Source organism: Diuraphis noxia, unplaced genomic scaffold (assembly GCF_037042655.1).
Source record: "Diuraphis noxia isolate RWA-SAM2 unplaced genomic scaffold, SU_Dnox_SAM2 contig0001, whole genome shotgun sequence".
Classification (NCBI taxonomy): Eukaryota; Metazoa; Arthropoda; class Insecta; order Hemiptera; family Aphididae; genus Diuraphis; species Diuraphis noxia.
Window position 1 is genome coordinate 71,570,035 of NW_028301711.1, and position 229,905 is coordinate 71,799,939.

Consider the following 229,905-nt stretch of genomic DNA (forward strand, 5'->3'; position numbering starts at 1 on the left):
AATAATTTAAAAAAAATGTTTTTATTGCTATTCTTAATGTATGTTTAAAATGTTTTAAAATTCCGTTTAAGATTAATCGGGATGGATGTATTTTTTTATATATAAATAGAAAATGTCAGCTGTCGTCTTAAATTATAAGAAAAAATGAAAATTTTAACTTAAAAATAATGATACATGTTTATATAATACATTAACTTAGGTATTAAAATATTTACTATCAATATTATCAATTTGTTATGTCGTTAATAAGCAAAATTTGTTTAAATTTTAAACTTTGAGGCATTTAATATCGATATTAAATACGTATGTATTTAGCAGATACTTTTGTTAAATAAATAAAATGGTATATTATACTATTATTCAATTTTAACTATTTTAAAATGGCCCTCTTTTAATTTTCATAGTATGTTATTACTTAATTAATATCACATTTTCATTTTTGTATCATGCTTTTAAAATGTATTCTTATTTTTCAATGCAATTGGTCAATAGTTAATTGTTAGGTAATATACAATGTTTCATTTGTTGTTGATTTTTATTTGTACTACAGTTGTTGTAAACAAATTATGGCAATACAACTTTTGAAAAAAAAAAATGTGTTGCGTTGCGATCTCTTTTTATATATTTTTGATCTAAATTCGTAGGTAGATACATAACAATGTTTTACTAATATTATTTTTTTTTTGTACTTTTCTTAATAATATAATGTATATTTGTATTATTATTTAGAACATAAATCATAATTAAACTTTTAATTTATTCATTGCTTTATTTGTATTATAATACATTTACAAAAATAGAGTAAATATGATTTATATGAAATTAATATAAAATGTTAACAGTGTTTGGTGTATAAATTTCAGATATTAAATTAACTCTAATTAGATTTTACATTTATTAAATTGTAAATTATTTTTAAACTAAAATGTTAGATTTATGAAGATGTTGACTATGTTTTACATCCATTATTACTTTTAAATGTTCTTTTATAGTACCTAAACCTAATACTTTGATTGGAGAAGTGATCCATTAGGTATAAGTTGAGTGTTAAGTAGTACTTCTGTATTAAGGCTTTGTGTTATAATATACTTTGCTATTCTTAGTCATTTTTAATGTACATTTAACGTTACATTGTTTTTGTTATAGTATGTTGTACCCCTAAATTTAGATGTTAAAGTCATTTTGATTTTTTGTTTTGTTTTTTTCTTTTCATATACTATGTAACTTATGCATTTGTCTTTTTACAATCTATTACACTAACTGTTAGTGACATATTAATGTAATCTTGTTTATGGTGATTAAAGATATTATAATGGTAAAAAAAAAACGAAAGGCAAATCATTTGTGTATTATTTTGATTATCAATTGTATATAAGACTATTTTTAGCGCATTGTCTCCTCCAAGTTGATGAAAAATAACTTTTCTATACCGTATAAATTTCATGGTTTGTATAGTATTTAAATATACAACTATCAAAAACAGAACTCAATACATTACGTACCAAAATCAAAGTTTTGATTTGGGTGTAGTATATAAATGTAAATTTTAATTGATATATAAACACTAATATAAATTATACCTATTATACATAAAATTTAAGATTTTTGTCGCCATGGTTCAGTACTTCAAGTATATCTACAAAATTTTGAATTATATAGGTGCTTAATCATGTTATTACAATTACATTAAGAAATTTGAATATTATTTTTTGCTTGTATTTTTTTCATAATAATTTATTCAAAATGTGTCAAATGTTTACCTGCTTTAACTACCTACTAGGTAGGTAATAACTAAAGACCAGATTTAGTTGCGCTAAAAATATGCCGAAATTGCAATGAAAATAATACAATAATTGCATAATAAAATGTATTCTTAAAATATTTCAAAATGTATAACTATTATTTATTTTCTTAAAAATTATTTAAAGTATTTAATAATTAAAATATATTATTTTTAATAATAATAATTACACGAAAGCAACTGATACTAACAATTTAATAATTGTCTTTTTCAATATACAAACTATTTTGAAAACTGTAATCGTAACGGGTAATAAACTATTGTTAACGATATTATTATTGACCTATAGAAGTCCATATCGCCACGTATATATCTATACTTATATTACACCTTTATACTTAAACAATTTTATTATTTTTATATTATAAAATTAGTTAAGAAATATTGATTGGTACATTTAATAACGAAAAATATAAAAAATTGCAACATAAATAAAATAAAATAGAAAGACTGCAATTAATACAAATCGTGTGCATATTTGATCAGATTTGATTTATCTTAAATGCAAAAAAAGTTGTAATATCAATTAAATCCGGTCTTTACTCTTTAGTAATAACTAATACTTATATTTTTGTTTATTTTTGGTACCCATTACGTTGATCATGACAGGATATGGGGCTATAAAAATCCCATATTTCCAGCATTTTAATAATAATGTTGCAGGATAAACAAAGGCTTAGTTAAAGTATACGCAACTGTGCAAGCGACATAGGTATACCACTTACATGTTAGGTATATATGCATATAAAATCATTCTTTCAATTTTGTGGATCTTCTGATCCTAAGTGTCTGAACGTAGTTGAAATCAAGGACATAACATACATCAGGGGTGGTAAACTACACACACTTGTCAAAAGTGTTTCGTTGGTCAAAGTTCAGTAGTACCTACATGAAAAATTAAACTTATAAAAAGTTATGATATTTATAAAATTTTAGTTATGTAAAATTCAAAAAAAAAAAATTATATATATTTAAAGAATTATAATATTCCTATGTAAAAATTTTTATGCACTATTTAGTATTTATGATATGACTTCAAAACCTTGATTTGAAACATTTGGCACTTGGCCTAAAAAAGGTTTGCCACCACCGATACATAGTTATACAGAGCCTCTTTTTCACATTTTCACGTGTAGGCTTAAATTAATCTCTTCAATTTTATAATATTTAGCTTTTTTAACTTAACTTAACAACCTAACCTAGTTTTAGCTAACATTGTTGATTCTGATGACAGCGATGTAGGTACCTATTAATTTTACAATGATGTTTTTTATCACGTGATAAAAAGTTTGAACATTTAATAATATGTTCTTCATAAGTTTTAATTACCAAGTGTAATTTAAAAAAAGCTTGAACATTAAACACAATGCTTTTTTAAGATTATCTGATGTTAGAATTACTACAAAAATGTTCGAAAAATTCACAAAAATGTGCAAATATTTTTAAATTAAAAACTCATAAAGGCTTTTCATCTTATAGTTAATAATTGAAAATTGAATAAAAGATTCCCAATAAGTTTTCATACCGTTAATAAAAATAAACAAAATTACTGGAAATTATAATACATTTTTTTGACAAAATTTAGTGTGGTGGTGGTATTGTATTCTATAACTTGTGATGATGCTGCTATTATACGAAAAAGTCAGTCTTGTATTTTAAAATCGAATTTTTTTCGTCCATGTTTTAAAATATGCCTACTAATAATCTTCCCCTAGCGGCCCTAGCATTCAATTACAATTTTTTTTTTAAGTGTTTCATAATACTTCTTAAGTTATAATGTAGAGTACGATTATAAGTAGGTATTTAACTTTTTGGTTTTAAATTCATATTCTTATAGCCTATAGGTAACAAACTCTTTAATATATCTTAATTTTAAACTTTAAATTATTTTGTCTTAAACTGTAAATTTTGACAGTCTTATTTTAAAAATTCGGATTAAATTCTTATTTAATACAAAATATAATAGATACCTATAGGTAATTCACATAATAGTTGAAGTATAATCTTAAATGCTTATTAATTTAATTAAATCACATTGAGGCGTAAAAAGGTATTGTGATAAAATTAATAAATTATGAAAATATACTTACACAAAATCTGCCAATTAATTTATATATATATATAATTAATATATACATTTGTATTATGTTGCATCTTATTGTTTTCTTTAAACAAATTTTTTTGTGTAGAAAAGATACTAAATGGTGTATATCGATAATACAGTCGTGTAGAATAATGAAGTAAATATGTAGATATTAAAATTTTTTTTGGAAATCGCTTTGGAAACTTGTTTAGCTTGTACTAAATTATTGATGCAGAGGTTCTCAAGCTTTTATGGTTCACGGCACATCATTATACATCACAAGTTTTCGCGGCACACTCAACACAAATGCAACGATACTATAATAAAACGTTTTTCAATATTTTTACCAGAATAATTATTACAAATATCAGAAACTTCTCGCGGCACACCTAGTCGATCTCTCGGCACAGTATTGTGCCACGTCACACCGGTTAAGAACCATTGTATTAATAATGGACACAATAAATAAATCTGTAGGATGGTCAGAAAATGGTCTCATAAAAAGTTGCTTGTAATCAAGTATTATACAACTACAGGTTTATGTCGGTATTAACTATTACAAAATAAACTGAAAAGAAATAAAAGAAATGATAAAAATGTCAATATTCAAAAAATCAACAACTAACGAACCACATAAAATCCTTACAAATTAATTCACACAAAGATTGAAGTATAAAATGTTATTTTTTTTTTTTTGGATAATTCTGGCGTTTTTAAGAGAAAATATTAGGGTTTTGTGGATTACGGGTGTTTGATTTTTTTTTAAGTGTTATTAGAGGTATTACCTGTTCTGGTTGATTTAGGCGCAAGGCCCTGCCGTAAAGGCTATGCTAGGTTCCTAATTCATATAGTTCAGAAATAATTGAAAATAAAATATATATTTTAAACCATCAAATATAATATAATTATGATACAATTGTGCATAATACTACATTACACATACTTACACTATAATCGATGTACAATACTTATTAGAAATTACAATTTACACTAGAGGTAATATCTGGTATAGGCATTTTAGATAAAAGACTACCTAATAATTATTGAATAAAGTATATATTTTATAAGAAGTTACCATTTATTTTGATGTGTACAAAAATATAATGCTTATAATATTATTTTAATATGCTCGAAAAATTGTTAATTTTAAATCTTGGCGTGATTAGGTTCAGTATTATTTCATAGGTACGCATAAGTTATAGGTATTCATAACATTTGTTACAACTAAAAAACGACGATTTTCTAATGATTCAATTTTCTACTTATTACAATTTGAAGCGATACGATACAATATAACACAACAACTATAGTAAGGCGTAAAATAGTTATTACTACGTGGACGTGAAGTACAATATGAATGTTTATTACAAAATTACATATTCACATGTACCGATATTTAGCCATGTAGGTATATTATATCTACAACTACAATAATACAATAATTGGTCACAACCAATGCTACTGCTTAAACTAATTTTAACTATTTAAGAAAACGCTACACTATGCGTGTGTTGTATCATTCTTTCGGATGTACAATATGACAAATTGTTCGTTTACAATAAATACATTTTACTCTTTTTTACTCAATAAATTATAAAATTAGAGATAATACCTACTCACCTATTATAACATTTGAAACCAAAAGGCTATTATTGATATTTTGTATTAAGGAGCAAGCTATGCTCTTTTTGAAACTATACATTCTTTTAAATTATAAAATAATCATAACTTACTAAAAAATAATAATTTCAAAAATTCTTAGAGATGCCCTGAATAATAATCTCTCCTTTAAATTTCATCATGGATTAATCCGTTGTATCTTTGAAATTAATAGAGTAAAATGGTTTATTTTCGACGTAAAATTGGCCATGTTGTACGTTTATAAGACGAAGATAACACATAGTGTATGTGACATTCTTTTAATAAATAATAGGTGTATTCAAATATTATACATAACAGTTAAATTTATGATAAACTTCAATCAGTGGCGTAGACAGAATTTTACTTTAGTGGCTGAAAATGTGTTATGAAGAAGAGGCTTAACTATACCAATTATAGGGCATCCTTTGCATGAGTTTGATGATGATGATAATATGTAGGTCGATGACAATTGTCATTATATAGTTATGAAGCAATAATCGTAAAAATTAGAATTGTAATACAAGAGGGTTTTGTCAAACATAATACGTTCTTAGGGTACTGAATGCATTTTGAAACTTTTTGAAACATTTTTTTTTTTGGGGGGGGGGGGGATGAATCCATTTAGCCACCTCTTGGCTTCGTTACAGACTATACAAATACGAAATATGATTACAAATCGAGTAATACAATTATTGTATATTGTATACACCATAGGCTATATTATATAGGTATAACACATTGGTATGTTCAGTAGTGGTTCACTTGTATAATATAACAATGCGTAATCTAAACCTAAACAATATTACCTATTACATTATCCTATAAAGTAAAACCATATTTGTATATATAGATAGATATAGGTTATTTACTGTAATTCACGAAGGATAAATTAATAATAAAAATTATGACAGTAATAATAATATAAAATATAGGTCAGTGTACAGTATGGTATTACAAGGGTCGCGGGTGATCGTTCAAAACTGGAAACGGCCGTCAAGGCAGTCACAACAATCGCTGCCGCGGCTGAAACAGTAGGTGGTCGTCCAGCGCGGGACGCCGTAGACGAAGTCTTACTGACAAACGGTTCCACGTTTGTCTTGTTGTAGTTGACATAGTACCAGTCACTCGCTGAACTTGTCTTAAATGGCGTCGACTGAAACGCATCTGACGATCTAGTAGGCGACGGCAGTTGGTACGCTTGCTGATGGTTGTTGGCACCATTCTTCGGGTACTTTGCGTCTTCAGCTGCCGCCTGGGGCCTCTGGTACTGGGGCTGTTGTTGTAGCTGTTGCTGTTGCTGCAACTGAGGCGGGCCCTGTTGACCTGGTGGGCTCAACGTTACCTTCACGATGGATGGCTTGCCGGTCACTACTACACCACCGCCGTCTTTGTGCGACGCTGGCACCTGACCAACGGTTGCATTTTTGTACACCGGAGCCTGACCACTGGTTCCATCTTTGTGCTCCGGCAGCTGACCACCAGGTGCCAAGAAGCCGGTCAGTGACGATGGCGTGGACACGTTGACCGCTTCGGAGGTCGCTGCGGCCGTACCGGGCGCCGTTGTCGATGCTGCTGCCGCGGCCGGCTGTGTGACGGAAGAAAACTGACGCTGTTGTAGGGTCGCCGAACTCGTCGTCGTGGATCCCCCTGTGAACACATGACTTTACGGGTGTAGGTACATTAAAAAGCAATTATCACAAGGGTACGCCTAACCTAACCTGTAGCGTGGGACAAGGGAGAAGGACGTGTAATGTACGAAGAATAAAACTATTGCATAGGAATTAAAAAAAAATCATTTCTGTACAACAAGTACAATACCATTAGCTATAACCAGTTTGTTTTCAAATGAGTGCGTTTTGTGGACTAAAATATATTTTTTAATATCCATACAATTGTATTATGTAAAATTATAAATAATATGTGCTATTAATATTTGTTCACGAGTTTCGAGTACACGGTAGACATTTAATGTAGTCGTAGTGACATAGTGGTGTAATTTAAAAATTTAAAATTAACTGTATACGCCAACAGTTCGATAATAATTTGTTATCGAAATTCCAAAAAGTACGTTTTCATTATAAATTTAAAATTAGAATTTCTTTCAGCACGAAAGTACATAAAAATAGCGCAGCAAGAAATTTACTAGGCATAATCAGAATATTTTTTATTTTTTTTTGTACTGTTACATTATTATTTGCATTTCAAAACTATTTTGGTTTTTTTATATTACTATATTTATTTATGTAACCAAAGTCTCCCGTATTTTTATTTTATTGTTATGGTCACCTTACAATAATCTATAAAGTAAGGCACAAAAATCCTATATCCTATATAATTATTCTCATTGGTGCTAATTTATATATAAAAATACGTGTTTTTCAATAGAAATCTCATTAGAAACGTATGTGACTTATGCCCTTAATTCTCAATTGTTATAGAGTATAGACTACTGTTGAAATAACCACTTTAAAAACATAATAGTATATTTTTATATTCTCTAAGGTATTCTCCAGAGATGCTTTTAACGATATAGACTGAACTTTTTGGTTAAACCAGATAACTGAATATGACTCAATACCACAAATATTTTATTTAACTTCAGCATGAAAAATGATACTTGAGTGGTGATTTATTTGGGTGGGTAATTGATTTACGCCATTATGTTTGCTTAACTTGTAAGTAGGTAAAGCTACATATTAATTTATAATATAACATAAATAAAACAATTTTTAATAAATTCATAAATAAATAGTCTATAAGAGACTAACGGAGAACACTAGATTCCAAAATAGTCCCATTGATGTTAAACGGTTTTTGACGTTCTTAGGCACACAGAAGTGGCGAACTCAGATTTTTGCAGACTGGATAATATGAATTTTTCGATTCACGGACCACGTTATATAACAGTTAACATACTATAATAACTTAATCGTATATATTATGTGACACAAATAAGACAAAGGGGATATGACCCCCTTGGGGGGGGGGGGGGGCAAGCGACAATGGTGAAATAAAGATACCGATTGGCGTCGTTTATGTTTTTATAAAATGTGATATTACGTAATGTAAATATATATACATATTATAATTATATAACATACATATAATTTAAGTATTTTAAAATTGAGGCTCAATCTGCAATTTTATTTACATTTTAAATTAAATAAAAATCTAAATTATTCGTGAAGATGATACATTTAGCATTATTTCTATGACCAACTTTAAATGGTATCTTAGAATGAATAGAATAATCTTCAACGAGAGAACTGAAAAAGTTGTATATATTTACTATAAGTAATTTAATTTTATGTCGTGAAGTCAATCAAATTATAGTCAATTAGGTAATTAAAATTTTTTTTGTATATGTGTATTTTTAATTTTCCCAAACAAATTAGGGTTATTGTAAACAATTACTAGATATATCTGAGAATTACTGATATTTTTTACCCGGTACTGAAAAACTAACAAGGAATTCATCAATAGTTCAGTTTCTCACAGTGATCAGTTTCTTGGTAAGCTTGTAACATATTATGCATGTATAAATAATTAAAAATATACATATGAATACAAGAAACGTATTGCTATTTGGGATAAATATAAAATTACATTCATATGAGATAACATAGACTTCTAAAATATAATGACATTACAATTGTATTAGAACTTGGACGACATGTTATTACCTGTTGAAAGTTGAACAAGTGAAATTTCAGATTGGTTAACCGAATCATCGCTTTGTAAGGTGGTAGCTGACGACAGCGTTTGTTGCTGATTGTTGGATATATTTAGTTTAGCGGTTGGTCTAATGATCGAATTTATAGTGGCTGACTCGAATAAGGAATCACGAGTCGTAATGTTTATGAATTTAGAATAACTTAAGTCACTGCTGGAAAATCGATCATGGTGGTATGGTGATTTTGTGGTGCTGCTTAGTTGATACCGTGGAGGACTGCCAGAACCTATAATCTTATTGGATGCACTATTATTTCTGTAAATGTTTTCTACGTCATCTACATCCTCCCCATCTTCCCCAAAGAAATTATTATCTGGAGTCGTCATCAGTGGTCGGAAACCACCAGTAACTGGTAACATCGGTGCAACACTATCTTGGTCTACTGTCGACGTTCTTTTTGGCAATGAATTTCGTCTACCATCCTTGAGTCTTTTACCAGTGCCTTTAGCTTGGCCCCATATATTGTTTAAACTCAATGGTGGTATTGGTACGCCGAAAAATGTGTACGCAGTACCACCAGCATTGCTCTGCACCGAGTGGTCATCGGTGTAAGAAGAAGAGCTATTAGGTCGAGAACTGGCATACAATGTTGGTGTATCGCCGGGTACATAGTGTGATAAAATTTCAGGAGATATTGTTGATAATGTTTTCTCAGTTGAAAAACCTCTTTGGAGTTCAGTTTTGTCATTTAAATCGACAACTTCGTCGTAAAAATAATCGGTTTCTTCTGGCAGGGGTTTATTTTTATCTGATTCTTCACTGTTTGTCCACGTTGATACCTTATTTGATGTTACCATATTTGCTAAAATAGTATTTAAATATAAGTTATAACACATGTTTGTAAATTTGAGATCGATGACGCGTTTTTACGCTTCTCTCACCATTAGCAACAGAAATAGATTCAATTTCACAGCCTGGAATGTTTTCCTCTATATTGTTTGATTCTTTTTCATCACAGTGTTTTGATGTAAAAGGCATTTCCCTCAGCAATGTACCATCGGTGCATCTAGGGCCAAAACTGTCAGCTGTCGTTCTTAACCACGACTGTAACCACTTCATGTTACAAGCACAGTGTACTGGATTACCTATGTATACATAATAATGAATTATAAAACAAAATAAAAATGTTATTCGGTAAGTTTATAATATTAATTTATTGTTTAAAAAGCTTTACTGTAGTATTGTTAATGCATACGAATCATATAACACAGAACTAGTATAAGAAAAATGCGACTGAAGTAAAATCAATTATATTATAATATGTATAAAAAATTAAAATCACCATCGACATCCAAACGAGATATTGTAGGTTTGATACTGTTAAACGTCGATTCTGAGAGTGAAGTCATCTTATTGTCCCGTAAGCTTAATACTCTTAGGCGGCTCATTCCTTCAAATGGGTTTCCAACAATATTGCACAGTCGGTTGTTATCAAGCTAGAACAATAAAAATGTATGTATAATATTTTTATGAACATATTATACAACAATAATTGTTGTAAGAATATCTTATACAACTAACTTTTAACATGATTAATGAGTGCATATTTTGTATGCTTCTAGTGGTTATTTGTTTTAATTTGTTATGGCTTAAATCAAGAACTTCCAAGTTTCTTAGATTATTTAAACCCGATTTCTCCATCCCATTCAAATAATTGTGGCTCAAGTTCATCATAATTAAATTTGGTATACCAACAAATGCATCACTAGCTATCTCATTAAGTTGGTTTTGTTGCAGTTCGACAATTTGTAACATTGGTAGGTTTACCATAGCTGCACTTGGTAAGGATACCAATTTGTTTCTAGCCATTTTTACAACCATGAGATTTGGCAAGCTTTGAATTCCATACGAAGGTAATGTATTAAGATTATTTCCTTCCATTTCTAAAATAGTCAGATTTGGTAGCTGTTGGAAGGCCCCTTCATTTAAAATGTTTAAGTTGTTTTCTGATAAATACAACTCTTTCAAGTATGGCATTGATGAGACCATTCCACTTTTCATTTGTTTAATTTCGTTATTTCTTAAATCTAAAATTTTTAAATTTGGATTCGCAGCTAATGATGACGGAAAGTCCGATAAAGAATTATGAGAAATAGATAGTTCTTCAAGTTCCCTAAATAAATAAACAAATTATTATGCATCGATGTAAATAGTTAAATAGTTTTATTTGAACTTACTTATTTACAGAAAAATATGATTCATGAATTTCAGTAAGTCTGTTATGACTTACATCGAGTTTTTTCAATTTTTTATTATTAGCCAACAGAGATGGCTCTAAAATCTCTAATCTATTACCTTTCAAATTTAATTCGTTCTAAAAAACAATATAAATCAGATATTGTTTGTATTTTTTGTATTTAATTTTATTTCATTAAACTTACAAGAAGAGGCAACTCCTTAAAAGTATTCGGATGTATGCTTAATAATTTATTGTCATTTAATGTTAGAATTTCTAATTGGTTCAATCCACTGAATGCTCCATTATCCAGTTGTTGCATTGAATTACCACCCAAATAAAGCCAACGCAATAAATTTAAAGCAGTCAATGAATTTGATGGTACTCTATGAATACCATTATCTAAAGAAATAAATTCAATTTATAATCTAACATTTAAAATATAATATATTATTATAATATTATTTTGGAATCAGAACTTATGACAAAGTAACACATATACATATTATAAGCAAATTACTTAATATGTTACCTGAAACATCAAGAAGCTTCAAGGCTGGTAAATGTAAATCAGTTGAACTATCACTCGGCAAGCTCATTATTTTGTTGTGAGATAAATATAAGTATTCGATAGCTCTTGGCATACCACCAACAAACTGTAAATCGTATTTATATTTCATTTTGAGTTTATTCATAGCAATAAGGATTTAAAAATATTTAATATTACATTTGTTGTGATGTTTATGATAAAAATTGTATGAATTTTTAATATTTATTTTTTTATTTACAACCAATAAGTTTAAATACAGAAAGAATATAAACAATTTTTGAATATGATAATGTTTTCATGAAAAATAAATGTGTGAATAATACTGTGGTTCTCAGATTAAAAATGTGTTATAAAACAACATATATGACTAAATTTGTGGTTCAAAATAAAAGCATTGAAAGAAATAATAAATTGAACTTAGGTGTAACGAGAATGTTTAATCAGAATAATAATAGGATAGGAATTAACTAAATAAATTTTGTTTCTTCAGGAAACTAAATTTATATAATTATTACATTTGTATTTTCTAAAGTAATAGGTATTAAATATAACTAAAATAAAATACATACTTGGTTAAGTTTATTGTGACTTGCATCAAATTCATACAAATGATATAAATGTGATAGTGTTAGAGAATTTATGGAATCTATGTTGTTATGAGATATATTGATATGTTCTAAATTTGGAGTATCGATAAAAGTGGTCGGATCCAACGATGAAACAATATTGTGACTAATATCAAATCGTCTTAATGATGGTAATGTAGCTAGCATACGGCGCTCTAGTTTGTCAAATTTGTTAAACGATATGTCAAGCCCTTTTAACATAGGTAAATTCCATAAAGGAATTGCTAGATAATTGGAAAGTGAATTATTGGATAATCTCAATTCTCTCAACATTGGCATAGCGGTGAATGTTTCCCTGCCAACCCTTTGTAGTTTATTATGTTCTAAATACAACATTTCTAGCCTTGAATGGCCCTGTACTGATCCGTAAATAATGTCCTGTAACTGATTCCTACTGACATCCAAAAAACGAAGTTTTGGAAACATGTCTAAGATTAGTCTTATTGTCATCGCATTGTCTATGGAATTTTCTGATAGCCATAATTCTTCTAGATTATTGTCACGGACGGGTGTGAATGACTCTGGGTGGATGTGGCGTACTTGATTTTTGCTTATATCGATTGACTTTAGATTGGGCATTCGATGGAAAGCACCCCTGCGTATGTCACTTATCTTATTCGTGGAGAGATAAACGTGACGTAATGATGGTATATCTACAAACGTGGCTTCATTAATGAATTCTAATTCATTTCTATCTAGTCTTATTGTAGTCAAAGAGGTCAAATCTCTAATTGCTCCTCCGATATTAGACGCATCAGCTAACTTGTTTCCGACCAATGATAGTTCAATAAGTGATGGCAAGCGAGCGAAAGCTCTAGGATGCATCCACGTGATCCCACAATCCGTAAAATTCAACAAAAATAGTCGAGGCAAATCCTGTATAGTGCCTACATCCAATTTTTGCATTTTTGGAGAACCAGTAATATGTAACTGCTCTAGAAATGGCAACCCCAAGAAATTTCCTGTTCCCATGTTTATCAGCGAAGATGCTTCGATTTGAACATACCTCAATCTAGCTAAACCAGATATTATTGGTAGTCGCGTCAATGATCCTGCAATTAGCGATAACGCTTCTAGTCTAGGTAATACCATTAAACTTTCCTCTGGAAAACTTCTAAGTTCTGCTTCTACAATGAACAATTCTAAAATACTTGTTTCTTGATCAGACAACCAATTGGTGGCAACTTTTTGAATTCCATTTTCACGTAACATTAATCGTATAATTTTTAAAGTTGAAAAAGCATTGGCAGGAATTGACGAAATGGCATTATTTTCCAATATTAGTTCGTCAATTGGATCAGTTACGGATGAGGCTAACTGCTTCAACTCATCCAATATGGTCTTTGAATCTCCATGACTACACCTGCAATTTGATTAAGTATCAAGAAAATTATTCATAGCCCGTAAAAAAAATATATTAATATTAAAATAATCAATTACAAGCATAATTTAGATAAGCTAACGTGAGGAAATAATAATTGTTCTCAAATTATTGTTCTTTTCTTACATTTGTATTAGGAAAAAATAGAAAATATTTCATAAAAGCATCGTTCACACTTAATGAGTTTTTTGTTATCAATAATTAGGTGCTTCGAAAATATAATATACTCAATCCGTGCACTTTGTAGCTCATTAAAGATCTTACTTCTTAGGTAAGTATATGTCTCAAACTATGTCGTAAATTCATTCCCCGCGGGCTGTGATTATGCTAACAGTTTATTTTTATATTTATAGATAGATAATAGTTAAAATATTAAAATATATTGAGTAATAATCTTACAATGATATTCAATTAAGTTTATCATTTTGTAATTTTATTTATTTTATCGAGAAAAATCTGAATATTCAAATATTCAATTGAATTATATTTGGGCCTATCACTTTTAACTTAGCCTATTTTCTGTTTATAGGTCTAATATTATATCTCAGTATCAAATTTTGTCACAATCGGTCCAGTCGCTTAAGAACGCATGAAGGACAGACAGAAATCCATTTTTATATAAATTGATTTTATATTATTTGAATAATTTATTAATTTAAATTTGTTATTGTGATTATGATTACTTTATTATATTAATTATATATTATATTATACCTATACAGCAATAAAAATACAATGTACATATATCTCAATCGTTATCTCAATTGATCGGGGTATCATCGATAATTTGCTAAGCTTCCAATATATAAATATATTGCCATCTTATTGTATATTATACTATAGATTAGTAAATTAACAATTATTGCATCATACTTAGGTACACTTATCTACGGGAAAAGCGTCATTTATATCATACTTGCAATTGAACATCATATTTAAAAATAGGGGAAATATAACTATTTAGAATCTATAATTTATAAAAGTAGTTGTACAACTATATAATAGGTATTATATACCTGTAAAGCATAAGCTATAGGCGCTATTGCTAAAAACTAAAATCTATACATTTGATTTTGATATAGTAATTTATTAACTACTTATTATTATTTTAATAATATATGAATAGGTACTATACATTTTGCCAAGTAGTATACTGCCAGATAGGTTTAAATAATTTGAAAAGATTTATGGTTATTCGTAATTTATACCTACTAAAAGGTGTATAAGTATGAAATAATAATTTAAATAGATATTTAATTCAAGTTATAGTGCAACTGAATATAATTGAATCCAATTTATATAGGTAATTCCATTAATATTTTTAAATGTTAAAATATTTTAATTATTATTGTTAATACCTATATTTGATAATTATTATAATGTGTAGGTAATAGCAGTTCCCATGGACGAATTAAAATAAATACATATTTATAAATTTCACAGCCCACATAAATAGAAAGAAAACCTCAAGATAAAAGTATAAATTATATAGACATTAAGGCATTAATGAATTGAAAGTCAATTTACTTGTGGACATGGTATACGTATTTTAACAACGAAATCGTGAAAAACATTCTTAGCGTTAGACGATGAAATCTATCTTATTACGTTTACCTATTGTGTAGCAGTGTAGGTAATAAAATAATGACGTGTCGATAAAATCGCAAGAAAAAAAACAACTTATAGTCACACGTATAGGTATTTACTATACAGTAATAGATAATAAAAACGTTTCTAGAAACCACCACGACGCATGGCGGTGTACCTACCTATACGTGCAAATAATACAGATAAGATTAGTTTTGCTACAACCACTACATAGGCGCAACCAGAGGCCAAACACTGAGGGTGCTAAAATTATACAACAACACCAACTCGTGGGGGATTCGCCCCCACACCCCAAAATACCATATTTAAATTTTTTAACTTTACTAAAACCATTCTTAAATGAACCATAAAACAATATACCAACATTAGGTATATTTAATACAAATCAAATTCATTATGTACCCAACTCACTCAATCATTCATAGAAAGTAGGTATATACAATTTATTTTAAAGTATTAATATAAGGCATTAACGACATTAACAATTAATATTAGAATGTAAAGAATACTTTAGAAATATAAGTATCCACGAATAATATTTTTAAATAACAACAATATAACTAAAATTGTTATTCTTGATTATTTAATATGTAATTTCATCCAAATTTGAACTTAAAATAGCTATAAAAAGATACTGTGCTTGTATAGTTTTTAGATTTTTTTTTGAAGCAGAATCAACTACGTACATGGAACCTTGTTTTAAATTTTCAATCCTTAGCTATAAATAGATTTAAAAAGATAAATTTTATATGAATTTCCAACTCAAAATTGCAAATTTCCGTGATTTTTACGTAGTTTGTCAAAATTTGAACTTTAAATGCTTATTAAAAAAAATGTTGACTACATTTTGAAGCTTTTTTATCCAACGAATTAAATTTTATTATCATTTATACAAAAAAAAAACTAAAAAGATCGAAAATTATAAATGTTTATAATAACTAAAAAAAAATTGAAATACTTAAAAAATGTTATCAAGTATAGAAAACGCCGGTATAAATATTGAGTGAAAATTTCATGTGTCTACGGTAATTTGTTTTAGAATTACACCATTATCAAAATTCGATTTTTCTCAAATTGATTTTGGGTAAAAATTCCCGTTTTTCCTAAATTTATTTTCCTGGTGCTTTTGAAAACTAATGGGAAATTAAAAATTCGACTTCCCCAGTGCACAAACTAGGTGCACATTCCAACCAGAAAAGCTACTGAAGTTGAAAATCGAAGCATTATTTTGACAACTAGACGTGTACACAGACCAAAAAAAAAAAACACACACACACAACATTGTAAAATCAATACATTTTATCGCTCCGCTTAGAATCTAAAATTAAAACGTTTTCCAGTATAGAAATTCCTGTGGACGCCACTGTACCACCAAACTCATACTTTTGACCTTGTACATGGTTCAAAGGTTCAGATCACGGATCAGAATTCGAACACTCACCAAATCTGTATTTCGTTGTCTCGGCTGGAACACTTGCACCGCCGGATGGCATCATTGGGCTGTGGGCACGTAGCCGCCGCGACACGCGGCGTCCTCGCAGTCACAGCTATGATGACGATGACCCATAGCAGTGCCAGCAGACCTTCGGTGGACCGCATTGCGTCGTCATGACCTCAACCGGCCACTATCTTCTCCTGCGACCCAAATTAATTACTGTTAATTTCGCAAATAAAAAAAATTATAATAAATATTAATTGACGAATAACTAGGCATCTTAAGAATGTATGACGTTCGATTGATCCCGTGAACGTTTGCCTATTCGTCTAAATAATCTTGGGTATAGTATCTATATGTATATAAGCTACCTATGTTTTTAAAGGTCGAAAATCATAAATTCCTATTCAATGGTAATGTAGGTATAGTATAATCAAAATCCAAAGATGGATCATGGATATAACGTGCATATATTATGTTTGTTTTTATATTTATACGATATCTTATCATTTTTATCTGAGCACTAAGGAAAGTTTAAATATGGACTATTTAAATTAAAATCAACCTAAATGGCTAGACATATTTATAAGCATTAAAATAATTGAATACTAAGCAATAAAATTAATTATTTGTATTCTTATGAGGTAATGATGGTAAATATTAATAATGCTAATATATTTTAAAACTCTATTGGTGCATATATTTATTTAAATAACTTCAGTTGACATTATTGACAACATTTTTAAATTTTAAATTTAAATTTATAAATTTATTAAATGTAATAAATACTAAAAATTATTTTACCATTCCGGTTAAACTGCACTAAAATATCAGCATTGTATTTTGAATAAGGGCTACTTCAAAATAATTACTCAAAATAACTAGATACTGTGTATATTTATTTTAGAATTAATAAGTTATAGTAGTTATACGTTAATCCGCACCTGCAGCTAGCGTATTGTGATAACAGGGAATACTGGATGACTTCTAATCTTATTGATTACCTATACAGTCTACACTTTATATAGTTATAACACAGAATATAACAATATTATAATAATATATAATAATTTATTATAATATATTATAATCTGGTTATTAGGGAAATCAAATACTGCCAACAACTAGTCTGCAAATGTGAGTACATACTGCAGGTTATAACATTTAATGGCATATACAGTGAACAATTTCAGTGTGGACCAATTTTACCATGAGTCAAAATTCTCAATGGGAGTGGAATCATAATTATGATTTAAGTACATTATCAAAGGCGCCTACAGGGGGGGGGGGCAAGCTGGGGCATTTGCCCCCCCTGGCTTTTTCAAAATATTTTTTTTAATTGAACGTTTTAATATAAATTACTATATAGTATACAACAAATTGAAAGTGGTTATAAAAATAGTATAGGATACCATTAAAAACATTAAAAACATTAGATTAGATTTAATTGATCTAATTAATAATAACAAATATTATGAAGAAAATGTTTATCGTTTCGGAAGAGATGTGAGACGATTACAATTTCTTTTTGAGGATTAGTTACCTTTACCTTTTTCTTATACCTATATGTATCTAATACCTAAATTAATTATAAAATAAGTTGTAATTATAATAAAATATAATATATTGTATACGAGTATAATAAAAAAGGTTATTATTTTAAAACACCTAGTAAAATTATAAAATTTATCCTCAAATCCTAACATTGCCCCCCTAGAAAAATTTCTATGGGTCTATGTACATAATATTAACAAACAATACTTTTAGGTCATTTAAAAACTTAATACTTTATAGGATTTATTTATAATTGCAGCCCAATATTGGAATAAAATATTATGAATGAAAATCATACTAGGAACATATATTATCTACACTTAAAACAATAAGTGTGCCATTTCTGATGCTCTTAATGTAGGCCCTAAGTTGCTTATGGCAAAACCATGACTAGAAAATGTATAAACCTGAAACACTGGTATAAAATAATGTATTATAGATAACTCAAACATATTTATCGTTGATCAATCAGCAAAAATAATTGTAATTACCTAATTTCGATAATTTGCATAGACCCTTTTAAGAACTATAAATTCTGCGGATTGTTAAACTTTATTAAATCTATTAGCTCAGGTTCTAAAAAGAACTAGATTTAGTGCATAGAATTGAATTTCCCTTCAACTGGATAGGGTAAAATCGTTTTAAATACCGTATGCTAGTTTATACGTACAAGTTATATTATTATAGTATTCTATTGGTAATATTGTTGCAACACAATCGTTTACATGCTTTCACACGATGTATATTTTATATTCAGAGGAGAGTACTACTTTTTTACAGTAATTTTAAATTTTTACGATTAGTCATATTTAACAGAGCACTACTTTAATTTACTCTATAATCGGCTCAAAATACGAGTATAGACTGTATTATATACATACGAGCTACGATATTACACTCTCCAGTGGTTCGATGTACGACCTATGGTACAATTATTATTTATTATGCAGTAAGTATTATGTGGGTATACAATATTACAATGTACATTATTGTACAGCATAATATAACGCTATTTGACCGTTGTCTCGGTCGTTTGCGACTAGCGTTTTGATAAATTGTATAAATTAGTGTACCTATAATAAATGTATAACGAATATAATTTAAATTTATTAGGTACTGCTGGCTAGCTACTGCCTATAACATAAAAGTATTAACTACCTACAATAATATGTGAATGTGATTACTGATTATGTATAGATAAACGTACAAACAATGTATGTATATTTCAACTTAATCTATAGAAATACAGTACCTATTATAGTCATCATAATAGTCACATATTACACAATCATAGTAGGTATAATTATTTATTCGTTGGTATATACGAATATTTTGAATTTTAATGAAACGCAAGATTAGATCGGTTTCCTTCCTCAGTTTCACGTGTTATATATGTTATACAGTATAACTTATACCGTTTTGTTTTTACATATATAATATTATACATATAGTATAAATCGCGTATCACACTTTCACGATTATGACTCTCGTTTTGAGTTCACGCCAGATTAGATAATATAAATAACATCTAACCTATTACACCCAAATATAGTATTATGATAGTATTTTGTATTTATATACAATAATATTTATCTATGTTTTTAATTATAATTATGATAAACAGTAATAGAAGTGTCAACGTCAGTCATGAGGCACACATAATATTTAAAAATAAACGATGTTTATCGTTTAAATCAATTTCAGTTATTATATAGGTACCTGTTTTTTTAGAGGAAATCTCGTGTCTGTGTAGACAGTTTACAATATGGAAGATGTCCAGTGTAGAAAAACAGGTCACTGTAATTAATTAAAATATATTTATCAATGAATAAGAAAAACGATTGTGAATGGAAACTATCTGTCATTATATTTTATATTTATATTTATAAGAATATTTATATTTAATGATTTAATTTACCATTAAAGTAATATGTTAGGTTAAATTTAATTTTTCCAAAAACCAACCGTATACATTTTAGTATAATTTCATATGTAGGTATCGGCTTCTATCTATCACTTAAATGTACCTAGTTACATATAATATATCTTTTCTCATTATTTTAAGTAAAATTATAACCAAATAAAATAGACGATAATTAATTTTTAAATTAATTAATTACATAATTTTGAACATAACAATAAGGACACTTATTATGTTTCTTTTTTGTTGTTGACATGTTGTTATTTAAAATATAAAAATATAAATATCGAATTTTAAAATAAATTATACATAAGCAATTAAGTTCACGAATAAGATAGTATTTCAGCTTTTATATGAGGTATATATTTTGGATGTATTTAATGAGAAACCCATAGCCAGTAGGTATAAATATGACACTATAGTCTATAATTCAGTGGAGATTAACGTTTTTGAAAGAAAAACAATTACTTTGAAAATAAAATATATATAGATATTAGATATTCTGATATTCATAAACTTTTTTTATATTCATAACCCACTCAATCTCTCACAAATTCAAAATTCTATTATTTTATACATTGTATCATATTTTAATTGATAATATTAATAAATAGGTACCACCGGCAACCAATATGATAATTAATAAAGAACATATTTCAAGTTAATAAATTATTTTATGTTATTATACCCACCCATCCTTTATTTCCAAAGTGTAGCGATCGCTACACCTAATAATAGGGTAGAGTGCCACTACCCCACTGGAAATAGCTAACATTTTAACGTTTATTGAGTAGGTAGCTATGAATGTAAGATACCTATATTAATATATTATGTTAAAGAATGGTTTATACGACATACGAGCTAAAGTGAAACATTTTAATTTAAAATATTCGTAACTTATATGGTTAATTTGAGTCGACTATTCAACAAACATAATATAATATAAGTATTCAGAAATGAAAATTAATAATTTTCTATTAATTTCTATTCATAAATTTAAAACGAATCTATTACTATAGTTTTGTGAAACTCAGTTTGTTCAATAAAAAAAAGTTATAATCCTTATCCTTAGTACCTACTTTAGTAAATAGGTACTTGACAGTTGACATATATGACACTATAATACGTAATAATAGCTAGTATTATTTAGTGGTAAAAATTTCCTAATTATTTAGATCACGCAATACGTCGATTTTCAAGTCAATTTTCACTATATTATGACATTTTTAAACATTATTATTCCTATGGTATATATTTTAATATTACACTACTATACAGTTCTACTACTGCTAATTATATGCAGACAGACTTAGTTGAAATATTGTATTTCATTTTACACATATAGGAGTACCTAGCATTATATGTATCTAAATATAATATAAAGCCACTATCTGTATAAGTTTTGTTAGGCTAATCAGGCTGGTGAGCTGTATAATTATATACGAATACAGTACACACATCGAATAAAGCTGTTAATTAATTTAATTTTTCTTTCTCTCTGCATTTATTAAACATATTTGGGTCTTCGCAATTCCTCACTTCACCGTCCACACAATCCATAGGTTTTCCATTTTCTTCTCTTCCCACATAACTTCATGTTCAATTCGTCATAACTTGTTTTCATTCATTTTCCCTTCCACAACAAGGTATATTCCACTATTGTTTATAAGACAACGGGTTCCTAAATTATAGCTTGAATAGGTACATAATATTATAGGTATACAAGTATAATACTATAATTCTTTAAATTATAATATGACCATAGACTGCAGCTAACTCCACATACCTAATTTTACCTTCATCACTCGTTTGAACATTTTTAATTTGCACTTCTCCGTGTTGTTCTAGTCTTTATTAATGAGCTACCGTTTTATTAGTTTTATAAATAATTATAATACATAATATACGAAACAGTTATCTACCTACTAATTAACACGTTTTAAATATGTCAGTAATCACGATTCAGAATCAAAGCAGTACCTAGTAGTTATTACCTACCAACATGTCTAGGTACTTACCGGAAAATAGCAATAAATTATTATGTGCCATATTTCTTTCAGTTATAAAAGTAATATAATATAATATATATTACATATATGTAACCGCAATAGAAACAATTTAGAATTTTAGATAAACAAAAAAAAATTCTTTTCCGTAAACTGATAAAAATCATATGTCACAGCTACCCACCCTTAGGAGTTGAAAAAATAAGCTATAAACACCCTGCATGCCTCAATGAGTTTCTTTATATAATTTTTAATAAAAACAGACCATTCTTTAAGTCTATTAATTTCGGAAGAATTTTACCTGTGTATACAATATAATGATGTGCTTTAAACAAATAAAGTTTTTACATTTCAATAAAATAATTGAAATTATTAAAAATTTAAACTTAAAATGTCTGTAAAAATAACCATGTTATATTATATTGTTGTAATTATCGATATATTAATAAATTTACAATAATTAATAAACAACCGTGAATGAAGACATCACAATTAGTTCAAATAAGTAGTGTGTCGACATCATGAAATCACATAAATTAGCATAATATTGTCAAATCAATGCACTATACTTATAGACATGCTAGAAACACACACGGTACCAATATCTTGGATCTAAGTCAGCGGTTCTCAACTTTTTTATAGTCACGTATACCACTTACACAATTTGAAAATTTTTACGTACCACCTGACCATTTTTTTTTTGCTTATTAATAATGTATACGTTTATGTTATATGTATAAAATTTTGTTAATAAATTAATTTTTTATAAAGGTAGATTTTCTTCACGTACCACCTATGAGCTTTCTGCGTACCACATGTTGAGAACCGCTGATCTATGTGACAAGTGTGTAAACGAAGTCCAGGAGTAGGTCGCCTTGTGTGAAGTGTTGTTCCTGTCACAGTCATATACGTACATATACGTAAGCATTAGGTATACCTTTATTTATTTATTAACTATAATTTATTACCTATTTAGATCTTAGGGGTATATTGCTATTTTAAATTATAACAAAGTAAAAAATCTACTTTTAGATTTTTTAGTTATAATATTAAATATCTGAGAATCCTTGTTTTAAATTTTTAATTCTAAGCTGTACACATTATAAATTTTTAACTACAAAATCATTTGAACATTTTTGAAACTTTAATAAATGACATACCTATTTGAACTTTAAACACTCTTTCTGTAAAAACTCACACGCATCATTGTAAAATCAATCATTGGTCACTCCACTTGGAATTTAACAATCGCAAAAATGTAGAATTTTGATTTTATCAATATGCATAAAATTGTCTAAATATTTTGACTCTTTTTGAATTATTCATAGACTTTTTTTTTTGTAAATGTAAAAAAATAATTATTTTCCATTAAGGTTCCTCGTAAGTTTATCTAATAGCAACTCAAAAATATTTAAGATATACAGGCATGTTTTTTTTTCATTTAAAGTTTAAATTTTGACAAAATATCGAACATTTGAAAGTTTTAGATATAGGTACATATACAAAATGTCCATTTTTTATTGCTAAAGTTTTAAAATTTTAAACATGATTACCTACTCATAGTGTTCGTCTTATGGAAAGATTTAAAATATCAAAATAAGTTCTTATTATTTTTTATTTACAATCATTTAAATTTCAAATGTTAATAAAATTGGATATTTAAACAACAATTAATGTAATTTTTTTAATGTTGTAATAATAAATTACAATATAACTATTAATTACTATAAATATCGTATATAATGATAGTCAAAACTACTTAATGAAGATATACCACACAGTAAACTTCCCCGGTTTTAATTTTTTAATGAGAGTAATATTGGATAGTGGATAATAAAAATTGCTTGAAAACGTTGCTCCGTCGTTTGTCGCGATATCGTGGTTATGTGAGACGTCGTAAGAACATTATAGAAATATTTTGAAAACATTTCAGAAACATAGTGAATGATATTCAATGCCAACGATTACGGTATATGTATCAGGAACGTATGTTGAGATTGTGATGTCTGTTGAAACGGGCAGTCGTATTTACAACTGCCGCCAATACCTCCACTGACAACGACACCAAAACCGAAGAACGAGTAGCTGCTAGTTCATGCGACCCTAGTACTGCGGACTTGTTTCGTCGGCGTATCGTTCACGTTGTCACAATATATTGTGATATAATATTAATAATATATATAATAGTATATATAATATATATACAATAATATTAATACTATAATATATTCTCATTATGAGAATGAAAACATTATAAAAATGTAAAATGTAACAAAATATAGACACTCCTTTAACTTTAAAAAATAATACAATGATGATTAACGAACTAATAATTCGCTTTTTACTGAAAGAACGTAATAAAAACAGCATTTTTAGCCCTTTTTTTATTACCTATACTATTATATTATCAAATTCTTTGTTTGTTCGGATTTAGTTCAAAATCTATCCAATGGATTTTGATGAGTTTTTTTAAAAATATTCCTCATGACACATACGTGCTATAGGTACCAGGCTATGCTTTGTTCAAATTTTTAATATATTTATTAACTTTTTAATAAATTTACATACATACTTAAGTATAATTTGCTCACATATTTTTATATGTGCGAAATAAAAATTATGTAAATTACGTATTTGAGTTGTGCCTGTATAGTGTCCTAAATCTTTATGTAGGTATATATATTTAATGTGTTTAAAATATTTAACTTAAGAAATAGGTATATTATTAAATTTTTATTGTGTTATTTAAAATAACTGTACTTAATTTAAATGCATGAGGGTGCAATATGAAAATGTCTATTGCAATTTACATCATAACAATATTCATAATGAACTTAAAAACAATTATTGCTGCCATTCGTGGATATTCACGCGCGGTCTATTGAATTCCGGAATAAAAATCCCCAACACCAGGCCAAAAAATCCTTAGATTACATTATGACAATATGACTCACATGAAAATGATTTATATAAATATTTTTTACAAATAGATTTATTATATATTTTACTTATCATTCAAAAAATGAATATAGGAATATAGCACTCTGAAATAAAACACTACGTTTACTATAATAATTTGACGATAAAATTGTATAAAGGATAAGAACTTCGAATGTTCAATAATCAATATAAATTTCAATTCAATAACTAACTATGATTATAATTATCAAAATATGTTTATATACCTACTATTTTTTTGACAGTTAAAAATCTACTGTGAGTATAAATGTATTATTAAATATTGATTATTATATTATTATTATCACCTATATTGTATGTCATATTGACTGGATCGTTCGAAATCTTAATTTAAATATATTAAGATTTTATTTAAAATTATTTATAACATTGTATAATATAGGTACCTATTTGTAATTCAATATTAAAATTATTTTCATATGGTCGTGAGTAAAATTGTAGTCTAAGGATTTTTTTCCTGTGGTCGTTCGTCAGGAATTTTATTTCAATTGCCGATCTATCGTATCGATTTACAGTGAAATGTAATATTATAGATTCTTAATTACTAAAAAAAAAAATAGTGTGATTTCCTACTTTTAACCTGATAGTACCAACTATATATTTATATAATTTGATAACAGAAACCACCCTTAACGTTGAGTATTTTTTCTGCTCTAAAAAAGTATCGTAACAGAAAAAAATCTCATCATCATAAAATCAACATAGGTATACGAATAAGTACATTACTTTCTCCATTTACAATTTAAAAAACTTAAAACACAAATTTTTATACAAACTGTACAGTCATTTTTTTCAGAGCCAATTATTCAATATAAAACCTTTATCATTAAATTTACTTTCTAATAAAATGTTCATCCAAAAAACTTATTAATGCGTTATGACTAAAGATTATATTATTACTAGCTGTATTACTCGGTTTCACCCGTGTGCAGTTTTGTTACGTAAAATATTTCAAAATTTAACACATTTACTGTCTCACCCGAGGAGCGAAGAATAGGTACCCATGGTGAAAAGTATATCTCGATATTTTAGTTTAAGGCTTATTAAAAGCAAAATAATTTAAACTATACAGTATGTCCCAGAAATTTCGCATAATCCTAATAATATCTCAACGGCATATTTAATATTTTTTCGAGAGCGTTTCTCAATCTAGGGGTCGCCATCACCTTGATTAGGGGTCATGTAGGTCAAAAATAAAAAAGCCCGATTTATAAAATGGACCTTTTTATTTAAAATTGTTTATTGAACAAAATAATAATAATAGTAATAATAAAATAAGGATATACTTAAAAATTAATAAACGTTTAAAATAAATAATTAATATTATAGAAAACGTAATATTTTATTTCAGGGTACTACCTATATTAATTTTTGGAATAATTAGTATAATGTATAATTTACCTATTTGTAAAAAATATTTATATAAATCATTTTTATGTGAGTAATAATATAATCTGGGAATTTTCTTTCCCTATGGTCGGGGATTTTTTCTTGGAACGTGCGCGGAATTCAATGTCCATCACGACCGGCAGGATTTGAGCTTATTTACTAGGTCTATTTGTTCTAGGAAGTTCTATAAATATACTTATTATAAATTCTATATTTATTATTGATTTATGGTCAATGCTAATATGCATAAACTAGTGCATGAATGTCTAAAAATAGCAGCATTATTGCAGCTATTTGTTTATCTCTTCTAGAAGGTTCTAGATCTATCGCGATCAGTCACGGAATACCCGAAATATCCCAAGCAATTATACGTATGTACATTTATTAAAAATTTAATAAATATAAATTTGAATAAAACTTAGCCTATAACATTTATGGAATCATGAGGAATATTTTTAAAAAATTCATCTAAATCCGATGGATAAATTTTGAGTTAAATCCGAATAAACATACATACAAAGAATTTAATAAAATAGTTTAGATATTTAGAAGTATAGATGAGGTTGTCTCCCTTATTATTTCATATGCTGCCTGCCATGTCTATTATAAGATGATTGTTATTAATCGTTGATTATGTTAATTACACCAATATGTCGAAATTACCTGCTATTACGTCATGAAAATGAAATATGAAATACCTATTTACAATACTACAATAAGTAAATTATTATCTATATTATTATTTTAATCATTAGTAACATATATTAATATATTATATATTATACATATAACAAATTACTGAGCATATAATAAAATGATAAAATGTTGCTATAGAAAGTTTTAATTTAACATTTTAAACATTTTATGTTTTTGTATACTCAGTTACTAAATGTGTGTAGCTTACGAACTACATACGTCATGTTAAATATAGATATTTATTTAAAAAAAAAAAACACAAACTATAAAGATGTTAACAATAATTTTACATTTTTAATTGTACACACAAATTTATTGACATGACTATATTTTAGAATGCTCCAAGTAAACATAGTTCAATAAATAATAAAAAAATGTTTTTAGGACATACCTTTTTATTTGTTTTTTTACAAAATCGGTATGCTTAATAAGATAACAAAATGGTATCTGTACGTATAAATTGGTATAGATTATAATTATAGACGTTATTAATTACGTAACAATAATGTATTGAGAAATAAAATACATAATATAGCCATTGATAAAAATGTAAAATGAACTATTTTTAAGTAGTATATAGTTAGCTACCTAAGTTTTTATTATATTACGAATTGTGCAATTTACAATTGACCAAATCGTATTATAGTTAAAAAGGTACCTACAAATATTTAATCTAAAATCTAATTATGACATCTGCAATGCGTAATTTTTACATCACGTTAATTTTTTTTAATTATGTCGTAAGTATAATATTGCGATACAAAAAAATTATCTAATTCGAATGTTCTACACTGTGGATAAAATTGCTACAGAATAATTAACGTAAAAGAGTTTCGACTTGTTGCAGAGGTGCCTACCGTATTATAATATGGAATAACAAAAGCTTTTTCAAAATACCACTGACATACATAATTAACACCGTTATCATTACCATCGGCAAGGGAAAGTGTTAACGAGTGTTTTGAGCCGAAGTTCCTGCTATTCCTGCTCATTTCATTGTCGGCATTAATCAGTCCTCAGCCTCTAGTAGTATATTAATAATTGTTTTTGTGCATATTGCTTGCGTTTTAGAAATCGTTGGCGATAAAAAAAATATAAAAAAAATACCCAAATAAAAACAACAGACTCATCTGTTTTTCATTATATTCTTATCATAATAATAATAATAATAATTGTATTATTATTATTATTTAAATATAATACCTATAGTGTTATACTGTTATAGGTACTTATAATTCACAATCTTCGAGACTAAATACGTCAGACTTGTGCAGTTTTTGATGAAAAACGTTTTATGTGGGTTAACCACGAACTATAGGAATTTAATCGCAATATGAAAGTTCCAACACGATTTTCATATTTACTAACCCTGTAAATCAAATTACTCATATACCTACTTCAAATATTATAAGTTTTATTACGTGTGTTCTTATTGTTATTTTAAATAAGAGGTATTCAAACTGTGCGCCATGGCTCCCATGTGCGTCGTGAGAGTTGTCGAAGGAAGAAAGATGCGTCCTATATGATTGAAAACCAATTTATATATTTATAGTTTTTTGTTATATATATAACATATGATAAATAAACAATTAATATAAATTATAAGCATTGATTTGTTTGCCATTTATAATTTGGGATCCGTCAACATTTCGTAAAGACACAAAGGAGTCGTGGGATGAAAAAGTTTAAATTCCTCTGTTTTAAAACATATTTTAATATTTTGATGACTTACCGATCAAAAAACTAAAGTTTATAATGCCTATTACTAGTTACTACCTATATAGGTTGATACGTTTTCGTTATTGTGTCAAATACCTATATAGTGTTACTATACCCATCAGGCGCTGAAATCGATTTTAATTTAAAAAAAAATCTGGGTACCTATATATTATGGCATCTGCGACAACGTAGTAGAAATAAATCTCTACACAACTGCACTTTTTAGTTTCATCAAATATAAACGTCAGCAAAAGCAATATAATATACAAATTACAAATTACATTTATATACTGTTTAGACATCATAATTTATATTATATGATGAATAGACATAGGTACCGAATTTAAAATACCGAGACGTGGTGTTTTTGTGTAGGTATACGAATTATAAAATTAATTTTGGGGAGTAACTTAACTAAAGTTACAAGTTATTGTAACAGTTTATTTATAATATCTATAGTTATTGAAAACAAATAAAAAATGTTCAACCCAGCAATGTATATCGGTTTTAAAACAAACACTGTAGAGCTGCAAGATTGAAACAAAGGTTTTATTTATGTTGTATTTTACCTATCTATTAAGTATTCTGTAGCCATGCCTGTAATACAGTTGGTGCATCTGGTGGCTGTATAAACCTATTACTGCAATTGTATCATGCGTAGTATACTATAAACATTAATGATTATTAATATTACAAGTATAATAAAATTAACAAGGTTAAGTAAATATTTATGTAATGTCTAACAAATTGTATTATTAAGTCTTAGTCAATAAGTTTTTGTAAAAAATGTAGGCTGCAGAAAAACTTATATACCTAGTTATATAGATATTGTTGTTAAAATGGAACATGATTAGAAGTAAAAGCAAATTGTTTCTATTATTTTATCCATTTCGAAAATTATATTATTCAATTTATTCTGTATTGAAAACATTAATTTCATGGCAGATCACGTACACACACAGACACACAAATATATATATATATCATTACACTTAACTGCCACGCGCGTTTTATTGATAAACGACGAACTCGATGAACTGTGAATAACCTATATATCATATAATATACAATACGTAGGTACTAGGTACATACCTAAAAAACTAGAAAACTGCATACGGAGTGAATACAATCATACATAGGTATAGGTGACCATATAGATATTTGTTATATATTTATATACGCATATATATATTATATGTGTGTGTGTATTTAGTAAGTATTTAGTATCTAGTAAGTAACTATTAAGTGAATACAATTACTTAAATGTCGTAAATTGCGGTTCGTCTTAGAGGTGATTTATTATAATAATTTTTATAAGTTATATCTTATATCGTATAACCGTACAAGGGAATTCTATAATAATTGATAAACTAATGATTATATCGATATACATATAAGTTTATATGTTTACGTTATAGTTCTACATTGAAGTAAAATATTTTAGAAAAAAATAAAATTATATTGTATCAAAATAAAATAAAATGTTTACTTTTATAACATACATTTTATATTTCATTATTTCATATTAAATTAAAATATTTGACTGATAAATTTTTCGTTACGTAAAAATCGAGTACAGATATAAAGAGCAGAAATAGTTGTTTAAAAAAAAATCATATCATATTTTTGTAGGTAGAAATATTAGGTACTTTTCGAGTATATTTTTAGGTACTTATCATATTAATATTATGTATTTAATATATAAATAAATATAACAAGTCCAAGGGTAAAATAATATAGTTGTCAAATAAGTAATTAAATAATTAGGTCAAGAAGTTAGGACATAGGACATATAGACAATAGCCATCATATAAGTAATGTATATTATACATGTATAAACTGCACTTTACATAATATGATAAATAATAATGTTCTTGTACGGTCTACGGACAACCGCAGCATTAATTCCCGAATACTGAATGAACAACAATTAAACAACAGTTACTGGGTCACTGTTTGCAGTGTTTTATTATCCATATTAAGATGGGGAAAAAAAGTACCGCAATAATAATATCGGACCTAAGTTCCTGGCAAGTTCAGTGAATGGAACCCGCGACCGCGAAGAATATGCGATCTGAACGCAATAGCGTTACTGCAGCAGTGCGCATAATGTTAATATTATTATATGCATATAGTAATAAACCTAATATCTACATTAAAATGTGTTGACGAAGGTTTTCTTACGAAGCCGTTGAAAGAGACGAATATTGACCACGCCATAGCAACACGCGCGAGTGTGCTCACATTTTAGATGTACGCGTATTAATATGTTCAAGTGGACGGGTATAATAATATTTAAATATTCGTAGTGTGTTTTGTACCCATTAATACAACAATACGTCATTATTTAACGAGATCGTCCACTACTCTCATAATTTCCTTTAACAATGTTTCAATTATTTCAATTCTGATTTTTTATAGGATTTTTAATAGGAAGGCACCGCGCGTTAATTCTATCGATTCACGATTGGTACATAACTTTTAATATGGATAAAAAAAAGTATAGAATTTTGTTGTAAATACCTAATACTAAGTTAAAAACTTGGATGTCCACAAAGCTACATGGCAGCTGTATATAATATAGTAAGCCTATAAAATATATTAAATAAAACATTTTCAAGAAATAATATCAGTGGTGGTGCACTGATTTTTACTAAACTTAACTTAATACATTAATAAAAATAACTCAATAATTGATGAATATATATTATTGGTACATGGATATTCGATTTGTAATAACAGCATAAAATGCTGAGAAACACTTGGATTACGGAGCGATTTCTGATAACGATCGTTACAATAGGCATTTGGATTTTAAGCGAAACAATATTAGTACAGTGTCACTCGATAATTCGAAAAACATCATAAATCGAATTAAACGCTTAGTAGTCCCCTGAGAAAACCTCTATAATTACAAAAAAATACATATATTCCAGTCTCCAGACCCAAAGATAATTCGAAATGTCCGTCGGTGGGACACACTCTACATGCAATTATAATTTTTTTTCCATATGCAGAACCTCTATAATTCGAATTTCCGTAAACGCGATTATATATGTATATTCATATAATTATGTTTAAAGATTATGTACACTCTATTTGACGTACTCATAATGAAAGTTTAATTCATTATGATGAAACTATAATAACGACGGTGATTACCGTATTACTAAAATAAAACTTCTGCAATGGGTAAACAGTTGTTGAAATCAAATAAAACGTAGTCAGTAGGAATTAGCCATGTAAAGTATAAGTGTTTGTCGATCGCCGATAAAAAAGTGATCGCGGCAGTTGATAAAAATAAATAACATAACATTTTCACCTCACTTTAATTTGAATGAATTTCTTTTCCCCTAATTTTCGAACACTTGGTAAATCGAAAACCTCTATAGATCGAATTTTTAGCTTGGTCGTCTGAATTTCGAATTATCGAGTTTAATACTGTATATTAATAATTTATTGAACAAGATTTTTTTATACAAGACGTGCACATTTGTCATTACTTTTTGAAGCAGTTGAAATGTTTCAATTTTCAACATAACAACGTAATGGGCAATGATTAATATGTTTTCAACTTGAACAATTTCAACCTACCTATTAAATTAATTTCTGTTTTGAAATTAACATTAACTACTCTTGGTTAGTTTTTTTTTTTTAGAGTACAAACTTAAACTAGTTTAAAAAAAATTCGACCCAAGTCGAAGAGGCGGGATTCCATATTTTTCAATTTTGTACTAGTTTTTGATAAAAATGAAAAAAAAACGTATCGTATGATAAAATCATAACTCTAATAAGTTTTATGATTTGAGCCACCATGCAACATGATGATTATAAATCATCATGTCTCCACCCTCCGTTGTCATGATCTAGAAAGAGTCGTATCTCGATATTATCATTGTAATAAACTAATAAATAATGAAAAATGACCTTTGCGGATTAAGGAATTAGACCGACGAACTGTTTGAAACGTTATTTTCCTTTCCTGTAAAATTTATCATTTTGGACTTACGATCTTTACGATTTAGGCCGACGCATATAGCTTTGCTTACATAGGTAAAGATCATAATATTTTAAAAACTTGGATTTTTATATAATTTTAGAGTTTTCTGCGATGATAAAACTTTTTTACATGTTAGGACAACCAATATTAAATTTCAAGATGGTGATTTTTTTTTTAAATCGATGTGACGCGAGTTTATATAGGTACCTACATAGGTAATATATTATTAAAAAGTAAAAATTTTCAGTAAAACAAGTTAGGTTTGAAAAAAACTGTTTATACTATTATTGGATCTCTTTAAATTATATAAACAATTTGAGATTAAGTATCTACTTGTATTATAAAATATTGGTATTGTAAAATAAGTGTAGATAATCCATAAATCAGAATATGAATAAATGCATTATTTATAAAGAATAAAATGGTTACAAAGTTACAATCATGCCTATTAAATTATCTAGTACACATGTATGACTTAAGGAAGACATACTTTTGTGGCCATGTAAAATATAACATTACGGATATTATACCTATACTTATCGATAATTATATGGACATTAATACAAAATTATTTTTCGTCATAACGGCATCGAATTCGGCGCTGAACCGATGACAATAATATTAAATTCACGGTCAATTTGAAATTTATGTCATCGATGTTTTAATGCGCATTGTAATGCATATATTATGAACGATTTTTTGGTTCCTGCGTGCTGTTTGAACGACAGTTTGGCCGTGTCGGAAACCCGAACGGTCGTCCTATATCCATACATAATGTGTACTGTAGGATGATGGACGAAAAGTAATAATTATTTTACTCGAATTAACGTCAATATATTATACTGACGAGTGTATACTGTACATAAAATACATTAAAAATGCGTAAAATTAACTATTTTTGCCGTACTGAGACAGTCGAACAACGGAGAAAACCGTCACGCGTTGAGCACTGCTTGTTTACATTTATACTTGTTTATATCTTTAAGAGCAATATGAATTTCAAATAAATTACAATCATTTGTCACTGATCAGACTTAATTGCGAATTGTGTACTGATAAAAAAAAATATTATGTCCGGACGCAAATTATATTATCATATTATATAGAATTCGAGTCAGATATTAGAAAGGGAAGGGGACAAAACACCAATAGTTTCAATTTGTTATCAGAAACCACATTAGATATAAGCATTTTTACTGTACCAGAAAGTGGTGACAGAGCTAGACACAAAATAATAATAATAAAAAACACACATCATCGTAAAATAAAAACATTCGCGAACTAATTCCGTACACCAATTCTAACTCCACCATTTTGTGCTCAATTCCAAAAAAATGTCATTTATGTTTACAAAAAATTGAAAAATTGGATGGGAATTTAACTGCGTCGATAAATTGAACTATAAATCGTTATTGTTTGGCAAATATGAAACAATAATCCAAAAAATATTTCAAATGTTGAAAATGAAATGTATAAAAAATGAATTCATATTGACCTAACTAAATATTCCTTAAGTTGTTTTACTGTATTATTAATAGAAAAATGGGAAACAACTTTGAAAATGTTAGGTAAAATTGTTTAGGAACTGATATTTTTTCGTTAAATTAATATGAAAAATTGCCAAAGTACGGTTCCCATATAATAGGTAAGCAATTTATTTTTATTGAAATATAAATAAACTTTATAATTTGTATATTGTGTATTATATTAAATCAATGCTGCAGATTATTTAATACGTACATTTAAAAAAATAATTGTATTTACTAGTTGCTATTTAAACTTATACCAGTTATAATTAAAAATTATTTTAAATTTTATTACTCAAAGATTTTGTACAAATATAGCATGTCAATTATATTAGATTGAACTTTGAATTACTAAACAAACAATTAATATTTAAAATTTAAAAATTAAAAGTGTATTAACCAACTGTAATCTACCATGGACAATGATTTTAATAAAAATGACGCAAAATAAATATAATATTTGTACATGTTTTTTAGAGCAAAGCGGTTGGAGTCGTTGATATGGATGTGCATTCATCGAGAGAATAACCTATGAATACATTATGTTTTAAAGATATTTGATAAAAACATTAAAAACTATATAATAAACGAATGTAAATTGTTCTTACTTTTACTATCGAAAAATAATTTTAATTATTGTATACATAAAAACAAAATTGTTAACGTCAAGTATGGATATTAGGCATATTATATTTAATAAATCAGTATTTATGTGCTAACTATTTGAAAAATTGTTTACATTATTGTTTATCACATACGTAAAATATACTATATTAATATTATATGAGCTAATGTAAACTTTCCCGATTTGAATGGCCTGTATTTGTTCGGGTGTACTTCAATACTATTATCCAGCGGCCGATATATAGGTATAATATGTAAGCTCCATCGAGTCTGTAAAACTCCATTGAACACTAATACACGATAGATTATAGTTGTATCATTAAATTATATAATATAATATGAAAAACAAATTTAAAAAAAAGTCAAGCCAATTATATAAATTATCATAAATGATAATAAAATATAGTTCCTTCAATCCTTCAGGTAAACATAATGTTCAGTCATTAGGGATTACCATTGCGAGAGTTTACTATTTTTAGAAATCAGGAAGGTATACCACTGCCTTAACATAATCTTATCTATTTAGATTTTAAGTATTTACCTGTAGATACTAGAAAGGTAACGCAGGACATATATATGGCACATTATTCTATATTTTTAAATTTAAATATGGTATACGATTTCACGGCTTCACATTTTTAAGAATATGCAGTGTTATACTATATTGCATTGATTATAATATGCTTATGTGAAAAACTAATTTTATCAAGAGTATATTCCATTGCGAAGTCACACATAAATAGAATTCCATTTTTACCTTAAGAGAGTTACTATAGAGCATTACTATTGACCATATTGGATGCGGCATTGAATACAAATCTGTTAACCAAAACGCAATTCATAACATTGTTAACCGCAACATCGTTATGTACTTAACACCGCTTTTCTAATTTCTCTGCTGTTTAAATATAAGTTTTTTTTTCACTCAGAAGCTTCTATGCGCAGAGTTAGAGCCATTGTTCTCTCTCAGTTATATCGACCCAAAAGTGGATGACATTGTAACTAAAGGTTTTTCATAGGAAGGTACATCTTAAATGAAATCTACTAATTAAAACTTTACACCTAACGTGATTATGAAGTTAATTTACAAGAGTTATTAATAGTAATTTAGATTTTAGATTTTCTGTAACTAAACGAGTGAAATGATTTAAAGAAAAAAAAAGGTGTATATAATATATAGTAGTTTTATAATTATTTTAGCAGAAAATAAAATCTAAATCAACTATTATACAATCAGAAAAACATTCTTTCATTGTTCGCTGTTAAGGAAACTGTTAATACTTCGCACATGCGATTGTATTTGTGACACCAGTCGAAACGAAACTTTCTTTATTTTATTATAACTCATAATACCTACATAATACCTATGCTACATTGTTTTCCAAATAATTTAAAGCTCACATAAAAAACTAACCAAATTATAATATAATCACTGTATCAAATCAAACAAGTATAGTTGTCAAACGTAAATATTTCCATAGAAGTAACTACTTATTAAAATAGTTTAAAGATCTATTCAAATTAAATTAAATTATGTTAAAATGTTTGTTCATAATAAATTAAAGATATAATAATTAAAACCTTAAATAAATACGTACATACATTTAAAAGAATTTTTTTCTTAAACCTTGATAACTCGAAAAATGTACTAAATCAAAAAAATTTAATTTCCTTTGAATTTTTACTTATCAAGGTTCCATTAAAATACAATTTATACTTAATAGTCATTGTTATTTATACATTTTCAAAAAAAGTTTTTTTATTTTCAGATGATATTTTTACCTATTTTGTATATATTTTTTAAATTAATTAAACATAGTTATAAACCATTATTATTATAGGCTATAACGTTTTATTTAAATTATAAGATTTCTATTAAAATGAAAAAGAAATTTAAATTTCTATATCACTATAATGATTTAGAAAACTAAATAGTTATAGAAATTTGAAATAATATTTTGTTTATAAGAGGGTTAAATAAATATTCTCTAAAAAAAGAAGGGGATAATTTATTAAATAATTTTAGTTTACATCAATCTAGATACTTTTGAAAATAACAACAAATACATACAAAAAATAAACTGTATTTTATATCATAGTTTTGAATAATAATTAAGAAAGCCTAACAAATACAGTTAAACAATCAAATATCGATATCTTTAATTAGAGCACGAATTTCTATACAATCCCATATGTTTTCTTATTCACTTTTTTTGATTTTTGTCAGTATTTTCACGAATCATAATAGTTTGAATCTAATGGTGAAATTTTATTTTTCATATTGATGCATATATTTAAAAAAAAATTGAAACTTATACTGTATATCAAACCGAAAATTTAAAAAGAATGTATAAAATAGTATTTTGTCAAATAGAAATATTTAATATAATTTTGTGTGTATCTTAAATTCAGAAATATATTAAGTTGTTTGGAAAATTTGCAATTTTTTTATATCAAGTATTTAAGTGATTAATTATTTTATAAGTTTTTTACTTTGTACATTAAAAAAAAAATTTCTTCCATATTTGCTACATATTTTTATGATTTTTACTGCACATTATAATATGGCATATTTCGATACTTTTTACTGCATAAAAATCCGTGCTCTACGGCTACAATAATACCAATATTAATTAATTTACGATTCATTCAAATGACAGTTATAGAAAGATTGTTACAATAAATTAAACTAAGATATTCTAATTTTTATTGAAAATGTAAATATATTAAAACATCAACAAAAAATATAATATATAATCCGTACATTGTGTTGCAATTGATACAACGAATACAATCAAAATATCAAATTTGCTACATCATATTATTATATTGTTTCACCTAAAGATTTACTGTTTTTGTAGTCAATAAATAGTTGTTAGGAATAATATTTGGATCCAAACACTTAAAATTTAACATGTCCGAGATACTCAACCAATTATTTTATATTTTTAATGAAAATAATTTAAATTTTTTATTTAATATTTTTTTTTACTATAAATATTGATATTTGTTTTATATAGTTTAAAAACAAAAATTAGTTTCTCTAATGCATGAGACCAGAAGGGTTAGTAAAAATTTTGGTTCCAATCAAACATTTTTAAATTTCACCAAATATTACAACAAATGTATTTGTTTTTATATATATTTTTTTTAAATATTTGACTACGACTACACTTATTACTTTTTAGTTAGTCCTTTGAAGTTTATATGTAGTGATGGCCGATGGGTACCTACTAAATTATTGAAAATCATAACTTTATATCTTACATATAGCCGGAGTTAGTTATGTATTCTTAAGGATCACTGATCAGCACTTATAAAAATAAGTACCTACTTATCAACCTATTTTTTTAATGTACAAATACAATTTAACATTATCAATACAATATTCATGATATTTCCAAAATAAAAATAAAAAATATAGAAAGTAACATATTGTATAAGAAACGATAGTAGGTAATTATAACCATAATATATTAATGATACTTTTCATATTTATATATTATATACATATTTTTTTCTGATTTGTACCACAAGCGATTAACTTCACATTTGTATAAAAATGTTACAAAAGAGTTGGTGGTTAAGTGAGCGTGTTTAGTGGAAAGGCATATTATGCCACGTAGGTAGCACATATATACTATTGCCACGTTACCTAACTATTAGGTAGGTATAAGTAGATATCATGCAAAATATACACATCACGCATATTGAGGACTTTAATGAAAAAAAAAATATACTATTAATTAGGTATTTAAAAAAGAAATACCGTATGTATGTTTGATAAATGTGATAATTGTTTAATTTAAAAAATATAAATTCATACAATGATACTTAAGATTTAAATATAATCATAGGTTCTCGTTTAATATTATATATTATTAAATAAACGTACATGGAATTACAATATAATAGGTAGCTTATAACATTGGTTGTTATTTAATCGTTATTTGTCATTACTATCTAAAGCCAAATAAAAATGTCAATGTGAAAAAAAATTTTAATTGAATATTTGAATATTTCCAAGCTTACATCTCTGATTATACCTAATATAGTGGGTATGGGTGTTTCAAAAAATGTCCTACGAGTCTCTGAGTCGATTTACCGAGTTACCGTGGTTACCGAATTTATAACTAAAATAAATTCACAACATAATATTATTATGTCAGTTACTATGCTAGGTTATGGACAAATACATATATATCCGAATATTGAATGGTGCGTTTTTCTGCAGATTCTTTTTGAGATTATCAAAATATACTTAATATACATGCAGCTTGATAGCTAATTGCTGATACTGAGAGTTCTCTCTAGTACTTATAGTATATCAATAATTATTGTTTAGACAAAATTATTGGTCAGGTGAATACGACTCCAATGACCAATATGAAAGCACCAATATAAGTCACTATATGACAGGCAATTGATTTATTTGGATAAATAAGTTGAATTACTTTTGTTTATAGTTTTTAAGTTCTAATACGTTTATCGTTTATCGTGTTATTTATGATGCCAAATGTATAGGTAAATAAACGTTAATTTGTTGAGTATGTCTTATGTTTAATTTAAACATTTCAATTGTCATTTGACAGTAGATACATTATACAGCTTATTTCGTTAACAAATACTTATGAGTTAAAGTATTTGTAGATACTCAATAATATAGTACCTACGCCTACTATACCTAGGTAAAAATGATGCACGGGGAGTACAAAACAAGTTTGGGATTGTAACTTCTGATAATATTTATAGATGCACATAATAATATAACATAGTCATCATTATTATAAAAATGCGTTATTAGATGACAATATATAGATACAAATACATATGCATATTGTACCTACATATTTAACAAGTATTTACTACATAATTAACACGTACAACGAATGTGTATTTTGACCTTTCGTCAGTAAATTAAGATATCTACCAACCTATTTCATAAAATATGTAACCATCGTTCATCATAATTAATATAAATCGTTAAAAAATTTAACATGTATACCTATATATTAAAATATTTCTATAAATAGGTACCAATACCACTACTTATATATTACCTATATCTAACCACAAAGTAATCGAAAAACTGTATAAGTAAATAAAATGTATTTTGGTTTACCTGATACGGCATGATGGTCGTCATACTATTTTATTATCTACTAAGCCATTCGATTTGACGGATCTACAGCCAACAGAAGCTGATAATTGTTGTAAGCCTCGAGTTGTGTGATCCACAGAATTGAACAGCTGATGTATTTATTATTTAAATAATCAAACGCAGATAGTTATGAAGTGTGTGGGTACGTATGTGTTTGCGGGCGGTAATCCGTCGTTTTGGAATTGGAAAAAAAACTGCCTAGCTCGTTTTTAGTATGTACAACAACACGTGTCAAGAGTCGTATACAAACACAAGCCAAACACTAGCACGCGACTGATTTTAAAATCGTTAACTATAATATAGGAGCCCATCTTTCCACCATGCTTCACTGGACCATGAAAGATTTCCCTACTACGCGACGGGCTGCTCTAGTTTTCTGTAGCATTACTCCGAGTGATAACCGGATTTCGGCTGATATAAGTATAATGAGGAAGACTACGCGAAAATGTCTCCGAATAATAATAATAACAACAATTACGATGACAAAAACAATAACACATGCATTGCATTGCATACTATACATCTATATAATATAAATATATAATGATATTTTTATATTATATAGGACAATAAAAACTCACAACACAATGGTTGCATACCCATTACGAGTATCTATTATAATATATAATATATTATAATATAATTATTATTATATTATTATATTATACATATTCTTAGAGCATTGTTTTTTTTCTTACAATTGCTCGGCATGAATTCGATAATATTATTATATATTATTATATCAACGATCGTCGAGCTACAGCGGACGCGTATACCTACGTGTCGTATGTGGAACGATTAAATTAACGATAATAATTAGTGAAGGAAATGCTGCGGATGGGCTATTTGGAAATTTACAATCTGGGCAGACTACATAAATAGTACCTACCTATTTATGATATAACGCCCGGAAAACAATACAATTAGGTAAAATGTATCATACATAACTCACTGACTCACAGTACCTACACATTATACATGAATAATTTAATATATGGATTTAATTATAAATAAAAATAACTCATAAGTTTTTATATTATAATATAAATAAGGCCTCTGTGAGGCTGTAAACTACCAAATGGCAAACATCATAATTTTTTCATGAAAACTATACCTAATCGCCAGAAAAATGAAAATAGGTACTTCCTATTTTTTGATTTTAAAAATGTATAATATCTAGATGCTTACTTTAAATTAGCAGGGGTAGGTGTAAATTTTTAAATTCTGAGAAGTTTTAAAATGATTCGTGTGCTGCTTTTTGTACATGTCTTGCGACACTTTTGAGAGTGATATAAAATACATTTTTAACCCCATCGGTGGTTTCTGCAGGTAAATAATTTAATCTAGTTGATATTTTGGTAAATATATTTCCAGTAATATTCTTAATAATTGTAAATATCTAACAACAATTTTGGAAAAACGAGATTATTACTACCTATTCCCAGTTTTTGATAATAATCAATTTTTTTAAAATTAAAATTAAATTATATTAGACTTGAAAAATCATATTAAAATTTTTTAAGCGTGATTTCAATTTAAAAATATTCTGGTTTTTTTTTATGATACTAAGTTCTAATTATCATTAATAAACATTAACAATGCCATATTGTTAATATAACATATTATATTTTTTGGCTAAACTAACTAATTTTAATTCAACAATAATATTATTATTTTTGCAACAATAATGATTATTATCATATTGTCATTATAGTTTTTTTTACAAAATATTATTTACACAAGTTATTATCTAGATGACGATATTAATATTGTTGAACTTCAACAATATCATATTATTAATATTACAAATGGTATTTTTTTTCGGCGCGGATCCGCATTTATTAGGAGGGGAACAGGTTATAACTGCATCGGGCGCCAGTAATTCGGCACAACAGTAATGTTCGGGTTAGTCTCTGGAATTACTTAATTAACCAATTAAAAAAATTTTTTATTCGATACATATTTATCTTAATAAGTGGCTTAGTGGCACTTAATTTTTTCATTGCGAATTTGGGAGTCATTTATATAAATAAAAGATAATATAATAATAATAAAAAATATAAATATATTTTTGTTTATTATAGGGTTGCTATTGGTTATACAAATTAGCAATGTGTTATTAGGTACCAATTTTAAAAATTGTTTCACCTTTACAAGGCTAAAAGTACAAGAAATTAATATGATTGAATGTATTTTTGGTCCTGTATTTTAAATGACTGTGTTAAAAATATTTAATGTAGATTGAGATAGGGTAAATCCATTAGAATTTGTCATGGGAAGTTTTGAATATCACTAACATCACCTGCAGGTATTAAAAGACGAATTAAACACAAATTTTGAATCATATAGTTGGTATTTTTGACGGGAAGTTCACGGGTGTCAGGTCTATAATATGATATGATATGTCTATGTATTACTATACAATTTAATGTAAATTAATAATAATACGTAAAAGCTTAAAATTATACTATAAATATTTTCTCCAATAAAACTGGTATAATTTACACACAACGAGTAGCTATTATACCTATAACCTATTATAGGTACCTATCTAGTATACTTATTAAATAAACATATCATAGTTATAGTAATTTACGACGAATCACACACTATTGCCTATATAGATTTGTTGAATGGTGTTACCCATGGATTTGCATTCGTGTTCGTAAACCAACCAAAGGACACGAATAAGGAGAAAATGTAAGTTTCCCCAGATGTACAGTGGTATGATATGGTGTTTATTAAATACTCAGCGTCAACAAGGATTTTGTGTCCTGTTTGTGGGTAGTATTTTAGTATTTTATATTATAAAAAATATTAAAAAAATAAATATAAATAAAAAATATAAAAATAAATATTTTATATTATAAAATTATTATTTTATAGTATTTTTTTATTATTTTATATTTTAGTATATATTTTCTCAGTGGCGTATTTAAGGGTTTTCCGCCTATAGGTACTTTCCAATTCGCCGCTTTCCTCCCCCCTCCTTCATCCTTCCTACAATTTAATTTTCAAATTAATTACTACATACAATACAATTCTGTCTTTATTATAAGAAATCGAACCCGTATTGAATGCGCGTGTTTTGTTATCTATGTACTCGTACTGTGTTACGTATGTGTATAATATATATAGTTGTAGCCTTGTAGATACATGTAGATAGATGATTAATTTTGAGCGAAAAAAATTAGTTGAGTTTGATTTCATCAAATGAAAAATACTTTTTATAATTTTGTAAAAAAAATCGTTGAAATTTGCCGCCCTCCAATGTTGCCTCTCTAAGCCCGGGCCTATAGGGCCTGTGCCTAAATACACCTCTGAGTAACCTGCCCTCGCATAAAATGGTCCCAATGACGGGTCATATTTGATACTAATATCCAGCACCAGAAAATAGTGTGTAAATCAGTGAGGGCCAACAATATGACTGTTTGAATTACATCGAAAATGCAGTGATAGGAAAAATTGTGTCAGTAATTAAAATGTTATTAAATATGGATAGTTGGGTTATTTTAAGAAGTGGTTACTTAAAATAAAAAATAATTATATTATGTAAGTATAAATGACTCACATATACATTATGAGAGGATAGATAAACCAAATTAAAAGTACAGCAACGCTATAGCCTATATTTCTGTCCCGGATTTTTTTAGGTATACTAAATTAGTTGAGTCCTGGATTATTTTGGGGGCAAATGTAAGTTCCTACATGAGAAATATCAGATAAAAAAATTCATAAATTAGTTCCTACTCGATCAAGTAAATTATAAGAAGTTGGTCAAGTTGGAACCGTTCTGCTATATAGTAGGTATCTAAATGGGTCTCTGTAATAGTGTATACCAATTGAATATTTGAATGTGTTAAATTTTAATCAAGCTATATATCAACCTTACATAATCAACCTATATTACTAAGTAATAGTAAGTATATCTTATTATATAAATTAAGAAGTTTATTTTACTATTAATTGGTATTTGGTAATATGCACGTTGAGTACCTAGGTACGTTTTTTCGGAAAAATATACATTTTAAAACGTCATTGGGTGTAATAAAATATAAAAAAAATTAATAATATACCTACTCAAAAAGTTTCAATTGTCAACAAATAATTTTTAAGTACTAAAAACAACTTAGGTTATTAAAATAATTAGAAGTAATTCTTTGTTTAAATATTTAATTTCATTCAAATTTAACCTACAATGTCCATAAAAATTTGTTTAGATGATTATTTATTAACGTTTATGAACTTCTTATAAGGAATCTTGTTTAATATTTCCAATTCTTATTTATAAATATTAAAATTTTATAATTTTATAAATACAAAATAATTTGTATAGGTATTTTTGTGAATGAAATGATTTTTATCAGTTGTGACTTCTAATGTTTATAAAAAAACTATATTTTTCATTGGGATATGAAGTACTTATAAAAAACTTTGTAATAAGTTTTCATTATTGATAGACCAAAAAAAGAAAATATTTACTGACATTTATAGATAAAAAAATAAGCATGAAAAAATTAGAAATGTCAAGGCTTCTATCTAATAAATAGTTCAAAAAGAGTCAGAATATTTTGAAAATCTTATCTCATTATCTAATTATCATAATCTAAGATTAATCGTTATTGAGTGGTTTCAAAAAAAGGTTTATTTTATTTACCTATAAACTTGTTTACCACTAATGATAATTACCGGCCGCGGCGTATTGAGATATTCTGCAGTGAACAGCGCTAGACACTAATGATCACACTAATGACACTCATACACTAAGGGTAACAGTATTTTTTTTTACATCAATATTTCAGTACGATATTTTATATGCCTAAGATACTTATATTATTATACAACTAAGGCAAAATGTTTTTAACTCTCAATTTTCCCATGAGCAGTAATAGCAATATAAGGTTGTAATGTCTTTGAAGTCCAGCAATCAAAAGTTAAGGCTACATACTGTACCTATATCTTGAAGCTCATTTGCTATTCGCATTTTTACATCAGCATAAATATAACAGGAATTTCAGTATTAACTATTAGCAAACACTTGTCTACTAAGTAGGTACTAGGAACAGTATGATTAGGACACAACACAGCCATAATGTGCTTAAAACCTTCTTTTGACACAACATTGTATGGCTGCATGTCAGTAGAAATCCAAAAGGTAAGCAATAGCATTTGTGTACATATTTGATAACTTTTTATCACATTTATTAAATTAATTTCCCAGTTTACTTTGATGGAGTAGTTATGATTTATTCCTAAAGCATAACAATTCATAATTTTACAAAATTATGTAAGTTATATTCTACACTTTATATTCAATTGAAAACTATTAATCCCATATGGTTTTTGAAGATAGAGTCGATAAGTCTTCAGGTATAAACATTTTCGATAAATTGGTAATATCGGTATTTTCGATAAACACGAAATGGCGTTAGTTCTCACCAGATTACTTTTTAATATTTTTATTTTTATCAATATAAGCATGTTTTGATTTAATAATTTCTATTATTTTTAATAACTTGTTTATTTTTAAAATATTAAAACGATCCGATTAACACATAGAAAAATATGTATGTACTAGCCTTTTTTATATACGCTTTTTGATGGAAAAATTCTATATAAAGCTTTGGATATCGAATTTTCAAGTGACTACTTAAGTTACTTGTGTTTCCACATTTCGCTTCACAATCACGCTGACATTTATTGCATCTGCTGGTACTTTTACCAATCTTGTCAAAAAAGTTCCAAATTGGAGATTGTTTACCCTAGTCTAAATAAGGAACATATACATTTATAAGGTGCCTATGTATTAATTAGGAATATACCTAATTAAAATTAATTAATAACTTACCTATATTTTTGAATTCTAATACTGTTTTATGTAAGTTCGATCAAATGCACACTAACTCTGCCGTAACACTACACTAACGCTACAAACTAAACTACAAAGCACTGACAGTCGATGATAATCTTGTAGATTGCTTAAAAAATAATAGATAACATATTTTATTTTCAATTTAAATTTTGATATGAACTTAAAGACGATGATACACAACATACGACAAACATAAAAAAACAATACTGATCCATATTTTGTACAATTTAAATATTAAATAACTAATTTCGATCATTTCGATATTTCAGTAGTTTTGGTATTATCGATACATTCGATATTTTCGGTATACCGGTATATCGATCTCAAATCGATATACTGGTATTACAGTCACCACTATTATATACATTGACAATATCCGGATGTAGATGCCATATAATTTGCCTAACACTTACTCCTTAAAAAATAACTGACTAGAACATTTAGGTAATTTATAAGCTCCTCGTAGCCGCCTATGATCGTTAGTTAAACAAGTTAGTCGTAAATGATTATAGTATGAGTGTGGATTCCTTATCGTTGAGGACGCAACAACTACATTTTATAGCTCATGTACGTGCATGCATAAAGTCATCGTTTGAACGGTCGAAATTTTTTTGTGCTCACACGAGTACGCGACATTAGAAATTACCAATTAGCTGGCGAAATTACTTCTAGAAATCCAATTTTAATTTTTAAAAATGGTTGAAATCGTTAGCTGAATGCTATTCTATGTTTAAAGAAAATAGATTTTCGATATTTTGAAAAGCTTATGTAGTTTATATTAATATTTTGGGTCCAAATGAATTTACCTACTTTATATATACTTAATTAATATGAAACTTATACTTCAAAGGGCCAATGAGACAAAAATTAAATCAAAAAGTTTTTCCTACAAAATGTAGAAAAAGGCTATTGAATACAATTAGTTTAAAAATTTAAATTGGACTATTATAATATTATGTTTATTTTTCACCAACTTATACAGGTATATTTGTTATTATTCAAAAAGTATAAGTATAGATACTTGAAAAATTTTACCAGTTATTTTGATTGGCATTTTCTTTACATGATTTAATTTTCAAAATATTTTGACTTTTTTTGAGGTATTTATAGACGACTGAAATTTTCAATTTTTCTGAAAATTTTTTTTTGAAGTGTCGATAAAATTTTTATGGCCCTATCAAAATACTTGAAAATTGTATACAAAGTTCCGTATAGGTTATTCTTATTGTGATTAAAAAATTATAAAAATACATAGGCACGATTTTTTTTTATAAGCATTTGAAGTTCAAATATTGACTTAATATCTAAAAATTACGGCAATTTTCAAATTATCTTAGATCGAAATTCATAAAAGTTTTTCTTTTTAATTCTAAGATTTGAAAATTTAATACAAGGTTCCTAAAATATTTTTACAATAGCAGTTGAAAAATACAAGAAATATATAGCCACATTTCTTTTTTTTACATGCATTCAAATTTTAATTTTGACAACATACGTAAAAATCACGAAAATTCGTAAATTATTTTATTCTAGAAATTCATAAAAAATTTTCTTTTTAAATCTAAGATTTGAAAATTTAATACAAGATTCCTTACAAATTTTTCAATCTTTATCACAAAAAAAATGTCCACCGGAATTTCAAATTAAATTTTTATTAGCATTTGAATTTCAAATATTGACAAAAATTCGTCAAAACCATAAATATTTGCAAATTAGGTTATAAAAAGGTTATAAAATTTAACACCAAGTTTTCCATAAGTTTTGCTTCAAATAGCTATAGAGAAAATTTAAAGCGTTATTATAGGAAAAATGTTTTGAGCGTTTGAGTTTTAAATTTTTATGAAATCGCGTAATGATAACGATTTATCTTCAAACCAGGTATATGTATACACCTATCTATGATAATATAAAGTATTATGAATTATGATAACTACATGCAATGTTTTTGGAAAAATTGATTAACCACGCCTTATTCAAAATGCGTCCTAATTGAAAAATAATTTGTTTCAAAATAGAATATATGACAATATTTAAATATAATATATCCTAGACTGACAAATCATCTCCGTTCAGAATCGTTTTCCGTATACAATGATACCTATCATTGCATCAAATTTAATCACATCCATTACAGTAACCTACTGTACAGCAGAGCGACATCCAGAGCCGGATTAAGGGGGGGGGGCTAATAGGGTTATAGCCCAGGGCCCCTAAAAAAAAGAGGGCCCCCAAAAAAATTATAAAATTGTAATTTTTGTACAATTTTAAAAAGAAATTATAACAATTTATATTGTTAGATACATTCATATAAATAATTTAAAATTGCCTGCAATAGTAATATTCGAATTACATTATACACAATATACTTCATTATTTCATATGTATTATTTTATAGCTCCAGATATGAGGGTTTTTCGCATAAAAATAAACCTGGAATTACAATCATTTATCGTTAATCATAATCGTATCATTTAAAGATTATATCTAATAATTATATCATATATTTTATGATTAATTTTATTATCTTTTAATTTTATATTATATATATTATACCAATATACCGTAATTGTATATACCTAGTCAGTAACAGTTTGTCGTTCATGCTCGTAAGTAACGTCGCGTCAATCTGTACACCGTGTTATACGTTTATTTTAAAAGTAAATGTTAATTTTAAAATAATTTAATAAAATAAAATGTCCTCAAGAAAGTATCTTTCTGGTGCAGAGAAACGAAAATTAAAACAACAAAAAGATGACGAAGTAAAGAATCATCCAACTATTTTTAAATTTTTCAAACCACAAAACGATACAAAAAGTAATGAAACAATTAATTCTTCTTTTAATAGTAATACTATAGTTAAAGATCTTGAAGTAGAAATTAATTTAAATAATTTAGACGAAATCTCATCAGAATCAATATTAATTAATAACAGTAGTGCTTATTACAGTAACAGTATTATTATAGATAAATTGATTTATGAACTTGATAGAAGACTTAATACTTATAGTCTGTTTTACTCTCAATTTAAATTTTTGGTGAACTTTAAAACTGACATTGAACCAGATATTGAATCATTAAATAATTGTATTAAGTTTTATAATGTCGACCTTGATGATAACTTAAAAACAGAAATAAATCATTTTTATCAATACATCAAAACGATTTCCTCAGATATTGATAATTGTAGTGCTATAGCGAAACTTCTCTATGAGCGAAATCTTATTGATGTTTTTCCTAATGTATATATAGCATTGAGGTTATAATTGACAATACCTTTAACAAATTGTGGGGCAGAACGATCATTCTCAAAATTAGCTCTAATTAAAAATCGACTTAGGTCCACTCAAGTGGAAAAGAGGTTAAATGCATTAACCATAATGTCAATTGAAAATGACATATGCAAAAACCTTTCCTTTGATAATGTTTTGGACACCTTCGCAACTAGCAAATCCAGAAAAATGAATTTTACATAATCTTCTAATTGTATAGTTATTTGTATTTTTTGTATTATTACCATTTTATATATTAACATTTTAATTAAATTATATTTTTAATAAATAAATAATTTAATATAAATTTACTTTTTAAGGGAAAATGTTTTTTTGTTGTTGTTGAATTACTAAATATTAATAAGTATATGAGTATAAAAATGTATTTTTAAAATTAGGGCCCCTAAAAATATGTTAGCCCAGGACCACTCATTTTATTAATCCGGCTCTGGCGACATCCACGACTTACCCGCTTTTAGATTCTGAACGAAGTGATGAATGTATTGATTTTACAATGATGTGTGTTTTTTGTTTTTTTTTTGTTTTTGTGTCTCTGTACAGCATAACTAGTCGAAATAATGCTTCGATTTCAAACCTTGGGGGTGGTTTCCGATGTAAAATTGAAGATCCTTGGTGCATTATAGAGGTCAAAAGTAAACATTTTCCAACAGTTTTCAAAAAAATCGAGAAAAACAAAAAAAAAATGACAGAAAAACGGGAATTTTTACGCAAAACCAGTTTTCGACCAAATCGATTTTTTTATATGGTTGTAATTCAAAAACATATCACTGTAAATACTTGAAATTTTCACCAAATGTTTATGTTAGTGTTATCTATATACAGTTTAATTTTCAAAAAATTTTGAGTTTTTTTGAGTTATATATAGACAACTGAAATTTTCAATTTTTTTGAGAATTTTTTTTTGAAGTGCCGGTAAAAAAATGTTGGACGACCAAAAAACTTGAAAATTTAATACAAGGTTCCTTTTGAGTTTTTCTTATTGTTGCTAAAAAAAATTAAAAATCGTAAGTCACAATTTTTTTTAATAAGCGTTTATAGTTTAAAATTTTATGAAATCTGTCAAAAACGCGAAAATTTGCAAGTAATTTTGAAGTTGAAAAATCATAAAATTTTTTGCGTTTATAACTAATGATTAAAAATGCAACACTAAGTTTTGCATAAGTTTTCCTCCAAGTAGCTATACAGAAAACTCGAAGCATCATTATAGGAAAAATTTTAAGTGCGTTTGAATTTTAAATTTTTACGAAATAGCGTAACGATAACGATTTATCCTCAAACGATTTTATATATTTGTTATTATTCAAAAAGTATAAGTCCTAGATACTTGAAAATTTTACCAGTTATTAGGATTGGCATTTTCTTTACATGATTTAATTTTAAAAATATTTTGACTGTTTTTGAGATATTTATAGACAACTGGAATTTTCAATATTTCTGAAAATTTTTGTTTTGAAGTGTCGATAAAATTTTTTGGCCCTATCAAAATACTTGAAAATTTAATACAAAGTTCCTCATAAGTTATTCTTATAGTGATTAAAAGAATATAAGAATACATAGGCACAATTTTTTTTATAAGCGTTTATAGTTCAAATTTTTACGAAATCTGTCGAAAACGCGAAAATTTGCAAGTAATTTTGAAGTTGAAAAATCATAAAATTTTTTGCGTTTATAACTAATGATTAAAAATGCAACACTATGTTTTGCATAAGTTTTCCTCCAACAGTAGCTATAGAGAAAACTCGAAGCATCATAATAGGAAAAATTTTAAGTGCGTTTGAATTTTAAATTTTTACGAAATAGCGTAACGATAACAATTTATCCTGAAACGATTTTAAATATTTGGTATTATTCAAAAAGTATAAGTCCTAGATACTTGAAAATTTTACCAGTTATTAGAATTGGCATTTTCTTTACATGATTTAATTTACAAAATATTTTGACTTTTTTGAGATATTTATAGACAACTGAAATTTTCAATTTTTCTGAAAAAATTTTTTGAAGGGTTGATAAAATTTTTTTGGCCTTATCAAAATACTTGACAATTGAATACAAAGTTCCGTATAGGTTATTCTTATAGTAATAAAAATATTATAAAAATACATATGCACAATTTTTTTTTATTAGCATTTGAAGTTCAAATATTGACTTAATACGTAAAAATTACGGCAATGTTCAAATTATCTTAGATAGAAATTCATAAAAGTTTTTCTTTTTAAATCTAAGATTTGTAAATTTAATACAAGGCTCCTATCATATTTTTACAATAGCAGTTGAAAAATAAAAGAAATATATTGTCACAAATTTTTTTTATAAGAATTTACAGTTCAAATTTTGACTAAATACATAAAAATTACGGCAATGTTCAAATTATCTTAGATAGAAATTCATAAAAGTTTTTCTTTTTAATTCTAATATTTGAGAATTTAATACAAGGCTCATAGTATATTTTTACAATAGAAGTTGAAAAATAAAAGAAATATATATGCACAATTTTTTTTTTAAAAAGCATTCAAAGTCTGAATTTTGACAAAATACATAAAAATCACGAAAATTCGCAAATAATTTTAAACTAAAAATTCATAAAGTATTTTCCTTTTATATCTAAGATTTTAAAATTTAATACAAGGCTCCTAACATATTTTTACAATAGCAGTTGAAAAATAAAAGAAATATATAGTCACAAATTTTTTTTATAAGAATTTACATTTCAAATTTTGACTAAATACATAAAAATTACGGCAATGTTCAAATTATCTTAGATAGAAATTCATAAAAAGTGATGAATTGAAAAGACAAAAAATTATTTACGTACAAAATTACTTAGAATACTATCTGTATATCCAATATTAAATATAGTATTTTTAATATGTGTCGAATAATTCAATAATAGATAAAAACAGATAAAAACATTGCCAAACTTTCCAAAAATAAGCAGCCTCAAATATCTCATTAATTATTAGTTTTTCACTATTAAAACAGAATTTTTTTTTTTAATTTCAACAATATAATTATAATTTATTAATCATATGTATTATGTTCAATAAAATTATTTAAATCAGTTATGAATGAAAACTATTGTTTATTTTAATCACGTTTCTCGTGATATTTACAGAAGGGCACCTAACAAAATTTGTACAAACAATAGGGCACCGCCTGCTAAAAAGGTTGGGAACAGCTGTCCTAGACTAACAAAACATCTCCGTTCAGAATCGTTTTTCGTATACAATGATACCTATCATTGCATTCAAATTTAATCCCATCCATTACAGTAACCTACTGTACAGCAGAGCGACATCCACGACTTACCCGCTTTTTTTTGTTATAAATCATATTTTGTTTTTAATATTTTTTAAATTATTTATTATGTTATGACCCAAGTATTTTGTTTGCCTGTACACTGTTACATACATGGTAACTATAATATACTACTGTATGTACAAATTCTATTAGCTGATAAATTTTTCTAGTTTTTCAATATAACTAATTATCTTTTATTTTTTGACGAATAAAGTCCCTCAAATTGTTTTTGTCAGTTAGTATAGAAAAAGTACCTACTTCCGATCACAATTATAGTTTATATAATGATTGTTATAGGTAAATAATTACCTTAATAATATAATTTTTGTAAAATCAAATAAATAAATAAATAAATACTTGTTAGTTACTAAAATATATTAATTTATAATTTTTTTGAAAAGAGTGTTCAGTTTATGTGAACAATTTGGCATCAGAAGTTCTTTTCATCACACATTATGGTCAAAATTCATTAAACATGATAAATGTTTATTCTAAAATGTTGTTGTGTGTTAAGGTATATGTTTCATTACTCATAAACCTAATGTTCATTTTAATCGAACTTAGTTTTCAATAGCTTATGATTACATTCTATAGTTCTCAAGCACTGTATTAAGGGGTGGCAAGGGAAGGCTTTAGCTCTCTCTAAAAATTGCCCAACCAACTCAAATTAACCAAATATAAAAATCTAACATAGCCTCACATGTTATTTTTATAATAGATAAATTATTATTTTTAAATACTTATAAAATATATTTTTTAATTTTTAAAAATTAACAAGTACTTTATTTGTTTATTAGTTAGTTTATTAAGTATTTAACATTAATAAGTAATTACTAAAAACAATAATTTTAATTTATATAGATCAAACAAAAGTAAAAAGCAGTTCAATAATTCAATCATAAAGGATCATCATGTTATAAAACTAAAATTAAATAATTTAATTTGTACGTCATTTCTTATGTAGTTATTTGAAGTCTGTATTAAAATATTTCCTTATTTACATAAAACAAAACAGCCTTTTAGTCATATAGGTAGCATTATTAAAACATTGTACAATGCATATAATACTATCTATTGAGAACTTAGAATTAAAAAATTTAGGTATAGAGTGTTAGAAAATTTAAATGTGTGGTAGGTATATGTTAAAATAAATTAAATTATATAATTAAGTAATCACTTTTGTTTTTGAAAAAAATAACGCATAAAATGTATCTGCTCAGCTCAGAATCACCTGAAAAAAAGTTAAGTGCCAATGTGCCATGCATTATAGTTTAGTACAGTATAGTGTAGGAATATTGCAAGAATTTGGATTTGTTTTTTTAAATTAATGTACTATTTTGATTATTCTGTTTATTAAACACAAAAGAAATTCATTATATAAATTAATTATTTTATCATGATTGTAGCAAAAGAAAGGTAATGTGTTTAGTGCTGTATATTAAGTATGTTTTCTAGCAAACTGTATAATATAAAAAATAAATAAATATATTTATTGTAGAAACAGTAAAAAATATAAAGGAGAGAGTACATTTCCAATATATTCAGCACTTGGGCCATTAGAACTCTATATTTTTCAAATATTATAAATCCCTTAAAGTAACATCTGCTAAAGAAAGTGATGTAGCCGGTAATAATAATCAATGCATAAAATGCCTTGTATACAAACAAATCTAACAAATTTTATATACTTAGGCAATTAAAGCAGTTATAATATTTAATATGTCTTAATATACCATTTATTTTGTAGTTAGTATATTGATAGCCATTAGTTATAATTGATAAACGGTAGTTAGGTTTTTAAATATTTTAAAAGCGAATAAAAACGGTTTAAGTATATTTTTATGTTGGCAAAATTGGTCAGGTAAAAGAAACAATATCTCATGCGGGAATTTTATTTTTCCAAGGTTGGCAAAACTGATCTCCCGAAATTTGATTTTGATGATATCTCGCTGTTATCAAAATCGGGAAATCTGTACCAGCACCCTAGCCCCACCCTTAGATACGTCCATGACTCGGACGATGCTAAACGCTCCGATATCAAAACATGTTAGTACACCTGCGTATGTCTCCAGCTATGGTCAATGGTCATATGTAACGTACTATAACCATATTATTATTTATTTTTTTAGGTTAGATACATTATACATTATTTTTTTTACTTCTAATATTTAAAATATTTTCATATCTATTCAACTTTATAAATAAACATCAAACCTAGTTCTTCTTCCTTCGTTCATCGACCACATACAATAGCCTGTTATTGGATCAAGGTAAAATACTTGTTATAATACGCTATATTATATTTTTAGTATTTATGCTTATGTATTCATACCTGCTACCTACGTTGTGTCGCATTATATCAAGTGACGAACTAAGATTCACATCGATTTATTTTTATTTATTTCGAAAAAAGTTGTTTTCTATGCAACACACACATAGTAAGGCGTTGTGGTGAGATCAAATTTACTTTTTTAAATCTTTTTGTCACTTATTTGTTTCTTAATTCATTTGATTAAAATAACACATTTTATCATATGCATGTCTTATACAGTCATAAAAAAATACCTTCAATAATAATATAGCTATGGTAATGTATCTTTTTTAAAAATTTTAATTTGCTTCACGTATGATTCATTATATTCCGACAATTCGGTGCTCAGTCACCAGGCACCACCACCACTGTGTTCAACGGCACCCTTAAACCTGTTTACCGAACAATGCAGTGACGCCATCACGAGACAGCTGCATACCAAGACCCGTGTGCGTGCGTGCGCGCTTCTACAACGAATTCTTATACACATTGTACTATCATTTTACCATGCTAAACCTTTTAACGAAAACATACAAATAACGACTGTATAAAACTACCTGGAAATATTACTATTATTATTATTATTATTATTATTATTATTATTGACCTTCGCTTTTAACGATTCATTCAAGGTTATAGTGCGGTATGCGTACAATATAATATAATAATGCAGGGGTCTCTAAAATATTATTTTTTTCGATAACCATATAATAAAAATAAAAATGTGCTGGCTTTAAAACATTTGAAATTAAACTTACAAGTCTTATATAACGCAATAAAATAAATAATAATATTATTATCTATTAAATAAGTAAATTATATGTAGACTACATGGCCATAAGGAGTAGCTACATACATATTATAATATGTTGTTCTTTCCACCAGTCAAATAGACTCTTGTGTACAGAGTGATTTCATAAGCACGCTCATTCCTATTTCTTCTACAATAATGCAATTATTCAAAATATTGGATTGTCTACTTATATTTTAATGTTATCTATACTTAATACTGTATAATATTATACCTCCTTTTTAGTATTATTAGCAGGCTTGTTAGTTAATGCATTTGTACCTATACTATTAATCTCGTTAGCTTTTCACGCGATGAACAAATAAAACTGCACCACAAAGTGGATTTAAACTGTTCGATAATAAGATACGTGATAAATAAATCAATGATTTTAAATCTTTAAAATAATAAATAATAAAGTTTAAAAATATAATAACTCTTTTAACTATTGGATGCCTATTTATTATATACACATAATAAATATAAAATATCCATTATTACAATGATAATTTTTATTTTCTAATTAAATTTATTTATATGATATATCATAGATAAATTTTAAATTTTAACAAACAACCATATAATACAAACAGCTATACCTATATACATATTAAAATTGTATAGGTACTACATTTTAATAAATATGATCAAGGATATAGAAGCCTCCGGTAAAGTTATATTATATGTTTATAAATATTTTTTTTTATATTTATCATTAACTATTTAGTATTTAGTATAATATTTTATATTTTATTCGCATTAATAATATGATAAGTACTAAATTGTAGATTTTTGATCACGTCCTTTCGGAATGTTACCGTTTGGTATGGCGATATAAGATTGGAACTGAAGTTCGTTTCGAGGGGAAAGGATTCAATATACTTTTATATTTTTTAAAAATAATGCATATTACAAGATTTTTGGCATATGTAATCATGCATATTTGTATGTTACTGAGTATTTTTATTATGTTTAAATTTAAAATTTAAATATTATATATATTCATTAAATCACTGATTTCTTTTATTTAAGTATTATATAGGCGGATTCTATTGCTATTCATTCACCCCGTAGTTTTCATTGTCAATTTAATGTCAAAAATAGTACAAACAGGTACCTAATGTAGATAACATAATATAATTTTTACAAATAATATTCAGAGAGGAAGTGACAAACGGTTGGAAATGCATATTCAGCATGCGAAATGCGAATATTATCGTTTGTTTTAGACATATATTATTAATTAAAATGTTTGTTGTTTTTCACAGCCACAAAATGTTTTCATTAAAGAAGTTAGCATACTGTGCTTGTAATGAAGAAGAAAAGTCGTATTACAATGAAAATATTGAAACAGAGATGATCGACGTAAAAATATGTTGTCTTAAAGTATTGAAGTTCTTGGCGATCAAGGGAGAATATACTTTAAACCATGCCCCTATCGGTAAGTATAAATAAATTTAATATATATTTGATGTGCACCGTTATAAATACCACTGGACAGAAGAAATAAAATATATTATTGTTACCCTATTTGTATAACCCCAACCACAATCACTTATTTTTATAATATATCAATAAAGTTAAACACCACCTCTAGTTTTATCACAATTTTAACTTACCTATCTCTTAACTCGAGTATAGAAACAATATCTGCCAAAAGGCTGATTTTTTGCACAAATATTATTAATGTCCATGCCTCCTGCAGGAGAGATTGGGCGGGTATGTATTCATTTAAATTGAATAATAGCCGCATAACTTTAGAAGTATAAATGGTGTTCGATATTTATATAATTTGTTATGATTAAAGGCGTGGATTTTAATTTGAATTAGATTTTCTGATATTTTCAAAGTAATGTTTTCAATTGCAAAATTTGCTTTGTGCAGATCAAAAAAAGGGGGAAAGTAGGAAACCGCTTTACTGTTTATATGGTACCTAATACCTACCTCGTCATTCAGTAAGTCACTGTAATGAATGTAGGTACCATGTGTTACATTTGAATTGTATAATGTGAGCCTATACCTACTACAAAGTTTACTTTATGATATATTTATATTTTACAATTAATAATATGGTAGGTTGATTAATTTTTCCCAAGAAAAATATATTTATTAGATATATTATTATTTATTATAAATTTAAATACATAGCATATATTTATAACACACCAGTTTCACGTGACTTGAAATCCATCTATATTTTAATTGTTTTCTATTTTGCTTTAGTTGAAATTTGAAATATATATATATTATATACTATATTATATATAATTATAAAGACAATAACAATAATAATTATTTTCATTTTTAAATTCCCATTTCTGGACTTATGTTATACGTTAACACAAAAACTAGTGACAGATTCAACAAGAGCTTAAAAGTCGACATAAATCCAAGAGGACCTTGTATCCGCATGTATTGTCTCCATCTAAATTTTCGATCGCTAGTTTCAACAGCATGCTGTTAGTTTTGATATAAGAACCTATTATCAAACTTTTAAATAAGTTGATTAGCTGTATTCTCTCGTTGGATTTTACGTTATTTTAATTTTAAAGTGAATTACAAACATTTCCAAATATTAATATCTTACGGTACACATAACTCACTTTAAAATTAAAATATCAACAAAACCAACCAACAAACATAGAGAGCGTTAAAAGTTTGATAATTATAGATAAATTCATTCTAATATCAAAACTAATAGCATACTATTGAAACTAGTGGACGTAAATTTGTTCACATGTCGTACGTGTGAAGACGGAGACAATACATAGGTATGGCTGGATGGGTGTAAATATGCGATGTCCTCATAAGACGGTATTCGCCTATATGTGTCTATAATAGTGAAAACAGAGATAATAGACAATCGTTTTCATTTTAATTGTGTTAAGTGTTTTATACCTATTTTTGTTTCATTTTTTTGATATTTATATTCTATAAATGTATATAAAACAATATAAATATATATATATGTAAGGCTATGAATTTATATAGGAAAGTGCATTTTTTTTATGATTGTAAAACATAGCTTTGTAAGTACATAATTTGAATTATGTAATTACAAATCCATCTAAGAAACTTTTATTTTGCATATTTTTGCATTTATTGACGTTTTTAATTTTTTAGGTCATTTTTTCGCATTTTTAGGTCATGTTTTGCTTTTTTAGTTCATTTTCTAGTATTTTTAACCAAATTCCGTCAACTGACTTGTTTGAAAACATTTTTTTTTATTTTACACAGGCTGTATATATTATGTCGAATTTATATTTTATTAAATAATATTTTAGTTAGTATTAGTTTGTCTTATTATTTTAACAAAATCAATACAAAAAATAATTTTTTTAATGTTTCAGGTGAATAGCATATTAACTTAATTCAGATTCAATCAACTTTTTTATTAAATAAACACATTTTTGTCCGAATGTTTAATATCCTGTACCTAAAACCTAATATTGATATAAATATAAAAATTAAATTAAAATCCATTTTAAAAGAATTTTATACTATAATTTTTGGCATTTTATATTCCTTTTTTTGCATTTTTTGGCATTTTTTAAGGTTTTTTAGTGCATTAAATTCACAGCCCTATATATATATATATATATATATATATATGTGTATAATAATAAAAGGTTTTTTTCGTCTTTAGAACCGGGAGCTTCAGAAATATCATCGTCACAACAAATAATGTCCAGTCAACCCTTCAGACACGGAGGTTTGTAGCATAATTTCCCAATCCACATAGTTTGGTATAAGATAGATAGTGGGCATACGTGAATTTGGTTCCAGATTTTGGAAATAAAATACTTTATTGTACCGATATAATAATGTATTATAGAGTGTTCCACATTTTATGTCACAATAGAATTAAGCATGACATATTTAAATTAGGAAAAAATGTCTTATGGGAAAACTTTTTGGAATCATATAATCTAAATTAATTTAATATTAATTATTTATTTTATTCATTAAATAGGAGAAATTTTAGTGATGACTTTTAAAACTCAAATGAGAATCTTTACTTTTGAAATGTAATAATTCATAAAGACTTTATTTTATAAAGAACTTTGGTGAATCACTTATAATTATGCGCGAGTAATTAAAGAAACAGTTTTTATCTTCTTAATAATTGAACTTTATACTTCTTATTATTTATAATATAGGTAAACATTTATAGAAGATAGAGAGTCAATAGTGATTTATCATCATTTTTAATTTGGGTTTATTGATAAAACTTCGACATCTTATCACTCAAAAAATGCACGTTTAGTGTTAAATCCACTAAATTAATAAAATAATAAATTGCTACATGCATATTGACCAATTTACCTATTTTATCAGATAGTAAAACACGTAGTTATAAAATAAATTCAATTTTAATAAAATAAAATACAATGTAAATATTGTAAATATTAAACAAATATATATAAGTATCTATTATTATTAGTATGTTAAATAAATAAAATAAAATATGTTTGGTAACATGATTTTCATAATATAATTTGAATAGATGAATAGATAAGATAATATTATAATTATTATAATAACTTCATTGAATATAAATTTAATAATTTTATTGTAACTGTAATGTAATCAGTATTCTGTAATCAATAGAAACCTATCAAATTCACGTATGAGCCACTATAGAGTAGCCTAACCTAAATTATAAATAACCTTGTATTATTTTCAACCTTTTTGGGATAGTGAAAAATGTCTATCGATATCTAAACTGAAAGTAACATATGTCTAAAACAATAGCTCAAAAAAAAATTCAAAGTATTTTGTAAATTATTCGATATATAGAAAATAAATATATTAACATTTGGAGGAAATTTCTAATAGATAAAACCTATACTATTCCGTTAAGCATTATGCCTATATACGAGTATATTTTTTTCTAATTAATAATAGTTATTAAATCATATAAGAATATCAATAATAATATTATATAATATAATAATAAAAATATAAGTTGATCGGATTGCGTCTCACACAGTCGTTGATTCGATTCATAACAAAGTGCGAAAAAAAAATTGTATAATTGTATGGTTTTACGTGATCACTAATTTCTTGTGCTATCGGCCCATTGCGTCATCCAGTTTCCGACTAATTCCCACTCCACTGGGAGTGAAGACCACACATGTCTCCTCTTGAAAAGGGAGGGTAGTATCATATTTAGGTATAGTGATATATATATAGATAAATAGATCATATGATCTCTCTACTACCCACTTATGATACGCATTGACAAAGACTTTAAGGTCATTTCAATGAACAATTATAGAGAAAAAAAGACATTTTTTAAGAAATTGTTATCAACGCAATCTCACCAACATTATACATATTATTATATTATGTATATGTATAACATTGCCATATTATATCGTTTATTATAATTTTTTTTTTCATGGCGCAGTTCCCTCTTCATGTATAAACTTCCCTGCAATTCAGCAGTCGATTATTAAATGTGCCGCTAAGAATGGACATGTGCAATGCATGTCGATCATCGCAAACCACGGGCCATCGCTGAAGACATCATTGAAACCATGCATCCTGGCTGCCAGAAACGGACACTTCAAATGCCTCCAATATGCACATGACTTGGGCTTCCCTTGGAACAAGGCGGTTATTGAGAATGCAGCGAAAAGAAATCAACTAGAGTGTCTCATCTTTGCCCATAAAAATGGGTGTCATTGGACGGAAGATGCTTGCATTTTTGCCGCGAGACGAGGTCACCTTCGGATAGTTAGGTATTTATTAAATAACGGCTGTCCTTCTAACTGGAAGACGTGCAGCGCCGCCGCGGAAGGTGGTCACCTAGACTGCCTGGTCTATGCCAAAGAAAATGGATGCCCGTGGAACTCAGAAGTTTGTGAAGCAGCGGCGGCCAAAAACCAACTAGAGTGTCTCATCTATGCCCATGAAAATGGGTGTCATTGGACGGAAGAAGCTTGTATTTTTGCTGCGAGACAAGGTCACCTTCGGATACTTAGGTATTTATTAAACAACGGCTGTCCCACTAGTTGGAAGGCATGCTACGCCGCTGCAGCAGGTGGCTACCTAGACTGTCTTCAGTACCTTCATGAAAACGGTTGCCCATGGAACAAATACACACCCATTATATCTGCGTCCAAAGGCTACATTCAATGTTTGGTCTACGCATACAAAAATGGTTGTATGTGGGATAAAAAAACGTGTAAGTCAGCTGCAAAATACGGACAACTAGCATGTCTTAAATACGCACATGAGCATGGCTGTCCGTGGGACGAGTTGACATGCCAATATGCTGTGCGATACGGCCAACTAAATTGCCTCAAATACGCCATCGAGAACGGCTGCCCCTTGACCGAACGGACGTGTAATGAGGTCCAACGAAACAACGTTAAATGTCTCCGGTACGCCCGCCGCGCATTTCAATCCAAAGTTTAGACATTTTATTTTTAATTAATAATTTTTAATTTAGATTTAAATAAACACAATTAAATCATATTAATTTTATAGTGTAGTATTTAGATAAATATATTTATCTTTTTTAATAAATTTAAAGATGACTATTTTTTTCGAATTGTAAATTGACCATCGTTGCACTTCTTTTGGATGAATATTGAATATGAACTTTAAAAAAGGCATCGGTTTAATTTATTACTCTATATGACAAAATTGGTAATTTTAATTTCTAAAAGACAGTTTGAAAACCTTAATAAATAATTTGTTATTAAATAAAAAGTAAATAAAAACAAAAAATACACATTGGAGAAAATATATTTGACCTAGACAATGATTGGTACTCGGCAGGGTGTAGTAAAATATACATATTTTTTGCAGTATATTGTGCAAATAATTATTATCTTTACTAAAAGCTTGATTAATTTACATAAATAAACATGATAGTAAATAATACAAATACAAAATCATTCAATTCTACCCCCAATAATTGTGATAGTATAAAAACAACTAATTCTAATGTTTTTGTGTATATAATGACGAATACATAATTCAGAAAATAAGAAAAATTACATTCTATACTATAGTTTTAAATTAATTATAAAAAATATAAAAAATGTATAACTTTATAATATTAAAATTGCATTTAACTTCATTACATAAATTCTTCTTCTTCTTCTTCGGTTTTCAAAGGCCATTGAGGCCCATTACCGCAACACAAACTTGCTTCCATCTATCTCTGTCCTGCGCTATTGTTTCTCCATCTCGTATTCCAATCTCTGCTAAATTCTACTCCACTTTGTCAATCCACCTTTGTTTCGGCCTGTCAAGTGGTCTTTTTCCCTGGGGTTTCCATTTTAAAACCGCTTTCAGAAGACCATTTGACCTCCATACATGACTGGCCCATGCCATTCTCCTATTTTTTAATACTGCTACTATGTCTGGCTCTTTATATAATTGTTGTATTTCTATATTATTTCTTTTCTCGTATTGAAATAATATAGAAATACAATACATAAATTATTAAAGATTTTATATAATAATAATTATTATTATTATAATAAAATATATAAAAAAAAATACCTTAAAAATAATACTTAAATAATCATTTTTGAGATAAATCTAAATGAATATTACAAAAAAGTTACCTATTGTAAGGTTCAAATTATTATCATTATATAATTATCACAATGTGAAGACTGTTTTATCAGTTAGTTAGTTCCGAACACGGTCGGAAGGAACATTTCTCTAATAAATTAATAATACTCACTTTGTGTTTTATTTAATTATTTACACTATATATAATTTTATTGTTTTTATATTATGAATTACTTTGATCTATAAAATTATATAGATAGCCCTAAGGAAATTCCGAGAGGAGGGAGCAAACCCTTCAAATTTTCGCTGTTATTAGAATCAGAAAAATCGTAATATTAACATTATTCCAAAATAAAATAGATAGGATTAAAATTTATTTCAATTTCGTTACAATTAAAAACTACAAGCATTTGTTGTATAGGTACATTTTTTTTTTATGGTAGGTAGGTACCGATTGTAAAACCTAAAACATAGTCATAATATTTTTTGGGACTATTGTTTCTGTTTTTTGCATAGCTTTACGCAACTGCCCGAACTGCACTACCTATTGCGATAATATGCCAATATTATACTTACTATATTATTGTTTTAATATTACATAATAGGAATGGTTAAATAGCTGGCAACTATATAAAGCAAATTATACTAATACTATATATATATATGATTAGTAAATGACAGAAAAATATCAGTATAATATCGGGTCATCCGTTTTTATCTGTTATATTATATTGAATATTCCAATACATTTAAAAACAGTATTCAATTTTATTTAAACTATAGTATTCACTACACACAAGTAGATACAGATACTCAAATGATTTGTAAACCATGACGCTTCTTGCGATGTCAATTTCGTGTGTGCACCAGATACGAGAAAGTATTATTCTCTATGGTTATAGTGCGTCTTATGGATAGTAGATAATAGATAGTCTTACTCATAGATAGTATAAAAATTGATAGACCATTCCTGTATTAACAAAATTAGTTGTAGTGACCTGGAACTTAAGGTGTTTTATACACAGACTTATATTGAAATCTGTGATATAATATAATAAAATATAATTGATAAGACCTCTCGAAATCGAGACTATATAATAAAGGCTAATCGCACCATTCTTTATTATCTATGGTTCCATTATTGTTATTTAATCATGAATCCATGTTTTTTTAGTTGTGAGGGGTCCGGTCCGGTTTCCTTACAGATTTACAGACAGAGATGTGTTGAATATTATTAGAATTAAAATTTTTTAATAGGGATTTTCATAAATCTGTAAATGTTTGTATGTAGGATCACCTTTGCCCAACTTAGGAATTTTGGGGGAGGCGTGTTTAATTTTTTGATGGGACCCCAAAGTTAGGTCTTAGAAAAATCAAGTTCAGAAACTAAACGATCAATAATAACGTAAAATGTATCAACCTCCAACTTTCTTATCATGCAAAAGTTTGAAATTCCTTTTATTGTTCTATTCAAGCATTTTTTTTCCAATAATTTTTTCCCCACCAGGTAAAATATTAGTTGATAGTTCCTTTACTTTGTTTTAAAAATATATAAAATTTCTCTTTTAATGAAATAACGTAAGTTTTTGATACTTTTAATAAATTTACAGCTGTAAATAAATCTATTCCCGGTTGTTGAAGGTATTTATACTAGCACTGTTAACTGATTAACGTCTAACACAGTTAACTCACTAACTGTGAGTTAAACTATTGCAAACTACTTATTAAAATACTACTTAATTAAAATCCTATTATACGCATAAAATCATTGATATCACTAATAGCATAACAATTATAGCAAATAACATTTTGCTTTTCCAAAAATACATTTCCAACACTTTTAAAAATAGATATTGATGAATTCACTGTTATTAAGATAGTATGAGCGCAATTTATCCATTTTAGAAACCGAATTATGCAGTAGATGATTATTAATTTACTATTCTATTTATTCTTGCTCAATGTTGGCGCAATTTACAATCGATCACCTCGGCAAGCAATAGGAAAAGAATAGAGCATTGAGAAAATAGACAAAATGGTCTCCGGTCGTCGTCCATTATGGCCGGTACTATAAATAAAAGTTATAGATTATTTTAAAATGTAATTGTTGGTAGAGATGGCTTTTAAATGGGGTTTTGGATATTTCAAATATGCACTAATACTAATTGAATTAAAAATTCATCTTAAATTAACTTAAAAATGTTGATATTAGCATTTTATTGTGCACCTTACAAATTTTTTTTAAATTTTAAATATAATAACATTGTAATTTTCAAATATTAATTATATTTAATTAAGACGTTTAAAAAATTAGTTTTGTATAATATTTTTTCTAAATTGACAAAGCATGGCTAAAAACAATATTTTTAAATTAATTATTTTCCACGTTACGTACCTATGTATATTTTATTTTTATAAATAAATGATAATATAATATATAACAGTAATGTTTAAAAAATTTATCAACTAAAATAACTTAAAACTAAACTTTTAATTATTTTTTTTTTTTTATGAACCTTGAAATGAATTCAACACAATATCAAAAATGTTATACGGTGCCATCGTGCGATAAAAATACTTTAAATGAGACATCTCCAGAGCCGGTAAAATTTTGAACATTAGAAAGTCGTTACCTTATATTAATAACATTTATATAGAAATTTTATCAAGTAAAGAAAATAATTAAAAAAGCATTAATGTAAATTTCAATCATCTACAGTTATTCGTTTTTGAATTACAACTAAATAAAAAAATCGAGTGAAAATCCAATGTTGTAAACTTTTTAACTGTACCTAAACAAATTTAATTTTGGTAAAGACAGAGAAACTTATGAGGAATTTTCTATTAAATTCTTAAATCTTAAATAGAAAAAGAAAATTTTTTATGAGTTTTTAACTCAAAATAAATCGTAAATTTTATTTTTTTTAAAACACATATTGTAAAATTAAAAAATTTATATTCGTCACAGAAACTAAAAATCAACAATCAAAATAGTTAACCTAACCAAAATTTTAATCATTTTTTTTAAATTTATCTTGAAAAGAATTCACCACAACATAAGAAATGTTATACGGAGCCGACGACAGGAGATCAAAATATTGCATTTAAGACATGTCAAGAGCCGGTAAAATTATTAATATATTATATAATATAGTAATTTATAAGTATCAATAACTTTTAATTAGGATATAATTACTATAATATTATAACATATAAATTGTCATATATTTTATGAAGAATTTCTAAAAACAATAAAAAAAAATATTTTCTACGTTTCGTAGGTAAATAAATAACATTATACAATAGTAATATTTAAAAAAAGCAGTAAAGTGAATGCCACTCAGCTATACAGTAGGTTACTGATTTACTGTAATGGATAGTATTAAATTTGAATTCAATGATATAATAATGTATAGGTACGAAAAACGATTCTGAGCGGAGACGGTTTGTCAGTCTAGGACATTTTTTACTATAAGACAAACTTATGATCTTGTATCTTGTATTGAATTTTCATCTCTTAAATTTAAAAAGATGAATTTTTATGAATTTCTTAATCAAAATAATTTGCATATTTTCGTGATTTTTACGTAATACCTATTATGTTAAAATTCGATCTATCAACGCTTATAAAAATTGTGACTTGTATTTTTAATATTTTTTAACTAATCTTTTAAAAATATATTAGAAGTATTGTATTACATTTTGAAGCTTTTTTTACCAAAAAATTATATTTTATTGATATGTATAGAAAAAAACCAAAATTTAAAATGTCTATGAATACAGTAAAACCTCTCTATAATGAACCCTCTATTAAACGGAATCCTCCTTATAACGGAAAATGTCAATAGTCCCGATGCAAATAATATATGTAACTTCTACCTCTCTATGACGGAAAACTCTTTATAACTATATATATAACTATAGTACTATATGTTTGGTCACATGCGATTCCGTTATAGAGAGGTTTTAATGTATTTTAAATATTTAGGAAATTTTATCAAGAATAGATAATGCTAATATAAACTTTTAGGTAGTGAAATGTTCATGTACTAACAGTAATTTGTTTTTGAGTTACACAAATATCTAATATTAGTTTTCTTAAAAAATTAAAAAAAAAATGTTTTTGTTTTTCTTGCCGCTTTTGAAAACTACTGTGAATTCTAAACTTTGACCAATTCAATGCATCAACTAAAATCACTTTTTAATCATAAAAGCTACTTAAGTTGAAAATCAATGCCGTATTTCGACAACTTATCATGTACCTACACAGACACAAAAAAAAAAAAAATAATAAACATACATTGTAAAATCAATACATTCATTAATGGCTAGGCTTAGAATCTAAAATGCATCATACAAATAATTTAAAACCACTCAATTTTTTACATCAATCTTTTAATAAATTCATCACGATATTAGAAATCTTATCCGGAGCCGGAGACATCATTTAAGACATGTCAAGAGCCGGTAAAAGATCACTGCAAAAAAGAAGATTGTGGTTATCCAAAGCCTACAACTGAAACCGGACAATATCACAAATGTTGTGCTTTATCACCTGTTGCACCGACCCCTTTGGTCCGAATCGATTGTTGTGAAAAAGCTAGACCTTGCAGGAGCAATTTTTGTTCTCCAGTAAATGATGATTGTGATGACTTTGAATTGACACCATACGGAAAAGAATTCGTTCTAAGAACTGGAAGAATAGTAAGTGGACATATTTATAATATTAGCTTTCTTATAAAATTTAGGAACCTACAAATAAGTTTAAAAAAAAAACATAAATTAATGTAACATGTTTGTTAAATACTTTAAGCCAGACAGTAAAGCTTTTATTTGAGATTCTTTGTCGACTATTTAAGTGAATATAGTTATATTATAATAATAATATACTTATAGCTCTCTATACACAATAGCCGAAAATAAAGGTCCGCCAATGGACGTAGCAGTTTAGACATGGCTGCTTAGAAAAAAAATATAATAAATCAATCAATATAAATTTAAGTTCTGAAAATTAATAATTAAAAAATAGTTATTCATATTATTTATATTTATTATAATTTGTAAAAATTAATTTAAAATATCTAAAAACGTTATTTATTATTATACACCAAAACACAATATCAAAAACAGTTAGTTTTCAAATTACTTATATTTACTATTACGCAATTGTAATCAAAGTTTAGTAATACATATTCTTCTTCTTCTAGGGCTTATAGTTATATCAATCATCCATTTACAACCATCGTCGCTACTCGCATATAACGCACTCTTTCGTCTTTCCCTATAAAATTCTACTTCCCTAGCCATCAATGGATTCTTCAGGGTTTTCTTAACTGTATTGTACCATCTCTGCTGAGGTCTACCTTTTGGTCTTTTTACCGTTGGATTGTTTTCCGTGACATTTTTAATGAGTGATCCCTTATCTCGCCAAACGTGTTCTACCGTCCTGCCCATTCCAGTATTTTCCTATCTGAAAAATGTTGTAGACTCAGGTTATTGAACAGTTGTAATAGGTAATTTGATACGGTAACTCTCCGAATCATTACTATATACCGGTCCATTTATTTTCTTGAGCATTTTTCTTTCGAAACTATGCTTAACTACATCTTGCATGCGTGTGTTATGATAGGTCTCAAGTATGTATAGTAGAGGCATTGTAATACATATTAATGAAGTGAAATACTTTATGTGATTTTCACGTACAAAATATGATAAAACTCAGTAATGCATGATTTGCTAATATTCAATTAAAAACTATAGTCTTTAAGCTGGTGCGATACGATACAATACAATACCACTATATAGTTGTATCACGACTAAATAAATAATTATGATCACAACTTTGTAAATTGTGATATGAATACAACCTTTGTCTCAGCTATCGCGAGATTCTCCGCTGCTATTATTATTCTATTAACATTTTTGACCAATGAAATGTGGAGGACTACAATCAATGATGCGTATAGAAAAATGTTGTGTTTATATACAGAATAGTGGGGATATGAGCAAACCGGACGAAAACTGTTTTTTTTTTTACTTTTGACTATTTATTTAGTCATGAGTTGTATTATGAAATTTATATATGAACCAGAACTAAATCTAGAAAATAAATTAAATAAATTATATCATATAGTATACCATATAATGATTTTTATACGTAGAATCACCCAAAGTTTTTCATTTAATTTAAATTAATATTTAATTATTTATTTTTACACTTTACATTTTTATTTTAAATATTTAGGTACATACTAATTTATAAGGTGTGAATACGTTTTTTAATTTTTTAATTTTAACACAAATTTATATATTATTATTTTTAATTTTGGCGTCCAATCGTCCTCACGTCTAAATGGCTATGTCCATTCTTTAGATCGACAACTAACAACAACCATGTATGGTAAAAGGCTGTGGTACAATTAGGTAAAGGGTGATGTTGATATATATTTAAATTTTAAATAACTGACCGTTTTCAATAGTCTTACTTCTTATGTAAAATAATTATAAAAGTTTTAAATAAGTTTAATATCGTTAAAATACATTTTTGGTTTCAGCCTCCCTCTAATCTCTAACAACAATTGCGCCTATACCTATATGCAATAAAGAGTGTGACAATTGGTTGGTTGTAGTGAGTGTAGAATTATAATAGAGAAACTATTATCCTCATGTAGGTAATAGCTGGTGCAGCGAAGTATAAACTATTTTGTAAAATACTAATTATCTAGGATACAGCATTAAATAATATAGTGTATCATCAATTATAATTGTAAATTTGTATATAATATTATTTAATACATCTTATTTTAAATGATGACAAGGAGGTGATTAAAAAAAAATGATTGACTCTTTTTCATTCGCCATTCCCGAAGTCCCGAATTTGCGGCGCACGATTCCACACAATATACCTTTTTACCTACCAGATTTCACACATTTTCGTAATGCAAAAGATTTTTTTTATTTAACCCAAATTTAACACGATTCCGCATAAAAATTGTTGCGGCATTACTAGCTATGAGGAAAAATAATTATGACAATAAAATAAAATAAATAATTTAAAATAAATTTTAGAGAAAAATGTTTTCAATTCTGTCGTGAATAATATTCTAGTTTAATTTGAATGCATAAATATTAAATATACTATATACACTACTGTTGAAATAAAAATAAAATAATGCAATAATAGTCAAGTTTTTAAAACATTACTCATGAATTCATGATTAAATTAATAGGTATGGTCACAACTTTGTGATACGCATACCACCCTTGCCACGTCTATCGCGACGGTCTCCGCTTCTATTATATTCTACTAATATTGCTGACCAATGAAATGCGGAGAACAAAGAGCAATGGTTTTGTATTGTATAGAATAGTGGGAATACGCGCAAACCGGACGAAAACAGTTTTTTTGTAATCATACCTATTTATTTAGTCATGACTCATGATATTACTAACCTCACGACCATCAAGAATGTCCTAGGTAAGTGAAATCTGAAAGCAATTATTTTTACGTTCGGGAAAACAGATAAGACTTCTTTATGTGCAAATATTTCAAAGTCCAAGTGTATTATTTTTATATTTAATATTTTATCGCTGATTTTTGTACAAAGTTATCGAAAATAATTCCATAAATCAATGTAAGTATTTTTAGTTTTGTCTTTAAAAAAAATAAATATACTTGTGGTAAATAAAATCCATTTTCATAACAATCATAACAATATATTGTGTACAGCTGTAAAAAGTACTTACGTGAATGTAAGTAATTTTATGTAATTTTCGTCACAAAATAATTCTGAACAAAACTGAGTCAAGAAGTTAATACTTTGAATAGTCATAAGGCGAACAAATTTTTTTTAATTATTCATTTTAAATTCTAAACTCACACACAATTTATAAGTCAACAGGTAACAGTTAAACACAATGTGATCGCAATAATATTATATAGGTACGTACGAACGGGTATCGAACAGGTACCTATATATGTGTGATACACTGTAGACTATTCAAATAAAATAGTACTTAAAATATGTTTTATAATGCAATCTGCAACGCATTAGTTTTGTGCGAAATTATGTAATGCGGAATCGTCAATCGTCGTCCCGAATAGCTCATGAGTCATGATGCAGAACTAGAATTAAATGTGAATACCTAATTATATTATGTATAATAGCTACCCCGCTTATTTGTATATCTAGGTATATAATTTGATAAGTATATATTAATCTATATCACGATTAAAATTAAAATAATTGTCAAACAGTGCCTTAAACTAACTGTACAGTCGCTACTTAGCAATAAATGATAAAATCAGTTGTTTTTCAGATTCATAATTGTTCATGTGTAAAACTCAACGGCCTACAAGATTCGTGTAAACATGCTGGTTGCTGCACTAGAATAGGTTGCACGGACATTCCATTTCCAAATTGCTTACCAGCACGTTTGTGGAAAAATGAATACATCTGCAAAAATAAGAAAAAACCCAAGTCTTGTCCAGACGTATCTATCAGTAGTACCAATAAAAACTAAAATATCATAACAACAATTTAATTTGACTTTGAAAATCAAATGCTATAAAATTATTTTCGACTACTTAATATTGCTTAATTATGTTCGTTTACTATTGTCTGTTTTACAATATCAAACCTACGTGATAAGCCTATTTAAACATATCGTTTTATGATAGATTTTTTGCGTTCAATAATTACGTAATAGAAACAAAAGAAATAATTTGATTACAACATTTATAGTATTATATTACTATCTTATGTTTTTTTTTTCTGAATAACGTTTCTTTATTTCTATGTCACAGAGGCAAACATCGTTTAAGTATCATGAGCTATTTAGTTTTGTATTTTAAAAGTTACAGTGCATAGAAAAACTTCGTTGTGAAATGGTATAAGTACAGGCCATACGTTTTTTATCGTTCTGAACTATCAGGAAAATCATTCAAAATAAATTAATCAAATAGGTAACATGACCAAAAATATTTGAGAGTGGCAAAAAAATAAATGTTGATATATTACATTTTGACGAATTTTCATAATATAATTTTTTATTCACCATAAAATTTTCAAAATTTATATTCAAAAAAAAGCAAAAACATTTTCAACATTTTATCATACGTATAAAAAATGGTCATATAAATGATTAGTAAAATTTACAAGTATCTACCTATCTTATAATCTATAATATTGTTATCCTCTTTTGAAATACAAAAAAGAAACAAAATCAACTGGCATTGCTTAAAAATTCCTGTTGTTCCTTAATTATTTTGCCTATGTATTTTATAAGCTACTTAGTATCATATACTTTTGTGCTCCTCTTCCTCCTCTTACGACCCCCTCGCCCAAAAGTTTCTTAGCAAATATTTAAATTCACTTCACTACCAGAAAAAATGCTATATCTAATCAAAATTGGAAACATTTTTACTACTTTAAAAATGGGTTTCGGGTACAAAATAAATCACTAACATCATTGTAAAATCAATAAATTCATCGTTTCATTTAAAATGTACAGCCTATTTATTTTTAATGTTACATATACATTAATAATAGAGAAAAATATATTTTCATATTAATTTGTAATGTATACACAATTATTGCAACGTATATACGCTATCGCTTTACGTCATCAGTATATTATCTGTATCGAGTGTATCGAATCTTACAATTTTTAAGGAGTTGTTTATAGGCAATACTAACATTTCTTACAAGCGAATAATTATGGAACATTGTGTGGGTGTAGTGAATAAAAATTATTGTTTGTAGGAGGGTATAAGATATGATGTGGTTATAAGAGAAGACACTTATTTTTTCATATTTCTAATTTTCAATTTTTTTTTTTAATTTTCATTCAATCATCTAACATAACATAATCAATATTGATCCAAAGATACGATTTTGACAAAAATATTAGGACATCCTAAAATGCATATTTTAGATCCTATATAGCTAAAAAAAATTGTTTTGGTTTATTTTTCTAAAGAAGCTTTATTTACCATAATAGTAAAAGGTTAGTAAGATCTTAAAACTATAAAAGCTTTTTATGACTTAAATATCTGACTAGATAATTTGACCGAGCACAAATTTGTTGTGTATGTGGTGGCTGCAGAAATATTATTTACATGCACCGACACGTTGGAATATAAAACACAATATTTTGGACCTCAGTATCTATTTGTATATCAAATTTATGCTAATTATGTCATACCATAGCGACGAACATTAAAATAATAACGTAAACCCGTAAACCATTTATTATTTTTTTCGATTTTATATTTTAAGAGCACCCCCTTCTAATTATTTTTATTAGAACGTTTGTTAAAATAATATTATTGTAATTTTGTAAGTCTTTAACAATGATGTGCTTAAGATTCTGAGCAGCACGATGAATGTATTGATTTTACAATGATGTGTATTTTTTTTTTATTTGTATGTAAGTGTTCAATTTGTGTACCTACATGATAAGTAGTCAAAATAATTATTCGATGTTCAACTTCAGTACCTATCTTTTTCAGTGAACATGTGAAACTAGTTGATACATTCAGGAAATAATGCATTTTGGTATAACTCTAGAACAAATTATCGTAGATACAAGAAATTTTCACTGAATGTTTGTATTAGTATTTTCTTTACATATTTTTATATTTATAAGCATATCGAAATTTTGAGAATTATTAGATTTTTTAAAATTAATATCTATAAAACAATTTTTGCTCGGTCAATAAACTTTAAAATGTAATTCAAAGTTCCTTATAAGTTATTAGTGGAAATTAAAAAAATTTGGACGTAAATCCATATAATTTTTCATTAACGTCTAAATTTTGAATTTCGACGAAATACGCAAGAAATCTAGAAAAATTGCTAATACTATTTTGAGTTAGAAATTCATAAAATATATAATATATTTATATACGAATGCATCGTGTATTTGCGTTAATAATTGTTTTCCCAATAAATGTAACTAACATTATTAAACGATACGCGTTCACCGTTCGGTAATTGGACCACATTTTATCTACCTGCTTCGTATACAAGCACTATACTTATTTATTTAACTACTCAGAGATAGGGCCACAAATTAAATCTATATTTTTAAAGTTTACATGGAGATTAGGCCATAAATGTACAGTATAAAAATATACGAATATTTAATAATTATTTTTTCTTATAGTGATAAATATACAATTATTTTTTTTAAATGTTGCCGTATGCAGATTTCAAAAATTTAATATACTAAATGAGGTCAATAATTAAGAACATTTCTTTTCTATGGAGTAAATGAAAACGATCTGTATAATCCATGTAAAAATTGTTATCCCAATACTTGAAACTACAATTTTTTGTTTAAATAATATGATACCAATTTAATAAAATCAAATCTAATCTTTTTTTCTAATTTTTTTTATTTCATTAAAAATAGAATATTTTCAAACTATAGTTCGTTTCATTGCTTTTATTATTTTTACACTTCTAATTTTAATATACGCTTCATACAATATTAAAAAATCGTTGAAAATAATGGCCCAATCACCTTGTTATTTGTTATAAATGTAAAACTGTAGTGACTCATTACCGTAAACCGTTTTTAAAAAAGGTTAACTGTGGCCCAATTCCTGGACGCCCTAAACAATGAGTCCCGAACGTACCTACATTATTATATTTTACCATCTGTAAATAGATACCTGTATTGTCCTATTTATTTATAGTTAATACATGTATATAGTTAAACCATTCATGTAATAGTGGTGGCTTGATACTATAGTATATTAATGTTTAATTTTTCATGTACCTATGATAAAAATGCCCTCCCCCCCAACCTTCTTTGAAAATTAAATCTTAATACAAATTTGGAAATTTAAAAAAAACAACTGCATATTGAAAAAAGTGATTATAAATATTGATTGATAATATATAATAAACAAATTTAATACATTGTTTGATGTATTTAGTATTTACTCATTTACGTTTTTAAATATTATTTATTTAAATTTACATTTTATTTAATAATTGATTCATAGGTAAAAGATTCCCAAAATATAATGAAAGTAAACCACATTTTGAGAGTGTAAACTTAGTAAAACATTTTCTAACCAAAAAGTCCATTGATAAAATAATTTCTGTTGAAAATGAAAAAATAAAAAACTAAGAAAAAGTTTGTTATTGAAAAAATAGTCTAATTTTGAGTCAAATTTTTAATGTTGTTAAATTGTTTGGAAAGTTGACTCTTCCTTTTAGCGGCCATGATGAAAGTTCTGATTCTAGTAACAAAAGTGTTTACAAAGAATTCATTCAGTTTTTGGAAAATAATGATGACAGTATTTTGGTATATCATTCAAAAAATTCATTTCATGATCATCTTCGTACTGAAATTCAAAATGAAATATTATAGGTGAAAGTATTAAAATTTGTATATTAAAAGAAATTATTAAATGTGGTTCGTTTTATATTTTAATGGATGAAACGTCATATTTTATCCCAGAAGGAACAAGTTTCGATTTTTGTACGGTATGTTAAATTTGTAAATCAAAATTATGACATTTGTGAACACATTATTGTTCTGCAAAAAACAATTAAAACTACTGGAGATACTTTAACTGAATTTCTTTTAAACGTACTAAGTAAAAATAATCTTTTAATTGAAAATCTTGTTGGCCAAAGGTATGACGGTGGAAATAATATGAGGGGTGCAACTAAAAGAGTACAAAGTCGAATTAAGGAAATCATTCTAAACGCACTTTAAACTCACTGTTTTAGTCACAATTTAAGCTTAATTTTAGTAAATTCCTTGTCTGGAAGGAGATACACATAGCTAGCAATTTCTTTGGCACAGTGAAATTAATATATTCGTTTATTGAAGATAGTCCTGCTCTAGATTCATATTTTTTATCAAAATAAAAATTATATGCACCAAAGTACTCTTCACTTTGTTGGACTGTCAAACACAAGATGGAATGCTAGGGCCAAGAGTTTAAAACGGATATGTGATAAACATTTTTTTAGAGCTGTTGTGGCTACCATAGAACATATACAAAACAGTAAACACTACATCAAATGCATTGCCGGTGCGAGCTTTTGCGGGGCCAGGGGCAGATTTTTTTCATGAGCCATAGACATTTTTTTTTATAAGAGAAAAAATGTTCTTCGCATGTCCTAGTTAGGTTATATAATAACACACAAGCCGAAACTGTAGATGGCAAGTGGGAGTTGTATTTAAAACTTGAAAAACAAAATTATGAGCTTACAAATCATCAAGCGCCAATATACAAGGCGCGAGGCCCCTAAAATGGCGGGGGCCTGGGCAGATGCCCCTTCTGCCCTGCCTTCCACCGGCGCTGATCAGATGGAGTGGTTAGAGGAACTTCAAATTGTTTATTATTAGCAATTAAGCAACCAACATTCATAAGTTCACTTTTTACTTTAACACCTATCTTAGAACTTATTGATGAAGTAAGTATTTCATTACAAAATCCCAAACTTGATTAATACTTCAGTTAGTATGATGAAATCATTAAAAAAAGAAATATAAAATTTGCGTGACGATAAAGCTTGAAATACATTTTTTTTAAATACTAAAAATTTTGTTGATTTATCAGATTTCAACATCTTCAACATTTTCAAAAGAAAAGTCGCTTCTACAATTTATGAAAGTCATTATACTCAACATGTAGACATTCGGGGTTATGATAATCTAAAAATTAATATGTACTCTCCTGTAATAGATCGAATGATACAAGAACTAGATTCAAGATTTCCTGGGAGTTTAAAAGACTTTGCATTTCTTGAACTCAAAAAGATGTTTACATTAGAGTCTAAAAAACGCATTTTAGATTCTGCTAAAAGATATCCTCATTTAGACAGTGATAGATTGCTGTCACAATATAAACTAAATTGTAATTGTGTTTTATACACAAACAATTCTTGAAGTTCTTAATAATATTAACCCGGATTATAAAAATATCATTGAGATATATAAAATATGTTTATGCTTGCCTATGACAACAGCTTCCGTGGAGAGAAGCTTTTCTAAATTAACCTTTTGTGTTACACAAACACATTTTTTTTTTAAATGTTAGATAAAAAGTAAATTAAGAACAATAATTACAAAAGAAAGACTGAGTCGTTGATTTTAGTATACATTGAAAAAGAAATTTTAGAAAACTTCAAATCCAAGACTTTCGGGACAATTTTGCTGAAAAAGGTAGGTACATGAAATTATATGTGTTGTTATTAGTGTTTTTATTATTTTCTCTTACTAAAATTATTTATTAATTATTACCTATATACTATATATTATATTGCGTATTTGACTTAATATAATCCTTGATTAAAATGAACAATTTTGAAATTCCCCCCCCCCCAAGTTAAATTCATAGCTACGCCACTGATAATGGCGGATTTATAAAAATGCTCTTAACTCGAATTACGTAATACCTACCTATGTTGGTACCCAAAACCCAATATTATATAGTAGCTACTTAGCAAGAATACATAATAATCAGCCATATTTAGTTGAACTAGATTAGTTATTAGTTTTTTCGACATTAAATATGCTCAAAACCTGTATAATTGTATAGGTATAAAAGAAAATTGTAGGTAGCAGAGTTAACTAAAAATGTCACGTATGTAGCATACCTTCTTAACAAGTAATAATTTACCGGCTGTCGGTACTATTTTTACAATGCATGACATAATAATATAGGTACCAAGTACCTGCGTCGAGTTAGAATATTCTTATAGAAAAGATACGCGGTTGGATTCAATTTGGGTGGGTTACAATCTTCTAGTGAACGGTGGACCCGAACTCAAGAGTAGATAAGATCGGTTAGGTAGGCCCAGAAGTAATTTTATCGACTTAATGTGATTATGTGTGTGACGTCGGATTGAGAAATTCCTTGTTTTATATGACTTTATTAATGGAAAAATTTATCAAGTGTAATGTGTAGGTTCTTTTTTTTGAGGGGACACATTTTAAAAATGTTAACGTAGTTAGCTTGGTGTTCAATAATAATATCACATATTTATATGATAAAGTGGTGATTTAAAATGCGATCTACCGCTGAAAATGCGGTCTACCAGAATAGACGTGGTTATTATACTAAATTTTAGTATTTCAGAGACTAGCACGGATAGGCATATGTGGTATAAATAAAAATATTAACAAATATTAAATAATTATGTGGTACGGTACGACCCGTCGCTAATGAGGCACGGGAAATTCATCCATACTCGAATATAAAATAATAATAATAATAATAATACCTAATTGATATAAAATAGTAAAATACAAATAACAAAATGTAATACTATGTAACTAATGAATATATAATATTGAAAATTTATATAATATTACCACACTATGATTTTATAAAAATTAAAAACAACAAAAATGTACATGCAATATAGGTTATAGGTGTATAAAATATCAAAAAAGTATAATTATTATTTATTGGGTAATTTGGCAAACTTTTTTTTTACACCGGAAAATTTCTCTAACTTTTCCTTGTTCATTTCTTTGATACAGTTTTACGTCACTACCACATTAAGTGTTTTTGTTATTATTAAATATTATTATTATTTTTATTAAACAAATTTTGTGACATTGTTTCGGACAAAGTAACAGACCATAATCTTGCAAGTATTTCACTCGAGGCTTCAGTTAAAAAAATTTTCTGTAAAAATTAAAAAAAAGTGTTTCACCACAAACGACACTATAACGACTAACATGTTATTAACTGTTATATGATAAAATATAAATCATTATAAAAAAATAAGATAAAAGTGATAAAACATAATATTATATTAAATTAGTAATAAACTAATAAATAATAATGATGCGGGATTCCCTACTATAGGTAGGTATAACACATACAATTGGTAGACCGCATACTATACTCATATTTATAGTTAGGTAGTACGCAAAAAACAGGTAGACCGCATATTGGGAGATAGCCAAATTTTTTACACGATTAACTTCATAATAATAAACTTACTATAAATTAAATTACAACATAGGTATTATTATTCATACTAATACCTTTACCATTGATTTATAAAGACCAGTATTTGTAATCAATGCTTATTGCTTATATTATAAATCGGGGCAATGAAAAATAAGCGCTGGCTCCCGAGACCCTTTATTTATAACCGCCCTTCTTAATCACAACGACTCATAACATAGCGCAGCTGTCGTGCTGCCCCGCGCCGTACCTACCTATTGTATTTCCAAGATTGATAACCACTACTAACTGCCGCTTGGCGCATGACCGACAGCGTTCATTGTTCGTTGCCCCGAATATGAACATGGTCTCTGAAACAATTCGTAATATTATTATGATTACGGTACCGGTTAGTTAGTTCGATTTTCGATGTTCGTTAGTGAATTCCGAATGATAAAGCTCATTAAATTCTCAACGGCCGAACAATGCGGCGAGCGTGGATTGGCGGGAGTTTGGAACACGAAATGAAGAGACGTGGGTGTTAGCCGGGAGATTCGAATCTCATGTCGGCGCAATATTAATTTTCCGTCGGAATTTTCGGACCTTTGACCCCCCTCCCCACCTCAACACCTATAGTTCATCGCTGCGAAACACCGATTCGGTCATGACTGATCGTGAAAAATGAACATGGTTTCGTGACTCTTCTGCCTACACTGTGACAGCCTACGAATGATAAAACGAGATAATATTGATAGTGGTACATTCTATTGTTATGAAGGTGCATTGGACATTATATTGTTATATATGTATATAGTATTTGGGTATATACATGTATCGACAGATCGATAAACGGGCAACAGCGATGACGTGTCGTTTTACAAACATGTGTTTTCCGTAAAATTCTCGTTTGTCATAATATTGATCCAGCACCATACTTCAGAGTGCTTTGTACTTAATGTTTTAATGCTTGTTAATAATATTTAACTCAAGTTTGACTTTCAGTCTTCCCGGTGTGTATACTTACGCGTTTTATCATTTCGTGTTTTCAACAAATTTTAGATTCAGAAGTAGTGAAAGTCGTGTAAGTATCAATTATATCACATTTTATTATTTGTAAGAGATTTCCCATTCCCAACTAACACATTACATGACTACCAACAGGTATTTGTTTGCCTTCCCTCCACTTAAATTATAGAAGAGTAAACCCGCTTCTTGCGATAAATATTTTTGAAATGTTAATTGTTTGAAAAATACACTCTAAAATATTACATAAGTTATTTAGTTATTTAATTCTCAAATGTCCTCTTTCATAACGCCATGGAACACAATCATATATTATATAGGTAGTATAATATTATCTTGAACTTATTATTATCGATTTTTTTTTTGATTAACTGTATCAAGTATGCAACAAATGATGATATTATAAGCCTGTCACAAGTCAGAAGACCCAACAAAGATTTAAAGATGAATAGTTATTTTACCGATTTGATCCGGATTTATGCTATTTCTTAAACCAAATACACTTAATTGGTTTAATATAATCACTATTTATAACAAAAACTAACCAATCCTGCCTTTTGTTACATCTTGTGGCGTTCAACGCTATTTCAAATATGTAGTGGACACTACACTTGTGAAATAATGTAAGAGCTCGTGTAAGAGATAACTTTACCAGTAGACAGTAATAACTAAGAATTATTAATAATATGATCCATTCTCCATTTCTAATGATAGATTAAGATTCTTGATGCTAACCTTTCATAATATGTAATAAATAGTTACCTAAGTCTTAAATCTCCTATGTTGTTTGTCACTCTTAAATTTCAATTATTTTAGTTGTATTGGACTAGTTGTTACGTACTTTACTTATTAGTTATTATGAATAATCATTAAGTTTACTTACAGTGTTGCAAAAATCTTGTGCCTAAGGTAGGTACACACAAATTGTGATGCATATAAACACAAGTCATAAAGTTTGAAGTATAAACAGTTAAAAACGTTACTTTTATAAATATTTATAGGTATTAATTTTTAGGCAGTATAATAGTGTTTAGACGTTGTCCCATAGAATAAATCGATTTAAATTTCTGTAGTTAAACGTTAAACAATCGTTGAAACTAACCACTTACCATGAATATGATCAATATAAACTACCTAGAAATAACTACCTATTAAAATATTGGGTGTTATTACTTAGTATTATTTTTTTCATTAGTAATTTATTATTGTGATTAAATACTGCAGGCTTATTTATTTTTATTTGTTTTGATTTGCTTATTATTATTAAAAAAAAATAATTCAAAACCATTATGGCTCTTTTAGAAAATCAACATTTGCATAACTTATAACCCACTGGTCTTGCAATGTTCTATATGTTATTTTATAATTTTATAAGATAAACTGATAAACTGATAAAAATTAATTAATTCCAATCATCCAAGAGAAGTTTTTTTCCGAGGTATACTATAGTGCATGATAAATGGAAATCAGACCTAAAAGTCTAAAAGATATTATATTGGCTATGTTAATTTGATTATTGATTATCAATCATTCTGGACATTTTGTATATTCGGTAAATGTGGTTAATAGATAAACATTAGAGTAGGTTAATTTCAGTATTCAAATCCTTTATAAAAATTATAGTTGAACATTTAATTTCAAACGTTTGATTTCTTTAACAAAATAAAAAATAATAATATTTAGTTTCTTTTTGCTATACTTTAAATATTACGTTTTATATTACAATACTTAAAGATAGTTGTAACCTTGGTTGTCACATATAACACTGTTATGTATGTTTCATTTACATTTCATTTCATTTACCTCATTAATTATTTCATTTGTCAGTTTCAATTAGTAAAATTTAATTTATAGTTTATAACTATGTAGTACTAAATAAATAATCAAATTGATAAAACTAATATTTATTTATGTGTATACACCAACCGGCTTCTTCAAAAAGAGTTAGATAAATATAAGTATAATATAATTTTTATAACAATAATATTTTATAACTAGGAATAAGTGTTTAAGTATATAACTAGGTAAAGTAATATCAAAATGAGGTGAAGATCAAACTAAATTGGCAGACCGAAGCATTCTGTGCATGTGGTGGTTGTAGCTGAAGGAAATAGAGTGAGTGAGAATAAAAAAAGGAATATGATTACAGATATTGTGAGAGAGAACTTTGAATAAAATTTGAGATTAAAGGTCAGGTGCATCTATATAATTGTTGAGATAAATTGAGGATCAATATAATTACGGCATGAAGACATAGAAGGTATATTTAGAACACGGCTAATATTGGAATAGTTATGATTCGATGAAGGTAATTTAAGAATAAAAGCAGCATACGATAGAAATTTATGTTGAAAACGCTCAGAACGTAACTTATCCTTAGCAAGGTAAGGGTACCAGACTGAGTATGGCCAGTATGGGTCAAACAAGAGCTAAATACTAAGAATGGAGACACTTTACTGATGATAAGGACCTTGTATTATGTTTAATAAAACCAAGAATCTTTAGAGCACAACGCGTTATTACAGCAATGTGTTGGTTAAGAAAGAGAGTAGATGAGTCATAAATACCAAGATCTTTAATAATTGGTACACGTTGTAACTGTGAGTTATTAAGTACATAGGGAAAAAGTAAAGGTTTCTAGATCAAAAGATAGAGATAACACTACTCTCGCTAACATTAAGAGAAAGACCTAAGTTTGATACCCATACAATAAATTGATTAAGTTCATCTAATAGAATTAGAATATTCTTTCAAATTTTAAATTTGTGTTATGAAAAAGATGTGTATTATGATAATTGATCAGTAGTATTATAAAAAAATGTCTTGGTATTTTTTTCCTCCCATTAACCCTTTGATAAAGGATTCAAAATTAAAATTACAGACATTAAACTTGTCTAAGTGGCTAAATATTTCAAAGTACACAAAACAAAAACCAAGTTTATGAATACTTGAATAAATATAAGAATTATTTATTCATTTTTAGTTTATTCCATTAATAATGAATATAAATGTATGTACTTATTTAATCAGGCAGATATTTTAAAATAGTTTGATTCGGTAATCATCTGAGAACATAGAGATGAGGAGTTGAATATTTTTATCCATTTTGGGCCTGTTATAAAAATAATATATTGATATCAACAAATCAGAGGCATATTTGAATGCCTAATATTGCCAACATATTTGACTTCAAATAATGATAAAACCAAATTTCAAGTTTCCTAGAGTTAAATCTATATTATAAATAATGAATAGCACATTAAAAAATTTTTAAAGTTTGTTCAACTTTTGGATTCAAATAATTACTATAGTTTTGAAATAAATACATAGAACTATATATTATTGAACAATCTTGTAATATATTAAATTATTTTAGGCCATACTGATAAAGCTTTGCAATTTAAAATGTATGAATAAACAAATGACTAAGTAATAACTAATAAGTTTCTTATTGTAAATCCAATCTTTACATTGTATAATACATCATGTTCAAATTAGCTATTGAGGATGCAACAGATGATGTTTCTGGTAAGACTAATAAAATATAATTTGAAGAAACCATATTCTTATAATTTACCTACATTTTTTTTATAGTAATAATAGGTATAGTTTAAATCATAATTTTTTTTTTTTACTTAATTAATAAATACACAATCTATACGCAATCGGCACAATAAGAGTATGAGCTAATGACAATGACAATATAATGAAATTTTGAATGAAGAAGCCACCCACCGTTGACACTTACGTCTTTAATTATTTTGTTTTAATTTTAATATTATTATTTTTTTATTTTAAGTAGGTCTCTGCACCATTTACGCTTAAGGCAACGAGGAGGGTTACCAGGAATGGTTAATGAAGCTAGATTTTTTATAAGTTCGTTTGGATGAGAGTAGTAATAAATGAATATTCTTGTATTCTTAAGATATATTTATCTTAAACCAAGCTTTGTTCATATGTTCATTAAGAGGCCAATCTTCTTATATATTGTTTATTTGTGTATCAGTATTTATAAGAAATTGTCCACGAACGAGAAATATTTCTTGCCATTTTATCAAAATGTCTTTCTAAAGGTTTAACATTATATTGGAGCCATCTTTTAATACGTAGTAAATTCTAGTCTGTAAGATAGTAAATTAAGATTAAAATAGTTGAATAAATGAATAACATTTTGTCTTTAACCTATAACTTCAAGAGGCAATGACATAATATGTTGTAAATTTTTAGAATTGCTAGAAGATACAACTTTTGATTTAAAATTTATCTTGGGTCAAAGGTCGTGCTTTCATAAATTTACTATTGTATTGTGGTACTTCTGATACGAGTACAATACTCCTTTTGGTTTTTGTTTATTGACGTTCAAATAATATGTTTCTTGTAATACAAAAATTATGAACATTTAAATATTATTTACTAACCTTTCTGATTTAAAAAACTATAATATAAGCTGGTAGTTCAGGTGATTTGTGTGATGCATTTATTTTATGTTGTATGAACTATTGAACTACCTACTCAACAACTATATCTGCCAATGTTTTCCTAAACCCATCTGTAAATTTGCTGTAATTTTAGATTCTGAGCGGAGCGATGAATATATTGATTTTACCATGATGTGTGTTTTTTTTTTTTTTTTGTGTCTGTCATCACGTTTTGGGTCAGTAAAAATGCTTCGATTTTTGACTTCAGCACCTCGTTCGATCAGAAAGTGAATTTAGTTGGTACTTTGGGGGGTCAAAAGTAAAAAATTCTTAATACTTTTCTAAATAAGTGAGAAAAACAAACTAAAAATTAAGGGAAAAACGGATGACCACAGATACATGAAATTTTCACCGAATGGTTATATAAGTATATTCTATCCACCATGCAATTTTCAAAAATGTTTGACTTAAGTTGAACTATTCATAGGCATTTCAAATTTTCGATCATTATTAGTTTTTTTTAAATTAATATCGATAAAAATTTATGTGTTTGGCAGAAAAGCTTGAAAATTTAATACAAGGCTCTTAACATATTGTTACAATAGCAGTTGAAAAATAAAATGTAAATCATTATAATGATTCAAAGTTTGAATTTTGACAAAATCACGAAAAATCACGAAAATTCACAAATTATTTTAAGCTAGAAATTCATAAAAAATTTTCTTTTTAAATCTAAGATTTAAAAATTTAATACAAGATTCCTTACAAGTTTTTCAATCTTTATCACAAATAAAAATTCCACCGGAAATTCAAATTAAATTTTTATGAGCATTTGAAATTTAAATTTTTACATCATTGGATTTTCACTTTTAGCGATTTCCTTATTTTGGTGTAACTCTAAAACAAATTACCGCAGATACTTGAAATTTTGACTGAATGTTTATATAGGCGTTTTATATATTTGATAAAATTTTCAAAATATTTAAATTTGTTTTGAGCTGTTTACTGACATTTTATTTTTTCAACTTTTTTAGTTTTTTTTTCTATAAATATCGATAAATATTTATTTGTTCGGTAGAAAAGCTTGAAAATTTAATACAAGGCTTCTAACACATTGTAACAATAGAAGTTAAAAAATATTAAAAATTCGTAGGCACGATTTTTTTTTATAAGCATTTAAAGTTCAAATTTTGACTAAATACGTAAAAATTACGGCAATGTTCAAATTATCTTAGATAGAAATTCATAAAAGTTTTCCTTTTTAATTCTAAGATTTTAAAATTTAATACAAGGCTCCTAACATATTTTTACAATAGCAGTTGCAAAATAAAAGGAATACATAGTCACAATTTTTTTTTATAAGCATTCAAAGTTTGAATTTTTACAACATATGTAAAAATCACGAAAATTCGTAAATTATTTTATGCTAGAAATTCATAAAAAATTTTCCTTTTATATCTAAGATTTGAAAATTTAATACAAGGCTCATTATATATTTTTACAATAGCAATTGAAAAACAAAAGAACTATATAGTTACAATTTTTTTTATAAGCATTTAAAGTTCAAATTTTGACTAAATACGTAAAAATTACGGCAATGTTCAAATTATCTTAGATAGAAATTCATAAAAGTTTTCCTTTTTAATTCTAAGATTTGAAAATTTAATACAAGGCGCCTAACATATTTTTACAATAGCAGTTGCAAAATAAAAGGAATACATAGTCACAATTTTTTTTTTAAGCATTCAAAGTTTGAGTTTTGACAACATATGTAAAAATCACGAAAATACAGAAATTATTTTAAGCTAGAAATTCATAAAATATTTTCTTTTTATATCTAAGATTTGAAAATTTAATACAAGGCTCATAATATATTTTTACAATAAAAATTGAAAAATAAAAGAAATGCGTACCTAGTCACAATTTTTTTTTTTACAAGCATTCAAAGTTTGAATTTTGACAACATATGTAAAAATCACGAAAATTCGGAAAATTATTTCAAACTAGAAATTCATACAAAATTGTCTTTTTAAATCTAAGATTTGAAAATTTTTAATAATCTATAATATATCCTAGACAGATAAACCGTCTTCGCTCAGAATCGTTTTTTGTATACAATGATATAATATCATTGGAATCAAATTTAATTCCATCCATTACTGTAACCCACTTGTAACCTACTGTACAGCAGAGCGACATACACGACATACCCGCTTTTTTATAATATACCAATATTATATTTCCAATACCAAATTTTGTTTAAAGAGCTTATATTTGGATCTTAAATTATTAATATTAATTTTCCAATCTTAATAAATGTAAACCTATTGATTAAAATGAATAGTATTAATATATGAATAGATATATTTCTGTAATAAACATGTAATTATGATTTATCATATTATGTTTGTATAAATAAATAATAAGACATAGAAATATTTTAAACTGAAGAAGTAAACTATACTAATCATCTAAGTCATAAGTTTATTAAAAATTAATTTCTTAAGTAACTAACTTTTTAGCTACCTAAGTACATCACAATTTTTAAACATTAATAATTTTTTTTAGGTTTGTTTTAAATTAAAAATGAACTTGCATGTTCCTTCATCATATTATCACTACATTTTTGGTAGATAAAAACAGAGCAAAAAAAAATTCAGGCAGTACAATAAAATTATTAGAACCATCTAAATAGTCATGCTAAAAAAAAGTTCATAATAAAATAAATAATATTATTATAATATTAAAAATAATTTTAAAGTTATATAATAAATTAATCTCAAATTCAATATAATGATAATGACCTTACTAGTTAACTTACAACTATTTTGTTTTGCCATAAACGTAAATGGTGTTCAATATTATTCTTTCACTAAACTTATCCAATGGACAAATGGTATTTAAATAATTTCCATTAATATATTTTAAGCTTTTTATTACTGTCCCATGATCTAAAAATCAATTATAATTCCAGTTTTGTATAATACAATATATAGCTGAACATTGAACACATTTTTGTATTTTTTTTGCGTTTTAAAACTTACATTATTGTAACACCAGTTAGGGAATTCTGCTGAATATAAATTTGCTGTAATGCATATTAGACTAATAATATTAATATATCATTCAATACCAACGGTGGCGTAATTACAGCCACCCTCACCATTGACTGTGTTTATGTTAGCCATTATAGCCATATATTATAATTGGTAGTAAAAAATATTGAAATATTGTCTAGTAAACATATTATAAGTAATTCTTATCAGAACTTAAACCCCTTAAATATATTATCTGTATAATATTCCTTCTTATATACTCTTGATTAAAAGGATCTGCAAATGTTATTTCTGTGTTAAATAATAAAATATTATATTGATATGTTTCATGTCACATAGAATTAATATTTAAAAACAGTTATAGCATATTTTACAGTAGGAAAACATTGAGAGGACGCTACACCCGTATGTTATCTTAGTCTTACAAGTGCGTAACGTAGCAAATTTTACGTTAAGCAGATCACGTTTAACCCCGTTAGTTTTTATAAGAAGTAATTTCACTCTAAATTTTAACTTCTTATAATAATTAAAAGTAAGATTATTATCTAGGTCTTGGGCTTTTCATTATATTTTAATTTTAATGCGAGTTATGAGCTTTTTTAAATCCTAAATTGTTTGTATATCTTAAAATACTCCTAACTCGCAAAATATTTAAAAAAAGCCCTTGGTATTCTCTAGCCTCTAGATAATAATCTTACCTTTAATTTTTACATGTAAGACGAAGACAACACATGCGGATATAACGTCCTCTTAATTGTGAATTAATCACGCTGCCTGGGTTAATAAATGTAGTTAGGTGGTAGTCTAGCAGATTCCCGTGCACTTCGTTGCTTGTTAAAAATACCGATTCTATATGATTCAAAATGTTTATTTCGTCGTTTATACAAGGCTATTAGTCATATCAAAACTTCCCGCGACAAATTCCCTTGGATTTACCTTTTATTAATCTGAATCAAAGATTTTTAACACAGTCATTTAAAATACAGAATTAAAATTATTTGTTTATTATTATATAACGGGCACAAGGCCCAAATTCGCAATTACAGTTTACATACATTTAAATAATCTAATATATAGCAACAGTAATTAAAAATATCGGTTAATATAACTAAAACATTTTATATTATATTCAGTTATAATATTTTATAGCATTTTTAGCTTTGTAAAAGTGATACAATTTTTAAAATTGGTACCTAATAAGAAACGCTAATTTCTTATTCGTCTATACTAAATTTTATAACCAATAGCAGCCATATAATAAACAAAAAACTATACTATTATATACATTTTTTTTGTTTTTCTACGACCGCGCTAACCGAGAAAATTACTGAACGGATTTGGCTGAAATTTTTTACTGTTATATCCGACACTGCTGAAGGGTTTAGTACCACTTTTGTCAATAAAAAAAAGCATTAAGTTCATAGAAAATCAAAAACAATTGTACCTATATTATCTTTGTATATATATAAAAATGGAACCAAAAATGAAAAATGTATAACAATTTATCAATTGAGAACGGCTGGGCTGATTTGGCTCATTCTTTTTTCTTTGGGTTTGTAATTGTTAGGAGACGAGGGTTAGAGGACGAGCGTCTCGGGAGCAAAATTGCGCATCCAATCGGAATCGTTCACATTTCTTATCATTCTTTATGAAAATTATTAAGTGATATAATTATCATCATTCATACCTACAGATGTTATACTTATCATATATTTGAATTATTATATATAATATATAAAATATATAATAAACGATAATAGAAATAAATTAAATATATGCAAGTATATTTGCATATTCATGCCTGCGCTATTATGGACTACCTGCAATTGTGGAATTTCCTTTCAATTTATTTCCACATCATATTGAAATTGAAAAATTGAAATTTTTTTTTACGAGTGTCTAGAGACAGCCCACGAGCAAATTTCTTATAAATTATTATATCGTAATTTCTTATCAAATAACCTAATATTAATTTTATATTATGCATGACAAAATGTTATATTATATTAAAATTAAAATAATAATAAAAATAAATTTATAAATCAATTGTAATAATTTAAAATACATAAAATATTGTTTTCGAAATAATTGTAAAATTGTTCTAAAATAATAAGTATTAATAATACAATTAATACATTAATAATTAACAAATAAAATAATTATAATTAACATACCTATTATTATATTTTATTTTCCATATGCATGCTCAAACTGTGAATCCATATGGACGTAAGGAGTCCCATATTATTCGTTCAAGTCTATAATTTCTATAATTTATCAATATCTATAATTTGTTTTTTAACGTTTAATGTTGGTTTATTTAACCCTTGTTCTTCGGGTAATTTTAAACGAAGTTTTTTAGTAGAAAAAAATCGCAACTGTTTTTGAACATTTTAATTTGCTGGTTCTTGATTTGTATTTTCATTTAATGAAACAGAAACATTCGATTTTTGTTCATATACAATTTTAAACATGAGTCTTGGGATAAATTAATTTTATGCAGCTGTTCATCATTTAATTTACCCCCTTGTGATACAAACATGCTATGGAATTGCTGAATTTTGTTTGCAATACTAACTACAGATAGAGCAATAACTTGTTGCATATCAGACATTTTCATACAAATTTCATCAGTATCTATTGGGTTAGTGTAATAATTTTTAGCTTTTACCCCCCTAGGTGCGCCACTGGTACCTACAGTAAATAAATTTATTACATACATGTATTTAAAATGTTTAAGACATTTATTGAATTATTATGTTATTTGTTAGCTTAAAAAAAGGTAGTATAATTATTAATTTTATACTAAAAAAAAAGTTACTTATTTTTAACTAAGTTAAGTTACTTTTATTTTCTAATTAACTTGTAACTTTTGCAAGTTAAAAAAAATAGAGGTAACTTTTAACTTTAAACTTAACTTACTTTTCTCTATATTAACTTGACTTAACGAGCTAAAAAAAAAAATAGTTAACTTGCCCAGCCTTGCTATTTTATGATTTCAAGTGTATATTAATCTGAGAGTTTACAATGAGGTAACAATATACTAGTTTTAAATATATCATTTTGGTAAATTTAATTTAATAATTATATTTTAATTAATAAATAACTCATAAAATAGGAGAAAAACCGAGATACACAGATATATAGATAAATAGTAATTAGTGTTATAGTAAGGAAATAAGAAATTAAGAATTAAAATTTGTAAGTAAGCCATTAATCAAACATATTTTATTGGGAGAGCTAGAATACTATCTATAGTCCGGCCGCCGGCCGGTGTTATTGCCCAAACCACAGAACAATATAGAATAGACCAGCGTTTCCCAAAGTGTGTTCCGCGGAACCCTAGGGTTCCGTGGGACTATCTCAAGGGTTCCGTCAGATGTATGTGATGTCTGAAACATTTTTTGTAGTACTGTTTTTTTTTTTTAGAAAAAATGGGGTTGAGTTGGAAGTAAAGGCACATTAGGGTTCCTCAAAACACAAACTATTTCCTAAGGGTTCCGCGATTCTAAAAGTTTGGGAACCGCTAGACACTCGATCAGCTGTGCGGGTTTACGTATCCCTACGGTATGAAGTATTGGACTCTAAAAATTGTACCGTGTCCGTAATCTGATAGGATGTTGACAACGTGTATCCCTCTTTGTTACGAAATTTTAAAAACGGATACAACGCAATGGCCAGGCGGCATTCGCATTAACCACCTGTCCTGTATCTATTCTGTATCCCGTAATCCGTAGTTGTGTAACTTCCAAAATATATACTAAGGTATACAAAGGTTTTGTAATTATACCGCACCACGTTGTTTTTCAAAATATTATACACATTTAATATAATATTACTTATATTCTTGTTTTATTTTATTGCAAGATTTCTATACAAAATATATTTAAGCACGAGGCCTGGACAAATACCCCTTTTGCCTCCCCCTAACGCCGGCCCTGATTAAATAATTTATTTTACATTTTAATGCTAAAACATTCAAACTTGGTAAAATTACTAAGTATTGTACAAATATGGTTTTGTGGTAATCAATGTTCAGCGGTAAAATTGATATGATATATTTAATTGATAACGTATGCCACGCCCTCCCGGAGATCTTGTTCAAGGCCACAGTCACCCGATTTTGCCAATACACAGTGTCGTACCCCTGCCCAAACGTGACGTCACACGCTACATGATGTTGGTGTCAAGATATTTACTGTATGCCGCGTCTATTAGCTTATATGGTCGAAGATGATAATAATAATTTTCATAAAGTATGATAATAAATGTGATTTTCACAAATAATGATAAGAAATGTGAACGATTCTGATCGTAATTTTGCTCCCGAGTCGCTCATGTTAGAGGAATATGACCATAGATAATAAAGAAATGGATGGGCCATCCCTATACCTTATACACGGAGCGTTCTGTGATCGAAGAGAACTTATGTGACCACAGTGGTTAGATAGTGGTTGCCGGGTAACAAAATTTTTAAGCACGACGTCTCGGTGCGCAAAATTTTAAAATATGTCAGCCCATTAATTACCATTCGACTATCAACAATAGTTAGGCAATATTATATGGCATAGAACCATAGATAATTAATAATTTTTAATTATGACAATAATATTGATATAATAAAATAATAATTGTTCGGTATAAATACAAATTAATATAAAATGGGTGATCTGAAATAGGGCACTATGTCAAAAACTTATAATAATATAATGTATAATAATATCACAAAATATAATCTATTCAATAGATAAATAAATATGATATAACTAATATTAATAATGATAATAATGATATTGTTATTGTCAATCATAGACTTAGATTAAGTCTAGCATGAGGTCTATGTTGTCATTTTGTCAATAGATAATAATAAAGTACATGACAAATAAGAATTTATTTAATTTATTTGTCATGATAAAGTATAAACATAGGTTAAATAATAGGTTAATGAATAGGTAAGTTTAGTTACATTAAAATTAAAATTAAAAATCACATAAAAACATATTAAAGTTATTGGTTTTGAAATAAAACAAGTTTTGTGTATTTAGACCTAATTGTTATGGTATCATTTTTATTTTTTAATTCGTGATACATTCGTATATCTAAATATTTGAAGATAATTAAATTCGTCAATTAGTCCCTGTGAGTATCTAAAATGGATATGTTTTCGCTGCAATCGTTTTTATTAAAATATATGTTCAATTGATGCAAATTAGTACATCATTTTTAGTTGTAATTCACAATATTATAACTTAAGAGTTAAAACTTTAATTATTTTATTTCTCTATTCAAGACAAGATACGAATATAATTTAATGTTTATGGTGATAAACTGATAAAGCCTATGATACCAATATTCAATAACCTGTGCTACATTTTGTAACCATATTGGTAACTTCTCTACTCTCTACTCTTCCGTCACAGATGAGAACAATAGCATGGCCCATCCATTTCTTTATTATCTTTGAATATGACGAAGTGGTGCAGAAATGACAGTGGCGCCATCTGTCCAGCAAAAAATGAGCTAAATAATAATAATATTTTTTTGTAATCAATGAAAACCATTTAAATTATTTTATTTTACCAATTAGAAATCTATGTTCATAGTTAAGACAAATTTGTTTTAAATTGTATCACATTAGGGTTGTTATTTGATCTACACAGTTGCCTAATTCATGTAAAGAATAACTAAAAGTGTTCTATTTAATTAATTAATTAAATTAATAAATCACAAACGTTAGTATGTTTAATGGGCAATTTATATGAAAATAAAATAAATAATAATTGATTTCTGTCTGTTTATCCTTTATGTATTCTAATTCCAATTGGTGGACTGATTGTGACGAAATTTGATATAATTATAATTGCAGTATTTATCCAAGCGTGATTATTGGAAAAACGTAAAAATTATGCATAGATATATTATAAAGCATTTAAATAAAGGATACACAGACATCATGGATATAGAGATATAGCTATGTAGATAGATAGCTATCTACATTCTATACATTCTTAAACAGCTGCACCGATTGCGACAAAATTTGGTACAGAATTTTATTAGATATGTAGGCAGGAATTCAGAATAATATATGCTAAGTTAGAAAGTGTTGTGCCTAAATATCATTGAATTGAATATTTAAATTGTCAAAATTATATTGAAAAAACGAAGACAATGATATACGAAATCGAATATCGCTGAAAGATTATAATATATTTTAACCGCTATCTATCATTATGTATAAAAATATACTGCTAGCATCTGATTCAGCTAGTATTTAATATTATCATTATTATTATATTTATTATTTCTATAAAAAATTTCAAATTTGTGATAAAGAAATTAATGGCCACTTATCGAGATAAAATAAAGTCTATAGATTTATGGGATTGTGTATGGTAAAAAATGTTTAAATCAGTTAAATAATTCCAGAGATTAAACCCGATCTAATAAACGATTTTTCTTCTTTATATCATATAACCCTTTTAACCCCTATAGAGGTTGAATTTTGAAAAATCTTTTCTTAAGAAATTTTCGCATTATAAAATGAACTTACTGACTAAATTTTATTCTTATAGCTTCAGCGGTTCCAGCTAGATGGTTTTTAATTTATTTTTATTTTAATTTATATTTTATATGTATTTATTTGTTTGTCTGAAATTCAGAACCAAGTTTTTCAAATTATGTTACATCCAGATGTAACAAAATCATCTTCGCCAGCTTTCACAGTAAAGTTGGTGAAACACATATTTTAGTATTTTACATGACTGTGGAGATTAAGATAGGGTAAATCCGTTGGGAATTTTCACGGGAAGTTTAGTTTTGAACATCACTAGCTACACCAGATATCAAGCGATGAATTATACACAAATTTTGAATCATATAGAGATAGTATTTTTAACAGAAAGTGCTCGGGTATCAACTATAGGTATTACTATAAAATTAAATGTAAATTAATAATAATACGTAAAAGCATTATATTATGCTCTATTTATATGCATTTCATCGAATACTGGCTTGAAAATCTGGTGAAGTCAATAAAGTCTAATCGATCATAAGCAGAAAATAATATAATAACCAAATAATTTTATGAAAAAACAAATAAATTGTTTACAAATAGAAGCAGCCTGCGGTCACTTCGACGAACACACACTGGCGAAAAACCGTACGCGTGCGATGTGTGTGACAAATCTTTCTGTCAAAGTGGCGAATTGAAAACACATCATCGCACACACACTGGTGAAAAATCGTACGTTTGTGATGTGTGTGACAAGTCATTTAGAACGAATAGCAATTTGACAACACATTGGCAAAATCCCGTTCGCATGCGATTTTTGTAATAAATCGTTCTCTACAAGCTCCAGTTTACAGAAACATAAACGTACGCACATGACATTCTGGGAGGCTATTCAGAAACTCATACGAAAAAGATCCGTATACGAAAATCGTGGTTTCCACATGAGTTTTCACATGATCCCAAAAAACCGTATTCTAAACACTTTTTCGTATACGGATACAATTATGTCATGTGAAAAATATTCACACGATTGATTCGGATGGGTTTCCGTATGTGAAAATTGGTTTCCGTATGCGGATTCATGTTATTTAACCGGTTCTAAGGTTTAGATTATGGTTTAAAATTGAATGACGAGACTTATAGTTATAATTGATGATTTATGTTTATTATAATATCATGATATCATCTAAATAATTTAATATATTTTAGTATAATACCTAGGTATTCATTGCATCAAGAATTTTGAATTAAAAGTCAATTAGTAACATATGACGCGCGTAGAAACAAATTATATAGATAATATTTTATAAACTCATACTATTAATTAAAGCGCGGATTTGTAAACATTTGCACATTTATTTTGGTCGATCGTATGATATGCTAAGTGAGCATTACAATATTATTTCATGACATAATTTTTTAAAAAAGACACTTTTTAGTGCATATTTTTTGTATATTTTGCAATTTTCTATTTTAAAATTTTAATTGCATATTTCATCTTTTAGTGCATATTTCGATGTTTTTTTAAAATTTTTTTTTTTAGAAATTTTTAAAATATAAACTACATATTTTGTCTATTATAAAATAAGAAAAAAATATTATGTTTTTATAGTTTCGATTAATATCAAAGTAAATTAATAAGTATACTTGTAAGAATAAACGGGTTTTCCACAATATTGCCTTAGGACTTAGATCAATAATCGGGTAAATAAAATACGTAAACTAAGATAAGAAAATATCGGTTATGAGTGTTACGACCATAATATTGAACATTGACTTTATTTTACTAATGTTCAAAAATTAATTTTTTTTTGCTAATCATTGTATGCATATTTTTTATTTTTCATGCATATTTTAATATTTTAGTGCATAAATTTATGCATAGGTATTTAAGATTTTTTAGCGCATATTTGGTTGGTTTTTACTTTTTAATGCTTATAAAAATCCGCGCTCTATACTCATAAATCATAATCAAACGTTGATTGTGTTGACCGTTTTTATCTACAAACAGTTTACTTATCGTCTTGTTTAAGTCGTCTCTGATAACCTATATATATCCCATTTATAATTTTGTCATCAAAAAGTTAAATTTTAGCGAGTTTACAATTACATTTCTAAACATTATTGCAGTGCAACGCTAACAATCGCACTGTGTATACTGTATACCTGCACACCCGTGACTTGTTTCAAAGTTTAACGTGTTTTTTTTCATTTTGTTGAGTTTTTTTTATTATTTTAAATTTAAAATCTAACGATGGACGATTTGGATTTTTATGAATTGCTTTCCGGCGTGGAAGTGCTCGAACAAGTAGAAGAAAATGCCAATGCTGCTCCTAGACACGAGCATTCAGCAGTAGATCCTTTTTTATAGGCAAGTTGAAAACTTTTTTGAAACTTATTCAATTCGAGGTATAGTAGTTGAGTCATATAGGTACTTCCATAAGTTAGATTTGTTTATTTTTCTAAAGTATCGCAAATTTTGTAGTGATTAGCAAAATGTTGAATTTGTACACATTTTCAAGAATTACTTAGTTAATAAACTAATAAACATACATGCTTCCTAGGGATTCGGCCGTCAGATGCGTGTACAATTTGGAAAAAAACTCCTATTATTACGTGTATTTAAGTCGGACTAAAAGCTATCTCGTGTTTAATAAGCATAATATCTAATATTAATTATTTTACATATCGTAAATATCAATAGCATGATGAAAATGATCATAATATTACATATTCAAATGTTAATAATCACCCATCACCTCTCCTAACAAAAAAAAAAATGTGAATTGCATATTCTTTCATATTCACTATATTATGTTATTGCCAATTGGTAAATATTATGTCACTATTATAACCATGCATTTATTATATTTTATTTTCATTTTCTTAGACTTGTCGGTTTTTATATATTTTTTATGTTATGAAAAATGCACTATGTAAATAAGTATTTATGTAAGAGCTTTATAAGTAAACAGTAATGTTATAGTTAATTCGTACTGACTCTACCAATAATTCCTGTATTTTGAAATGTGTCCAGCGTTTTCATAAATTATATTTTTATATTTTTTAATAAAAAATTAGCTTATGAATGAAAGCTGAAAAACAGCTTTATACAATAAATTTAAATTAAATATTATTTATTGACTAAATTAAACATAGGTAGGTTTTTTTTACTGTTAAATATTGTATTCCTTGTGCTATTTTAATCATTGAATATTAGTAATATAAGTATGTTATATTATTGCATTATATTGTGTAGTGTACTGATCAAATTTAAAGTTCAATATAAATTGAAAATACATTAAACGCCATTTTAGGGAAATTATGCAACAAAAAATCGACCATAGCTGCTTTTTGGTCGTTTGTCGCCGACTTTGATTTAAATCTTTTTTCAACCGACATTTTGATATTTGAAAAAAAAAATCGAATGAACAGTCAAAACAGTAAAAAGAGCAAAGGTTTATTAAAATGGGGGAAATGTTACGTACACAATACAAATAGTTTTTTTCTTCCACGATAAAAATAAAAATTTGCGACGTTGCCGCTGTTAATCGTGGAAAAATTATTCCCATACGGATCACAGATTCGTATACGAATATAAATGTTTTGTGAATACTATTTTCCATTCGTATACGAAAGTGAATCGTGTAAATCGTTCGTATACGGATCTTTTTCGTATGAGTTTCTGAATAGCCTCCCAGATCGGTTTCATCTAAGATTCATAGGATCGTATTGAAATAAGATAAATTGTGTTATCATATATATAATGTTTCCACTGATAATATAATGTGTCTGTTATACTTTATGATTAATATATTGTTTAACACTGTTTATTTATTATTTCTATTTATTTAATTAGGTACATAAAGATAATTCATACTAATATTATTACATAATAATCTACATATAGAGCATAGTATACTGATAAAAGCTGAATAGTGCTAAAATAACTTATCCCTTCTCCCCTTTATATTTAATTTCGTATATGATTTTTTAACATATTTACATTTACAAAAATAATCTTAATATTAAGATAGTTCAAAGAAATAATATAATCTTATATCTAATTTTTTAGGTTTGACTACATATCAGTCCGCCTATCCTGGTTTTATATTCTATTATTGTTTGGTAGTTTGGTTCTAATCTAACGAATGCACAATTTCGGGGCACTAGTTATTCATAAATATGATAATTATATTTTGACCCTCTCTAAATAAAATACTCAATACTCATTATTTTAAGTACATATATCTATAATCCTATATAATATTTTAGTTCCCAAAATTAACTAATTTTAAATATCCCCGAAATTGCCCTTTTAGGTATATTGAAGCCCTATCTGAGTTCTCTTAACAAAGCCTAGTGGCCTTATATAGTTATAGTTGTATATTAAGTTGAAGCGTAAATTAATATTGGACTTGAAAAAAACCAACAACCATTACATTAAAGTCGTCATTCATACTGTCGTGATTATAAACTTAAAATCAGTTAAATAAACATGTACTTATATGTACTAAAAATAGTAAAATATGCTCTAACAATTCCAAAACGTTTGAAAAAAAAACTAAAATTGTTGTTTTACATCAATATCCAATTCGGTCAAAATGTAACCATCAAATTCTCTTACTAAAATACTTGTAGTTACATTCAATTTTAATGATTCTTGTGAGCAAAACTTGTATGGAACCTATTGTTAATTTTCACAAAATTTTGTCTCAATTTCAATTTCAAAAGGTTATTGTAGTTTTATACAAAACTTTATCTATTAATTTCAGAAGTAACAAATTTTGATGAACCTTACATTAAAATTTCAAGACCGAGCATGTATATTTTTATTGACACTTAGAAAGACATCTAAAATGTAAAATGTTCATAAATAGTCCAAAAAAAATTGTGTACCATGTATAGAAAATTTTAATATAAACAGCTTGTGAACAATTTAGGTCACTAAAATAATTCATGCTTAAATTATATAAAAATAAAAACTGATAAATTAATTTTGATTTTTTCAATTAAGAACTTGGTAGGTATTTTTAACCTTAGCATTTTTCTGCTTTAGAAAGTAATGACAAGATGGCAGACAAACAGAATTTGTACTTCTTTTGTATTAAATTTTTTGTTTAATTATAATAGTTTGTTTTACTAATAGTATTATTATTGTTAGGGTCTAAACCTGATTTGTTTTTACATATTTGTCTTAAATAATAGAATATTAGATATGTTTCGTGGTGCTTAGAAATTTAGAATTAATATTTAAATACATCTTTGGCATATTTTACTGTAAGGAAATATTAAGAGGACTCTACATCCGTGTATGTGTTATCTCCGTCTTACAAATGCATAACATTGCAAATTGTACGCTCAGCAGATCACATTTAGCTCTGTTAGTTTAAAATTTAGAGTGGATTGACCTCTTATAAAAATTAAAGGTAACAATTATTATCTAAAATATAGGAAAATACCCTTAACTCGCTTTAAAATTAAAATATGATAAAAAATTATATTAAACACTAGATAATAATGTCATCTTTAATTCTTATAAAATTCGCAAATTTTAAACTTATGGAGCTAAACGTGATCTGCTGAGCGTAAAATTTGGTATACGCGCTTGTAATACGGAGACAACAGATGCGGGTGTAGTTGTCCTCTTAAACGCGATAATCCACATGCATTTTTTATCTAAATAACCTAAACATTTGACAAACGTTTAGGTTCTCGGGTACTCCTGTCTTCTTGTAACTTTAACTATGGGCAAAATAAACTTTTTAATGAATTCATACATATTTTTTATATATTTTCATTTTCAGTTGAATGTATGTAAGTTACTGAATGTTTCATTTTATTATTGTTTTCGATTATTGTGTTCTACTTCTTTAATGATCTGTGCTTTAATAATTACTCTATAATTAATAATGGTAATATTTAATTGGATATTATTGTGGATGTATATACTATCCATGATTATATTTGTATAATACATATATGAAATTATTTATTGCAGAAATAACATTAATAATCAAAAATTAACTTTTCTTGATTTAACATAAGCAAATGTGTCAATAACATCATCCAAGTCCAATTCGTTTACTATTTTATGCTCTATAGATATTATAACTAAATCTATAATTTTCTCTTGATTTAGAGTTGTTCTTAAGCAAATGTTTAACCAACTTAAGTTTTAAAAATGATATTTCAGCTGTTGCTGTTGTAACTGATAATGTTAGCATAATCCTTAATGCTATAACAGCATTAGGATAAATATCACCAACACTGTGGCAAAATATTTTGTAAAAAACTTTTAAAGGAAAAGTACCTTTATCAATTATTTATAAAAGAAGGTAAAGTTTGTCATACCAATTCCCATTCATTAATGTCCATTTTTCACCTTAAGCGTAACATTGTTAGATCTGTAATTGTTAATAAATTTCTTTTTAGAACCCCGAACATAATATTTTTGTCCTAATTCTATTTTAGATAGATATTGTATAAGATATTGTTATTTTTTCATTTTCGGATAAATATTTTCTATAATTGCCACAACCAGTGCCGCAACTACCGCGGGTGCAAAGTGTGCACCGCCACAACCCCTAGTAAAAATATTCGAGTGCCCCATCGGGACCCTCAATAATTGAAAAATACTTAAAATTATTACATAGAAAATTAAAAACTAATATAGATAATAAAGGGTGTCTATAATAAAATAAATATTATGTTCTGTTGCAACAAAACATGTTACCATTTAAAGCAGAATCAGTAATAATTTATTATAGTCTAACTATATGGTCCAAAATATATATTTGTTTTTCAGCCAAAGTGTACCTTGATGAGCATCATTAGCATTTGGCAATGATATAGCAAATCAAATACAAAAAAAAGTTTTGAAAAAGTGTGTAATACAAGATGGGAATCTAAACATTCATCTGTATATGCATTAAAAGAAAATTTTGTTAATTTGTTGAAATCTTTGACAAATATTTCATTAACCAGCAAAAAAAGTGATGAATTAAATAGAGCAAAATCTGTTATAAGAAGAATGCAATCTTTTGAGTTTGTTTTGCTTATAATTATTTGAGAAAATATTTTGAAACCATTATTTATGGTATCCAAGATGTTACAGTGCTCACAAACCATTATGGCAGTATCCATCAAGCCAGTGAGTTTTTGCAAATTGGTATTAATTCAATCAAAAATTTGAGACATACTTATAAAGAACTCGTAGAATCAGCAAAAAATATGTGTCTAAAATGGGAAATACAATTTCGGAACGAAAATAAACGAAAAATTTACTCTAAAAAACTATTTAGTAATGTTGATGGTGACAGGAAATTGGATATTACAGAAGAAAAATTTTATGTTTCAGTATTTTTACCATTAGTTGATCTTGATACTGCTTTATTTCAACTCGATCATTTTAAATGACTTAAAAATAGTATCATATACTTTTAATTTTTTATTGCCACCAAATATAATAAGGTATCAATTAATTATCACTCTGTGCCGGGAAGAGCTAACTGTACTTACATACAACATAATTGCTGATTAACTGTACATAAGTACATAGCCTATACCACTAAAATAACAAATTCTCAAAAGCTTAAGATTATTAAATCATAAATACTAAAATATATAGCAAAATTGTTAAATTTAAAATCTTTTAACCTATTTAATGCACATTTGAAATTTGAACTAACTTAGATAAGTTTTAGTTTAAACAAACATTAAACATAAAAAGATACATAAACGTCACTATTTTTAAATTTGAAATATATGAATTGAAGTAATGATCTTTTTAGTGAAATAAAAATGCAGTCTTTGTCAACAATTTGACATAAAAGTAAAGTGTTATAACTAGAGAAAATATTACTATATTGATAAAAAAAATTATATGCTTTTTATTATTAGAAAATTATTAACAAATAAATTATGAGTACATTTCATAATTTTACATGCATTTTGAAAAAAAAAAATGATACTGATCTAAATTTACATATTTTAGTTTAATCAACTAAGTTTCCTGCCTTGAAATTGGGTAGATGGGCAGGTAAAATAATAGAAAATGTTTTCTAGTCTTAATGCTATCACTTAATTTAAAACACGAATCTCATTACATTGATTATTTATGCATAATAATTAGTAACTTAATCTTGTTTGAAGGGGTGGCTAGGTAAATCAAACTATTTGAACTATCAGTTTTAATTTCATTTGGTGCCACTATGTATACCTGATTGTAGCATGAGTTGTAATGTTTTATGTTAGGAAAATTTTAAATAATAAATTCAACAATTCAAAGTTTGTTATCTTAACATGGAGGTGTAATTACAAATTGTGTGTACCTATACTATATTAAATAATCCTGTGTTCGAAATATTTTGTACCAATCACTTAAAAGAACATTCAATGGTTATTTTTTTTTGCTAAAAAGCCATGTTGAGATCAAATAGTAACTGTATCTATTATCAGAATGGCGGACAATTTCCCCTCGGACATTTTCCCCCCGACTGTTTTTGGCGTAGTAGGACATTTTCCCCCATTTTTTTTTTTTAAAGTTTATTATTGAATAATATAATATTATTTATTATTTAATAAAAAATTATTTTTTTTTTAATAAAATATTATTTTTTCATAAGTATAATAAAACAAACAATTTGTATATAAGTAGTAAAAATGTAAAATAGGTTAAAAATTTCATTTTTTTTTCATAAATATAATAAAAATTGTATACTAAAACGTAAAAAAAATTATATAAGTATAATAGTCTAAAAATGTCGACATAAAAATGATATATTTTGTAAAAAACATTTAATTTCTGATTCTTTTTTTATATTTAAGCACATATTTTTTGATCGTTTTTCATATTTATTTATTTTTGTAAAAAAAAACCGTACCTGTTTTAATTTTTAATAATTTATTAATTGCCATTGAATTTGACTTGTAGTGCTTCAATGAACATCCAAGTATTTGGATGCCGAGTTCTTACCAAAGTTTTAAATTTATTATTGAAACCTTCACTTATATTATTTGTTCTACCTATGTTTTTCTTTGTAGAATTATGTACATTCCATAAATAAGGAGAAAATTATATTATATTATTCAATAATAAACTTTTTTTTTAAAAATGGGGGGTAAATTGTCTGGATACCCTATTATCAATGTGGTTTTTATAGTGTTTCATATTGTTTCCCACAAGTATAATATAACAAATTTTAAATGTATGGTATATGTTTTATGTGAGCATTTTTTTTTTTCTAACAAACTTCAAAAGTACTCTAAATTCTAATATTTAGCATTTGTTTAGAAAATAATTTTTGCACATTTTTGGTTCAAACTTTTGAATATTATGTTATAAAAATTGATTAAGCACTAAAATAATATATTAATTTTTTTTTTTTATAGAACTGTTCCAGCCAATCTCATCGAGTGTAGATGATTCATTGAGTTCATTACACGAATCACGGTATCATAATAATAGATTTTTTCAATTTGTTTTAACAATAAAGGAGTTGTAAAAACATAATAAAAAAATCAAGAAATGCTATTCTTACCGTTATGAAAACAAAATTCTTACAATTATATATTGTTGAAAAATTATAGACTGTTTTCAAAAAATTTGCTCGCAATGGATCAAAAACATAGAAAAAAGAAAACCAATGATAAAAATAATCTAATTAGATTGAAAAATGAATATTGGGAAAAACTCTTTGGTGGAGTAGTTGATATTTTACAGTCTACCAACATCAATGATGATATTATTACAATTGAATATGTCACTACAGAACACAAGTATCGTCTAGATAAAACTAACTTTCTTGATACTAATGGTTTATTTCCTACACCTAATCTAACAATTGAAATTTATGAAGAATTAATTTCTTTAATAGCAAACAATGTTATGACTCAAATTAAAAATGAACTTAAAGATGTCATGTATTTTTCAATAACTATTGACTCTGTGCCAGACACTGATCAATCAGCCATTTATGTTCGGTATGTAGATGATGATGGTATACCAAAGAAGCGTTTTCTGGATATTATAAATAAAAAAGGAGACGATGCTTTACAGTTAATGAATATCCCAACAAAAACACTCCGTCAACTCCGTGTAAAAAACGCTAAGTAAAAAAAAAAAAAATATAAATGCCATAAAATGTGTGATATAAGGTAGAAATCTAAGTAAATGGTCTAATGAATAAAATGTATGTATAAATAATTAATTCAAATTTAATAAAAATTGGTTATTTATATTAATTTATAATATGAATTATTTTAACTCAAATTGATCCAATTTTGGTTTACTTAGCCGGAAACAATTTATTTATTGTAATGGTGCTTTCATTATTTATTACATAAACTATTAGTACTTGGCTATACATTTTTTAGACTGAATCTTCCGGCCAAGTAAACCAAAATTGGATCAATTTGAGTTAAAATAATTCATATTATAAATTAATATAAATAACCAATTTTTATTAAATTTGAATTAATTATTTATACATACATTTTATTCATTAGACCATTTACTTAGATTTCTACCTTATATCACACATTTTATGGCATTTATATTTTTTTTTTTTTTACTTAGCGTTTTTTACACGGAGTTGACGGAGTGTTTTTGTTGGGATATCATTAGTTTTTATTAGGTTCAATATATTTTTTATTTTTTTTCCATTATTATGATGTAAACATCTTTTGCACCACGAGGCCACCGTTCAAACTGTACAGATGTATCGTTACATCTTACCCATTTATTCTGATGTTTTATTATTGCTGTATAATGGGCTTCAGTCATAGATTGACCATGATGGCAAATGACCGAGTTTAAAGTGTAACATTTACTATCCACTGTAAGTGTTGTGGTTGGTAATGAATTTATTTGCAAGTTTGTAATTTTTGTGTTTACATTACTCCAAAGTTGAATTTGAAAGAACAAATATTCATGAGTATTGAGTATGTTTGTAGTCTGTGTATGGTTTGAAGTAGTATTACAAGCACTACAAGTTATATTTTCTATTGTAACTTCTTTAGACATGTCATTCAACATAGAATGCATTGTGACAGTTTTTGTATCATTTGGTACATTAAGTTGAATTATATAATTATTTGAAATATGTACTCTACTCTTTTTACACCTAGAGCATTTTAATATCGTCTGAAGTTGATGAAGCAAAGAATTGTGTAAGGGTTCATATAAAGATATGAGTGCACTAATAAATTCAGCAGCATCTTGCTGTTCTATGTTAACGTAAGGATGACCAATCTGATTTCTTATACTAAATGCACTTAGTTGACATACTTGTGATGTGTATGAGTATGCAAGTTTTTTTAGTACAGTGTCTTCTAAAGAATTAATTAAGATATTTAGTATGCGAGTACAATTGAAAATTACTTGCAAAGATGCATTTGCATAACAAGAAACCGCATCCAAATTTGAAAACCCTGGGATACTTAAGTCGCTAATAGGCTGGTGTTGGAATGTTTGAATGTCATGAACCTGAACATTTGATGCTTCTTTCCATATTATATCTTTTACATGTATATTTTTGTTATGTTTGAGTGGTATCTTATTCAAGTCAGGTCTACATTTGGCCCTTAATCTGTTATATTCCTTAATAGCTGCTATCTGCGCTTTTATGTTACTTGGGTCAAAATTAATTAAATGCAATCCTTTTTGACTATTTACTCTAGATAAAGCTACATATGTTTGACCACAAGAAAATATTGAGTTACCAACATCTACAATACAATTTTCCAACGACATACCTTGACTTTTGTGTATAGTAATTCCATAAGCGACAGTTATGGGAAATTGTTTTCTGAATACGAATGCTCCATGAAAAAGCTCAAACTTGCCTGTAACACGTTCAAGATTATGCATTTTTTCGTTAAAGATCACTTGAATTTGTTGAGGCTTGCCATCAATTCCATTTATTATATTTTTAACTGTTCCTATAGCACCGTTAACCAAACCATTTGATACATCAATATTTCTTTGTAACATAATTTTACTGTTTAACTTCACATTTAAATATTTTTGAAGACCAGCTGTCCGCGAACTATCATCATCAAGTTTCGACAGTTTTTTTATAGCTTTTGTTTTAGTTGATTGTTTACAATCAACAGAATCAATTGATTCCAAACTAATGTTATCTGAAGGTAATAAAGATAATATTCCATTATTTAAAAATGAGCAATGTTCTCTTGTAGGAAGTAGAACTAATGTAGAATCTGGTAGCTTCATTATAGTTTCGTACAATTGTCTTATTATGTCTGAAGGTTTTTCTTTGATTTTAAAACTAATTTTTTGTTTATTTATAGCTTGAATGTCAGATCCTGTTACTGTGTTAATTCTAATTCTTTCCAGTATATTTGCATATTCAGGATCACTCTTTTGTCTCATGTTTTCGGTTAATTCATCGTAAGTAAACAATTTTTCCCACAAATTTATAGTACCTAATGCATGTAGATACTTATTACTATTTTTTGCATTTAATGGTAGAAATGGTGATTGTTCATTTACTGGTGGTAATTGAAGAAGATCTCCGAAAACTAAGATATTGATTTTCCCAAACCAACCATCATCACTGTTACCAGTATCATAAATTTCACATAGTCTTAAATGTATATAAATCAATGTCACATTAGATACCATACTTATCTCGTCAATTATAACTAAAATTACATTTTTCATTTTCTCACGAATTAATTTAAGAGAATCATTTGATAAGGGTCTGTATGGTGGAGTGTGCCCATGTTCTACCGGTAACTGCAATAAACGGTGAATAGTCATACCTTGTATATTATATGCAGCTATTCCTGTTGGAGCTGTTATAGCTACATTTCGATTTAATTGGTTTGTTACATAAGCCTTAATAGTTTTAATCAAATATGATTTCCCTGTACCCCCTACACCGGAAACAAAGTGTCGTATTGGTTTATTTTCAATTGCTATTTCACCCTTAATAAAATCAAATACTCGTTTTTGATCAACGTTTAAATTTTCTACTAAAGTTTCTACATTTTCTTCATTATTTGCATTATTTTGTAGCTCTTCCATAGCTTCTTCTAATTCATTAATTTGTAACTCATCGTTTGTTTCGTTTGCAGTATGTGAATTTTGGTTATTTTGCAATTCTTCAATAATCTTATTAATATCATCTTTAGATGTGATAAGATATTGAAGGTGCTTATGATAATCTATTGCTGATTCTACTGTATTTTTACATAACATAAATGCCTCAAAATATGTGTTGCTTACACCAAGTAATTCGCTTTCTTCTCTCCATGGTTTAAATAACATCAATAAAGAATGAAAGTACTTTTCTGGTTCTAATTTCCAGTTATAAATAGGATGTTTAATTAAATGTGACCGTGGTCGTTTTTTGATAAACCCATAACCGGGATACTCATAACATTCAAGTTCTGTCAAATGTGGTTTTTTTTTCACAATGTCGTATTTACTAGCAAAATCAAATAGATTAGTATTTTCCATTTCAGTGGGTCTATTAGGGTAATGAATATCAATCATTGAAGGATAGTATAAATCAGTTGACTGGTTATCCAAATTTTCTATTTCTGTTTTTGATTTTAGTCTTCTGTTTCTTATTATTTTTACATCCAGCCATTTGATCGTTGTATTTTTATCAGTTCCATACAAAGGTATACCTAGCAACGTGTCACTTGCTTCTAGAACTCCACATTCTCTGTTACTGAGTGAGCGTAAGGCTACATTCCATAATTTAGTATTTAAAGATTTAGTACTGTTTATAACATCAAACGTTTGTGAAACATTAGATTTTTCAGGTTTAGTCTGATATTTTGTTATGTAAGAACTAAGGGCACATGACTTTTCACCAATGAATTGAATGTCCATATTTCCTTCCCACGCTAATAGAATAGCAGGATTATAATCATTTATATTTGCTTCTTCTTCTGATCGTGGTATATCATAAAGTCTACTTTTCGATTTTAGATTTCTTCGTCCAGCAATAGATGTAGCAACATCACGGATTGTAAACTGATTTGTAATAGACCTAGGAAATCCAAATCTACAACATTGAACTATACCTTTCGATGTATTTTTCTTGCGCATGCAATAACTGTTATGCTTGTGTGTTTGATATGAATCTACACGTTTTGAAAGTATTGGAAATAAATTTTTATCAGGTTTTGCACACGTTATTTTTTTTGCAATAAAATCAGCTACTTCGTCATTTGTTGAAACTCCCAACACTGGAGCTCCTTCTATCCAAATAAGTGTATGGAAATGTTGTAGTCCTCTGGTTTGATATTCTCGCCGCCATACGTAATGTGTGATTACGCCCAATGGTGCATCATCAGATGTAAGAAAATCTAGTATACCTTTAAATTCATTATTAATGAAACGTGATGTGGAAATGGGATCAAGTGCTATGAGTGCTGATAGTGATTTGCCGTCTGCAGTTGTACTATTTACTTGCCTTAAGAACGATTCTAGCCTATCCCAATTGTACTCGGCAGGACTTAATGTTAAAAAAAATGTCACTGGTCCATACCAAGTTATCATAGTTTCTATATCTGACCGTGGACCTAACCAGTATTGACTTGTGTTTCTCAATCTAGCGAATATAGTGGTTAAATTGCCTTCCAACTCTTCATTTTTAAGTAACTCTAAACATTCTAAAGAAGTTAATTTTTCTGAAGATTTCTTGGTATTTAGTTTGTGATAAATACCAGCCTTTAACGCTCTAATATTAGAGTCATGTAACAAGAAAAATAAGTATTGTATGTTAGTTCTAAAAATAGGATTCATTGACAACAATCGGGATTTGATAAATTCAGAAGGCATAAGTGAAACCAATCGGTCAGAATATTGACCATCATTTCCAAAAGGAAACAATACAGGAAAACACTTTAAATCTAATTGTAAATCTCGTTGGTCAATTGACTGTGCATCTACTTTTAGCATTTGATAAAGATCAGTAGCTTTAGCATTCTTACGAGGTTCATTAAGTGTATGTATAGTGTATTGTTCGTAGTACTCATCACTCGGGTCTGCTTGAGTTAGCATAGCTTGTATCTCACTAATGTCCCTTTGTTTGCCAGTATTTTCATTTTCTCGTGTCTGAGCATTTTTATGTAGGCCCTCAGCGTTAATATTAATATTGTTGTCATTATCAGTGGTATTTAATATTTCATCTTCATCAGTAGTTAAATCTGATAATAAATATTCAGTTTTCATAGTCAATATATCATTTTCAAAATTGTTATAGTGTGGAATAAATATATCTTTGTACAAAATATTATTACCCTTTAACCATAACAACGCATTATACACTTGTTGAATGTTAACTAAACTTTGCCATATTTTTTTGTTTTTCGTTGGAATGCTACGAACAAGAATATATAATTCATGTTCAATTATAGCTTGGTTAGGAATTGGTAATTTTTTTAACGTTTCCTCTAATGGCAGAGGTAAATGGAATGCTCTTCCTATCACTTTTTGATTCATAACATTTTTAGGTTGTTTACGACCGGCCACAGAACTCATTTTAACAACAACTTGAAATGTTTTGGCTCGCTGTATAAGTATTCTTTCAAAATCGTTTAAGCATAAAAGTACCTGAGGTGTAACTGGAGAATATAAATTATTAAGTATGCAAGAAGGAGGTAATGCATTTGAACGAAATATTTTAATACAATACAAACAAATAAAATCACTGGGTAAATTGTTAGTTTCAACGAATTCACTGAGTTTTTCCCAGTGTTCATTACTAATAGGATTTCTAATGTTATTAATATTTGTAACATTATTTTTATAACACAATTTATGACATGATAAACATATATTTATTGGTATATCCATAACTCTTTTATTAAATCGATTGAATGAATGAGAATAAGTTGCAATGATATCATCCTCATTGGCAAAATTAAATGAACCTAAATCAAAGCTTTTCCCTGGCTTCTTTGATAATTGTTCCATTTCAAGTAACATATTTATATTAATATTATGAATAGCCCAATCAATTTGATTGATTTTCATTTGAACCCTCCGAATTTTGTATAAACATGAAACTAATTCCTGAATACTTGGAAAATGATGAGCAAGATTTGTTAAAAATAATAAAATGGAAGAACAGTAGTTCTCAACGTAACAAGCCGAAGTATGGCCTAACTTAAAGATATTTCTAGATTCGCTGTTACAAAAATCGATGTTTTTAATTTTGTCTGGAAAGTTATTTAATTCTGAACTTAATAAGTATTTTATTATTTTCAATACTCTTGGAATAGAATATTTACAATTAATGTTACATAAAATATCATTACAGTACCATGCTACATCTGGCGTATTAATATTAATAGGCTGAAATAAATTCATAATTTTACCTTCGTCATTAACTTCTAATGTTTTATTAAACGTGGAAGGTAATATGGTATTACAATAGAAAGGTTCCGTGTATTTAGAGTGACGAGATTCACCTAAAATAAATCTTAGCAATGGGTAATCTAATTTATCATCATTTGGTAGTACCACAGAATGATTAATTTTCTTATTAATAATTGTTTTAAGATGTTTAAATGTATTTCTGTACAAAAGTACATTTTGTTTCCTATACATCAGCACCCATTTTAATACTCTATCTGCAGTACACCTACCTTTAACCAGAGGCATTTTTAATTTACCAATTAATCTATTAGTAAATTTTTCAATATTTAAATAAAATGGAAATAACTGTTTCGATTTTGGCTTTCTTTTTAGTGGTACTTCCTGTACCGTGTTAATACTGCACTGTAAAGATGACTCCTGATAACTTTCAACCACGTTTTTACATTGAGTAGACTCCTGATATTTTTTTTTCCGCATAGCTCGCGCCTTTTGGAGTTTAGTTACCATTTAATGACTTTTTATTATTTAATAATAAAATGCTCAAACCATACAACAATAATATATATATATATATATATATATATATATATATATACTAATACAATATATTATATACAAATTTAATGGACAATGATTGAATGACGGACAATCGATAACGTTAGGTTAGGTGATACCACGTGGATTGAATAAGAAACAATAACGCAGACAACAAGCTCGTACACAGGACGCGAGACGAAAGAACGAAATTACGAAAACAGAATGCACCGATACCGATAAGCGATAGTGAACTATGTCCGTGTGTAGTTGTATGTGTCTAGCGGTGGTGGGAAGCAATAGTAGTGGGAGACACACGCCGCCGTCGCAAGAATCCCCTCACCCGTCTCCGTCCACATGACGCGTTTAATACGGCAGCCGGCGGCGAAAGTAATATAAAATGATCACTTAAATATCCACAGTTTTTTGATCATAACTAAAATACTATTCAACCGATTCTATTGAAATTATAAAAGCACGTAGCCTATGATTTTCTCGATCGATTGATACCTCATTCTAACTATTTGGTTCATTTATTAGACCTACAGCCTTTAATAAAGAATACCAAAATATTAACACGTATTAAATGGGAATGTTTAGGTTTCTGTATATATACACGGTCGAGTGCTTCGCCTTCCTTTTTTTTTTACTTAGCTCGCGACACTACCGTGTCGCTGGATACTTCATGAGACATTAGATAAATATGATTTAAACCGCCAAGGTTTTATGGGGGTTTCATATAATATGGATAGTAACATTCCTGCATACAGAACAAGCTTAAAGTCTTGCCTAAAATCAATAAACAAATTAGCTGAAATTATGCCATGTTCATCGGATTCTCTAAGTTTAGTTGTGATTAAAGCAGCATCTTCTTGCTATGAAGGTGATAATTTTTTTACAGCAATTGATGAACTATTTTACTTTTTTTTATTTTTTCAACATCGGTGGGATGATGTTGAATTTTTGTTAAACAATTTGCCTTATACAAAATTTTCATCAAAAAACAAAATATATCGGCGTCTCAACAAAAATTGGTCAATGATAGTATATGCATTGTTTCATATATCTGAAAGTATGAGTTTTCCAAGAAAAATGAGTGTTAAAGCTTATTTACTTTTAAAGAAGGTAAAACGATTGGAAACCTGTTTCATAACAATGTTTTGGGAAGACATTGTTGGACAAATTACAGAACTTGAAGAGAATTTACATAAAAATGTATCTGTTCAAATTAATTTCCATGAGATTTTTTTGATTTACCAATCATTAATAAACTATTTAAATGAATTTCGAACCAATGAAAAGTTTATAAATTATAAGACTCGTGCATTAAAAAAGTCTAATATTCTACATTTTAATAATAAGAATCGTTTAGAGCAACCACAAATGAGATTTCCTGTTGATGATATAGACGAAGACGATAAATTTAAAATTAATACTTACTTTTTCATGATAGACAAGATTCAAACTGAATTAGAATATAGAAAAGAAATTTATTGTGATTTATCATCAAAATTTAACTTTTTAGATAGCATCTCTACAATAACAGATGCTCAATTATACCATGAACTTGAAAATTTACAAAATATATTCTTGGATATATCATACCATATTTCTACCGAATGTAATGAATTGAGAAGCATTTTGAATCAAACTAAAACAGACCTCACTTCTATCAGAGAAATCAGTATTTTTATAAGTCAACGACCATTTAAAAACTTTTTTAAAGAACTTGAAAAAATAATAAAAATGTCATTGTGCATTTCAGCTACCCATTGTCATATTGAACATTCCTCCATGTCTGTATTGACTGATGTTATTACTTCATTGAAATCAATAAAGAACAAACACACCTATAATACATTAATACATATAAATATGGATCAACAACTTCTCAAATACTTTGACTTCAATTGTGTTATTAAAGAATTAGCTCACAAGAAATCAGCTGAATCATTATAATTATCAAGATTAATTCATAAATATTTATTATTAAGATTAATTCATAGATATTTATTACAAAAATTAATTAGTTAATCTTTATTATTAAGATTTATTCATAAATTATTTATTATTAAGATTAATTCATAAAACAAGTGTAGTCATAAATAATGTTTAGCTTAATATACTCTTCTCAATTATAGTCCTAGGGTTGGTTACTTCTGAATCGCTCGTAATCTAGGATAATTCTTTTCATATATAATATTATACTTGTCATAGTTAAATAAAAAAATTAACTAATTAATTAAATTGGCTTTAAACAAAATTTTTTCATTAAATTTAGCGTTGTTAGAGGTAAAACAAATTGAACAAACTTAGGATGGTAGGCAAATGTTGCCTACCTAGGGTAGGTGGCCTTGCAAAATCCTTTACTACACCACACCATTAAACTATTAATAATAAGTTTTTTTTCTGATAATAATAATAATATAATGTATATTATTTGTATCCTAAATATATTTATGGTACTTTTTAGAAACATAAATATTTTCATTTCTTATTGTAAAGAAAATGTCACAATTTTTCTGTATTTGTCAATATATTAGTATTATAATAATTTACAGATTATATATACAAAGTTCAATATACATTATGATATGTTTGTGTTTTATTTAAGTAACAAGAAATATTTTATATTTAATATACACTAAATATCTTTTACTTCCTTCCCTAAAAATAACCATTATAATATTAACCTCAAATCTTTATAGTTACTATGCTTTTGAACTTTTTAATTTTTAATTTTATGCAACTCTTGAATAATTGTTTGCATTTTACAAAACTAAATTTGGCAGTGACACAAAATTTGTAACAAATATTTTTTAAATATATATATATATATTGTAATTAATTTTAAGAATTAACAATTGTATGTTGTTTGTCAGTTGATTAACACATGTACGTGGGGCTAGAGGATCGGTCACTTCAATCCTGACCGCCACCCATCCAGAAACTAGCGGTGCCAACCGAAGCTTGGCCTCATTACATGTTATTCAACCAATGAGCCTCGCTCTTTTTTAATATTAATATCTAATAGCTAATAAGGTATAGTTCTTCACAATATAAAATTATATAAAGGTATGGTGTTACAAAAATATAAATTACATTGACTTGATCAGTGTTTGGATAATATTCTTTATTAAAGGTAAAATACAAAATTTTGTACAAATACTTATTTGTATTTGCTAATGTAGTGTAAAAAAAAAATATTATTTATTTATCCATTTCATCAACAAAATTGACTATTGTTTGATCAAATTCTGTATTGTCAATATCATCTACCATTGACGAATCATTTGCATGAGCTGTCAACATATCAGTATATTAAGGTTTAACCTTAAGGTAAGTAACACTGGTATTTGTTGTCTCTGTTTTACAAGTGTGTAACATAGAAAACTTACATGCAGCAGATCACATAAAGCTTCTTTAATTTAAAAAATAAAGTGAATACAACTTCTTGATGGAAAGAACATTATCTGTATTTGTCTGTAAGTTTTTTTTATGATAATTCAGTCTTTAAGTGAGTTATGTGCATTTTTAATTTATAGTACATTATGTACACAAAGCTTGTAATTTAAACTATTGTAATAAAAAAATCTACAAAAAACAAATTATGTTCTTACTATCAAGAGTCATGATAAATTAATATACTCCAATGTTTAAACTAACAAAGCTAAATGAAATCTGCTGATTAAAATTTGGTATGTTACTCACATGTTAGACAGAGTCCAAATTTTGATATACCGCCCTCTTTCATATATTAAAATAAATTTAAAAAACTTACAATCATTGGCGTTAGATTCAATATTAAATCCTTTCAACTTTTGACTTTCTTCAAAAAATTGATTTGGGTGGTTGATAGCTGTACAAGAAGGTGATACGCCATTATGTGCTTCAAAATATTTTGTACAAGCAATTTGATAATGTCCATTTTGAGACAGGTTTAAAATTTCTTGAATACCTTAATATAACAATTTAATTTGGTTATTCTTTTTTCTTCTCACTATGATATGTAACAACAAATACTCATACTTTGAGTCGAAATGTTAGAAGTCTCCAGTAATTGTTTTAATGCTTGACTATTAGTATGCTTATATGGACACCCATGATATTCATCCAAACCCACTGCACCCATAATTATCTTCATACAGCTGTATGGTGTATAGTTTACTTTTTTACCTTCTTTGCCATAATTATGTCTTATATTATAACTATATTGTTTATCAAACTAAAATGAGAAAATAATAATAATAATTATCAAAGACTATAAATACAAATCAAGTCATTTTTACTTTATCTGCATCCATTTTCTTGGTAAATTCTGATCTCCATAATATTAACGCCTGTTCAAGCGGTAATCCAGCTCCTTTCAAAAATAAACCATACTGTTGACGAGCTTGATGTTTCAAATGATGTTCACTTCTCAAAACTACATGCAATCGTTTCATGCATAGAGGAAAAGACTTTGAAGACTAATTTTTAACATTTAAAAATTAAAAAGTCTAATTTAATAGATAAATAAATTTTGTGTTATGGTCTTTCACCATTATAATGATATTCTATTATTACGATATACATATTAATATTTTTTATATACATATCACAGAAACGTACCTATGTTATCTCACATTTATTCTGTATTACCACATAGAGATAAATATTATTGATTACTTTACCTCCAGACCCATCATAAAAATTGTCATTAATTTAAACTCATGAAGAACCTTGTTTTAAATTTTCAAGTTGTTTTACAAAGCAAATTATGTTTTATTAATAAAATGTTCAGGGTAAAAAGAAGATAAGAGAAGCCAAATAATAAACCAATAAAAATAAGAATTTATATAGAAACAAAACAAATAGTTTCAATGGTAAAAATTATTTAAAAAACATTTATTTAGTGCTTTTTTAAATTTTACTTTTAATGTCTGTTATGAGTCAAATCATATTTTCTTAAAGCATTTTCATTGTTTTTTCTTCAAAGCATTTTTATCCGTTCCCTCCTTAATAAAAATAATTTTAAAGAAACATAAATAGTATTGATACATATTACACACATTGGCTATTTAGATCCCTTCTACTTGAATGATAAATAAATTGCATCTTATTACTTATATTTAAATATATGTTGATTGTGTGTGTGACGTGTGTACTAAAAAAATGATTTGCCCATTTAAAAATTAAAATAAATAACCCATCAACATAACATATCCCGTTTTATCTTAAGTGGGAAACATGAAATAAAACTAGTAATATAGTAACAAGAAAGAAAGCTTAACTATTTTTCAACACAATAAAAATGCATATTTTTATGATATAAGGGTTAAATTGACAAAATACTTACATGATCAATAGTATTGATAGATAATGTAGACATGTTTTCTGTAACAGAGTAATTTTTTCCCATGTAGGACTGATGTAAATATTTGATAAAAGCACCAAACCGTTCATCTTCACTAATAATACTGAATTTTTGAAAACATTTCTAAAAATATAATACAATTTTAAAATGGTTAAAATGAAATATTTAGTTAAAAATGTATAGTTAGAAACATAAATAAATAAGAATTTATTATAAGTATGTTCATTGAAGAACATTTATGCAATTTATAACAAATTTATTATACAGTGATTTCAACATAGGATGCTTTTCCATAGTAAAACAATATCAAATTTCAAATAAAACTTACTACTAATTCTTGGGAAAGTTCTGACCGAAATGTTTGGCAAACACCTGAGATAACATCAGTTTGAATGACATAAGCAAATCCATCACAAAGATAAACTTTTCTATTACGAACTAAATCCAACACTTGTGTCCAGCGAACTTTAAAATACTCATTATTATTTCCAGCTGTAGTGAAAGAGCTCATACCATCAGCCATTATTTTATATTCTTCTTCACTTACCTGCAGATGATTTTTAAGTAATATATGATAAAATAAATTAATACAAGTATAAATATAATGTACGTATAATATAATACCATGTTGAATTGGGAATTAGTTTCATTCAATAAACTATTATATGTTTTGTTAAATATAAAATAGAGACCCATAATTAATTAATTTCATTTAGTGCACTCATACAAAAATGCAAAAAATTATTGGCATTTCGATAAAGCAATTATTATTCTTAGTCAATTCAATAGATATACAATATCATTTAATTTACTCTCTAATACAGGGTTCGGCAAGTTATTTCTATTGGAGTCCGAAAGATTAAAATAATAAATAAATTAGGTCCAGTGAAAAAAATTTTTGCCAAATCTTTATGTTTTTGTAATAGTAATATGAAGAAAAAATGTTAAGACATGTCAACAGTCCGGAGGCTTTCTGCGTTCCACGGTCCGGATTCGGACTGTGGTCCGCCAGTTGCCAACCATTGCTCTAATAGTACAAAGGTTTTATTTTTTAATTTACATAACTTACAGCTGAATAATTAGTGTTGTTTGAAGATAAAAATTTTAGTTTATCGCTTTTTGAAAGAAGTGACCAACGTAATTTGAACAATTCTATTTCCCTGTTAATGAACCATTTTCGTAACTCATCACTTTTACAGTAAATTAATCGAAGAATAAAATGTGAACATAAATCTCTTTTTCTTGCATCACAGTTTTCATTATAGTTCTTATAAATGCCACCATTTATCTGTAAATATAAAACAAGTATAAAACAATTTAAGAATACATTACATTTAATAAGACACATTATCATCACATTCGTATTTTACAAATAAACAGTAGAAGAATATAAATATTAACTAAATTAAAGATAATGATAACCTTCAAATCACAAATACAAAGTATGTAAAATGTTAAATCTTCATATTTCAATCATTCAAATACATAATACTAAAAAAAACAAAAAAATACCAAGAAAAAGAAAATACCATTGTATTCATAAATAATATTTAAAACATAGTTTTACTCGATATATTTTAAGTATAAAACACATACCAATTTATACATATGTTTTAATCCTTCTTTCTTTATTTCATGAACTACCGATTTAGTAAAATCTTCATAATTACTTGTGTTTCCTTTCAAACTCAATTGCTCTAATATTTGTAAAACTAAACAGAATTACAAACAGTTGATTAAATATAGATAAGCATTTTAAACTCAAGTACTAAACAATTTTACCTGTGTATCTGTTTTTTTTTTTTTACTTACCTTTTAGTCTTTCAATTGCACATTCTTCAAATTCATCCAAATTAATATTAATATCAGGAATTTCACGATAAAGTTGTAAATCGTGATCGCAAGAGACTTTTTTAAGATTTTCTAGAACTAAATTTTTTCTATTTGGCGTAAAATTCATTATTAATCAGGCTAACCTTTCATAAAAAAAAAATATGCAAAACATTAATACGGATAAATATTATAATCACTATTCACTAGTTTTTACAGTTAATAAGGAATAGATTAGCAGTTCTCAACTGGTGGTATACAGCAAGCTCATAAGTGGTACACAATTATGGTAAAAATAGAACTGATATCAAATAGGGGATGTACGCACACTATCTGCAGATTGAAAGCCATATACTTGGAGATTTGATACTAGCTAATAGCTCGCTAATAGTAATATTGTAAATTTATTATTTCTCCCTTAATTCTAATAATGTCTGACTTTGTAAAAATATTTTCAATATGTAAACCTATATATCAAAAGTTAAGCTCACTATTAATAAATTTAACCTGATAACTTTCTTTAATACCTCCAACTATGAAACCATATATAATGATTTAATTAAATTAAAATATATTCTAAAATAATAATATTACCTATATGAAGAAAAATCTATAAAAAAAACATGATTTGATATTTATAATGCTCTAAAAACATAGATGGTATAAGAAAGTTTCCAAATTCCGAGATAATAGTGGATTACCAATACTAATGGTTTTGAACTCACATAGTTGAAAACTATGAATTATGATCAACTGTATCAAATGTTTTTCTAAATTCAGCAAATATCATGTCCACATAAGAAACAGCATAAAAATCAAAGTTGACTAATATGTTAGTTGAGAATAAAATACTACATTTAACAGTAGACTTTCCTGACCGAACGACATGTATTTGGTAAATTATTATGTGATTTATTCTTTAATTTTGATGAGGGTTATCTGCTAAAAAATCTTGAATAAATGAGGTAGGATTAGAAATATACCTAAGCTGCCAGTGTAATCTTAAATATTAATATTACATGAAGTTACACACACAGGGCCAGATTGGTTAGGTAAGCTACCGAGAAAATCTCGGTGGGCCGCTTAAAGTTAGGGCCGGTAGCGTCAGAGTGTGGGTGAAAATAAATATATGTCAGGATAAGTAAATAAGTTTGTATCGATTTTAGACGTAATAAACCAATAAAAAATAATAGAGACCCAAATTTTGGGACAGTGAATATGTAAATGGGACGCTTAGAAGTGAAAATCTCGATGGGCTGATATATACCAATCTGGCCCTGTACACACATAACTACAAAAGCACTTATTATTATACTAAAATTCAAAAATACTCACAAATCTGTCCAAGTAATTTAATTGACCAGTGCTTAAGAGCGATATGAAGAAGCCGAAAAACTAGACAATTTACGAACTACGAACAAATTGACAGCATTCAAAGCATAATATTATTACAATGTCGTTTAATGTTATCATCACTTTAACAAGAGCTTTGTATGGTTCCATTTGGCGGGAAACGCTAACACTAGATAAACTATGATAACAAATTCGAAATAATTTACCTCCATAGCCCCATAATTATTCCACGTCAAAAATGGTGTTACCAATATACTTCGTTGAATCCAAAAACCGCATACCTTAGATAAAACTGACCGACGACCGTATTACCCGTCGATGTCGGGTTAAAGTAAAACAAATAAGATTGTTGATTAATTATATATGTATGTAAATAAATATGTGGCTTGTGGTGCGACGGTCGTACGCTCAACAGCTGAAACGCTATGAGTAATGCCGGATAAATACTAAACAGTCGGTGCAAGCGTTGCATTGCGCCGGGGCCCCGATATCGAGGATTTTTTTGATTTTTTTTGATTTTTTAATTAGGGGCTCTCAGGGCCGGATTTAGGAGAGGGCTGAGTGGGCTGCAGCCAAGGGCCCTCCACAAATTCAGGGCCCCACCAATTTTATGATATTTAAATTTGGATACAGAACAAATATTTTATTTAATAATATTGGATATATAAAAAATGTAATTTTACTAACTATAATAATAGATGTATTCGCATTTGTTGACAATGGACGGTGTCTGTTTAAGAATCTAGATAAGATAAGTTTTTATGCCATTTGTAATCGGTGTTGATTTTCAAAACGTTATTGATAAATTTGTACAAATGAAATTTAAAAAAAGTTCCAGGCATTAAAATTTTAATTACCTAACATTATTATTTTTGTTGCATATTCAGCATTTATATTATATGATATTACACCTATACTGTTTATACTAACAATAGGTAATCATAACTCATAAGTATCATATTACGATCGGTGGGGACTGTCCATCGGTTATTAGCGAGTAGAAATATATTGTACGTCATTACGATTTATACTGTTAACAATAAATGTCTATATAATACGTTTATGTTATTATTTATATTTATAATACATAACAATTTTTATTATTCTTTATTTAATTACTTACATCTAATATTATGATGATATTATTACTTATACTATAGTTATACTTGATTTGATTGTTTTTATAATTATTTATTATTAAATAAGTAGTTAGATTGTTACTACTATAGAAGTATACTAAATATGATAATAAATTTTATTTAATAAGCAAAAAAATATATTTTCTTATTTATGATGTGTAAGTGCCCCCCACAATGCATTCCGTCCAGGGGCTAACCTAACCTAAATCCGGGCTCTTTAATTTTTTTTGCACCGGGGCCCAAAGAGTTCAAGATCCAGCACTGGCTCTGAGTATACGTACCGGCCGGTGTTACTGACACACGGATGGGTGACCACCCGGGTTTTTAGCAACAAATCCTCGCCACACATGTCACATCAATACATCATCATACTACATTACGTGTTCCAAACCAACCGTTTCCCCCCACAAACAGCTAATGCATTAAAGCTCATGCCATGGCCTAGCCATAGTTGCCAGACTTATGATCAATAAAAAATAAATAAATATGTAGTATAGTGATTTTAATTATTATTGTTATGTATTTACGAGTCAAGGCTGGGCAAGTATAAACTAATTATTTTAACTCGTTAAGTTAAGTTGATAGAGAAAAATGTAAGTTAAATTTAAAGTTAAAAGTCACTTTCCTTATTTATTTAACTCGTTAAAAGTTAAAAGTTGATTTGAAAAAAAGTAACTTAACTTAGGTAGTTAAAAATAGATTATTTTTATTTTTTCATGTAAAATAAATAATCACCATACATTAAATTTGTATTAAAGCTTAACAAATAACTTAATAATGTGGACGGGTTACTAATTTTAATAAATACAATATAATATGTAATTGTAGGTATTAATTAATAATTACAATAGGTACTTAGTAAGTAGTAAGTACTACTTACATACTTCAATCAATTATAAGATCAAACAAAACAAATAAATTATTTCAATGTATTTTTTTAACCAACAAATTTTCCAAAATTATGGCTAAATTTGAATTTTTTTTAATACCCAATAATTTTTAAATTGTAATTATTAAATTTGTTATTATAGGATTTAATTAAATAAATTACACAGATAAATATTGGATACAAATAAATTAAAAATATTAATACCTATTTAATACCTATTGAAATTTCAAATATACAAATAATACAAAACACTCACATACTGACATACTATAAATAATATTTGGTTATTTCTACAATTATAATTATTTTTATATTTTTTAATTGAAATAAGTTGTAAAAATCAAAATACAATTTTAAATCTTTGAAGTTTATTTTAGGAAAAATTAATAAATTAACTCATTAAGTTAGAAGTTACTTATGAAAATAAAAGTAACTCGTTAAGTAACTTAACTTTAACTTTTTAGTTAAAAAATTTAAACGATCGAGTAGGTTTTTTATATTTAAGTTATCGCCGTGCGTCATGCAAACCACGACATTACTACAATATGCGTCAAAATACGACAAAATATCTTCAATCAAAATATCTCCGTCAATTTATATTTAGTGAAAAATATTTCCAATCAAATTATCTTCGTGAAAAATTTCTCTGGTCAGACGGGTGATAATGATTGCAAATTTTGTGATAAATTTTTTTAAAAACAATATTTACCTATATTTCAAATTATTTTAAAGGGACATTTATTGAAGAGTCAGTTCATTCACATGTACCAGATATTTCAAATGTCCAGGCAAACATAGTTATAGAACAATTCAAAGAAAACGCCTAAACCATGGAATTATTAACAAGAAACATTATTAGTAGAACGATTTCAACAACAGAAGTTAGTGTAGGTAGTTGGCCAGTTACCAAGTATAATTTCGATACTTCGTACGATCTAAAAAGTGAGAGCAAAAAATGGAAAACCACCTGAAAACCCATTGTCTTACACGAGTTGGTCTGAGGTACCTGATGAGTATAAGATCATAAATGGTAATAATTGTTTAGTTTATGATAATATTAATATTAATGTTCGCTATTTCAACACCATCCACCTTATACTTAGTTAAATAAATATATTTTAAATTAATTTTTGAAGTAAAATTTCTTTTTTGAGTTATGGATGGAGAACTTATCTGGTGGCAATCGATCAAAATATCTAAATTTATCCATTTTTACAAAAATTAATAGATTATTCTTAACTTTCTATTAAAATTAGTTCAAATATCTAATTATTTAATTAGCTCGTAAAATTAATGAAATAAACTACGTTTGAAACAATATAATATATCTATCTATATCTATTTATATATATATATATATCAATTATATATATATCTTCCCCAATCCACCCCTGTGCGGCCCTGTCTGAGTTTAGTTTTTAATTGTTGTTGAAAGTTTTAATAATAATAAGAAAATATAATACAATTTATATAATATTATCAAAGCTCGCCAAGCTCAGCTCGTAGATCGACTCGCTGTATACACAGAAGCTACGATAAAGATAAGTACCTAAAATATAATAATATATAATAATAATTGTATTTCAACTAGGATATTTTACGAGACGTGAGCCATGCCATAATATTTCTTACGACATACGTATCTTATCGTTTACACTATCGACAATAATTGTGACTTGTGAGTGACTACCTAATTATTATTTATTAGATTCTGTTATACTGTACTTATACAGACTATAAACTGATGGCTGTACGTATGCTACCTATAACTAGTGCAGCTGTTCCCAACCTGGGGGTAATTACCCCCTAAGGGGTAAAAACACAATTTTTTGAGGGTAAAAGTTAAACTATTTATTTGTATTTTAAGTACTTATTATCCATTTACACATGTGTATTATGACTGTAAATGAAATTGTAATAATATATATTTTTTTTTTTTTTTTACTCAATACTTTTTTTTGTGTCGGGGGGTATTTGTAAATATCTAACCTGACTTATGGGTAATAGTCTCAAAAAGGTTGGGAACCGCTGCTCTAGTGTCTGATTTTCAAACTCCGAAAAATTACAGTTATCGCCAAGCCATGTATGAATCCATGATACGTCATTTATTATCTTCATCGTTGTCAACGCCGTTCGATTTTTGTAAAGTGTAGTTGATAAAGTTATGTACCTAATGGAAGTAACGAGATCAAAAAATATAAAGGTATTAAAAAAATGTCATAGCGCTGCGTGAAATAGTAATAATATTAAACATTTAATTTTGTTTTTTAAGTTTAAGTTTTTTAAGCAGAGTAATTTCCAAATTTTTGTAAAATGTTTCAAGTAGCTGTCACTCTTCCCGTAAGTACGGATACGGTGACCTGCGAGTGTGAGAAATCATTTTCTACTATGCGACGTATAAGCATTGTGTATTTGTATGAATTAAAATAGGTTCAGCAATTTAAGTATTTTGAATATAGAAAGGGAAATCCCCATCAATAATGAAGACATATTAAATATTGTTGAAAAATCCGGGAGACGTAAACAATTACATTATATATATCTATTTAAATAAATGGTTAATTTTAAAGTATGTACACGAAATAAAATATATAGGTTCCAATGGTCGTATTTAGTGGGAAAATTTTAAACGAGTCAATTTGGTTATTCAAATGTATAAGTTATCAATATTAATTTTTGTTTATGAAAGTATCGTTTAAGAAGTTCTTAAAAAATTCCTAAAAACGTAATTCATGTCCAGGTCATGTTTATTTTAATTATGAAGTGGATTTATTTAAATAATTTTGTTATTATAAATAAACGAGTATCCATCACATCCATTGCTATGTTTATTTATTTACAAGCTTATTTTTTTTAACAAATTTTAAGTTCATTAACTTATTTCTAATTATTTTTAAGTACAACTTAATAATTTTATATCTAATGCTTGCTGATATATTATCAATCGGATTCGTGGTAGTAATTTTTTGGTTGGTAATATGGTTACTGAAAAAACAAGATGATTCTGATTGCTTGTCATTAGAGCTTCCCTCAGTGCCAGTAAAGTTTGAGCGGTTGCAAACGTTAGATCAATTAAATCTGTTACTTAATAAATTGGAAGAGCTTGAACAGCTAAACCTCAGTCCGTGTAAAACGAAACTGAAAACAGTGGCTGATCGGATCAAAAATGTGAATAGATATCTGACAAAATCCGAACTCTTATTCAAAGACGAACTGATGCAATATGAGATTGCTATCGATTGGATAAAGTCACCTGCTGAGTTCCGAAATAAGTAAGACTGATATACCAAAATATAAAAACGCTTGCTAAGTCAGAGATCGGTATTTAAACTCTATTAATTTTTAATTTTTAGAAATTTATTAACTGTATGTAATATCCATGTATTTTATTATGCAGTTCAATGAAAATTTAGAAAAAAAAATAACTCTTTTTATCTTTTTAACTAAAAAGTTTGAATTTTGAAACATCAAGAGTTAGACTAGTTAGAATTAAATAGAAAAAAAATAAAAGTGTAACTTTATTGTGTAGGTGGGTAATTAAGCTAATTTTAATATGTGAGAAAGAGCCGATATCAAACCCAAACGGTATAACAATTCGAATTCAGAAAAACGTCAGTGTAAAGAGACGTAAAAAAAAAATCATTTTAATTTTAATTTAGTTTTAGTGTGATATACCTCCAAAAACGGAGAGCCGATTTCGTTGTTTTATTAGATTCAAATTGGCTAGGAAAAATGCAGTGAAGATTTTCAGAACTTTATTTTTAATTATTTTATTGGGCGTTTTTTGATGTTTTTAAGCTTTAAGGCTTTGAAATGAATTAACGATTGAATATAAAGTTGTGAAAATCTTCACTGCAATTCTCCTAACCAATGTGTATCTACTATCTAGTAAGATCTCAAACAACAAAATTCATTTTCCAATTTCAGAAATCTAGCCTGCTAAATGAAAATCTAGCGAAAAATAATTCTTTTTTTTTAACTGCGAGAAATTAAATTAGTTTTTAAGTATATTTTCTATCTACTTGATAATTCATTTTTAATGAGCTATTATAGTTTAGGAGAAAAATAGAAACTTCGGGACTGTTCACGACGACGTTTTTTTTTATACCGCTTGGGTGTGATATCGGATCTCTAACTGAGTAACATTTTTATGATTTTCCTATTTAACACAAATTCTTGAAGTTTTCACTTGATTAAAAATCAAGAAAGAAAAATAAGTAATTTGAAACGGAAAAGTAAAACGTGTCAACATTAGAGTATGCTAGAAAATTTTTGCTAAACGACGCATATAAATTGAAATCAATTATTATACCAAGCATTTTTTTAAATTTTTAACTTTAAAGAATAAAAAAAAAAATACTGTATATGGGTGTTAACATACGTATGGCACCAATAATCATACTAAAAAGACGCATGATAGAGAGTTTGAGTATTTTTCCAGAATGAAAATTGTGATGAGTGGCCCTATTCGCCCCTTTGTAAAGAGTAGATTTGACTAAAAATGTTATAGCCATTAGGTCGCTTTCTTCAGTTTATATCTTGAGAATTGAATTTTTTAACCTTCGCTTGTTACAGATGTGGACCACCCAACTTCTTCCCTGCGTACTCACCCCTGACGGCCAGTGACATAAAACGATTAACCGAGTTCACTTTGCCACCGGTTGACTTTACTAGAACGCCAGTCGTACCGTTGCGGTGGTCAGTTGCCAGCGGTGAATCGTCACTTCCAATTGTCGACCAATGGTTGGCAAATGTTTCTTATTTAATGATAGCAACCTTGGAAAAGGTATGGAACATGAAAGCCAAGGTGAGTTCTTGGACATTCACTAACCACTTTGCTGAACACGATGGAATGATAGATTTCCTGCGCCGTGCTATCGTTGTCAGTGCTGAAGAAGATGCGAATGGGAACAAAACGATCTTCATATTGGACTTTATGGTACCGCCTAATGTGACCCTAGATCGTATACCTGAAGTTAAAGCCATAGGACTTCCAATAAAACCACTGAAGGGACTCTGCTGCACTCCGGTCAAATACACAGAGTCCAACGCATAAGATTTTATGGAAGAGGGGGACTAAGAAAGTTGGAAATATTGTTCAAAGTCGATAGCTAGACATTTTTTAATAAATTTATAAGGAAGTGATTATATATTTTACGTACAATTATTTAACTAATAATTAATTTTCCTTAAAACGAATCTAAAAATTCAGTTAGACTATAGTTTAAAAAATAAGTTTCACTGTTTTACAGTAATATATATATATGACGACTTGCCCTTCCTTGAGTTAAGTCTAATTCTTAAGTAATTTCAGTGGAATAAAACACTTGAATTTTATAAAATTTTAATTTGTATAATTTCTTAAATAATGTAAAAATCATATCAAATGAAACGTACCTATGTACAATATTTATAAAGCAGATTTAATTTCTAAAACTCGTGGATAAAAATTGAAGTTTTTACTTACAGAACACAAATATTTTTAACAGTTCATATGTATTCAAATACATTAAAATTAGACGGATATGCGTCAATTGTTCGCCGAAAATAGTTCGCGCGTCTAATGTTCGCCTGGAAATTATTTGAATACGAAAATTGTTCGTGTATACATTGTTCGTATGTTCACATAACATGAAATAAAAATAAATAAATAAATAAATAATAATAATAATATACTAATAATACATAAAAAATACATGTTAAATATTTTTCCACGTTTGTGAATGTCAATAATATTAAGTTACAATATAGTTTTTATAATTGCAATTGAAAATTGTATGCAACACCACGAAGATAATCAACTGTTGTACGGTTATTATAATCTGCACATATTTTTTTTAAATTTAAAATGTTATAGATTAATTCCTTTGTCTCCACTTGAGCATTATCTGGTACATGATTATAATATATTCATAACTTTTGACAACTTCGTCATTTTCCACATGATAACGACCACCACACTTATATTTTTTATACAATGAACATTTCCAATAAGTTTTTGTTTCCGTCTGTTTTTCGCAATAGAACATGTAACTTTATGTACGAGTATATCTGTACCGCGATCACTTTTTACGTATTTTAAAACCATAGTAATCAAATATTTATTGGGGTAAAATTAAATTGTATGGTCAAAATTACTGTTGTATAATTTTTGTGACAAGTATGTGTTAGTATTAGTATTTTTATTAGTAGATACCTACTATTCCAGAACACAATGGGATTTTTGTGCCCATTAAATTATAATGTTCGATAACGAGATACGTTATCGATATGATTTTAAAACTTCACAGTTCACACATTTCACACTAAATCAAATAGTATATTATTTATTAACTGCCGTATGGATTACAAAATATATTACATGATAATCAAGTCTTATTATTTTTTTTTACGAACAATAATTGTCTTATTCAAATAATTTTGCTGCGAATAATTGTCACGCGAACAACTGTCGCGCGATTTATTTTCGACGAACAATTGACGTGATACCAATTAGACGGTCATAAAATTCACCACTTTGGTATAATATAGCTTTACTCATAGGTATTTCGTAAAAAAAAGTTGTACCTAATACTGTAAAAATTGACACTTATTTTTTTAAACTGTACTCTAACTGAATTTTAAAATCTATTTAAAGTAAATTTAATAATTAGTTTCCCTTGCTGTCGGTTCAAACGGAAAAAAAAAATTTAATAATTAGTTAGATAATTGTGTGTAAAATATATAATTATTTGCTTATCAATTTATTCAAAAATACCCATCCGTCGACTTTGAATATAATACTTCTGTAAATAAAATATTTATTATAGGTAGTTAAAATGTGTAACTATATAATTATTTATTGTTTGACACATAACTCCACAATACACATCAATACAGATGTCTTGTGTTCAAACTCGACAGATGGAAATTTATGAACAAATTGATAGACAAGTAATTATATATTTTACATACAATTATCTAATTATTAAGTTTACTTTAAAGAGATTTTAAAATTCAGTTAAAGTACAGTTTAAAAAAATAAGTCTCACTGATGACCAACTGTTTTACAGTATTAGGCATATAACCTTTTATATAACTTTTTTTTATGAAATATAAGTACCTAATATATTATACCAAAGTAGTAGGTTTTATGACTGTCTAATTTTTAATGTATTTGAATACATACGAACCGTTCAAAATATTTGTGTTCTGTGAGTAACAACTGTACTTTTTATCCACGAGCCTGAAATTATATTAAATTAGAAATTAAACCCACTATATAAATATTGTACATACATTTCATTTTATATGATTTCTACATTATTTAAGAAATTATACAAATTAAAATTTTATAAAATTCATCTAATGATTTGTCCTAATTGTTTAGGTGATATCGTAAGTGTTTTATTCCACTGAAATTACTTAAGAATTAGACTTGACTCAAGGAAGGGCAAGTCATCATATATCTATAACTGTAAAACAGTGAAACTTATTTTTTAAACTATAGTCTAACTGAATTTTAATATTCCTTTTAAGGAAAATTAATTATTATTTAAATAATTGTATGTAAAATATATAATCAATTTATTCAAAAATGTCTAACTATCGACTTTGAAGTTTGAACAATAGTTCCAACTTTCTTAGTCCCCCTTTTCCATAACATCTTATGCGTTGGACTCTGTGTATTTGACCGGAGTGCAGCAGAGTCCCTTCAGTGGTTTTATTGGAAGTCCTATGGCTTTAACTTCAGGTATACGATCTAGGGTCACATTCGGCGGTACCATAAAGTCCAATATGAAGATCGTTTTGTTCCCATTATAGGCGAAACTACGGGTCAAGCCACTAAGGCCATGGCCTGACCTAATACTAACTGGATAATATACTGACATAATAAAATTTAAAATTTAAATAAAAAAACTTATTTTATAATTAGAATTTTTTTTCATAATTCTCATTTGGCCTGTCCTAATACAATTTTCTAGTTTTGCCTATGTTCTTCAGCACTGACAACGATAGCACGACGCAGGAAGGTTAAAAAATCGTAATCCAATGTTTTGCAGTTATTAAAATTGTTTGCGTTATTATCATTACTATTGTTTAAAGTTTCGTGGAATTCACAACTCACACACTAATGTAGTATGTTCATTTACTTTACACACATGATACACATACACCATACACGCCACTAGATTATAGTCTATAAGTAATATGTAGATACCTAGCCTATATACAACTGCTTAAAAATTGTAGTGGTGTAGCAGCCCTCTGAATTATAATTGAAATTAAACAATTTATATGTGCCCACGCCCCACAGTAGGCAATCTAACCCCCCCCCCCAAAAAAAAAAAAAAAAAATATCAAAGATCCGTCCCTGAATAGATATGTTAATAATTCTCTTGTTATTTAAATTTCGAACAGCAAAATACATAATTTATCATTCAAATTTAAAAGTTTTAATCACAAAATTATTGTGCCTTCAAAATATTGACGCCCGGGGCAGTTAAAGCCAGTGTCCCCCTCCCTATAAATGTGGCCCTGATAGTACGTATGTAAAAATTTTGAGTTATTTATAAATTGGTATACGAATATTATATACCTATTTTATATTTATTACTTGACAATTGGGACTTGGGAGGCAACTAGTATTAGACCATTTTCGTTTACGATTAAATGTAGGGTATACACACACGTCTAGAAAAAAAATCGTTTGAAAATTAAAAACTATTGTCCTCTTTAACTCCGGGAACTGGAAAGCAACAAATATATTATGTGCCCAATATAGAGTGACCATTGTCATTGTCCTCCCTAAATATTTCTTGGCCTGTCCACTGGCCTTCCCTGAGGTTTTATGAAATTTGAAAATATTCAAATTAACATCAAAACCTTTTTACAAAATATTTTCCATTGTCTCTTATTAGTACATATGTGCAATACGATAAGACACAATATTATTTTAATATTATGTACCTATGTAGTAGTCACGTAGATATAGTTAAACTATTCATTTATTGTATACTTGGCGTAGAAGTGTGGAGCATTCCACACCTTATTATAGCTGGTACCATGGCATCCCCTGCAGTCTACTCAGATAGCTTATTTGTTTTATGTTTTTACTTTTAGTAATGAAAACTATCAATATTATCATAATTTTTATCACAAACGTAACAGAGAGTTCTGTAGTTATGTATTACATTTTTTTAGAAAAAAAATTCTGATTTATGTTTTTTTTTTTTTTTTAAGAGAGTTAAAAATTGAGTTATTTTGAATTATATTGGCATAATGGCATCTCCTGCGAATAAAGTATGCGCACGCCTATCCTTACCAGGTATGAAATCCTGGCGCCTAATAATATTTTAATCAATTTCATTTGTTGATTATTGTTTTAAACGACGAAACGTATCAATGTTTCATTTGCATCACAAAAATACCTACGCAGCTCTGCGTGGTGCCGACAAACTAGGTTCGCGGTACACAGACAATCGACACGTTGTAATTCGTTTTCGCCGTAAAGGGCGTAGGCCATCGGCGCCGCCGTCTGCTATTATATTATAATTAGTATTTTTTAATTAAAATAACATTAACATTTTTACGATAATATGCCATTGCTATTAGTTGTAATTTTAATGGTCCTATGCCACCTCCGCCACTGACCGTCATCAAAACCGGAATAGTTTTAGTTCGAAATACATTTTTGTCGATTTTTTCGTTGCGATTTTCATTTCAATTGATTTTCCGTCATCGCCGAGACGACAACGACGTCGCAATAACGATGATAATGATAATATTTTATAACTTTGGATCTTTGTTCACCTTGTTGTTGTCGTCGTGGATTTAAGTACGATAGTGATTGTTTTGTTGTTGTTTAGACGACTATCGGTAATCACAAAATATTTCACTACAGCAGTCAGCAATAATAACACTACGATGGCGATGATAACGAGTGATACGGAATAACAAGCCGAGTAAGCAGGTTGCGTACCGGCAGAGATTCGCGTTATTGCTGATAAGAACCGTCCGTACTTCATACAATAAGTTCCTAATTGGCCACAATACGAACGAGTCGTTCTGTTGTTGCTGGTGCTTGTCGCTGTCGTTTCCGCAGATTGATAGCAATTGCGTCGTTGAGTGTCATTTCCGCGTCCCGACGATCCGGAAGTGGTTGCGCCGTTATGTCGCCCTCGAGACGTCATCCCCGACCGTCGACGAGCCGTCACCAGTGATCCGCCCCCATTTGTGATCACTAAGAAACCATGGCTGGGCCCGTCGTCGTCGCTTCGCTCCTGCTGCTGCTGTTGAGCGCGGCCCATGCGTCTGCTGTTGATTCGCTGTTGGCCGAACCGTCGTGCGTTGATTACTTGAAATTGAGATGTGCCAACGCAGGCACTGCGGCCATGTCAAAACTTGACATTCTGGAATGTATACAGCTCTATGAGGTAATTTTTTACACTCCAATAGAATAGAATAATCAAGTATAACCACTCGCCATATATTTTTATATAATATCCAAGGTGTATGTATATTAGGTAATTGATAAATTAAAAATAATGAACTTTCTTCATGTAAATAATCATAATCAATATCAATGATTGAGTACTATTTTCATATACTATTGATGCCCACTTGTTTTTTTTTTCTACAATTTTGTTATTAAAATAATAACTTAATAATTAAGAGAATAAAATAAATTATGGTTTCAAATGTAACTCCAATTTAAACATATTACATTTAACTAAATAGGTATATAGTCATCTAGGTTTAATTTTCTTAGTATCACATGTGCTAAAGCTATAACAAATTTGATGTAGTGATTTTTATTCAAAGTAGAGACAACAAGCTTATTGATGATGTTGAAAAGAATAACCAATAATGAAATGTGTATACAACATGAGAAAAATATAGAACCATTGATAATTTATTTTATATTATTTTAAAAATCAGATTTTTCCAACAACTTGCCAACTTACCTACTTTTAATTAGTAATTTAATTACTTAACAAAGATGCTGGAATAGGGGCTAGAATTTTATTTTATATTATTTTGTGCCTTACTAACTATCAGTTATTAAAACAAATATTTGTATACTTTACATATTAATAGGTACTTAGTAGCAACAAGTTTAATTTTTTAAGTGACATCAAATAAGATCTTACCTAAAACTTTAATTTTTTGATAAAATGATTTTCTGGTGCAAGTTGTATAAACTATGTATTACATTTTAATCACTTAGATAATTATGAAGTATAACTCCATTAAAATTTTACTTATTGATCTAAATCAACCGAATGATTAATTAATTAAATTTACCACTTGATATTCAAGTGTATACTTTTTTATTATAGCTTATTTTGAACCTAATTATTTTATTAAATTGGCATTTAATAAAAATCATCAAATAATTCCAAATTGTGTAAAGCATATTTTCATTCATATTTTATAAGTCAGTTTTTGAAATGTTGAGCATTGTAAAAATATACCATCTACCTTACTAATTGTGAAAAAATAGTTTTAATAATTTAATTACTGATTTTTATTGTTTTAGGATTCAGATTTTTCAGGCAACTGTCCAAAAGCCATATGGACTCATTTAAAAAAGTTTATTGCAAAAGAAAATCTACGAGCTGTATTATGGCCTAAATGTAGATATGAAATTGAAAAACTCAACTGTGAACGAGACAAGAATTGGTTTGGTTGCATAGTTGACAAAAAACAGAGCATTAGAAATGCTGACTGCCTTCATTTAATAATGCGAATAGAAAATATAGCATTTTCTGATTTTAGATTAATCACAAATTTTTCAAACGCATGCCAAGATGATATAGAAAAATTTCATTGTTACAACACTTCTGTCACAGATGTATGTATTATTTTAATTAATTTATAAAATGGTATTGTAAATATTATACTATTTTATTTATAGACTCTGTATCGAGGACGTGTATTGGAATGCCTTCAATCTAATATAGACAAGCTCTCTCCAAAGCAATGTTTACCTTTGGTTTATAAATTATCCGAGTGGCAAGCAGATAATATAAAATTTGATTATTCCCTTCATATGGCTTGCTTAAAAGATAAAGAGAAATTATGTGCTGACGTTGCAACTGGTAGTGGTCTTGTTTACAACTGTCTTGCTGGACATATTGGTAGTGGACAAATGTCACTTCCGGTAATTTTATTATTTAAGTTTTAATCATAGAAGTGTATTATTTATTTGTTTTTAAAATGTTATATGTAGTGCCAAAATCAACTTTGGAGGAGAGAAAAATTGATTTCTGGCAATATTAGAGTCAGTAAAGGATTAACTAGGGCATGTAGAGAAGACATTCGCACATACCGCTGTCGAAGATTAGTATCTGATGATAAGGATGTTCGTTTGGCACAACTTTTGCTGTGTTTAGAAAATGCTATACATAATGGTAAGGTTAAAAATACTAAAAGCATTAAATTAATTAGACAATTAGACAAACATTTATATATTTTCATACTGAATATTGGTATTGATTGTTTAAAAGTAAAACATTAAAAGGACGTGACATTTTTACATCTTTTTACATCTACTCATAACCCGCTTTAAAATTAAAAAATAATGTGAGGTTGTCTAGATGATAATCATATTTTTAAATTTTATTAGAGGTCTATTTGCTCTAAATTTTAAACTAACAAAGCTACATGTGTTCTGCTGTGCGTAAAAATTGTTATGTTACTCACTTGTAAGACGGAGACAACACGTCCTCTTAAAAACTAGGTAAGGTAGAAATTTGCTTAAAGGTGACAGGATTTAATATGTAATATATTTTACCATAATCATGCATTTAAAATTCCTTAAAGTTATTGGTAATATTGTTAATAGGTAGTTCAAATGTAAGTAGATGGCAATTTTTCAAAGTCTGTCAAACATAAAATATCTTGTTTATTCTTTGGTATGTGTAATAAAACTTTTTTGTACTTTTAAACATCTTAGAAGTTAGAACCATATTGAATGCAGACCCTAAAATGTTGGGATGTAAAGATTTTTTATAATATTTTTTTATATATTGTAAAGTTCCTTGGGGTAATGAGTCTTAATAATGTTACAACCTAAAACATCACAATTATGTTACTTAAGAGGACTTTACACTTATATCTCTTGTTTATGCCTTATACATTGCAAAATTTTACGTTCACGATAATCCAAGTTTAGAAAATCACTATTTATTTAACTATGTAGGTAATGTACTGTTAGAACTCTTACCTAGGGCACAGCCTAATGGCTATGGAAATAATTAATGAATAAAGATAGTACATAACTATGTACATCATTATTTTTAATGTACCTAACTATTGTATAATCATTGTTGTTATTTAATAGTTGCAATTAATTTCTAGGCAGTAAAGTATCCTCGGATTGTCAATTTGAATTAATGGAACATCGAAAATTATTACTCCAAAACCACCATTTATCACCAGAAGTTGTTTCAACGTGTTCTAATGACATTGAAAAATATTGTAGAAATAATGAGGTTAGCAGACGAACAATACATTGTTTAATGGACCATTCTAAGCCATCACGTCAAAAAAACCGAATAGATAAGTCATGTCAAAAATCGGTATGTTTTTTTTTCATACAGTTATGACTTATGAGATATTATTATATTTATTTCATGTAATTTTTTTAATCATAATTAGTTACAAAAACTTATGCGCATCACAAATATTGGTGAAGACTGGAGAGTAGATCCTGTACTCCAAGAAATGTGTCAGTCTGAAGTTGATAAATATTGCTCTGATATACCTCCTGGTTACAACAGGTAATTTAATTTAATTTATATTCAATGAATAATTATCGATAGATATGTATTAATTTTTTATATTTTTTAAAACTAGGGTAATATCTTGTTTGTTGGAAAAGTTATTTGTGGGATTAGTTCAAGATAAGTGCAAGAATGCATTACTGCCAGTTCAATATTTTATTAATCGCGATTTCACATTAGACCCTGCATTATATCAAGCATGTTATTCTGATGCGTCAAGAATTTGCAAAGCTACTGGAGATTGGATTAAAGAATCAAAAGAAAATTTGATTTTGCCTTGTCTTACTCAGTACTATCGACCTTTTACATCATCTTCAACTGGAGCAAAATATAAAGTATAAATATATATATATAATAACATCTTATCATTAATAATAGTAAAATATTATATTTATTTAAAAAATGTTCTCTTAACAGTTAAAACCAAAATGTAAAGATCAAGTACGAAAAGTTATGATTCAAAGAGCTATTAGTGTAGATCTAAACCCAGAAATTGCGGAAGCGTGCATTAAGGATCTCCCAAACTTTTGTCACAAGAAAACTGGTGTCGGAGAGGAAATGCTCTGTCTACAAGACCATTTTAATAAGTAAAGAATAACAGTTTATATAAATTAACTCATAAAATATGTTTATTTTGATTAAATTATTATTTCAGCAAAAAGATGACCAAAGAATGTAAGGAATCGATTAGGCTGTGGACAGAAGCACAAGCTGAAGATATTCAGCTAAACCCTGTTATTAGATTACATTGTAAACCATTCATTCAACAATTTTGTTCGGTATATCTAAGAAACATAAATATTTATTGTTAAGAGGACGCTACACCCGCATATTATGTTGTCTCCGTCTTACAAGTGCGTAACATAGCAAATTTTATGCTCAGCAGATCACGTTTAGCTCCGTTAGTTTAAAATTTAGAGTAAATTGACCTCTTACAAAAATTAAAGGTAACATTATTATCGAGGGCATGACGTAGGCCTTTTTATTATATTTTAATTTTAAAGTGAGTTATGTATATTTTAAAATTTTAAATTGTTTGTATATCTTAAAATACACATAACTCACTTTAAAATTAAAATATAATAAAAAGGCCTACGTCATGCCTTCGATAATAATGTTACCTTTAATTTTTATAAGAGGTCAATTTACTCTAAATTTTTAACTAACGGAGCTAAACGGGATCTGTTGAGCATAAAATTTGGTATGTTACGCACTTGTAAGACGGAGACAATGTATGCGGGTGTAGCGTCCTCTTAAGTATATCTATTACTTATTTTTCTTTGACATAGGCTGAACTCTTATCTAAAGATGAAATTGGTAAAAATGATGTAATGGACTGTTTGATCAAAAATAAAAACGATCCAGAAATGAAAACAGAATTAAAATGTCGTGCTGCTGTGGAACATTTTCAATTAATATCTATGAATGATTACCGTTTTACTTTATCATTCAAAGAAGCTTGTCGATCAACTGTTATTAGGTATTGCCCCAAGTCTCGCACCAAACCAGAGGTAAGTAGATTCATGCAGCTCTGACTAATAAAATATGTGCACAGCTGTTCCCTTATATCTGAATTTATATATAATTATTTTTTTAGTTTCTGAACGAAGTGATGAATGTATTGATTTTACAATGATGTGTGTTTTTTTTTTTTTTGTGTGTGTGTGTGTGTGTGTACAGCATAACTAGTCGAAATAATGCTTCGATTTCAAACTTTGGGGGTGGTTTCCGATGTAAAATTGAAGATCATTGGTGCATTATAGAGGTCAAAAGTAAACATTTTCCAACAGTTTTCAAAAAAATCGAGAAAAACAAAAAAAAAATGACAGAAAACGGGAATTTTTACGCAAAACCAGTTTTCGACCAAATCGATTTTTTATATGGTTGTAATTCAAAAACTTATCACTGTAAATACTTGAAATTTTCACCAAATTTTTATGGTAGTGCTAATGTTAGTGATATTTATATACAGTTTAATTTTCAAAAATTTTCGACTTTTTTTGAGTTATTTATAGACCACTGAAATTTTTTTGAGAATTTTTTTTTGAAGTGTCAGTAAAAAAATGTTGGACCAAATAAACTTGAAAATTTAATAAACGGTTCCTTATGAGTTGATCTTATTGTAGCTTAAAAAAATTAAAAATCGTAAGTCACAATTTTTTTTAATAAGCGTTTATAGTTCAAAATTTTACGAAATCTGTCGAAAACGCGAAAATTTGCAAGTAATTTTGAAGTTGAAAAATCATACAATTTTTTGCGTTTATAACTAAGGATTTAAAATACAACACTAAGTGTTCCATAAGTTTTTCTTCAAGTAGCTTTAGAGAAAACTCAAAGCATCATTATAGGAAAAATTTTAAGTGCGTTTGAATTTTAAATTTTTACGAAATAGCTTAACGATAACGATTTTAAATATTTGTTATTATTCAAAAAGTATATGTCGTAGATACTTGAAAATTTTATCAGTTATTTAGGTTAGCGTTTTTTTTACATGTTTTAATTTTCAAAATATTTTGACTTTTTTTTAGATATTTATAGACGATTGAAATTATCAATTTGTCTGAAAAAATTTTTTTTAAGGGTCGATAAAAAATTTTTGGCCCTATCAAAATACTTGAAAATTTAATACAAAGTTCCTCATGTTATTCTTATAGTGATTAAAAAATTATAAGAATACATAGGCACAATTCTTTTTTATTAGTATTTGAAGTTCAAACATTGACTTAATACGTAAAAATTACGGCAATTTTAAAATTATCTTAGATCGAAATTCATAAAAGTTTTTCTTTTTAATTCTAAGATTTGAGAATTTAATACAAGGCTCATAATATATTTTTACAATAGCAGTTGAAAAATACAAGAAATGTATAGTCACATTTTTTTTTTTACAAGCATTTAAATTTAAATTTTGACAACATACGTAAAAATCACGAAAATTCGCAAATTATTATAAGCTAGAAATTCATAAAAAATTTTCTTTTTAAATCTAAGATTTGAAAATTTAATACAAGATTCCTTACGAATTTGTCAATCTTTATCACAAAAAAAAATGTCCACCGAAAATTCAAATTAAATTTTTATTATCATTTGAATTTCAAATATTGACAAAAATTCGTCAAAACCATGAATATTTGCAAATTATTTTGTAGTTCAAAATTCATAATATTGTTTGTATTTATATCTAAGTTTATAAAATTTAACACCAAATTTTCCATAAGTTTTACTTCAAATAGCTATAGAGTAAATTTGAAGTGTCATTATAGGAAAAATGTTTTGAGCGTTTGAGTTTTAAATTTTTATGAAATCGCGTAATGATAACGATTTATCCTCAAACCAGGTATTCGTATATCTATGATAATATAAGGTATTTTGAAATATGATAACTACACTAATTGATTAACCATGCCTTATCAAAATGCGTCTTAATTGAAAAATAAAATATTTGTTTCAAAATAGAATATATGACAATATTTAAATATAATATATCCTAGACTGACAAATCATCTCCGTTCAGAATCGTTTTTCGTAAACAATGATACCTATCATTGCATTCAAATTTAATCCCATCCATTACATTAACCTACTTTACAGCAGAGCGACATCCACGACTTACCCGCTTTTTTTTTTTAGGTTGTAGCATGTTTAAGTGAAGTAGTGCGTAATGATACTATAACTGATTCTAAACATAAAGTTACAAAACCATGCCGACAACAATTACGTGCTCAATTATTACAACAACGTGAATTAATAGATTTAGATCCAGTTTTAAAAAAGTCCTGTCAAAATGATATTGCAAAACATTGTTCTAATATGGAATCTGGTTCAGCACAGGTAAAATAACACTTAAAATTGTTGAACATAATTTTAGTTATTGTTCTTATTCCCTTTATTCTATATTTTAGATTTTAGTGTGTCTTGAAATGAACAAAAGCTTATTGTCAGATCAATGTCATCGAGTAATATTTTTAATTCAGAGACAAGATTTGACTGACAGTTCATCAGATTATGTTTTGTTAACAAAATGCCATAAAATGTTGCAACTATACTGTAAAGAAGAAAATTCATCTCGAGCTTTGAGCTGTTTAAAGGTATTATTCATGGTTAAATGTATTAAATATCTTATAAAAATAAATATTGTGTAAATTATTTTTTTTCTTTTAACGTTTGTTAACTAAATAAGAAAATCATAAATAATTAAAATTGGTTTTAGAAATTCAAACATGATCTGACATTTGAAAAACAATGTCAATCCCTTGTAATTCAACGTATGATTGAACAAAGTGATGACTATAGACTAGATCCAGCACTACACCATAGTTGTCAAGCAGACATCAATTTATATTGTAGTCAAATATTAGCTAAATTACGCCCAGAGTCCGAGTATAATGGAAAAGTTTTACAATGTTTAAAAGTTTGTATTTGTTTAACTGATCTATATTATTTTTAAATTTAAATATAATAATTAAATGTTTAGGAAAAGTTTCGGCAAAGAAAGCTTAAACCAGAATGCGAGAAACAAGTCTCAATAACTTTACGTGAATCTGCATTAAATTACAAATTAAATCCATTATTACGAAGTCTTTGTACAACTGAAGTATTTTATGACTTATTTATTTCATAATAAAAGAAAAAAATTATTGATTGTTTTGTATAAATAGATTAAAGAGCTCTGTCGAAAAGAAGAGCACAATGAAGGTAATGGTGATATAGAGGATTCTGGACAAGTGGAAGAATGTTTAAAACAAGCAATGAGTCATGGGTTAATAGAAAGTCGGGCTTGTCGTTTAGAAGTAGCTGGATTGATTGAAGAATCCAAGGCTGATATAAATGTAGATCCATTGTTGCAACGCGCATGTTTTCTGGATATTACCAAGTATTGTGATGAAGTTCCTCAAGGAGCAGGAAGACGTAAGTTTTTTATTGTATTCATACTTATTTAATTTATATGAAGCGATATTTTAAATGTAAGATACTAAATAGCAAAAATGTTTTTAAAAATTTGCATTTTCATTTTTTTGAAACATTTAAGTTTATATCCTGAAAATACATTCCTTTATTTTTCATTTCTTAAAATGTTTTAAATTGTTGATAATATATCATAGAACAAAATGCACATTATTTCTATATAATTTATTATTAAACTTCTATTATTTGTAGTATTGAAGTAAAATTAGTATCCATGTCTATGATTTTTCTCCAATGTATCCTTGTTACTTGTTTTATTGTTTATTTTATCTTAAATTTAAATATCTTTAAGCAATAAAGTAGACCAATATAAAATAGCCAACATTTGTTCTGGCAATTTTTTTTTGGAATACTTCGGAATAGTAAAAATTAATTAGGATACAGGTGTTGAATATTTAGTTTTCTAATGCATCATATATATGTAAAAATTTTTTTCAGAATTACAAGATTGTCTAAAAATGTCCAAAATTTCATTATCTGATCTACAATTAATATTTATCTATTTTTATTTTTTGAACAGATTTACAATGCCTACAAGCTGTTGTTCAGTCAAAAACTAAAACGCTCAGTGCTAAATGTCACGACATGCTATTACAGAGGATGGAAATGTTTAAAAACGCTAAAGCATTGGTTAGAAAACATACCTTATACATAAAAGTTATTAATCTCTATTTAATTTCTTTTTAGTATTTCACTTATTATCTGTATGATACACTTACTTTATTTTTATATAAAAAAATTTTGGTTCTCATTACCAGAATACTTTTGAATTTCATGGTTCCCCATATTTTATAATTAAATTCAATTATAATACTTTAATTCAATTTTGTAGATTTATCCAGAGAGTTTACAACAGTTGTATGGACAAGTTGCCAAATCACCTTCCAAGAAATATCTTATAGTTGTTTTGTTCACTTTCACGGGACTAATATTTATAGTTGGATTGTTTTGTGGCCGTGTTAGTCGAAGGAGTGCTATTTCTAAAAAAAAATAGATGCTATTTTATTATTATCGGCTAATCCTGATAAGTAGATTCATTAAATATTAATGAAATGATTTCGTGAATTTATCTTTATAATATGTTATAGATTTTAAGCGGATGTGTCCATCATATAATATGCTATTTACTGTTAGATGCGTTAATGTTAACTATTATGATAATGGTGATTTTAGTTGTAATACAATGAACAAAACAATGATACAACTTGTGTTATTTGTTAATTTTTGTAAACATAATATGCGAAAGTTATTATCAATATGGTAAAAAGTATATAGTAAGTATATTGTAAACCAAATTAAATATTAGTAAAAATATTATGTTGTAAGAATCAGCATCATCAATTATTTTTATTAGAATAAAATATGAAGTAAATACAATAAGCTCAAATTTTATGTTTTTTTTTTAATTTTATAGTTTATTTCTATATATTTACGTTCTGTCTTTTTATTCTTTGTTATTTTTTGTATTAAAACCAAATTTTTATTGTCCTTGTAAAGCTTAACATGACCCAACATTAATTTTTATTGTATTTATTTTAGAAAATTGTCCTTTATATGGGACCAAAAATATTATACAAAAAGCCGAGTTACTACTACTGATGTACTTGCCAAATATTTGTCAGCTATTTAAACTTACCATGCCGTATAAACAATCTATTTACATAGTTAACGATCAGTTTATAACTGATTAGTCTTATTAAGATAGTTGGTAAATATGTTGCAAGTCAAAAGAACTGTCAATGTATTGATGAATAATCTTGAACACACATAAATTATTGGCCCATTTGATTTTTTGAGTAGCAAGTTTATCAGTAGTGGGAACTCTGCTTAATATTAATGAGGTTATAACACAATGAGCAATTGGAAATATTATTGAAAAAAATAATGTATTGTTTTTACACTATTTCTAATCATAGCAAAAGCTTAAGTGGATGCTTCCTTGGATATTTTTAATTATTTGTAATGTATATATTATATTATTATAATGTATAAACTAGTTTTTATACAACATTCATTTATAGATATTTATCCTATTTAAGTGTTTAGATTAAGCTAAATTTAATTATGATAAAGAGTACTTGGTACATTCATAACAATTTTACACAAATAATTTTCAAATTATCCTGAACATTTGTTCGACTTCACTTACTCAAATTACATTTTTTTAAATTTATAATTTATAAAACAAATATGACTGGTTTTTTTGTTGACTAAGAGAATATGATCCTAACCTAACTATATTTTTAACATATATTATCAATACTTACATAAATATAACTAATTTACTCAGTACTTATATAATTAAGTATTTTATTAGTATTTTGTGATAGTGATTAGTTCAATTATTTATAATTCAGCTATAATTTGTGTAACATAGTTTTGCTAAATATGTATGTGCTATTAATTTTTAAGGTTATATTTAAATAAAAATTATAATAATATAATATAAATAAAATGCTAATTAATTTTTATGTCAGGTTTTTATTTGTTAGTTATTATTAATTTTAATATATTCTGGTCTTATATTTACTTTTGTTCATAATCCATCAAGCATTCATTTTCAGTGTATCTAAATCTTTAAAACAAAATAGTAAGAACGATGCAGACAATGATTGAATTATATGCTTATCAAAATATTAATATTTTAACTTCTATTTTAAATTACCTATCATTTGTCATTTTCCTGTTAAATCGATTTTGATAGAAATAAAACATGTATTAAATTATGCACCTCTTTGATTTAAGTAAGTACACATATTTGTTGTTGGTTCTTCACTAGATGAACTTAAACTTGAAATTTAAAACTTATTGAAAAATTACCACTTCATATTTATTGAACACTCTTAACTAGACTCTTAAAAATAAATAATTTTTCATGGCATTATAGTTATTTGTTTAATTGGCTACAGATGTATTTAAAGGCAGTAAGGGAGATTGGCAAAATCTTAAAACATTATAAATATTAAATGTAAAATAGTTATTATCACAAATAGATTAAAGTTTTAACAAATAATCTTAAAGAACCTCTACATTTTTTAAATAAAGGTTTTACTTTATTTTAATAATAATCATTTATTGTAAATATATATTATTAATTGATAGGTACTAGGTACTATATGCGTGTTTAGTACGAAAATTCGAATATTTTGGGGACCAAAATGAAGATGAAGAGGGAAAAATAATTACGGTCTTTGATTAAGTAACGTTATTTATCTTTAATTAGTTTTATAGATAGCTGGAAAGATGTGGTGGCTGATAGCTGGTAGGACATAACTTTTAGAATCACAAAACTTTTTAAATTTCGGTGCCACTGAATCAGTACGACTGCAGTACAACTATAAGATAAAATTACTTTGTAATAAACAAAAATCACTATTGACAAATATATTGAAATACGGCATAACAATTAACAATAGGTACTGCAATTTAGGCAAAGAACTTTAATGTTCCAAGCGATTTTCGGAAACCTATATAGGTATATTTACTAAGGACAATGATGATGTAATCAGAATTTTTCGATGGGACTTATTCACAAAGTTACATATAACCTTTAGAAGTTACTTCGAGTATTTTACGCCTACGTAGAATATTCTATGATTATTCATTGACCAGTGGCGGCTCTCATCGTGGCTTGACAACGAGACGATGTCGTGTTTATTGACTAACGAATCGTTCTTGTTGAACAGAATCAGTTCTCAAGTTTTTTTTTTTGAATATACAATCATTTTACATGAAAATATAAGTTTCCTAGGGTTGTTTTTATAGGTATACCTAAGTGGGCCGATTTTTTTGACTTTCGTGGTAGACATTTTTGATCCAGTCAGGCCATGCAGGGTACGCGTGTACCTATACACACGAGCAGCGATTCGACGACCAGCAGCGTCGTCCGACCAATATTCTTAGTACGTATCATAGGCGTATCTATGGGGGTGGCAGGGTGGTCACCGGCCTCCCCAGTGACTTGATTCTTGGCGTATAATCTACCTTGGTTGAAACACGGATTTCTATATGGTTAGTAGTGCTATATAATTTCCATACAAAAATAAAAAGTCACGAATATAGATTATAAAATACAGATCGTTGTAGTAAGTAAAAAATTTAAATTTTATAAATGGCCTCCCCAGCCATGGAGGCCTGGACACGCCAATATGGTACGTATGCATGATATTATGATAAGCATAGGCAAATCTAGGAATTCATAGCAGGGTGTGCCTTTACCTCAAAAAGGCCCTCTGTAGTTCAAAATACCTCTCAGTTATCACACGTTTAAAATATGTTTCCCATTTGAAATAACATTATTAAGATTAATTTTTATTACCTAGCTTAGATGATATTTTTCATGCTGTAAAATACACATGTAATGTTTCAAAATTATTCAATTTAATGAACTACAACTATTGCAAAGTTCAATATATGTTACTCAATTTTTTTTTTTTAGTCATACTTGCAACCAACAATTAAATTGCTGATCAATTATGTTTAAAATTCTAGGAAGTTTAATATAACATCTTATTTTTATTATTAATAATAACGAAGAATTGTATTAAATATACAACTTAATTTTATTGTCATTAATAACAAAGAATTGTATAAAATATGTAATATAACTGGTATCTAGTAGTAGGCGACATGATATAATATTATACTTAATACTTCTGTGTTAATACTTAATACGAAATAAGGTACCTATTTTTCATTTTGTCAACAACCATAAAAATTATAATTACTGGTAAAATTAAATTACATAAAATAACTATATGATTATGGCTATAAATTACGACTATAGCCGTGCTATAAATAAACATCAGGCATGTTTATTTCTTTTTTCTTGAAAATATTGCTGATCTTTTATCAACTATGCTTATCGCTATAATATTTATACTGACAATATTTGTACCCATAAAAATGTATTTAAATTGAAGTACAAATTGTTTAATGTTTATACTCAATACGATTGTAACTGAAATGAGTATTATGGGCCCTACACAGGTTTACCGTTTACCTATACGAGTCGCAGGGTGTGCCCTGTAGATTCGCCTATGATGATAAGCAAATAAAGCACTGCTGCAACCGTGTGGGCGCAAGTACGTTTCACTAGTTTGAGCTGCGATCGTATGTACATGTTTTGGACGACCAGCAGCGTCGTCCATACGCAGGGACGGGCTGGCAGGGCGGGTAGGTGGCCATACACCCACCCAGGCCCTCTAGACATTTTATGTTTGGGCCTCGAGCTATATTTGTTATGTTTAATAATTTTTCAATTCCACACAGTAATCATTACCACGAAAACGAAGACTATACAATAGGTATTACAATTGGTGCTATTTACAAAAATTAAGTAACTATGGAACAGTCAGACTGCTGCCGCGAAGGCTATGAAAGTTCTTTAATTTGGATTCATTTTTGGAATATGTGTAATTTATTAGTTTTTTAAAACAATAATAGTAATTACTAATTAGTATTAAAAATAGTGTTTAAATTAAAAACAACACATTCATTTTTGAATTTTTTTATATTGTTTGTATTGAAAAAGATTTAAGATTTAAATATTGAAGTAACTTGTTTTTTTATTATGTGGAACTTGGTTGTATAAAAATTTTTTTTTATTCATTTTATTTGTATGATAAAGTTTAAAAATTTTAATATTGAAGTAATTTATTTTATTTTATTATGTTAAATTTAGTTGAGTATAAACCTACAGAATTTTTTTCATTTTGCTATAAGTTCCTTAAAAAGTTATTTTATTTAAAATAAACATTGTAACATGAGTCTCTTGTCTGGTAGTTTTAAAACGTATACCCACCTGGGCCTTCAGGGCCTCAGTCCGCCCCTGTACCATACGGTAAAATGTTATTAATTATTATTTTACTTTATTGGAGATTTATTTTTAAGATTACTTGCGTGTGAGCAATGATTTGACGACCACCAGCGTCGTTCGAGAAATTCTAAATACGTACATGTACATTATAAGCAAAGGCATTGTAAGAATCGTGTGCGTGGTGCGTGTATATAGGTACGTCATTTATGCTGCGGTTTTTATATACAGAATGTCCCGCGAGGATTTACCCATTGAGATATCTCACGAAATAATGGAGACATCAACATTCTGGTTTTGTTATAAGACTCTCAAACAATAAGAACTACGATTATTTCAATTTGTAATTTATTTCAATGTTTTAAATTTAAAAATATTTTTATTTTTTTATTTAATTATTTCCAAAAAAATAATGATAGCTATTTTGTAGAGTTTTTTTTCCTTAAAATATTGACGTTTCAAAATTTTATTTTCATTGATTTCCTGATTTTTAATAATTTTTTTCTAGTTTTGAAGAAATAAAATATGATAATAATAATTAGGCACACCCACTGAAATCGTTCGGCAGGCAGTATGAGCACGAGCGCGGCGCGTCGTTTTACATGTTTGATAACACTACGAAGTGTAATAATTCACAATTTTTCTCAAAACTAAAAAAATAAAATAAATATCAGGAAATTAACAAAAATAAAATTTTGAAACGTCAATATTTTCAGAAAAATAAACTCTACAAAACGGCTATAGTGAATTTAGTTGGAAATAATTAAATAAAAAAAAAAAATACTTTTTATCCTTTTTACCAAACCATTAAAATATGAAATAATTGTAGTTCTTATCTCTGTGAGTCTTATTACAAAACCAAAATACTCACGGGACATAATCCTAGCTGTTATTTTAGGACAACTGGTAACATCGTCCACGTCGTTATATATATTTGATATTATGATTTTATTATATTTAAATTGACAATTTGTTATACCTATGATCAGGGATATTGTATTTAAAGTCGCACCTCTACCACCAGCAACCGCAGTCTGCCATTACTGTTGATTAAATGATGACACCATTGGCCAGCAGGACACACAAAATAATATATTATTATAGAGATTATATAGGTACTATATATGATAAATAAAAAAAAATTGCTGAACATCTACATTAACGATTTCTATAATCTATATGATTCCGTTTACATATACATATAAACATATAATAATAAAATCATCAACCTCAGTTCCCCCCGCACTACTATTACATACACGTTATACACTTATATATTAATTGATACCTAAATACATATTTTATAATATATAATATTACTCTCGACTGCAGCGTGAAACGAAACAAGTATAACATCACTAAACGAATTAAAAACACGCTGTATTCCCCTAAAATATGCAATTTTACTTAGCTCGCTACGTCAAAACGTTAAAACTTTAAATAATCAATAACTTTCTTAACATAATAATTTATATATATATTATAGGCATATATAATAGTTATATACTCTAATGTACGAATGTAAGTAGAATAATTACGAGAATCAACATTAAATTTGGTTATTACATTGCAACGACAGCTTAAAACATATTACGATTAAATAGGCAAGTAGGTATACCTATATGTTTATAACGTTTATTAATATCATTTAAAATAATAGTAATAATGAATAAATAAATAATAATATTATATAGGTTATCAGTAATTTTCTCAAATGCGATTGTTCCGTTCCATAGTTACCTGCCCATAATCAATATTGGGTACCTATCTAGTACGCAATGTATTACACGACACGTAACGCAAAGTCACACGAAATTATCGTATAACGGAATAACTTTTGAAGAGCCAATCATCCAACACTGCCTATAATTATATTAACGTGTATCAATATTATATGAGATGGATGGATTGATGAATCTCATCGATTCTAATATATAAAAGTATATATAAATTTATGTTTATGCATAAATAATAATATATTATATACCACAATAATTATAAAACGTTATTAGGTATAATATTATTGTAAGAGTAGAGAGATTTTCACTCGACTACTGGAGGGTAAAATATAAAGCATAATATTATTATGTATTTAGTACACGTTTCACTGACACGAAAACATTATTGTCTTAAAATGTGATTTGCGCATACCTATCTATATGAGTATCGTAATTAATAAATATAGGCACGTGTGACTGTGCGCGAGATGAGAGCCATGAGACTGATGAGAGACGACATCAAGAGATAAAATAACTATAGACAAGATACATAGAAGGTTGAGTAGGTACCCACTGTCGCGTCACTCTGAGAGGAGGGGGTGGTGGATTTGATCATTTTTTTTTAAAGGCCTACAGGTCCGATCTTTGGGATTTGCTGGTGTGCTCAGGAAAAACATGTTGTATGCAAAGATATAATTGAATATGTTTTTGTGTATCAAAAACGAAATTTTCGATTAAGTATTGTTGGCTGTGGTTGTTACGTATAGGTATTATATTTTTATCATCTTTTTTTATAATTGTTCGCTAAAATTTTTTACCTGGTTTCATAATATTCGAAATGACACGGCTGGTTAGGTATCGCTTTATTGTAATTAATTTTTTTTACGACCATACCTCGTAAATTTGATCGTATAGATATTTTTACCGTGATGGCCACATGAGAAATCGATGGAGATCAGCCCACCAGAAATTTCAATAACCACCACCTCCCCAAATTATATATGTTAGTAATTCATGTGGATTTGAAAGTACATCCATGAATAGGAGTGTGGGTCTTTTTACTTAGAAATTTTAGTAAAGCTAGTCTTTCCTAAAAAAAATCACAAATGTCCGTTTATGGCGATGGCTTCGTTTAAAGTGAAAACTTTTTACCTACAAACTGACAACGTTGTGTGAATAGAATTAGAATTGCATAAGTAATTATAATTTTTTTTTTTTTATTAAGATGATAAATTTGGGTTTCGTCTCAAAACTCAAATAATATTTACTTTTTTGTTAAAACATTTTCCTACATCTTATCATTAAATCACCTACCATGTATTGATGTATTGTTTATAACTGAATTTGCTTATCGAAATAAGCCTAATGAATTAAACGAGCCAGCTATATTATTCACGGTAAAAATACCTATAGGCACACTTACTTATGCGATATGATAAAAAAAAAAGTTAGGCAGTGATAATCAATGAAGTCGTCAGATGAATACATATCGATTAACTGTGAATTTACACAGTGGTTTTTTAAGCTTGAATCATAAGTATATTAACTTTTCTGTGCTCTTATTTTATTTATTAATATTAATATATAATATATAAATGTATGTTTAACTTTCAGAAACATCCCTAAGCCAAACAAAAAAAAACCTAACATAATTACTTTTTTTTATATATAAAAGGAGTAAACGCGTTTTGTTGGGATTTCACTTAAACCGATTAACAATACAACGATTTATTACTAAAAATAAACTGGCTATGTTCTGTGTTTTATGATGCACTGAGAACAAAGCGAATGGCTTAGTGGCGTAATGGTCAACTATGAGCCTGCAACTTTAGTCGATCATCAATTCAAAGTGAACGGAACCTTCGCGGTTTTGCAAGCTGCGTTTGTAAAATATGTTCTTGGCCCAGGCACGGCATTCCACGTTGATCAATGTGTGTCCTGCAATGAACCAAACAAAAGATACCGGCTAATTAGTTGTAAATATCATAATATGTTGGGCTTTGCGTTTGTTAAAAGTAATTTTCACTGTATAAATAAACGCATCCTTTCAATAGTAAAAGTATATATATATATATATATATTAAACTATGTATAGTTTAAACATTATACACATATAAGTTTAGGTGTCTATTCAACTCATCTAAGAAGAAATGTTTGGAAATAGCTAAATTAATATTATTGAATAAAAATATGATATATATGCTCTCACTTTTTGGATTTAGGAAATGTATGGCGATTAATGGGCTAAGATAGTCAGCCTTGTTTCTGTAAGGGTAATAGTAGCCAGGAAATCCGTTCTGTGGATAAAAATTTAATGATCCAATACTATCTTTGTCTGCTGGCGCTTCTCCGTCGCAGGTAACCCAAATTGTGAATAACTATAAATGTAAACATGAAAAATAATTGATATTATAGATATCGGTTAAGAGGACGTTTCACCCGCATGTGTTGTCTCCGTCTTACAAGTGCGTAACATTGCAAAAACTGTTTCGCGCGGGAAAGAACCGAGAATGATACAGTTATAACTAAGAAATGAAATTTTCATCACATAAAAAGGAGAATTTTGTCTGTGCAATATCGTTTTTATTTTTTCGATATCAGAACTACAAAAAAAGTTATTCGTGCTTAAAAAACGCAAAATTAATGTATTATAAAACAATAAGAATTTTTTTTGTATAAGTGATATCGAAAAAATAAAAACGATATTGCACAGAAAAAAATCTCCTTTTTATGTGGTGAAAATTTCGTTTCTTAGTTATAACTGTATCTTTCTCGGTTCTTTCCCGCGCAAAACAGTTTTTGCAATGTTACGCACTTGTAAGACGGAGACAACACATGCGGGTGAAACGTCCTCTTAAGTTGCATCGGAAATTATTCTGAAACAATTTACCTCATGTTTATTTTTTTGTGCGATTGTTTTTTTAAGTTCTTGTGGCATATCAGCTGGAATGTCTGTCGTGTTTACATAGAATTCTGGTTCCCAGTCGAAAATCTACACAATATTTAAACCATCAAATAATAAACTACGTACAATATAATCAACTATAATGATAATTTTTGTCTTTGCATGGTGGTTGATTTTATGTTTACATTTTTAATATTTTTCAATGCTATAATGCAAAGTTTTTTCTTAAAACCACATGTATAGTCTCATAATACAACATTTTTAAAAATAATACGTAAATTCGAAATTATTTTTAATATATTAATTTGTATGTGGGTATACAAACCTTATTGAGCTTAATGAAAACGCAGGGCTGAGCTTTATGATATTGATATTTAAATTCAGATGAACATGGTCCCATATTGTCCAGACTGACCTCACAAACCTTGTCCTTTTGTGGTGGAATATTGTAATCACATTTCTGTTGGTTATTACCTTTGTCTGGCAATAGTGTCTTGTTCTTGTACACTGAAAACATTTCAAAACACTTAGCTTATAATTTCTGGATTATCTAAAAGCTATAAAAGCAATCTCCATAGAAGAAGTCAACATATGTGGGAATGTTATACGTCTTCATCTCCTCAACACTATATAAAAAATCAATTTGCTGCAAATTCATTGAAATTACACATAGACAAAATTGATAAAATGATGGGTAATTTGGTAAATTTGTAAGTGAATAATATTATATTCTTTAAAAAAAAAATTTGCTGCTTTAATCACATAACAACAATTTGACAAAATTAAATCTTAGTTAAGTAGGTACTAATTTAATTATTTTTATAGTATATAGGTCAGTACGTTCAATTTTACCTGGATTAGACATTTTAGTTCAACCTATAGGATAAAATAATAACTGACTCTATCTATAATTTTCATAAAATATATGTTCATTTTTTTATTTACTTACCAGCCAGAAACTTGTCTAATTCATTAGTCCAAGCCTCCACATTAGTCGCATTATCCGCCGCGTAGTAAATTAGTGATCCGTCTTCGACGTTCGGAGACATGGGTCTAAATCCTAATCCTATAAAACACATTTAAAATATTATAATATTAAATCATAGATAACTAGATGTATTAAATGCTTGTATATAATGTTCATATAGGTAAAATCGAATAATTTATCAAAGACGAAATTAAAAGCATAGTATATTGGTACATCCTACTTCACTATATCGTTCTCACTCTTCATATTGGATAGATTCTATCAATTAGTAGATAATTGTTATGTATTGAGGAATGTTTTTGAAAATGTATTTGAAACATAATTATATCTATTTAGAAACTGTGCTTATTGTAGTAAAACACTAAAACCCATCCATAGATTTAATTAATAATTATAATGCAATATCTACACTTAGCTATAAATAGATTGTATCCTCACGAAACTATGAATATAGGCAAACATCACAAAATGCATTAAAATAATTCGATAATTCTTCGAGTACAACATTATTTAATGGAACAAAATAATTATTGAGTTAACGTACCAGGGTTTGTGCCGATTATCGAGCTGGTCAATGTAAAATGAGGCGTATGGTCATTCAGCGTGGATAATAGCACTTTCATACAGATTGCGAACATACATGCCAAGCTTGAATAAAACACAGCATAGAAGAGCAAAATTCCTCCTGAAAAAATGTTAAAAATAACAATTATTAATATTTTTCTGTTAAAAATGTAATTTATCAATTTATGTACTTATTATGTATAATTGTATCCATAAAAAATGCTAAATGTCAATGTAATATGTAATATACCTACTTATATTAATTATATACATATATGATATAGAATATAGAATATTTTCTAAAATAAATCACATTTAAGTTTTGCATGGTGTCTAAGGTAAAATTATTTGGGTTTAACGTGGAAAAAGCGCTTTGATATTCATGAATAAAATATCAGCCCTTCTAAAATTATGATAAATTTCAACCTACCTATGGTTTAAATGCTGTTTTAATTTTTTGTTACAAAAGTTTTACGACACCTAATTACACCATAACTATAAATTTTAAATTCAAGTTATTTGAAGTAAAGTGTCAATGTGAATCGTCCTTTCACAAAAGCCGCCTTTGTACCTTTATTATACATTGTATAAGTTTTAAAAAAATTGTGTGAATTTATTTTATTTTTTAAATGCAGTTAGATTATTATAATTAGATTATACAATGAACATATATAGCATAGTTTTATACCTTCATATAATATTATACTTTTTATATGATAAGCGGAGCGATGAATGCGTTGATTTTATTTTTACAATGATGTGTTATTTATGTGTACCTAAGTAGGTATATACGTTTAGTAGTCGAAGTAATGCTTCGATTTTAAACTACAGTACAAGGTTCCTCATAAGTTTTTATGACAACTGTTAAAAAAATATTAAACATCAATAGCCACATAGGCAAAGTTTGTTTCCTATTACCATTCACAAAATTTGCATATTATTTTGTAATACCTAATAATCTTATAAAATATTCAGTTTTTATAACTAAGGGTTGAAAATTTAGATTAAGACATCTCATAAGTAGTATATACATAAGTCCTAAATTTACAACAATTAAAAAAAAAACGAGTGTGTGAGTTACACTCTGAGGAAGTAAAACTTCTTTCATAAGTATTGGGTCCGTTAAATCATAAGTGAGATAAATAAATAAAAATTAGTGTCTTGTTAGATTGGCGTCTATATAAGTATAATATTTTTACGTATTTTACATTATTTCATTATAATATGTATATTATACTATTTGATTGTTACTTGAATCACAATAATATAATATTTATCACAACACATTGACATTGCGTTTATAATTTTATACATAATTACCTATACAAATAAAGTGATTTGAATTTTTCACCAAATATTTATTTTGGTATCTTCTAAACTCGATAGGCAACCATAATTTAAAAAAATTGGTTATTTTTATTTTTTTTTAATTTATGCATGATTACATTTTTTTTTACTTCAAAAACAATTTTCAATAACAATACCAATACACTTTTGTAACCTCACTTTTTTCACAAAGAGCAGGAGAGTATAATTGAAAAAAAATAGAAAACATACTAAGCAAATGACGCGCTATCACACTCGGAGACTCGGACATATAACATTTAACCATTCAAGCGATTTCTGTCGCAGTCATACACACGCATTCATACACCGTATAATTTTTTCGTGACGTTTCATTCTTTCGTGGCGTTTCATTTTTCGTGACGATTTTTTTCTCCATCCATACCTCAAGAAAGAAGTTTTACTTCAATAAAAAGTTACCTAGAAAATGTTTATCTTTAAAAACAGAATTATTATTAAATTATACCAATGAGAATTATTACAAAAAAATTCGAATGAAAGTCAACAAAATAAATTATATTACCTAGGATTTCAAATATTTGAAGAAAATAGGTAATTGCAAATTTTAAGGTATTTATAAATTGTTTTTTATAACCATTAACGTATAATTATATCATTAGATATTTAGAACTTAAGATATGAATAAGATAAGAAATATGAAACAATTCAGTGCAAAATGTCATTCACTAATATCGATATTTATCACCTATATTTATGTAAAATACAACAATACGTCAATACACATTGTTGACACTGTTGACAGTGTTTAAGCATTCATAACAAAATATAATTTCAAATACTTTATTCTCCATAAGATATTTAATAACTAAGTTTTTGGTATTTTTACCTGTTGGATTTTTTTTCATACTACCAGAATTATATATTTTATAAGTAAACCATTTTGTGATGATAAGTTACTTAATTTATTACTTATAAAGTTTTTTCAATACTTTTAATGAATTTTAAATTATAAAATTATTTAAACTACAGTCTTCAATAGTATAACATTATTGTTTATTGGTATTAATAATAAATAATTATACATTAATACCTTAAATACGCTGAATAACTGTTGTAAATGTCTATATATATAATTATAAAGAATTTATGTCCACGATGTTATTTCATTAAAGAAAATCTTCATCGAAGGCACTTTGCCATTAATGAATATAATTATATACTATATAGGTTTGTATTTAATATTTTCTAAGTCGTAAATTCTATTTGTAAATTTTAATTAGTATATTTGTATTATTTTTGAAATTAAAATCTGTATTTAATAAACAAATACATATTTTTGGTATTTTGCCCAACTCTGCAGTCTGCTTATATTATTTAATATAACATAATACCATTAATTATAAATATCTGTTCGGTATACCTATATTATATTAAATTAATATGTCATATTGCATAATACGTAAGTTATTCGTAGGTATTTATGTCTGTGTCTATTTTCACACAATACACAAATACATTATAATTTCTAATAAACACATTTTCAGCTTTTACACTATAAAAGTATCACAGTTTAGAAAAATGTTGTAATTTGTTTTGAATGTATACCTAAGTAATTTACGGAGCTCTTAAAAAGTACGAAATAAAACTTTTTTCATAATTTCATCTTTCATAATTCCGTTAACTATTTTCTTTCACAGTACCTATACCGTGTCTTTTAGCTACTTAAGTATATATTATGTATGAAATCATCGAACACTTATTTATTATTAATTCGTATTTTTAAGTATTCTAGGCATTTCGTAATAAAACCTAATCTATTTTAAGACACAGGTATACTGGTATACATATAATCGATGATGGATTTTGGATTTTGGCAACATTCGTTGGTTTATTTCAACAAAACTATAAGGTTTTTAAAATTTTGTTTAATGTTTAAAACATATACATCCCTATTCCCTGCTTAATTCAAAAGTTATGATATTATATTACATAACTTATAAACATTAGCGTGCTTTATAGTTTATGAAGATACATAACTTTATTACACTATAAGAATGACTTATTAGCACAGAATTTGTAATATTTAAATTAAAATATGTATTACATTATACAATGGCTGTAACTTTTAAATATAATGAATAATAAGATATGCATTAAATGGTATGTAAGGCAAAATACTAGCCAAAGTCCGGAACGTTGGTAAAATCAATAAGTTTTACTATAACAGTAAGGGGAGAAAACCAAGTAAACCAAACGATTCTCGTATTTACGTATATACAATATTATGATAATATGTTATGTCATATACGACGTCACTGCCTACATTAAATTATCATATATTTACGAGACTGCGATACTATTTTACGTTTTGTATTTTAAGTTTTTGATCTAACTTCTAAGTATACCTATAAGTGAAGTAAAGTTTCCACGACAAATTAAATAATTACGCTTAAGGGAATGAACGACTTTTTCTTTACTTTTAAAGTCTTAAAAATATGAAACAAATTAAGTTAATATGATTTCGTGAGATTCGGATAGATCTGCTGGACATCAACTGACTTCCCATTTTCCAAGGACGATCGGCAGGCCTGATATGGCTCAAAATTGATCGTGTAATGGAATGTCATATAATGTATTTTATATATATATATATATAGTTATAATGTATATTATATAAAAAATGTTTATATCATACAATTTAGTATTTAATTTATTATTACTAAAATTCCAAGTGAAATGGATTTATACAACACAACTCACTAGGTAGGTATAGATAATATAAGAATGGCATAACGGAAACCTGACAAATTAAAAAACTTTTTTCTAATCAATATTAAAAATATATATATATTTATAGACACTTGCGCTATTAGTACAGTGTGTTCATTTTTTTAATCTAAAAATAAAAAATTTTAAATTTAACTAAATTTTTTTGAAAACATTCAAAATAGACAATCTAAAGTAGTTTATTTTGTAGTTTAGTAAAATGTCTATATTTTTTTTTAAAATAAATTTATTCGACATACATATGCTTTATAATTTTTTTTAAATATTCTTTTTGAGAATTTTCCAAGTGAATCTTAAATTACTAATTGTATCCATGTAAAACATTCTTATATTTTTTTTTATAAATTTAACTAGAATATATTTTTCATTTTTTCATTTATCTGGTCTTTTTGTTAAGCACAATACATCATAAATTAATCATATTATATTGTTGTGATATTTATTATTTACCTAATGATGCTGCGCACTTCAACATAGCAGAGAGCAAATTATAAGTTTTGTTCCTATTTTTTAAAGTTTTATTTTGTCTTATTATTATTATTGTTTTATTCCACCTACCATAAAAAAAATAGTAATAATAATTATACCGTTACGATTATATATATATTTGTGTGTGTATAGACTCAAGACGTTATATTGTGATTAAATCAGAACTAAAACGATTTATGCAGCATATGTCCCATAATTCCCGCTGTAATATCTAAAATATTTAAGTATTTTAAGTTCAAGAACCTAGTTTTCCAAGAATTTTGTAAGACAGTTCAACAGTTCAATAAATCATTAAAAAATACACTATACACATGTATATACCCTGCTAAACCATTGTTTCCCAAACTGTGGTCCACACGTATACCAGAGGGAATCCGCGAACATAAATTAAAAATTAAAAATACACAAATTACCTATCTATAAAACAAAAATACTGATGTCATATTCGTATTATACGGAAAATACTGGATAATAAACGCGTTGTCGAAATAGTTATTGTATTGAAAAGCAATTAAGATTAATTCTTTTTTTTAAGATTAGTCCGCGAGCATTTTTATTTTTTCTAAGGCGTCCGGCAGAGAAAACGTTTGGAAAACGCTGCCCTAAACAATATTGATCACATGGAGAAATTGTTTCCTTCATCTCATCCCTATAAACACTAAATAGCTCAGCTCAACGTAAGATTGCGTGATAGCTGCTATCGGATAGAGTAGGACACGCAAAATTGTAAAGTAATACTTTAGTGTAGGATTATAAAAGCACTCGAATCTTAAGAAACATAATGCATTATTGTGAATAAATATTTACGTAGGTATATATGATATACTAGTATTTTATTCGACGAAACGAGACTAGCGGAGGCTGTTCTAAACTTAGAAATACTTTTAGTCACAGTTCTTAAAATCATGGGAAGATGCAAGAGCGTGTTGCTAAACACGATTATAATATATACTATATACTTATATATACTTCGTGCGTATGCGTGTTTTTCTTCTATTCTTAGACGGTATTGGCAACGACGTTTATTCATATAAAATTAACGAACTGCACACACACACACATGTCACATATACACACAAACATTTATACATTTCGAATTCGCTGGAAACAGTGACGAACGCACGATTTTTCAATGAGTGGGAGATTGAAAAATAAATTAAATACTTTCTTAATCATATGCATATATTTATATAGACTATGTTTGTAATAATTAGATAAACACACGATATAAGATACTGTATTAAATCATGGGTAAATATGAAAACAAATAATAATAAATAATATAGTCAATGGGGGGGGGGGGATTTAGCCCATTAGCCCCTACACTGCTTACGCCACTGGCTGGACAACGACATGTCGACATAGATTTTTATAAATTTATAAAATTATAATTATAATAAATTGTACTAGGTACTAGCTGGTAAGTGCCTAATATGTGATTTGGGAATTTTGCCAATATTATGAAGTTATAAGAGCTGATACAATGAGTGTAGTCTTAAAGTAATATGCGTTCGATTATTTTTCGTAAAATCCCTATGGATTAGTAGGATTATTATATATAATGCCAATGATTTTCATTTTATTTGTTGATACTTTGGTAGGTCACCACCATCACCACAATACTACTATACAGCTTTATGCTATTGATTTGTACGAGCCGGTACACCCTATAATATCGTATTACTCGGTCTGACTCGTAGACTCGTTAGTGTCACGTAAATAAGTGCGTTCGCTCAAACGTCGTAGTAGTCTAAACGTCCTTTGTCCTACGTTTTTATGACTTTCGGTTTAACAAAACGAAATGAGCAAAATGTATTTGGAAAAAAATGTGGTTCAAATAATGCCCATAGGTAATGGAGAGATAGAGTCTTTACCACTACGGCCTATGCGTATACATATAAATATATGAACATTTGTGTAAGTCATCAAGCGCGCTGTGTCTGCCCGCGTGTGTGTGTGTGCGTATGTGTGTGAGTGTCTATGTATACATACTAGTGTTATGTACTGCCATGTATAGACAACGAATAAACCGAGATAAACCATTTCTGTGAACCAGTGTGAAGCATTTATATATATACAATGAAACTATAAACAGCTGGTCCGGGAGAAATGGGACGACGCGACGGTGATAGTCAGCTTTGCAACTTATATTATTATGGCGAATGACATTTTTGGAGCATATTTTTATATTATACTATAGTATATTTGTGGTGCGTTGTCGTTCTCGCTTCCAGACACACACACTCCCATCCAAAATTTGCTACAATAAACCATATATGTAATACCAATCCTATAATATGAAACATCTAACTGTTGACGGTTTGCTCCCCAGGGTTCCTTTTAAACGATGTCTACATATTCACAAACACACAGCGGTGTAAATGTAAAATCCTGTAATGATATTTGTAAAAATAAAAAAAGTTAAATAATACGAGAAAATTATTTTTTGACTACCTAAGTGAACCACGTGAATAGAATGAGATGTATAATGAGAAAAGAGAAAACGAAAGTAATCTGAACTTTTGTAACTCCCCCCCCCCCACAACTCTTGGAAAAGACACGCACTTCCAAAGGCCATTGTAATCCCCAAGTCCGGATTAAGGATCGATTGGTCCTGGGGACACCATATACACTTAGTGGACCGAATTTCAACTTTAACTTCAAAAAAGTTGTATTGCTACATTTTTAGACTAAATATATTTGTATAATTTTATAAAATATTATCTACCAAGTTCACTCATAGCTAATAAAGACTATCATCTATGTATAAAATGTAGTTTACAACTTTCATTTAATTAACTTCATCAGATTGTTATTAATTATTAGAATTAGAATATAAATTTAATATTTATAATCATTTAATAACTATTCGTGACATTAATTAAGAGCATTTTTATTTTATAATTACTATTATACCTACTAAAATATATTTTTAATTTTTTTTTTTTTTTGCTGTTTTTAATTCATTAAAAATAAGTATTTCGGGGGTAAAGATGGGTCCTCAAAATAAATTTAACCATGCTTCCATGACCCCCTCCCTTAATCCAGGCTTGGTAATCTCGGTGACCCAATTACGATAACTCATCATGGGATACATCATATCTTTCACCAGGGACACTTAAATTGGAATTGAAAAAATCAATCACGAAACCACCCAGCCCGCACACGTCCATCACAATAAAAGCATTTATCTTCCGCTCTCCACTTACACATTGACAAGATACCTGTGTGAGGACGTGTGATAGCGACGAGCGCGAAGAGTCGTCTGGGTGGGGTACACAAGTGATGCGTTGATAACAATCACGACCAGTGTGGTGAAAACGTGATTCATTGGTGTTCGGTAAGCGGTTAAGGAGAAGTATATAAAACAAACGTAGCTATAATGACAATATCATAAAGATCAGATTTTAGCAATACTAATACTGATATAATACTCACGCTAATCGTGTGAAGTCTATAATAAGTAATTAAAGAAATTATAGTTTTAAACAATTACTAATAGGTACCTTATTTCGTTATGAAATTAAAAATATGCAAGAGACATTACTAACTTGCATACATCTAAAAGCAATGTGAGTGAGGATCTGACCCTCCACTCCGTCCATCTATAGATATAATATGTCACGTGACTGCCGCTTGCAGTCGTCATTATATGATATGTTATATATGTGTATTATGCATCGGAGTAAAGGTTATAGGCGCGTTTCGTCGTGTGTATTATTAGGTATCTAAAGGCTTAAGATGAATAATATATGGATATAATATTCACCCCAACTCTTGGCGGACCGGCCGAGAAACTCGTGCGAGCTCGGGTTGTATATGCCCATAATGATTTTCTGCCATATCGTCCGGTCGTCCTTCACCTTGGCGTATTCCCATTCGTAACCGATGCCGTTCGTGTCCGTGTTGTGCTTGACCATGGTGGCGACCGCGGAGTTCCGGGTTACCTGAGCTTATATAGGCAAAACGGGGAGCTGCTGTTTTCGGAAAAGGTCGGGTGGGTCGGGGCTAGTCCAGTCGGAGGATGTGATTGGCCCGGTGGCCGAGGAAACTGCGGGTCGGGTATACGATGCGACCGGTCAGGTGGCGGCGTTCCCGTGTGTTAATCGGGCGCGGCGATGACTGAGACTGACGTACGCGCGCGACCGTCAGCTTTGGCGGGACCGGTGAAAATGGTATCGGCGGCGGCAGCGGGTCGGCTGCAGCGGCGATCGATGACGGCGGGCGGGCGCTCGCAATAAAAATACGGTACGCCGACGTATACGGCGGCGCGGCGACGGCGTGCGAATAGCGAGGCGTCCGCGTCCGCGGCGGCGGTGTACTCGGTCGGCGGCGCGCCGTGCTCGATACCGCAGTGTTGCCCCCGCAACGAGCTCGAAACACCGATCGCAAAATACCATATTAGATACGTTGTAATATTATGTATATATAGATACATATTATTATATTACGATAATATAATATAAACGCCGCGAGCTGTTGGGAATTTTATTTTTTTCCCGTTTTTCACCCCTCGTCACCACCCCTCTAGCTTGTACCTACGTATATGCGAGCGCGCGACCGCGTGCGCGGTGTACTATTGTATACGTCGTTTATTGATTCCGCCCGGGTCGTGGTGCTAAGTGTCGCTCGACGTCTGAGTGTAGCACACATTTTTTTGTACAGAATAACCAGAATAAAAGTGCACTGTTCGAAATAAATGAAACTCAAATGAATATGAGGTCAAAACTTCGATTAGGTGCCTAATAGCCCTGCCCAACATATATAATATGATTATAATAAATTGTTCATCATGACGTGATATCTTGAAAACAACATCTGTATTTTGTTTGAAGATTGTTCATTTTCTTGTGTTGCGAATTTCAATTGATATTTAACAGTAATAATAGTTAGGCATTGGGTAGATATAATACAGGGTACCTACTGATGACATTTTAAAAATATAACTATGATTGGTTAATTAAACAAAAAAAAATCCTATGATCTGATAGCAATCTGATGACTGATATACATCATGATTAATGAACATTAAAGGATACGTAAATATTATACAATAAAGTATCTCAATTGTCAGGTTTGAGTTACACAAAAAAAATACCATAAACTCTCAAAAATAATATAGATAAATATAAATAGGCTAAGTATCACGTACTTGTTTAAACTAGGTATATATATTTTTGTTTCTCGCGTAAAACATAGTTCAGTAAATATGTCTGCGTAAGCACATAAATATACTCAATGTTAATTTATATCATGTCGTGTCCGCCACCCTACCCAAGAGTTCAGATAACACATACCCCTCTACCCTCCGCATTGCAAGCGCCGAGCAATTAATAGTAATCGTATACTATAGCTATAGGTTATACAATAGGTATTAAGTATTTGAAGTTTTCATTAGTGTATTAGTATAAATATAATATTTAAACTTTTAAGAACCTAAGAATCCGCTCCTCGTTGTTTTATACTTGACCAGGTTGATGACCTATATGGCTATATATGTCTACATAGTATATTAGTATATATAATCTAATATTTATACATATTTCCATTGAGTATAGTAGTATAGATACTCAATTATATTACATATCGTAATTAATACATGAAATATACATTAAAAAATCAGTTTTGCGGCATTGATAAATGTGAATGAATGAATACAATTATTATTTTATTATTATCATTAAACTATTTTAAATTGTCTCCGAGTATGGCATATATTCACAGCACATAACCACCTCGTGGCCAGAATGGTGGAATACACAGTCAAACATATTATATAAACATTAAACTGAATGTCTTAAGTTTAAAGACTCTAGAAACAAACACCACATAATATGAGTACCCAGTGTTTGTAAAAATTAATATGTATTAATGTATTTTTTATATTTTTTAGTTACAGTATGAACTATTTTCAAGAATCCTTGTTTTAAATTTTCAACTATAAAGTAATTAAGCAACTTTCGAGATTTTGATAAATTTGGGCTTTAAATACCTACTTATAAAAAAAAAATGCCGCACCTATAAATCTTTAATATTTTTTACTGCAGCTATTAAAACAACTTATAAGAAACCTTGCATTAAATTTTCATTTTCATGTTTTAAGTCCCTTGACCGAGCAAAACATTTTTTATCGTCAATAATTTAAAAAAAAACTAACATAACTTGAAATTTTCTTATGCCTATAAATAGCTTAAAAAGAAAAGTAATATTTCGATAAATGTCTGTTGTATAGAAATTTATATTATAAGCATTAAGTATAAATTTCATGTACCTATACGGTTGTTTCATTTAGAGTTACTCTAAAAAACAAAATCTATTTTTTTCGAAAACTGGTTTTGCGTAAAACTCAGGTTTTCTTTAATTTTTTGTTCGTTTTTCTTAAAGGTTTTGAAAACTACTAAGCATTTCTTTGACCTCTCTTCCCCCCTCAAGGTACTAACAAGATTTACTCACCTAACAAAAACATGCTGTTGAAGAAAATCTAAGCATTTTCACTGCATCAGAAGCTTATGACAGATAAAAGAAAGCACTGCACTTCAATGTGAAAGCAATATCAATATTCCTCCGCTCAGAATCTAAAAATAATTACATTAATAATTTGTATAATGAAAAACAAACATTTTTTAAAATTGAAAAATACGTACAGGCAGCTTCATTTATACCCATGAAACCATAACACCTAAAAAATAGGACTAATAGGAGGAGGTTCAATAAGTGATATAGTTCCTGGAACCACGCTTTCTAAGTGCCAGTAAGAACATAAAACATAAAACTGTATAATACCTATATGGTATTAGTTATTTTTAATAATTTAAATTAGAAAAATAAAATGAGACGTTTGCCACTCCAGTCATCGTACCTTTGTACAATATTAGTATAATATAGGTAAATAATTTAATTTCTTAGTACAAAATGTCGAATAACAATATAATATAATGCATGTGTATATTATTTTTACTTTATAGGTATGTAGATCAATCAACTTGGCATCGGTACATAGGCGCAACTAGACCTCTAAAACGTGGGGTGCTATACTATTAAAAACATAAATTGACGTTATTTTGTTATAATTATAATAGTTAGATCTAAAATATCAAAGGGTGCTAAATTAGAACTTGAGGGTGCTAAAGACCCTTTTGCATTGCCCTTTATTACATCATTTTCATTATTGTATACGAAAAACGATTCTGAGAGAAGACGGTTTATCTGTCTAGGATATATTATAGATTATTAAAAATTTTCAAATCTTAGATTTAAAATAAATTTTTTTTATGAATTTTCTAGCTTAAAATAATTTGCAAATTTTCGTGATTTTTACGTATGTTGTCAAAATTCAAACTTTAAATGCTTGTAAAAAAAAATTGTGACTATGCATTTCTTTTATTTTTCAACTACTATTGTAAAAATATGTTAGGAGCCTTGTATTAAATTTTCAAATATTAGATTTAAAAAGAAAAACTTTTATGAATTTCTATAAATGTATAAGATAATTTGAACATTGTCGTAATTTTTACGTATTTTGTCAAAATTCAAACTTTGAATGCTTATAAAAACAAATTGTGACTATGAATTTATTTTATTTTTCAACTGCTATTGTAACAATATGTTAAGAGTATTGTATTAAATTTTCAAGCTTTTCTACCCAACAAATAAATTTTTATCGATATTTATTTTTAAAAAATGAATAATGATTGAAAATTGCAAATACCTATGAATAGTTCAAATTAAGTTGAAAATTGCATGGTGGATAGAATATACTTACATAAACATTTGGTGAAAATTTCATGCATCTGTGGTCATTTTTTTTAAAGTTACATCAAAAACAAAAATCGATTTTGTCGAAAACTGATTGTGTGTAAAATTTCCCGTTTTTTCCTTAATTTTTAGTTTGTTTATCCCGATTATTTAGAAAAATATTGAGAATTTTTTACTTTTGACCCCCCAAAGTATCAACTAGATTCACTTTCTGATCGAACGAGGTACTGAAATCAAAAATCGAAGCACTTTTACTGCCCCAAAACATAATGACAGACACAAAAAAAAACACACGCATCATGGTAAAATCAATACATTCATCTCTCCACTCAGAATCTAAAATACATTAATTTTACATAATCATATCAAATATCATTTCAAATACATAATTTTTAATTACTTACTTAAAAACTGTGATGGAGATTAATAACTTACAGAATAATAAAAAATTATTAAAAAGTATTTAAAAATTAAAATATATGATTTTTCTGCCTAATTGTATATGTGCATTTTTATAAATTGTGTTATTATTGAAGAATGTACCGTTTGTTACTTTTAAGTATTAAAAGTATTTATATAAAATGAAAAAGTACGTTCAACTTAATATATACTTGTTACCAGCTAGTGTATATTTAAAAATAATTCGGACAATTTGGCGTTTGATCTAAACTAACATTTTGATTTTCTGTCTTCGTAGTAAGTTTTAATAAATTTATATATATTTCCCTCAAGGCCTCAAACTATTTCATAAGAACTTAGATTTATTTTATATTTTTATGTTTTCTCTTGTTATATAATATTATGTTGACGTCATTTGTCAATAAATATAGTTGAAAATAGTTGAAGGGCCAACTTCACGAAGACACGTCAATGTTATTGCAATAATCGAATTTAATTAAGTCATTATAAGTTATTTGTTATTATTTTAAATTGTTCACCAAGTATAAATATGTGTGAACAATATTTATACAATAGTTACTTTTTTAAACTGCCATTAGGTATAGCACCTTTTCATTAATTATTAACTCTTAAATAGCTACTATTTAACAATATAGATATAGGTACCTTGCAGTAACTGCTACTTACATTTTATTTCTAAACCATAAAATGAGTCTTAATACTAAATCGATGGAGGGGGGTCAGGGTTTTGATCATGGTGAGTAAATTATTTCCTCCCTTAGATTTTTATCCAGTTACACCACTGCCTTAAAGTATAAGTATAGGTACCTATATGTTTTAATTCATATATTGGGACCGTCTCCACTTATAGAATCGTTTTTTGTAAATGCAATGAATTTTATTTGAATTCAATTTATTTAACACATTTATTATAAAACACTCGACAGTCGACACCTATATACTTCAGTACAGCAGAGCAATAAATACTCATTTACCCACTTTTTAGTACATAAGTGCTACAGGATCGTTCCGATTGAGTAGATGGTTGATATTCGTTACAGTTTATTTTGTTACTTCAAAACTGTTTAGGACGTCTGAGTTAATTTCTTTATTTACTCAATAAAATGTCTGACATGCAAGTTCTGAAGCAATAGAAAAGTAATTAAAACCAGTTTTCAAAAAAATCGATTTTGTTTTTTTGGTGTTTCTAAAAAAAATACCGTATACGGCATACATGTTGACGAATGTTTAGATTTGAAATTTCATAATATAGGCATAAGAAAATTTAAAATTGTATAAGTTTGTATTTAAATTGTTGATAACAAAATTTCATTCGGTAGTACTTAAAAATTGAATAGAAAGTCCCTCATAAGCTGTTTTTAGTAGAAATTAAAAAAAAAAGTTATACATGAAGCCGCCATCATATTTGGTATAAAAATATACCTACTACCTAGGTACCTACTATACGGAGTGACCTATTTTTTAATTTTGTGTTTTTAAGAGTGTTAAAACATTATTTAAAAACATGCTTATATATTATACTTATCTGATGCAGCATTCTTAATACATGGTTTTTCAAGTGATTGTACAAAATTTGAAAATTTTTCATCAGAAGTTATAGCAGTTTCAATGCGGGTGTCCTCTTATTTTTTATGAGCATCTGATGTTAAAACTTGGATTTTTTTAATTTGGGTAAATAACGAGTGCTGTAAAAATATAATCAATTGTTATATTTTTATCATCACATTCTTTAGTAGCTATATAAAGTTATATTTATCATAGGCACATATTATCATAATGTATATTATGTACCTATATAAACTAAACAATAAACAGTAATTTAATGCACCTAATTATAAGTAACAGTTTTCGAGCATAGCTTGAAAAAATATTGAGTCATAAAATGTATCGATCTATGTAATAAATAGGTTACATGCAAATTTGAGCAATGGAAATTAACTAGTTAAAATTAAATTTTTTTAAACTTTTAAAATTTATTTCCTTGTTAGTTAATTTTCTAATTAACTTATGAACTTAAACTAATTTAAATTATTATTGAAATAACCTATCTTTTATATTCTGAGCGTAGTAAATGAATGTATTGTATTTATAAAGATATTTTTTTTCTATATATCATCAACATTATCGATTGTACAAATGTTTTGATTTTCAAAATCACCAACTTTTCTGATATAAAAGTGAACCTAGTTGGTACTTGAAAGTTGGTAGAGATATAAAAATGGAAAATTCCCAATAATTAATCGGCTAAAATATATTTAATATAAAAATTATCTACTTAGAACAGTAAAATTATATTTAAATAATAAAATGGATCGAACTTGAATTTCGATCAAATTCAGCGAGCTATAGCGTTATGCAGGTGCCTATAATATTATAATAATATTGGTCCCCTTTAGCTTGATAGTGTTCGATGATAGATGTGGGGAATGGTGTGATTTTGTGAAGTTTCTTGAAGATTCTTAAAAAAAATATATAAAATCCAAAATAGTAGAAAATAACTGTCAAAATAGCAAAATAAAAATAAATATAACTTATAAATATTAATAGTAATCAATCAATGAAATACACAGGATAATTATATTGAAAACAGTTTCTGATCCATTTTGAAAATCTAATTTTTTTTTTTAATTATTATTTTAAATAAAAATGTTTTTAATTTTATTATTATCATGTGGTGATTGGGAGAAGGAGGAAAATATGACTGTTAAGATGCTAAGTCTCTACCCCTTAAATAGCGTTTTTTTGAAAATCAAAAGTATATAATGGAAGTATAAAATTTAATTTAAGTTAGTAATTGGCTTTAAAACATTCTAAATTAACCTTACTGAGTATTTACTCAATTAGCATACATTTAAAATTAAATAAGATATAATAAATGATAAATTATTAAATTTTCATAAATAGGTATTTAAATTAAAATAAACTATATTAACTTTATAAACATTATATTATAATCATGCCATGAATAAAATTATAGTGTTAAAAGCATCTGAAAGATTATTGACTTAATTCTGTAATTATTTTTTTTAATTTTTCTATTGAAAAGTGATAGTATTAATATTTGAGTATTTATCATATATTATATATTGAAAATAGGTAGATAACTTTTGGAAATTAAAGCGACAATATGCATTTTTTTCGATTATAGATTTGACATCTTAATGTTAAATCATTGGAATATAATCTACTTTTCAATTTTATTTAGAGATGAGATGAATAAAATGTGAATTTTTTCTTTAAGGTTAATTAAGAAAATGATAACTGGTAATAAGAATTGAAAATTTCCAATGATAAAATCCAAGGAACAAGAATTTCAACTATAAAATAATATCTTTTTATTTTAAATTACCTAACCATAACATTATAAACTACTTTAATTAAAATATTGTACACCTATTATTATTATAAAACTTATAATCTTCAACAAAGATACATCAAAGCAATAATGAATTGCATTTACAAAAATATCTGATAGAAATATTTGTAGAATATTCAAGAATTATCATAATAAAATTTTAACTAAACAAAAATAAAAACATCAACATTTGTAAAATAAGTTGTTTTATATTTAAAACATATTTGTGGAATTATTATTATTATGACTAATGAAGTTTTTATAAATTTAAAATTACAATTTAATCCATATAAAATACTTTTGAATTAACTCCATTTATCGTAAATATTCATAAATTTCCTTATGTTGTAATTATCATATTACATTTATAAACATCTTTGAAATTATTTTTTTTTGGTATAGATTGACTGCTCACATAAATATAACTATTGTAGCAACAGAATTATTACTTATTTGTGTATATTTTAGAAGTAATACAATGGTTTAGTATGAAAATATTATAATTAATATTTAAAAAAAAAATAACACTAATATAAGAATGTGCATCTACAAATCAAACAAGTATTTCTGTACAAGTTCAGTTACATTATTTATGTACGATCAATTTTACACTAATTAGAATTTTTAAATTCATCATAATTATAATGTTTGATTGGAAGATCAAATTTAATAAATCCCCAGTCTTTTGCTTTTTTTACGGCAACTATCAATTTTTCGTGTTGTTTTTGGCAAATTCCTGTTAATCTGAAAAAAAAAAATTATATTATACAAATTATTAAGAAAATGTTCGATGAACTATTATTATTTGGAAAACAGATATTGTCTATTAAGAATAATTATAATACCGTAATAGGTATAATTTATTTATACTTCTATAATATAAACAGAAAATAATTTTATACATAGAAATGTTTTAATAATATTGTAATCTACTTAATACATATATATCCTTTTAAATATCATAGAGTATTGTTTCTATATTTTCTCAATACAACTGCAGTGGTGTACATAGATATTTTCAATAGGAGTTGTAAAAAAATAATATGTATATTTTAAGTATATTTAATATATTATACTCAGTTAAAGTTAAGAAACATTGTCAGCAGCAACTAATTTTTTTCAGGCTGCAGTCAGGAAACACTAATTTGTCCCCCCCCCCCCACACTATGTTAACTATTTATTCACTTGTCATGTAATATTGCCCGTCCAAACACACAAGTTGGCCACCAACTATATTTCTAAACTTGAACAGAGTATATATTATTTAAATTTTTAAATTTTCAAACATGTATACATATAGTAAAAAATGCCAAGTTGAGGGTTTCAACACATTTGTAAATATAAATTATTATACATACTTATAGGATAATAGTTTTCCCGAATAAGGAGATATGAATTGTTTGAGCAAATCCACATTTTTGTAGTCGAGTATGAGGTATTCGTCACGACATACTGGACACGGATTACCAGTTGAAATCTTATCAGATCTCTAAATATGAAAATATATGATTATAATTAATGAAATTCAAGTATGAAAAACTATTCAAGTGGTTAATTTAATTTACAACTCACAATACACATTTTCCTAGTTTTTTGTGGTGGAATACTTCCTTTGTGATTACGCCGATATTCTTTCCATACGGGATTATTTCCATAAGTTAATTTGTATGCTGTAAATAAATAAAACAATTATATTACTTTACTTATAATTATTTTAAATTAAAATGTAACAAGAAAAAATATAATAAATTTTCAATAAACCATTGCAAGTGCAGTTAATACTTATAAGGCTATTTTAGTACTAGATTTTATTGATAAGTAATATAATATGTAAATAATATTAAATACTCTTTATTTATTTATAATTACAATGTTTTTGTTACTCTGAAAGAGATATATTGAAAATGAAATAATCAAGTTAATATGTAAACATATTTTTTGTTTATGAACACCTATTCATTCATAAACACATAATGAATGTTTGCGGATTTCATTGAATATCACAGTAATTTTATGGGGCTGCATAAAAACCAGGATAATAATTACAGGAATCAATATTTTTGGGAGAATATTTTTTTGAAATGATATAGAACAATATTTCTAAGAAACTTAGGAGGAAAGGTACTATACAATGTATTATTTTCTTAAATTGATATTTTTACAGGAATTGTAAAAAACTAGGATAAAATAAATCCATTAGGAACAATATTAATAAGGATAATATTACTCAAAAATACAAAATTCGGGGCTGAAATTAAATAAAAATCTTACTGTAATTTTAATCCTGTTAATTAATATACCTATTTATTTATTTAATTTTATCCAGATTTTTAGAAACCAGAATATTGATTAATATATTAAACAATAGTTAGTATTATTTCAACAAACACAATTCTTAAAATGTATTTTACTTTTTATATCATCCAACTTTGGGTGATTTTAGTAAATATTAATTCAAGAAAATACTATTCTTGTATTATAATATACTATATAATATTAAAATATAATATTCCTAGATTATATTATCATTTGGTACAAATGATATTCTGAACTAAAAACATAACCCAATATTTTTTTCAAATTAAATTAGTTTCTGATTTATATAGGCCCGCCATAATTTACCAAGTAAAGATAATAAGAAAAAATCTATTAGATAGCAGTCCAAGAAAATACACTAATATCCAACAAGAATGATTTTATTGTTTTTAAAGATTTAAGGCAGTAATCTTTTTTAATTAAGTTTTCTAGTAAAACTACATCTAAATTTAATATAATTAAATAACTATATAGAATTAGAAACAATAGTGTTATTAAATGTCCTTCTTTAGGAAAATTGTTAACATTATAAATCCTGAATTGTATATCAAATTAAACTGATATAAATAAAAACCTAGTTTTTTAACTAGAAAAAAAATATTTTAGTGTTTATTGTCAGCTACTGTCATTAATTAATTAACTTTGGAGCAGTACTGATAAGCAGTTCTCTATCATTTTTGGTTCTAAACATGAAAAAAATCAACATGGTGATAGAATTCTTAACTATAATTAATAGTAAATAACCAAATAAATATATTTATTTATTCTAGAAAAATATTAATAATTTCATACCATCACTTTTTAGATATTCAATACTAGTTTCGGGTGAAATCACAGTCGACCTATCTTTTGGCGAATCTCGTTGCACTTCATCTTTAGTCGACAATTCATTATATTTGACCACGTTTGTAAATACACTTCTTCCGTTTTTCTAAATAGAATAGTCCGTGGAAACAAAGATTAATTATTTAAAAATATACGTATATAATTTATTTTTATTTTATTATAATTGTTATAATGTATTGATGTAAACTTACAGGCACAATGTAGTTCCCAGTAGATAGACCACTTGATGTTTTGAAAAATGTAGACGACAATGTACGAATGGTATTCAAAAACATTTTTAGTGCACCCAAAATATAATAAATTATTAAAAATGTATAACAAAAAATAATGGAAAATGTGTTTCTGCCGTTTCTGGCTCATTCGTTGTCTCTTATCAGTCATAAGGTTCCTGACAGATAAGGCAGAAATTTGTTATGAACAACATTTTGCTTGAAACGACATTTTCTCCAAGCCCATATTTTCCCAAAACCTTAATCTACTACACGGTCACACAGAATAGATGGTCATAATCGCATGAATATAGCGATTCACGTTTGTTATGTTACTGAATTTAAACAGTACGTCAGTACCAGTGCCGCAACAACCGGGGGTGCTAGGGGTGCAAAGAACCCCCGGGCCCCCTGTAAATCATAACAATGGGCCCCGGGCCCGTGGCCGAACTATTTGGAACTTTTTTTCTTTTAAAATATTTATTTGTCATTTAAAAATTATAAAATATTATTAACTTATGAGTAATGAGTATGTTTAACAGTTATCGCAACCCGCATCGCCAAGACACGCCATACAAGACGTCTTATTTAGGTGTATTATATAGGTAGTGACATTTCCAAGAACAATTTATACATGTACAGAAAAATAATGGTAACAGTCGTTGCCGGATAAATTGAGCAGGCATCGGCGGCGGCGGCGCGATAACGAAAGACCCAGGGCCCAGGGGTACGCAATTGTGGTGCGCCGCGCGGTCAAAACACACCGCGACTAGTTTGGGATACACCGAAAAGTACCGCCGCCGCCTGCTCAATATATCTGGCAACGACTGTACAAAACATATTTTTCCTATTTATAGATTTATAGGAAATTACAAAATATTATTGATAAATCCCAATTTCCTATAATAATATAATCACTATAATCACAACCAGCAAGAGCGTTTCAAAGGACTTGAAACAGTTTCAAGAAATTTTGACTTTTTACAACCACTGAATTTAATTAAGTACAGTGAAGAGAATATAATTAAGTCATGTTATGACTTCATTTCATTTTATAGTACTGATGTTTCGTCTGATTTGACCAGGCAAGTTTTATCATTAAGAGATTTTCTAGGAAAAACTGAAATGAAAACAATAAAAGAATTGTCTTTATATATTATAGAAAATGATATTTCATCACTTTTTAGTGAAATACTTACTGCCTGCATAATTTTTTTGTCTCTACCTGTAACTGTTGCATCGGCAGAACGCTCTTTTTCAAAACTTAAGTTGATTAAAAATTATTTAAGAAATTCAATTTCTCAGGAACGGCTCACAAATATAAGCATTTTAAACATTGAAAAAGCAAGAACAGATGAATTGAATATTGATTACATAATTGATACTTTTGCAAATCAAAAAGCAAGAAAAAAAAACTTTTTAAAGTAAACATAGTATTAAAAATTACCCATATTTAATAAAATCAATTTTATTGTTATTTTTTTATTATTTATTATTTTATAAATTATATATTATGTGTTTTCATGAAGATAGTGTTTAATATATTTTATTACTAAGGTGTTTCACAAAGTGGTTCTTACTATCTTATTATTTTATCAAAAAATAGAAACTAATGAATACATTAGAATAATGAAAATTATTATTTATTATGATAATAAAACAAAGTCCTAACCAAAGTTATAACAAAATAATGATTCTCGAATTTCTTAATTTTGCTATGTTGTGACGGCTGATTCCCAATTTAAATGCAATAAACATTTAAATTGGGAAAAGAAAGAAAATAAATGTTTTTAAGTGCCGCTATCACTGCTCCTCAGTCCTATACTTATCTATGGTCCTCACTTATATGTGTTCAAAGCTCTACCTATCTGTAAGCAGTATAGCAGTGAATATTATATTAACCACATAACATAATGTATATAGCTAAAAACTGACTCAGTACCTATATACTTTTAGCATTGATTAAAAATGTAACAAGCAATATCTACAGGTTACGGCTTAGTAAATAAAACTTAAAAGCAATGGGCAATGACAATGACTAATGAGGAATCTATATGACTTTAATATGCAGAACAAACTAACTATTTAATTGAAATTACTTTTTAAAAGTTTTTTCCACAGAGTAACTGGTTATTTTCTAAATTATTTAAAAGAACTATGAATGTAGAATGTACCTAATACCTATAATAATAAAACACAGGGACTCTATGATATTTAAAAAAGATTAAAAGCCAATTAAATTTATTTTAAATTCCAAAAAGTTTGGATGATATTCAACAATAATATTGTACTCGTAGATGTCAAGAATTTTTCCAACGAAAAATAAATGAGTTGCGATTCAAAAATTAAATTAAATTATAATTATTTTAACCGTAGCTATTATGGCTAAAATATGACATTGAGTTTAGGGCCGTATATTTTTCACAATTATTTTTTTAATAATCGTTTACAGGTTTACACATAACTTTGCTTCAAATATTATAAGACTCGACTTTTTAAATGAAAAATTAGTGTTACGTCTTACGTGATAAAATTAATGGATGTTATTTAAAAATATTTAATGTAACAACTATAATGAGTAGCTAACGTAATATTATTGTTACTATTTTCAAAACTAATTTTCCTAATACCAAGTTTATATTATTATCATTATTATGTAGTATGTACCTTAATAAATTTAAGGACATTTATTTACAATAAAACCTAAGTATAACTTATCGTTAGTAGATCAAATTGACAAATTCATTACCTAGCACCTACTCGATAAAAAACACTTCAATAGAGCAGAGAAGAGAAAAAGAAAGAAAACATAAACAATTTTGTTTTTAATTTTCAAAGTTTCGATTGATTAAAATTTGCAAATCTATACACAATCAATTTTGATTAATTGCGTCAAACTACCTATATAAAACTTTTTCTGAAAGATATTGGTTTTCTCCTGTTTTTCGAACCATCCGTATCTTTTTCATTAAACATTTTTACAATTTGTTCAGCTTGTCTTTTCATATCATCTCTAGTTAAGATGTATTCAGATTTTTTTGGCATATCTGCTGCTTTACTTTTTTTTATTAAAAGAGAGAATTTCATATTTTTCTTCAATATTTCTGCGTGTAGGAATTCTTGAACTTTATACACATACATCGCACGAGCAAAATTCAATTTTTTGAAATCGAATTCATCCGGTATAATCAAATTACACCATCCAAACTTTCCATTAATTATAACGATCATTGATTTTATATCTTCTATTGATTTCATTAATTCCTCAGTGGCAGTATCTACATTATTGGTTTGTGAAGTCAGATTTTTGATAAATTCTAATTGTTTAGAATCGTCAATTGAAACCTAAAATTCCGATAACATTAAACTGTTAGATATTTTAAATATTTAAGTATAATAAAACACTTACATCGAGTTTTTTAAGTATAATTTTAATATTGTCCAAGTAGAAATACAAATCATTAAACAATTTCAAATAGTAAGTTTTGATTTTTTCAAGTTCAGATATTTTTTTATTTTGGTCATCAATGAATGCTTTGAAACTCTCCACTTGTTTAGTGAATTCAATATCTTTGATAGTCAAAAGTTTCAATTTATCGATAGTTTCTTTTTTATATAACTTTTCCTTCAATAATAAATTCTGTAAAGCCGTTCTTAAAGTTGACAACTGGCTTAATTTTATTAAATCTTCTTTAGTACATTCGACACATTTTACTAAATCTTCAATATTATTATACTCTAATTGATTAAGTATGCAATCGGCGGCTATCTTATCGTTTGTTGGTTGACTATCACTAATAGTTATATAGTCAAAGATATTTTCAGGAAACTTATAGTCGATATATGAAACATTTGTGTTATTTTTTAAATTGTTCAAATATTTAGTTTTGTCATCTGGATGGACGTAGTGCATTATTCCAAATTGTGAAATATTACCACACCAATTATTGTTTTTATTATTTGTTTCTTTATGTTTACTAGTTTCAGCAATCGAAGTAGCTTTATCAGTTGTATCAATTGCCCATGGAAGTTCTGAATAAAACTTTTCTTCAATTTTTGTGACCGGCTTCTCTTGCATTAATGACTTTCTAAATTAAATAACAAATTTAGTGTGTTTATTCATTTGATAGCGATGATCGACTACGTAATTAATTGATAATTAAAAAATTAATTCTTTTTGCGAATGGTATCTTATGAAAAATAAATAAATAAAAAATATTCAACAGTAGATATATTGTAATACTGCATAAATATATTTAAAATTTTTATTTGTATAACGATTGATTGCATTTATTTTAAAATCTTGAGTACCTACACTGTTTTATAAGCTTTAAACATAAATATTATATAATTTACCTACTGCGTTCCATTGAATCCATTATTGCATCTATTTTGTCTATGTAAGACGTGTTTGTATTGATACATTTTTCATTAGCATCCTTCTCAGAAAAATAACTTTTAATATAATTTACTGAGTCTTGGTTAAAATTTGTACCAGTTTCAATTTCTTTCATAATGATCACGGCCATTGATTTAGCATCATTCTGTAATTGTTCTATTACTGTGTCATATTTGATTAAATTTTGTTTAACATCATCCACCATTTTTTTTGTTGTTCTTTTGGTCGAGTCAACCAGTGCAGTTCTCTTAATTTTGTTTACGATTTTTCCCATTATTGCTTCCATTTTATTTCTTTTGATATGTTGATCATTTTTCTTTAGAGTCGGATGTCTGTGTATATCCTCCAATTTTTTTTTTGCTATATTAAATCGCTCAATTCGTGCATTCGATGCATTATTAATTGTGTGTATAGTATTATTCATGCTCAATTTTATTTTATCTGGACGTAAATGTCTATATCTTTCTAACAAAATCTTATTTCCAACACCAGATAAAATTATATCTTTAAAGTCTTCATTTACCACTTTAAATTCATCATGATATTTTCCAATATTTTTTTTCAGATTTTGAAGATGAATATTTTCATTTAGCATATTGACATCCATTTCTGCAAGACGATCATGTTGCTCTGCATCTCCCAATTTTGTAATATTTTCCATAATGTCACATTTCAAAATATTTGTCCATCGCTTATCTTCCATCATTTCCACTCGTTGATATTCATTCATATTGTTTTCTTAAGAAATTTGTTTTTCATAAATAAAATTATAAAACTTTTAAAATTATTTTCTATGAATTATTGAAAATTTGTTGATATAAGATTTGTTGTGTAACTATAAAATATTATAATCAGATATAATATCTCGTAACCGTGAGATAGGTAAATATACCTATTGTAAACAGCTGAAACTAGTTTGGTTGAACCTCATTAAAATATATTAACTAAACAAATATAATAATTATAGATTTCGAAGACAATGGTATACAGAGTAACAGACTATTCAAAAACAACGATGGCATGGCGCTGATATGCAACACATGTAATAATTAATATTTTGTTTTTGTATAAATGTTTGTTAATAATTTAATATGTTATGATTTCATTATCATACTGTCCATATTTAATTTATAATATTATTATGTTGTTTACTTGTGAAATATATTATTTATTATTATTTATGTGTGTCTTGTACCTAATTACTGTTTGAGTAGAGAACTATGAGAAGGAATGTAACATATAATGCTACATAGCCCAGGCCATAAGCTGTAGTGGTATAAATTATACTAGTATAAATACTAAAATAATAATTATTGGTTTTATAAAAGTATTTACTGTTTTACTAAAAATTATCAGTGTCATAATATTATACACATTTGAAGGTACCAAAAAACTTTCTAAAAACGTTAAGTATAACAGAAAACTAAACCAAATTATTCTACAATACAAAAATTCATATGCAATAATGGACAATAGAAAAATTGAAAACAAAAACGTAGTAACTATGTTACGATAATTGTATTTATATTTTTATTTATAAAAATATAGAAACGAATACCTTTTGTGTTGGTCCGATTTATTTTATTTTCGAATTTACCATCATGACTGAATAATTTATTATGTCACATTGACCCTTGGGATAAGTGATAATCAGATTTAGTGCTATCTGTCAAGTCTTATTGTTTATCATTGTTAGCCGTAGCCTAATCAGTATTAACCTTTTTAAAAGTATATAATTTTAGTATAATGTATAAATTACCAATAACAATTGTTAATATGGCATAAATATGAGATATCGAAGAATTTGATATAAGTATTAATTTAAATTATATAAATTATTTCAACTGGCCCATTATATTTTATTAAGGAGTCCATACAGTGACGGACTTAGGCCAGGGGCCAGGCCCCTCGATGTGGCTGCAATACGGTCAATACGTTTGCGCCAAGCAAATTAGCCGAAGGCGTCCGTTTTATCTTTTTTTACATAATATGTAAAACCACGTAAACACGTAACATAATTCTAATTTAATTATTTAACACATCCATCACAATTTACAGTGACTCGCACGACAACAATTAATGTAGTAATAATGTACAGCAAAGCGGTACCCACTTATCCATATTTGTAATATACCACACGTCAAGTAACGATTTTTACCCAGTTGGTCCATATGTGACGTTGTGTCGTTGTAACATTGCGGAAACATTGCAGGCACAGTGACGGCGAACGATGAGAATAAATGTAACAGGAACGTAGTCGTTATGTGCGTTGAATGAGCATCTACAACTATACTGTTACCGCCGCTTACGCCGCCGAAACTGAAGATAAACGCGACTAGTCCCTGTGATCCTGGTACGCGGACTCCGATAACGTGCGTATACGTTTTTATAGTAAAATATGAAGAATGATGTCTCAGATTTGCGTCAGGTCGTTAATTCATGTGTGATAATTATTTAGTTTGGAATGCATGTTATGTGCAGTGGAAGTTGCTGGGGTTAACCAAATATTTCCTTTATCTTATTCATTCATTAATGTTCGTTGTACCTATCTGCTTACTTTACAGTTTTACATAGTTGTGATTGTTTCTATTGATATATTATTTGATTACAGTCGTTGATTTTAAGTAATTAGTCATTGTATGATAAGTATTTAATTTATAGATTCAAACTATCCAAAATATACCCCAAAAATATTAAGAATTAAGATTTTAAGATTACCAAATTAATTTTAAACTGTACTAACTGTATATAGTTGGAATTATAGTTTACGTATAGAAATCGAGAGTTTAACACGTTTTAAAAATGAGCTTTCCTAACTTGCTTAAATTAATAATTAATCGTTTAAAAAAAAAATTTCATAATATTATTAATATTACCTATTTAATGTTTTTTTTAAGTTAAATTTATTAATTAAGAAGGTATTCTATTGCAGAGAATATAGACACATCCTTTTAATTTATTTTTATGAAAATATTGCGCAATAAACATATTATATAATATACCTGTTTTTAATCATAAAATAAGTACCTAAGTGGTTAAGTAGGTATTTATATATTTTTACTCAAAATAATCATAAGTTGTATATTATATTTTTTTAATATATAAATTATTTAAATATAATTTTTTTAAATAAACTCATATAAATCATTCAAATTTTATTATAGCAGTTGTATTTATTAATAATAAAAAACAATAGATCATTATTCATTAAGTTACATGTGAGTTAGGTTTCTACATAATACGTAATATGTATATGTATGATAATTGATAACCATTACCTATGTGAAAAGTTTGGTGATATAAAAGTTTAAAATCAACAATAATTGTTTCAATAAATAATACCAACCAGTATAATAACCAGTTATTATGATTTATATTTCATATATTTTAATCATACATTCATTAATGCCAATCACTAAAACGTATTTTTGTTGGAAATATAGTACCTTATGTCGTAATGACACAATTAAGTACGGTAATTCTTGAAAAATTATGATGGCAAGTATGATTATTGATTGCGCACGTATACCTTACAAACTTATAATAGTTATAAATTTAAATCAGTTTAGTCATCAATACTATATAAGTGCAGACTATTAGTCTAAATATGTGTATGAATATAAAATAGGTAGGTAGTATAGGTACTAGATAGTAAGTTTAGATCATAAAAATTATTATAAATTGTAATAATATTTAAATATTTGATTATGCTCGATAGGTATAAAAATATTTTTCAAACTTTTGCCAAGCGTTAACGGTGGATGCTTTTAACTTTTGATGTACATTGTATTGTATACAGTTTTTTAATAACGTATACCAAAACAACAATAATTAGATTTTAAACCATTTAATTATTTGAAAACCTCCACGCACAGGTTGCAAATTCAATTATTAACTTGTTTGGCAGCATATAGGTATTGTCTATGGCTTAATTAACGACGTTTTTATTTTATATAGATACTATTTAATTATGTACCTTATTTATCAAAGAAACGATTGGTATTGGTAACAATATTATTTATAAATTTAAAATGTCTCAGGTTTGTGAGCAGTGAGCGCTTATATAATACTACCAATCCAAATACTATATACGACAACACAGGACGCTTTAGTCTTTTAACACTTACTACAATAAAACCTTACAGAAACCGATCTTATCAATTCCCCTCGAGATTTCTTTAAAAATTGCCTAATTTTACTTCTTAAATAATGATCATAATTCCCGTCGTTTTTAAATAACAACATAAGTTAAAAACATAAAATATTAATCAATAATCATAATTCATGTACATCGTATATTTATATTAGTACCTATATTATAATAGAATATTAATTAATAAGTATATTACATGTACTGTGGTTAGTTTGTTATCAATTAACAGAACCCATCATAAGTTAACCGTTTAACTGCACTGCTTAATATTATTACTACCTAACTTTATTTTTAGTTAATTCAAATAGTATTAGTTTAAACTGTTCAATAATGGTGTTCAAAAATTGTGTCCAAATGAGTAAGCACTAAAAAATTTTGTAAAAATAATTTAAATGGTCAACAGAGGTTATATTTTTATTTGTTTCTAAAATACGTTCATATTATGTATAAGTATATACCTAGCTGTTTATTATAAAAATCACTCATAGATCTTAATACACTTATTATTTATAATATTAAAAATTATAGTTCTATATAAGTATAGAATAGGTTAAGTTTGTAAACAATTTAAAATTAGATTAAGTTATCAGAACTTTTATACGTTTATATATAGCTTGACGGATAATGATTTTGATTTTTCAAACAATATCTAATCGTGGATATTTTCTCAGCACCTAATATGAATGTTAACTTAATAACTTATCTTCTTATGAATAACGAGACAGCAAAATATAGTGTAGCATGTGTAACAGATTCAAGGTTGGGTTTATTCTCAATTAACTCATAAGTCTTGTATTGAACAATTTGCTTCCAGTAGTAAATCTTTCAATAGTATTTCATTCATAATTGATAATTGCTTAATTAATACGAAGGAATACGATGAGTCGATGGGTGTAATTTATTGTACTATTTTGTAAAAACATTTGACTTTACAAAGCATATTAATATGCAGATTTAATTCATCGATTGAAGAATTATCTTTAAGAAAAAAATAAAATAACAAAAGAGATCAAAGAAATATAATCAAATTAATCAATACTATTTGTAAAAAAATATAGATTAAATATCTGTCAAAACTGTTAAGAAACATTTGTTATTTGTTGATATAATGATATTTAAATGTCAGTATAAATATTTTTATAAAAAATAGGAATAACTCCTTTGTACCCTATTCATTTTTTAAATAATAAAAAGTTTTTAAAAAATTACACATACCTATCTAGTATAGGTACCTAGTATGTTGCAATTAAATTTATTTTGTTTATAACTATCAGTAAAAACATGTAAATAAACAATAAAGCTTAAATATTAAAACATTTAAAACAGATGCAGATTATTACCATACGTGAAAATATGGAAGCTGAGGGGGGTATCAGTACGCTAAAATAATATTCATGTTTTTGTATCATAAACTTTTTCTGACAATTAAAAAAATTAAAATGAGAAAATTCATAGCTTAAGTACCCTTAGTTTCTTTTTATTGAAATTGTGCCCATGGTTATTACCTATATTGGTACCTATTAAACAGTTTTTTTCACGATATATTTATTTTTAAGTTGTAAAATAACGATAGCCACAACAACAATCTTGATGGGCATTGATCAAGTAAAAATGTGTCCATAGTTATCCCGTATTTTAGTACATAGCATCACTTTTGCTAGAAATAAACACACGAATAGTTTCACAAACAAAAACAAAACTGAAAATAAAGAAATTTTAAATGAGCACCGGTCGCAAGATTACGCAGTCCCTCTTGAGATTGTTTAAATGATACATAAATATATTACTATGATTGTTGCAAAAGGAGCCCGACCAGAAAAGGTCAGGCAATTGGAAAAATTATTTTTCGAGACTCCTTCGAATGCTCCCCTCCACGGAAATCTTTAGTAAAAGGCGAAAGATTTTTTCGATTTGAAGGGGAACCGGAGTGATCGTACAATCGGTGTTTGGTTCCTTATATCGAATCGGCCCTGTTACGCTGCCGTGTAGTGGGATGGAGTTCACACAACACCGTTCCCTCGATTAGAAAGTCGTGGTGTGATCTGTAAACGTTGGAATTGCGTCATCGGCGCAAACTTTTGAAGTCGGTGCGCCTGTCGACCGCGAAAACTTGTGGTCTACGACGGAAACGCTAAGCGATCCGCATCTCAACACGTTAGCTAACAACTGTGCTCGGAAACGCCATCTATCGGATGTTTTCGATGAATAGTTGTCATACTATTATTTCATATCAAAAAGCACGACGAAATTATTTAATGGATCTGTTTTTTGTTGCTCTCCAACGGTGGTGACAATTTCATACAAATATACAATAGACATTATGTTACAGTAGGTTGTTCTTGATAATACGTCTTTCACTCTAGTAAATTATTTACTGTTTTGACTAATTTTCGAGTATATTAATTACTACTATACAGTGATATTTCTCTCTTTAGCCGATGTACCACACAGTTCTATGTATCCCACCAGGAAACATTAAAACATACATGAACTGCAGCGTATAGTGTCGGGCACTAAAATTATGAAATTCCAAGTCATTTTCCATTTACACGGGTCGTATAAATAAATGATAATAAAATTGTGTAACGACCGTGTTAAACCAGAAAAAAGTGCAAGGTGCTATTTGCCAAAATATCAAATCATGTGGCAATACCATAGACTGTAAATATTTATAATTATAATCATTGTTAATACAGCAGTAGGTTGAATTAATTAATTTTATAGTGAATTATTAGGTACTACCTATATATTATATATCCCATGTTATTGTTAAAAAAACGGTTTTTTCAGTAAATAAACTTTTGATAAATCTTGCATCAAATGTTCAAGTACAAATAGCTAACTGTTATTTATTATTTATGTTTAGAATAGGTACCTACTATATAATATTCTTAATTCATTAGAAACAAGTGTTATCACAGATGATTTTGAAGAGTATCTGAGAACAATTTCACAAGCTCAAACAATACCTCCAACTATTAATCTCGATAATTCTTATTATGAGATAAAAACAAAAATTGAAGATTCTGCAAATATTGATAGAGTTAATTATAAAAAAATGTGGTTCAGTATTGGTTGGCAAAGAAACATGAAATGCCAGAGTTATTTGGGCATGCAGACATTGTTATGGCTGTACCAGTTATTCAGGTAAATATTTCTTGTGCTTTTAAAGTTTTAAATGTATGTCCTATGTAATATGAATTGACTGAAATGTTTATATAATAAGCATTAAACACTGTTGTTGTTTTTTCTAATTAGTTATTTTAATATTAATTAATAAGTCATTTTAGCCTTTAGGTGAGTGTTAAACGCAGTTTTTCTGGTCTTAAGTTCATTTTGACTGACTTAAGATTATCATTATCCAGTCAAATGTTAGAAAATATTTTATTAGTACAAAAAACAGCCAATAATTTGCTAATTTAGAAATGTACCTTATTATTTATTATTTAAATATAATTTTATTTGAATAATTATTAATTTATATGTCATACAAATTGTATTATCTTGTGAATTATACACCTAAATTAACACTAACTTATCAGTTATAGCTCCTTGCTACAAGCTCTAAGAAATTCTACTTATTTCATAATTCTTGTACAACAGCAGGGTCGGATTGGTCATCCGAGCTACTGCAAAAATCTCGGTGGGCCGCTTAAAAAAAATGTCGATCGTAAGTGATTGGGCAATTATTTCATAACACAAATTTGAATACATTTATTTAACTCTGTGCGCTACATCAAATCTAGATCAATTTATACATTTTTATTTGAAAAAAGCCCCTTTTAGGGCCGGTTAAAAAACTAAAACTCGGTAGGCCGATATCTTATGTCTATCCGGCACTGTACAACAGAGTGGATAATTATGGAAAAAATAATAGTAGAATATATTGAAAAAAACAATTTAATTCTCTATTATATCTTTAAATTATAACATTTAACAAAAAACAAAAAGTTTAAATAATGTTTAAAAATGTAATAACATTAAAAGGAAAATATCAAATAACATTTAAACATACAATAACGTTAAAATTGTATAATGTTTAAATAGCCAGTCAAAAACAGAAAAACAATATTTTTTTTTATTAGAATTTAAGCCCTGATTCTTATATGTAGGTACTATGGGTTGTCTTCATTTTCAAAATATTTAGATTAATTTTAAGCATGGTCTTTTTATATTTTATTCTGTATAGTGCTCAATGCTTGCATTACTAATAGTAAAATAAGTTTTTATAATGGAAATATAATATGAACATAAAAAATAAATATACTTGGTTATACAGGCTGACAGATCGTCTTGTCTCTCAAAACCTCCTCAACACACTCAACAGCAGAGTGATTTAATAATTTTTTTTCAGTTAAAATCAAACCAGTTCACAAAACTCCAATTTTAAATGTTCTCAGTTATATTGTAAATATTATTTTAAAAATAACAATGTAATTTGAATTTTTGATATTTTACGTTTTGCTATATTATAATATTTGTCATTTAGTAAAATATAGTACAAACATTGGACGACCGCTACAAGAGGGCGCTACCAGTAAGTACACGATCGTACATATTATTTTCTCTGTAAATCATTACAATTATTATAGTGTGTTGTGCAATTCATTTAAATGTTATAAATTATAATTTATGAATTGAATTGGAAATAATGGAATACGCATGAGGAGAGATTTAGCGATACTTAAGTGATGCACGACAAGTTGACAACAGCAGTCTTTAATCAAAAACTTTTAGGTAAACGTAAATCCACGGTGATGATAAAATTACAGTAGGTTTAATATTATAATCGATAGCCGTCGAATTCGAATTGTCGTCACAAGCTTATTCGTTTGTTTTAGTATTCAATATAGTATAGAATGACGAATGACGGTCGACGATACTGATCAGATTAGTTCAAATGGTTAATCGGAAATTCGTAAGCACTAAATAATTCGTATACTGTAAAACAAAAACTTATTAGTTACTAGTTGAAAAAAAAAATAAGAACGAAAAGAGTGCTCAAGGTTATAACAGCTCAAAAAGATTTAAAATGTTATCATCTAGGACCTAGAGATTCTAGGTCATCAAATGGTCATATTAAATATTCAATTAGTATAAAATAACTAATATTGTGTTATTGTGTATTGTCTATTCTATTGTGTTGATAAATAATAGGAACCTATTTAATATTATAGTATTTACCTTACTATTATAACAATATGATATAAGGTAGGAGTGATGTAAGACGTATTACAACGGACAACAGAAATTGGTAATCGGTCAAAAAGTCCGGTATAGAAATTGTTGGACAAAAAGTCCGGATTTATTTTTTGATTACCGGACAAAAAGTCTGAAAATACAAAGTTGTCTAATTTGTCATAATTGTGTAATTATAATATAATATATATATATATTTTATATTTTATATTTTCTTATCCCTAACATAAATACAACAGAAAGCCACCGGATTATGATTTTTAAGATAACATATTATTATAAAACATCGTTAATAATTATAATGAAAATAATAATTTAAAATTAGTTATATGTTTTAAAAAATTGTCAATACAAACATTGATCCAAATATAATAATAATAATAATAATATTTAAAAAAAAAGTTATACGTCTTAAAAAATCTAGTCTACAATACTAATAATAATAATATTTTTTTTAAAGTTACCTACACGGCTACACAGTATACGATATATTTACAAATATACATTAATAATTTGATCTACGCATCACGTTTGCCAATACAATAATTATATAATATAATAGGTACATTATAATTATAAATGAAAATTGAATAGACAATTTTGTATTTTCGGACTTTTTGTCCGGCAATCAAAAAATAAATCCGGACTTTTTGTCCAACTATTTCCATGCCGGACTTTTCGTCCGGGAATCACAGAAATTTTATCGATAATAAAACCAAACGACAGTTTGATACTGGTAACGTTTTCTATCAAAATATAAATCCAAAATCTGCCAATACGATATTGTACCGAGTAATTGGATAAAACTACCGAAAACACATTTTAATCCGTCATGAAGTTTGCTTGAAAACAACTTGATTCCTTACAGTTCAGCCTTAACCGCCTTTACTACCATATTACGATTATAAAATAAATTACTTGAATAGCAATATTAATGTATCCAAAAGTATAGATATCGTTGCATGGACTAACAGTCGACAGGCCATTTACACTCTAAACCGTTTTTCGTGTGCAAATATTTGTCATTGAATCAAAACTATTGTATACGCACACCATAGGCGGAGATTTGATTGAATTTTAGGGGGGGCTTAAATGTTTCTTTGCAAAATAAGCCGTGGGGGCATTGCCCCCACACCCCCACTCTAATATTAATATTACCTTCACTCTTCAATACCTCTTAAATTATTAAATTTCAAAACTACTAAATATATATATTATGCATTTTAGAAATCATTTATTATACAATAAATATTTTATTATTTTAATACAATAAATCTATTTTTATTTGCAAATATATCAATAACGTTCTCAATATCAGTATTGATATCTTTTTCAATGTATAATATTGAAGAGTTATTAAATTTTAAAACGGTCAGCCGGCTTGCACTGATGACGATTAGGTATTAATATAATTATGGTATAATAAATAATTATTATTATATTGACATTGAACAATATTTCAAGAAAAAAAATATATTTTGTGAATTTCCAAGATTTTGGCAATTGTTGTAAAATAAATTCCTATTTTAATATTTTATAGTAATTTATACTATGAAAAATGTTTATACATTTGGGGGGCTTTCGATCTGTTTGGGGGGCTAAGCCCCCCCCCCCCAAGCAACCCCCAATCTCCGCCTATGACGCACACATTGCACTGATTACAGTGACCAGGTCAACGACGAAGACGTCATCAGAGCGGTCACCTGCTTTCGCTCTTTTTAAACTTAAACTGTTTTACCGGAAATCAAAAATGTCCGGTGGATTTTTTTTTAAACACGCTAGCGATCATGGGAATTTTTTGCGCAGTCTACCGACATATTGTGGTGACGTAGTGACGTGTAGCACCAAACGTCACTGCCGGCCGTACTGTTGCACCTCCAAAGACGATAATAACGACAACAATTAGTTGTTGCTGTTGTTGTTGTTGTGGTTGTTATCATTAATCGGTAATTGGTGCGGTATTCGCGGACAAAACGATTTTGGGCGGGTCAGCAGCAGGTGTGTTTCTCCGCTGAATTAGTGAAGTCTAAACGATTGTTCGTCTGCGAGCGAACAATAATAATTTAAATCGTTAACAATTATTATTGATATTATTCACTATTTACTGTGTTCACTTTTTAACCTGCCGCGTTATCACCAAGGCAGTGACTGGTTCGTCGATAGATTTTTTGTTCTGTGAGTCTTGTCACTGGGCTTTTTACGGTTAGTCAGGTATTTTTGTCTGCTCAACGACGAAACGAATATGAACTACGGCAGCAAGGCGACGTTCATCGGTTTGGACACGGACAAACGCAAACTTCCGCTGTCCAAGAGATTCGTAATGTACGCCTACGACAAAGACACCGGAGAAATATTTGGTCGCACGCCGTCCAGCTGGGGTAAGAGTACTATATTTTTTGCTTTTATGTTCATTCTTATAAAATATGTTATATGCTTAAGCACTTTTCAAGACGTATAGATTATTTTGGACGGTTCAAATGTATCATAATCCTACAGTATGTTTCTTATGAACAAACAATTGAAATCCTGGTATAGAGTGATGATAATTTGATAGAGGTTTTTGTATTTTAAGTTGAATGGAAAAATGGTAGGTAGTAGTTATTCAAAGATGGGCAAGGTAATGAAAATAATTAACTCAAGTTAATAGTTATTAGTAAGGGGACACATAATCGTTAAGTTAAAAGTTAACAAATTATAAATTCAAGAAGACAGCACATCTGCATGCGTTGTCTCCGTCTTACAAACATAGAACATCATAAAAACTGTACTTGCGCAAGACAGTTGTTCTCCCTCAATATCTGTTATAAAATTATTAGAATTCCACAACACATAGGTAAGAACTTTATCTGTGTCATAGCTTCATTATTTTTATTTTTTTGAAAACAAATATAATTAAAGTTATCAGCTTTAGAAAATACATTTAATTTTTATTCTTTCATTTAATTATCAAAAGCTATTGGTTAGTACCATCAAAAAAATAACTGTTATAATACAGATAACATTTTTACCTATACGTTATTGAATCCTGATAATTCTATTATTAATACTGAGGGAAAACAGTTGTTTCGCACAAGTAGTTTTTGTTATGTTCTATGTTTGTGTGATGGAGATAACGCATTCGGGCGTGGCGTCCTCTTAAATTTATAATTTGTTTACTTGTATTGATGGCCTTAAAATTTATAAAATGACATAGGTAAACATGTTTAAAAATAATCTAAATTAATAAAGTATAAAGTTTTTTTACTTGAAAAATTGTTTTGTGTTAAAATGCATCATTACAATCAAATATTATTTTAAATATAAGACATAATATAATATTCCATGTAATGGTTAATTAAGTTATATAAAAATAATTAGAAAATTTATATATTATTTTAAATATTTTTTAGGCATTGTAAAACAATATTCCAGAAAGATTATTAAATGTATAATTGATCAGAGTCAAAATATTCAACAAAATACTGTTTCTTGATAATCAGGGTTTGGATGTAAATGCACTAAATATGTTTGTATTTATGCACTATAAAATAACTAAATATACATGTAAAAATTGAAAAATATAAATTAAAAATTTTATATTTTAATTATGTAATACAAATTAAAGAAGGTGTTTAAAAACAATATCTAATTAATAATTCATTACAATAATTGCAAGTAACTACATTTAAATTTCAATGTTTTTTCAGTTATAAGGTAATTCATATAACTGTTACAATTTATTATTGATGAGCTTTAAACATTCCATGTGCAGCTGCATAGGTATAATTTTAAATGGTAATATAAGATACCCGATAAATATTATCTTTATATTTAAGAATACGTGAAATAGAACAACCTAAAAAATAAAACACAATTTGAATGTTGTGTATACTTTTTATAAATTAATAAATAAAAATAATTTGATCATGATCTAAAATTAAATAACATTTTTTAAAACAATTCAAATGCATGCCTACAGTATTCACATTAAGAAGGAATCTTGTTGGCAACCAGCTTTTGTTGGGTAACGATTCAGGCAACACTCGTTTGCTGCCTCAACCAAATAACCTCTATGTATACCTTTGTGTATTAAAGCCACATTCTTGTGAACAAGTTGGCCGCCAAATATGTTCTTTCTAATATTAATGGAGTGAAGTAAAATTCAATTTTAATTATTTTCTTTACATTTCAGCCAAAATTGGGTTATTTTATACAGCGTTTTATTTATCACTTGTCGCTATGTTTGGAGTAGTTTTATGGTTTTTCTTCCAAACTCTTGATCCACGTACTCCGACTAGACTACTTGAACATTCACTAATTGGAACAAATCCAGGTACTTTCATTAAATCTAAATTCTTTCAACTAAATATTAAAATATTAATATTTTACTGCGTATGTTATTTGCAGGTTTGGGATTCAGACCTATGTCTAATGAAACTCATAGCACATTAATTCATATAAATAGTAAATCTGTTCAAGATTATTCAGTGTGGACAGAAAGACTCGTCAAATTTTTAGATGGTAAATATGTTTTTACTAAACATCATGTTAATTTATTGATTTTAACTTTATTTTCAATCGGTTTAGTGTACAAGAAACCAGGTTTGACTCCAGGAAGAGGTCAAAATATTGCAACTTGTAATTATGATAAACCTCCTGGAAAAGGAAAGGTTTGTGATATTGATGTGAAAGCATTCGCTTCTTGCACAGAAGAAAATCGGTTCAATTTTCATCGTCAAGGCCCTTGTATTTTTCTTAAATTAAATAAAGTAAGAGATCCAAAAGTTATTAGAGAGAGTTTATTGTTCAAATATTGTTTAGAACTTATTATCATAAACATGATTTTACAATCTTTTATGTTTACCTTCGTCACATACCTTTGGTTATCACAAAATCTCAATATTTTTCCATTATACATTATCGATTATTGATTAAGTATTCAAATTTAAATTAAATAATTTAAATAATTTATTTATAAGTTTAGATTTTCAATGAAATAATTTAGTATATTTATTAAAAAAATTAATCTAAAAAAACTTATTTATATTTGTGCAATTGTTCCTACATTTTTGTTAATTATATTTATTTAGCTTATAATAAAAAAATATTGTATTGCATAATCTTGTCTGTGTATAGATTATAGATGAATATTATTGTTTAATACAAATGAATAATTATTAATTTAATAATAGGGTCCAACAAAGTTGATAAATTACATTTATCATAATATAGTTTCCGACATTATTTGGGCATATGACTTCTATAGTTGTATTATTATAATTTTAAGTTAATTTTATAATAACTAGAAGTTATATTATAATTATAATATATTAGAAGTTAATATTCAATAATAAGTTATAATTTTGCTTCAAAATAAAAAAACTATTTCTGTTATACACCAATAGAATTTAATTGCCTGAATTAAATAGACAACAACATTTTTAAATTTTTTTTTCTAGATTTATGGTTGGAATCCTATATTTTATGATGACCCAAATGACCTACCACATGATATGCCAAAAACTTTGAAAGACCACATCAAAAAAATAACAAATCCAGAAGAGGTTAGTATTCTTAATGTATAATTAAAATATTTATGGGATAAACAAAGGCCAAAATCTTGCCTTAGTAGATATAGTATTAGTTTTTTTTTTTTATAATTAAATAAAATTTTTTACATAAATATCCATTTTAATTTGTTTTCAGTTGAGAACTGTTTGGGTATCATGTGAAGGAGAAACTGTTTCTGATAAAGAACTCATTGGGCCAATGGCATATTGGCCCATTCCTGGATTTCCTGGTTATTTCTTTCCATTCGAAAACTCTGAAGGATATCTTAGTCCTTTAGTTGCGATTCATTTCAAAAGTCCAGCAAGTGAGTGGATTCATATTAAAACACAATATTTTAATTATTTTTAAATTTTTTTTTTTATTTACCTGAATTTAGAAAGTATTGTAATCAACATTTTGTGCAAAGCATGGGCAAAAAATATTGTTCATAAAAAAAATGGTATCAATAGAGGATCTGTGCATTTTGAATTGATGATGGATTAACTGGCTTCTACATTTAATTATTTTTAGATACCATATTTATTTTAAACAATGTTATAACTATATAAGATTTCTTTGCTTTAATTGAAAGTTAGACGTGTTGTTTATTCTCTAAAACAATGTATAATGGTATAACAAAATTTCTTTGTTTGGAATTATTGAACATTAAGTATTCCATTTAGTTTTTATGGATAACAATTCTAAAACTACAATTCTTTAGTTACATCATTGTTGTATGAATAAAATGTGAATTATTTGTCTTTTACATTATTTTTTTTTACATATCAAACTATGCACATATCAACAATAAAAACTTTGATTTTATTTAAATTATTCCATTAGTTCTATCTTATAATCTTTATCATGTGTTTAAGCTGTATATTTTTTTTACCATGTTATATTTATATTTCGTCCAATTTATACCAATATTGAATATCATTAGATATTATATATCTCGTCATAACTCAAAAACCATTACATATTGAAGACTGATTTTTTACAAGACATCTTTCGAACTAATAATAATTTTCATCCAATTTTCACATGTAATAAGTGATTTTTTTTTATAATTACTCGTGTGTTGTCAAATTATAGATATTGTGTTACAACAATAATGTACAATTTGTGTTCAATAAGTCTAAATATTAGACAATTATGATCTGTTTTTATTAAATTATGTTTTTCTAAACAGTATTTAAAATTGAATAAACATTTTTTAAATACATAGAATTAATTAATATTATTTAATGCAAAGATTTATTACATTGGTAGTTATTAGGTATTAGTTATTAGCCATCAAAATTAATACATTTTATGTATCAAAATATATTACAGTGATATCTTTTAATGAAAACTACTTTGTAATAGAAATTATTTGTATTTTATTATTATACCACATGGTCTAATGATTAATAGTTAAATATTTACTTTTATTGAGGTTTATGATTAAATTATGATTACTGTATTATTTATCAAAGTAACAATAATTATGTTAAAGCTTAAAACTTTCCAGTATTAAATATTATTGTAAGGTTTAAAATATATATTATATTAAATTGTTCCATAATTTATAACATTTTTATGTAAACCACTTGTAATGAATTATTAATTTTTAAGATAACTAAATTTTGTTAGTATTACCCAGTTATATATTTTTTTACATACATTTATATTATGCTATACCCAATAAATGATCATCAATATTAATGAGTTTGTTATTTGATAACAATTTACCATCATTCATCATCATTTTACATTAAAAGTATGTCAGCTAATCATTTTATCTATATTATATATATATTTATTTTTTTGAAGCTACGTCATATAGATTTGCTATATATGTTCTCAAAAAAGTTAAATATTTATTTTAATCTGTAGCATTTATTTTTACTTTTCAACTTGATTATAGAGTAAAATAATAATAAAATATAAAATTATGTCAAACCTCCAAAAATATTATGCTCTATATGTTTATAATTAGTGTTTTTACTCATGATTACACAAAAATTGTAAAACTAGCTTTTGTGTGAACGAGTTATGTATGTTCCATAATTTAGTTCAAAAAGTTTTCTTGTATTTTCCGTTGCCATCGCCCATCAGTTTATTAGAAAGAGTAATAAGTAGGATTAGACAAGTCTTGAAATTATTATTAATTGAAAAATATCTTGATTCCTTGTTGATTCAGTATTAATTTTAAAATAGAATTTTTTCAATAAGTAGGTGAAGATCTATAGAGTTATCTAATAATTGTAGCAATAATACTTATTAATGTAATTTATTATTTAATTTGAAGATTCTAAAATTGATTAATATACCATACAAACAGAATGCCGTGGAATGTGGGTGTTCAACTTTAATTGAATATAGAAGATAAAAAAAAAAATGATTTTGAATTGCTTTGAGATTTTGAATAGTATTGGTCATACATATATAATAATTGAGTCCCATAAGTAATTAATTTAATACTGTTATGTTTAATTTTAGAATGAATTTATCTATTACCAAATTGAGAAATAAAAATATTATGTATTTTATTTTTAGCCAAAGTATACAAGTTTCTTTAGGAACAATAACAATATGTGATAAATAATAGTTTCTCACATAATTAATTCGATGAGAGGAGTCACCTAGTGGTAACATTACCCTTACTTGTTTTTTAATTTTATTTTATATTATATTGATAAAATTTAAATTTGAAAACAATTCATGAAAGTTTAAAAAAAATAAATTGTAATCACATTTTAAGATACTCTCAGGGCCGGTAGGTTAGGTTACGATTTCCGACTAAAGTTAACCGACACTTAACCAGGTATTGTAAGAATCGGCTTTTATTAAAATTTAAATTTAAAAAAAAAGGTTTAAATACCATTAACTAGATCAGTAGTTCTCAACTAGTATGTTACCAAAGCAGAAATATATGACATTATTGACAGTGTGAGTTGATGATAAAAACTACACTTAAAAAAATAATTGTGAGGATAGTCTCATTTTATCAATTTGTATACAGATAATAATTGTTACTTCTTCAAAAATCCATTAATCACTAGAAGTGTATCGGTATTTTTATGAATATAAATTAGGTTGTCATAAAAAATCTGAACTAGATGTTATTCTTATTTTAAAATCTGGTAATAGGTCAATTTACTTTAAAATTTAACATAATGGAACTAAATTAATTATTCAGAATATAATATTTTCTGTTATGCGTTTGTAAGATTAATATAACACATTAACACATGCAGGTATGGTATGTTCTTAATATTTTACATTTTTTGACACAAATCAATTGAATAACAAGTAATAAAACTATTTCAATTCTCCTCTAAAGCAGTAATCATGGATTGTATCTATTTTTCTAAAAATAATTTGGCATCGTCAGCAAATAATAGAATATTAAAATGTTTTATTTTTATAATAAATTGAATATAGTTTATACATAATAAAAACAATGTTGGTGAAATATGGATAGGCTGGAAAAGAAAATTTATTCATTTCACAATCTGTATTTTATTGGTTAAAAAAGAGATAAGCCTGTATAATAGTGGGTCACTTAACCCAAACTTTTACAATTTATTTATTAATAGTAAACAATTGACACTATCAAATGCTTTTTTTGAAATCTGAGAAAATAGTATCAACTTGGTATCCATCTGAAATAGATTAAATTATGTTATATTTGAAAATATCCAGATTTATTATAGTTGAACTGTTGAAAATTCCTTCAGAAACAATGTTGAACAGTAGATATAATAATAAAATGTTCATGACTGGATAATTTTTTAATTTTAAAAGTAGTTATTATAAAGGAAGTTTCTCGTACTTCCAGAATAAAAACAATTTTGATTTTTGTTTCTGCAAAAACTAGTTCTTTTAAATTTAAAAGAACCAAGAGCCACCACAAGAAGAGGATCCTGGTTTACCCTCAATAATTGCTTCAGTTGTTTTTAAATTTCAATCTATTGATTTAATTTAGTTTTTCGTGTCTATATTTGTCTATCTTAAAATTATTTATTTATTTTAATTATAAGTATAATAGTTTTTATACAGTTACTATTTTCAAGAATTCCATACATGGTAATAGTTTTATACTTTTTTTATTGCAGTTGATATGTTAATTAACCTGTTTTTAACATTTTTATTTGTATGAACAAAATTAGTTTGAATTCTTATAATTAGCACATTTTATAAATAAAGTAGATGTTAGACGTCATGTATAGAACTATTGATTGTAATGTGCATAGAATGGTTTGCAATTAATTGCTGTTTTGCATAAACTATCAATAATATTATACCCAACTGTGACCGAGAACGTAAGATTTTTTGAAATATAATTTGCAGAATACCGTCAAACATTAACAAGTAGCAATATAATATAACGTAAATTATGTCAATTGGTTCTCAAATCTCAAACGATAATTTTGGGAGAAAATTTATCTGGCGAAAACAATGTACTCCAATATTATTAAATGATAGCAAGTAGATAGGAAATTATTTTTATAGAGTGGTGAAGAAAATTTATTCTAGTCATATTTCTCCTCTAAAAAATTCTAAATACACTACTCTCTGAGATACAAATATTTTCGATATATAAGCGTATAACTTAAAGTTTATTTTATGCATTAAAATGTTCACAATTTTGATCTTCTGATAAAACACAACTTAAAATATAGTTAGTATTAAAAATTAATTATATCTATAAATCTATTTCAGAATCAGAAGAGGTTTGTGCAAAATGTGGCAACCGAGCTATTTAGCTCATCCCACAAATGTTGTCTATTGTTAACACTGTCACAGCCACCATTATTCCTCTACACCATATATTTTAAATTATTGTCAATATTATTATTTTTTTCATAAGTTTATCAATATTACTGGAAAACTCTACTATTATTTGTGTTATAGATACATAAACTATTTTTTTATAACAGTATAATAAGACCTAAAGAATCGTTTTATCATATAAAATCTTAAGATTTTTATCTGGAGAATGTTGAATTAAATTTTAATAGATATAAAAACATTTTTGTTAAACTTGAACAATTAATTATCCCTTGAATTAAAAAGAATATTATTAACAATTACAAAATGCTGATCAAAAACAAAATTACTCCAAAAACAATGAAACTTAGCTAAAATCTCGAAGAAATTATAAAAATTAAATTAGCAAATACTAAATCTATAGTATGGTAAATGTATCTAAATTATTTTTACTTAATCAAGTGGAACTATAAACAAAATAGTTTTATTTCTTGAAAAGTTTTGAAAATCTGAGTAGCTTGATATTGCACGGTCCTTTTCTTATTATACTATAAATAAAACTGATGATTTCATGAGACTTAAATGTTCTATATATTTTTAGCTTCTTCAAATATGAATAAATTTAATATTTTATTCATACAAATAGTCATTAAATATAAATTTAATATATTCGAACATTAATTAATTATAAAAAAAAACTTAAAGAGGATACAAATTATTTTTCTAGATAATAACAGTCCACTCGACCACTTAAATTAAGTAAGGTTATATATCTTATAACTTAAAGATAAAAAAAATTGTAACAATGTAGTTTTTGTGAAAATAATCAATGTAGATGAATAAATCATTTTGATTTTTGATCAAAACAATTTTTTATTTGATTATTTTTTGTAATTTGCTTTTATAAATATATTTCATTTTTATAAGCATTCTAATGATAAAATTAATACATAACTTAATATATAATCATTCTTATCATATTTTGAACACTTTCCATTACTCATTCTTCGGTTCATCTACATCACTGTCGATAACGTTAACCTGAAGTGGTTGCAAATCATCTTTATCGAGTGAAACAGTGGTAGTAGCAGAGGCAGAAATTGTCCTATTTTCCTGTTTTTGATTATTTACAGTTTGACAATCAGCATTCTTCAAGTTCTTTGATCGAATTTCAGCCATAATCTATTAAAAAACATTAATTAGTCTTGTACTTAAGTTAAAAATTAATTTTAATAATATTGTAGTAATGTATGTCAATATTAAGAGGACATTAAAGTTTTTATAAATTTTAAATGCTCATAATTTGCTTCAAACTTAATACATATAAAAAGAAACAAACATGAATAATATTCTTTAATTTTTTTCATCAAACATTTAAAATAAATAATACACCAATTAATTTTAATGATAAAAATAACTGAGCTAAATGGATTACTCGATTAGTAAGACAAAGGCAATTAATAACGAGTTAGATTACTTAAAAAAAAAATTATATCGCATAAAAATACTCAAAATAGTTTGTGTATTTAATTTATGTTAAACGATAGTAAATTTATTTTCAAGTTTGTAAACAGATACCTGATCATGCAAATTCTGGAAATCTGAAAGCTGGTCTTTCAATGATTTGTTTTCCTCTAGTAATGAGTGAATTTGGACTTTCAATTTAAGCATTTGCTTAGCATCTTTCTAAAATTGGACATAGATTATTAAAATAAAGATTTAAAAATGTAAAAAGGGATTATAATGGTTAACTTGCCTCATCAAAATTGAAGTCATCTGTGAATGCTGTTTGATTTTGCAACAGTTGTTTTTCAAGATCGGCGAATTTCTTTTGAAGTGAAACACGGAATTTGTTTGTAATATCTTCTGAAGATGTAGTATCTAAAATTTAATTTTATTACAAAAAAAAAAATTGAAATTTAACATAAAAATAATATTTTGTTGGTTGTTAAAATATAATACAATATATTATAATGTTTTCGTAAAATCCAAACAATGAAAAGATTACTTAAATACCTCTTCTGAACTCCAAAGCAATAATTTATGTAAATTATTTATATACCAGATTTACTATCTTTGTTCTATTAGTAAAATGACGTCAACAATCAGGCACAAATTTAGTATAATGAATTTAAATAATATTCACATTAAAACTAGATTTCTTAAGTTATAATTGTTGAGCTTTACAAGATTGCCAGATTTAAATTTTCTATACTAAAATTCAGAATTTTTCATAAGATGTCGATTGACAAGCCAATGTCAGAAATTTTTTTTTTATAATTAAATGTTTTATATTATTTTATGTTACATACATACTATATAATTTAATTTTTAAAAATGTCCTTATATACAATATACATACAATGTAATTTGATTAAATTTCCTTTGTATAAAATAAAATAAGAACTTTTTGCATTATGTTGTACCTTATACAGCGTTATAATATATTAATCATTATTTTTATCCAACCCCCAAACGGCCCAAACCCTAAATAAACTTTTTATATGCCTAAAATATGAAGTGTATTAGTATGTATTATTGCCTGAATAGAAGTTTGTACTGTAATTCTTCCAAATTTAACAAAAATGTTTTTTGTATCCGTTTAAGACACACTTTTACCTTTTGATTGATCCGAAGTGCCTACCATCAATCGCTGTTTCTTGGTAATTTCAAGCAACATTTCATTGGTGTCGTTTAGCCTTTTATTGTCCTTTTCCAATTTGGACTGCTGCTGTTCGAGTTGTTCTATTGCCTGGCTCATGGTGATGGACAGCTATAATAAAACAATAATACAATATTTAAAACATTTAAAACATCAATTAAGTAATTAGTTGCTTGATTAATTGAGTATACAATTATACAGATAATACTAAATCCACAGATACTCGTGTATGCAAAGTTGATTTAGATATAAAAAAAAAAAAATAAGAAACACTTGAAATACCACGCGCAACTCACATCTTTAAGTGTTTCAAAATTGTCTTCTATCTCACGAGAGTTGGACATGATGTTGTTGCAGCCGACCGCGACCGAACTAATATTTTATTCGTAATATTTCTTACTACACAAAAGTGTCAACCCTAGCTATTGTTAAATAATACTTTTAAATACGGTTAATCTAATGATGAGACACACGACTGAATACAATATATTATATTATTGGAAACAAAATAATATTAGACGTATGGGTTATGAAATTGGTATTACTTTACTGCTGCAACTGCAGGAATTGCACTACCTGTTTCATATAATGTATGCTAGGAAGGCCTACAATATGCCTATGCACCGCACACGTCTAGACGAAACAGTCGCACGAGCGATAATAACACATAGGTACAATGTCCGCGGCGGCTGTATAGTAGATACGTCGTTACATAGGCCTAAGCGTATTATATTATTATTATTTGAAAACATTTCACGGTTTTTTTCCCCTCCGCGCGCCCATACGCACAGTTCAAATATTCGTTTATGGCCCGCTCCGTAGATGCCGCTATATAGTATAGGTACCTATATAGGCACAGACATCCTCTATACATTATACTCCTCGCAGCACGACGGTTACCCTTCGCCACACCGCGATCCCCTACCATCCAACAACATCCGTGTGCGCCGCCGTTCAGTGACCGTTCTATGATTATTATTATATTATTTTGAATTAAACAATAGTTGGCGCATAAAAAGCATATACTGATATTATATGCATAATATAACACATTACATGCACACACGTGTGATGCCTATGCGCGCGCGTTTTAAGCTATATACCCGCAGAGCTGTAGAGTTGTACAATGTACATATAGCTACAGACGGTAAATAGAAATATAGACGATAGGTACTATAACTGTATAGGTACGAACTATATGCACATAATATTATGTAATATTATGATATAGGTATATTATACACGTAGCGATCAAGTGCCGGACGGATGAGTCTCCGCCTCTCATACTCTCCAGCTATGTATACGCGCCGTGCATAATTCGAACCCGCCAGATGAGCCCGCAGGAGGTGTAAACATTTGTTTTTTAAATTATACAATAATATTATATTCACTTTAAAAAGCGATTGCATCATGATTCATGATAATGTCATATACATATGTACTATACTACGGTATGCTATAAAACTGTTCAACTATTGCCATATTTACGCACGGACAAAATAGACATTCGTCCTGGGCCCACCGGTGACTAACACTAACTACGTAATATATTACATATCGCTCAATTTTTTATTTTGTCTTGGGCCATATATTTGGTAAATCAGGCTCTGAGTCTATAACCGATAATCAGGGGACGGTAATTCGTCACTCGCCAAGAGAGGGGAGCTAGTTGAGGTTCAAAAATTTACTTATCCATATTTTAAACCTATATACAATTTTAATTCACATGATATGTTTTTACTCATTATGTAAATCATCTTTTTTTTTTTTTACACATAAATGTAATAACAAAAATGAACTATTATTTAAAAAATATTTATATTGCATTATTAACGATCTAATTATTTGCGATCTAATTTAATTATTTTACAGAGCCATTCAGAGCATTTAAATCTCCATAAATATTAAATAACCATATTCTTCATTGACAATATATTATAATAATTATTGATATTATATCATAATACACGCCTTAGAAAAATATAGATAGCTTAGTTCCAAGGGGGGCTGCTAATACCCCCATAGCCCCCCTTTAAACCCACCACTACCGATAATTGTTGTTTATTGGTAAATAGGTACTATATAAAATACGTTATTTTATTGTTCTACAACATAGAATCATCATAATACTGCCAATGAGTTGAAAATTTAATGTATTGTATTAATAAAATAATAGGTATTTATACCTTAGTGATAAACAATAGTTCAGCATTAACGAGCTAAAAGGTTAAACATTTGTGAAAAATTATAGATTTAAAACATATTTTGTTTTTGAAACTAAAAAAAATATAGTACTACAAAAAGTTGCAGAATCAGCTACAAATTCGAATCACAACCAAGAGAATTCAAAATTGAAAATTTTTTCATAAACAAAAATAAAACTATACTAATTATAATTATCATTGTCGTCCGAGAAATAGGCAAATTACAAATACTCCCAGGCCCCGCTCATATCATTCCATCGGATCACGATAAGACATATAAGTTAGGGTGACCATATGTCTTGTTTTATACAGGATTGTCCTTTATTTCGACTTTGTATCCTGTTGTCCTAACAAACTTCTCTCAGGACACTTTGTCCTGTAATTTCAAGTTTTTCTCATATTAATCCTGTTTTTTGCTTAACTATATTTTTGTACGACATAATTGAATAGAATAATAATATAAGAGTCTATACTTTTTAGTTGTATACTGTATTTTTGGATTTTTGTTTTTACCATGGTTATTGTTGCATCACGTTGTTGTCGACAACGTAAACCGTATGTATTATAGAATAGTTACTATCTAATAAATATACCTGATTAAAAACCAAAAACAATAATAATAAATACTTATTATCAGGGTTGGGATTTTATAGCACTTGAAATTGCATAAATATGCGCTATAATATAACCTTATATATTGCTAAATATGCCCTAAAAATATGCAATAAAAACAACAAAATATGCACAAAAAAAGGAAATTTATTAATTAAAAGGTAATTAATAATGTTTTAATCACTTACAAATTATTCATATCATCAATTATTCATATTCAATAATTTAGAAATTTAAAATTAATTAAGTATACCTACAACGCTTGTTCGTTTATAATCGGCGATTAATAATCGCAGTAGATAGTAATCGACAAAAAAAAACCCAACAAAATCAGCAGATAACAAAAATTAGAACCAAATACCTACTACGAAATTATCGTAATAATTCGATTGAAAAAAATTTTAAAACACGTTTACTAAAATATAATTTCATAAAATATGACCGATTTTGATTCAAAAACATGTGAAAATGCAAAAAAGTCTCAAAAAGTCCAAAAAAAGCACTAAAAATAGGAAAATATGCAAAAAAAAGCAAAATAAAATTTTTAATTTGAGTTCTCTGTATCACGAAACACATTTTTAGCTTACTCTGCTACTTTTTAAGCATCTCATAAGAAATATGCAAATGCTATAAAATCCCAACCATGCTTATTATATTATTATATATTTTCATCCTGTATGGCTGTATTTTATTTTTTAAATGTGGTCACCCTAGAATAAGTTCTCTATGCATAACGACAAACATTAGTTCCAACGCATAGGTATATAATATTAAATATGTGTTTTAATTTATGTTTTAAACAAGCTGTTTATGGTTCGCATTGATTTTCCTGATAAATTACTTGTTGCTTTATAAGTTAATCCGTAATCATTATTATTATGTATTGAAGAAATATTGAAACGAGAAATATTAACAGTGGCAGCCTATAAATGTATAGTTCAATATTTCTATGTATAGGTATATAACGCCTGTCAAGATGTGACTGTAGTTGAAAATAAGTTCAGAGGGTGCCAAATAATTACAATCTAAACCTGCATGGCTGTATATATTTTGCTAACAAGCTATGCTCTGAAATTACCAATCACTCTTCAGACTTTGAAGACAACACAATATTATTATATTAGTATCAACAATACTTTTAATTTAAGTTTATTATTATTTTGAATACCTACTGTATGTCTGTATAGCTGTACTAAGACGTATTGGAGTTATACTGTATAAGAATAGACATTAAAATAAAATGTTCTTCTGGGCTTCAAAAAGATCTCGGTTGATGATAAATCCACTACCTATGTAATTTCCGCATATCTACTTGTTTTATTAATATGAGTATAAAAAAATATTGGTAAATGGAATTCATTTTTCATTTGAATTAAAATATTGAAAACCTGTTTATAATTCAAAAACATAGTTAAATGTCAAAATTATAATACTTATAACCTGTTAGATAAATATTATTATTTAAATATTAAACTGGTATGAGTGATGACGAAAGAAAGTATAATATGATGTATTATATACATTATACAGTGAATTTAAAAATTTGGAAAAGATAATTTTTTTCTATCTAGATGATGCCTGAAATCTGCTTTATACATATTTTCAAGAACCATAGCACAGACTTAAGAAACATTTTAAAAATGCCCTTCTTTTATTTTACCATAGTAAGATATCAACTTTTAGTTTTTAAATGGATACATTTTTTTTACATTTTAAATAAGTTCAAGAACTAGAACAATTTTAAATTTAAAATAATTTTCAAAATAATCGTAGAAAACAAAAATAAATTAACGTAAAACCAATTTTTTTTTTGTACTTAATTCAATTACTAATAACCGTGGATATTTGATTGAAATGTTAAAAAACAATATTTCGATTGTTTTTGTGCTACCTATTTCTTTAAAATAAATAAACTTAAAATTGTAATTTTTTTTAGTTTTTCATTGATTGAAATATAAAACTTTTATTTGAGAGTAATTTGTAAGCAAAGTTTAAACTTTTACAAAATTCCACAAAAATACGAGATAAGTTGCAAACTATTTCATAGTATACTGAATAATGATTAATCACTAAATATTAGTAACACAATAATATTGTCATAATTATAATGGTATTGAATTTACCACTACAAAGTTAACTATAGAAAATTAAATTATATTTTAAACTGTTTAAACAAACTTAAATGTAATACCTACTATACCTATACAATAGTATTTATATCATTACTAAAATTTTAAATAATCATAAAGAAACTTCAAATCACAAAAATTTCAATTATTTCAATAGTTGTTAGAATCAAAAAAATTATATTGAAAAATTCTTGATGATTAAAATTATAATAAAAATCAAATCTTAAAAATTAATACATTTTATCACAGTTTAGACTTAAAGAGTGTTTTTAATATTATAGACAATTTATATAATTAATAACGAAAAATAATGAATATTAAATAAATAAATTGTTATACAGTTTACTACAATAATGTATATACTATGTGCCTATTGTACCTATATGTGATTTTTTTTTTAAAAACCACTTATCATCATAGTATCAATGCCAAGAATGGGAAAATCAAACTTACTAAAGTGTCAATTTTTGAAAAATTAGTAGTAGAAATCTATAGTAGAGAAAGAATACATTTTTTTTTAAATAAAAATTTGAAGAATAGAAATTGTAAATAATAGCGTGGACTGAAAAAAAATGGTATACAAAACTGGCTGCGGCTCACAAGTTACCTACTCTTATTCTGAATATTTTATAATCTAAAATATTTGGCACAATAAAAACAAACTTGTTTTTTAGTTAACTACAAATTAGATGAACAGAAAACCACTTAAAAACATGCAACAAAGTCTATCAATAAAATTTATTTGTCTTATACAGGAACATAAAATTAAGTATTTATGAATTAGTCATTACTAGGACTCAAATATATAAAAGATCTAAGCTCCAAAATATACAAATAATAGAAAATTTACAACAATTTAATAATAATTTTGATTTAAAGATAATTAAAATTTTCTGAACAATCTATACATAGTAAAAATGTAAGACGTGTAAATAGTAAATAGGTACCTACAATAACTATAAAAATGTTTTTAATATATTTATATCTTTATAGTAATACCTAATGATCTTAATCTAGAATACAATGAAATAAAATACAAGATATAATTACCAATACATCAATTCTTAAACTGGATTTTAAAGCTAGCCTCCAAAATAAAACGATTATAAATTTTACAACTGTAACTGATTTGGTATTTAAAATAAAGTGAAGATGAAAGGAATATTAAATGATTTAAGATTGTTGAATAACATTTGCCGTTTAACCTGTAGAGCAGGATATTTAAATAAAATATGAGAGAGGTCACAGAAACAGTAATTTAAATGAAGAATACAAAAATATAAATCGTTTAGTCCAATTTAAAAGAGTAACTAGGTTAGTAAGGTTGTTAGGTAAGAAATATTCTATACTAAACCCGTAAGCGATTAAATTGAACTATCTATTTCTGTTCATTGTAAGTTCAGGTTAGTAAACCAAGTTTTATTTATGATATTGAGAGTTGTATACCTACATTGAAATGAAGTTAGGAGGGATGTTCAACAAATAGGAAGACCACAGATTAGATAAATAACGTTTTTAAAAAGGGATGAAGTCAGAGTGTGGTAAATGTGTAAGAAAAGGTCAAATTAGATGAGAGTTGGACTTAGCTAAGTTATCAGCAACCTCATTACCATGTATTCCAATATGACTGGGAAACCAAAAAAAATTCATTTTATAGTTTAATTGATTGAGGATGAATATAAAAGATTTAATACGAAGAACAAGTGGATAAATATGTTGCAAAACTTAAAAAAATTAAATCACTCATTAAAAAGTTTAGATACTGTAGTATTGTTTTTTTTTATATAAAATTAAACAATATTTATATTACGAGGTACCTATTTTGGTATTTAATTAAAACTTTTTTAACCTATGTTACAAACCCCTGTTTATAATTTCTTAGTAATTAGTACAATAAACACAATAAGCACTTTTTGTCAATGTCCGTCAACGCAATAACAATATACCGAATTAGCGTCGCCGGCAGTCGTATTTTATATTACACACAGGACTCATGTGAATTCGTATTCAATAAAAGTATTTAGTTAAGTTAATCAAAGACTATTTATTTATTACCTAATAAGTTCCTCCGGGAATCAATCAAAAAAATAATATAGTTGTTTCCACATCAAAGACAAATCTACAAACCCACAACAGACATAACCGAAAAGGGAATACAACACCTATCTAGTTGATTTTGGCACAGAAACCATTACAATAAGGTGATTGAGTGATTAAGTATGAGCAACACGTGTTTTAAAAAAAATTTAATATCTTACGAAAAGTACACAAACTATAAAATAAAAATCTACTCTGTCATAACGTTTTACAGTCGATGACACAACAGGACCACCCAAATATTTTGAACCGGACATTTGAGATGAAACTGCAGTGTAATGAGTTGTAAAAAAAAAATATGAAAATTGTTTGAATAATGATTTTCTCAAAAACAAATCAACTATCTAGTTTGACTTTTGAATGCTTAAACATTAAAAAAAAAACAAATACAATTTTTTTTAAAGTGGTGAAATGAGTGCGCTATCACATACAACAGTATTTTATTCACAATATTTGTGTAATGTATTTACTTCCATGTTATATGTTAGATCCATAGTACCTATCGCCTTAAATTATAAAATACTTGGGACGAATCCAAAGCATGAAATACCTACATAATAATAACTTTTAAAAATAAAAATAATTAATATTATACTACGTACATTCTGGCAACTACGACTGAATCCAAAAATGTGAAATTCGCTTCGGTCGTTTCGTGCAGTCGGGCCGCGCACGTGATATCTGATTGCTATGTAATTCGTTATTACCGTAACAATTAATTATTTAACTGTACAAGCTCAAGACATCCGAGTGCTGGACCGTGATATTGTGATATCGATAGGAAAATCAGTTCAGCTCATAAGTCAAAAGACGTTAACCTGCAATTGCATATGGACGTGATACCTGATACGCAATATTCCGTTTACTTTCGTTTTGTGTCTGATAAAATGATGAACGTACGCGACGGTGTCGCAGCCTACGCATGTGCGTTCGATTTTCGATGGTCCCTTAATCAATAATCACTAATCAGTTTACTCGTCGTTCAAATAATATCAATGATACAGACGCGTTTAACAGGACGTACCTCCACCGCCAAGAAACCATGACCGCATAATCGACGTTCTGAGTTGATAACAGTTTGCTTAATACATCGCAGAACAATACTTAACATACGATAGTCGATGGCCGCCGCTGCCGGCTATAGTTGACAAGTAATAGTTGGTAACGAATGACGATGAACGATCTGTTCCACCTTGCCACTACGTTTAAACGCTTTCTTTGTACAATTTACACGATTGGGTTTGAAGCTTGGTTTTAATTGTTTAGCAGGTATATTTTAAGAAGATTTCGATGTATCCAAATCAAAAATCGAACGAATAGTTTTTGAGCTAATATAATTATTTAATTTTGTGTACTTTAAGTATAGGATATTGTGTCTATTGCAGCGGTCCTCCACCCGTGGTACGCGGAAAGCTCATAGGTGGTAGGTACGTGAAGAAAATCTACCTTTATAAAAAAAAAAAACAATTTATTAATAAAATTCTATACATATAACATAAACGTATACAGTATTAATAAGCAAAAAAATGGTCAGGTGATACGTAAAAATTTTCAAATTGTGCAGGTGGTACGCGACTATAAAAAGGTTGAGAACCGGTGGTCTAGGGTATAACGGGTTAAGTACTCGAGTAGTCAAGTATAAGATATGGCCGATATGGGGCATAGACGTTACAAAAAAAAAAAAAAAAAGTAGTACCTAATCACATAATCAATATAATAAATACTAAATAGCCAAATTGGAAGTCTCTAAAAATTATCCAAATATAATAAATAAAACATTTACCATAGTCATAAAATATTACACAATAATATTATATTATAGGTAGCTTATAATTTTATAAAACCATTTTTAAGGATTATCATTCTCAGTGCAAACATTTCAAATTTCAATAACTCAGAAGCAACTCATTAGAATTTTTATTTAGAAAGGTAAATGCGTAAGAATTTTCAAAAAAATACTTCGCTAAATAACTCGCAGTGAAAGGGAGGTTCTCATTTGAAAAAAAAAGTAGAAGTTTTTATTGCTACAGGACACTCGTTAAGAGATTTGAAAATATGATTTTTAGGTGTACTTTAGAAATCTAAAAATCAGAATTTGAATAAATTAACTATTAAAGGCAATAACGGGGGTTAGCATGCTTAAAAAATCACCCTGTATATTAAACCCTATATGATATAATATGTATGCTTATTGTAAATATTTATAGATTGTATTTTTTTTTGTCTAATGCATTGTACAGTTTTAGCTACATTTCGACTCACTTATTCATATTCCATATTCAATATTATTTAACATATTCATAAATCATACAACGTACCTTAGTTCCTTAGTACCTATATACATGTATGTATAATAGTATGGTCCGGAATTCGGATTAGAATGAAAAATGCATTTGTTATTCGAGTGATCGCTGTAATCTGAAATCTGCATAAAGTATTTTTTTTTTTTTCATTTCAACAATACGATTGGGTTTTCATCATAAAATTTAAATTATTAAACGTGAAACTTTTGTTTTGCATTTTTCGATGTCTTTCTTTTTATAATAATATATATTGTGATAATTTTATAGGTAGGTAGGTAGGTAAATTTCCCATTAAATGTTATTCGTTCAAAATGCATATTATTATCAATTATTTATGAATTTTATGAATGTGATCGGTTGTATTCTAAATATACCTAAGCCGGGCCTATAGAATAATGTGAACAAAAAATACGGTTTTCAATTATTCAAAATGGTATTTTTCTCATTTATTAAGAATAATGTATCGTAATAATATGATAGTAATTTATTATAATATGGAGACAACCCACGTCCTTATAATCGACCGATGTTTGTTCTGTTGAAGATTTTTGTTCTTTTTGATCTATAATAGTCATTACGTCATTAGTCTACAGATATTACATTTTATTAGATTACAATATATTATACCTAAAGACTATACAGGTTAGTAGTTACATAACTTATAACTGACAATGTCATTTCAACACGGATAACGGGTAGAAATTCACCATTAGGTACCTACCTTCAGGTTTACATAAACAAAATCAAATTAATTTAATCATTTGCTAATCAAGGAAAAGTGTAGAAGCATCGAGATCGAACGTGTTTTCACACGTAATTTCACCTTTGACCTGTTTTATTTATTTATCATGCGTACTTAGCTTTTTCCGTTTTCAAAGTTTTGAATGGCCTGAACGAATTATACCTGAACAATAAATACAGGATGAAATTTTTTATTTCCAATATTTGTGTTGTTTATCATTTTAATGATTAATTATCAAAGCGATTGGGTACCTAGGTAGTAGATACCTGTGTGATTTACAATTTTTTTTTATGCTCGTCAAAACTAGCCAACCAAACAATATTTAAAAGATAGGTAAGTATTCGAAATTTAAAAAAATGTGTGCAAAATTGTATAGATTGTATCAGGTAATACCTGCCGTAATAGAATATAATATTATATTTTAGGGGAAATTTTTTAGCAATAAATATTATGTAGGAATATAGGTTATTATAAGATTTATCTTATTTTCGTTCGAACAATTTTCCGTAAGGTTTTCGTCCTCATGGTTGCCTACTTATTATCCAGAATAAGTACAACGTGTATATAATTCAATTACCAATAAAAACTACGTACCTTATAGATTTAGCTGGTTTAAAGATTATGTGCTTTGAAGTGGATATACTTATACTACATAAATTATGTAATTTTATTAGTTCTAATCAGGGCTTGAAACCGAAAAAAAATTTTCCGATTTCGATTTCGGTTTCGGATAACGGTATATATTTTTTCCTATTTCGATTTCGGTTTTGGATAACGGTATATATTTTTTCCGATTTTGATTTCGGTTTTGGATAACGGTATTTATTTTTTCCGATTTCGTTTTTGTTTTCGAATACCGCTATTTATTTTTTCCGATTTCGTTTTCGGTTTTGGATAACGGTATTTATTTTTTCCGATTTCGTTTTTGTTTTCGAATACCGGTATATTTTTTTTCGATTTTGGGTTCATTTTCGATTCCCGTGGTCCCCACTGGTTGAAAATATTAAACTATTTCACCTTGCGGTAATGCGGTTAGCGGGGGAGCAACACACACCCAAAGAGACTTCTTTATTTAATGAGGTGGCCACTAAAACTTCACATTAACACTAAATTATATTAATAGTTAATACTATAATTCTATAGTGGACAGTCAGAAAAATCTTACTCTAATGGGCGTCCATTGTACTTTACTATGTGTCCATTTGGACACAAATAACATCCTTAAATAATGGCGACACAAAGCGTGCAGTCCTAAATTTAAAGTGTGCACATGAATCTGAGATGTGTACTAACTACTAGTAAAATATAAGTTACATCTTACATAACAACATAGCAATTTGAAAAGTAAAATAAAATATTTTACTAGTAACTACTGAAAAATTATACAGGGAATATAATGTATATATTCTCATTACAATGGTCAAATAACAATAATAGGTTTTTGTAAAATTATTATTATGTCATGGCGTATTGGCGTCATTATATTCCATCGGGCACCGGCGGTAAAGAAAACAATAGAATCGCCACCGCCACCGCTGCAGTGTGTGGTGTCATGGGGACCTTAACAACTTGGAGTTTGGACCAGACCAAATATAGTAATATACTAATAATATTACCATTGATTTTATAATAGATTTATTATTGTAAGAAATACAAGTTGTAAGAATAACAACTGTGCTCAGTAATATTGGGCAGTATGTTATACAAATGTGTACAAGTTATATTGATATAGAATTTATGATAAAACTTACAGACTAAAATATTCGTGAAAAATTACAAATCAATTTATTTTTAATTCCGAGATAATATTATTAAAAATTTATAAATTATACACCTGTCACCATAAAATATGATCTAACCTATTTTACATCCTGTTTATTTATAAAATAAATTACCAAAGTACTTACATCAAAGTTATACCTAAACAGTTATAGTTATATATACAATTTAATTAGGCATACGTTACAACATTTTACATTTACATACTATTACGTCATATAAGTTATTAGTTATTACCACGAATTAAGATATATATCTTAATTCGTGGTTATTACTTATTCCTTATAATGAATAGAATATAATACTGTTTATAGAGTATTATATATAAATATTATTATAGTCTAGACTTTAGAGTGAATTTGCAATCTAATTACCCGCATCTCACGACTACTATATTTATACTTTATTTCCTTCGGACGACCCAACACTCCTCAGTTGACCGTAATTATAACAGCTTAGCTATTTAAGTTTAAATGTGATATGTTCATTTTAAATTGTTTTCCGTTTTGGATAACGGTATTTATTTTTTCCGTTTTCGTTTTTGGATTCAAATATCGGTATTTATTTTTTCCGATTTCGTTTTTGCTTTCAAATATCGGTATTTAGTTATTAGGATTTTGATTTCGGTTTTGAATACCGTTATTGATTTTTTTTGTTTTTGATTTCGGTTTTGATATCGATTTCGTTTTTTAACGGTTTTAAACGGTATTCAAAAACGGTATCAAATACCGGTTTCAAGCCCTGGTTCTAATACAATAAACTCAGGTTTTGGAGTCAATGGAATGTTTGGTCATTTAAAAAACAAATTCTGTTTTGCACATTTAAAACTAATTTCAATATAGCATCAGATATAATCTAAGTCCATTTAATTACCTAATAAGTATATTACCTATGTATAAATCGGTAAGGCGATAATGGTTAAGACATAAAAATCTTAATTTAGGTAGGTATATTGTTTTCATATGATTTTACGACCACAAACGTTATTACATTGGGTAGGTACTTACTACCTACTATATACTATAACCCACTTTGCCAATTGTTTGCATGAATGATTTTAATATTGAACTAACTGAATACCTACTCAAACACTGAAATAATATAGGTACATCCCTATTCTCTAGATAACTGTTTAAATTTGTTAATGTTAGGATTAATAGAATATCTAATGAGTTAAGGTTGATTGGCCCTAATTAATAAACAATGGGTCTCAACCGGTGTGCCGCGAGATCGACTAGGCGTGTCGCGAAAAATGTCTGATATTTGTAATTATGTTGGTAAAAAATATTGAAAACAGTACTTTATTTCATTACATTTGCGTTGAGTGTGCCTTGAAAACTTGTGATGTATAATATAATGTGCCGTGAACCAAAAAAGCTTGAGAACCACTGCCCTAAAGGTATATAATAAGGAATTGGAGCCGTTAAGTTGAAATAATTGGCCCACGACCACCTGGATCATGGTTTAAAAATTCATCAATAATATTATTTAACAATGAAAATATAGTGGAAAATTGTCTCAACTTAATATTTTCATTTTTGAAAATTCTTTGGATTTAGATTTTATTTATTTAATAATCTAGAGACTGTAATATGAATATAATATAGGTTATTGGATTTGGTAGTGCTTCAGTTTTAGTCTAGATAAAATTATACCACATTCAGTTAAATCTGCAAAAATATTTACTAACCAACCAGAACATAATAACCAATTTACATTTTACACCCATTACATAATGATCAACCACGTTTGTTGAATCTGTAATGGAGACTGATTGAGTTAATATTATACATGTTGTTCGAACCTAAAATAAAATTGTTTTGTTTAATATAACAATTATATTGTAATAATTATTTCCTTTTTCTTTGTTAAAATGTAATAATACAACAAAGTTATGTCAAATATTAATAAAATTATTAAACATTATATAAATATATTATTTTACAACTGAAACAGTAAACGAGACTAAATGAAATACCAGACAATAATATTCTGAGAATTGTATGAAACTGATGGTAATCTATTCAAGGTAGATGAAAATAGAGGGTAGGGTATATACTATATAGTATGTATACCCAATGGCCAATGTGCCTCAGAAATTATTTGGGTCCCCTATAACAACTAAAACCAATATTTATAAATTATCTTAAAAATAAATTGAAAATAATATTAACATAACTGTCTTACATTTAAAAAATATAGTTTGAAGACTTCTATTTAGAAATTTTATGAAGTTTAAAAAATAGTTTTTAAGTATCTTTTCCGACCAAAAAATGTTTTTAAAACATTTAAAAATTTTGGATGATTGAAAAATGTTTTAAAATATCCAATCACCTTAAAAAAAATTAGCTTATATAATTTTGCTGAGTGGGTATTAACTATAACCGACTCTTGTTTTTATTACTCTTCAAACAAGACAGTTTCATAATAACGATATCATGATGGTTGTCAAATTAGTAATAATATAGGTTGACCGTGTGGGTATTTTTAAAACTTTTTCCCGATATTGAGACGTCAAGTAGCGTTAAGAATGATGAACGTTTTTTTACTTTACATATTACGAGCGTAGTCGACCATACATATTTGTAATGTGGTACCACAAGTTCTGCGCCAATTATACCGCCAGAGATTAACATGACAAATTTAGTATTATCAAAAACTGTTCCCTATATAATACACATACAACACAACTTGAAGATTATCTTTATAAATTTATTTTGTCTATAAATTATAATAAATTAAAAAATATTGTTTTATATATTATATTATGCCCATAAACATGAAAAAAAAAAATATATACAGGGTAATTTTTTAAGCATGCTCATCCTATTTTTATGAGTAATTTATGCATGTATTAAAACTAAAATTTGAAATTTTTAAATACACGAAGGCTATTTATCGAATCATTGACAATTTTTGTATCACTTAAGGATGATCTTGTGATAATACAAACTTCAGTTTTTCAAATAGGAAACACTCTTTTTTATTTTTTATTAATAAGAAGATTTATTTTTTTGAGAATTTTGATGCATCTGAATCAAATTTTAAATTAGTAGTTTTTGAGTTACATAAGTTTGTGTACTAAGTTTAATATGTTTATGGTAATGGGTGAAGTATATAATGGGCTTGGACAATTTTAAGTTACCTATTACTGTAGATTTGTCAATATAAATAAATTGTAAAAATTATCAGAGTATAATAAATACTACAGTAGATCTAAAATTACATAAAGTTTTTATTTTTATTAAACTATTTTTAATGATTACTATCCTCAATATAAACATTTTATAAATTCAGAAACTATCAATACAAGAAAGGACATACATTTTCCTATGCAGGTGCCTTGTATTGAATACTTCTTAAAAAATATATTCACAAACATTTATAAACATATTGTAATTTATAAAATTTTAGGAAAGAAAATATATATTAAATATTGTATTGTGTAATATTAATATCATAATTTTAAACTGTATATAAATAGTTAATACGGGTGTGATGCACTAAAAAGTATCATGTGTAATATTAATTGTGAAAATATATGACAAATTTTTAAAAACAACTAATTAGTTATTCTTTATTAGATACTTATAGATAAATTTGGTACAAAAATAATTTATAATAAATTTAATAGTGTAAGTAGATATAAAGCGAAAGCAAATAATTATTTTAGTGAATTGCAAGATGATGAATAAGTTCATACTGTTATAAAAATAAAGTAAAATAATTAAATATTTACCAAAAAATGATATGTTCACAGTTATTCTTCATTTTATTTTATAATATAACTATAGACTAAACTTTATTGTTGAAATTTTCTACTCCGTGAAATTTTATTTTACATCTATATTAGATTTGGATGATTAAGTCTAGGATTTAATTATCACTTCAGTTATGTTAAATAATATTTCATTATTATTTTAAAGCTATAACAATTTGTAGATTATTAGCATTCAAACAATATAAAATGCATAAAATTCAACATTCTAGAAATGGCATTATCAATAATGAAATATTTTATTTTAAAAATAATTGGATACATAGCTGTTTGTAACTTTAACATAACTATAAGCAAAAATAATTGGATCAAAATTGGTTGTAGACTTATCAGTTATAAAAATTAACATCAATAATGTGAATATAGACAAAATATATTATTTTTACGGATACTGAATAAACACTACCATTAATTTACTTATTGAATTACATAAATACATTTTTAAAAGATTGTGGTTTAGAAATTATGGTTACATCTTACAAATAAACAAATAATTATTTCAGTATGCTTTTTGTTGCAATGTTTGCATTGTTACAACGTATAAGTGAATAGTTATTGATACAATGGTATTATTTTAATCACTTAGAAACGCATGACAATAGTAATTAGAAACAAATGTTTTATTCAACAATGGAATCAGTAAGCATATTGAAAATTAAACAACATATGTGAGAAAAACTAGAATCCTAGTAATTAATATACATAAACAATATATATATAAATACTTAAAAATCAAGTTTAAATCACAAAAAACTTATCTAAATTATTATAAGTAAATTAATCAACAATATAACTATAACTATTGAAGACATTAATTAATCATTAACACTAAAAGAGTGTTTACTCGTTCTCTCATAATTGAAATACTTAAAACACGACCAATAATTTTTCTGGGTGTTAACTACTCTTTTTATTGTCTTCTGAGCGTTTTTACAAATGGGAAATTCTATGTCTAAAGGTGGTAGAGGATCTCCTAATAAAGCTTTCGTGCACATAGTCATACAATATGAAACCGCATCTATATTGTAACCTCCTTCTAAGGCAAGTATGACTTTACCGTTGGCTAGAGAGGACAAAAAATGTGTGAGATGTCCATAACATTCAGGCGTCACTTTACAACCTGTAAAAATGTATAGACGTGAATAATAATGTTTTTAATTCTAGACATAAGTGAATTAATAAAATATTGTTGATCTAAATCTGATAGATGTCAATATCATAGTAGAATTGTTGGGTTTGTCAACTACTTTTTATTGAACTTCTTATAAGCTGCATTAAACTTCAATTTTGTCTATTTTATTTTAAATAATGTATGAAATAATTTGTAAAAGTAGCTTAAAATTATCTTATTTTAAAAGACATATTATAAAGTTGGATATTAAATATTAAAAAATTGAAATAAATGCCGCCTGTAGAATATTACCCTATTCATTATAATAAAAAGAAATAAAAATTTTGTGGGGATAGGATTATTATTATTGTTATGTATTTAAGTGGAAAAAATGGCACTAGCACTGGGTGCCTTAACTTGAGACAACACACACCCATGAATTGTTTTTAAAAACCATATTGCATTTTAAAATTAATCTGGGGCTACAGTAATTGTATAAACAATACTTAAAATAGCATAAGTTTTATAAGAAAATGAATTTAAGTCTGAAAAACGCAAGTGTCATCAGTGGGTGGCGTCTCCATTCAAAATTTTGTTCTTCCTTCTCTTAGCTCAGACTCTTATTGTGCCGATTGTGTATATATTTATAAATAAAAGAAAAAAAAGTCTGAAAAACAAATAAATAATAACTTTTAAAACATTTTATTTTCTTATCTCATAATTACCCCTTCAATTCACTATGGTATTGTCATGAGACCCCTTGTGAGTTACTTTGAATTAGTATTTAAATATACTTAAGATATTTAAAATATTTTATACCTAACTATTTAAAGAGTAGGTGTGTGGTTTCCTTAAAGATTCTAATTTAAAGACCAATTGGCTTTTATATTGGATTCAAAATTTACCAAAATAATTAACAACAAAATCATATTGATGTAAATTAAATATTTAACACGCCTTAGATTTCAACTAAATCTATTGATTGTTGACAAAATTGATTTAATATAAACTAAAATTTGCTATGATTAATCATATATATCATGAATATATGATTAATGCAAATAATAAAAATATGATTTATTAACCTCCAAGTGGATCTCCAACTGCAGCGTCAAATCCAGCTGATACCAAGATGAGCTCAGGACTAAATTCATAGGCTACTGGTAAAATTATATTTTGCATAACTGAAATGTACTCAGCATCACCCATGCCACTCTAAAATAAATAAATTATGAAATTATTTTATCAAAAAATAATAGTTTATTAGCAAACTTTTCAGCTAGAACAATGCTTACTTTATTCCATGGTATATTAATGGTATATCCTTCTCCACTCCCTGAACCTGTCACCTTATGCGAACCTTCTTCAGAGCATGGGAAAAATTTTGCGTTCTGGTAACGATGAATTGATATATACAAAACTCTTGGATCTGAACTGAACGCTCTCATTGTGCCATTGCCAAAATGTATGTCCCAATCCAAAATCATAATTCTAATTTAACATACAGATATGGTGATAAATAAATAATGTAACTTAAATACAACTCCTTTTTTGACATACCTTTTGAGACCATACTTATTTAAAGCATAACTTGCAGCAATAGCAACAGAATTAAAGATACAAAAACCACAAGCGATATCAAGTTCTGCGTGATGACCGGGAGGACGAATTACAGCCACACCTGATGCACTTTCATTACTCATTACAGAATCAACAACCTGTAAGTAAAACAATTGGGTTTGGTTATTTGTTTCATAACTAGTTGTAATAACAATAATTAATTTATGATAATACTTGCAACAAACACCCAGACGCCAAAGCTGAAACTTTATATGTGTCTGAAGTCAAATATACAGAATCATAACATTTTTCTTTTTCACTCAATTCTGATGGCGACAATTTGTGTAAATTTGACATTTCATCTACATGTTCTCTAGAATGGGCAAGAAGTAATTCACTTTCTTCAGCTTCTCTTGACTAAATTAAATCAAATTTTTATCAATAAAATAAAATTCAATTATTAATAATAATAATAATAAATATGCTCATACTGGTAAAATTAAAAGTCGATTTGTCAATTGAAACTCATTGTACATATTTAAAATTGCACTTATTCTACCTGGGCATTCTGGATGTCCACTATAACAATAAATTAAAATAAAATCACAATATTATGTTCTAACAACTTGTAATAATCAGATATTATGTAGGTTTTATTCGAATCATTTTAGACACTGAAAGGAGGGAATGAATGTTTAGTATCTATTACAATAATGTTTTTTATCTGTCAGTTATCAATATTTGTGAAAAATGCTCAGATTTTCGACATCAGCATTTTTTCTGATAGAAAATAGAATTTTGTAGTTACTTTAATGTATGTAAAAATTGAAAATTTTAGGTAGTTTTAAAAAGAGCCAGGGAAAACTAAAAAAAGTAATAATTTTAAAACAAAATCGATTTTTTTATGTTGGAGTAACTCATAAACTAATAAACCTAGACCATAGAAATTTTCATAATATTTCATAACTGGTAACATTTGGTCAAAAATATATTTTAATTTTGAGCTATTGATAAGCTTGATAATTTTTTTTCAAATCATTGTAAATTAGATTTTTTCACTTACTAAGATTGCTTAAAAATTTAACACAAGGTTCCCCATAAGAAACTTTAATAGTAGTTCAAAAATGTTAACATACATAGGACATACTATATTTTATATGTTTTTAAAGTTCAAATATTTACAAAATTCATTAAAATCTCGAAAATTCACAAATTATTTTTCAGGTAGGAATTAATTTTTCTTTTCATAGAAAAAATTTTAATAGAGAATTTTAATAGAAGATTTCCCACAAGTTTTTTTAATTTTATCAAAACAAAAAATTCGGAAAGTTACGCTTTTATAGTTATGCGATTTTTTTTAAAATTATTTAAACAACTAGGATGACACAACTTCTTCGCTCAACAATACTTGTTCTTATCATTGAATTCAAATATAACACATTTCAATAACACCTGACAACTACCCAAAAGTCTACCATTTTTACTTTGTTTTTTAGTATCAATCGTAAATCGTTATAAAATACCATTAGTTTTAATATTTTATTTTATTATTTTAAAATCATTGATAATAATATGATACATTATATCTAGGTAAGCTATATTAGATAAGCAAAAAGTTATACCTTTCACTGCTCTCATGTTTTTGGTCCATAATCAGATCAAACGAAACACAAACTTTATTATTTATGTTTAATAACTGAGTCTCTATAAATATAAATTGTTTATTTTAAATATTGGATCATAACATTTAACGCATTAAAATATGTCCTTACCAGAAATTAAATGTTGAAGAACTGAAAATTCGTCTACTTTTGAAATATCTTGAGTAGGATAACAGTCAACAGTTGGAAACACGCTCAATGGTTCCTCATCGTATGAATACATAGATACTGCCTTAAATGTTTGACTTAATAAAAAGTCAACTTGAAAACATTTCCAGTACTTCTGATGTGCAAAAATTACATTTTGTATTGTTTGTATAATACTATAATTAAAATAATAATAAAAAAGGTATTATTTTCTTTTTCTATTTTTTTTCAATATTGCCTACAAATAAAATATTTAAAAATTACCTTGTACACGGATTGCTAGTCATATCGAGTGATGGACATGGATCTCCGAGTAATGATTTTAGTGTTAATGCTGCACCTTCCGCTAATGATTTCAAACAATATCCCCCCTTAAATACCCATGTTAGTACACATATTTTTGAATTTCTTGATATAAAAGTAAAATATACCTCAAGTAAAACAGCAACTCTTCCACACGCAAAACCCATAAGTGAATGAACTAAATGAGCATAGCATGCAGGTGTAACTTCCATTTCTCCCTAAATACAGATAATGTTACACTTAAGTGTTTAATATAAATCATGATATTATGATGATAATTACCTCTGGACATCCTAGAGCAGCATCATAACCAGATGATATTAATATAAGATCTGGTTGAAACTAAAATAAGCATTGTTGTAATCAGATTTAAAAGAACACAGAAAATATCAATGTGACTTACTTCTGAAGCGACAGGCAATAAAATTTGATGAAAAATAGCAAGGTAATCAGTGTCTCTCATGCCAGTAGCATTGAGTGGTACATTTATATTGAAACCTTGGCCATCACCATTACCAGTATAGTCCCAATCACTTTGACGCAAATTGGGCCAAAACTGTCCATGTTCATAACGATGAATAGAAAAATACAACACTCTAGAAAAATTAAAACTTCTGTCAAGATAAAAATTCATATAATAATAAAAATTTAAATTTTACCTTGGATCATCATAAAACATTTGTTGTGTAGCTTGTCCATGATGAACATCCCAATCAACAATTAAAATTTTAGATACTGAATAGTGACGAAGAACATATTCTGCAGTTATAGCTATATTGTTAAAAAAACAATAGCCACAAAATTCTGATTTCATAGCATGATGTCCAGGAGGTCTTAAAAAACAAATCAGACTTATAACAACTCATAAAGAATAAATATAATATAATAATTCTTACCTGATAAAAGCCATTCCATTTTGTATTTTGTTTTCACAAATTGCTTTAACAAGTTCTATTGAACTACCTGTAGCTAACAAAGACTGCTTATACGTTGACTAAAATGCAAATATAATTTAAATTCTATGCATGATTATTTGCAAAATTAATATTTCTATACAAAATAATATAATACAATAATACATTCAACTAATTCATTGTATATATATATATATATATTGTTTTTTTTATATACACTAAAACTTAAGTTAACTTACCGGATGAAAGTAAATTGCATCAAATTTAGAAGACAATGTTTGTAAAAGATCAACTGATTGTATGTCATCAGTAGATTTTAATATGTCTATTATATTTTGAGAATGTTTCATTAATAACTCATCATTAGTAGCATTCCGACCTTGTATTTTAATACATCTTTCAATCAATCCTAACTCATTACACCTGTTGAAATTTTAAAATATAGCAAATAAAACAGTTTTTATAAATTATCTACCTAAGTTTACCTTTTAATGATGGATTCATATCGTTGAGGATTTTCTGGATAATTAACATCCCAAGCACACAAATGATTAGAAAACTGATTGTCATAGATAATTCCAGTACTTTTAATTGATTTGTCAATAAAACTTCTAGCCTGAAAAAAAAATGGTATATTATTAGATTTATCTAAGGTAGATATTTATTTTAACTTATTATATTTGGTGTAAATACTGTTAATAACAAAATTAAATATTGTAAATGATTGAGTGGTATACTGCCGTCATAAGCAAAAACGCCGTAAGTCCCAAAAAATAAAAATGAGGTTATAAAAAAAAAATTATTGTGAAATTCGGCTTGTGTAGATAAATATTCAGTATGTCTGAAATATTACTCTAAACATATAATACAATCAATAATCAAATAACTTAAACACCGTAAATCGTAGAAAATACAAAAAAGCGTTTTTCTCAAAATCGTTCTCCGGTGACTTACAGCGTTTTCGCTTATGACGGGAGTATATATATCTTTTAAATGACTTTTGTAATTTTTTTTTTGGTTTTTGTTTTTAATTAATAAATAATAATGAAATAATTACTTAAACTTGTTTTTTTTTTTTATAATACAAGTATTTGTAGTTAACCTTTAAGAATAGTATAAAAATATTGTTGAAAAAAAAAATGAAAAATATTCAAGAAATAATGTTTACAAACTTATTATTAGAATAATAATAATAACAATTTAGATAATAATGAAATGTTTATCAAATGCTTTACAACTATAATTAAAATGAGTATTCTTGAAAATACTTTTTGTGTATTGTATTCTAAAAAATCTATCAGAAATCTATACACATTCAAAAAAAATAAATGTATTAATCAGAATTCTTGATCAAATTAATTTTAATTTTGATTGTTAATAGAAACACAATTTATCGAAATGGTCCAAATATAGGTATATTTTGTATGAAAGTAGATCAATAAATACATCACTTTTAAATTAATATGAAAAATATAATTTTCTACACCTATCAACTACAAATTATTATCAGTAAAATATAAATTTTAACTTATATTTACTTTTTACTCCTAATAAATAAAAATATACTATTAATATAAATTTTATCAACACTAAACACAGATTAAGAGAAAAAAATGTTTTAATATTGGCAGATAATTGTACTTCTAAAACCCTTTTAATTTCAAAAATATTTTTTATTTTCTGTTTATTTTTTTTATCACAAGAAAATTATAAATTTTTTTTAAATAATATGATATTCAAAATTAAAATTATTGACACTACAAGTTTTTCTAGTAACTAGTTAGAGTAATAAACACATTTAAAACTATACTGACTTCTTTGGCTGATTATATTAAACTGATTTGTGCCATCAATTGTCAATATATTGTTATGCAATCAGTTAACACAATACCATCATTCACAGTAAGTTGTATACTTATCAAAACTACATAATTAAGTATCAAAATAATATGGTGAAATATTTATAATATAGATATTATTATTAGATATACTCTTTAACTTAATACAACTCACATTTTTGAAATCATCTTGCACATGGTCATACATTTGACGACCTTTCATATTATTTGTTTCCAGAAATTCCTTTTTTCTTGCAGCTATTAGATCACTTGTTGTGGGTTTTATTTTAATTTGATTTTCCTGGAATAAATTTAATAAATAAGTGTAATAAAGTTTTATGGAAGATTACAAAAAAAAAAATGGATTAACTATAATATGATAAATTGATATTAATCAAAATTTAATGGACTTATGATCACTAAATCATAACTCATTAAATATTTATGGAACTCAACGTTCAGCATTATTAGAAATTTATAGACAATCCTATCAACTCAAAATTGCAATGTTTATTAACTGTAATTATTATACTACCTAGCACATATGTGTACATACATCACAACGAGTTGAACAGTTAAAAATGTTTTTGAAATTGGCAAAATAATTTTTAAAAAAAATTGCAGAAATGAAAACCTACAAGACTTCAAGAAACATACAACATAACTACAGAAACAAGTAATATCGAGTACCAACTAAGTGGACATTAATAGGCATCAGCTACATAATTTTTTCTGAGGTTGTAAAAACGAGAATCACCGATACTAATCTTACCAGTACACTTACCATTAGTTAAGTTAGCTGTGAGTCAAAAAGCAATACAATATCATTTGGTGACTGTAAAGAAATGATGAGATAGTAATAATTATACTGTTGTTCAAAACGATCAATATAATTCACATAATGCCTCAAGAATAAAATCGTCAAAAGTATAAAGAAATAAAAAACAACTACGTTAAAATCAAAAAAAAAAATTTATAATTTAATATTTAAACACGACGACGCGTTTTGCTTGTCACATGCTCAAGCAGATGACTGCCAGAATCGGCAGAATCCGAAAAATTAGTGCTCTGCTTATCACCAATGATAGGCCGCGAAATTAATCTGAACAGGCAACAGGGTAACCTACAACGGCCGAGATTCAGTGGTTCCAAAACGTACAAATGATTATTGTTTCCGAGCGATTTGGCGGTAAAGCATATTATTGTTGTTTTTTTCGGTTGTGAATGATTTGAATTTTCGATTGTTTTGAAATTTTGAATCTCGAACCCGCCGACTCCACACGGTTAACACGCTCTCGTCGAAAATTATTTTAATCATTTTTGAGTTATCACATATTACTTAAATTAATAATTATAGAGATTAATGTTTTTGAAAGTATAATATGTAGGTGTTAAATGTTATTATTATTTGACATTGTACTCGACTAGAATTTTTCAATGCAAAAAAAAAACATTTTTGAATTTTAATGTTTTAATTGTTTTGAAACAATTTTTAGATAAATCGATATTCCATTCCCACAGGCCACAAAAATATTATTATCTATCGATTTTATAATGGGTAATTTTTACTCTTAAGAATATTCAAAAATAGACAATATTTTGTCTATGTTGTACATGAAACATGACACATGAGTCAGTCAAAGAAAACAAACACTGACCTAAATGGCAAAATTCTTCCCGGGACGTGCATAAGACTATCCCACTATCCCAATCTTACCTAATCTAAAGTCAAGTTGACATCCTTTTGACATTTCAATTATTCGTCCTAAAAGCTACAACGTACCCAACAATTGTTAATCCATCAAATTAACAGCCCTCCATTTTGATAATGAATTAACAAACACTATTATATAGTCTATACAAGACAAATTTATTGTAATATATTATAGTATTATATACTATAGTGATTCAGTAAATTTAAGCTAAATAGCTAAGTACCTACTTGAATCAACAAATTTGTGCATTACAGTAATCTAATAGTTTGTATGGTTGTGGTAGTATAGTAAATCAGTTTAAGTTTTTTGGGTTAGTCATTTCATATTTTTTAGAAAATTGGTCAGGCACTAGAGCGCTACTGGAATACTGGATGACTTGCTAACATATAATTTGGCGCCAATGATAGCAGTATTAATCTATATTCATACTGCCAAGTAATAGGTAAGTGTAGACAGTGTAGATATCTAGACATCTAGTGACGTATACCCATCTACATAGTACTATTTTTTTTATTGTGAACCCTCTGTAATATTAAGAACAAAAAAATATCTAAGAAAAAATAAGTGAAGATAGGGGATTAAAAAAATAAATATTTTACAATTAAGATAGTAAATTGTATATTCACTAATTGCCAGGTTGAAAAGTAAGACTGTCGGGAATTATAATTTGAAATGATTAGATCCTTCCAATTGAATAATTTTTTCACTAAAATGTTTAAATGACAAATGTTAGAACCTAAATATGTGTAAAAAAACTCAAGTCTCAAGACACTGCGATCAATACTACTTAATCTATTAAAAGTTATACTAAGTTCGAAAAATATCTTTACAAAATTTACTTGTGAATTTGATAATCTGAAAATAAATGTGTATGCAAAAAAACATTTTTCTAAGCCAATGTATTTAAATTGTTACTACATTAAAACATGAAAACAACCTATAGGACAATATTTACAAATTAGTTTACTCATATATATATTGAAGCAGTGGCGTGACGAAGGACTATATTTGAGGCACATGCCTCAGTTTGAGGGGTGTTGGGTGTCCTCAAAGATCATCTGATGTGTTAAAAAAAGCATTATTATTTAAATGAATAAATATATTTTATCTTAAAAACATTTTTTAATGTTTTTTGTGATTGGTGGGATAGGTGGTGGGTCTAACAATATAACTGTGCCTCGTAACTTAATAAAGTTGCCACGCCACTGTATTGAAGTACCTATATGACACTTTTCTTTATTTAAATCTTTAAGTATATATAAATATCTTTAAATATATATAAACTCGTATGAATAAAATTGTCATCTTAAATATCATTAATATTTTAATTTATCAGTATTTACTAACCGTCTGATAGAAACAAAAACGGAAAAATCATTAGGATTAAGGACTATGGGTGGGTAGTTGGAGTCTGCTGACTTTATCCCATTTGGCTATCCTCAGATATGATTCAATTATTTACTTACAAATACAGCATATGCATTTAATAGGTGCTTCATTACTCCAAATAAACTTACTATTTGAAAATTGTAATGTTTTTATTTGTCAGCAAATTTAACAAAGTCCATAACTCGGTTAGGTTAGATTATCAAGATAACTTTTCGCAGTTCTATAACAGTGGCTTATACATTAATATCACAAATAGTATTTAATCATAAACTTACAACCCCATAGGCCACAATATAAAATGTAACTTAGCTCACCTAGTTTAACTCTGTAGCTTGGAGGCCCAATCCGACCACCAACATGGCCTATTGAGTAAAAATGTAATCTGGGGAGGTGATTGTCCCCTCACATATTTAACTGAGTGGAAAATAATGTCTTTTTACCTTATAGAGTTTTAGTCTTAATATAAGCCCCCCTCCCCAAGAATTTATCTTAGATTATACCTATATTATTATTGAGTATCGGTATTGGTATAGATAATAGATTAATAGAATATAAGTTAGGTATATCTACTATTTTATTAAACTACATAATGTTATTATTTTATGTAACATTAGTACAATTATTCAAGTAATTTAATTGTAAATGAATCAGGTTAATTTTTCAAATTAAAATATTTAAAAGAATAAATAAGGTGACAATGAAACTGTATTTTATTTGATCCTACATTTATAATCATAAAAAATCTATCACTTCAATATTTGGTAGTTTAATGATGGAAGTTAGCTTTTTCAATTATTTCATTTTTATTTACAAACTATTTTTGTAACACACAATTTATTATTTTTGAGAAATCCAGAACACTCAAGTACCTACCTCACATTTAGACTACACTTTTATAGACTTTAGTTCAACTAAAAAATATACAATATGCTTATGTAAATGTTAGTAATGAGAATGGCCAGCTATAGCCCTGCTAGTTACCTCCTCACACAGCATTAACACCACTGGACAATAATACTATAAAAATATAAAATGCTTATTACATTACCTGCTATCGCTATTATTTATTAAAGATGTTCGAATGCTTTTCTCGCAGCCCTGTTTGTAGTTTCGTAGTGGCGAGAAAAACTATGACGATAGGTAAACACTAATAACACTATAAACACGGTATTTTCACTTTGCTGAGATAATTAATCTATATAAAAAAAAAAAAAAACAATTGTATCAATTAAATATTTAAATATTGGATATAATATTGAACTTATGAAACGAATAACCGCGCACGCATAAGAAACGCTGAAACTCCTTTTATTAGGTACTGTACAGCAAGTTGTAGAGTTTGGTAGGTACACGCATTGATGACGAATGTTATCAAATATCAATTAAATTAATACATATATATCATAATAATATCTTTATTATCTTTATTGACGAAAAAAAACACCATTTACAATACAAATATATATAAATAAAATCGTGTAGTGACACAGATACAATAAAATTAAGTATAAATAATATAAAAATTCACAACCAATTATATTATAATAAGGAACAAAATATGAGGTATAAAATTCTATAATATACATAATTAATTATCAACTAAAATTAAAATCCATACTCCATAGTATTTCCTATAAACATCAGTATATTTGTAGGTGATGATTTTAAGTATGTTTTGGAAAATCTTTAATTATAAAACTTTCTTGATTTCTGGTGAATTTAGTATTTATTCGAAAATTTAATCGTTCCAGTAAATAAGGACAGTCTATTGAGTTATTTAGTAGTTTTAATAAAAATGAATAGTGAAGGATATTTCTCCTTTTATTTAGCGATTGTATATTAAAATATGATAATATTCCATTATAATCTGAATGTCGTGGACGTTCGACTTTAAATTTAAATGCTAAGAAACGAAGAAAACGATTCTGAACAACTTCGAGATTATAGGTAACTCCTATATTATTTGAAGACCAAATAAGGGATGCATATTCTAATTTAGATATGACAAACACAAAATAATCTGATATCTGATATTGGTAAATATATTAATTAGAATCGCGGCGCTATAGCTTAATTATAAATTTATTATATGATTCAGAGTAATTCATTTTTTTCCGATATTTATAGCCAAATAGTTGATACAATATTACACACACAACGAAAATAAGAGATACGATTCGTCGATACGCACATAACTTGTTGTTTCTATATTGTCTCCGTCAACAAACATACTAAACATTACAATGTATATTTTGAATGTAATTTGAAATTTACGTTTTACAGAACATTGACGCAACTATGGGGGTGCTAAGGGTTACTAACTCATTTAACTTTAAGCAGCCCCATTTTCCTCATATTCCATGTTTCGTTATAATTTAAAATATTTCTTGTTAAAATAATGTGATTTTATTTTTAAGAATTTATTATTATTATTATTTATTTTATCATGCATTATCATTACATTATATTTTATTATTATTGTATTACAAAATGTCAATTTTTAATTTTTGCAATACTGTATTAATAAGGGATATGTATACTGATTTATACTCAGTAGGTAGTCAATACATTATTATTACAATCCAAAACGGCTACATCAGGCCCGTGCTCAATGGTGGAGGGAGGGTTCAAACCCCCACATGACCGAAAAAATCGTGTTTCTCAATTTTGATCTATTACCTATATGTAATATTTTATAATCTTATTTGTAATAAATAATAATGCATAACATAATAGTATAATAGTATAATATAATATATAGTGTTGTCTTCATGTTTGCTGTTTATCCACTTTCGTCGTTGCCGTTATCGATAAAATATAATGACAATACAACGTATGAATATAAAGGTATTTTAATTTTTTTTTTTCAAAACACCCTCCGTTATGAAATCCTGCGCACGGGCCAAGGCTACATTAAAGAGAAGGCTGAAATTATAGTGTGTTGAGTGATTAAATCATTTCAAAATATGAGAACAAATAAAGCATTTTTAGAATTATAGTCAGAAATCGTACAATTTTGTGAAAAAATTACATATTATTGGACTTGGATGTATCCCATCCAGGTTAGCTTATTCATAATACAATTACCTTTGATATTTAAAGCAAACTATTTAAATTCAATTAACTAATTTAGTACGAGGGGCTATACTATATCCGAAAATATTTCTGTCGAACCGTATAATACAGTGTCGGTCTGGCCCACCCGGCGATCGCCGGTGGCCCTTGGATATTTTTCAATATTAGGGGCCCATAGGCCATAGCCAATTGTAAACGTAATAAAAAATAGTCATGTGTTTAAAATTCTAATTGGTCATAACTCTAATAAATATGTATGCATTGAACAAAATTTTAATAACTATTTACCAAAAATATTTCAAATTCTTTTTAAACTTACAACTAAAACGGGCTTGTTCAATACACCGTACATAGCATTAAAATATGTTCTTATACCTACTTCCAGGTAACTTGCAAACTTGCAAACTAACTTGGTTCTGCAGGTTCTACTGTACGAAAATTTGGTATGTATGACATGACATGTTTATAAGTATAAGTATGAGACCACGCTTGTATCCGTTTACAGAAGTACATCGAAATTAATGTAGACGTGTATAATGTATATCTGTAGTTATCGGTCAATTATTGATGGGACATTGACCATGGTTATTAAAAATATAAGATATAATCTATACCTATGTTTGTTTATATGTACACGGTGCAAACTTTATGTGAAAAAAACAATTTACCTTAAATATTAAACTTATATCAACATCGCCATAAAAGTATCATATTATTGCATTCTCAATTCTGCTTAAAATATGCACGTACGGCATTGATGATACCGGTATGGTGGTATATAGGTATACTGTTACGCCACACTCGATGTATGGAGGCGAGACTGCGAGAGTGGGAATCGCTCCAAACAAGGAAATGGTCAAATATAGTTCCGTCCCACCGAGTAATATTTCCTTAATGGATAAAATAAACATTATACATAATATTTCGTGTAAAAATTTAATTCAATGTGTTCTATATTCACGCATCTAGGTATATTTGAAATGATAGATTATTGTCATTTTATAGTAATTTATAATTATAATGCAATATTTGTGTATATTTTATATTATTAGGTTGTAATAATATTTTGAACATGATTTTATATTAATTATAAAGTGTATTATTATCTAGTAATATACAAAAATGTACTTACTCAACATACCTTTATAATTATGATAGTTTTCAAATACCAAACTATTGCAGCAGCTAACACCTATATAAAAGAGAATTATTTAGTTTTTATTCATATATAAAATACAACACTGCTGCAGAAAACCTCTTCACTCTCCTGCGTCCTGTTTACAATAGTCAATAAGACATTATAATGTTTTGATATGTATACCTATTGTATATCTATGACAATAATACATAGGTAATAATATAGTTTATACAATATACATGTGTATCTAAAGTTATTACGGTAGACTTTCGATAATTCCAAGTAGGAGCCCTTATATTTATAAATGCCTGCAAGTCCAACAATTTTAAATTAGTTTCTGGACTTTGAGTACCTTATACACATGACTGTAAGTTCTATGGCTGTTGGTAC

At 27.3% G+C, this 229,905-nt stretch overlaps 15 protein-coding genes and 1 non-coding gene across 24 annotated transcripts in view; 8 read left to right on the forward strand and 8 right to left on the reverse strand.

The window, feature by feature from the left end:
• The window catches only part of LOC107164628 (zinc finger protein zfp-1-like), a 10,789-nt gene extending 9,451 nt beyond the window's left edge, over window positions 1–1,338 (forward strand). For all 3 annotated transcript variants that reach the window (XM_089216497.1, XM_015512512.2, XM_015512513.2), the window contains one exon: window positions 1–1,338. This exon is cut by the window's left edge and continues 137 nt beyond it. The gene's annotated coding sequence lies outside the window, so the exon portion shown is untranslated.
• Window positions 1,339–4,743: 3,405 nt separating this feature from the next.
• atk (artichoke) lies at window positions 4,744–40,864 on the reverse strand. Of its 2 annotated transcripts, none has more exons than XM_015512527.2 (11): window positions 40,571–40,864; window positions 17,041–17,234; window positions 12,554–13,973; window positions 11,967–12,090; window positions 11,640–11,836; window positions 11,436–11,572; window positions 10,780–11,371; window positions 10,541–10,694; window positions 10,140–10,343; window positions 9,209–10,060; window positions 4,744–7,172 (listed from the first exon to the last, which is right to left on the reverse strand). In XM_015512527.2, the coding sequence occupies exons 2-11, from the start codon at window positions 17,196–17,198 to the stop codon at window positions 6,415–6,417; spliced, it is 4,596 nt and encodes a 1,531-aa protein (XP_015368013.2). In that variant the 5' UTR covers window positions 17,199–17,234; window positions 40,571–40,864; the 3' UTR covers window positions 4,744–6,414. The 2 variants fall into 2 exon arrangements, with proteins under 2 accessions (XP_015368013.2, XP_015368015.2); XM_015512529.2 differs by having other exon boundaries at window positions 6,883–7,186.
• Window positions 40,865–57,444: 16,580 nt separating this feature from the next.
• On the forward strand, window positions 57,445–62,712 carry LOC149061588 (uncharacterized). The gene is made up of 3 exons (XM_089216977.1): window positions 57,445–57,610; window positions 59,816–59,881; window positions 61,583–62,712. Exons 1-3 carry the CDS (start codon window positions 57,445–57,447, stop codon window positions 62,593–62,595), a joined length of 1,245 nt encoding a protein of 414 aa, XP_089073103.1. The 3' UTR covers window positions 62,596–62,712.
• Window positions 62,713–66,230: 3,518 nt separating this feature from the next.
• LOC107164618 (uncharacterized) lies at window positions 66,231–76,095 on the forward strand. Its single transcript, XM_089215044.1, has 5 exons — window positions 66,231–66,298; window positions 68,163–68,412; window positions 72,028–72,211; window positions 75,725–75,780; window positions 75,925–76,095. Exons 1-5 carry the CDS (start codon window positions 66,231–66,233, stop codon window positions 76,093–76,095), a joined length of 729 nt encoding a protein of 242 aa, XP_089071170.1.
• A 3,931-nt stretch (window positions 76,096–80,026) lies between these two features.
• On the forward strand, window positions 80,027–114,185 carry LOC107164619 (uncharacterized). Its single transcript, XM_089218241.1, has 3 exons — window positions 80,027–80,723; window positions 104,044–104,719; window positions 112,226–114,185. The coding sequence occupies exons 2-3, from the start codon at window positions 104,267–104,269 to the stop codon at window positions 113,504–113,506; spliced, it is 1,734 nt and encodes a 577-aa protein (XP_089074367.1). The 5' UTR covers window positions 80,027–80,723; window positions 104,044–104,266; the 3' UTR covers window positions 113,507–114,185.
• On the forward strand, window positions 101,684–173,748 carry LOC149061589 (zinc finger MYM-type protein 1-like). 2 transcript variants are annotated; one of them, XM_089218239.1, is made up of 2 exons: window positions 101,684–102,053; window positions 173,253–173,748. In XM_089218239.1, exons 1-2 carry the CDS (start codon window positions 101,884–101,886, stop codon window positions 173,746–173,748), a joined length of 666 nt encoding a protein of 221 aa, XP_089074365.1. In that variant the 5' UTR covers window positions 101,684–101,883. The 2 variants fall into 2 exon arrangements, with proteins under 2 accessions (XP_089074365.1, XP_089074366.1); XM_089218240.1 differs by having other exon boundaries at window positions 101,932–102,079; window positions 173,282–173,748.
• On the reverse strand, window positions 114,660–120,209 carry LOC107164629 (DNA primase large subunit-like). Of its 2 annotated transcripts, none has more exons than XM_015512515.2 (10): window positions 120,069–120,209; window positions 118,716–118,874; window positions 118,500–118,615; window positions 117,973–118,191; window positions 117,232–117,450; window positions 116,886–117,026; window positions 115,837–116,016; window positions 115,577–115,772; window positions 115,329–115,505; window positions 114,660–114,849 (listed from the first exon to the last, which is right to left on the reverse strand). In XM_015512515.2, exons 2-10 carry the CDS (start codon window positions 118,861–118,863, stop codon window positions 114,758–114,760), a joined length of 1,488 nt encoding a protein of 495 aa, XP_015368001.1. In that variant the 5' UTR covers window positions 118,864–118,874; window positions 120,069–120,209; the 3' UTR covers window positions 114,660–114,757. The 2 variants fall into 2 exon arrangements, with proteins under 2 accessions (XP_015368001.1, XP_015368000.1); XM_015512514.2 differs by having other exon boundaries at window positions 118,716–118,879.
• On the forward strand, window positions 125,037–127,170 carry LOC107164620 (uncharacterized). Its single transcript, XM_015512504.1, has 2 exons — window positions 125,037–125,386; window positions 126,690–127,170. Exons 1-2 carry the CDS (start codon window positions 125,037–125,039, stop codon window positions 127,168–127,170), a joined length of 831 nt encoding a protein of 276 aa, XP_015367990.1.
• Window positions 131,802–143,319, forward strand: Glg1 (Golgi apparatus protein 1). The gene is made up of 17 exons (XM_089218238.1): window positions 131,802–132,529; window positions 133,636–133,950; window positions 134,014–134,259; window positions 134,329–134,509; window positions 135,459–135,679; window positions 135,759–135,880; window positions 135,957–136,218; window positions 136,301–136,470; window positions 136,539–136,662; window positions 137,173–137,394; window positions 139,514–139,714; window positions 139,786–139,971; window positions 140,094–140,294; window positions 140,358–140,477; window positions 140,542–140,791; window positions 141,369–141,478; window positions 141,681–143,319. Exons 1-17 carry the CDS (start codon window positions 132,347–132,349, stop codon window positions 141,840–141,842), a joined length of 3,276 nt encoding a protein of 1,091 aa, XP_089074364.1. The 5' UTR covers window positions 131,802–132,346; the 3' UTR covers window positions 141,843–143,319.
• Window positions 147,816–161,642, reverse strand: LOC107171459 (sodium/potassium-transporting ATPase subunit beta-2-like). The gene is made up of 7 exons (XM_089226166.1): window positions 161,189–161,642; window positions 152,819–152,959; window positions 152,236–152,352; window positions 151,612–151,793; window positions 151,272–151,373; window positions 150,591–150,759; window positions 147,816–150,319 (listed from the first exon to the last, which is right to left on the reverse strand). Exons 1-7 carry the CDS (start codon window positions 161,337–161,339, stop codon window positions 150,210–150,212), a joined length of 972 nt encoding a protein of 323 aa, XP_089082292.1. The 5' UTR covers window positions 161,340–161,642; the 3' UTR covers window positions 147,816–150,209.
• On the reverse strand, window positions 169,139–172,485 carry mRpS18B (mitochondrial ribosomal protein S18B). The gene is made up of 5 exons (XM_015512518.2): window positions 172,303–172,485; window positions 172,058–172,196; window positions 170,522–170,619; window positions 170,308–170,438; window positions 169,139–169,693 (listed from the first exon to the last, which is right to left on the reverse strand). The coding sequence occupies exons 1-5, from the start codon at window positions 172,384–172,386 to the stop codon at window positions 169,561–169,563; spliced, it is 585 nt and encodes a 194-aa protein (XP_015368004.1). The 5' UTR covers window positions 172,387–172,485; the 3' UTR covers window positions 169,139–169,560.
• A 1,473-nt stretch (window positions 173,749–175,221) lies between the features above and the next one.
• LOC107164632 (uncharacterized) lies at window positions 175,222–177,449 on the reverse strand. The gene is made up of 3 exons (XM_015512519.2): window positions 176,677–177,449; window positions 175,730–176,408; window positions 175,222–175,665 (listed from the first exon to the last, which is right to left on the reverse strand). Exons 1-3 carry the CDS (start codon window positions 177,447–177,449, stop codon window positions 175,222–175,224), a joined length of 1,896 nt encoding a protein of 631 aa, XP_015368005.2.
• A 5,228-nt stretch (window positions 177,450–182,677) lies between these two features.
• On the reverse strand, window positions 182,678–182,803 carry LOC149061590 (U5 spliceosomal RNA). Its single transcript, XR_016190055.1, has one exon. It is a non-coding gene; the product is annotated as a U5 spliceosomal RNA (small nuclear RNA).
• A 5,233-nt stretch (window positions 182,804–188,036) lies between these two features.
• LOC107164625 (sodium/potassium-transporting ATPase subunit beta-2-like) lies at window positions 188,037–193,307 on the forward strand. The gene is made up of 7 exons (XM_015512508.2): window positions 188,037–188,449; window positions 190,243–190,383; window positions 190,458–190,571; window positions 190,638–190,819; window positions 191,510–191,614; window positions 191,757–191,925; window positions 191,998–193,307. Exons 1-7 carry the CDS (start codon window positions 188,314–188,316, stop codon window positions 192,102–192,104), a joined length of 954 nt encoding a protein of 317 aa, XP_015367994.2. The 5' UTR covers window positions 188,037–188,313; the 3' UTR covers window positions 192,105–193,307.
• A 2,879-nt stretch (window positions 193,308–196,186) lies between these two features.
• Window positions 196,187–207,093, reverse strand: LOC107164630 (uncharacterized). Of its 2 annotated transcripts, none has more exons than XM_015512517.2 (5): window positions 206,665–207,093; window positions 198,978–199,131; window positions 198,115–198,239; window positions 197,937–198,044; window positions 196,187–197,540 (listed from the first exon to the last, which is right to left on the reverse strand). In XM_015512517.2, exons 2-5 carry the CDS (start codon window positions 199,117–199,119, stop codon window positions 197,355–197,357), a joined length of 561 nt encoding a protein of 186 aa, XP_015368003.1. In that variant the 5' UTR covers window positions 199,120–199,131; window positions 206,665–207,093; the 3' UTR covers window positions 196,187–197,354. The 2 variants fall into 2 exon arrangements, with proteins under 2 accessions (XP_015368003.1, XP_015368002.1); XM_015512516.2 differs by lacking the exon at window positions 206,665–207,093 and adding an exon at window positions 199,317–199,689.
• A 7,928-nt stretch (window positions 207,094–215,021) lies between these two features.
• HDAC6 (histone deacetylase 6) lies at window positions 215,022–226,492 on the reverse strand. Of its 3 annotated transcripts, none has more exons than XM_089216161.1 (18): window positions 226,351–226,492; window positions 222,374–222,499; window positions 220,846–220,976; window positions 220,600–220,783; window positions 220,343–220,440; window positions 220,106–220,279; window positions 219,850–220,042; window positions 219,729–219,788; window positions 219,575–219,664; window positions 219,408–219,514; window positions 219,108–219,319; window positions 218,958–219,039; window positions 217,827–217,914; window positions 217,570–217,752; window positions 217,336–217,493; window positions 217,071–217,266; window positions 216,861–216,990; window positions 215,022–215,784 (listed from the first exon to the last, which is right to left on the reverse strand). In XM_089216161.1, exons 2-18 carry the CDS (start codon window positions 222,419–222,421, stop codon window positions 215,480–215,482), a joined length of 2,439 nt encoding a protein of 812 aa, XP_089072287.1. In that variant the 5' UTR covers window positions 222,422–222,499; window positions 226,351–226,492; the 3' UTR covers window positions 215,022–215,479. The 3 variants fall into 3 exon arrangements, with proteins under 3 accessions (XP_089072287.1, XP_089072286.1, XP_089072288.1); XM_089216160.1 differs by lacking the exon at window positions 226,351–226,492 and adding an exon at window positions 222,983–223,264; XM_089216162.1 differs by lacking the exon at window positions 226,351–226,492 and adding an exon at window positions 222,175–222,284.
• Window positions 226,493–229,905: the final 3,413 nt, after the last annotated feature.

Bases quoted from the DNA above. Each gene is read 5' to 3' on its own strand.
- LOC149061588 (XM_089216977.1), top strand. From the start codon at position 57,445: ATGTTTTCATTAAAGAAGTTAGCATACTGTGCTTGTAATGAAGAAGAA. The intron at 57,611-59,815 runs GTAAGTATAAAT...TTTCGTCTTTAG, and splicing joins TTTAAACCATGCCCCTATCG to AACCGGGAGCTTCAGAAATA. The intron at 59,882-61,582 runs GTTTGTAGCATA...TTCATGGCGCAG, and splicing joins TCAACCCTTCAGACACGGAG to TTCCCTCTTCATGTATAAAC.
- LOC107164632 (XM_015512519.2), bottom strand. From the start codon at position 177,449: ATGAATGAATATCAACGAGTGGAAATGATGGAAGATAAGCGATGGACA. The intron at 176,409-176,676 runs GTAAATTATATA...TATTTAATTTAG, and splicing joins GATTCAATGGAACGCAGTAG to AAAGTCATTAATGCAAGAGA. The intron at 175,666-175,729 runs GTAAGTGTTTTA...TCGGAATTTTAG, and splicing joins TTATACTTAAAAAACTCGAT to GTTTCAATTGACGATTCTAA.
- LOC107164620 (XM_015512504.1), top strand. From the start codon at position 125,037: ATGCTTGCTGATATATTATCAATCGGATTCGTGGTAGTAATTTTTTGG. The intron at 125,387-126,689 runs GTAAGACTGATA...CGCTTGTTACAG, and splicing joins CCTGCTGAGTTCCGAAATAA to ATGTGGACCACCCAACTTCT.
- mRpS18B (XM_015512518.2), bottom strand. From the start codon at position 172,386: ATGTTTTTGAATACCATTCGTACATTGTCGTCTACATTTTTCAAAACA. The intron at 172,197-172,302 runs GTAAGTTTACAT...TATTCTATTTAG, and splicing joins CTGGGAACTACATTGTGCCT to AAAAACGGAAGAAGTGTATT. The intron at 170,620-172,057 runs GTATGAAATTAT...ATTTATTTACAG, and splicing joins TGAATATCTAAAAAGTGATG to CATACAAATTAACTTATGGA.
- LOC107164630 (XM_015512516.2), bottom strand. From the start codon at position 199,364: ATGTCCAACTCTCGTGAGATAGAAGACAATTTTGAAACACTTAAAGAT. The intron at 198,045-198,114 runs GCAAGTTAACCA...GTCCAATTTTAG, and splicing joins ATGACTTCAATTTTGATGAG to AAAGATGCTAAGCAAATGCT. The intron at 197,541-197,936 runs GTATCTGTTTAC...GTTTTTTAATAG, and splicing joins TCCAGAATTTGCATGATCAG to ATTATGGCTGAAATTCGATC.
- atk (XM_015512527.2), bottom strand. From the start codon at position 17,198: ATGCGGTCCACCGAAGGTCTGCTGGCACTGCTATGGGTCATCGTCATC. The intron at 12,091-12,553 runs GTATGTATTTTA...TACGATTTACAG, and splicing joins GTCACAATAAACTTAACCAA to TTTGTTGGTGGTATGCCAAG. The intron at 10,061-10,139 runs GTGAGAGAAGCG...ATACTATTTTAG, and splicing joins ATCTATTTCTGTTGCTAATG to CAAATATGGTAACATCAAAT.
- Glg1 (XM_089218238.1), top strand. From the start codon at position 132,347: ATGGCTGGGCCCGTCGTCGTCGCTTCGCTCCTGCTGCTGCTGTTGAGC. The intron at 134,260-134,328 runs GTAATTTTATTA...TGTTATATGTAG, and splicing joins GTGGACAAATGTCACTTCCG to TGCCAAAATCAACTTTGGAG. The intron at 136,219-136,300 runs GTATAAATATAT...TTCTCTTAACAG, and splicing joins CAACTGGAGCAAAATATAAA to TTAAAACCAAAATGTAAAGA.
- LOC107164625 (XM_015512508.2), top strand. From the start codon at position 188,314: ATGAACTACGGCAGCAAGGCGACGTTCATCGGTTTGGACACGGACAAA. The intron at 188,450-190,242 runs GTAAGAGTACTA...TTTACATTTCAG, and splicing joins TCGCACGCCGTCCAGCTGGG to CCAAAATTGGGTTATTTTAT. The intron at 190,572-190,637 runs GTAAATATGTTT...CAATCGGTTTAG, and splicing joins ACTCGTCAAATTTTTAGATG to TGTACAAGAAACCAGGTTTG.
- LOC107164619 (XM_089218241.1), top strand. From the start codon at position 104,267: ATGGATCAAAAACATAGAAAAAAGAAAACCAATGATAAAAATAATCTA. The intron at 104,720-112,225 runs ATCCCAACAAAA...CCGTGTCGCTGG, and splicing joins ATGCTTTACAGTTAATGAAT to ATACTTCATGAGACATTAGA.
- LOC149061589 (XM_089218239.1), top strand. From the start codon at position 101,884: ATGTGTCTAAAATGGGAAATACAATTTCGGAACGAAAATAAACGAAAA. The intron at 102,054-173,252 runs CGATCATTTTAA...TAATCACAACCA, and splicing joins GATACTGCTTTATTTCAACT to GCAAGAGCGTTTCAAAGGAC.
- LOC107164629 (XM_015512515.2), bottom strand. From the start codon at position 118,863: ATGAATTTTACGCCAAATAGAAAAAATTTAGTTCTAGAAAATCTTAAA. The intron at 117,451-117,972 runs GTAAGTTATGTA...AATCATCTGCAG, and splicing joins ACAACACTAATTATTCAGCT to GTAAGTGAAGAAGAATATAA. The intron at 115,773-115,836 runs GTAAAAATGACT...TTCTCATTTTAG, and splicing joins AGAAAATGGATGCAGATAAA to TTTGATAAACAATATAGTTA.
- LOC107171459 (XM_089226166.1), bottom strand. From the start codon at position 161,339: ATGGTCAAGCACAACACGGACACGAACGGCATCGGTTACGAATGGGAA. The intron at 152,960-161,188 runs GTGAATATTATA...ACATTTTTTCAG, and splicing joins CCGGTCCGCCAAGAGTTGGG to GAGGAATTTTGCTCTTCTAT. The intron at 150,760-151,271 runs GTAAATTGTTTC...TTACATTTATAG, and splicing joins CACAAAAAAATAAACATGAG to TTATTCACAATTTGGGTTAC.
- LOC107164618 (XM_089215044.1), top strand. From the start codon at position 66,231: ATGAATTCAACACAATATCAAAAATGTTATACGGTGCCATCGTGCGAT. The intron at 66,299-68,162 runs ATCTCCAGAGCC...ATCATTTAAGAC, and splicing joins AAAAATACTTTAAATGAGAC to ATGTCAAGAGCCGGTAAAAG. The intron at 68,413-72,027 runs GTAAGTGGACAT...GTTGTTTTTCAG, and splicing joins TTCTAAGAACTGGAAGAATA to ATTCATAATTGTTCATGTGT.
- HDAC6 (XM_089216160.1), bottom strand. The intron at 217,494-217,569 runs GTATTATCATAA...TTTTACTTACAG, and splicing joins CGTCTGGGTGTTTGTTGCAA to GTTGTTGATTCTGTAATGAG. The intron at 217,267-217,335 runs GTATGTCAAAAA...ATGTTAAATTAG, and splicing joins AATAAGTATGGTCTCAAAAG to AATTATGATTTTGGATTGGG.